General features: G+C 35.7%; 2 protein-coding genes, 4 long non-coding RNA genes and 1 other non-coding gene across 10 annotated transcripts; 1 reads left to right on the top strand and 6 right to left on the bottom strand.

Annotated features, from left to right (window-relative positions):
* Positions 1-13,900: 13,900 nt before the first annotated feature.
* Positions 13,901-31,122, bottom strand: LOC126053846 (uncharacterized). Its single transcript, XR_010277114.1, has 4 exons — positions 30,987-31,122; positions 29,401-29,573; positions 15,429-15,586; positions 13,901-13,947 (listed from the first exon to the last, which is right to left on the bottom strand). It is a non-coding gene; the product is annotated as an uncharacterized LOC126053846 (long non-coding RNA).
* Positions 31,123-37,148: 6,026 nt separating this feature from the next.
* LOC110380081 (homeobox protein abdominal-B) lies at positions 37,149-129,852 on the top strand. Of its 3 annotated transcripts, XM_021339959.3 has the most exons (7): positions 37,149-37,286; positions 73,016-73,061; positions 94,791-94,855; positions 113,228-113,319; positions 117,984-118,030; positions 122,907-123,515; positions 127,572-129,852. In XM_021339959.3, the coding sequence occupies exons 4-7, from the start codon at positions 113,309-113,311 to the stop codon at positions 127,964-127,966; spliced, it is 1,062 nt and encodes a 353-aa protein (XP_021195634.1). In that variant the 5' UTR covers positions 37,149-37,286; positions 73,016-73,061; positions 94,791-94,855; positions 113,228-113,308; the 3' UTR covers positions 127,967-129,852. The 3 variants fall into 3 exon arrangements, with proteins under 3 accessions (XP_021195634.1, XP_021195626.1, XP_049692898.1); XM_021339951.3 differs by lacking the exons at positions 37,149-37,286; positions 73,016-73,061 and adding an exon at positions 81,619-81,943; XM_049836941.2 differs by lacking the exons at positions 37,149-37,286; positions 73,016-73,061; positions 94,791-94,855 and adding an exon at positions 97,035-97,196.
* On the bottom strand, positions 54,696-56,622 carry LOC110380407 (uncharacterized). The gene is made up of 4 exons (XR_010277150.1): positions 56,453-56,622; positions 55,891-56,040; positions 55,335-55,485; positions 54,696-55,078 (listed from the first exon to the last, which is right to left on the bottom strand). It is a non-coding gene; the product is annotated as an uncharacterized LOC110380407 (transcript).
* On the bottom strand, positions 57,245-58,946 carry LOC110380118 (uncharacterized). Its single transcript, XR_010277112.1, has 4 exons — positions 58,798-58,946; positions 58,161-58,310; positions 57,682-57,844; positions 57,245-57,368 (listed from the first exon to the last, which is right to left on the bottom strand). It is a non-coding gene; the product is annotated as an uncharacterized LOC110380118 (long non-coding RNA).
* On the bottom strand, positions 59,415-60,758 carry LOC110380126 (uncharacterized). The gene is made up of 4 exons (XR_007510492.2): positions 60,575-60,758; positions 59,997-60,149; positions 59,601-59,760; positions 59,415-59,518 (listed from the first exon to the last, which is right to left on the bottom strand). It is a non-coding gene; the product is annotated as an uncharacterized LOC110380126 (long non-coding RNA).
* On the bottom strand, positions 61,242-63,264 carry LOC110380134 (uncharacterized). Its single transcript, XR_010277113.1, has 4 exons — positions 63,083-63,264; positions 62,046-62,222; positions 61,626-61,779; positions 61,242-61,334 (listed from the first exon to the last, which is right to left on the bottom strand). It is a non-coding gene; the product is annotated as an uncharacterized LOC110380134 (long non-coding RNA).
* Positions 64,234-66,992, bottom strand: LOC110380099 (uncharacterized). 2 transcript variants are annotated; one of them, XM_021339980.3, is made up of 5 exons: positions 66,767-66,992; positions 66,298-66,417; positions 65,867-66,073; positions 65,412-65,568; positions 64,234-64,682 (listed from the first exon to the last, which is right to left on the bottom strand). In XM_021339980.3, exons 1-5 carry the CDS (start codon positions 66,896-66,898, stop codon positions 64,504-64,506), a joined length of 795 nt encoding a protein of 264 aa, XP_021195655.3. In that variant the 5' UTR covers positions 66,899-66,992; the 3' UTR covers positions 64,234-64,503. The 2 variants fall into 2 exon arrangements, with proteins under 2 accessions (XP_021195655.3, XP_021195672.1); XM_021339997.3 differs by having other exon boundaries at positions 64,234-64,475.
* Positions 129,853-246,918: the final 117,066 nt, after the last annotated feature.

Genomic DNA, 246,918 nt, shown 5'->3' with positions numbered 1-246,918 from the left:
TACCCACCTATTTAGGGACAGACAGGGAAGTAATTTATATTTATTTATTTTTATAACTATGTAGTGATATTATTGCTTAGTTTGACCAAAATCCGTCCAGTCGTTTTTGCGGGAAAGAGGAACGTTTGTGCGTCCATACCTACCTACCTGATTACTTATATAGACGATTATACTATTCACTAAGTAGGTACTTCAAGATTAAATAGGTAACATTAATATAGGATTACTTATAAACCAAACTTTACCATACGGTACAAAGAGTATTCCATCTACTTAGCAATAGGTAGGAACATATATTTATTTGAACGCGTAAACTTGGGTTGCCATCTTTTAGCGGGGCTCATGAAATTGGCAGGGTTGTAAAAATAGCGCTACGCCATTCGTCGGGCCATAATAAAACTGGAAGGTCCCAACGACCCTCGCTTTATCCCCACACGACCACTTTAATAGTTTTTCATTACTCAAGTAGACGCCTATAAAAAAGAGAATAAAGTTTGGAAAGAAAATTGCATGACTTGCATAATGCTCCGTGCCTATGGTGCGTCTTGTGGTCATAAATTTTATACCAAACAAAATTGGATTTGGAGATTGTTTGTCCGGAATTATTTATGGCTGTAACAATGGGCTCCGTAGGTACTGCTATAAAATATCTGCAGTAAATATAGAATTGGTAGGGAAGTATGGGAATAACATAAGCAACTAAGATTGTATAAGGTAAGCAGTATCTACTTTTAAGAGTAGGTCGCTACCTAGGCCTTATAAATAAAATAAATAAGATATGAGTTATTTTCATACGATGACGCGATAGCATTCAGTAAAGATTTGCAGGAGAATTATGTACTTATTATACACATACTTACTTATTACCTAAATGTTAGCAATTATAAACTTTCATTTATATTATTTTGTTTTGTATAACTTCACCAACAAGAAGGCAGCATGAATCAATTTAGATATAAGAATACTCTGTATCTCATTTTAAGTGAACCTTTGTATTGTTCTTATGAGAATAAAATTCTTTAAACCGAAACCGAATCAAACGCCACGAAAATCTCTCTTACTCGTTAATGCGCTTCCAATGCTTTTATTAAGTATGCACCATTGCACCTCCATATTTTGATCAATATTCCCAACAAATGTTTAAGTATATACCTATATGGAAGAAAAAAGTTTTCTAGAAGCTGAAACTAACAGCAATTACGTAAGAAAGTGGTATCTTATTTACCATACTTACCTACTAATGGTTGTTCATCACGGTCCTGCCCGCGTACCGACGGAACAATCCTCAGCAGCCGGATATCGTGTAGGTAAATACGCCTATTTTTCTCTGGCTCTGAACTATCCTATCTGTGACTTAAACATTTAGGTAAATCAGTTCAGTGGTTTTGGCGTGAAAGCGCAATTTGCAAAGTGAACTAAATTGGACTCTGACAACCAAACACACCCATGATTGGTGATATACCTACTCAGAATGTAAGCTAAACAAATGGCTTACTATAGAACTGCGTTATTTGGCGTACATTGTAGAACTACATGAAAACCTCGAAAGTATGATAAACAGCTTGAACGAAGAAAGCATTAAAGTGGGGCTTAAAATGAACACCAGTAAGACCAAAGTAATGACAAACACTGCAAATGTCACCATAACAGTTAATAACAGTGCCCTGGAATATGTTGAAGACTACCTACCTGGGTCAAGTCATTTCGACTAAAGACCAAATGACAAAAGAAATCATCCTCCGAATAGCCAGTGGATGGAAGAAATACTGGGCGCTGAAAGAAATAATGAAATCTAAAGAATTGATAATTTCAAAGAAGAGAAAGACATTCAGCTCCTGTATACTTCCCTGCTTAACCTACGGATGCGAAACCTGGACCCTCACAAAAGCACTAAGAGATAAACTGGCAGTAGCACAGAGAGCAATGGAGAGGAGCCTGACCGGTTATAAACGACAGGATAAGATAAGAAATAACGACCTAAGGTCAATTACAAAACTCACGGATGTACTAATACGAGTCGACCAACAGAAGTGGAGGTGGACAGGGCATATGATGCGTGATAAACTAGGAAAATGGAGCAGGAAGGTAACGGAGTGGTATCCGAGAGATGGCAAGAGAAACCGAGGAAGACAGATCTCTAGATGGGAAGATGAGCTTAAGAGGACCGCAGGTCCTTACTGGAGAAGGGTTACTCAGGACAGGCAACAGTGGAAATTGTTGGAGGAGGCCTTTGCACGCCGAAGTCAGGGATATATTATAAGAAAAACTAAATGTATATTAGTATTATTATTTTCGGAATGAAGGGCTTTGTTGTTGTAGAACTACACGTAAATACCTACTCATAATACATAACAACTTTGTAAGTAATAAAAATCGACCCGTAGAGCCACATCATAAGTAGTTACTTAGGTTACCTATTTTTTGTACCCAGTGCTTTACACCAACATGGATTAAGGCTGCATAAGTCATGTTGGTCAGTTGGTGTAGTGATCTCATCTATATGAATGAAATACTTGGTGTTAGTCTTAATAAGAGGAAGCTGATATCAATCGTTGAAGATTCCAAAAGGCAAAACCTTACTTCACCCACCTTCATCATTGAGCTTGCAGTGGCAGTTGTATTGTAATCTATTTTAATGTAAAAAACTGGTAAATTTAAATAAAATAACGTCAAACACGAGGTACTACGATATATCGTTGAGGAGCTGCCTTGATTCTCTGTTATGTTTATAATCGGACCTATACATATATGTACTTAGTATCAAGTGTAATTTGTAATATCGTCAAACATAAAACATATTGTCAAGTTTTACCAGATGCATGGCTATAATCGACATTATCCGCATTTCATATTTTTTTTTGTCCAAAATCAATAGTTCTAATGGAATACAGCACTTTTTTTGAAATACCAATTTTTTGACCTCTAAGTATTGCATCACAAGCGTGTTATACAAACTGTAGCATATCGTAGTATCGTATCGCATATAGACATATCTAAAGACTAGAGAACCACGATTTACTATCTGCAATATAAAATTATTTGTATCACAATGTACCATTGTCACAACAGCACCAAACAAACATGATTTACGGGATCGTAAATCTTAAATTAGCGGTTTACGTGCCTTTTACGACATCAGACGTAAACCAGAACTAATCAGTTCACTAGATCGATGGGTTCCCATCAAATGTCCCTCTTGCAACTTTTATATAGGTTCTAAGTATGTAAGTAGAAATTTATATAATTCCATGGTTAAGGGAGGGTGCTTGGAAGGGCGTCATAAACTTGAAGCACCTAAATGCATTATCTGACAAAGCAAATTGGCCTCGGCATAAAACCAGATGTGGCCAAAAATAATGGCATCGTGGGTAGGTGTTTTGTTATTTTGAAAAGATATTAGACTTTTATATAACTTCGTAGTCTTATAAACATAAAAGCTCAGTTTATGTCAACAAACGCTTTTAAAATTGCATGTCAGTTGTTTCCTGGAAATTACTTCCCCCAAAGTTCCGCTCGTACTCAGATTAAATATATAGTAACTTTGTCACACTGGGATAGTGTAGTTTTCCAATAATGAAATAAATTTTCAAATAAGTCCAGACGTTACAGCCTCTAAGGAGCAGACAAACAAACAAATGATATGAACCGTTATGCTGTAGGTACAGCTATCATATTGTACCCTAAAAACACAATTTAGAGGAGTACCGGTAAGTTAGTGGTGTGAATCACAAAAGTTCATGTATCAGGCTTTCACATAAAAAAAAATACCGAACGCGAAATTCCATTGTATTCTAAAGAAATAGACAAAATAGCGTAAGGATCGAAACCTAGGTCTTTTAATCATACATTTTTATTTAACTTAGGGTCTTAGGAAACCCTGTACCTACACTTTTGAAGATTCAAGAGTCAGAAATATTTTAAAAACCTGTCTGCACCTAGATTTTCTGGTATCTTAGCATAAAGATCGAGAGCCAGCGACCACCAGACCTACGTTATTTTATAAAGGCTGAAACTTTGTGTCTGTATCTACCTTACAGTGCGTATGAACGAATGACTACGAAGTTTGTCTGACGACGGGTGGCTTTGGAAAATATAAAAAAATATATACTTACTTTACCTAACTCAATCACTTCTAATTACATTCTGTGACATATAAAAAGTGGTAGATACGTATTGATATAATCTTTAATATAAGTAAAGGAGGATACAACTGGAATAAAAATATTGAGTTCTTTGGTATTGTTTTTAAGTGGATGATGATGCATCCTCCGAGGGAGGATGGTATAATAGCATAACAGTATAAAATGATTCCTAGAGTTTTCTGAAAATAACATTTAAAACTTATCAAAACGCCTACGAACTCTTACTTAATCAGATCAGGAACTAAACAAGCATACGTTTTACCAGTTAAATTTTAGAAGATTAGGTAAAATACACTCTATTCCTTCCTGGCAGCCGCTCCAGATTTTAGCAAATGTGACATTCACTAAAAACTAGAAAAAACCCTTAGAAACAGAGCTTAAAACCAAGATTTTTGACCGTTTTTTTTGCAAAATGTCCTTGTCTAAAATTTAGGTAGGTATGTACCCTGCTATTAGATGCGCATTTTATGGCGCGTATAAATAATTAAAGTAGACGGTAGCGGACGGGACACGTTTGCCATAAAAATAAAAAGGCAGTACCTATAAACGACCACGATAAAAAGCGAGCTCAAATAAAACTGTATGTGGGGAGGTTTCTTATTTACTAGAACTTGTGTAGAAAATTGCATATCTACCTTATTCACGTAGGTGTATCATACATAGAACAAGGCACGGGGTACTTTTATCACACAAATGCAAAAATACTTAGAGGTATCTTCTACAAAGTCACGTTTCCAAGAAATTGCTGTTGTCATAACTACTTACAGATCATTGTCATTGCTCCCGAAGCTTGAGGTGCTTCAGATGGTGCATTTATTTTGGAAAAGACAAGTTAAATAAGAAATCCGACTGCATAAAAGAACACCTTTGATAAAAGCTGAAAAATAGTCGCCGTTCAGGCCTGAAGCCTGGTTGCTACGTAGGTGAAGTGGCAAACATACATAATTAGGTATACCGGGAAAGATGCGTACTTTTTATCGAAATAACTTGAACTCAAATAGCAGATTACTACTTATATATTTATTTAATCAGGCTACTTGCGGCTCGGCGTACCTACTTAGCGAAAATCCATGACATAAAATGTTAGGTAAAATATATTTAGCGTTAATTCCGCGAGACAATAAATGTACCTTCCACTTTCATGCATATGCACATGCAGCAAATCGGTATATCGGTAATCATGCAAATGCATATAGGTAATCAAGCTACATAGGTACCTATTATTCGCTTGAAGGTACATATTTTTCCTAAAACACGATATTTTTAACTACTTATATTTTGATACAATTGATGAAGTAATAAGTTTGCCATTACATTTGGGGCGGAAGATATTATCTAAGACATTTGTGTTATTTTTACTGTTATTTTATTTAGCCATAGGTACAACGAAAACCTCTAAGTAAGGGTTTAACTGTATGATGACGGTAGAAACAAATTGAACTTGAACCACATAATTAGATAGGTAGGTACTTAAGTACTTATTTCAGATGGTTTAGTTTGCAAAAAATATCGACAGTAGGTAAGTAGCCCATTATTCCATCCATGTCCATCCTTTAGGTATATTGTATTGTTCCAGAATATAGGATAAGTACTTAGATATATTGATGAGCCTAAAACCTTACATATTTAGGACTTATGTTGCTTTTTACCTATAATATCCAACTTTATTTATTTCACTAAATACGTTGAGCATTCCCGGCATTTCGTAGCGGTTCGTAGCGGCTCGTAGCACTGACTACTACCACAATCTATATGCTACAGTTATATTCATAGAAATCTGTAAAGTAACATCTTTCTTATTCTAATAATGTTTCTACTAGAATAAGCCGCCTTGTTTGACGAATATTCCGATTACAACGTAGGTATTTACTATTACTAACTGTAATAAATGGGTGTTTGTTGCAGTGAGTAGGCACAGAAGGTAGGTACCTAAGTACGTCATTATCATCCTCCGAGCCTTTTCCCAACTTCCAGTTAACTTCCACTCTAATCGGATTCAGCTGAGTACCAGTGCTTCACAAGAAGCGACTACCCTTTCTGACCTCCTCAACCCAGTTGCCCGGGCAACCCGATACCCCTTGGTTAGACTGGTGTCAGACTTACTGGCTTCTGACTACCCGTAACGACTGCCAAGGATGTTCAATGACAGCCGGGACCTACAGTTTAACGTGCCATCCGAAACACAGTCATTGGTGTCTAAGATATACATAGAAAGTACATATAAACTTAGAAAAGTTGCATTGGTTAACTTGCCTGACCTTTTTTTTTTTCCCGACGTTAAAAATCATCAAATGACCCCTCCCGCTGTGGGTTAGCAGCGGTGATTGAGTGTCAGACTCTTACTGACTAAAAACCGTCGTGTTCCGTCATAGGCCTTTTATGTACTAGGGCCGCGGTATCTCTTTCGAACAACCCGCAGCCCCGGCAGGCCTTAGCCCTGCTGGGCCCCGCTGGGGTTGCTGACATCTCTTTGAGGAGCGCGTGGAACAACGCGCGCCATCGACACGGGTCTGTCGTCTAAGTAGACAGAGGGACGATGAGCCACCCGAACTCACCGCCCACAGACCCACGCCTACGGTGGCCGGGAGTCATCTCGCGACACCCGGCGCCCATGGTGTCTACCTGGTCCAGCGCGGCGGCCGGGATGAGAGGTGCGAACTCTCTGGCGTTCCGCCTCCTCCCTCTCGAGCATGACCGCTTCGCAGAAGGAGGCGACGGCATCCCATTCCCTCTCGCCCCGGACCATGGCCTGAACCAGGGCCGGACGCGAGAGGTCGCCGCCGCCCAAAGCCTCGACGAGGACCCGGCGGTGCCCTTCCCATGCGGGGCACACCTGGACTGTGTGGTCCACCGTGTCCTCGGGGCTGTCCGCACAATGGTGACACCTGGGCGCCTCCTCACGACCGATGCGGTGCAGGTACCTCCCGAAACAACCGTGTCCGGTAAGGACCTGCGTCATGCGGTAAGTACGTGAGGGCGCCGTGACTCCTCCCGAGCCACTCCTCAAAGAGGGGACTTACCGCCACGATGGTGGCGTGCCCTCCACGATGGTGGCGTGCCCTCCACGATGGTGGCGTGCCCTGTACTTGCCTGACCTGGAATCGAACCCGCGCCCTCATACTCGAGAGGTTGGTTCTTTGCCCACTAGGCTACCACGACTTTTTTTAAGGTACCTTAGTACGTACACAAACCAAATGATGCATTAGAATTCATGACCAAGTTATCTTGGTAAAAACTGATATGAACCTTCCTCTTCAATCACTCTAACCATTAAAAACGCATCTATATCCGTTGCGTACCTAGTTTTAAAGATTTAAGCATACATAGGGATATACTTACCTAGTAGCAGGTAAAGCGACTTTGTTTTATGCTATGTAGTGATACGGTCGGTCGTCCCACTGCTGGGCAGGGGCCTCCTCTCAGACGGAGAAGGATTGAGCATTAATCACCACGCTTGCTCAATGCGGGTTGGTGATTTCAGACTTTATAGTAGTTTCCTCAAGATGTTTTCCTTCACCTTTTTATCAGCCATTGGCGTCTAAGATATACCTACCTACTTAGAAAGTACATACAAACTTAGAAAAGTTGCATTGGTACTTGCCTGACCTGGAATCGAACCCACATCCTCATACTCGAGAGGATTTTTCTTTACTCACTAGGCCACCACGACCAGCTGACTAAAGTGAGAGAATGTTTAATGTGTTGATTAGCGTAATCACCAGTTAGTAGCTAACTTCGAAGTCACAATTTTTGTCACGTGCACTGTAATCCTAACTGAAAGAAAGACTTAAGTATCTATATTAGTTAGCTGATTCATGCAATACCGGTTCCAATTCATTCAACGCATCGCAGCCATATTCGTGCATCGGAGATTGGAGAGAACCCTCGCACGTTCCGATCATTAATTTCTCTCGTAATGCGCGTCGTGACGTGTGTTCCCGCCTTTACAACAATGGCCGCTGCTATACGCGCATCTGATTCGTCGTTCACCCCGCGCTTTCTACGCACATGCGCTTTAGAAAGCTGAATTCAACATGGCCGACGTATTTTCTTGTCAGAAATGTCAGGACGCCATCGATAATGTTGGTAAATTATTAGCTTGCAGCCAGTGTGATTGGTTGGAGTATTGTAGTAAGAAGATAGTTTGATAAGAGTGTATAAGTAAAGTAGTACCTACCTACTACAGTATTTACAGTTTTAAATAAATATATTTATCTACCTAAGTAGGTCCTACTACGTTCAGGTAAGTACCTAAGCTTTGATTAAGGTATCTACTAACTTGTTTGTTACATAAAGAAAACAACTTACCCAAGAAAAGAAAACGCAATGATGCAGACTGGTTTGCTTAGGAAACTGGTACCATCCTTTTCTAAGTGGGTAGGTAGGCATGCTTTCACTTAGTTTCACCACAGATTTATTTATCAGTTAGCTTCACTAACAGCACTATTCAGTTCATGTCACAAAATCACACTATCACACCATAGAATCTCTTTCTACTTTTGATTCACTATGAGGTCAGTCGAGGAACGAAAAGAAAGAAACTAAGTACAAGATCTAGAGAAGCCTTCTCTTTGAACTGTGTCTACGAAACAACTGGGTGCATGAATGACTTCAAAAATAACGTTGCTAAATAAAATTGCTAACTTTGCCGCAATAAAGCTATAAAATGGTTGGGTTTTTATTTCAAATCTCGCAAAACGTGTTGTTGGTAACTTTTTACAGGGCCGTATTTGGTACCATCAGGATATCCTACTACAAGCTATCGTAAGAGCTACTGTGGCATAATAGTGGTATCTACAATTTTTGTTGTAATATTTCGGTGACCAAAAAAGTACCATAGGTAAATAAAAATCAGTAAGTAAGTAAGTACTTAATATACATAAAAATATTAATAAGAACTGCTCATAGGATGGTAACTAAGTATGTCTTGGGATAGAAATACCCAATCTCCTACTTGATCCGTTTAGCTCGTACCGTACCTGTAGGTAACTTGTTAACTTGTAGGCGATTTGGGGACCGAATGTCTGTATTTTGTTTTAGGTAATATAATAGCTTTCTCGTGCTTTCAGGTAACCAAAATAGTATGCACAAATAGTGACCTACTTATTCGTGCTGAAGTGCGTCCCTGCCTTATTTTTTTGTTTAACCCTTTAGCAGCTTGCCATTGACCATTTTACAACTGCGTTTAGTGTCAACAAAGAGCACGATAATCACCCGCATTGTCACTGAAATATATAACCCAAATAAACTTTACAACTCGTCCTTTGAGGGAGTTGTATGCCCTGTGTCATATCATAATGCCTGCTTTTTGTATAAGGCAATATAACTTTACGGTGGGCAAGGATTTTCTATGAAATCATGCTTAAGTCATGTCGTTCTGTTGTTAAAACCGTCCTTATTGTCAATTAGGTAGAGTTCAAAATACTATGTTACATTGATTCATCTGAATTTTATTGTTGAGACGAAGTTTAAGTTTTTAATACTGATATATTTCAGCTGACTGAAAATAATCACACTAGTGCTGAAGAGTTATTAGTTCAATTTTTACCAACAATCATTCAAAAGCCAAAAGCTTTCGAGCTCAGTGACGGCGAAAGCTTTCGTACTCAGCTTACGTAGTAAGATGGTGTTGAAATACGTTCAGAAGTATCTCACTAGATGTCGCTGCAACTGAGCTTTCCGTAGGAACTTTCGAAGCTCATGGTTCTTTCAATGTGTTCAACGAACTTAAAAGTTCGGCCTTATAATTATAGATGGCGTTGCTCGAAGTTTGCAGTTTTGTTGTTTGGATAATAGATGTCGCTTATTAGCATTGTCGTTCAATTAGTTTTTGCTACCGCTGTTTTTTTTCTAGTGCCAAGTTATATGCTGCTTCAACCTCTTTCATGGCTGTTCCAACATAATAAGCAACAAACTTTTCTCCTACATAGAATGAGAAGACTGAAGAAGCATGACCGAAGATGACCTTCGCAGCGTCAGCTCATTGTGTACAGGTGATTAAAAAAATAAACTATTATGGTGCTATAAGTAAATTTTTTATGAAAAATTATTGTTCTAATTGGAAGGGACTGACCCTTTTCGTTCTGCATTTGCTAATGGCGTGAATTTCGGAGAGCGTTCTATACAAATACGAGGGTCTCTCGACGCGTGATTTTGGTTCCATTGCCAGCATTAGACAAGTAAGTATTTGACCTCCCCTAATTTAATGACTTCGGAGGGACGAGAGGTCACAGTTGAATGGACATTACAGATGAGGGTATTGGCTATGGGATTTGTGAACCCCATTATAGAGGTCCATTTGATTTAAATAAGAAATTGGGGGCATTAATTTATCATGCCAATGCAGCGTTACCTAATTTCACTAGCCGTTGGCGCGTGTTTATACAGAGAAGACTAACAAATATTGTTAGGTACTTTCTGAGATAAATACTAAGATACACTATTAGGTAAGTGTATTATCTGTAGATTTTTTTATTTCATTTTTTCTCTTCCAGATGCTGTTGTCCAGAACGTGAGACAGCTTTTTATCGGTCAGGCAAATACTTACCTAGGTCTGCCCGTAACCAACTATTCGAACTGCAACGTATTTGGTCAGGCATTCATCTCTAACCTTCATCAGTCTTTTATCCTAAGTTAAGTAAGTACTTGGTCAGCAAACATTCATTATGCATTATTATTTAATACGGTATTTTGGTAAAGCAGTGGCACTGCCTTTTATTTTCCATTTGCCATATTTTCAGTGCCCTTTTCTCTTTTATTTTCAAAAACTCTCAGGTTACCCACAATTTTTATGAAATAAGCAGTTACATCCAAATTCGTCATGCTCCTTGTATTGGCACCAATGTTATTACCACAAAACTCATCACAGACAGAAATACGGTCATGGCAAAAAAAGGTTGATACCAAGTTCCATTTCCATTACCGGCTAACTACTAGGAGGCCATAACTCGGCGGTAGCTTGGAGAGGTATAATTACATAGCTGAAAGCTATCGTTAAATCCCCTCTAGTGCACGCTAATCAAGGAATTAATGGCGAGGAAATGCGGGCCGCGCCGGTCCTCCGAAGACGAGATGCGGAGCTGAAGAAATATATCAGTAGGTATGTAGGTATGTTTTATATTGTCTTGTGCGAAGGTAGTTCTGTTTTATTGAGGAATATAAATTAAAACAACACCGTTTAATTTGTTTGTTTATTTTAAGTTGATTACTTAATGATTAAGATAGACACACATCACACATTAAGGACCAAATAATTGTAGATATGGGCTGTTTTCTTTATTTTTGCAACATATTTCTTATAAGAAAATTATTCAGGGTGTCTTAGGTATGGTAGGTTGAATTGTGGAATACTTAGATAGGCATATACCTATAGCATATAGGAAGGCAGATATCGACATTAAACATTTAAGTATTTACTTTAATATTGATTGCTTTCCTCCTGCCCTAAAATCCGATTCATTTCACAGGAACTTTGCAACCCCTACTCACCCTACGGAAACAATGCCCCCCTTGCGTCCCCGCATCGCAGCATCCGCCATTTTTACGACCAGAGAGAGACGCAGCTACCTGCACCTGTAAGAGAGAAGAGGACAAAACATTTGGGGTGCAAAAGGAATTAGACATGAGTTGGGTTGAATGTATAACAAGGACAAAAGCGAAGGGCGATTTATCTCCGCAGTGAAATCTTAAAAACACTCGTTCCTTTGTTTGGTTGAATTTGAATAAAGTAAGAACGGGAATGCAAAATGAGGTGTTGCATTGTATTTTTTTAACCTATTTATAGGTGTCCCTATAGTAGAAATAGCTTAGTAAAAAACTAGATCAATAAGTGTTTGTGAAGTTATCAAAGATCGAGAACGGCCAGCATAAAAAAAAAATCAATTTTTTCAAGACCCAACTAAGGGCCCCAGAATCTTTCAGCTAGTTATTAGAAACACATTTTTTGTTGAAAAAATACAAACATTCGAATCGAGAACCCCCTCAATCTTAGGAAGAAGAAATACATATTTACCATCTCAGGAAGGTTCCGCTCAATAAACTTCTCAAAATAATAAATCCACGATATCATAATGACATTAGATTTGAGTCCGCCCGAATCCCCAGAAAGCACTCGAGTGAAAACAGCCAAGTCGAGTTGACACAAAAGTTTATTGCCCTCGTTATCGAGGCCGTTACTTTTAGTTATTTGATCGCATTAGGGGGTGCATGCACCCTCGTGCTAAGGAAAGTGAGGTATGTACCTACATACATTAGAGGTATTAGTTTACGTTCGTAGCACACTATTTACTTAAGTAGACGGTATATATTGAACTGAAGACTAATTTTGTAAGGATAGATAGGTTTATAGACTTGAAAAGTGAAGATTGAAAAAATACTTGAGAGTGCTACTCATATAGGTACAGATACTAACATTATTGACGTAGCACCGTAAATTGATCATAAGAATAAAGCTTTTACACTAGTTCTGTTTTGAAGACTTAAGTAAATATTTCAATGGATTATTAGCTTTGGTTTGAATCTACATAACTAGTTACGAATTTGAACATTGGATAATGACCTCATCAAAAGCGAGTTCAGACACTGAATTATGTATAAGATAAATAAATAAATATATAATTTACAGCATCTATTTCTTTTGACTAGAAATTCGTCATTCCTAATATTTTTGAGAGCTCTATAAAACTGATTTCATTAACTTGTGTAGTTAGATACCTGTTTCAAATAGTAAACAAAATTGCAATAAAACAGAACTTTAAGTAGAACTTTAAGTATGCTTGACAATTTAAGTTGAAAATAAACAGATATTTTACTACCCTATCTAAATTGTCGAAGTAACTACACAGTAGAAGGTCCTAAGTATCTCGAACCAATGAAACTCAATATCTAGCGATTGTCATTTATTAACGAAATAAGGTTCTAAGTCAAGGGGGCCGTCCCCAACGCATTTGTCTTTATTAAAATGCTTAGGCACGTTTTTAATCAATTTTCTTAGATGCAGCGAGTCGTACTTGACATGCATTGCGAACGTAACATTCTTTTCCACTCATAAATATTTAGTAGGGGGTGCCCTCTAACTTAGCATATCTAAAAACATCGAAGTTACCCTAACAGAATGTATAAGTAAGTATTGTAGAATGTATACAGTATGTAGACTATGTAGGTACAAATAAATTACAATAATAATTATTCAATTATGGAGGTAATTAATTCTAATTATAATGCAATAATGCATACAAGGAATAATGAATATAATTCCAGTAATAATGCATACAAGAACGTTAATTTAATTTATTATGGATATTTAAATACTTAAGTATATAGATACAACTCAATCGATTGAGAATCAGTGGAGGTGTTTTTTCGAGGAAATAATAAATCAATCTTGAAGTTTGATGTCCATAATGTTATTTACATCATGCGATATCATCTTAAATAAACAAAAAACACTATTCAATGTACGTAAAATTAGCAGAAAAACGATAACTTGGCCAAATGTGTCAGGCAGGAGCAATATTTATCTACTTTTTATTGAGTTAAAAGCAAAATAAAAACAGTTGGTTTCGGTCTGATGACATCACGAAGTAACCATTTCTAGGCTTAGACCTTATATTCCATATTGCAGTGTCGAACTTTTAGGCTTGTTTGCGCTCCTGAAAAGGGAGACGCTTATGTTAGATTTAGGAAGGTGTACATACAGGTAATAATTAACAATTATACTTACTAAAATCTACATATCCAGCAGTATCCAGCTCTTATCCTATAACCAAGACAAAACTTGTATTTCAATGAAGATTGCCAACAGCATCTGCAAACAACCAGGATGAGTCACAAATTATTCGACGTCTTAGCCACTCGGATTCCCGTGAGGGCATTAACTTGGGCACATGGTCCCCATTATTATGCATGCAAGGGGAAACTGCCCCCCACGACGTCTTAACGAAAAGGCACCACCAGTTTCATTAATTAATGTTAATATTAATTAATCATTAATACAGTGACACGTGCGTTTAACTACGGGAGATTGAGCGTGGGGAAACTAGGTGACTATTATCTTAACTATGAGCTTTGGCCATAAAACTTATGCGGGTTTGTTTACTTGGGCTGTTTGCTTATGTGAGATTTACTTATGTATTGAACGAGGAGGGTCATAGTAATTAATTATTTCGTGTTATCATGGACACTGCAGCCCACAGCGAATGGTTTCACAATACTAATTTGTGTTTCAGTTCATCTATTGATCTATGTATCACTCATCATATAATTTATAATTCTAATAAAGGATAAAAATATTTTGACCAGTAAAACTGAATTAAGTATGTTCAAGATAATTAACAAAAGATAGAGCGAAATACACGCATTAGGTACAATGCAAATTTTTACACATTTATTATAAGCTTATCTTGAATCAATTATATGTTTAATTGTAGAGAAGCTAACTAAAGCATATTACCGAGCTTTAGCTCTGATCTATGATATCTCTAGACACAATTATTAAACATGACATCATAAACATAATTGCTATGCCTGTAAACTAAGTACCTACATTTCAATTGAAAGCTTCACAATCTAAACTGATGATTAGTTTATAATTTAAATCGTAATTAACAATCCTAAAACATTAAACACTTGTAACAAGAAAACAACCGCAGATCTAATTTTCCAAGTAAAAGTATTTCCAGCAAAGAATTACTTGGTCTCGGCGTACACTGAAATGAATAGCCGCTTTAGCTTTACACGCCGCAAGGAAAACGTTTTATTTTTTCACTTTTGCGCTTGTAAATGCGCCTATTCTTTATTTTTACGAGCCCGTCGGCTTCTAAGTGTAGAATGTATAGGCTAGTTAGTATGTGAGTATGGTAAGTGTGGAGGTAATGTAATGGCTCTGTCGGGCCACAGGCAGCCGCCCTTTCTTTAACGGCGTCGTAATTGCGAGCTGAAATTAAGTGTTATTTTTATGGTGATTTCTCTACTACTACTAAGTTGCTTTAAGTAGGCGTAAAGCGTTTTATTAATTGAAATAATCGTTTCATAATATATTTTTGATGTTTGTGAATGGACAGTGTTGTTTATGTCTTGTTATTGATTATGACTGGATGGAAAGAAAAATTGTGTGAAAAACATTAAGTGAAGCTACTTTGAAACATTGACTTTATTCTCTCAACTGTTCATATTGTATTCAGGAACCACCCGACACGAATTGTTTTATTTATAAAGGTAAGAACACAAGGTGTTAACAATTCAAGACTAGTCGGCAAAAGCTCGTATTTTACGCATGTAGATACGTACCTGACCTCATGGAAGGGGTTAGCGGATATTTATGACTTCTATACAAGTTGCGTCGGTGCATGTGCGAACTTAGCTCAGGGCCCATAAACCGGCCCGCCATAAATTACTCGCAACTTTGTACGGTGTGCGCCGACCCTTACCGCCCATGCATAAGTGTACTGAAAAATAAATTTTATTGGCTCAGATACACGAGACTTGTAAGAGGAGAATATTAATTTGGTCTCGTTGCGAACACGGAAACCCTTTTAAATCTACAAGAGTAGGAGACTGGAATTTTCTTAGCTTTTTATTTATTGTACTTTGTTTCTGATCCGAAGCCAATTAGACTGCGAACAAAGATGACTGGTGCACATGAGAATTTTCAGTTTTTATAAAAAAGAAATGTTTTATTACATTAATTAAACAGCGACGATGTACGAAAAGGAATTCAAATTCCTTACAGATTAAACAAATAACGAATTTTGATGATTTATTGTTCCAGGCATTTTGTTGTGGTGATTCGGGGACGGATTTGTATCTAGAGGTAGAAGTATCGATGAGAAGATGGGAAAACTAAAATTAATAAAAAAATACAGTGCGATTACAAAAATTTTAAAACAATTTTAAAACCTATCAGCTTAGACTTAAGGCCTTACACTACACAGTGGTGTGGAAAATTATTGGGCCATTCAAAAAATCCAAAAATATTATTTCGTTCAGTTTGAAACCTACAGACAAATACTTAATTAAAACTACAAAACAGTATTATAAATCTGTATATTCTATCAATAGGACACCTCTTAGATTTATGATTAATTTGTACGTGATATATAACGGGCCGTCGATCAATTAAACCTTGGCCGCTAATCGGTCGCACTGTTACGTTAATTCTACTAATTTTACAACTTTATATCGTAGCTTTGTCACATGCGCGTGGGCACGTGGATAATTACGTCAGGTTCCATAATTCACAGGTTTTTTTTTGTATCTAAGGCTTGTGTTGTTATTTTTCAATGTTTTAAAATTAAATTGATATAAAAATACTGCAAACTGAGTTCTATCGTTGAGTAGGTGAACGAGTTTTAAGGTTTGCTGTTTTGAATTAGTATTGGGCTAGCTGAGTTGGTTCTTCACTTGTTTTTTTTTTGTCAAACATGATGTTTTAGTTGGCAAGTACATATGAATTTGTTTCCATATGTCTACGACAAATATATAATGTATGTCTTAATGCAAAATTAACTATTACTTACTCCCGAATTCGAACCACTTTTACGTACGTATTCGAACAAAGGAAATAACAAAACGCAAACGTCTACGAGAAATAAAACTGAAACTTTATCTATCTTTACAGCGGTACCGGAACGCGGCCTACAATTCCATTCCACATCAAAGAAGAACATTATCCTTTCTTCCAGGCGTCCATAAAATCTTATCTTGGAGAAAGCAAGGCGGGCAAGCGACGCGCAATCTACATAGAGCTGATAATGGCAAGACCATTCAACCAAGACCCCTCAGCTTTTCACATTCACCAACATTATTTTGGACGATAATGAAAACGGGAGGTCTAATTTCTCTGGACGCGATATAAGTAATCTTGGAGGAGCGCAGTGGGCGGTTTACGATCGCGGGCGGAGAAGGCTTTTATATTTATTAAGTAAGTTGGGCTTTCGGCTGTATTAATCCACCTTTATGGAGGGGCGTCTAGGCGCCTGCTGACGATGGAAAGCAGGACCGCTACCTATATCAAGATTTATACATAAGAGAATCTTATATAGATATCTTCTTAGAAGAGTATCTTATATACTTCTCGTATTTATTCCCGGAGTTTTGTTTGATGGACAATAATTTTCAGTTAAGAATAAGTAGCTAAAGATTAAAAAAAGCACACGCTTAAATGCTCCCAAGTCGTCGCAAGAAAAATAACAAATCAACAATCTCAAAAAAATAATACAAAAGTCTGAAGTCATTGACATTCGTTACCTTCACGAATTATTAAAATTATACTTTTTTAATATTAGCCAAAATAAAGGCGAGTAATAACTAGATATATCTAATCTGGTCTGTAGACTTGCTAATTGTTTTTGGTTCAGGTGCATTCCGCTTGAAACAGCTCGGAACTAACGACGCAGTAAAAATGGTGTTTTGATGGTGTCAAGGTGTCCCATGTCGGTCATATTCTAAGTCTAATCGTAAGCATGGTTGCGGTAATATAATCCGCAATTCCATTAGTTACCCGGAGTGGCGAACTTGTGTTTACTACTTGCCCTAAGCCACACGCAGTCTGACTCCTGGGTGCAAACTTCGTAGGCAGGGTCCAAACTACAGGTAGTAAATTCTCTGGAACTTCACGGCTTTTAAGAAAATATTTTTAGGATGTTTATAAACCGTCAGTGTCTATATAATTTATTGAGATTATATTCCTCGTATGAATTTTGATGAATTTTAATGCTAGTGAATTTTGATGGGGTCTTCGAACTGTATCATGGTAATTTACTAATTATTTAAAATTTTAGGAACAAAAAACGTACTACGCACGCACTCATAGGCCGTGCTCCAATACAAACCGCTAACTAAACATTGCCACCAAGTAAGTAGGTATTTCGTAGGTACGGTGGTAAATTCATAAAAAAAAAGAAATTTTACTAACTCACACATCAAAATTCTTTGTTCGAAACTGCCTAATTAGTGCAAACGAAAACGTTATTCTAAAATCGGAATGTGTGAACGAAGTTTTATTAAAAATCGCAGCTTTATGTACGAGAAGGTGTAGGTAGGTGGGTAGGTGCTCGTACGTGAATGTTATCATATTTTTACGGGGTACGTGAAAACGCGCGCTTATATTACGGGGAGTTTTATTACGTTTTCTAGATTAGGAGCGAGCCGGGCTCGGCTCGGGGTCACTCGGGTGGAAATAGGAAATTCCTGAGATCGGGCAACGCGTGCGGGTATTGTCGCTGCGGGAATAATGCGGACGCGGTCCTATTTCGTCACGAATGCTACAAAGCGTGTAGCAGTGCTACCTTTGGAAGATTTATTGAGAACTTAAATTTTGAACTTACAGAAAAAAGTTTCTTTATAAAATAATGCAGATTCTGTACCTATATAGGTAGGTAAATTTTCATTTTCAATTACAATAAGTAAGAAATTCGGCGGCCCAAAGAAAAACAATCTGCGCTATGACGCGTGAAGGAATCGGCTCGTATTTATGGGGGGAAGTTATTGTTTGAAACGTCTAAGTCGTAATTCCGGGACATAAAGCCAGGCTTCACTTTGGACCCTCCCCTTCTCCCCCCATTTTGTGCCACCCCCACCGAGCGGGATGCTGTTTTTCCCGGACGAAATGGCCCGTTTGAAATTGTTGTTTTATGGAAGTTTTTAGTAGTTGACTTTGCCCGGGAGAAGAGAAAATATAGAACGGCAATCTTTATGTCTAGCTGTGCATATCTACTTGTAGATTTATGAATGTTATGGTTATATAAGTATAAGTAGTTATGGCAAAATAAATAAGGCTGTATAAAAATCTATTACTCACTAACCAACAAATATATTAAATCTGATCAAATAAAAAAATTATAATCAACTGCGGTTCTGTGGAATATTTGAGTACTATGTATAAGATGATAGGTATAGGTACTAAGGTATTTATTAGGTAACAAATAAGCTGAGGCGTATGTGAGAACATAACTTAGTATAAGCTGTGTAACGTAGGTAGAAGAAAAACACAAAAAAATGAACCAAATGTCCCACGAACCGATAAAAACTCAAAATAACGACCTGTCACAAATAATATACAATGAAATTATCTCCACCATTTTTAAAGTTGGAACGCGCGTCCGATCCTCGCTCGCGATTGGTCGGCTCATGACAGCTGGGTGAAATACGCCGCCGTGCTTGCCCCGGCGCAGCGGGTGACAACATGGTGCCACTAAAGTCCCCTAATGAAATTAAATTCCGTACGTTTTAGATTTGCTCGTAAATAATGCGAGTATCTAATCCACTGATTAATGAACACCGAGGAATTTTCTTGGAGTTTTTAATCTTGTGGAGTAGTCTTTTAAATCGATTACTCGTAGCTCGGCATCACATTACTTGGTATAATTATATTATACTTAAGCTGAAGACTTATCCGTATTTATTTCATATATAATTTTTTTGTAGGTGTACCTAAGTACAGATTTGTTGATAATTTATGTAACTTTACGTAAGTCTATTATTTAAGAACAACATCAATATCACATACAACGCTATATGAATCTACATACTTACGTGTTACATTCCTAAACAAACAACATCGGTAGACATTCTCGGAGCATAACACCAATAAATCGGGCAGACGATTACTAGACACATTTATGACAGCCTATACAGCGTACAAATCACGACAATATATTTATTTAGACAACCCTATCACTGGCACTCACGCGACGTGCCCTAATGTCACAGATAGTAGACATCTTAGCACTTTAAAAGCATTTTAGATAAAACGGCGTGTTGGATAGGCATGTGGATTTAGTTACAACAAAATTACAAGTTTACGACTTACAATATCGCCGTATACAGCACCTCTTATGTCGCTTTAGGGTTGCTGGATTTTGAGAGATGTTCCTGATATATTTTTAAAGAAGCAGTCTGAAAATATATATTTTTATTTTTGGAATTACCTACACATCTTTGCTTTAAAAAAATACACGGCTGTGTAATTGCTTCAGTAAAAACTGAAAAGATTCATAAGCATAATTAAAGGTTTTTGATGGCACTTAGAAATTACACAGTGTAGAAAAAATACGCACCTATGCATATATTTTTACAATAACTCAGGTTAATTTAAGTCTAGATTGATTTTAATGGATTTTCTTCAATTTTTAATGATAATTATCCTCTTCCGTCATCCAAATTTCCTATTAAAATGACTACCAGACAATTTCCTTAAAAAAAAATAGGTAGCAAAATGGAACTCGCCAGCCCTAACCTCACGGGACACTAAAGAACTGGTTTAGTGCTCTCCTGATGATTTAGTGGATGCATTCCTGGAGTGCCATCGTCGGGGCTCGCGGTATATTGCCGGTGTAAATGAACCAGATTAGCGCGAGCCCAAGTATTGCTACTTAGTCGCATTGACTCAGGTAGGTATGCGGTACCTTTTCTTGCAAGTTTACAGAGAAGCAAGCTCATTAGACGTTTCAGTATTTAAATTTGTTTATTTTCAAAAGACTAAGTAAATGACACAATTAGTAATTTAATAAAAATGCAATAACTTATTTATGAACAAAAAATGTAAAACAACCTTCCCTGGTTGTTGTGTATAAATTCTCATGTTTAAGTGTTTCTTAATTGTTGTACTCCTATAGGTAAATAAATAACTCCAACCGCATTTAAATCGCAATGTATAAAGCAAATATTAATAAACCTAACGTTCTGCAAACTTTTGGCCCACCCATGTTCCAAAATAATAAAAAACGTACCATATCACGTGGAGTGTAAAGCATAAATTAGTGATGAAAACGATACGTTCCCCAGGCTATCATAAAATACGAGTAATTTTAATAACAAAGACTAAAACAAAATACATTAACGACTGCCTACAGTTGGTCTCATGATGCGATGCTACAGATTAAGGCGCTGATCTTAATGTGAGTGGGTAATTTATGAAGCAGCCGCATTAATTTACGCAGGGGCTTACGATAGTACGTGAGCAACCTGCCTCGGGTGCCTCCACGGGTATTCCATTTCCTTCAAACCAGTTTGCGTCGAATCAACTCGCAGCTAATACATACAAAGAACTAATTTGCATAAGTAGGCAACGTTTGCCTATTTCATACACAGAATATCGTAAAATTTTGTAGGTTGCCTGTAGTATTTTCACATTTTCATCGTAATCTTATATGGCAGGTGCACAAATCGTATTATTATTAATAGCGAATACCTTTCCATAAAGCATTCATATCTCAATCTTCGCGTCGTATCTGTCTTCATAAAACCTTATTTCAGCATGATTTCAATATTTTTCTTGCGACACATGCGTCCCGATTCCGTGGAACGGCATAGAGTTTACGATCCAATATTTTTATGCAAAGTGCGTCGCCAAATGTGCTACGTCGGTGCCGAAAAAATACACAGCCACGTCCTTTCGCACGTAAAAAAGGATGCGACAAAATAAATATACACGGAGCCACCCTTTTTGTCCATTAAACGAGCGAAGGTTTTTTCTGCTGCGTCCATAAAATGTGCCCCAATAAATATGTAAATCTACCGAGAAAAAACGCTGCCGAGTGCCGATGCCGCCCGGTTTTGTGAGTTTCACTTTCGTCCGTTCAAGTTAATTGGTACAATTGCATTGAAAATGTTCCAACGTCTCGGATGCCAACGACCTTTGTCACGACCGATCGTCTTTTATTTGTTCCACGATCTGATATCTGAAATGCAAATGAAGCAGTTTTTGTGCAAGTCGTTCGTTGTCTGTAGGTATAGTTACTGCACGTAGCTGCGATGGTGGCCCTAGTCGGTATCTAATGTCTTAGCTATAAAATCCCCGTTTATCTACCCCAGCCATTTCTCTAACACCCCTTTCGAAAGTAAGCCGTGAGCTAATACTTGGGTGACAAAAGACGACATTAACATCAACATAAAATTTTGTTTATCACAGGTTTACATACTACATTTTCAAATTGGTCCTTAACTATGTAGTGCACAAACGTACCTTTTTAGTAAATAAAGTACCTACGTGTAATTTTTATCACTATGTTTGGTATTTCAAGATAGGTAGGTATCTCTTGGATTATGACTAACAGACATGGCACACTTTTGCTATACCTATCTATAGTATTATGTTTATGTACGAACATACATAAGGTAACTACACTGGCAAAACCGTGATTTATTGTCACATCCACTGAAGGAAGTAAACGTCTACATAACCAACTTGATGTTTCTTATGAAATGCCCCCGTTCAAGTTGGATCGAAATGCTCTCGGTATTATACTTTCGTAGATAAATAAACAATTTGCTTTGCGGTGCCGAGAACACTAGGCTAGCTAGCTGTATCGATCCGCCCGGGCCACCCTAGAGAGTGCAGCTTGAGCTAGGTAAGTAAATAGTACAATAAGATAGATCTTGTTTTGTTTCACAGGTTATTTAGAAACAATTCTATGTATCTACTACGCTTCTAAAATAATCTGGATTTCACTGTTAGGTAATCTAGAGTCATGAAGCTCACAGACGTGCAACGAATTGACGTTTGTGTAAATCTTTTGGTAGATATTAAAATGCAAGTCTGTTATTTACTGAAGCACCATGTTTTAGGAAAACAATTTAGCCACGGTTCACGAAAGAGACTAAAGCAAGAGCGTCGTAAAGATAATATCTGCTTAGTCATTATTTACGACTCCATATTCTTACATTACGCCAAAAAGCATTTTGAAAACCGCAAACGAGCGATACGAGAAACATCGGAACGATACATTTTTCGTTAATGAATGGTATTGATCGGGCTTGGGGCTATAAGCGTATAATTTACGACAACATTCTCGGGTTCGCTTCGCGTGCTGCTCCGAAGGTGTGTTATTTATACCCCCCTTTTTTATTTATGCCCCCTTTTTTCGCAGCTCGTAACGGCTGGTAATAAAGGGGACGTAATTTTAATTTCATGATTGGAAAGCTCGATTGGGCGGTTATGTGGCTTAATGAGTTTATGGCGGCAATGAGTGGACTATAACGGTCGACGGATTGAACGATTTGGGGTTTAAGGTCATCGGTGATGGCGATTGTGGGCTAAGTTTAGGGTTGAATGTTACGTCATGCGTTTTGCGAGCCTGTTGTTTATTTGACTTTCAGGTCTGGTTTACATTTCTTAAGTCATGAGATTCAGGTCCTAATACAGTTGTCGAATTTCCATTGCAATGTCTTGTGAATCTCTTAGAATTAAGTGCTTGCAAAAATATAAGCAGCACAATCTATGTAGTTACTTAGGTATTTTCTCTAACATTTTCACCGCCGGTCAATCCTTCTCCGTGTGAGAGGAGGCCTGTGCCCAGCAGTGGGACGATAAAAAAAAAAAGGCTGTAACTGTAACTATTTCACCGCCGGTGGGGCGGTATATCCAAAGCACACGAAAATCCCACGGTAAACCATAGAATCCAAAAAAACTCTACATAGGTATTTATATTTATTTAAAAGAACGCCAACCAAACACATGTCGACTATAGAGTTTTGAGTTCATTAATTTTTTCACCGGAGTACTTCACTAGATTAAGCGTGTCTTCATAAATAAAAGCCACTTGAAGTGTCTCAGTAAATGAGGTTGGAACCTCGCGTCGGACCCTTGCGTTCCCACAGAGTATTGAAAAAGATAAATCTTAGTCTCACCCCGCCTCCTGCTTCGATCCATTAAGAACGCCTTTGTATCTTACGAAGTTACGAAGTACGTTGTCTGACGAAGTTAGGTTAAAATTATGTATTTCCGAAAGAATAAACAATCAATTCTGGTGTTTCTTTCGTAAGATGTATTTTGCACTAAAAAAATATTTAAATATGTATTTAGTTAATTTTTGTATAGTTATGAGGAAGGGCGTCAAGTAAGTGACTGCAAACCAAAGGTGCAAATTCAGAAATATACTCTTATGCACTGATGTAACTATATTTCAGTACTAAGTTCTTAGTAAAGCAAATTATATCTCACACCCAATTTATATTATGTACGGGCCGCTACTCGCACATAATTACGACTACAAAGTAAACTTTGTATTCACACAACATGCCCTTAAACTCACACGTTTATTAATAAAATGTGATAGTAAAATATGAACAGAAAAACCATTTAGAAGCCAAGTAAAACGTCAAAAACTCGCTTGATTTATATTGAGCGCCCTTTCAGACGGAATTATGTGCGCACTTACATTTTTTATTCCCGTATTATTCGCAACTTTGTAACATACCCACGGAGTCACTTAACAAAATATGGCGTATTAAATCGCATAAAGAAAACAGTGTTTTCAGAAAATAGTTGAGGATAAAAGGAAAGTTGTAAGGACGTCGTAACTTGGGACATAAAGCTTTTGAATGGAAATAATCTATTGCGAGAGAATTGTTAATAAAGATATAGAGCAAGCGACGTATTAAGGGACATTAGTGAAGTTTACGAGCCGAATGATAGCCGATGTGATGAATGCACCCGGAGTTTCTAGCGACGAGTTATTTTGTGGCAATTTATCAACATCAATTATTACATGACATACCAGCGAAATTCTTAACACACAGACCTTTAATACAGGTTACAAATACCTATAAAAGTTGCATAATGTGAAGATATTTTTGATGTATTATCACAATTTTAACATCACTTGTCTATTATTATAAAATCAAGTGACTAGAGATAGCCTATTAGGTCATAATCATAAACTGAAACTTCCAATAAATGACAAAATAGCGGAAATTCCAATGAAATTATCTTTGTCTTAAACCTTACAACGCTGATGATTGCAATCGAGAACTTAGGTAATACGGTTAGATACCTACAATCTTGGATTGATACAAACTATTAGGTATTCTAGAAAACCTATTAACCTGATGCTAGTCACACATAAGCTATCTATATGTATATTGCAAGCTATAAACAGATTAATGATTACTAATTCTCAATACGGTAATCAACATCATCATAAAATTACCACGGGCGTTTGTACTAATCAACCTTAATTAATTTTAATAGCTGCAACATAACGTTCACACCTTATACTAGATACCTTCAAGTATCTTCTTCATTATGGGATCTATTAAGTTATGTAATTCCTGCATATTTAAAGTCGCAGTTTCTTTAGTAGGTATCCAATAACGATATAGATAGTCTACATAATATACGTACATTTAAAAATGATTCCACGGTACCTATCTCAAGCTGGGCCATAAATGTCTCGGTCAGGATAATATTTTACGATGGCTTATGCATCGGAGCGAGAGGCGGGCTGAGTCTTATCTCACACCGAACCTCCACATGTGGAATGACAGGCCAAATTTATCGACTTAAAAATACCCACCCAGATTAAAATGAGATACGTCGACGAAAATCCGACCCTACCATGCCACTTGATAAAATATTATTTTTAGTATTCAGTGTGGTATAAAAACTACCATTTATGGAGTTTAGTAAATTATGTGAGTTCGATTTTCATCAGTTGTAGAGCGACATTTGGTTTCCTTTAAAAGTTTTTATGGGGAATATTAATAGCTATCGAAATACTCGAGCTTGGTTGGAAAAAGGTCAGCAAAAAAGTAAGGGAACGGAACTATAATTTTTAAATGAAATAGTTGAATTTTCTCAAATAACTTTCAACCAACATTACTTAACTGAAAATGGTGTCATAATTGACTTGCCCACTGTTTTCCACTAAAAGCGGGTGTTGACGGCGTTAGCGCCTCGAGCGTTAGTATTAAGAAAGTCAGACAAATGAGGAGAAAATTCTTCGTGTTTTTCAACGAAAGAGTAGTTGTTCAACTGGTCTTAAAACAAACCTGATGGAAAGTGTAAGTGGTAGTCGAATGTAGATATGTACCTATGTATCTATAGAATAAGTAACGTATTGAGTCTTGAATTTATGTGTTTGTTAAGACGCCGGTTAATGTCTTAAATACTAAATTGAATTTCTAATATTGGTTTTTCATGATTGATGTTTTATATTTCTGCAAATTGAGGAAATGCTTGGTTAATATTGTATGGCATACAAGAAGAATGTATTGGAGAGTGTGGGAAAAATTTTGATTGGAAAAACTTCATTACTAATGTAATTAAAAATAATAGGTACTGGCCCTTGCGGGCCCACTACAGACCATCGCCATTGTATCCAAGGGTATTTAGGTATATATGATGGCGGACAATTCTCAATCGTGGCGTTTATATGTATTTTTGTATATCGATTTACGACGATGTACCAGTGACGTATTTACCTACAACTTTGCCTTCCGTACAAACTTTGCGTCTATAGATAACAAGACACTAAGACCAACACGGAGGTATGTTTCTCTTCAATTTGTGTTAAAACTGACACTGGACGCGGAACACGAATTCACGGGTAAACGGAAAACACAAAGTAAATAACATATTTTACTTATAATATTGTACTTGAGCAGTAGATATATTACACAGTTAGGTAAACGCTTCAAGCTTTAGTTGATTAAACGTATTCTGTTTCACTTGTTTTGGCTAGAAATTAATTAATTTATTTATTTAATATTACGTAGGCGGACTTAATGCCTTAGGCATTCTTTTCAGTCAACCTTAAGGTGATGCAGAGAAATCATAGTAGGTGCATTAGCCAATATGGTAAAAACAAATTAAGTTTTACCTAACAAATTATACCTTTATTACGTTAAATGATAGGTATACAATTAATCTACTTGAATTAAACCTTAGATTACGAGACGCCAGAATAAATTCAAAAAGTATATTTCATTAAAGTATTGATTATAATTTATAACGTAAATACTGGTTACCGTTTGTAGCACTAGAATGTAATTAACTATAATCTACTAAACGCGTAAATAAATGTTGATTGTTTGAAAACCTTTCATTAATCAACTGACGGTCGCTTAATTATTAGACAGACTGGTCTAAGAGGATATCTTTGTCATTATGATCAAATTAAAATCATTCAATTTTATTGCTACAATCAATAATAAGTACTTGAAGAGACTCCTTGATTACTTATTGTGAGCATTTTGTTTTATACAACCTTCATGGTTTTATGGATATTTATTAATAACCCATCGATTAGCGGATTTTCTTAACTAAGGATAGGATTGAGATTAAGTTTCCTCCTACTCTTATGAAGGACCGTTCTTAGTAAGCAAATCTATAAAGTATTAATTGCAATGTAAATAACATGAATTAAAACTTATCCAAGATTAGGTGCAACAGCTAATTAATGTTACTCTTAATTTTTTTCGTAATTTAAACCACTTTCAAAATCAACGCTCTTACCTCTTCTTACATTACACCTATTTTGGACTTCTATTTAAAAAAACATACTCAGTTCCAGCTAAGTACTTTTCAAAACATGGAAATAAATGTTACATTGTAACTTGCGTAGTGGGTGCAGTTGGAAAGTAACTCGGAACCTGAGAAGTAGATTAGCCCGGATTGTGACTGGTGACAATGTAATGAAACATGATTTGACAATCAACCATTCTCTTTCTTAGTCTGAAGGAAAAGTATGGTTAAAAGCGCCGTAAGGGCTTATTAATCTGTACACAAAATCTGTATACACAGACAAATCTAAATATATAAAACTCAAAGGTGACTGACTGACTGACATAGTGATCTATCAACGCACAGCTGAAACCACTGGACGGATCGGGCTGAAATTTGGCATGCAGGTAGATGTTATGACGTAGGCATCCGCTAAGAAAGGATTTTGATCAATTCTACCCCCAAGGGGATAAAATAGGGGATGAAAGTTTGTATGAAACTTTGTCAATTTTAAACCGATCGGATTGAGACTTTGCATGCATAAAGCTACTATGGCGTGCGCAACCCTTAAGAAAGGATTTTGATAAATTCCATCCCTAAGGGGATAAAATAGGGGATGAAAGTTTGTATACATCTTCTTAGATTTTATGAAGAAGTCCTGATGACGAATCAGAATTTTATGATGACGTTCGCTTAAATACGATTTTGATTAATTCAACCCCCATTCAACCCTCACGGGTGATAAAATAAGGGATGATGAAGGATGTAAAATGTATTAGTTTGAACCTATCAATACGTAATGGAACGAACAAAATAATGTTTAGTTCTAAATATTGAGAAGTTCTTAAATGCAACAGGGGAAACTGTATTTATACCACGAATCCCATTAATACCTAACGATATCCCGTTCGAATTTAAACGATTACAGTTTCCCCTAAAAGTCTGCTTTGCCATGACAATAAATAAGTCTCAGGGGCAAACTCTCAAATTTGCGGGTATTGACTTGAGAGAACATTGCTTCTCTCATGGACAGTTTTATGTTGCTTGCTCACGAGTAAGTTCACCCAATAACTTAATAGTTTTAGCGCCTAATGACAGATTAGTAAAGAATATTGTGTACAAAGAAGTTTTGTAGGCCCTAATTTTTTACACACGCTAAACAAAAGTAAAGCCGCAAAAACCATACCTAATTAATAATAATACTTCTTAACGCGAGCGAAGCCGCGGGCAAAAGCTAGTCACTAATAAGTAGGTAGCAAACCACTATGTATGTCTAGCTGAATAAATAGATATTAATTAAATTAAAGGTATTTAAGCAAAAATATAAACTCACAACTCAAAAATACCTATAAAATATGTATAGGCACCTACCTACCTAATTTAGACTTACTTTCTTAGTTACGTCACTGCTATGTATCGGTATAATGAAAATAGCAAAGTAAAAACAAATTCAATCATTGGAAAATGTATAATATGTATTATTATTATGTACTTGTATACAACGTATTTGGAACCTGGTTTTACATTGCATGGAGTCGTGGGAGTGTGCGAAGGTTCACTAATTATGTCTGAGATACGATACATGACAATTCACTTAAGTACATATTCGCCAACTGTGTTGCCATTGGACACAGATTAATGTATATAAGCGGTCACCTATTCAGAGAACTTGAAGAAAAATACCTACATATGGTTTTCAGGAGCCATTTTGCCTCAAGTTCAGGAGTCTTAAATTAACTATAATTTATGTACACAATTTTCAAGGGACTCAAAAGTTAATTGATTAGTTCAAGTGGCAAGTATTTATGTCTAACTCTCTAAATTACATGTACTTAATTATTTGCGCCTGAACAATAATGATTTGCGCGATTGCTTTCATTTAGCAAAAGTGTAGGTCCAATGTAGTAAATTAACATGCCTATGTACCTATAACATCATAATATTTGTCTTCAAAAAGAAATTAAAATTAATGAAAGTATTATTTTAACCGTAAGCTTTAACATAACTTTAAACTTTAATAAAACATTAACATCTTACCTTACAAGTTCATGTTTTAATGCAATCAAATGTTTTGCAACGTCCAGTATTCCCAGCCACTGTTGCAAAATATACATTTTCCATTTTGTTCGGAATTGTCGAAGCCAAATACAGGTTTTAAGTATTTCTCTGAATAGAGTTTCTTGTTTGAGGTTATGTCTGTTCACAGTAATCTGAAACAAGTAGTTAAAGATTAGTTTCAGTTGAAATATAAGTAAATAGTAGACGGGGTAATGCGGTAAATGTACACAAAACAATTGAAGTGCCCGTTCTAGACGACCCTTTTTGGTTAACTTTAACGCTTCTGTAGAAATACTTGAACACTGTTATATACCGATTGCTGCTTTGGGAAATAACGATCATGACGCAAGATTTATAGAAAAGCGACCAACTGCTTATTCTTTCGAACATGACTCAAATTTAGATTGATCGAAAGCAGAGATCATGAGGAAATAACTGCAAAAATCTGATCTACTTACAATATAACAGGATCCAGACTCACTCACAACTTGAAATATACTGTTAATTTGAACGTATAACAGTGTCTAGCCTCGGTTGTGTTTCAAATTAGACTAACAGACGGCTTGGAACTGGCCGGCCGGGTTATATGAGCCTCAATAAACCAAACCGCATCTATTATCCGTATCGCCGACAGCTGAAACAAACTTCAAACAAGCTTTATTGCCCAAATGCCCAACTTGAGCCTATCCCTTGACCTAATTCCTCACAACATTTGTAAACGGCATTTTTTAATTAGCCTCAATTATCTAACGTTTTTGCTTTACCAACATCGCTAAACTTGTAATTAATTAGAAGGCGTCTGAGACCCCTGACATCTTGAGTAGGAGGTTTTTATTGAAAGATACCCATTTAGACGCATAGTGCAAACAATTACCGTCAATTTAAGTTTCACACTTTGTCATCGTAAGCTTCACAACGTTGCCGGCGCACAAAAATGTGAACAATCAACTAATATTTAATATCAAATATCGACCCTAAAGTCTCATATACACTAAACATTAGGACGTGGTGCGTTAAGCCGGCTCAAAGTGATGTAACAGAACGTGCAAACATACGGTGTGTATCCGACTTATTAACAGATCTTCACTGCAAACCACCACAATTTCAAAACAGCCTAACTCTCCCACGTATGTGAGTTTTAAAATCAACCTTATGAGTATTCCAATAAAGCAATTTTTTATTTTTCAAAGTTTTTTAAATTGCATTCAGATCATCCGGCCAGCGTTTATTGCACCCAAAGGCAATTCATCCCGAGTTAACGTTAGACTAATTTGTGAAGTTATAGAGGCATCATAAAACGAGAGTGACAGGAATAACGGACTATCAGCTGATTGGTGTTAATACGTGTTACTGATAGATTCGTTGTAAGAGAATTAAGAATGTTTGATCCGGAGCTTCCGAACGGATTTAAAATAATTTACTTTGGTACATTTTGATGAAGCAGTGAAATCGCTTTTAATTTTTCGTGGAATTGCGGGGCACAGGGTTAGTTGCGTTATACATAAAACAAGATTTTGTAGATTTCATAAGTATAAAAACATGAAGTATCAAATAAGACTGCCTACCTTAGCGTCATCGGCCTGCAAGTTCTCAGGCCAACATTTGTTTTTCATAACACTTTTTCACTCGCTGTTGTTTTCAACAGACAACATTTTAAAATAGACACGGCCATATATCGACATGTGACGTGCAATACACGAGAAACCAAAACATCAACTGGCTACAACCCGACGCATTCACCTTGAACCTTGTTTTCACTTTTCGCGTTCAAATAAACGCTTGTTTTATTGTTAGGTGCAGTGTTATGCAAATCACATCGGCAGTAGCCAACGGATAAAAGGGTTTCCTAAAAAATTGAAAGTGAAAGCCAACTGGGGGCATATTGTCGACCTAGACACGCTTCCTTCACGCTATTGTTCATATAAATATTTACGTTACGGCATGCAAAAGAAGTTTTTACTGACGCGGCTACCGAATTGTCTTTGTTATTTAAAATAACAACCCTTTTGGCAGCTTTCGGCGAGCTTTGTTTAAAGAGCGCTATTGACAAGGATGTTGTGTTTGTTGCCTTTGCCGTATCGGGTACTAAACACAAAATAATAAGCTGTGTTTGAGTTTGAATTTGGAACCGAAAGTGTTTGCTGTTCAAATGGAAATGCAATTTTACTTTCTTTAGAATGTGAAGAGAAGATTCTATTTATAATTGCCGTGCTGCAGATTATTACGGTTGTAAATAATAAATAAATTGGAATTATAAGTTATAAACCACCAGCTCTACGTATGATTTATGAGGCTAACTAGGTTCTACTGCCTATTAGGTATTACATGCACTTAAAATACCGTCTAGCTTATAATTAATTAAGATATTGCTAATAGCTTGCATTTTACTATCGTACAAGATTATAAAATGATTACTTAAGTGCACTTGCATACGTAGCAGGAACAACTAGAATATTATTAAGATGTTAGAATAATATAGTTGCATGTTTGTGATAGCTTCTAATAACTCGTTGTGCTAGAGACATTTGATAGCAGATTTTACGTCTGTATGACGAAAATATGTGAAGCTAAAGATTATCATAAGCTATATATATACAGTATTGTTGTAGAGTGCGGTAGCCAACCGGTATTAAAGTTTACGACGGGGATGCGAGACGTCATAAAACTCGAGATAAATCCAATCGGGGACCCAAGAAAAACAATCCACTTCGTTCCGAAATTACTTGAGATAGGGACCGTCTTGCGATTCTGCATTACGGTTAATATTAAAAGGTTTTCCTGAATCCGTTTTATTTTATTTATTGCCTTGCGGAATCAGTAAATTCTTCATCAACTAATTCGTTTTTTTATCTGGTCAAGTTTAAAGTAACCTATTTACTCTTGGCTTTCTTAAATACTCACTGAAATCATAGGGATCATCTGGGAACAAAGTCTAGAACTAAGAAAGCTCTAAAACCTTTTGCTATTTTCACCTTTAAGAACCTTACCACAGAAAAATCGGAAGAAATTCTTCTTCAATTTATATGTGAAATTTTGCATAATACTGTATGTTTATAATATTCAATTGATGTTGTTGTTCAGTTTATACTGTAATTTCTGCTACCAGTGGCATGTGACATTTTGTGACCGCATTTACTAATGAAGATTGAAATATACATATAATATACAGGTTCCAAACAGTACACAGGTTCCTCACAGCATACGGGTTCTCATATCATCGTATATTTATAATGTAGGTGCGTACGTACAATATAAAATCAGCTGTGAGGTGCGACGCTGACCGGCAATTAGCGGTGCACTTTGCAAACAGTCCCGTGGTCCTTACTTACATCCTAACATATGGACAGCAGAAAAAATATAATTAAGCACCTGAAATTAAAGTATGGAAACGTAAATTCAAATGGAGAAAATAATTAGTTAACTCAGTAACTTTATTAGTCTCTCTCACTCAGTACTTTTATTTTTGTCACAGGTATTGCTAAGAAGTGTTATTTGGTTTGATATTTCCTTTTCTGATTTTATAATCTCTAACAGGTTTGTCTTCATTCAAATTATACTAAATCGCGCAATTAGCCCTTTTGTGTATATTTTAAGATTCTTATTCTTGATTGATCGCTTTAATTTTTTTGTTTATTTAGTCCAATTAAACGTACCTAACATGAAAAATAAATATTTTGGGAGAGTTAATGTGAGTGATGTGTCATTGACCCCTTACTGCACAATAAGATACCTAAGTATTGTTATTTTCAAAGATTTTTATCTCTTTCTTCCTAGACAATTTTTCCTGTCTTTTCCTACCAACACTTTTATTCCCCACACAATGTTAACAGCAAAACAAATTTTGTATGTCTATCCATATGGCCGCTAAGTTACTTTGTGTCGGTCCGAGTCAATACGACGAGGAATGTGGCACGCGCTCCACCGAGGCACGCATGCCTTCAAATACATTCTGTTTAAATATTGCAAGGCTGCCTTGCAGGATTCTTTACAATGCAGCAGCGATAAAACCATTTTATAATCGTGCTGAGGAAAAATTGGAAACCAGTATATTTAGAGCAATTTGTTTTGGCTCGAAAAGCAACTTAGGCATAGCCCATAGCGCAATCTGTAGTGTAATAGATTTAAAACATCTTGCAGTTCCAAATTGACATTAAATAATATATTATTTTATATTGCTTCTGATATTTTAAATTGAGACGTTTTCACCCAAAGATTTAGAAATAAAATATGGAATCTATATTTTATTTATTTTTGTTTATTTCATTTCGTTTGGCATTCAGTAAAAAAAAAAGAAATATCTACGTATTTATTTGTCAGTTTCATGTGAAATACTGTAGACTGTAGTATATAGACATAAATGAAGCGTATCTCTACATTGTTGTTGTTACATCTGGTTTTATCTACACTTGCAGATTATATTACCTGCTTGCAATAATTACTATTATTGGTCTAAGAAAAGTCGGAACATTAAAGGTATTCCAAGCGTTTCCTTTACTGAAAGGCAAAGTTCCCATAGCACTTCAAGTGTAGCGACTTAAATATTCATATAATTTAAATCGTAAAACCCACAAAAGCTAGTTTTATTAAAGGTTAAAAATGTGGGTTCGTGTGGTCGCGGGTTTATTAGCGGCACTTTATAAAACAAACAGTATTGCCCGCTTACTACGAAGCCTGTAGTGGCAACGTATTATAGACCACTAAAGCAATTTTGTTACCTTGCAACACTACTATAAAATAATTAACCGAACGGTGGCTTCATCATTAAGGCATTAAAACAAAAGTTCACAATTAAAAGTGTATAAACACCATCTAAGAAGCCTCGCCGCCTACGATAACAATCTCATTTTAATTTGAACCTCAATTACACATCATAAAATTGCGCTTAATGTGCTGAAAACAAAAAAGAGTCTCAGTTTTTGGTTCCGTTTTCGCTGATCGTGGAAACAATTGTACTTATTCACAAAGTCATGTAGTTTGACATTAATTTGCTCAAGCGTACTTCGTTATAATGTAGTGAATGACATTTACAAGCCGCTCTGGTGATTTCACTACAAATTACACAAAGTTCGCTTTAGGAAAATCTCATGGTTTCGTCGTGCGTGTTCATAATGCCGCCGCTTGCTGTCGGTTCGATTCTAACTTTGTCGGTAATTCTTTGGCGAAGCTAGGACGCAATCAGGGCCGTGAGGAAGGAGCATGCCAGGGCATAATTTAACATTATTACCTGTTTCTATTCTAAAATGTATACGTAAAGCCAACTGTTGTAATTAAACTGCAAAAAATGAATTCTCAACTAGTCGAGGATTGAATAGATTGCGTGTTTTGCCTGTCTTAATAAACGATACTCAGTTATGAATCTTGATTGTAATTTGACAGGTTTATTACAAATTACGAGTATAATCTAGATTTAATCGATATCATGACTGTTAATTGGTTTAACACGGAAAAATGTTATTACCTACGCCAATAACGTATGAAAGAAAAATTAAGTATCTTCATAAATAAACCGACGTAGTTGAAGAAAATGGATTGTCAGGCTTGAATTAAGTTATAAAGACAATATTAATGGTCAGTTTCACCAGTTCCAGATAAAATCTGTGATAGTTCATCAGTGACTTATCTTACAGATAAACTAGAACGTTTAGTTTCGCAGATAAGTATCGGATGGAAATATCTGGCAGGAATTATGAGCAGTATTAACTGTCAAATAACTAACTGACACTTTATTGTTGAAACCGGGCTTGAAACTATTATTTCTAGTAATTACCTAAGCATATCTAGACCTCGAATTTCCATCGGAATGATGAACCAATAAAGAACAATTGATATTCTGAATATTCAATGGTAGGTACGTACCCTTTCAGTCATCAATAAAATTACTTAATCAGTAGGTAGCACATATCGGGATAGGATAAAAGCATTTTTACGTTTTTACCAACATACTTTTTCCAGCTATTAACTACTCAATAAAAAATAAAACAGAGATATAATATTTCAGTTTGATTGAGTGCAGTGTAAAGTCCCAGTAACCCATATCCATTAGGTTTTGTAGCCGCGGCTGTTCTGAATGGCGCTGACTCGCAATGTTATGCATTAGTAATGTCTAGGGCTGCCATTGGTTTGGCTTTCCCCGGATTTGTCCTAGCTTGGAGCCCGTCCGGGGGCCGTCCGGGCGGGGTTTCAAGAAGAGTCCGTGGAAAACTCGGACACTTTTCACATGAGGAAGCACCTCATTGAATTTCAGTATTTTTCGGCATTATTGTGTAGAAGTAAATAAATGAATTGAAATTGGGTCCTGTTTTTACAAACTTACCTACTCGTAAAGGGGAAAAATGCGATTTGAGCCAAATGGTTTTTAAGAATCTTTGTCCAAGTTTGGCTAAATTTGAGATGGCAGCCCTAGTTATACCTATCATAAAGTTTGATGGTTCATATTCAAGCGCATGATACTCGTACCTAGGTATGTAAATGGGTACCTGCGTTGGATGGTATTTGTAGTGGAGCTTAGTATAAATGTGGGGGTTTATGTAGACTTAGGCGCTTAGGGGTTGGGGTTTTGATAAGTTATATTATTGACATGGAGGTAGAAATGAAAACTAAAGTGAAAGAAAAGGTCAAAAAAATGACCGGGAATATATGCTAAAACATATTTATATTAAAAATATTCTGTTGGAATTTCCTATCTTGCTAATTTTCATCTTTACATGTGTCTGTGTAAAATATGAATATGAATATTGTTCTAGTTCCAGTACCAATTACATTTTGGTCAACTGTTCTTCCGTAAATGCCGAGACCAAGTCCATACAAATCTTAAGTAAATACCTACTTATTATAAAAATAAAACTATGAAACCTTCACAAACCCAACACCATTTGATTAACACACTCAAATATTTACTATTAAAATAAAAACCAAGATAAAAATCGCGTAGCTATTACGGCGCGCTAAAAGTAAACTATAGCTCCCTTAAATTTTATTACATATAAAGTTAATTTGAATAATTACGAGAGCGCTAAGTGTATGGCGTAGCACTTATTTGTATAACGGTGCTTAATGTTCGTAAGAGAAGCAGAACTGATTTTATTGCTTTCATTTGACTAAATTATATTTATGTATCTACCTTCCTTTCACTGTATATTTTTTCCACTCACTTTTTTTTCTCAAAGTCTAGATACCCGATTCTTCATTTTATGTCTCTGAAAGGATTTCAAAAAATCCCACCTTAATGGTCGCTGTGTCATAAAAGGAATGAGCTCCTTCAAAGTTCGTAGATGTGCCTAGGATAAATGCTGGCTCTGTGTTGATATGTCAATCACGTTAAAGTTTTATCGCTTCTCACTGAACTTTATTGAACCAATTTTGGAGAAAAATTAAAGTACCCATCAAAATGTAGTAATAATTGTTTCATAAAGCATTATTTCTTTCTTAAAAAATAAATAAAGCTGTCCCCAGTTATTCTACAAACTCCAGATAATAACATACCTACTTTATCTTTCAACACATAAACCAACAGAGCTCTTCTAAAAACCATTTGTCAGCGAGACCAAAAATCGTGGAGACCGAAAGAAAGGGGACTGAAGGGTCGATAATTTTCCCGGGTTCCGATTACCTAATGTATTAGAGGATAAGGCAAGGGATGTATCGGCGCGCGCTTCGAACAGCGGAGCGAGCGACCGGAGCGAGCAAGCCCCGCCCGCCCAGCGCGCAGCCACTACGTCGCACGCCGCGGACGCGATCGGCCGCACCAACGGCCCCACGCGCAACCTCACATACCTAGTGCACATAATTAATTTACAACACAGTAAAAGTGATGATACAAGTTTATCGACTATAAATCTGTGCAGTGCTGTGATCGCGTGTCACAGGTAAGTGATAATTGCTCAGTCGTTGCCGCACTGTTTGTGATGCAAACACGCGCCCGTGTGAATCGCGTTCGGACAACAAACCGTCGGGAACCCTTTGGGTGTCGGGTTGTTGTTGGTCTGTGACAATTCGACACTTTTCGTTGAATGCTGAGGACCGTTAAGAATTTCTTGTTATGAGTAAACGTCTGTTGTTTTTGTTGTATGTTTTATCTTCTAGTTTGAAGACGTGACGTAGTGCAGTCGGTCACGCTAAATTGGCCATGGATTTGCTACTGACTCTTAGTGGAATTAAGACAAGTTTCACGCAGCAATTTGTTTAATAACTCTGTATATTATCTCTTAATTTGAACGCTTATATACCTTGTTTATCTAAGATAACTTTATTTACGATTGAATTAATTTACCCAACAGATATAAACTTGATGATTATAATAAGTGCTTGTGATTTACTTTATTAAAGTTAAAACAAGCTTTGCACAATGAAGGTAAATAACACTTCAAGCATTTTAACAAACAATAGATTTAATGTATCTATACCAGGTATTCAAGATATCCTGTGAGACTAAGAAAATAAAAATCTTCCTAAAGTTAAAGAAAATTGTATTTCTAGCCATCGCAACCAACAAATTCAAATTACCTACCATTTTACATAGTTGAAAGTTGTTACAGATTTTCTTACCTACCAAATGATAGTTCTGCTTAGTTACTTAAATTCTAGACTGAATTGAATGCCGTCGCTAGCTGTTGCCTACAAATAAATCATAGGTGCTTACCTGTTTATCTGACACAAGTTAAAGTATTGTTACTAATATCACGATAGGTACCTACTTATATTCATATTAACAGTATTTTCAATTTATTAATTGAAATATTTACATTAATTTAAAAAGTAGTAAAGTTATAGGTATAGGTACACTTATTATCTAACATATTTGTATTTTAAATGTTATTTTATATAAGATACTATCATAACTCATTTACTGAGAATTTTTATACGGTAACAAAATATTTTAAAATGGCATCTAAGTCCTTAATAGGTTCATAAAACCTTGAGATAATAAATTCATTGCCATGAAGATAATTAATTTGTATAGATAAGTAATAAAATAAATCCATACAAATCTGATGCAGTTGATTTATTGTCTAATTAGAAACCGAAGAAGGAAAATAGAAGTCTGAAAGGTATTTCTTATTCAAAGTCCTAGCCCCGTTCAATGTCAGTGGGCTATTAATCGAATATTTATAATGTATATTTAAACAATAATTCTTATTGTCTTTTGTTTCTTTTGCTTTATATTAAAACAGATTTATTCTACAAAGCACTTCATTACCTACTGTCGTCGAAACCTAGTCTTCCATATTCAACTGCTCATTTCTGTGTTAGCAGTTTTCACGCGATTTCATACGCATCCCGTAGAAACTTATGCCCGTACCGGGATAGAATATACCCTATATTACTGAAAAAACAGCGTAGGTTTTCAACAGTGAAAGAAATTTTTGAAATCGGTTTAGTAGTTTTGTTTATCAAACTAAAAATGTATCTATTAATGGTTGGATACTTATGATCAACACTTGAATCCGTCGCTCTTTTGTATGTAAAACTGACTGGCGTATATCAAGCTAAGTAATATTTTCCATGATAAGCTATCTAGCTCGTTGTATAAACATTATTGACATACTGTCCTTTAGGTCACCTAAACGTAGGTAATACTTACTAAATGAATAATCGACAAGGAATAATCGGCAAGAAAGTACCTTAACTTTGTGGTCATGTAGAATGCCGATACGGCTATTATCAAGCCAATTGTACGTAGTTACGGCCAATGTTCTTAGGGCTAAAGAGCCTCGATCAACATCTTACGAGGCTCTCGTTAGGCGGCTGGATCAAGGGACTGATTCAAAAGGCGGCACTCCTTGATACGGCGCGTATTGTGAGGAGGTTTCTGTCTGTAAAGCCTTATCCACCCGATAGCTTTGACCCTGTTTACGATAGGTACTGGTGGTGTACCTATTTTTATATCATGAAATTATTTTTTATCATCATACTTTAAAATGTACCTATCTCATAAATATGTTAGTAAATCATAACAATGGCAAAGTAATGTATAGGAAATTATTATCGCAATAATATAAAAGTAAACACACTTCCCTAAGTACTTAAATACCTACTTATTTTTCAAGGAGACTATTGCTAATTAGGTAAATACCTAAACTACATAGATAACCTTTTAAGAAGTAGGCATCCATACTGCAAAGATGGCTTTCTAGCAGAATCCGAATGATTCAAATGCTACCAAACCAACCTTTTCGTAGACATTCAAGAGCAAACGTACAGAAGACATCAACGACCCATTAGAAGCATTAAATTGGCAGTAATTTTATGTGAATTTTACTTTATTTTATTTCGCTAAATAATATAATAATTAAGGTAAACGTACCAATAGTCGTCGGATTTCGGAAATCACTGACTTTGAAGCGCTACTGTGTGTTAAATATTCAATAGAAAATGAAAATTTTTGCATGACGTGATAGAGTATTTATTCATTATTCTAATTAACTAATGGTTTTTTAATCATTTTGATGGGTTTATATACTTATTAAGGCAAAAGTAAAAAAAGGGCGATTTGTACCAATAGTCGTCTAATTTGTACCGATACTCGTCAAATTATCCCAGTACTCGTCAACTTTTAATGCTAATGTAAACTCTCTGCTCTTGAACATAAGGTTCAAGTTATGTACATTTTTTTTGTGCTTGAATTTGTTAAGCATACTTGTGCTTTTGAAACATCAGGTAGGTAGATAGATAAAAAACCAAATTCCTATTTAGAATAGCAGGTCATAATCTGTTAGAAGAGCAGGTATTCAATAAAACAGATACATAGTTGCATTTTAATTTATATTCCTATCTATCAAACACTTGGAATCACAAAACCAGTGTATGTATAAAATATCTATATAGTTATCGGCACGAATTTTGAGCTCTGACCTACATCTGCGCAGAAGTGATTTATTAGCAAAGAACCAATCCCGAGTGACCGCTATGACGCGATGCACTGCGGGCCAATCACCGCTTTAGCCCGTCCCCGCTCGTCACTTCATACCACAAAAGGGACCCAATAAATACTTCTGCGCAGGAGTAGGTCAGAGCTCAAGATTCGTGCCGATAACTATACTAATAATATAAAGCTGAAGAGTTTGTTTGTTTGAACGCGCTAATCTCAGGAACTACTGGTCTGATTTGAATATTTCTTTCAGTGTTAGATAGCCCATGTATCGAGGAAGGCTATAGGCTACTTTTTATCCCGGTACGGGAAGTAGTTCCTACGGGATGCGGGTGAAACCGCTGGCAGAAGCTAGTATGTTATATTTTTTAATCATAATAACGATGCAGTCATGTGCATATGTAGCACGAGTAAAATAATTACTTTTAAAATATTTAAATTGTAAAATAAAATAATTAGTATTCACAAAAAATAAAAGCCACATTCATTTATATAGCTTATCGCGAAATAATTACTAACATTCATAGATATGTAGGTAAGGTTGTCATTCATCAAAACTTCTGAACTGCTTAGCGCATGCTAAGTACCATTTGCAAAAATCTCAATAGGCGTTTTAAACTGTCTACTGTCTTAAAGGTATCAATCAAAAAATAAAATATGATTAGGTACAACTAACCGTTCAAACTCAATAATAATAATATCTAATAAGCCCCACAGGGCATCTGAGGTGGATGACGGGGAGTAGCGACCCCGCGGGGCTATATTTCCGAGTGCTCCGGGGAGAGTATACTGTCCCCCATCTCCGGCCTGCTGGAGTGAAGGTCTCCCGCCTCTTGGCTTGCCTTCATTGGCCGACCAGAGTGGAGTCGCTAGAGCAGGGTTAGCAGCCCTGCTCGGAGGGTAGGTGCCTCGTGGTAAGTGGCGAGTGGGCCGGTGATGCTGGACCCACAGGGAGCGCGTGATCTGCGTTTAAAGTCCGCCGAGGTATCTTCACCCTTCAGCCGCTCATGTACCTGTTGCCCTCTTGTTGCGATTTAGCAACTGATTCCCGGGGGCCCAGTAAGTGAGGTGGCGAGTCTCCACCTGCCATTTTAACATGTATTTTATACATTGTCATCGGCAGGTGCCATAGTTCCTCATCATCATCATCCTCCCAGCCTTTTTTCCCAACTATGTTGGGGTCGGCTTCCAGTCTAACCGGATTCAGCCGAGTACCAGTACTTTACAAGAAGCGACTGCCTATCTGACCTCCTCAACCCAGTTACCCAGGCAGCCCAATACCCCTTGGTTAGACTGGTGTGAGACTTACTGACTTTTGACTACCCGTAACGACTGCCAAGGATGTTCAAGGATAGCCGGGACCTACAGTTTAACGTGCCATCCGAAACACAGTCATTGGTGTCATTGCAGGATATACTTAGAAAGTACATACAAACTTAGAAAAGTTGCGTTGGTACTTGCCTGACCTGGAATCGAACCCGCGCCCTCATACTTGAGAGGTTGATTCTTAGCCCACCCACCAGGCCACCACGACTTTTTTCCAGGTGCCATAGTTCCTATAGTTTCCTATATCCAATCAACATCCCTCGCAACGCAATAGCCAAAGCAGTTTTCCTCCATAGTTAGCAATACTTTAGCACAGAACCGGAGATTGTCCTTGGGTTCATTTCTATAGTATATACAGGGATAATCGTCGGTTTTTCATTAAAGTTGTCTTAAAAGGGCGTTTTAAATTTTTTTGCTGCATCTGATGTTGTGTGTGGGCCCTTGATTTACAGCTTTTATGACTTTTAAAAGGCCCTCTTGCTTGTAGTTTCTTTCAGTCATGATCTGCTATTAAAATTACGATCATGCAATCACTAAATACAGACAATTTTAAATAAAAAATCTTACTAAAGATTACTCTTTACCCATCAATATCGAATACGACAAGCAAAGAAGTGACAGCGATGGAAGCTATGTCATCTTAGTTTTAAAACTGATTTTAATATTTTTGCGTCAAAACTAGTTGAATGACATAATTTTTATACAGGCGCTATTAAGGCACGTTAGGAAGACGCGGTACAATACGCATAACGAAATGCAGTTATTTCTAACAAAAAGCATAGTGTAAGAACAGTCAATTTTTGTTTGCCACAAATTGTAATCCAAGGGTAGTAGAAACAAAGGCTAGTGCTAGACCTACTTGTACCCAAAGCGGTAGATCTTAATCAAATGGCGGAGGCCTACAGCGGTCAATATATACCTGAAAAAACACTCGTAGAAAGTGCATACTTATAGAAAACAGGGGATTTAACCATTAAGAAACATATTAATTGAATCGAATAACATGACTGTGTACGTGCATCTAGAACCAGCAGAGTAAAATTTACTCCTAAGAAAAAGCTTAAAAGAAACGCAGTTTTATGAACAAATGTAATCTTAACCTTAAATATGTTTGTTCTAGACAGTTATCAATTTTGTAAAAGTCCCGATATTAGCTATTTATTCGCATTTTGTACTGTAAAACACAAAATATCCTCATTATGACGAGTTTAGGTGCAACTTTTGAGCATGTCCCAGTAGTCGTCATAATAATTGTAAAATTGACGGTTTTTGGGTCAAATGGGAGTTTTGAAGTACCAATAGATGTCACATTAAAAAAATATATCTTCTATGTTAAAAGTATTCCAAATTGCATAATACATCGCTAGCAAATAAACTTAACTATCTAATCGAACAAAGAAACATACCACAGACCCCACTGGATTTATGTAAATCAAAACACAAAACCACGTGCTGAGTTTCACTTTTGACAGCTGAACTTCACGAAAAAACGATTTTGTTAGGGCACACACGTTTGAAATAACATATCTTAGAAGCCGTGACTGTTAAAACCCCGTATTGTTATTTCAATTGTGCAATATATTATCAAGAATATGTTGATATATAAACCGGCCCATTTTAAGTTCAGTAGAAAATAATAATAAAAGTTTTAAGATTAATTGACGACTATTGGGGCATGACGAGTTCACCCGCGTTTACCTTACGTGGGTATTTTAGATACAGTTAAAGGATACCCACATAAGAAGTTCTTTGTTTTCTTATTGCACAACATACAGAACTAAATCCATGAAACAATACGAAATGAACCTAATCGTAGTTAATGGTTAAAGTTACATTGCATAAAAATACGTTCAATATATCAATCAATAAAACTCTTTTACTTTCATTTAACAGTTCAAGTTTCACATGCACAATGCTCCTTAATTTTTACAAGTAAGTAAATCCTTAGTAAGTAGATAGGTATTTAATACTCGCACTTTTCCTACATATTTGCTCATACCTACACAAATGTATTGTTAGATATATTACCGTACACAGCGTAAGTTTATTTATCCGTCGCACAATGTTTACGTAGGCTTCTCTGTAAAAGAGAAAGTTTCGTGTGTACCTGCCAATTACAATCTACTCAAGATATACTATCGATGAACAGTATTTTCTCTAAGATTAGGTACATATTTCCTTATAAAGCGCGTCTTTTCCTAGTTTGTAAACAACGTTCACTGATTTCTTGTTAGATTTCATATTTTTCTTCACAATTCTTGTACATACTTAGCGGTTTGCGTAACTTCGGTTATTAATTTACAATTGTTCAAGATTTTTACAGTCTTTACCTGTAATTTACAGAGAACTGAATGTTTGGTACCTACTCAGTGATTTAAAAGATGCAATGTTTACAAGATGTGAAAAAAACTTGTGGGAAGCTCGTAAGGATCTTTTGTATCTTGCAAAGTTACTCCTTCCTTTTAAATTATAAATTAGGTACATGTAGTTTCTAGTTCTAGACGGGATGATCGGTAGATCTATTTCATTTAAGTATTGACAGAAGGTACACGCCTCTGCAGCTATCCAATCAGTAGGTACTTGCCAGTAGCTATAGAATAGTTCAGAATAATACAGAATATTTCACAGTAACCTTGATTCCTCTTACTTCGTCGAACTCAGCACGAGACACGTAGTGGTATAAATTATTTCTATCCGTCCATCACGAGAGATTTGCTAAATGAATGACACCAGCCGTAAACTCATAATAGTTCATATAAAGTCGATTCACCCACGTGCATACGGTACCCATACGTAACTTTTTACTGAACCTTAGCGTGTAAAGAATAAGGTTTAAAATTGCTTGAAAAAAGTAGGTTGAAGAGAAAAAAATGTTGGTATAGTGAGAGAGACATGTAGTTTATTACACTTTATGCCGTTCGACATAAAACTAGACACCCAAGTAGTGGATTAGAGAACAAGAAATCCCTGCCATTGCGCAACTTTGACGTTGTAAAGCCGTTTAGAAGGCGGAGGTCAATATTTAAGCGTCCACTTGAGTAGCTTTTACGATTTGTTGTTATTGTTACAGTTTTACATTTCAATGGAGATTTAAGGGGTTATCATTTTAATTCATAGACGTAGCGTTTGTTCGATTGAGTAGGAAATATATGGCGTCTCATGCTTTAGTATTGTGTCTATCTTCCTACGTAAGTAGGTAGGCATATTGGTTATTATGCTCACTATATTCAGATATTAGATATGGATTACTTTACGCCCTGTTTATAATTTACAAATTTTATACATACTAAGCTTATTTTTAAGTTGTGAGATTTACCAACGTTTAAATCCGAGAAAGTATATTATACCGTTTATTTTTTTATATAATGTTAATATTGCCTTCTAAATCTATATGTGCCTATCGACAGGTTCATTTACCTATATAAGGGTACAGATACATATCAGACCAAACAACAACAAATATCACAAAACATCGATCCATTGCGATACCGTTCGATTTAAAACGATTTTATGGTATGTTTTATTTAATCAAGAGAAGTAATAAACTTCACTCAGGTAATTACAATCGAGTAGTGAGTGTAAATTTGTGGTGGCACGATGTTATTTGAAGAAAAGAATCGCCATTTAAACTAGTGAAACGGTGGGCTCTAATCAATATCCAATCAGTGTTGGGTAGTAAAGTTAACTAAGCGGGAAATTAAGTGCGTCCGCGCGGGAATTGTCTAACTATAGGTACCGTGCTGCCTACTTATGTAGCTCAGTCTACGTCATCATTGTGTTATGTAATGTTATTTGTTCCTTGCAAAAGATATAAGTAGGTAAGTATGAAGAGGTCCTTTAATATAGTAGTGATAGTAGTAGGTATATACCTGATCAAAACCTACTCAATACTTTATTGCACTCCATAAGTTTCATAAAGGTGTTAGGTACATAGGTTATAGAAGGCGACATAGGCAAGAGAAGAGGAATCCTGTTTATACCTATAACATAAGATATAGGTATGTATAGATGTAGGTATGTATAGATACTTCACTTATAAACTGATGGTTTATTTTTAATCCGTTGTATGTCGGAGCGCAGATAAACGAGAGACGCAATTGATTGTCTATTGTTTTATAATAACCGACATACAAAAGGTTAAAATGATAGGTCTACATATTCTATATTATAATTATAGGTATAATTGTTTTGAATTTACTAAGATTGAGATTGTGAAACTTTTCTGCGAGAAAGATGCTTCACAGAATGCGCCCTTTTGGAACGAAAATATGGAAATCGTAAATTGTGTAAATACGAATCGTGAGTAGAAACTGTACATTTATACTGATTATCGTGAATTTGTCTCATCTTTAATGTCTATGTAGGAATGGCGATCAGTTTATGTGGGCAGTAAAATCATTGTGAAAATGTAAATGTCACCTTAGAGATTGGTGCCGATATGGATATTAGTTAGACAGTTCTACCTAACAATCTAAGCAGGCTAAATTTGCAAAAGATTTTTTGATAGATACCTATAGTTTCTACTAGACAGTAGGTAGGTACCTATTAGCCTATTATCCAATTACCCAATGATGGTTTTAGACAACACTTAATACTTTCTGAAAAAAATAAAAAACAAATTAAAATATTAAAAAGCGTCGTAGCCGCGTAGCATCGTAGCCCAGTTCGTAGCCCTTACAAAAGACCCTAATATTATTTCTATTACTTTTCTATTTTTTCTCTGCATTAGGTATTTATCTGGTAATACCAAATCGCAATGAAGGTACGTAAGTACCTAAGTACTTACCTATCGTAGGTACCCTTGTATCGAAGCACCGAAGCAAAGCATGGGACCAAAGCTATAATTCTCAACATTATGAACTTTTGAGTCAATAAATCGAGCGAACGACTCTAAAGGTTTGTTGTTCCTCATAAACGGTTACAAATGGATAATAAAATTGTAGTTGACGGTAACTGGAGTCGTGACGTCACTGCACACAAATTATAGGCTGGATAGGTTAATGGTCTGTTTATCATTAATGTTAGGTTGTTACGGGGCGTTGAGTGCTAGCCTTCTATTGTTTTCTTGTGAAGTTTGGCCATATTTATTTTTGGATGGTTTTTCTACCTTGAAAATTTATTTGGACTAGAAAATACCTACTAAAGTTTTGTACGTAGGTAGGTCTGCCAATAGGTACCTAGTTAATTATAACTAAGAAATGGTACCTACCTACCTACCAACATAGTTTTTGTGATAGGGAATATACTAAAGCCAAGAAAATGTTCCTAGTTTTTTTTCTAGTTTGTTTAAAACAGGTTATTAGCAAGCCGGGATAGGCACTTATCTATCAAGAAATACTTATACCTAAGTAGTATTTTTCCTAGGTATTAAGTTAGTCAAATGGGTGTTTACCTCATACATTCCACACATCTTTACAAAATAAATAGTAAGTAGGTATAAAGTTTCCATACCTATGCTGTTCCAATTACGCCACAACAACTTAGGCACTCCACCCCTTACCTATTCGGTAATCATTTGACCAATATTCACAAACTCACTCTACAAGATGGCAATCGCCAGAAATGGCGGGATCCTCAAAGTTACCCGACTAACTTAAATTGTCATTATTCTTATACAAATCTTCTCCATATTGAGGCATACCTGATTTGGCAGCGTTATCTTTTAAGCTCCACCCCGTATGGAAATGTGACAGTAGCAAAGATGGCAGATACTTACAAAGGCGGGAGCGTTTCGGTTTCGTCCGATCCTCGTGGGCGGGGCTTACAATAGCCCAGCCCTTTGCAAATGGCGCCGAATTCAACCAATGCCGTTTGGTAGTGGCTCTTCCATTTTAATTTTTTTGTCAGTTGCGCGGCATCTGGTAGGGAGCCAAACCTGTTGGTGACCTTTTAGCTGGCTAAAATATTTTCAACTTGAATAATGTAACATGGTTACTTTTGATTTGAGAATGCAGCATACATCTACGGTACCTATACCTACTTACCAAATTATTTACAAATGAATGAATATAAACCCCCTCTTTCCTCTCACGTACCCATTAAAATATAATTAAAAAGTTGGGTTTACCTACAACAAAAAAAAAAACAAGATTTTTTTTCCTTGAAGATTTTAATTTTCTTTAATTTCTATTTGCATTTATTTTAAAGCTAAAATAATACACTTAACAATATTTTAACCAGCTCATTATGAAGAGGCAATTTGCTTCTGCAGTGGGGCCGTAGAAAAGATTGATATTCTTGAAAGTGACATCTGTATCTTACACGTTTGACATAATTACTCTGGGAGCTTCCAAAGTCCGCAAAAGCTCTTGACAAACTTGCTACCAGTAGGTACTTAACCGGTTACGTAATACAATAGGGCACAGACAGATGTCGCTAGTAGCATCGCTCAAACTAAGTAACCTCTTAATTCTTACCGCGTCCAATAGATGGCGCTTTTATACTTTCACTTGAAAATGATGTGGGAAAGATTTTACTGGATTAAGTTTTAAATAAAACTACTTTTACGGATTTTATCGCGGTTATATTATATTATTTATGGATTTCAGATTGACTTGTCGTCTTGATATATGTTAATTACATTTTGATTTATTATTGACAATTTAGCCAACTTATTATTGAAATTTGGATGCCTTTGATTTCATAGCTTGAATAATCGGTGGGACAAACTTTGTAAAATATGTAGGTTCGATAGGGAACGGCTTTTGTGCTTGTCACTTAAATTCTGGTCATATTGTGGTAGGATTGTGGTTTGACAGCCGATGAAGTCTCTAGCCTGTGACTCCAGCTTAATGGTTTAGGCGGTGTGGCAGTTCTGCTTGCTGAGCTTCAACATGTTGGCAAGTACTGCACGACAACAAGCTCCGAGTACCGCGCCCTCGTCGCAGAACCCGCGTGAAACCAGCCACAGTTGAGCGTCTACCTGCTGTTCTTCAATACATAAGAGGAGTCACAGACAAGATTGGCTACATCTTGAAGCGAGCTTCAATCAAAACCTACTTCAAGCCGCTGAAGAAGATTAGTCAATTCTACCACCTGTCAAGTGTCACATACCTCTACAAGATGCGGGTGTATACAAGCTTGAATGTGATTGTGGTCTCTTACATAGGCCAAACTAAAGAAGCATAGGGACCCGCGTAAAGAACACATCGCCGATGTCAAACACCGCCGTTCCAGACAGTCAGCAGTTTGTGAACACACACTAGACAAGGCCCAGCATTACATCAGATTTGATAAACCACAAGTCCTTGCAAAAGAAAACCGATTCCTACCTAGGATGATTCGCGAGGCTATTGAAATTAAAAAACATCCAAATTTCAATAGAGAAGATGGCTGGGTCATACCACCTGCTTGGAATCCCATCATAGAAACTATTAAATCAAAATCCAAGCCTACAACTGCTCGACCTAAGGATACAGTTAGCTCGTTTTGCGTGAATCGGATTGTCAATAATAATTAACAAAATGTAGGGTAGCTGTTTGTAACTAATATATCAAGACGACCAACACCTTAGTCTGCCCGTGACCATGGATGCTGTAAAGGATCCGAAACGTCGGGATTAAATAATATAATATAACCGCGATAAAATCCGTAAAAGTAGTTTTATTTAAATGTCTAATATTCGCGTAAGTGTCAGAAATCAATATGGATTAAGTTTTAATTTAGTTTTATTTGATAACTAATTTTTTTGAGATTATTACTTGCTGAATTAATTACATAAAAGTTAAAATGGACCAGACATAATTTTTTATTCTTTAGGTAATTGAAATTAATTGAAAAGTTGTGCCGAAGTGTCCCCAGTGCCGTCTAAAGAAACCCCTTTTGATGACGCATTTATACTAATATTATAAAGAGGAAAACTTTGTTTGTTTGTTTGGTTGTAATGAATAGGCTCAAAAACTACTAGACAGTTTTTAAAAATTCTTTCGCCATTCGAAAGCTACATACATTATCCACGAGTAACATAGGCTATATTTTATCCCGGTACGGGCAATAGTTACCGCGGGACGCGGGTGAAACCGCGGGAAAACGGCTAGTCTACCCATAAAAGCACAGCGCTGTCTTTAGTATGAACATAATGTTTTTGTTTATTTTTTTGAATCCTTAAAGATCCGAAACTACTAAACCGATTTGAATGATTCTTTCACCTCTTTGAGAAGCTAAAGTTACACTGTCCTGGCGTAGCAATTCATGAAATGGAATATTATATAAGTTTGAGAAGTAGGTAAGTAAAAAGTTTGAGGTGTGAGTGTAGCTTTGGTGAAGTTAAGAAGGCTATATTTTACCAAAGATTCATAGATAGACTATTAGGTACTACTAGTGAAAATTGAAAAACTCGTAGCCATAGGCTGCTTATTATAGGTTCTTCAGGAAATCAATAGGAGGACTATTTTCAGCAAGGTCAATTTGCGGCTGAGAATTTAATTTTGATGTAGGTACCTAGGTAGGCGTATGCTGCATGTACCTAGGTAAATATCTGAATAAAATATGAGAGTAATATCTATCTATTAATAAGATTCGACTAGGCATGCCTAGCTTGGAGAGTAAATACCTACCTAGGTAATTATGACTGTCATAAAAGGATTCTGTAAGCATTTTGTTTTCAATTTTACTTTGGATCTTGGACTAGCTATAGGTACCTACCTACCTACCATTTCAATACCTAATTATGTTCAACCTGTTATAGGACTAGGTATTATGTAAGAATCCCATTAATATGTAAATCCTATGCAATTAACTAGCCTCTGTGTTTCTATTTCTAATTGCTTCTAGGCGACCTTTCCTAATTACCTCAATCTAGTATAGGTATGTATCTGGCCTTTATGTAGGTACCTATATCATATAATTTATAGGTAATTTTATTCAGAAAGGAACTCCAACAAAGGATACACATTACATGCATATTTATACAAAGTTCTTTGCAGATTTGTGCTCCTTCAGTTATAGGAGAACACATCATGCCTACATCATCATTTTAAATATAAGTTGTTTAGAATTATATGTATAAGTTATATAATAATTTCATAGGTTTTATAATAGGTGCAAATTAGCATTCTGTATGTTACCTACCTACCTACTTATTGGTGAAGTACTTACCTAAGTGTAGACAAAACGCTATAAACCGCCGTTTGAAATAAGGGCTGATTTAGGCAAACTGAGTAGGTACGTGAGTAAGTAAATTATCAAGTAGGTACCTACTTACCTATTGTGATAGTATCAAGGTATCTGGAAATAACTACTTTAATAAATACTGGTGAAGGTGACACTTCACCTCATCTTCCTACTGTTCCTATCGCAATTTTAGCTGGGGTATGCACAACATTGCTTTACAACCATACCGACTCTTATACGTATCTACCGTTAGGTAGCTCACTTTAAATATTATTTTTAACCATACCTACCTATTGAATCCAAGTTAAAGTCCAAGTTAAAGTCCTATGTTCAAGATAAAATATTTACTTCATAGAATTACTAAAATGGTAACTTTTGAAATGATACATATTTCAGATGAGGTAGATAGGTACGGACAAAGCAAATAGACATAGATCTACTTATTTGGATTCCCACCTACCTACCTACTAAAACAAACAAAAGATACTGACATCTAAAATTCGACTTTATTATACGAGCACCTTATTACCATGCAATAAGGAATATTTTTGTCTGCAGATGGTTTTGCAGAGTGTTATGATGGGGTGAGTTGGGGAGGCATCCCCCATATTGATCGGCAGCCATTTTTGTTCGCGCATGCGCTTTGCAAGCTTTGCTTTTATCGTGATTGGAACACAGATGGCGTTGAGAAAATGCATACCTACCTGATTATACCTACACCTACTTGAGTATCTTAGGTATACGTGAAGACATTTCAGAAGAGTACCTATACTATCTGAAACCGGTATTCTTCGGGTTTAAATGATTTTAAATGCCATGTAGTCGTTCGTAAGATATTTGTCTAAGTATGTTTAAACTTTAATTGGATAGTGTCGGTCAATACAAGAATATCAAGATACTTCCAATTATATTTATTTAACATGCTGAATCACTTGTGATAGCTACAATCTCCCAAACACAAGTAACCTAGATTGAAAATCTGCTGAAAAAGTAGACCAATATATTTTTAGAATGCCTAAATGAAAATAAACTAGGTGTCTATATAAAATTATAATCTCAATGTTTGTTTTTTTGAGAAATTCCTGTGGTAGCCACGTGGAATTAATGAATATGCGTAGTCATGCGCCGGCCGTCGGTAAAATGCCGTCGGCAAAATTACAGCCACACCTACTTATCTATGATTTTCCAAGCATTAAATATACTTACCTAAGTAAAAAAAAACTGTGGGCCAATTTAGTTTTAAGTATGTAGTAGGTGTAGTACTACAATGTTTTCATATAGGTACTTAAAACGTTTTAATTAATGTCCTGAAAATGACTTAGCACATAGAATAATTTTGTCTTGTTTCAGTATTCGATTTGATTCGATTTCGATTTCGATATTTCGATCTTAATTTGTTACTATATTTTTTTATATTAACTAAAACCTGTAGGAAGGGATGGAGCAAAGGATGCCCATTTTTAATTAGAGTGCTTCAAACACAAATAATTACAGTAGTAGTATAATTACAGCATTCTTAAAAGTAATGAAAATTAAAAAAAATACTAATTTCTTCAACAGTGTAACTTCAAGTATCGAACCGATATTCACGAAGGATCCTACGCAATGCCGGTCACAGTCCTCTAAAACGTATCCTTATATCACGAGGGTCGGTTTTATGTGCGTTATGAATAACGCGGGACCCTCCAGGCTGTCCTCTGGCTTTGTTATGTTACGCATACCATTATCTTGTATGAATATAGGCTTGGAAGTCACACAATGTCACGGCATGAATTTTGACTTCATTCGTGTGCTTGAACGAGACTGATTCGAACAGTTTGTTTAAAAAAGCAACGACTGTATAAAAGATTAAGTACCTACCCTTGAATATGTGCATTGGAAAACACTACCTAATTTTATTTCAGACGAACCAATCATGACAATAATTAAACGCTAGAATAATGAACTGTTACAGCCTTTTTTTATCGTCCCACTGCTGGGCACAGGCCTCCTCTCACATGGAGAAGGTTTGAGCATTAATCACCACGCTTTCTCAATGCGGGTTGGTGATTTCAAACTATATAGTCCAATAATGAAAACAATATATAATGAAAACGTATTAATTCATATCTTAACGCAAATATTTTGCGCTGCAGATAGCCTCCCCAAAAAAGACAATCAAGCCGTCCAAATCCTTGATTCAGCCAAAGTTGTTATTCTTAAACATGAATACCAGGCTTGTTAGACAGGGGTCGTAACGTCTGTCTGCGCCATCAACAAACAAAATGGAAATAAGATGATCTGTAGGAGTTCGTCGCCCCTGCTGTAAAAATATCCGTCGGTCAGAGCAGACGCCCGCCTCAGATACCGTGGACGAAACCAACAATATCTATTTTAGTTACAAAAACTCTGCAGTGTTGTTGTAGCTTAAATGTTAGACATTTTTCATGACAAGATTGTGTAGTTTTTTTGTGTTAGTCACATTCCGTTGGATATTGCTTGTTGGTACTAGTTGTTTTAAAGAATTTTTAGGATGCCATTTGCTGTTTCATTAAACAGATTATAGTATTTTAGTATCTAGTTTTCTGTAAACCTTTTAGGGTTTTTGAGTGGTGAAACTCGAATACTTTTGGGTTGGTAGATAGGCTACGGTATTTTCTTACCATAGATTTGATGATTTTATAACGATTTATACAATAAAAAAAAAACAAGTTAGGTATGAAAATTTTATCTCTTATGGAATATGTAATACATGTTGCTAAAACCTCACTCCGCAAAATTCTATACATAACCAGCTTAATACCTAAGAGAATTCAAAAGGCAAGATCCCAGCCCGCGTCACGTGCTTCTCGTAATAAAAGCCAGTCGAGCCACCGAGAAACGCTATCTCAGGGAAGTGACTTTCTTTTATACTTTCTTTTTACATTTATATACTTTTCTTTTACGCCTCCGTCGGGGACGCGACGTGAGGGAGATCTTTTCAAAGAAAATACAAATGTTTTACGTGGAATACCGAGCAGAATTTTTGTCAGGAATTTCAGGACGTAAAATGTAATTTATTGTGAACCAAGTTATTTTTTGTCTGTGAAAATGCTTTCGTTGTTGTTATATTTCATTTTGTTTGATATACCTACCTACAATCTACATTAGATATTGTCATCTATGTAGATATAAGAGATTGTAAGTATTAACACTGTTTGCAAAAGTAATTTGTTTTGGACTAGGAGCAAATAGCAGTCCTATAACTTTTCTTTTTGAATTTCGTAGATCAATTCAGTTTTATATATTCACGAAATATCACTGAATTAATTACTCATTCAGGCTTTACCATTAAGAATTCTGTTGTTTATAATGCTTAATTTGAGTAGCACCAGATTTATTACATCACTGGCTAGTTATATAACGCTTAATTATTGGGTATATACAGGGATTGCAATACATATTGGATGGTTATGTAACCCTAACGTATCACGGCGGTAGGTCTGTCGGTAGGCGATAATTAAATCTTCCGTCACGTGACATTTATGCTGATGCCAGGTACCCTCCTTAATGAGCAAGGCGGGCGCTTTGACCGATCCACAGACCCCTTTAATTAACATTTCCAAGATACCGTCCAATAATAACGGACTGAAATATGGGAGGCTGTATTTATGTAGTTTGGCTCATGTCAGCTATCTTAATTTACTCAAGCCGCTTATTCAAAGTAGGTGGTAACGTAAGATGTGTTTTAGGGTTTCGTATCCAACTTCCAAATGGTAAAACAGGACCCTATTACTCAGACTTTGCTGTCTTTCTGTAACCAGAATGTGTCTTATGAACTGTGATAGTTAAACAGAGATAATATATTTCTGTTGCCCCTATAATAAGTACTTATAACAAAGAATACTGAAAATACTAAAAAGTGTATTGGTTACATATCATAGCTGTCTTTCTAAGTTAAATTATGTAAGTAGTATGATTCAAATGAAAAAGAAATGATGTTCTAGATTTTATAAAACGCGTGTATAAAAAAACCTAGTAAATTGTACAATTGCAGAGTGATGAAACCACTGATGTTATCCAAGCATCTCATACTTTAGATATATTTGTCATTAACAATGTCGGTTTTGTCGGTTTTTTGGTCGCTGGGTTTGTTTCTGTCGCTGTCGTCGTTGTTGTTGTCGGTTCTGTTGACATTGTGGCTGATGTTCGAGATGTTGGGTGTGTTATAGTGTTTTTTACTGTCGCTGTCGTTTTTACTGTCGTTGTCACTGTCGTTTTTGTTGTTTTTGCTGCTGTTAGCGTTGTTGTTGTTGCTACTACCGGTGTTGTTGGTATTAGCGGTCATTTCATCCCGATAGAAACTGTTGACTACCACCAGGAAATAAACAAGAACTGAAATAGAAAAAACATGTAAAGTTAAACTTTTAAAATATTAACAACAGATTTTAAAATTAAACTTAAATAAACTTTTTTTAAAGCAATTGTTCAGCATCTGCCCAAGGAACTGCGAGAACCCAATTAACTATGTAATGAAACGAAAAATATGTAATTTCTTCTTTTAAAATATTAAATGAATGAATGAACTGTAGTAGGTAGGTACCTACTTTTGAAAAGTTGACGAAAGCAACAATATTCCTAATCTACTTACATAGGGCTCCAGCAAAATTTGCTCCCCCGAAAAGGTATGGCCTTGTGCATTCCTTTGTGACTACAAATAACATTAAGCAGCTTGTGACCATATTAAATAGGATCAACATTACTGTAGTATACATGAAAATTAAATATGTGGTAGGTTTTGTCTGAAAGTACATAAGAATCGAATTACAAAGGGTTAGAAATGTTATTGAAGTTTCTGTTGCTAACGTTTCAGTAGAGTGACTGTTCAAATTGATTCGGTCGTCTCTTTTGTAAAAACTTACAAACAAACATTTTTGTCTGTTGATAATACTACTAGGTACCTATAGATTTAAAACAGTACTTACTGAGTACATACAAATATTTTTAAAGATCAAGAAACATAACTTCTTCTTCGTCCTTCTGCTCTTTTCCCAATTTTATTTGGGGTCGGCGCAATATGTCATCCTCTTCTATTTTTCCCTATCACTCGTCATACTGACACTCACTCTCTTCCTATTCATGTCATCTTTCAAGCTTCTCAGTCATCAAGAAACATAACTGTGATTAGGTATTTAGTTTTTACAAACCTGAGCAATTCCGTATAGAAAAAGGAGCGTTGATATTAACGTTATCAAACACATTGCGCCTGCAGTCCAGCCTAAAATTTCTAGTACGGGGCCTATGAAGAAACATTTCGTAAATTCCCTATTTGCTGCACCGCCTGTGAATGTCTCAACCTGTAAGAAAGTATTTTTCTTTATACATTCTAACTTGATTTACAATAATTAGAAAGATAAAGTCTCCTCGTTCCTGAGCCTGATCTCTCCGGTCATGTCGAATTGCTGTCCCATCGGGCTACACTGGTGACTAAACGGGAAATAGAGGATAAACCTGTGTCTACATATGTAGGTATGGTTGCAAAGAGACTTTCTATGTATAAAGTGTGTGATTTTCTATGCAAAATCAGGGATCGCTTTGTCCTTGATTTTACATAGAAAATCCGATTTTTTTGAATATGAGACAAGAACCTATTGGAAAGCTATAGGTAAATAACACATACCTACCCAAGGTTACCAGATTTCAAAATAACTTTTTGAAGATTAGAGCGTAATACGTATTCAAGCACAGTGGACAAAAAATTGTACTTACGATGAAAAGTAAATAAATTACTCCTATAGCAACACAACCAATTTTTAAATTAACACAAAAACAACACGTTTTCACTTGAGGTAGGGGACCAAAGATATATAATTTCTTTACGTCTGCGAGATTAGTAAACGACATTTATGTAACGCTTATTATTTATTATGGATGACGGATAAAATTATGATGGGAGAATAGAGAATATAGAAATGTGTATCATAGACAAACTGATACTTACAAATAAGTAATTTTATATATAAACCTTTTTTGTTAGAAGAGAAAGCCTTGTGACTGAGGAGAGTTGTGATGTAACATATTTGTGAACGTTAAGGACCTGGCAATATACAAAACTGTAGTTTTAGTGACCCAAACAACCGAAGAATTTCGGAAAACTAAACTAACTCATTATTTTAATAAACTGCTATGTCCTCAATTTTATGCATAGGTATTTTCTCATTACTAATACATAATTGACTACCTATTTGCTGAAAGCTTTATCCTGAAAAAAAAAGCTAAGCAAGTGCCAATGTACCAGCGCTTATCAGATAGCACTCACAGCGTGTGTTCAGGTATTAACGAATAAAGTTTTTCAAGTACCTACCTACTTTGAAACATGTTGGTCACACTACTTGGTTACTTTTTTGTACATTAAAGAACTTATGAGGTATCTACGGTTAAAATGAAACAAACATAAATAGCGATTTTAAATTTTATTATTAAATAAAGTAGCTTAAATGATTCATACTATTGTAGACTGATGAAAACACTGATTTTGTGCAAGCATCTCACACTAAAAGTACATAAAGACGTTATCTATCTTCTATGACTTCGTTATCAGTGCTAGCAGGTGGTGTAACGGTTATTCGATGCATTATTTCACTTCTATACTGACTGTTGATCACTACCAGGAAAAAGAAAAGCACTGAAAACAAAACAAAAAAAAATGAATAAATTACAATAGATAAACAATAGATAAGATAATAGAAAATAAAATAACAGTAGATAAAAAAATCTGCATTGATTCAGAATCTTCCTGCAGGACTGTTAAACCAACTATCTGTCAACCTATTAATCAAGGTAGGTACTGGTGGTATCGTGAATCAGCGATTTTGTAGACTATTTAACTGCAGCTAAACCCTATTAAACCTATTTAGGTATAGGTACATTTAATTTCGTGAAATAATAAATAAACCTTTGCATAATGAAGAAGGCAATAATGCGCGTAGTCTACTCACATGCGGTCCAAAAAAAACATAGTGCCGCGAAATAGTAGCGCATCGGACAGTTTTTGTTACAATTATTATCTTTTGTAAAAACCAAAAGGAAAAATCCACACAAATTCAGTAAAACCACCACCATTGTGAGATGCATGATAGCTAAATAGACGTCACGGTTTTTCTGAAAACAAGCAAAGAGTGAATAAAGTTATACTTATTTTTCAATAAAATCTGTTCATTATATTTTAAAATAAACTAAATCTATATTTAAATAAGAAAAGAAAACTTAAAACTAATAAAGCGCGTCGAAAAATTGATCCTCATCGCCAGTGCTGGTTGCATTGCCACGTTGAATGGCAATGCTTAGGTACAAAGAATTACAAAAGCTTCGAAACTGCAGGGAAATGAAAATAACCTAATCATTTTTCATTTTCAAATTTAGCACTAATTAAAACATATTATTCGGTATCTTAGATATTCGAAATGTTTCAACAAACCTTAATAATCCCGAATAGGAAAACGAAAGCGGCTATACACATTACCGTACAGACGATCCTTGCTAAACAGATCATCATATCCAATAATATGCCTGTGAAGATGCATTTTCCATATACCACATTAAGTTCATTGCTAAGTATTGCTTCAAGCTGTAAAAGAGATTTTGATCGGATTCTTACTTCCTTCATAAAAATATCTTAACACCATTTCATTAAAATTGTCTCAGAAGGGCTTCGGCCCCACGTTCGCCTCCCAAAAATCCGGTACTCTATAGTTCCGACGTCTGGTAGTGACATACAAATAATATGAATAATGTCTCCAAACCTATCAGATTGCCTTCCCATCGGACTTCAAAAGTGAGATAATAGAGAGACTTGTGGACTATAATCAGATGGCAGATTTTTTTCGAAAACAGCTGCCACGCCGTAGCCTCTTTTCGGTCTAAAGTATATTGAGCTCAAAATTATAGTTGTGTTGAGTCTTCAAGTGAGACTTTTGTAATCAGTACATCCTGGATTTATAAAGGATATAAATATAAAGCAAATAAACCATAACTTCCTTGGTTTCATGATTTTATAGAACTACTTCTAAGATTTACAAATACCTGTGTACATTTCACAAAAAAATGTTACTTACACCGTAAAAAAAATACACTATGGCTATAAGAATGCAGCATTGTTTTAAACTGATACAGTAAAATTCCACTCGAGGCAGGAGGCCGAAAATATACCAATTCATTTTGTCTTGCTATTATATTATTAGGTTATCCATGGGTTATCACAGCTACTTTGACAGATGAAAGTATGCAGAGTATACAGAAATGTATATCAGATACAAATAGAACAGATAAAATAGGGTGGTAAGTTTTACAGAGTATTTATAAGGAGGAAATAGACTGGCAGTAGTGGAATAGAATTTTTGAAAATGTCGTGTAAGAGAAAGCTTTTCTCTTTCAAATACGAAAAATATGAAAGTTCCTTGAAATTCTTCATGTTTCAACTGAATGTTGGTACCTACCTGCTCATTATCAAAGCACCATTATGAACATGACATTGCTATTTACAAAAAATATATAAATAACATCGCTCGCTTCAGTCCACTGTTGCACTTATTAGCCATCATCTTATTAAAAAAAAAACAATGACCGAACTGAATAAAAATTTAATGCTTAGACAATCATGACCTTATGATTGTCCCTCATGATTTGTAGATCATTCGCTTTAGGTAATTTCAGTAATAAAACACACAATTAAATGATAACTGTATAATATTAAAATAACTTATTTTTTGACTTGGGTCTTCGTCATAGTTAGAATTTTATGGTAGCTTTTCAGGATTACTAAGAAATAGAAAAGCACTGAAAATAAATAAGACAGTAAACGAGTAGATATTTCATAACAAAAATATATAAATTATTTTTTAAGAAGAGAATGACTTACGTAATGTACTTATAATAGTTGAAGTTCCAAATATATACGGCGGTTGGCAATTTTTTGATTTCGTTTTTGATTGTGTCATCAAAAGTACGCTGACGACAATATTATACACCATCACGACAAATGTGGTATACATGAACCATAATACAGCAGTTGGACTTTTCTGCAAACATATAATAATATATAATTACTTAGATAATATATAAGTTTGTATCGATAAACATGCAAAATTTGGGAATACCTATTTCAAATACATTATTGTATAGTATAAAAAAACTTTAGAAAAACACGCTTTTATGAATGCACGTAAAAATAATTTCAATTTTTTTTCTAAGAAGCAAGCTTTATTCTTTAATAAGGGAGTGACAATTCAAAATTAAAGAATACGTGGTAACTTACCCTTATAATGACCCCATACAAGAAATAGAGTATCGATAAAAATAGATATATGGCGATAAAAATTGCTATGTAACCTATGATCTTCGTCACAACTCCTGTATTGTAGCATTCCCTGTAATTTTTATTAGCTTCACTACTTAAAACGGCCGTCAGCTGTAACGATAAAAGGAGACTATTTTAACTGCATTATCACCTAAATACTTAAGCCTGTCACGCTTTATTTGCTGAATGTAGGCATGATGCCTCCTCACCTCCATGGAATACTATTCTCAAATAAAATTATTAAATGCTCCGGTTGTACATTAAAATCTACCTAAGTATCATCAAATTATGTAGGAAGATTTCAGTTCGTCCACACCTTGCATTTGACGCAGGCTTAACGGTACCTACTGCGTGGGTAAAACCATACTAAATCGGTAATATTAAATGGATTTGCGAAGCCATTGTTCAGATGTAATTGTTTAAAGAGTCGCTGCAAAACATACAAATCGATCTATGAAGGATAAATTAAACAATTTGGGGAAAATATAATATTTTCCTGGGACAGCAAGTTCTTGTTAAACTAAGAGTGAACTTACCACAAATAATAAATTGATTATGCCTATAATAATACAGCCAAATCTTAGACCGAAACAACAACAACATTTTTTCGCTTGAGGTAAACAAACAAAAATGTTTACCATAATGATAACTTTATTGTATTACTATGTTGCTTATAAACGATGCTTACAAATATTATTTTGATTGGCTTGAGTTTCTATCTGTCACTGTCAAGTAGACTAAAGGAGAATAAGGATGTAAGACAATGGTCAGGTCATTCTTAGATCAACGAGTACGTAGTCTGTTCAGAGAGGTTCAGATCGGCATTCGATGTTGCCATTTTATGTTAAAAATCTAAGGATTTCAATAGTAGCCTCACTCAATAACTATTTGAATATGAAGTGAATTACAATATATAGGTACTGGTGCATTAACAGATCTGTAACTTTCCATGCATCAGTAACATTCGGTGTTGTAGCAACAGTATTCAATTTGAGTATGATATTATTTTGTACGTATAAAAAAACCTTTTCTTCAATTGTGGGTGATCGAATTTCCCACATTTGGTAATTTGATGGTAGTGACTCAATGGCTATGCATTCAGTAATATTCTGTTTGTATCAAGTAAGCTCCTCAATAATATGCGTCAGGTATTCATATGTGTGCAGGTGTCGAAAAGCTTATAGGATTCATTAAAATAAAGTTTCAAATATCATTTTAATTTATTTATAATTAACACTACAAAAGTTTACATATTATCCATAAGCGAGTTCACGATGAGTATGAAGTACATCCACACTGAAAATAAATAAAAAAGTTTTATTGATTCATATAAACGTCTCTTTTTTTAACATAGACGAATATTGACCATTTTTATATTCCAATTTACACTCTTAAAACCTAGACAAAAAAATGTTTTATAATAACCTGTATAAATTTTATAAATTTTGCTTAAAAATACCTACTCTTGTCGACAGTCAACATTATCCTCCTATCCTTATCAAAACTTTTAGGGGTCATCGAAGCACGTGTTTCTCTTCCATACTTTCCAAAACATTAATCAATAGTAATAAAGAAAAATGTACTAACATATAAAATATATGAAATGAGCAATACTGTCGCTTCCGTTAAAACAGTTTACTTCGATCATTTGAAGAGCATTATATACTCCATGAACACACATTGTAAGGGCTGTTGCAAAACCGAAGCCCATGAAAAGATCTGCTGTGAATCGATATTTGCCCTGAAAAGTTATTTTGATAAATGTATTAAATATACAGAGGTAATAAGACATTTTTTATTGAGCTTAGAGAAGGCTTAGGCACAGATTAGTAACGTATTCGTATTTTAACTTAAAACTAGATAGCCAGATTGCTAATTACAAGTCTTCACGGATAAAAATTAACTTCACAGATGTGAAGTCTTGTTAATTATTGGAATAATTGGAAATCCGAAACCAGCGAGCGGTTCCAAAGATTTATAATATTAGTTTAGATGTAGATGTCTTACCAAAAACAGTCCCAATAGGTAGAGAAAACTGCTGAGCAACATGAACAAGTCGAGTACAAAAAGTACCCACATTACTATGATTATTTCTAGGATAAAATCTCCCCTTCCTTCTCCCTGAAAATAAATTTTACTGCATGCTGGACAGAATAAGATGCGAATACTGTGCGACGTAGATAGCTGAAAAGGAAGAAATACATCTTTAAATTTAAATGAACAGATTAATCCACATATACATCAGCATGCAGGGCATCTGAGGTGGATGACGGGGAGTAGCGACCCCGCGGGGTTATATATACCGAGTGCTCCAGTAAGAGTACATTGTCCCCCATCTCCGGCTGGCCGGAGTGAAGCATACCGGGGGATAGGTCTCCCGCCTCTTGGCTTGCCTTCATTGGCCGAACAGAGTGGAGTCGCTAGAGCAGGGTTAGCAGCTATGCTCGGAGGGTAGGTGCCTCGTGGTAAGTGGCGAGTGGGCTGGTGATGCTGGACCTACAGGGAGCGCGTGATTTGCATTAAAAGTCCGCCGAGGTATCCTTACCCTTCAGCCGCTCATGTACCTGTTGCCCTCTTGTTGCGATTTAGCAACTGATTCTCGGGGGCCCAGTAAGTGAAGTGGCGAGTCTCCATCTGCCATTTTTACATGTATTTAATACATTGTCATCGGCAGGTGCCATAGTTCCCGTAGTTTCCCCATTCCTAGTCCATTAGCATCCCATTACAATAGCCCAAGTAGTTTTCACCCATAGTTAGCAATGGTTTAGCACAGAACTGGGGATTGTCCTTGGGTACATTTCTATAGTGTATATAGGGATAATCGTCGGATTTGTGTCACCATTTCATTAAAGTTGTCTCAGAAGGGCTTCAGCATGTTGGCTTCGGCCCCACGTTCGCTACCCATATAAATATATATAAATATATAAATCCGGGACTCTATAGTGCTACTGTGAAGCCCAATCTTAATTTGTAAACTGTGAAAACGTTTACAATTTGGTAACAAAATAATTGTTACATCATTATGTAACTCTGCTTTTACTTACCATACTCCAAAAAGCTATTAATATGCACGCTATTTTTAGTTTTCTAGTGCATCCACAGCATCTTTGCAATTTTGGTAAAGGCAAGCCCCCCATTGTAGGTATATATTCAGATAGATTTGTCTTTATAACTAAATATAAACATAATTGTGTTTGCTTAAAAAATAACCTCGATAAACTCTTAACTGACGTTCAAAGAGCATTCATGGAGAAAGGATTGAATTTTATTAACTTTTTGCGTTACATGAAGTATTGATATATATGTACATAGAACTTTTCGATATCTAAGACCTGAGTGCTTAGTGCGAGTTTTCGTGAATTTTTTTACGGACTCACATGAGAGCGCGTATACTAAGATTTGTATGGAACAAAAACAGCTCCACCTAGTGTCAAAAATTGGAACCTGTTTTTGTTCCATACAAACAGTGTTGCCAACAGTTGTAGAAGCTTACCACCAGAGTCAACTTTTAAAACCACCAGAAAACCACTAACAAAAATTTATCCCACACTTAAAATCACTAAATTCAGCACTAAAAAAATATTGTTTATATTTTATTGTAACCTAAAACAATTTAATCATCCAAAGATGTAACTTGGCAACGATAGAAAATTAAAACAGACAAAGCATTACATCTGTTTAGCAATTCATCCGACCCGATCCGAATCCTTCACAAATTATAATCGGCGTAGTAGTTTCACAAATTGTTTAGTTACGCATTTGACCAATGAATGAGTACTTAATATAATTATATAGTAGTCGTTCACCTTTTTGTTTTGTAGATGCTTTTTTGACATTCCGTGAGACTTCAAATCTCCATAGTAACTCCTTAAAGTTGTACCACAAAACTTACATTTCGTTACTTGACCCGCAGTACTTTCAACATTTCGCCACTAAATAGGGGACTTAAACCACCAGTATTAGTGGAAAATCCACTAAGTTGGCAACACTGCATACAAATCTTAGTATACGCGCTCTCATGTGAGTCCGTAAAAAAATTCACGAAAACTCGCACTAAGCACTCTGCTAGCTGTATTCCCGCATACCTCCTTACTTGGGCGTGGAGCTGATAAGTCGTTTAAGTGGGTTGAAACCTAATTCTGAAGGTACTGAAACAGAAAAAAGGAAAAAGCCAAATAAAAGGAAACATTATAATAAAACATTGCTTTATTTAAATAATAATATAAATTACAGAAACATTGACACAGTTATTTTGGGCTTGGAAAAACTTCTGTTTTACGCTTCGCTCTTATAGCTTCACTTTATAGTACTTCATAGTAGCTCACGGGCCATAGATAGCTTATCCAATATTTTCATATATTAGGTATCATGTCAGACTTTGAAATCACGTAGCTGTTATTTTGTAGGAATGAACTACTAATAAAAAGTAGGCCCACGCTGAAATGCAAGAGAAAAGACCAATTACTTAAATTGTACCCAACGGCAGTTTATCTTTCTCTCTTTTGGATTCCTCCCATAAATGAGTTCGTGAATATAATTCTAGAGTTTCTTGCAACTCTTGGATTCTGGTCAGTGGAGGAGGTACTTTCTCGCTTTGCAGGTGATACCAAACAAACTGCAATAAGTAGATCCAAGTTGCATACGCTGAAAAGTAAAGGGTTTGAGGACTTGTAAAAAATAGCCAAAAGCTCAAGTGAGTGAGTTGAAGAAAATGCCAGAGAGGCTAGTAAAAAATCTTATCAATTTAGGCTGGTATGAGCATTTTAAATATATACTAATAAATATTATACAATAATTTTCAAGGTAGCCTATTAAACGTATGCATAGGTATTATCCAAAGAAAATTCTACGCGCGTGACGAACTATCCAAGTTGTAGATCGTAGCTTCTACACTAAAGGTTGCATCGCATGTAAGATGCAGTTTACACGTGGTATGCCAGCAGTTTCAACTTTATGACCTGTTTTACTACACATGGCTTTTAGGTCCCGAAGGAATATAGTAGGTACCTACATTCTCTACGTTACAATACATGCTCTACTTCGAATATATGCATAGATTGTGGAGCGATTAGGTCCTTGAGATTTTGATGGTGAAAACCTCTTTGATATGATAGATAAGATACTTTTTGGAAGCCAGCTGGCAACTGCAACTGCCGACCTCACGAGCCGCAGCTGCACTAGGTTTGTATGTATTTACAAGAAGTCGTTTTGGATCTAAGCGGCTGCAGACGCTCTTAAGCATTGACCAATTTCATGCAGTTGCTGCAAGTGCGGTTGGCAGTTGCCTTTACAATAAATGGTACAATATTTGTCTAGTAAGAAGAAAACTTTGAAAATCAAGTAAAAATAAAGAGCATATGAAAATAAACTCACTGATAATGTCGATTAAACAGAATAAGAACTCGAAGACCGGGAAGGATCCCCCTACAGACATGCATGCGCCCACATACAGCATGCCGTAGATAAAAGACAATAATAATGCGACTACACAGGATATCATGAATCGTACTGCCGCTGGGTTAGATGGTGGCTGAAAATAACAAAATATTATTCCTATTATGAACATGGAAAAATCCTACATCTCTACTGTTAAAAAAGTAGTGATACTTAAAATTATTTAGGGATATAGAAACTATAACACATAATACGTGAACTTTCATAATCATAAAGGAATGTTTGGCTATAGACAAAAATAAGTGGCCACAAAAACCAGCAATCACAATATCATCGTTGTCATCTTCTCATGACCTGTTGAACAAGCATCCAACGACATGCATCTTTTGTCAGAACATTCTTAAAAAAAAAACAAGTAAAAATATTTGACTTACCCTAAAAAGTCTATAAAGATAATGTAAACTAAAGACAATAAAGACGATATCTGCAAGTAGGACAGCCCACCCCAACCATCGAACGAGGTTCACATAGGTAGAAGAAGTATTTGAGCCCTTCATCACATTTTTTTGAACCGCAGTGTAGTTTTTGGGACCCAAACATGATGGGCCGAGTCCTGCGTTTGCGCCGAAACCGAAGCTTAACTGTGGAAGAAGAATAAATATGTATGACAATGGTCTCATGACGGATAGATTTTTGCACCATGTAAGGTAACGTTATATACCTCCCAATGCAAATACGAGGAAACACTCCTCCTGTTACGTCGAACTAAGTATAATGTTTCAAGAAGTAGGTAACTGAAATACATTAACTTCGTGGTAAATAGGAACTTAGAAGCTGCAATTTTTTTTGTAGGTACTTTACTCACCATATTATTCAGGTTGATGTCCACAACATCTGGTCGAACCGCACTGGTAGTTACATAGCAGGAGACTCGTATCACAAACGAGTGACGTACCACCGCCCAGGAGACCGCTGGGCTTGTCACCTGTCAACCAATTAATCTATAAATTTCACCAAAAATAATATTAATTTCATGTCCTGAAAAAGCCTGTTAGTATACCAACAATGTTTGCAATTGTATGTACTTTGTACCTTGGCAAAATTTTTAGGTACAATGTAATGAGATCCACTGAATTATCGTAAAGGATTTCACTACGGATATTTCAAGAACCAGTCTACAGTTTGAATGGATTTCACGGTACTTCTTCGGCCAAATATAGGTACTGATGACGTTGCTACTCAGACATAACATGAAAGCGATTCTAAATATCTCGAGTATGTAGACGATAAAAACATGCATTAAGGACTTTTGACTTTTAAAACCAGACACTTACTACACCAAGAACGGCTATGATCGCCGTTGCAGTTTTTAAATCACTGACGCACCCACAACATCTGTCTACAGTGGGTATGTAGCTTCTTCGACCAATAGATTGACCTATATTACCTCGATTATTTCGATTCATAAGGAATACATAAATTAATAAACCTATCACAAATATTTAAAAAACTATCACTTTTTATAAAACTTATAAAGAAAACGCCGAGAACTGACACATAAATGACATGCACAGATGTTCTTTTGCACAGCTAATATTCTGTATTAATATCACGTATTTCGAGAGTAAACCAAGAAGTTTTGTTGCCACTTTTTCTTATTGGTACTCTTCGCTTATTTCATGTAGGTACATATATCTAAAATAGATAGGTAGTAAACAAATACTAATTTTGCTAAGGATTCCACCGTAATGCTTGGCTTAGTTTAAGCGCCGAAAACCGGGGGATTTCAGCATTATTGCTTCCCTTGGAAGTGCGGGCTGAGGGGGGAGGGGACTCTTAACAAGATTACATTGAAGATAAAATGGCTCAGATAATAGCGCCCCCGTAAGCTGGCTCCGAAGCTGGGCTCTAAACCAAAATTAAAATTGGACGAAAAGTTCAAATTTCTTTAATTTTGGCCTTACTCAGCTGAATGCCTTTGTATATACTTTATTTTTTTCGGCAAAAATAAGGGTCGGTTCATATCTGACGGAAAATGCGTCGAGCGTATCGTAAATGTATGATCGACGCACTAACGCATCATCGGTTAGGTGTGCATGATTGAATATTTTACCGTATATTTGTCAGTTCTGGCGTTACGCGACCGATAATACGCGACGTATATTCCGTTAGATATGAACCGACCCTAAATGTCTTCAGGCTTTTGAATTCATCTAATATTGTGTATTATTACGAAATAATTTCATACTTTAACCTTAGTTATCAAGATTTAAGATAGCTGAATTCATGGGATAAACTGAAATAATTACTGTGTAATTGATTACAAATGAACTTTAATTTTCAATTCAATTTAATGGAATTTATCTTGCGCGATGAAATACGGAATTTAATTACACTTAACACTTGAAATAATAAAATAAATTCCCACAGTAAGCCTTTAGTTTATTATCAGGTAGCTAACAAAATTAATTGGTGAAGAAATAATTAATTGTAAGAATGTAACATTTTTGATTCAGCTTGTGCTCACTGCTCATGTTATTTCATACATGGACATTCATACTTCCAGACATTACAAATCCGATGTTAAATTACTTTTCTGTGTTATTAAAACCATTTAGAAAATTATACCTAATTATCAGTTTATATCAACCCATGTCATGCCATTCTTCCACAGTTTCAGTGTTCTTCAAAACCGCTAGGTATCAAAACCAAAGATTAAATTACACCTTTCTACATGCCATGAAAGCTCTACCCCAGTAAAATAGGTACCTAAATGGCGAGCATTCTACGGCAGTGTCTAGTATTGATCGTCGCTTGTTTCAAATTCAATTCGCAGAGTGGGAATAACAATAAAACTTGGTCCGTGTATCTCCCAGTATCACCTGCGTTCCAATACGTGGCTCGAATATACAACGCTTTGTGATCGAATTTTAAAGTCGATGTACTATGTAAGCCTGCTCGAATATTTACTTGGAGAGTGCTGGAAAGATTTGAAAATGTATTTCGTCTATGAAGTACCTACATAGTTCGTTTGAAATGTTAGTGTGTAGTTGCTTACGCGATGCGTGTCTCCACAATGCGTTTTCTATTCTTGCATATTTTACTATTTTTTGCTTCCATAGTTACTTAGTTTTTTTTAACGTGTTATCTTTAAGTTGCTTAACTAGGTATAGGTAGTTTTCATGTCAACATACTATAAAGAGCTTTCGTTATTTCAACGTAAAGTTTAACGTAAACCTAATACCATTTATTCTACTCCAAGCATCGCGTTATTTAGGTCAATTTATCAAGGTAATCCAGCAGGAAATACGTATTTACTTCATGAGAACTCCCCATAAAAATCATTCCTTCAGTAACGATATTCGAAATACTTTTGAGACTACGTTGTGCGTGCTCGTAACTATAATCCCAAAAATATGGTTCTTATGGGCGTCGCATCGTGTATACATGTCTACATAGCATGTGTAGATCACATGCGATAAATAACAAGATTGTTTCCTCGAAGGAACACCCGCGTGCCACGCTCGTTCCCGCGCGCTATACCGAGAAACGTCAAAATATTTCATACAAAGACTTTTGTAAATATGAGAGGCGGACCGCGCTATGACATATATCTCTATTTTTTACAGCCGAAGGTCTTATCCTCTTAGATACGCAGCAAAAACACGCCTCGGGCTCGAGTCACGAATCGCAATATGGGCCTCGTGATAAATCTTCACGAATTCCAGTTTTATTTATTAAGTTGTATGGTGTTTTTACGATGTAACGCCGCGGGGGCGCTCATTACAACACTGCCTCCGCTGAACGTGATGAAAAAACTTTTCCCGACGATATCTTCTTGCAACATTAATTACGAAACTCGGAAAGTTCCTTGCCTTCGAATGGCGACGCTCATTTATATTTCTTTTTCCACTTTCTGCCGGAGTAGGCAACAATATATTTTTACGATTTTCTTTTTCTAGAATGAAAAGGGTCGGGCGTAGTTCCTTCGTAGAGCTGATAAGAATATATCGAGCAATACAAGCAGTAAAAATACTGAAGACATCACGTAGCAGAACAGGTCTGGGAGTTTTATGTGAGCAATTTGGAGCGTTCACAAAAGAAATGCTAACGTTGACGCGAACGTGACGCAGCCGGGCGACCCCGGAGCCAAATGTGTCCTCTGGACCGTACGCTATACGTATTGTAGTTTTACTATCGTGACTTATTTACATTTGACGGCTTTTATTTCTTATACGCCATGTTTGGACCAAAACTTTTCTTTAAATGCCGTAGATGTACATAAATATAATACTGAAGCCAGCATTTTTCTAAAACTGTTCTTAATAACATTCCTACCTACATAAAATATATTTAATAATATTCAATAAAATGTACTCAATATAGCACGTAAACTTGAAACTCGGCAGTGCTTCAATAAAAAGTACGTCTGAATGACCTGCCACGGAGCGCAATCACCGCCCAAACCGGTAATGAATCGACCCGAGAGATACCATAATCGAATATTTTCGAGGGTAATGGCTTTTATAAGAGTTAATTGAAGTTCTGAAAGAGGCAAGGGTTCCGCAGACTAATAACTGCGTAGGGCGTATCTGTGACTTAATTTATGTTACTATAACTCAGTTGGACAGGTTGTGTTCAATAGGTAATTTAGATGTTGGCAACATTGTCGTAATGAGAACGGAATGGGGGAGTTTATTAAGCGCTTAGTGATGTACCGCATCTGTATGGTAACTTAATATTTGGGTGTGTAAAATACCCTTTTTCAAGATAATTTTAATACCAATTTTAGTAAGTTATCATCACGTTATACCATAGCCAGTACAATTAATAAAATATGATGAGCAACATTGCCATCGTTTTTGTTAGGTAATTGTAATATTGTTCTGCTTACAAAATTCATTTAACCCAAGACAATTATAAAACTTTTATACGTTATCTTGAACTGTTCGATAAAATACTCTTAAAGGCAGAGAAATGATGTCACATGAAGTCATATAATTCCAAAAACGGTGTTCAATATATACCTACTTAGGTACCTTATATATTTATACCCATATATAGATAGAGGGACATCGAGATATAAAAAATACATAAAAATCTGGATTTCTTAAAATAATACATTTAAAGTCAAGTAAGTCCACATTTTATATCTACACCTTCGTGTTATTAACAGTTAAGTAAAACATCTAAAGGGCGTTCCTCCTCCTTAATTGTGATAACGAACATACAACTCTGAAATATTGCGTAATCAACTTTATTCCTCGAGTGCGAAGGTGTTGAATTAATTGCCATAATGTGTTTCATACGACCTTTTAGAAGTAAAGCAGTGGAGCTTTGACTTAAACGAAAAAGCTCATAATGTACACGAGATATGGCCTCGTGTGGCAGTTTGTTATGAAGTTTATAGTGGAGCCAACACGGTTCTAGTTACATGCTTATTGGGAGACGAAAAAAAGGCGGCGATTTCGAATATTATCCGTAATAATTTAGGAGATTGAATCGCTTTGGTAGAGAAAAAAAATGGAAATTATTAAAACTGTTTGCCGAGTAATTGGATAGTTACATATTTTAAGTTTTACGATTCGTTGGTGGAGGTAATGTTATGATAAACGCCACGTATAATGTGGGACATGACGTCGGAATGTTATTAGAGATTTTTATTAAAACTACAGTCGTAAAGTAGATCATACGGGAACCGCTTTGGCGTTTAACGTTCTATGTGACATTACATTAATTTGTGATGTGGTGAAAGAGTTAATGTCCGTTTAACGGAGCATGTTTATCTGTGGCACTCATTGAAGGATATCGATTTTGTGATGATGGGTGAAATATCTCTTTCACTGTACTTTTATTTTTTCATTTGGTCTATAAAGTTTCACTTCAAACGCAGACAAAGGAAAGCTTGAGATTATTGCGTTACAATCAATAAATATCAGATCTCAGTCTTGCTACAAAATGCAGAAAAAACTAATATGATTTATGTAATACTCATAAAATATAAATATTTTACGAGTGTTAAATCTATATTAAATTTGTACGTGCTAAATGTAGCGAGAGAAAATATCATTTAACGGTTTTTACGATGCGATTTTACCGTAAACACATCCCTATTATACACTTAAACTATTGCTTTAATACGTATAAAATGACGCGGACAGCAAAACAGGGAAACCAATAAATATCGGGGTTTTGTACAAGGAAACAAATCTGAAATGGCAATAAACTCAAAATCTTTGTTCGATTTTACAAAGGAATCAAAGTCTGAAAACACTGACGTTGTCTCTCAATACCTGGACAGTTTGTTTCTGTTTAGATTTGTTACAAAACTATAGACATGTCTTAAATACTATTGCGTGTAGTATATTGCATGAAATATATTCGCTTTTATTTTAGCACAAAACTAGGCATGTCTGTTTTTACCTAGTGAAGCTTTTTCATCCACTTAAAATTCAACCACCAGCGACTTTAAATATTTTAGTGAAACTTAAAATTTTGGTCATTGTAGGCGGCGCGGGGAGACGCGGGGGTGTAGTAGGTGCTCGTAAACCGTACGTTTTATGGAAATATAAGATCCTTGTCGGCGACGGTACATGTCGATGTCGCCCTCCTCGCTCACCTCAGAATGTAATCTCTTGTACCTGACTACGTATCTCACATGCTATGGATTTTATCTCACGGTGGAGTTGTGTAGGCAGAGGTTAGGAAACTTTGATGTTTATAGCCACATAATGTATTATGAAGTATGAGTCAGCTAAGATACCAACTGATATCTATGAAATTCTCATCAATATATAGGTATAGATTTACCAAATGGTGTATATTTCCTATTGAAAGGTTATTTTTGTGATGTTCCGTGTACCAAATGGGTTTGAAAGCGTTTACGCTGTCATGACAAAATACCGTTACGTATCATGTTGATGTTTACGTGTGTAAATCCCATGAAGTCTTTGAAATATGGATGGTCCCAAATAATTTATGGTATATTTACCTACTTGGCTTTACTCGCTTTGTGACGATTTGAATAAATTTTAGCAACAACAACTGCATATAAATGGAACCTTTATCCGAGGCAATCAAAATTTGATAGCGATCCGATAGGCACGACTAGCAGTCGAAATACTCGAAATAGCGGGCATTACTTCCGAATTCTCAAATGCGGACAAGTCGAATCGATAGTCGATACCAATAAAACAGCGTCGATTCGCGAATACATAAAACGTCGGATTCGAGTCTTGCGCTCTTTATATAAAGCTAGAGAGAAGGGTTCCTCTTTTATTGCAAGGAATTTGCATATAAAGTAACCATTGAAGAAAGCGATCTCCGTTTGGCTCCGTGTATTTTTTCGTATTCATTGTTGCGAAGGCCGCGGCTCACATTTTGTTTTATGGATCGTGATGCTTTCTTAGCGTTTAAATAAATAATGGTATCAACAGTTTTTTGCTTTTGATTTATTTGAGAAAGCCTTTTATGTTTGGATGAGATGGTGAATTATGTTTGTTTAGATCGTAAACTTACAGAATTCATATTTGTATCTAAACTGCCTCTATACAATTAATCAAATGTATTTTTTTCTTTTTCAGATATTAATGGATTGCCAGTCAATCAGATTGTGGATTAATAAAATCGGTAAGTATGCATATGGTATCGATTCATTTGAATTTTACGGTAACATAACATTGTTGGGGTCACATAAAACCGAAGGCGGCATGTAAAGTTATGATAAAAAACAAAATAAAGTGTTTAGTGACTGCGGGGCGTTACCAAGGTTTTCTAATAAAAATGATATTTAATTGAAGTCGATAACGTGTCGTGGCGAGAGGCCTAATAAACTGTCTTTATTATTATTGTGTTGGGCCGGCTCTCGATAAACATTACGTATCTATACGACTCACGTTCTGTTCGAATGCTTGTTGGGATTTGGCTGTCTTCACATAAGTATCCCTCTATCTTATCGCGTAGACTTTACGAAGGAAAATCTTTTACTATTTTACCGACGGCGATAACTTTCTAGTGGTATTAGCGTCTGGTTTTCAAATGGTATTGGATGCTGTGAGACTGCAGCTATTTCAATATTTATATTGACGCAAAATATATACCCATTACTAGGTATTAGAATTTAATTTGCAAATACTCTTAACGTAATTCTAAAACAATTTGAAGGCAATGGCAGATTTATTTAATTAATAATTCATTAAAATTTATACCACGTCTTCTCTAGTCTAAGTTCGCGCCTGTCCAGTGTCAACCGGTTAATAAATTTCATTTAACGGCTTTGATATCTCGAAGGAACACGTTCTTACTTGGAATAATTTTTGCGTCACAAAGTAAAGGTACACTCACATTGTTGCATTTCGTCAGCATTGAGATAAAAGGACCAACACAATGGTCTTAAGTGATAGTTATGGCACATTTTATAGGCAGTTAGATTTATTTTTACTGCACTGTTTGTTTTAATACGCATTTCGCCAGTCGAGAGGTCGTGACTACTGCTTTTTCATTCATTTATGGCAGACTATTCAAATCCGGAGCTATATCATTTACATTAATGATCTGAATGATCGATCTAGTGAATTAACTAGCTGTCTGGATGGCTTCATTGAAGTCTGCAATTGAACTGAACTGCGTGTATGATTGTGCCAAGTAACATAGCGATCGTCTAATTGATTGTGTGTTCTTAGAATGTAAATAAAATATTTCCAGCTAGACAATTTATCAATTAGGTCCTGACCTTTTAATTGATGAACATTGTAATAAACAATTCAAATAGATAAACTAAGTTTAACGACCTAGTCGAAGAATTAATATTGAACCGATAGGTACTGTCTTCAATTAGAACATTGGAAATTATGTTTGCTCAACGATTTTCTTCTAAAACACTGGCAGAAACTAAAAAGCCGTCACATAAAGTGTCCTAACCGAAAAACACATGTGACTTTGTTAACAAAATAAGGGTCCAACATACCTATGATTATTTTTATCTATCCTACATCAAGAAAGTATCTCATTAGTAGACCACGCGGGCCTCAGGTCGCCCCAACGGTCCTAATAAGGAAATATAGGGCAATAAAACCGACCAGCGAGCCTTCTTAATCAAATTGTCCAAATGGCCTATGGTAGCCTAGTTGCCGCTATCAACATCATCATAATTATCTTTGCAGTATTTATTTGGGTAAATCTGTTGTAATTTAGAGTATTAAGGATTGCAGATTTAAGTATTTATGTTGTTAAATTGGATTATAATCGTTAGGAATGTTGTTTGCCTTTCGGTCTGCAATTATTAATATTTACTTCATAACTTGACTTAGGAGTGGCAAAATCTGTTTAGTTGCTTAATATGTTTATGAAGCTTATTCTGAATTATGAGTATTGTCATTTGTCATTGTGAAACCCTATTGTCATTTTTTTTATATACAATCTTGAACCGTTATCTTAAAACAAAGATCTCATCAAAAATTCAGCATGTGACTCTCGGGATGTATCCAATAAATCAGTTTTACAGCATTCCCGTGTCATTTCAGTCGTCGAACGGCATAAAATGATAATTTTACTGCGCTCCCCTTCCGTCTCGAGGAGTTTACGACAATTGTGAAATGTATCGACAGTTCGGGTGTCACCTAGATGGTGGACCAACCTGAGAGGCGAACACCTAAACTTTAAAACACCTCTTTCTCTTAGCAATAAGGGCGAGTTTCGCTTGACTTTCAGCAATCCCTCCGTAGATACCCAGTTAATCCATCAGCAACATATGGTACCTGTTTCCCCGCTCTCCTCTCTCCCAGTTTTCCTCTTGAACTGTTATTTTAAGGCGCGGGCCATCAATCTTTCAGGTGGCTTTACTGCTTAAATATAATGGTGAATCATGGTCAATATTTATAGAATTACAAACTACTCTCGTCGAGTTCTATTTTGATTATTTAGCTGGCTTGAACTACTTATCAGAGATACTAAGCGACTTACATTTTTTTATAACTCCAAAGGCTTTTTACAATAAAAATTTAGAGCTAAGTTGCCCCAACATATACGTTAAGTATATAAATCCGTAGATTAGGTATTGTGAATCATGATGAAAACTTCATAAATAAACCTTTCTGAACCTTACCTAGCTTATATTGAGGGTAAGGCCCATATTCATGTCATAGCAACATATTTCGTAGCGACGACGGTCGACCCGAATTTAATTTATGCGCTCTAAACTTTTTCTAGCAACATAACCAAACAAAAACGTATATAATTTACAACTATTGATATTCTCAGACGTGAACCCTTTTCGGCATAAACATTCATTATAAGCAACATGCAATAAAACGCGAACAATGCTTAATTACCATTTATTTATTGCCCCAAATTAACAAAGCCGTAATGATTGAGAACCATAGAGTTTTGTCAACAGAACCAATTATTTTGTTTGTATAAATTATGCAAATACTTTTTGTTGTTTATTGAAATTTTGTTCGGTTGGTAATTGATTTCGTTGCTTTTGTGGAATGTTTAAGAACAGTTTGTTTCCACGACAATGGTTAACAGAAATTAGTCGTTTGTCTAAAAACTATGGAGGTAAACTTTTGATCTTAGCGACTTTCCCAAAGAGCAACTCAGACACAAGGCAACATATTCAGTATTCATAATAATTTTAGCTGGTCTTTTGAGTTTCAGACTATTTAAGTTTGTGATTTGAATAACCAAGTCCTTAGAAGTCCCTATATTATGACCTCAGTAAACCCAGACTACCACAACACTTGAGTTCTGTTATCTAAGCAAAACTCCATGTTTTATAGCTTAGTCACCTCGCTATTGACCCAAGCAATGTCCTACGTAAAGAACGTAAGTTGTGCGACAATCGTTGGCTTTACTACATCGTTTCACTTTTAACGCTATTAAATGGACACTATAAAATGTTGAGCGCACCACCATGCATCATCGAATGTTTATGCACTTGCTGATGGTAAACTTAGGTTTTTATGTTCCAGATTTTTCGCGCTTTCGATTTTATTTTTCTAGAGTTGTTACGGTAAAAAAAAAAGAAATACTGTAGCCGAGTCTCTATAAGTTTAAATAACACCATTCTAGGCAGATGGCATGTTGCATCTCAAATATTATTTGATTTACAAAGAAGTTAATGATTCATTGATAAATAAACTAATTTGATAGGCAACGATGTAACTAAGTACTCATAAAAAATCTTATATCTTATTTACTTAGGCATCTGTACATACCTTAACTATATAGATACCTACGTACATATTACCCTCTTACATAACCAAGATCCCTCTCAACAATAAATAACCTACACCACTCATCCCCAAAACGACAAAGGGATTTCGGGTCCATTTCCATTCAGGCCCATTCTACCCAAACTTCCCAAGTACAATTAAACCTCCGACAAAGATAGTTAACAAGAGCAGAGAGGCCCTAATGACAGGGATTAAGACGTAAAGATAGGGCGCGATACGTCATTACGGGGCCCCAGACTCATGCATCTATGGATGTCGGGCCTGTCGGCTCTCATTAGGGAGATACGCCCCGTGAGTGAGTTAATGATGTTCCCCTAATGGATCGCAGATACCTACGTGTACCTACATCTGCATATGAGATTAGTTAAGCGGTTTTTTTGGTGGAAGGTAATATTCAAGCATAGGTGGGTAGTAGGTACCAATGCCTAGGTACCTATGTATATGTATGGTTATAAGTACATAAGTATATGCAATGAAAACTTTTTTACATTCTCCGTTGACTTAATCAGCGTGAGAATTAATCTGCACCAGCAGTGGGAGATAAAAAGGAGTTTTTATTGCAATGGTAAATACTTATTTGAAATCATTATTTTAATTAGGCAGGTCTACATATTGACACTGGATCGGGACCACCTAGTTGTGAAACGTCAGAACCTAATACAATAGTGAGAAATAATGATCTAGCTCAGCATTATGCAGTACCAACATTACGCTACTATACCCCTACTACCAACCGCACGGGTCACGCACACAGACGTAGCGTGGCCGGTCTGTAGCGAGTATGGATTAGCGCGGGCTGCCGCGCCAGCGAACGTCACAAAATGGCGGCCGTAAAAACAAGTGAAGAGTGAGTTACGGTCGGACGCGGGTGGAGGGGGGCGCGGCTCGGGGGGAAACACCCGACCAATGGCGGTTCGCTGAGCGAGCAACGCAATTCGCCCGCCAACTCCGCTCTTTCTTTTACGGTCGACGTTGTTTTTCTCTAGCGCGCTTTTTCCTGATTTTTTTTTTGCGGGAAATTGTTTTGTTTGCTTTGTATGGACAGCTACAATGTGTACTAAAGTATTTTCCCTTATTTCGTTTATCTGCTTTAGTGTTGATAGTTACTGGGTGTACTTTCGCTTTAAAGATTGTATGTCTTTACCAAAGAAAATAATGATTATCTTTACGTTACCTATACCTACAAAAAAAAACATAATTGACTGGACACTGTATCATAAGATATTTAAAAAACCGTAATAATATTCCAGTTTTGAAATATTTATTCTGTAATATTATTTAAATATGCTGATGAATTACAAAAGCCAATTTATTAAACAGACTTGCTAGGTTAACATCTTTATTATGTAAAATTCTGAATTAATTTAAATAGGTATGTAGTTACTTTAAATCAGTGTATTTAGTTTGTATTTATTAAGCGACGGGCAGATGGACAAGATAATAGTTTAAGATTTTTTTCTTTTTACATATCTGGTACACTTTGATAATATTGAAATAAAATTAAACGAATAAGGAGTAGCATGAACAAGTATCTAACTTGTTTGAGATGAAAGGTCTTTAAAATTAAAATATTCAACACCAAATTCTCAGCGTCCCAAACACAACAAATTATAATCTACGTCCCAAAAATAAAATGAGACGTCTTCGCTTTATCCTCGGGGCAATAAAAAGTAAAAAGTTATTAGTTGGAGCGGAGAACTCATCGGGAAAAGTTGCAGCGTAATAATTTAGTTAAGACAGGCCGTCTTAGCGTCGTCTAATATCCTACACTGACATATTTATTGTTTTCGAAGGGCGGGGGCTTCTTCGAAGGGGAACATTCTACCTCGTCTACGTTGCACGGGGGAAGGAACAAAACATCGCGTTTAGATTAAATATTTTGATACTCGCAACAAGATAAATGTTCAACAAAAAATGAACAAGCCAAGAAATTAAAAACGTTTGTTAAATAAATAAAAAAAAAAACTAACAAGGCTGACGTTTTCAATATATTATTTTTGTAATTGGTTTCCTTACCTGCTAGTAGATTGAGATGTTTGATTTTTGAGAATTTTACAATTAATTATTTCATAGAATTTTATGGCTTTAGATACTAATCTCGATTCGCAAGATATATTTTTTTTTATTTCTTTTGACAGTTCATATTTATGTCTAGTTCCAGTTACTTGGTACATGTTTTCTTGTTAGTGGGAAAAAACATATTTTTTAAAGCGTTATTATATGCTTGAGCATTGATATTTATGGTGATTATAACGAAGTAGGTGTACCATACATTGAATACTAATATGACTTACGTACCTACCTAACTAGCAATTATACTATTAGAATAGGAAGTTCAGTATTTAATATTTATGAGCCTTTTTTGATGCACAGTTAACGGCAACAAAAAATGGCCTGTCTTCCTTTAGCAGTTGGGTTTATAAACATAAATTAAACAAACAAAAAATATGAAAAAACCACAAATGAGGTATGTACCTACCTATTTGATGGTCTTGCAAGTATCAAGATAAGTCAATTACACGTAAATCTTCAACTTATCTTATTTTAATCAGAGCGTAATTACACGAGTAAATATATTCACATTTATCGAAATTACCTGATTCCTACCGAAGATATGACTTCACCTGCTTTTGATATTCTGTTAATTAGTATAACGGCACTTTAAAAAACGTACACACACACACACACAAATATATCTGTGTTATATTAAAAGGTGTTAGTGAACATACATACATATACTGTATATTTAAGGGTGTGTTTATACAGGCGTGTGTCAGCTGCGAAGTAAAATTAAAAAGCGAACGAAGGAGTTGCATTAGGGCCGCCAGCATCCAGTTTTATTGGTCGTTTCTACATTCATACTACAAATACTTTAATTTTAATGTTTCAACAGTTGTAATTTCAATGTTTTATGCGTGAATTATTACGTTTAACATGGCTACGAAGGTGCTACGAATTTCGTAGCAAACGTTTTTTGTTTATTTACGTTTACTTAGTTGTGTAATTGATGTTTATGTTGAAATGTGTGCCGTAATAATAGTAACTACATATTCACTTCATAAATAGGTCCTTTCCTATAAACTTCTTGATTCGAAATTAGTGCCCTTGTACCTACGGTTCCTTGTGTCAAAGCTGGTTCGTTGATGTTTTCGATTGCGTCGGATGGCTTTTTCAAATACCTATGCTTTGACTTTAAAAAGTCTTTAAATGTGACACTTAAACTTGTAGGTACTTCTTACTCTAGAGGAAGTACATACAATTGTTTTGATTAATTAAATGCCTTCCTATATATTTTTATAGCCACATATTTATCCTATATATTTATATAATTTTCTGAATTCGAAAACTGCAATTTTATTTTCTTGTAAGTACTTATATCTTTTTATTTCAATAGTTATTCTATTCGGTTATAATATTGATACCTCTAAAGCTAAGTATCTGACAGCCCTGTACGTTGAAGCAGTGGCGTGGGGAGCAGGGTTCATCGACCGGCCGCCCGCGCCGCGCTGAAATATTTCCTTGCAATATCTCGCTCGGCTTAATCCGACCGCGCCGCAACTCTGACCTAACCTTTATAAACGTTTATAATAAGCTAGAGAATAAATGTTAATATTAAAGTTATGGCATAATGAAAGCGAATAGACAACGTTTGTTTGTGTAATTAAACTGCAGCGGAGTCTGCTGAAATGTAGTTTTTTTCTGTTGATAAATATTTGAGTAATGATGTTTTAGTCTTTTGAACGTAGTATGGCTGTTGTGTCACTGCCGATTTTTTTAATACTACTACGTTTAATATTATGCGTAATCTAAAAGTACATATATTGAGTCATCTATGATTCATACCTACCTACACGTGATATACCTATGCTTACCTTTACCCGTAAGTGCTATCGATAAGTTTTTAGTTTTATTCAGAAGGCCTTTATCCAACATACATATTTTAAAAGATCTCCTGCTTAATAATATGTCTGTATTGTTTGGTAATTTTCCGAGTTGCCATAACATACATACTTGGAAAACCAGATAATAGGAAAATTTATTCAATATTTAAATTATTCAAATGGAAAAATTTACCTACAAATGGGGAAAAACGAACCACATGGCAATGAAGACCACTCCTAAATCCTCGTTATTTGTAATTAACATAAATATTCACGCAATACACGACTGATTTATTTCAAGAACGTATCTTTTTAGTAATTAATGCTATGGAACTTGCGTGGGTAGAACTATGAGGCCAAATATTTCCACAATTTGATAGCCAGTTATTTACTTCAGGAATGTTTTATCATGTTCAAAGCTTGTTTATGCTTGGTATAATAATTATTATGAAAATTAAAGTAACAACATGCCAACGAATGGAATACAGAACACCCGAATACCTGACTATGTTTTACTACATATATACAAGAGTCTCAAACCTGATTCTAACATTGAACAGTCCTTAGATTTGAAAAACACCCTGTGAAATGGTACTCTCTCGTGAGCCCACTTTCAATTTAGTTTTCAATCTAGCTGTTGATGATCGCAAGATTCAAAGGCTCCAAAGATTGCAATTATTGCCGTTGTTATCTTTTTGCTTTTCATGTTCGAACAACTTCGTTGATTAACATTCTGACCGAGTCTGTAATCCAACAATATCTACTGGCCACTCATTGGAATTTAGTGAAGGTTACCGAGTCATATGTATGTACCTATATCTTTACGAGTAGGTTGTAAGAATAATAAAGTAGTCACGTCATCTGGTTCAGGCACAAAGTAGGTTGCGGGAATTGCTACGAGCACGTTCGAATTAAGACGTTTTGCAAACCACAAGAAATGCTGGACCGGACTCAGTCGTTCGTTATTTACATAGCTACTAGCCTATAAATAAATACCGGCCCTCTCACACACACGTGCACAAAATGACGTTGTTTTAACTTTATTTTATTTTTAAACGCGCGAGCGGTGGAGCGCGCGCCGGCTGTAATTTCGCGGTGGTCGCGGCGCGCAGGCGTTTACGCACGCCGGACCAAGATGGCGGCGGACTCGTTCTAAAGTTTAATTTTTAAATTTCGAATACGGTGTTACAATAATCGATAAGCGTACATACATTTTCCATGGGAAATCGTCGTCGTTTCGAATCGTGCGCCGTCTGCCGTCTTATCGCGAGTCTTGCTCGGACATTGATTTTCACAGAGTGCTACATGAGTATAGTTGCATGTTTATAACTTCATTACACAGTTATGACTCAGAGTCATTATGTGCCAGAAGAATTAGGAGATTTATGGATTACTAGTGAGTAATTTTTATGATTATGTTGTTACATTTTTTTGAAATCAGTGCGCTGTGTTTCAGATTAATTGCTTTGATGTTTTAATTTTTAAATATTTTCTTTGTAGTAGTAGGTATCTATAAATTATGAATTGATATATTTTTTAAATATAATGGACTAGTTCATACGCTGACATAGGTGCCCAGCTTTTAACAAGAACTCTAAAAGAATATTTGTTACATGCAATGCTGAAAAAACTTTTTCCCTTTACTCAAAACCGTCGGATATTTTCAAAAAAGATATCCATTTTCTTCAAATGTTTCACTTTATTTAATTTAATTTAAAAGATTAGTGCATTGTATAAGTGAGCAGCAGTCATATCTTTAGCTTGGTCAATAGTTATGCTAATATATTCTTTTCATGAACTTTTTAATAAACCATCCTTGGATTTAAGCAGATAATGTAAGATTTGTAAAACAGATTTATGAAAGATTTTTCAGATACCTACATCTGTGAAATAAAGCATGGTTCTTTTACTGTCATGTGTACTAATTTCCCTCAATGGATTAACAAAAAGACTGCACTTACCTGTTCTTGTTTGGTTTTACAAAGTCTGTATTTGAAGAAATGAATTAATATAGTCTTGAACTCCATCAACTTTATACCATCATTCATAGCTTTAAAAAGATTGAGCTACCATTTTACAATTCTTGATCCTTCACTTAACCTTGTCGGTCCCTACGACGGGTTACACGGAAAAACTACCTTCATTACACCCATGTAGGTGTCTTCTAATGGCCTGTAATATAAAAGGCTCTACGCAAGATTTGAACGGAATTTTTAGAACCGTATTAGATATGTAACAAAATATTTCTCAGAAAGAAAAGATATAACCCGTTTCTCCACAATCCTTTAGGCGACCGCTCATCCATTTTGTAGAATTACAATAGAAGTCAAGCTGTCCGTTTCAACGCTACGAGGACAATACGCAATCAAACATGAATCCTCCTGAAATGCACGAAAACAAAAGCCGTCTCGTATAGCATTGAGCCTATCCGAGCCGCATATATACGTCTTTGTTCGATGTATGCGCCTACTTAACATACGTACGCCTATACTCACGCGCAGTCGTTGTGACTAAGCTCAAAACAATATTGCTTTATCCCGCGCATGCGACCTCGTGTGTTCGCGGCGGCCTTTCATCTCGTATTTATAGTTTCCAGTCGGGTTTTCTGGTGTTGTGATCGTCTTCCTAGTTATCGCCTATATCCTGAGAGTGGGTGTTGGCAATTTTGTATAGCGGTGTAACAATGATTTATGTGTCACCTCTGCGTTCCTCGGGGTCGTTTGTACACCTTAGAACATTATTTTAGTACATACTTGGATAAAAATACCATATTGGTACTATCTATAAAGTCGAAGAATGGCAACTATACCGTTGTCTTAGCTTACCTACACATGTTGAAAGTTGTGGAATTGCTGATTTTCTTACCTACTAATATGGTTCTTGCTATTTTCAACAATTGGTTCCATCTAAATCGACGCTTCGATATAAGGAAAAGATCTAATTAAATAAAGTGTAAATCGATTTTCGATTTCTCTCCATCTTCATTTTTGATTGAAGTTGCAAGGGTGTTCTATAAACACAATAATATTGGAGACATAGAATATTCAATTTGGTTTTGTGAAAAACCTTTTCAGTAATGTCATATAGTAATAATAAAAAATAAAGTATCGTGACCGTTGCTATCATGTAACATGAAGGTAGTGACTTGTTTTAATTGCCACGATCACTGTTCGTGGTTCAGGAACATCAGTGTCGTGTCACACGTTTTTTTAGACAAGGAAGGTATTCGAACTTCTACCTACTTACACACTTTCCAACTTTGGTAAAAAAACTCAATTGAAAACATAGTCATTCTTTTAGACATTCAAATAAAAATATTAACTTCATCAACGATCATGACAAAATTCTGAACCACAAAATACTGCCTATGTAGTTGACTTATTTAGTCCTCTAAAACCACCTGAATGGTTTTATTTTAAGTCTTATATTTCAAACAAAATTGGTTTTCAAGTGTTTGAGTCACTGTAGCTACCCACCCCAAATTGTTCATCCTACGTGCTTTTAACTTCGGTCTAAATCTGTCGTGTGTAGTGGAACTTACGTGCTCCTTGGTATGGTAAAATTTTTATCGCAAGCCCGTTATCGTGCCGATCATAAATCTGTTTTCGAATCGTGAGTCGCCATTGCTGGCGTAGCGTTGCAAGCCCGTATTGAAAGCTGACACAGAAAATTGGACCGTTTCATGCGAGCCATAAAGCACAATTTAGTAGTTCAGGCAACCTTTATTTAGCGCATTTGGGATTCCATAAGGTTTATTGTCGCATTGTACGTAAGTATTTGCCAATGCACGTAAAATGCTAGGCGAGGCTCTCAAAACGCCAGACTTATTTACGGTCTAAGAGCGTTGTCGTTCAGTGCGCCCGTATCCGTAACTTGGAAAGATAATGACCACCCCTGAATTATGTCTCTGAATCTTTTAGAGGTACCAAGGAAAATATATCTTGGTGTCTAGAGGAAAAACGTTGCCTTTTATACGGGAAAACTCAGTGGAGCTGAAAGTAATTTTTATCTATAGATTTCTTGTGCAGAATATCAAGGCAAAATTGGTAGACAAGTTTTAGAATGTAACTGGTTTGACCTATTATTCAGGTATAAATTGAAGTCAATAATCATCAACGAGTTAAGTTGGACATAAGCCCGCATATCACAATCAGGTCATCATAATCATCCTCCTGCTCTTATCATATAAATCATTACGAATTATATTTTGGTGCTTAGGTACATTTTTGTTTCTACTTACTCTCAAATAAGTTTTGTTGAAGTATCTATATAAACGAAGAGGAAAAAGAAAATATCAATTTACACCGTAAAGTTATTTCGTGAGAAAATCGATATCACGAAAGCCTACAATAGCCGACGAAGTAACTCTACTTTACGGAAACGGTGTCCATTACAGCAGAGGTGGATTTTTACTATACATAGAGATTTATATGAGTGCCCGCAGTCGTATTAATTGTGAGGGGTTTATTGGCACAGTCAATATCCATTTATAGCTTTCTCAGCGAGAGTCAATTACGTTGGATTAACTCCGTGATGAGTTTGTAGGTGTGAAATGGCCACGTTGCCAGGTTGGTACAAAGCCACGTCGGTAGGTATAACCCAACCTTACCCCGACTGTACAAGTGTTTGTTCTGTAGAATGGTTACAGTAATTAAACAACGAAATTGGATTGATAGCGAGCGTGCCTACGTGTTATAACACAATGTGTCCCGTAATGAAATGTAATCAAGCGTTAAATTAAAATCTTTTGGTTTATCAAACTTTTGTTGGGAGGTTCAGTTTTAGGTATTGTTTTTGCGTTTATTATGTGTTTTGTTATTTCAAAACGTGTGAAAGGCTTTTTTCTTGTAGTTTAATTCCTGTTGACGAGATATAGGTAGTGAATTCATTTTCTTTGGCAAAGCCATGACAAATGAAAGCCGAATACATCTTAATTTTTGCAGTAGGTTGTTCTTTGTTACTTACTTCTGTGGAAAAAACGCAAAAACATCTACCTACGGCTTATTTGCTTTGCCTTTTTGCTCTGCCAAAATCATAACCACGACCCAAAAACCAAATAACTGACTTATTATTTCGGTATCCACAAAAATAGCTGAATATCACATTACAGAACGGCACCGAATTCCTTTAAAGCCGCGTCGTTAATCCGTCAGAAACTTTCAGCCATGGTTTACGACACCAAAAACCGACAACCTATAAAAAAATTGTGCCCGCACACCGAAAACTCGAACTCCCGAAGTCCCGAAAAGTTTGATTTATTACGAGATCTAGCAATTAGATGGTGCGGGCAAGAGGGATTGATTTATGATGATTCATAGTAATCATGAGCCTGTGATCCGTCCACTTCTATTTTATGACAATTCCCCTGATGAATGGTGTGCGGTTTGTGACGCCATCTTGGATTGAGTCGCTCGCGTTGCGGTTATGACAATTTCTAGGCTTGGAATTGAGTTGTAAGAAAGGGTAATTTTACTTAGATAGAAACTGTATTTTTTTAAAATTGCGTTTTAAAATCCACTATGAATATTTACGCGTACCGGCCTACAAATGCTTAAGCCGTGAAAGTAACAAAGACAGAAAAAGTAAACTTAGTTTAAGTGATAAGGACACTGCATATTAACTGTGAAACTAAATATGTAGTCGGTGGTTATGCACGAATAAGTTATTATATTACACAGTTCAAAACACAAGAATTTAGAGAGTTTAAACATACGTAAGTACATATTAATATTAAATATTTTTTGCTATTGGAAACTAATTGCGTGTCCACACTTTGTAATGACATCATGTAACAGACATGCTTACTCATATTTTTCATTAGATATTCTGTTCATTAACTAAATGGAATACCGTCTAGTCTAGAATTGTTCATAAATATGTCATTTTGCGAGAAACCTATGACGTGTTCGTTTTGTAAATCACTTTTCATACTTACTTAGGTATTGTTTACAGTTTGAAAATACAGTTGGACAAAGTGTTTTAATTGAAATTTTGCTCTAGCTCTGACTTGTTCCTCAAAGCTGTCATACTTTTAAGATAATTATAATAATACCTACCTATTGTTTCAGCTAAGTATTCAGCGTACCAACGCTAAACTAAACGCTAAACAGTTACCTACCTATCCATCTTACAATGACATACTTAATTAAATACTGGTTTAAATGTTTGTAAGGTTTAATAAAGGCAGATTACTTATATAGCATTCTTTTTTAGTTTACGACTGAAGAAATATCTACGCATGACGCTAGTTTATCATGAAACAGCACAAAAAGCATGCGTGGGGAGAGAATTATTTACTTTCATTTCGTTTTTTCCTAGAAACGAATATAACCATATATAGCAATAAATTGAAAACGAGAATCATGGATTACTATTATTTTACTTGTGGATTGCTGTTCGTTTATTTCATAGACTCTCGAACTAGCTTTCCCCTCACAGTTCTTTCTAATAAACGTAAATACAAAAATTCTCACGGCTGGCTTACGAGTTTCTAAACACACCTAGCCACTTTGATACCACTAACTTGATACAACCAAAAAACTATAAATAGGGTACTAAACTTAACACTTACACATAAAGAGATCGGTACATACAGGTTTGATACCGCGTCCCTGCCTGTCGTCGCTTCGCTGTTACCGATAAACAAATCGTCGAGTTCACTCAACGGGCCCTCTATCGTGACAGTAAAAACTTAACTATCCGGTAACACGAACACACCTGAATATAAATCATGAGCACCGGTAACGGACTTATCGAAATATGTACGACACGATCGCTCTTCATGAAAACTTTTAACGAACACAACATCCTACCAACTCAAGCGCTATCTAAATTATTTAAAATCACGCACAAAACCGTTTGCGCCGAACGCCAAGCACTAACTATAGGTTATTAAATACGTTTCCAAGCCAAAAACGAAAGTAAAGTTTACCACAAAAGCCAAAATATTTCACCAGAAAGAGTTATTTGAATATTATGCAAATTTCACCCTTTCGAGTCGTAACGACTTGGAAGAAAGATAATACAGTCGATAATTTGTTTTTTTTTGTTGATTTCGGACTCGTTTTGTCTGGTTTTTCAAGACCTCATATAGAGGCGAAGGAAATTTGCCTAATGCGTATCGATAATTTATGTAAGGGTTACGCAAGTCGGGACTCTTTGTTAGGCTATAGTTACACTTTCGGTTTCAGCGTACTGATTTGCATAACAGGGTGCGCGCACAATGCTCGGACACCCTTTCTTGTACAATACTTTTGGTTTCACTTTTAACGTTGTATTGTTGACATTTTGTGCGAGTAATAAATAAATCAAGCGCAAATTTATAAGGTCCGGTGCATGTGTAAGAGACAACAATGTTGCCTTATGTCGGCTGGTGCCTTGTGAACCCGGCTCGTTTATGTAACTACCTATGTATATACGGCGGTAAGTCACTGTTAAGTGACAAGGCTCGCTTTACTCGTGAGAAAATATTCGGTAAAATTAACCATATATATTTCAGCAAGTTGAGTAACGTTTTACGCGATGAACAAACGCTAGAATCCCAACTCGAGTTTTCAACGTTTGTTTATGTGTAACTAATTTGTTTTTAATTAAACAATAAACATAAACTTTGAATAAGTGGTCATTGATGGTAAAATGGTTGAAATAAATGCCAATAACACACGTCATTATGGCGTGTAATATCGTTTTACAACTTTAAGGCAATAAATAAATTGACTGCCGTTTGTACATTTTATTACGATTTAAAAGTCGATGACTGTTTGAGACGAATAATTGATTTATGTCGGTTATTAATGTTAATTTGATATTATCGTGTTAAGTAACGCCTGTAAATGTTTAGTTGCTAGTTCTTTTTACAACATAATGAAATTATGAGGTTTTATTGGCATATTATGGTCCTAGTTTGAGAGGAAGTTGATGTTACGGTTAATGCGATTCTAATGAACTTATTTATTAACGTTTCAATACATAATTTTAGGAATGAGTATTCTTTTAATTTTCCGTAGCTTTCATACTAAAATTCTATTTAATAAGATTCATGTCTTAGCTCTGGTAAATATTTGTTTTAAGCCGTTTCACATATCTTTTGCTTTCATCCCATATTTTCTAAATTCTTGTCTCGAAAACTGGCCATGAAATACCATGGAATTATTATGTAACACCTGTAATTAACGTCACATAAAAACACGAATAAGAATTAAGAAGGAAAAATAACTCAATGCGGTAATTTACTGCCTCTATTTCGGTATTAGCCACAAGTTGACTACATACTTATATGAAGGTGCATCCTCATTTTAAGCCCAATATTTATTACTAGAGATTATTTTTACCGCCATCATACAATCGTAATTAGTGAGCAACTGAAAACGGTAGGCGCCCAACTATATCATACCTACATATGTTAATGACCGGACTTTTCTACAAATGTTTTAGTCTTTTAACCGTTTAACACGTGTTAATAACTAATAAAAGCTTTAATGGTACATAAAAAGTTGAGATTTATAACGTATAGCTAGCCTTATGATTTGTTAGAAGCGTGCCTCGTTTACAACGTTATTTAATTCGAAGCTAGTTTCATTGGCTTTCACTGGTAGTTACGATTGCAACAGCACTGAAATCTAATCATCTGTTATGATTGCGATAAATATTACTGGTATGGCAATTATGTAGGTATCTGCAGTCGTTTGTTTTTGTTGGATAGTGTTTAAGTTTTTTTGAAATTTTATGGATTTTTTTATTATACAACTAGGTATGCTTACCTAATTCGTTTTATGTTATTGCTGTAATCTCTTTAAAGTTATTAAATAAATTCTCTAAAGGCATGTAGATAAAACCTACTTGGATATTTATTTAAATAGGCAAGAAAGAAAAACTTTATCACTTGCGATAGCTACTTAAGCAGATTTAAATTGGTAATCTACTTTAAAAAAGAAATAATTTACTTATTACTGACCAGGCTAAAACCACAATCATGTTCAAATATTTAGAAGAAACTTTAAAACAAAAAAGAAATCAACGCTTCTATAAAATATAACCGTGGACACAAACAGTTTAAAAATCCCATCTACATAAGAAAACATGTATAACCACTTAAAGAGTTTTGGAGCCAAGAAGGCTGTATTTTGAAACCCAATCAGAATGTCCCCAAACATTTTGGATTGTGGGCAGAGTAATGTCGATAAATTGTTCGGCTGGATATTATTATACCAGGGCTCACAAGGTGTAGGACGAAGCGATAGGGTAAAGACCTTTCACATGAATTAATTTGGCAGCGTATTTTTCTTCATGTGAATACTAACTTTCATTTTCATTCTTTTAATTTTTGCAGTGATGTAAAAAAATTGGCTTTAGCTATTATTAGGCTCTAATAATTTCAGATTCATTGTGTAAGTACACTAGGAATATTGTCATTTTGACATTAGATTACATGAAGACTTTCTATGTATCTACGTATTTGTACAAATTATATTCGACTTTAAGAACTCAGACGAAGTAAAACTCAAACTTTTTCTAAATACAAAATACTTACATCACAAAAACCTACGCAAGCCTTGTAATAACTGCAGCCGCAACAGTTCGTCGCACCGCCATCCCACGTCCGTCTGAAGGGACATTAGCGGCGTGGGAGCCGCATCTGGCCCGGGTGATCTGGCGATGCTCGTAAACGAGCCGAATTAGTACCCAAAGGCCCGACGCCTAGCCGGGGAAACAAAAACCAGATTTAAATATAGAACCCGGGTTATATCCGCATCCTCTCTTGTTTCATACCTATCTACAATGGCTTGTGCATTTTATGATGAAAACGTGTTGGTATTCGTTATTTTGTTTTGGTGTAAAAAAGCGCCTAATTCTAGAGATGAAACATGCTGCGCCGACCCCAAATAAAATTGGCGTTGATATAGCATTGATTAACAGATTTTCTAAGAAAAACTTTATTTATTTTTGAGCTTTCAAAGCAATGAAATCATCATTGTTAATTCATTTGTCAACGTACCAAGTTATTTTGGACTGAAAGAGTAATCATTGAACAACACTGACTATAAAACTTTTTATTAGTTTACTTGCTCAAAAAAACTGTAGTAAGCTCACACACATAACAATCAACTCTTGATTGAAGAACCAAGTCAAGAAAAAAAAACAACAGTATTTCGAACTACGCTCACCATTACGATTTTATGGCTAAGATATACACTGATTGCAGTCACAAGAAAATAATATCTTACACCAATACTCGAGAGACCAATCAAATTGACGATTATTATATCCCCACGCATTAACAATTTCAACTTTTCCCATCAAATAAAATATTAAATTAAAACATAGAACACCCCTATAGTCCGTCACAGTTTGATTTTTTAATGGCGATGGGCACCATTTTAGGGTTAACTTCAAATTGTATGGGAAAGGGTGGCGGTGTGATCTAGTGCGGGTTATTAATGTAATTGTGGAGGGAAAATGTTTGGGGTGGGTGGTGTCAAAGAAAATTAATTTAGTTGGTACATAACAAACTCTGTTCTCGTGCCCTTATCCCGATCTAGGGAAGTTTAGCTTGCTAATTAATTCTCAGTTCCATTTCGGTGTGAAAAAGTTTTCATCATCATTTTCTTTATTATTCTACTGTGGAATTTGTTCTAGATCATATTGTATATAACCTTATTTACATGTAGTTTTGAAGCGCGCTCCCCGATGTCTTCAGAGACTCTTGCAATGAATAATGCATGAAACAAATTTAAATCTCAAAAGAAGCATCACGGACCATTTCCCCGGAACTATGAGTTAGCCAAAATTATATCTATCTCACAGATAGCGGGGACATCATGGGGGAATGCCGGTCTTTTTTATTATTTATGTAATATTTTGCAATTTTTTTAAATATGAAGGGTGGGTCCCCTCGCTAAAGGGTGGGCTCGCCCTGAATGAATTTATAGTCCTTTGTAGATAAACATATCAATTTGTTAGTGTTTTGTTAGTGGCATAAATATGTGATACAATTGTTAGCCCGTACATAGAGTCAGTCGACTTGATGACTCCGATGGACGCACTCGGAATTAAGAGTGACTTTATATCGGCTGGTGCTCCACTTTAAATGAACTTTGATTAGTGAAAAGCGTGGTTGAAACGGAGGTTATTGTGAAATCACTGCTGGAAATAGTTCTGTTCGTGCTGGTACCCGTTAAGGTTGAAGAATGTTGAAGTTATGTAGGTGAGTGATTGCATGTAAGTTCCTATTTTTTGATGAAACGCTTTCCCCAATCCAATTACGTCTCCAGATTGATGTATAGTACAGCACTAACTAAATAAACGTTGGTTTACAACAGCGTTGTTTACCTCGCGTGCATCTCTTCCGTGTTGAACAGTATCCGCCAACCACTTCCTAGCTTCGGTAAAAAAATCGAAAGCCAAACACCAAGTTGGTAATCTCCGAGCAACTTTACCCGTGAATCGATTGAAAATCAGGCGAATAAAATCGATTTTCCCCCAAATTGAATAGTCGTAAAACGTAGGTAGCAGCAGTTTTAATGTCCAGATTGTTTACACGGCGGCGTCACGAGTGTAAACGCTTGTCGATAATTGATGATTTGATTTACAACATCACCAAACAACCGGTGTTTGGGCGATCGCGATACGTTCGCTGCGCCTTTGAATGGAACGATATTACGTATCTAATAGCCGCAATATACGTATCTGTACGTAGATATGGGAGTTGGGAGAAAGATAAAACCTATCTTTTGTCAATTCCTTCTCTGAATTAGAAAGGCAATAACTTGGGCTAATCCTGAAATAAGTACCTAAGTAGCTAGTCATTTAATGTTATTTAATTAATTCGCGCCCCTCCTAAAATACGAAATTTTTTACAATGTACCAAAATATGCTTTGCTACGCCTCGTAGCCACGTAGCGATTAAATAATATTTTCTGCTTTTATCTACTTTATGCTTAATACATGACACGAGTCTTATTTTCCTTGCTGCGTACTAAAAACCTTTGAAGCCGTTTTGCTGACTTCACTGAATATACCTACGTACATCGCTCCGTTGCGTTATTCCACCCATTAGTTTTATAGCTTCGAGCGGCTACGGGAAAATAAATTCGGTCACGTAAGAATATTGACATTTTACTATAGAATTTTCATCATAGGTACATAGGCACCTACCTACAATTGTGTTGGACCTGTCATATCCGTACGCTTTTTTATCACAACTTTTGTCTAGAGAATTCTGTCAATAGGACCTAGCACTGAACTTGGGTAACACATAAAGTATTTAGCTATATGAGTTAATTCGATAGCCTGCAGTCATTAGTAACTTGTTAGCCAAGAAGGTGCTTTCCCAAAGCCAGTATTCGAAAGCTTTCATATTTTTCTTTTAAAGTCCATTAGCGAAGGCAATTCACATTCATTTCTTGAGAGGCCGAGGAATGAGCAACCAGCAGTCGTGCTTCGAGGTCGTATGACTCGCAAGGGTGTAGATTACATTAGGCAGGCAAGCACGCCCGAGCCTCGCGAATACAATGCGTCAGCTAACAATGAAATATTAACGAATATTCGCACTCAACCATTAAAAAACCGTAATCAAGCGATTCAAAGTTCAACGGCCATAGCCGTGCTCTCGTAAACGGTAAGCGGCACCTATAAATTTTATACGATAAACAAAGAAACAATCGCGCTGTTGTAATGTCAAACTTTTGCGGTAGGTTATGGAGCATTGTGAGTCCTTCCGTGTGGTTTTATGCATTTTTTATAGTGTCGCCTTACACGGCCGCGATTGGAGCAAATTAAGGCGGCGCCTATTCGTCGCTAGCGCGCACACCCGCCGCCCGCCGCCGGCGCCGTGCGCGAGCGATACCATAGTGCACAGCGTTTCGTCACGAGTGCGCAATAAACTTTTATCGCTTGTTCTTTCAAGTATTATTTGACAGTGTTGATGCGTTAAATTGCGATTAATAGATGATTAGCCATTCGGGCGTGCGTTTATAGCGGTCTCGTAATAAATTCACTTTATTGCGTATCAATCACGCGATAGTCGTCGCGGTGGACGCGACTCCGCTGAGTTTCGCCTCCGGCCTTTGCAGTCGCCCGTAGTAAATATTTTTTTTATTGGTGGCTATAATTCTTACTTGAACTGGTAGCTTTTCCTTGCAAAAGCTCTATGCTAAATAGCTTTCCGATAGATGGTAAAACCTTTAAGAAGCGGAAATAAGTACCTATAGGTAAGTAGGTGGGTAGGGACACGTAGGTAAGTAAATACTTTCCACTTCTTGAAGTATCGAAAAATGCATAAGAGGAAGAAGCGTTTATAAGACTACTTACTTAGCTACGGAAGATACCTAGACCTCTTAGGTAAAACCTAGCTCAAAAATATTACAGATAAATGACAGCAAACTTAGGAGCCCCTCACAGCCTATAGATACTTAATAAGGCTATGTACCGATCTATCTACTTACTCATTACACCTAACCTTCACAGAAACTAAAAGCCTAGAAAACCTTTAATCATAACCGCGCCATAAAAGCAGTAACCATACACGCGAAACACCTAACAAAGTACAGTCACCGGCAAAAGACAGTGAGATCACAGCACCTTTAGTTTAGAGTGTCATAAATTCACCGCCATTAATATTTGCTTAACTTACCATAAAGTGAAGTGGCAAACCGCTTCGGGCCGGCCACTAAAACGTGCACTTAGTAAAGATTATCTCAGAGGTATGTGGCTGTAAATAATCGATGTTACTGCACTATATGTACGTACTGAGTTAATTTATGAGAAGTCGTTGTGTAGGTACTTACCGCTTAACGTACCCTGCTGCAACTAAGCAATGTTTTGTGTTCCGCCACTGTTTACTATAAATAAGACTGATTGGGTATATAAATTAGACGTAAAAGAATTATGTACCGGAAGGTGATGGTAATTTATTGTCTAGGTTTTAGTTTTTGCTCGCAGATGCAATTGCTAACTGGGAGTTAAATTTCTTGTGTGATAAGAATTTCCTATTCTCAATTCTTCAATAAAAATAGTTCTAGGTAAAGGTCTTTTTCAGGCAGTTGCTATTTAATAATGACGTGTCGGATAAGACTAAAAATTAGTATCTAGCTACCTACGCGACTAATAGGTACCAGGGTAGGTTCTACTAACATGGTAGATAAATTCTTTAAAATTAAAACGTTATTTTCCCTTCGTGTTTTCAGTGCTAATTCACACGGTAACTTATCGCAGCATTTTCTCAAAAAGTTTTTGTTTATTTTCAGATCTCATCAAAATGGTATGAAGCAAGAAAAGTCCGCTTAATTATCTGCAAGACGTTGCCTAAAAGGTAAGACTATGAACTTCTTATTTAACTAATTTACATACCATAATAATTTTGTGGATAAATAGCTAGATAGATTTCATAAAAGTTCAACGTTATCAAATATTAGAATCAGAAATGAGAAACCCAATCATCTTCAAGAAAATAAATAACAACAACAAAACTGGTTCGTAACCCCAGGCGACAAAATATCCAATCTCGTAAAATGACATTTTTTGTTTCCGCCATCTTCCAAGTACCTAAGTATCTCAAAAATGTCCGCCGGTTACGGACCGTCCTACCGAAGCTTCGAACGGTATCGCCATACTTTTTTTCTTTTTAATTTTTCATTCCCCTTCTCGAATCGAAAGAACTCACGCTGCGATCACCCGGCTCTCCCGTCGCTGTGTGAAAGAGATAGCATAACAAGTTTTTTTCTCATTACGCTTCGGTCGTATCTCGGGTGGGGAAAAGAGACAACAAATAAAGTAAAATGGCGTCGATAGCTCGGCATGGCAATGGCCCTGCAGCTGAAATTCTTACGCACACATACAAAGATTGTTGGTGTGTGAGTTTGATTGTATCATTGCCGATTGGGAGGGCCCACGATCAGATGTTACCAACCTTTGTTAAATAAAATTCTTGTAAAATATGTATCTGCCTACCACTTTGCAAAAGATTTCTGTGACACATTTGTTTTTATATTTGTTTTAATAAGTAACAGGTATTTACAGTTAATATTAATTCATAATCTATTGAGCGATATGAAAAAAAAAAATTATACCTTGCCCGTCAATATAAAAAAATATCCATATACAAAATTAAATAAAAAGAAATATTGTACGAAATAAAGATAAGAAACCACAGAATAACCTACTTAAATAAAAATATATTTTTATTTATAAATTGAGATTTTTGTATGAAAATGTTTGTGACCCCTGCTCCAGGTAGAAGTCGATTCTTTCGATTTGGTCAAGATGGCGCTGTTTTCAATTTGGATAATAAATGCAGAGTCCTATCAACGTAGCCCACAATCTTTTGTATTTCATCTAAGAATAACAATTTTCATGAAAATAAAAGTAGAATTCAATAGATCAATATTAAATCCATCTACTTTTATGTAGAATTCATTTTTTTTCAAGCAGAATAGGTACCTATTCAACATACTTAGAAGAAAATACTGTGATTTTGTGGAAAACCTAAACAATACATGAAAAAAATGTAATAGGTATACAAAATATTTAATTTCAGTTCTTCTGAAGCTGCTTTAATGCCTTTCAGACCTAAATGTTTAACAGAGTATACTTATTATGATATACCTATTTTGCAGAAGTAAACTGTTTAGATAATATAGGTACACTGCCAAGGTGACCTGCAATACTAAAGAGATTGTTAACAAACTTTAATTTAATGCCACTAGGTAATGTTACTCTAATAAAGTGTACAGGTTTATTACCTAAGTGCCATATATCTCATTTTATTGTTATTTAAACTATTAATTTACACTAAGATTCACATTTGCCAATGTATGATAAAATTGTTGCTCTATTCCGTCTCTTGAGTGAGGAGCTTTTAAGCGTCTAAAAGTTTGGCACTTTTCCGTAAGAGGGCGCTATTTTTAATCAGTTTTGTAGAGCTTCCCAATGTTGAATGTTTATTGGGAAATGCTAGTTTATGTAATTTAACCTTTTTTAAAAAATAATTATGTATTAAAAATATATATACCTACTTACAATAAAATTTATTTCAAAGTATTCCAAGAACTTAGGACACTGCAGGGCACTCCTGAAATTTCCTATAGGTTTTTAGTTTAGTTTTGAAAAATTATGCTTTTGTAATCATGTAGGTAAGTAAATGTTTTCAATACTTACACAGGTATTGTGCATTTTGTACAAGATTGAGACACAGTCAAAATGCTCCTTTATATTTTTCAATTCCATCCCAACCAAAGTCAGTAGAGAAATCGAAAAAGGGCACAATTGCATAGGTAATATTTCTGTCAAGACCTTATTAATATTCCGATGAAAAAATGTTTATGTTTGAACACACTTGCATCTACATAAAGACAATGCAAGCAAACGCACAAACTCTTCCTAGAAAGGCATGTTGACCCAATTTTCTATTAAAATTCAAATTAGTTTTTTTTGCAAGCAAAGAGAAAGCTGACTTACACCAGTCAGTATAGTTTCAGATTTTAAACGATATAGTGGTGTTGTGTACGAAACATGTGGATATTATGTTTTGTTTTAGTTCAGAAGAATAATTTTGATGTAAACATAGGGTGTAAACGAATGCGCGGCGTTTGGAGTCGCGCCAAACATATCTCATTGAACGTCAAACACAGATGGCGACGGAGAACAGTCTCTAGGTACGTTGTTTGTAAGATTTTTTCTAGAAACTAATTAAAAACTGTCTCTGGCTTAGATTACATCACGGAAATTTAATCAGAAACTCATTAATACAGCCAATCTATCTTTGAAGTCCACTTTGAATCAATAAGCGGTTTGATCAAAAACTTTGCCTAACATTTCTTGGAGCAAGTTTCTAACCTCATTTTTATTATTTTTCCTTTCAATAAATAAGTTACCTACTTACTTATATACCTACGGCTGTTAGTCAGCATGGCTACAGAAATGCTACTTGGAAACTTGTCAGGCAGGTATGTTTAAATAAATTGAATTATAAATCTGAGGGTCCGATACTGAATTCCACGTGGTGTGTGGTCGCTGTATGTTAAATTTTGTCTCGATAGCCTCCGACTGGTTAACATTTTAATGATCTTAGGATGCAACTTAATTTACTGCAGATAATTATCTCCAAACGTTATGCGCGGATTATTTTAATTTTAAATGCTTACATATTTTCTTATTTTGTTAAGTTTTCTATTACCCGTTTATGGTTGAAACATAATAAAGACTTCATTGGATATAATATTAGATAGGCATAAAATTATATAAGTAGAAATTAATTCAATTTAAACCTTCGCAGAGGCCAACCTTGTTTTAAGTGCTGTGCAATTCAATAGCAGTGTGGTTCATTCCTTGGTATTTTTATAAATATTATTCAGGTTTAAAATTGTTCTACTACTTACTTACTTACTTGATTAATAATATCTTTATTTAGCAAGATACTTACCTATTATGATCCCAACTTTTATTTTAATTGTACAATTTGAATAAGCGTCAAGCCTTAGGTACATACAGTTGTACAGAATATTTTTATTTATTAAAAACTTAAGGTGTTCTTATTTTTAGGCTTCTTATACTTAAATCTGTGCTACCTATGTAAAGGTACTTGTGGGTACATCTTTTAATTAATTAAACTTAGTAATTACTAACGTATCTATAGCTACTGAAATAGAATTAATGAAAGACCAAACCCCAATTTACTCAAATTATAGCTCCGTATTGCCCTTGATTCTTGATCCAACGTTCTTATCTACCTGGAACTCCCTAGTCTAGGAGCGGCAAACCCCTTATTTTATCAATAACGATAAGGCTATTTTGACTTCAATCTTGGACTGCTATTTTCTGATAATAGAATTGATATTATATCTTTACACATCAACGATTTTGGTATGCCACCATCAGTATTTTCTATTGTGTCCAAATAACCATGGCAATAGGTCCGCTACATTTTATATTAACTGCAATCTGAAACTTATTTTATTTCTTGTTTCTTTCTTCTTATATTTTTGTTACTAGGTATGACATCCTACGCAGTTATAATAGTGGTCTCAGGGCGACAAGTCTCCCCGAAATATTATAGACAATTTATTTGTATTATCATTGATATCTTATTGGCCTCATCAGTGCTGGCTACATTTGCAAACTTTTGAATATATTTTGAAAGTGTTGTCCTTAATTAAAGGAACAAGTTACATACGGTAGTCCTCAACGCGGGTGTTCCTGTACGGCGGGTAAGTTATGTGTCCGTTTGGCCGCGAGTTAACGAACGCTCACTTTATGGCCTCGTTGCGCTAATAAGTCTCGGCTATCGCTCAGCTGTGCGTCTTGTGTGTAGTTCGCCTTTTTTGTACGCTAATTAGTATTGGGATGTACCTCTTGAAGTAACTTAGTAAATAATACAATAATAGAGAAAATAATACTAAATTTACTTCAAAAGATTTGTTTCATCTAGGCCTTAAGAAACGTACTTATGTAAGAGGCAGTTAAACAAAAAATAAATGTAAGTAGTTTCTAAAAGTAACTTTCCATGAGTAAAACTCCGTGGTAACTTTTTAAAAAGATTAAGTTCCTATATTGGAGTTAAATTATTGTTTTGTAGTTAGCGAATATCTCAAAGTTATTTAAGTAACAACGTCAGCGGTGTGTGTTGAATCCAAGAATATTTTGCGGTGGACATGTTTTGAAAACACAATCAATTTAATAAAATATTTCGGGCAGATTTTTACGACTCCTACAAGAGGGGTGTAAGTGAAAACATGTTCGGAAGCGGGGATATCCATGCAATAACAATAACTCATACAGTTCGCGCGCCCCCCGCTAGATGGCGCGCCGCGGACACAAGTAATCCATTTATTCTCGGGGCGAGCTTTATGTAGCGAACTCTTAAGAGCCACTGCTATATTGTTTTATGTTATTATTTATAAATATCGGCGGTGCGTGTGCCGACTCGCTCACAGGGAATTACAAGAAAAAGTTCCCTCGTTCTCCCACTAATGCACCTCTACTTATCTTAATTATCCATAATCGGACAATTTACTTTCGGAGAATTTTTGGTAAAGACTCAGGAGATAAGTTACTTTGTAACCTTTGGCTGTGGTCATATAAAATAACGAGATACCGAGTACAAGTCACGGATGTGATAACATTGCACTTGCCGTAAAGAAATTAGCATAACATTAGGTACATATACTGCATGGAGGCGTTAATCTTATGTTAGTACTTAATAGTAATAGTTTATCATGTAATTATCGGTTTAATAAATAAATATTATGGCTATAAAAAATTGAATTGCTCGTGTACCTATAATTAGGCCTACAACCCACTGTATCGTTTCGTTTTATCGTCAACTTCCTTCACAGAAAATCCGTCACCAATCTATCGGTCTCAGTCACCTTAAAATATTTATACCTGAAGGAAAGGGTCAAGTACCTACCTAAATATCAGTTCACACGTTACGCTTTAGTGGACGGGTGCCTTGAATAATAATAATTGTGTGCTCGGCGTCATACTACTGACATTCCGTCCGAAGTGGGAACAAGAACCCGCCTGTAAGACATCCGGGGAATGCGAGGAGCAATTACCCTCCCGTGCAGGGAGGAGGGAGGAATCTTAGAAGTTTCCGACCTTGTGGAATTTTGCGGATGAAACGTTTTAATTGGAATCTCTCGGGAATATTTTGTAATTGCAGCCAGCTTAGAGCCAAGGAATTTGCTTAATATTCCACGTTTGAATTTCAAATTAAGATCTCGGTTATGTTTGTCTTTTGTTTTGATTGAAAGCCGTAAGATATTACAACCTAGTAGTTGTCAGGAATAAGTCAAGTATTGCATCTGTGTAAGAATACCTAAGTACAACGCGCAAGTGTGCAATTGTCAATTTTATCTCCTGAAATATTCTATCGTAGCAAACACCAAAAAATACACAAAAAAACTCATCCAAACTTGTAAAACAGCAAATTAGGTACACTTACAGCCTTATCAGTTTGATAGCTCCTTTATTCTTTAAACATAAAAAGCTTTCTTATCTCGAAGATTTCAAAAGTTTTTAATAACTGAGTCCCCTACAGTCCCTTTACCCGTGAGAGAGGTAACGTTACCCGAAAGTCATTTAAAGCGATGTGTACACTGAATAGAAGAGATCGAATGAAAGAGTTTAGTCGATACTATCTCGGTAACAAAGAAAGTTTTTATTGTCAAAGTTGCCGTTTCGACAGGATTTGATCCGTCTCAGCTTTTCCAATTTAAGAAAAGTAGCAGTAAAACCTAGCACAAAGGTATTTCGATAGATTAGTTTTGTTCAAGTGAAACTTAGTAGTATTTGATAGTGAATTTATTGGGCTTTGACTCTGTTTTGGATTCGAGTTATAGCCTAACGCTTCTTTAGAAAATCTTTAGAAATTATTGTCAACTATTGGATAAGAAATGTTTATATCTGTACCTGTTTTTTGTCTGTTTCCTTACCTATGTGTTGTTTGTTCCTTACCTATGTATTTATTTTCGAGTAACATGTACAACATGTTACTCGAAAATAAATGTATTTTCCTTCTCTCATTCTATCATATCCATTCTGTTAAAGAAAATGAAATTACAACTCTATACTTTTAGACATACCCCTGTCCCATCTGTATAGTAAATCTACTCTCAATAGAGCATCAACAGACCGCTTTTATGTTTGAATTTAAATTGGTACATTTTTATAATAATGTCTTTCAAGCGACGCCGCCGCGAGACCCTCCGGTCCTCTTTCTGTTCTTTTTATAATGTAATTTTCTTAAATCACCTTCCCTGCCCTCCCCATATCTACTGCTACGTATCTATTATCGCAACGAAATTATATTTAGAAGAGAAAAATGATGCTCCATTTTTTGTTTGCTAAATAAATGCTCCAGTTAATTACTGGGGGCTTTTTAATAAGGTTCTTAACAACTTGCCTTGTTCGTGTATTTTTTAAGCTTGTTTCGTAATACCTTATATCAAAACATGAAGAAGTAATCGCTTTTATAAAGTTTACACGGATTTATCTGCTTCTAAACATGCACGAGAAGTGTTTTATCAGATGAGTCGACAATTCAATATTAAATGATAGCAATTACTAAACCACATGTTCACAATTAAATGCTAAACACTACACACTTTTAGTGATAATAAAGATTATTATCATGTTGTAACTCTGAAGTGCAATTTATATGTTTTATGGCGTCAGAGATAGGGATTGCATCGTTAATTCATTGTCAAATTGTGTCATAAAGTAATTAAGACTATTTAGGTATAAATTGCCAGGTTAATGTAGACAGAGAATTTAATAAATAAATCGTCGGCGCTGGTCGTGCGACGCAAGCGCATCGTTTCTCGTTCGTTCACCCCGAACATCTGTTCTCATATTTCAGTCAGTCTTTATCAACATACGTACTTGACCGTAAATATCTAGGGGTGTTATCGCCTCGAATTATATAATATTTTGTTAATAAATTATAGTTCAGTGTGTTTATTTCAAAATACCTACATAAAATTTTATTGTGTGCCTGTACCTAGGTCAGTTACAAAAGCTATCTCACTCACTTTACGTCGTAAAACCATCTAATACTGGTGTAAAATGTTAACTAGTTATTTATTGTCTATTTGCATTGTTTTATTATAAATTAAGCAAAGTCATTTGAAGCAATTAGCTAAGGTTACATTTCTCACATAGCATTAAATAAAGTAAGTACCCACTCCAAGACCAGTTCAAAAATGTTAAAGCATTTAGCCAACTTTTAGTTGAATGATCATTCCAATTATTTTTCTTTCAAATCTTTTTTTGTCAACTAATAATAAGATTTAACTGAGACTCACACAACTGTTCAATGTATCACGGCATTACGAAATGGCCTCACGCAATAGGCAGGTACCTGTCCGCCATATTGAATTTAGTTGAAGAGCGCGCTGTGATTGGTCCGCGCGCCAAGATGGCGTCCTTGTACTTAAAAGAGATAGACATTTCGTGTGAACCCGTTCTAAGATTTTGATATTACATTTCTAAAGAGTCTAGTTGATAACCTTTTATAAAATCACTGATTAAAGTAATTTAAAAAATGGTAAGGTACCAGATTTGCCAATAATAGTTAGTTAGGGTATTTACATAAAGTATAGGAAAATAGATTTTATAACGCATTTTGGCAGGTGCTACAATCAATAATATTTTGGCCTTTGGCAAAATTTACGTAGATAAATAACCAACCAAAACATCGTCTGTCAAAGTAAATAACGAAAATTCGAGGGGAAAATTGTAGTCGAAATGAGAATTCTGTTTTTTGGCGCAAGTTGGTCTGTGGCACGACTCTGTCGCTTATTTTCATCCAGAGAGAATTCAAGAGATTTACGACCGGCTTCGACGCTCGTCGATTCAGCACATTCGGTCTCAGAGACCATAACTGACAATCTTCTGTCTCGTAATTTTAATGAATTAAGTTGATTTTTTTCAGTTTTAAATTGTGAGGAGATTTCGGCTTACATTAACCTCGATTTTTCTTGTTTTAGCTCTCAAATGAGTCTGTATTGTTGACAGCCATTTGGAGATTTTACTGCGGGATTGTCATGTCCCGGCTGAGTAAATAATGTTGATTGTTGCTATGTGTTGAAACAAAACATTAAGCCTCTATCTCCACGTACATTTACAGACCTATATCATGTAACTATAGGCATGTATCCTACCTAGAAGTTATTTGAATAGTTCCAGCTCTGCGGTAACTGGTTAACTCGTCTGAGAGAAGTTTACTGAGCCAGCATTGCTTTTGTCTCATGTTCTGTAATATCTTTGAAACTTGACTACCGTATTCAATTTACAACCTTTTGTTGTGGGGGATAAAATTCAAATTACAATAGAAAATGAGTTCATTTAGGACGTTTGAGGTTGGAAGGGGTATCGTTCGTTTGGAGTGAGTTGTTTAGTTGAACCGAGATAACGTTTCCGGACCGTAGTCAGCGGCGGCGGTGTTCTCTCGACACTCGCTATATACTATGAACGTTGAACGTAAATCCAGCAATTTAAATTAAACTTGTAGTAAAGATTCTCAGAGATCTCCCTAATCTAATTTAAACGTCTGTCATCTGGTTTCTCTACCTATATTAAACTTAAGCATAGCTACTATACTAAAGAAGCAACTGAAAACAAAGCATTGATAATATTCATTTAATTATTCCGTCAACATCAACCCCTAATTGTTATCTTAATTAAGAGAATGAGGTAGAAGTAATACGAAAAAAAAGAAAAGAAAAAGAAAATGCCAGTATCATTAAAAGATAATAAAATGCGAGGCGGGTCTATTTGGAGTTCTGTACGAACAAAAACAAAACAGACTCGCGACTGTTGTATTTCACATACAATATTAAGCTAGGGCTTTATTAAGAGCACGACCGGGCTTAGCCCGCCGGCCGTCGTACGCCCTTCCCGGGTTATTTAATAAATACCGACCGAAACAATTGAGGAAACTTGCCGGGAAAACTGAGGATGCTGACCGCTTAATAGCTGTGTATGTGGGAGAAACTTTTATATGGACCATCTGCTGTATTTGCATTTGTAGACAAATTGTACTGGCTAGCTCAGTAAGATGTTGTACAAAATAGTAGATAGTGTAGAGTAGAGAATTTTATATTATCTGCAAGCAATACAGAACTGGCTTTCAATAAGAAAGGTTCAATCTTGAATAACATTCAGAATATCAATCACAAAACAACGGATACAGAGAACGTTACTCAGAAAATCTGAATATAAAGTACTCACACTTCCGCTCTGATAAAACGTTCACCGTGCTAAAACAAAATAATATTATTTTGCGTAAAAACAGAATTTTACCATCGACGGCTGTTTCGCAGCGAATCGTCGGCAGTCACGAGAAAAAAAAATAGACAAAAGATATTGTGCTCGGTCGTTGTTTTCGGCCCAATTTTACCAAACAAGTCATTCATATTCATACCGGGTACCCTTTGTGCCGCGTTACGCAACTCAGCTTTGTTACCCCGTCTTCTTTTGTTAATTTATCTTCCTCAAACTTTATTGAAAGGAGCTTTTGTCAGCAACAATAACATTATCTGAACATCTACATGATAATGAGACTCTTTCTGAAATGCAAATTAAAGAAATTAGAAAGTTCTTTAACACTGTGTAGCCTTTTCTTATATCATGAGTTCTATCTATGTGTTTACTTCACATTCGTATTTAGTCTGACGTCATGCCGGTCGTGCGTGAGCAATGAGGTTATTATATCAAAGATTTATATGGCAATGAACCTGTATGTAACTGCTTAAACAAACCCGTTTAATAATGTAGTCACGAGTTGCAAACTTAGGTACTGTCACAGCAAAAACTCGAGCGACTTAATTTAATTTGCATACTTAATTGTGGGACGTTCTTTAAATATTTTATGAAAAATATTAAGTTGAGGGCTTTTTTAAGTAAAAAAAGAGATCCACTTAACTTATCATACTTAACGAGATGATAAAGGCTTCGCTGAGTCGAGGCAGAGCTGATTTACATACGAATGATTATAACTTGGTCGCGTAGGCTCTGGCCCTTAAACCGGTCCCACAGACGTACTATGTTGTACATAATAGCTATGTAGATATACCTTTACTTTGTAATAGAGCAGATGGCAGCCAGGCATTACATCTTTTGTTTTATTTGCGTAAATTGTAAAGCACATTTTCTGTAAAATCATTTTATAGATCAGCAATAACATTGAACTTACATTACGTTCTTATTGACCTTACTAGGTATAAATTAACATTCCATGGTTATTTATGGAAAATATTGGAATTAATTTACTTAGCTTGTTTTAACAAAATAACATAATTTATCTTATTAAATATATTATCTATTCTTAAAAAATATTGAAGCAAGCATTCGTAAAGACGTCCGCGGTACGCCAATGGGAGTTTACTGCAGTAATTTTATTCAGAACCATTATTTGAGAATATACAACATTACACAGCATGTTTTGCATTTCTTTGCATTACAATAAAGTAGTCACAAAGAGAGGAGGATGAACTCGAAAATGGCCTTAAAACGCCCCCGCGCTAGGGGAAGACGTCCAGATGCATAATTATGAGAATCTATTTGAATTTTATGTGAAAATTTCTGCAAAAACAAACTTGGAGAGGCTTCTAATGCAAATCAATTTAGGGATAAAATATTATTTTATGCTTTGTTAAGTACCTATTTCTTTAGACTTGGTAAAACTTTTTTCTTCTTACAAAAGGCACCTATTAAAAAGAGTTACTATAAAGTGCATGCAGTGACTCTCAATCCTTTAAATTAGTTTTCAGCAACATACTCTCGAAGATACAGTTTGTAATACAAAATACTACCAATAGTAGATAAGAAAAACGCTTGGCATCCACAATCAGTTCGGTCACACGTTTCGTCCACGTGCTAAGGTTACTAATCATATGGCATTTGTAATCCATATGTACTGTGCCGTGGCGAGATCAAGATAACTCACGGGTTATATTCGTCACCAAAAATAGATGGGAGAGGGATCGTTACCTGAGTTGAGATTTGACAGTGGAAATACGAAGATTTTCTTTATTAAAAAATAATACTTACAAAATATTTAAACGACAATCTGTCTGACTTTAATAATCGAAAACATACATAGCTATAAAAGTAAACACATGTGTTAGAATTTGAATTTTCTTTCACGAAATCTTACAATATTTCGGTACGCAGCTACAAACGTATTGTCTTCATTTTGTCCCCAGAATAAAGTTCCTATTTCTGAAGACTCATATCGTCAGGGCCCACAAACTTCATGAATCCCAATGTCCCGGAAAATATAACAAGGCGATTTATATTCGAAGGCGGTTCGGGCCCGTTTTCTATCACAAAAATCTGGGCCTATATGTGTTCCGTATAATACGGAGGTAACCCTCCCTTTCAAGTTATTTGTACCATCTGGAAAGGAATTTATTGGACCGAAACGTTGCCGTAATAAGTGTAGTTCCATTATTTTCTTCACCCCTACTAATGAGAAAACTTACTTTCATCTCCAATTCCAGAAATACCCTGAATTATTTTGCTTTTGGTGTACCTAATTATAGTCAATGTGTGTTAGACGTTAATTTAAAATAGAAATGAGGATGCTTTCATTGGTAGGTACCCGACCAAAAATATTTTTTAAGTACGCCGCCAGTATTAATTTCTTAGCTAAATTGATAATTCAATCACGCGTTACGGTTGCATCCTGCCAACTGCAAGCCACGAATGTCAACGAAGAGAGGGGTGGCGACGAAATAATATCTATTATGGCTGCGGGTGCCGCCCCGAAACAAAAGGTTCGAGCTAAGGGACGCGTTATTTTTATACGAAACGAGTGTAGAATAACAAAACGACGGCTTTTCTTCGTAAAAATATCTTAATAAAAGCCGGAATTAGGCGATTACATTCTGATCATGTGCCATCTCGCTTCCTCCGTTTGCCTCCAAACTATTGTTTTTGTTGAATTTGATTTATGTTTACTTTAAGGAAGATTTATTGTTATTTAAAAGGATACATTTAAGTTTTATGACTTGTATAATATCCTTTACAGTAGTTTGATTAATTGTGCCTAAGGTCAACATTGTCGGCGTTTAGATACTATGCGCTCGTCATTCAAAGTACTCACGATGAAAGTCAGCGATAACAACGAACAAGACTAAATGAAAAAGAAAGGAATAACTTAATAAAATTTATACAGACCGCCGCCAAAATAAATTTTCTTTCTTACGGACATTTTTATATTTCCTTACATTTGTGCATTCACTTCAAACTTAATTAGACTTTATAGAGCGTTCCTTCCCAATTTCGTTTTACTCTCGTCTGACGCACGCTGAGACTTATTCATTGGAGTGAGGGCGTGGGAGGGGAGTGCGGAGGGCACTGGGAGGGGGGAGGGTTGCCCGAAATAGCAAATAAATGAGACGAAAATGTAAATGTTGCGCTTCAAAGATGAAAAGCGCGCCGCTGGCTCGTTCTTGTTAAGCTCATCGCAAATGTACCAAAATTAGGAGCTCGTCTGAAATAATTTCAGGCCAGATGTAAACGAACACCGACATTTTGAAACAGGGTGTAGGTAAATGAGAGTACCAAATACTTTACGTCTACTAATTAAACGGAATAATAAAGTTATTCAATTTATTTTGTTGATGTGAATTTTCTCGACACACGTGTTTGTAATGATCAATGTTTTAAGTATATGATTCCGTTTGATATTGTAAGCATAAATTGTGTCACATAAAATCAATTTCCTAAAAGCAGCTCGAATCGAAAATAAAATCAGTAAGTATGGTGTTTGGGAAATAAAATCTAAAATTATAAGTACGAACCTAACTGTTTATAAAAGTAATTCAACGTTACCTTAACGAAGCTAAATAAAGCTGATTATACACAATGTCTCAATCGAGCACAATGGACCGTGGTCCACCATATTGTCTTACCAAATAAGTTGGTTTAATAAAAGTCCGCATAAGGTGATCTTCACACTGCCCCGCATCACGCTGCATCTTGCGTGTCGACGCACCTACGCGCGTTCTTGCGGGATTGCAGATCTGCATCATCGTGCGGGTTTTTCACGCACTCACGCGCGTAGGTGCGTTTTGTAAATTCACGCACAGCGGCTCTCATCGAGTTCCATTTTCAAATATACACGTCACGCCCATTCAAAATCACGCGCGTCACTGCGGGATTCAGTGTGCCATACCATGCGTCTCGCCCCGCACCTACGCGCGGGGGTGCGTGTTTCTCCGCATGTATGTGCGTGATCCGCATGAACGCGCGTGGATGCATTTTCAGTGTGTTGGACTATGCGTGTTTTCCATACAAACGGAGATATTTCCATACAACGGAAAAAAACGCATCCACGCACTACGCTGCATCATGCGGGGCAGTGTGATAATCGCCTAAGTCTCCGACATATGTCCGGGTAGGATTATATTGAATCATTGCAGTGCCACCCTCGTGTGTTCCTTGCTTTATCTCCGTTATTGCTATAAGTAATTGAATCCATACATTTTTATGTACAGTATCATATTTTCTTTATGTTATTTCTTAAGAACTTGTTATGTGGTTAGATAAAAGACGTGTGCCCTTGGTTGCCGCTAAAAATTACTCGCACGTAGTTTTCAGACTATATGATCTTGAAGTATCTTTTGTGTCTAGCTTTATTCGGTAAACCTGTAAATAAAGGTTGTGTTTTTTTATCAAGAAGTGATGTATTTATTCAACACAAATATTTTTATGACCGAATAAAGTATGTTACATTCCGATACAAAATTATGCTCAATCTAGAAGTAGGTAAAAATAAGCTTACTTTACTTTGTAGGTATAGTGTGATAACTATTAAGATAGTTCGCCTAGTGTCTATTAACAATAAAACTTAACTACGAAGCAGTTATTAAGCCAAATATAATTTATGTATCACTAAATTATGCTAATACACCTACTGAAAGAGAATTGTTACGACTGGGTAACATATAATGGCATAAAAACTTATTAGTTACCGTACTAGTATGATGAATTACCATCACAATTTATGGCTGCATAAAACACAATTCAACTCTTACTCACAAACCGCAAAGTGCATTTCATCCAAAATATTTTAAAAAAAACGTGACCAAAATTACTTATGTATATAATCATCTTTCTTATGTAAATAGGTATATTTTCTTAACTGTTATAACATTACTAATGACCCTTTGACCATAGCTCATACTAAGCTCGAGCCCACATAAGTACAAAGGTACCAAGTCACATTGCGTGGTGACCTTACTGTAAAGAGGAACATAAAACTGCTGAGACAAAGCCTCGCATTCATCAACCGCCCCTCTAAATTATGATAAGACTATAAACGATGCACTCTCATGCACAACTTGGGCGACAACGCATATATTTACTTATGTTAATACCAATAATTTTATTCTTATTCACGACTAATTACCTAAGTATTCATAGAACAATTGCCTCTTAATTGTTTTAACGATCAAAATAAATAACAATTGTAATTTATCGCCCAGTTTATTTAACCACACTTTCGACATTGAAATAAATTAATTAGTGCACTTTTATTCAGAGCTTAGAAATAATAATGGCGTTTATAGCGTGACAAAGTCTGGCGTGACAAAAGTCATTCCATCTTAAATAACTTTTTTTCCTTTTTTACATAATTACGCTTCGACATGATATTGAGGTGACTTAAAGAAATAAGTTTAAGTTACTTGATTTACTTACTTATAGTTCTAGCTAAGCTTAATGCGTAGGCACATAAATTGGTTGAAAGCAATAATTTAGATAAACCACTCTAAAGTAGCCATGTGCGATATATAATTTAACCTAAATCTGTCACAGATTTATAAGTAGGATCAAACGATTACATCACTTATAAATTCTATGGAAATGAGCCAGTACATTCAATGTCATAATTAATCTAGGATTATAAGTGTGGGTAGCTACTCAGGATACAGACGATAGACACTTATCACATATTGGGGAAAAGTAATGTCTTATTGTATATTGATTTGGGTACAAAGCTGTTTAGGTACTACAGGAAAGGATTTAAACGACCAGCCTAAGTACTTAACAATAAAAGTTTGTCTCATTATTTATGTGTGTTATGTACTACAACATTGTGCAGAACACAAGCCCTTATGTACTTATGTGTGCTATCTGTAAGTGCATCGTTGCATCCTCGACGCGACGTAACGACTGCTTGCCGACAGAAAGATCCCTGATACTGCACTTCTTAGAAAACGGTGCAATGCACTCCAGTTTTTTGCATGGCATATGTTTAAGTATGTTGCGAGTTGAAATTGCGGGTATGACGAATGTGTGACAGATTTTCGTTTACAGATAATGTACAAGTTAAGAGAAAAACCCCATGTTTACGTAAAGTACCCAAAAACTCCGCAGTGTTAAAAAATAACGTGTAAGTTCTAAAATCTGTTACTCATTTTATTTAGTTTAGCATAAAGTGACTAAACACAAAGGTACACAAAACAAAAGTTTGACCTAATTTCCTATATATCCTCCCTTATTTCAAGCATCCCCGAAAAAATATCTCCGCGATGAATAACGTTGAATATTAATAATGTTTGTTCATGAAAATGAATTAATTTGTCCAAGTGGAGGAACGGAGCCGGGATCCACTCATGAATTCATCCGGACCCCGTAAATATTTTATTGCCAGCGTAGAAAAAAATCTACCAAATTATACCTATTACGGGGAAATATCGCGAGCTGTTTTCAATCTTATACCTTAAGTGGTACAAACGATAAAAATAAATTCAGCGCTTGTGGGCATTTATTGCTGAGATTTCTAGAGCTTTGAAGGGTAGACGCACTTCCATTTTCTTTGCGGCTAATGGAACCTCCTTGGGGAGCGTTAGCAGCGCAATGAATTAGAAAAACAACTTTTCTTTCTTGGAAACTGGTCTGTGCTAAGTGCTGTGTATTTTTTATGCGCTTGCAAAAAGTAGGGAGTGGCTTTATTCATTTAAAAATTCAGAATAAAAGATTAGCTTTTTATTCAATAAATTAAGAAAATGAGTAGGTGTCCAATAAATCTCTTCAAATACATTTATATTTCCATTCAGTAATAAATTAGAGTTCTAAACCTACATATTTATTTTTGAACTACGCCAAGAAATAAAATACCCTTTTAGTATTTAACGTTAATGAGAAAATTCAAACTCGTGAGGCTAAATTCTTAGCATTCGCTGGTGAGAAGTAATTTTCGTTGGTAATTAGTCACGTACAAATTCTAGACCATAACAGAACAGACTCATAAACCGGAATTTCTAATAGAGCTGTAACATGTCCAGATTTTATAATGTAACCAAATATTACCATACAAATAGCTCGCATAATTTAAATGGCCTTCAGGAATCCGAAATTTTGTTAATATATGACTGAGTTTTTAAATAATCGTATATTATCTAAAATTATATGCATATCAAATGTCTTCATAATTAAAACCTGTTTATTCATTAACTTATTTCTTTATTTTTAATCATAAATTATTTGTCAGTTTCTTGTAGATACTCGTGCTCATTATTGTATATTTAAAATCCTAGTACAGGTTTTTTAAATTCAATCTTATATTTTAAAATAAACATTTTTAGTTAAAGTTTTTAAATTACATAATTATTTTGAATTTAGAAGCAAGCTTTTAAGTTGTTCGATAAATATTATTCGAAATTCAAAACCCTTTTAAAAACATTTTCAAATAGAAAAAAATAAAAGCGTGATGATAACTTTCCAGCCAGTGTCCAAACCATGTTGTCAACACTATTAAACAAGACTGTCGTCGGCTGGCCATTCATTCTAATTTATAGCATTAATTTATCTAAACAGTGTCTGGGCATGCCATGATATTTGCATTAAAAACGTTTCAGTATTCAACCGACTATTTTATTGTAACTGTAGTGTCCATTTCAGTGCTTTTCGTTCCTAGATTTTACTAAGAACTCTATGAAGGTTCTTTGTACTATCGTCAATATTTTATAAATCTGCATCATTGCTCATTATTATCTCAAAAACTTGTCCTTGATTTGAAAGTCTCATAGAGTAAAGGGAAAGGTAGGATAATTGGGTTGTTCCATACCAATAAATGGAATAGGGCGCGCCCCTTATCACACTACGGTCAAATACCGTCGTTTAACCGTGGATGTACGAAAACAAATGAATTCGCTATTAGGTATATTAATATTCAACCTTTTATGCCAGTGCTATTCAATGACCATTTACATACTAAAATCACACCTAATAAAACATACCTACCTTCCAAATTATGTTCTCTGAAATATATTATAATTTATAAACCAGATTTAAAGTGTCTCTATGACTATAGGTACCATTATCTTAAGTATCTAAAAGCTTGCACATGTCAACGTCCTCTAGTAAAATTATTACCAACATCATTTGGCTATTTTATTTTGTAAATAAATGACAGATGACCTAAGTTTCTAATCTATTTTAAAATTACTTCCACAGACACAATTTTGACTTAAGAATTACATAGTAGAGCAGACATATCATTTTGAGCCTTGCGTCGCTATAAATCATTTCAATTTTTCACTCTTACACATTGAAAAAAAACGATTATATACTTACCCTTTTCCCGAATACAATGTAAGGAAACAAAGAAACTGTTTGTCACGATGGTATCAGCATTATGAATTTCGTTCCACTAAATAAAACTACTTAACGAGTTACAAACACTATGCGACTGGTTAAGGGCAGAATGCGACTTTTTAAGGTTTTACTGCGTAGTAAAAATTCTATAAATGTTTTTGAGTAAATTATTGTGGTAATATTATGTGCAAGATTGTTGCAGTTAAAGAGTGGGTGTGAATGGCTCTGTATTGTTTTTGTTCCTACGTTTTTATTGCATATTATTTGATATGGAACCTACGTAAGGCTGTATTTCGTTTTAATGTGGAGATGTCTTGTTGATATGGTATGGAGAAAAGAAAGTGTTATGTTTAGAAAGGTTTTTGTTAAGGTAACATTAATGTTCTAATTGCTGTTTGACCTTTAGATTGAAATTAAAGAAATCGTCAACATTGTTGAACAATAGACAGTATGCAGTAGTGTGTAACTTTAAATTACGATTATTTTCATAGCAGTTACTCTTCTAAGACTATTTTCTACATTTCTACGATAATCTCAATATTCTTATTTTAATATATTTGTTCGTTTGTTGCAGGCGTGTTGCGGGTAAGGTTCGGGCGCGGCTATCCACGCGGTCGACCTTACTAACAGGTGAGGCGGCGACGCCACACAGAACATGATACTAAGGTTTGAATTTCAACTTTATTTTATACACCATAAGACTCACTTTCATTCAATCACCCCACCGGCTTACCTTCTGCAATTAACGCTGAGCTTTCATTAAGTACCGACTGCTAGGCTGTTTTATGAAAATAGGGCTTCATTTTCGGTGTGTGGCCGCATTAACTTTTTAAATTATGTTCTAGGAATTGTTTTAATGTAGCGTTTTTATTAAAATGCTTTAATTTTGTTTCTGTTAAAGGCCGTTTACGCCGTTAATAGCCTTGAATTAAAATTTTGCAATATATTTTAGAGATACATTTTGTAAAAACTAATTAGTGAAGTCATTGCAAATATTAATAATTAAAATAAGAACCTACCTACAGCTGATACTACTTAAATATATATTTTTTAAGTATAATGAGATTATTATTTAATAATTCTTCCTGAACCACATAAAATTAATCGTAGGTACTTCCATATATATTAAAAAAAAACAATCAACATTTTCATCAACCTCACATACCATCAAGGCATCATTACACATAAAAAATAATCTCTTTACATTTTAAACGACTCCAAAAATACCTTATACAGTCAAGTTAGTAAAAACAGTTCTCACGACAAAAATTGCATATAATAAGCATGCAGGTAGCTTTCGGCTGCAACTGCATTATATGCAACGTGCCTTCCTTGTAATGCCCCACCTCGCCGGCTCATTAGCATTTTTATTGCAAGCTCTTATATACTCGTACCTATGTAAATGTACTTACGGTATGTTGGTATATGAGATGCCATCTTTACAAGAAAATATTAACTTGGGCTTGTTGCCATTTCTGTACTTAATATTTTCATTTTAATGAATACCTAGTTAAAAACTTCTACAAAGACTTTTCAAGTTGGTACCGGGATTGTTAAATGTAATTAGATAGATACCTATGTGAAAAATCAATTTTTATATTTATGATTATCAAAGCAATGTCACGGTTTGCTAATTTATTAAACAGACAATTTCCGTGAAATAACAAAAATTACTAAAAAGCTATTTAAATCCCTGATGTTTAAATTCATGAGAAATGTTAATTACATAGGAGTGGTACTCATAACCTATATCATCATCTCTCAGTTTAGTTAATCACGAAATCGATATCCAATATCGATCCATACAAGATCGATAGAATTTAACGACTGATGCCGCTACAAGATTGTGGATACCTAAATACAAGAACATGTCTAATTACATGATATCCTTTCGTTCGTAAAAAGCCGAATACAGCTGCCTTCTTGTCATATTAATTTTGCGACTTAATTTATAGTCGTGCAAATATTAAATGCCGACGAAAAGTTGCAACAATGTTGCGACTTGCGATTGTGATATTCATGGCGACGTTTTAATCTGATCGTTTGAAGTCCGCCTAAGTGGAAACGTATGTTTCAGTTTATTATTAATATGGAAGTCTTTTAATTAAGTTGTTGTTCGATGTTGCGAGTACCTTATTAAATGTTTGAAAGGGCTGGCTATGTAGAATTTATAACAAGGTTGAGACAAAAATAATATAGGTACCTACCTACCAAAAAAACCAAAAGACTTTACAAAAAAAAAATGCTTACAATATAATTTTGCAAACTATATTTAAATAACTTTATCTAAGCGTATCTATCCCTAATAAACAAACATGCGGTAACGACCTCAAAAGTTCCACAGATGATGTCATATTAAGGAATGTAGCGGAACCTATAGTGTTCCCTTTGGAATATCCAATCACAGCTAAGTAACCATGTCTGTGTCCAATAAAGGCCCGCATATACCTCCCACGCACAATCAACGTTTCGTTCGGCAGTCTAATCATGCGCCATCGTTTATTTTTGTTCACGAACCCGGGGTATACTCAAATAATCATTTATCAGGGGGCCAAGTACACCAGTCGATAAATTAACATAGGTATTGCAAACAGTAAACTGAACAGAATTTGTTCGACGCATGAAAAGCGTTCCACGCGAAGGAAACATAGAGAGCCAAGCTCATGAAGCTCATAGACATTTTAATCCATCGATCGGACGGTATCGTTCGGGCGATCTATTCCGGGCCGGGTTACGATTACGAATCACAATATATGTCCTTGACGATAACATCGGTCTGTGATCGTGTTGGGAATACTAAGTGAGATGGACCACCGGCTTTTCGACAAGTGCACGACTAACTATGTGTATGGATGCCCTAATGTTTGGGGATCCGGTGTGGAAAATTGTATTGTTCCACGAAGAATGACGTGACGTGATCGAAAAATAAATAGTTGCTTTACTATTATAAAAGGCTACTCAGTAGCTTGGGCTGTAATCTTAGCTCAAAGCAGCGTCTAATAATATTTACTAACCTTTAAGTCTCAAAGAGAAAACCCGTACTAATTCAGTATTCTATTAAGGGGTTTATCTAGAAAACCCGTTATTCTAATGTTTAATAACATTCATAATACCAAATCAGAGACCGGACAGGCGTGTTTTGATGTCGGCGAGGCATCGCAGGCGACTAGTATCTGAGTCGCAGTTAGAATTGCAAATGAATCGGCCGTTTACTCTCGAGTCGTAAACTCAGGGATATGATCCAGTCAGTTTTCGCACCATTAACTGCTCGGACCTCCACCTACTCCCTCGCGATTCTGTTATTGTAAATACCATGACATAGATACATATTAAATTCATTTCTATATAGTATATCTAAGATGGCTACTATAAATGTTGCTACGTTATCATAAATTAATAGCTACAGGTCGACAATTCCGCATTCAAATTCCAAACAGTTTTTCTACCTATTATAAAGACATAAATTAATGTCCTAAATATCTGTCATCAGAACTATTTTGTCGGTCTTATTGATATCAGAATTGACGACAGTTTTATGATAAAGCCGCAGCATAAACAGTCCTGTGCCGTCGTCCGTCTGACCAGCCAACCGTGGGAGACATTTCGATAACATATACTTGTGGTGCAGATAACGCGAACTGACAGCTTGTAATACGCGCCCAAACTAGTCCTGACACTCCGGCCATTGAAATCCTCTACTCACCAGTGTAAAAAGAGCTTTAAACTCACATCCGGGAAGCATTCGACCTGCTTCATTACTGAGGCGCGCGGAGGGTGAGGGAGCGCTAACTAAATTGGGAAAATTACACCCCGTTTGGCCAGCCGGCGGCCTATGTTTTGGGATTGAGTCGTAAATGTCAAGTCGAGTGCCCTCCGCCATAGTTCTGCTGCTCTATTTACTCGTACTTGACGAAAAAAGTAAAAAACTCTCGGTTAACTAAACCCTCGGTCGGATTACGCGCACCAAAGTTTAGTCGGGGACGGAATGAGTATAAACTTAGATGAACATCGACCAAGTTTAGCCGTAGATGGTCTCAAGTTTTCCAATTAGTATTGGATTTACCGGCTAATCTCTCGTAGTAATTTTATGTGTGTAATTCTAGCGAATTACAAATCGCTGTTGGAATTAATAACTGCAGCAAAATTATATTTTCATTCATGACGATTACGTTACTCTAATGAATGTTATTTTGCCTCTTCATAATAAAAATTACACGGGACAATTACTCGTGCAATAAGAACAGACGATTTGAAAGTAAAACTGCCTAACAGCAATCATCACCGCGTCTTCCTAATTGTTAGGTAACACAAAACATTTTACGACTCCCACACGTATACGTCGCAAACGTTACCTAAAAAAGGCTTGTAAACATGATTTTTTTCGCTCATAAATATAGGGTAGCACCCCCAACGAAAATCAGAAAAAATAACCGTGGCATTCGGCGCAAATCACCTATTTTATGCAAACTTCGTGACTTACCGCCGTATCGAATGACTTAGAAAGGATTTATTTATATTCCTACTGGCTTCGAATGGAGCTAGGAAATAAAATTGTAACCGTAGAACTTGTCAATGGGATGTTTGTGGGTGGAGGAACATGCCTTAAAAATAAACTGAGTAATGTCGGCAGCAGGCGAGCAGTGCGCGACGATGATTTAATGTGCAGTTCCACGCGCGCTCATTAGACACGTCGTAATGTTACCTCCCGATACAAACTTTCTACGTAATTGGCCCTTACGTCGCATATAAATTTTCTTGGCCATCAGTGTGTAGCGACCATGAAAAATTACTGCATCCTCCTCGTTTTATCCTCCTTTGCAAACCTTCCCTTGAACGCGTAATTAATGCTACTATTTTTACAAATTAACGTCAGTTTTCCTTCAAAATTCGATAATATATGACACCTTAATTTATATAATCCCTGCACCTGGCTAAATATCGTCAATTCCCGCAGTTATAAAGTGGTAACAATTTTTTTTTATTGGAAACAAAAAACTTTTTCTAATGGCTTGCTCATTCAGTTTTGTAACAAGCCGCCTCCACTCACGATATAGAACTGTTACGCTTAATAACTTCGATAAAAATGTACAATCACATAAATGTCTACATATGTCATTAATAATAGATTTGGTTGTAGGTCTGGTAGTAATTAACGAATTAATTAGATACGCGGCAGTGTTATCCAATAAACGTCTTACCATTTACTGATTGGATACAGTTGAGGGCCACTTAATTATGAAGCTATATATAATGAATACAAAGAATATGTATTGTATAATTTATATTACTCTTGTGTATATAACTTTATCTTTTATATACTTTGTTCGCAGGTTACCCTGTCCTTTTACGCAAACGTCGCTAGCGAGTTTACGACAAGGTGAATATTATATTTTAAATTTTGTTTATGTAAATTAGAGTGTATATTTGCGGATTATCTCTGTGCAACGTTGTTATTGCTTGGACTAAGCTTGGCATTAGTTTTAAGTCTCATTTGACCTGTACCTTCGTCTGAGGACTTTAGTGCAATACAAGCTATGGAATAAGTTTAATTCAGTTTAACAGAAGCTACTATATTTCGTCACAGTAAATACAAATATGTAAATAATTGTTTTTATTACGCGAATATCGACATGCATAACATCGATACTAAAAATAATTGAGAAATATGAATCGATATTTTCCACATAATTTTAATACATATTTTGGTTCTAGCAATTTTTATAGCTGTTGTAAAGTGATTGATTTACATCCTATGCTATTTTCTTTATTTCATTTTATGATACTTATGTTGAGGAAAACAAAGCAGGTCTTTCCCAACAGTGAGATTTGCCTTCAGAGTAAATTTCAATTCAGATAGCATGATAACAAGTTTCTAGGAAATAATAAAATGAGAAGGCTCAATATGCGAGTACTAAGTAGGTACACAGGTTTGAGGAAATCGAGATAAATAGGTGTTTTACTTGCTTTAACTATCCATGTTCTCAGTAAATTGTAGGTATTGGCAGTATTATTTGCAGTTAATTAGGTACTAGTTTAAATCTTCATAAATATTTAGTTGATAAGGACGTCCATTGAATAAATTGTTCATCGAACAGTCACTGTCGTTAACTTAAATACTAAGTAAGCCTTTGAGATTTAAATACAAGACTTTTGCAAAAGTTTAATGAGTTAATTTCGTTTTGTAATTAAACGCTGACGATCTTCACAATTATACGACTTTCTACTGTCTCTGAGTTATTTATGCGTGTAGGAAAAATCTCGAAAAATTAACGTTCAATTTTAAATGCCTGAAAGTTAACAAGGGGAATTTTAATCGGTTTAATTTGCTGAACGGTAACACACTGGTCGGACTTGTCGGCCAATTTACGGCCTGTGTTCAGAGAAAGTTGAGTGCAGACGAGTTTTTCAATTGGGACGCGTATTAAAGCCTTCTTACAATCTATTTTATGCCTCTGAGACGAGGACGCGAAGTCTCTGGTCCGTTATTCGCGATAATGGTTCACATACTATACCTTTTTATTATAATAAATATGGTCTACTCACTTGCGCAGAAAAATATCATGAAAACAATTAAAACCTATTTAATTAGGTACTTTTATCATTATCTTTTCATCTGACATAAACACTAGAACTTTAGTAATGGTTTTTCCAATAAACATTTACTTTATATTGATGAAACTTGATACGAAATATGATTAAGTATAATTTCTTTCATAATTTAATAAAAACAGCTCATTAATTCCTAAGCTGTCGATTACGTATCCACGTAGTTACCGTCAATGTCATGTCTTGTGTACGCAAACAATATTGTTATAAAATATTCAAGACCGAGTTCAAGTTAAGAATTATAAAGATTTATTGTAATTACACGATTATAGTCTCGCTTAAGCAATAAATTATATTCGTAATGAATAAAGACGTTGCATTAATGAAACTGGTTAGGCATTCGTTTTCGATAACCATTGTATCTACGTTCTCAGCTAAGAAGAAAAACCTTTGCGTGAGATTAACCTACGAAAGTACGAACATTATTTATACATAGCCCCAATTCAGCGTTTGCGCAACTCTGGCACACATGTGCCGAGATAAGAAAGCGTACTTTTATTTACGTACTCGATGTATGGCCGACCATTGGCCTGAAGAGTTTCCTAACGTAAATATTTATAGACGGGCTCGGCGCAAGCGCACACTTGTTCCTATGTTTGTTTCTGTCATTCAACGCTAGCTCGGCTTGTTTGTGCCTCGCTACTGCTCCGAGATAATGTTACTTTCGTTTTGTTACTACATAAAGCTCCTCTATGTTGTAAACCATATCTTTGTTTGTCTACGTTACGCTAGTTTTACTTTTATTTGCGTAAATATGACGGTCTCTGGTGTGCTGCATAGTTACCTACCTACATAGTCTAGTTAATATCTACGCAGTTAGACGTGTAAGACGTCATGTCACAGAGATATGTGGGTATGAATAACTTGGATGTATATATTTGTGCTAATATCTACCTGCGAAGTTTTAAGTTTATCGTATCAGGTATTTTTCTAATAAATCATCACCTTTAATAGAGATTTATAAAACCATTTTTTCTACACCAACTATTGTGGCTCATGTCATACTTACCTATGTGTACTTACACAATGTAAATACACCAAACAGGAACCAATGATAGAGGTGTACTTATAAATCTCTTTGTGTTGAAAAATTTAACATTTGAAAAGCACACTGTAATCCATGTTATTAGTTTTGTTGACACGTCCACAAAGTGTCGCGAATTTATCGTTTTGGCTTTCTTTGTACGTCACCTATTGTAATTACTCGTACGCTAAGTGTGGGAAATTAAAGTTCGGGGGTACAATATGATTAGGCGTCACGGAAAGCGAATAGCGACAAGCGATAAACGCACTCCTTGTATCTCAACGGAAAGGGTAATTACGAAATGGTTCTCTCAAAGGTTCTTTATTAAATCTTTAATATTGGTGAATTAGTTATATTTCATATATAAATGTAGATTTAACTGCAGATAAGTACCTAATTGGAGACCTTAAAAGCTGGTTACAATACGCAGCTAACTTACCTACCTTCCTAAATAATTTATTAAATACTAGCTCGTTGAAAAATATAGAACATGTTTTTCCTATCATAAAAAGTTCCACCTGTATTTGTCACACGAGGTTAAATTATTTAGCATAAATGTCCTAGTTTAAACCAATTACGAAAATAAATAAAGCTGGTTATAGATATGACATTTTATAAGGTTAGATTCTACCTTTTAAAGAAATACCCAGTTTCATATTTTATAATGAGTCTAACGGTCTGGAGCAATATTAAATAAATAATATACCTATTGATCTATTTTTCCAAGAAAGTTATTTTCTAAAAACTGATATTTTTCATTTATCTATTCAATAAAATAATATCGGTTAACAAAGTAAATGTTCGTGTCAGCACCCAACTAAATGAAAACGCTCCCAAAATCGCTAATCGCTCTCAGAAGGAGCATTTCTCACGTCTTATTATTTTGACAATTCGGTTATATTAGCAAGACGTGTTGTTCGGCAAGTTAACAACGACAAACATAACTTCAATGTATGTTTTAGCTTTGTTCGGCTGATATATTTTATTGCCGTGTCTTGTGTAAACATTATACATGTGTAAAATATTGCTTGAATTTATTGGTTGTTACGGCTTTGTACGAGGGGTGGCTCGGGGGGTGTGGCGAATTAGAACATCTACATGATTCTTACATGTTTCACGATAATTAATTGCTTTTGTATTTTTTTCTGGAAGCTTCTCACTTTTCTGACGAATTATTTGACGAATTAAGAGTAACTAAAGCAAAAATGATTCAAAATTGTTAGTTCTTTTGATTCATTGCTGTCAAAAGCATAATTCAATCTGGACAGTCATTAAACTAGTACTCATAAAATTACTTAGTTTCACAGTCACTGAACTGTCTGAATATAAGGCATTAGTCCACGACCTTGCCATTGACAATGGCAATAAAATAAAATTATATAATTTAATCTAGTAGGTGCCTAACATTATTTGTGGTGAAATTAACAGACGATAAAATTAAGTTTATACTCACAATAAAATGTGAGTGAGTTGCCGTCATAAAGTCTCGCGTTTTTTATTGGTGGCAAGTCGACGATGGTCGAGTGATGCTTGCAGTTTGGTTAAACGGCAGTTTATGGCTATTTTGCCTCCATTAATCGCTTTACTACGCACCCGCGCCTCGTTCTCGACAACCCTTTGAGATACAACGATACAAACGGGCCTCACGCGACCGTGGTTACAGTTGTCGTTGTAGTATTTTGAAAATGAAATTAGTTGTGATCCCTTTTTAATTAAAAAAAAAACGTGTTAATATAAAAACACGGGTCCACATTTTATGCAACTCTACTTACTCGTTCAAACTAAAAGGCTTAAAAAGTCCAGACTTTAAAATGATTAATCGTAACTGCGAAAAAAAATATTCCCTAAACTGAAACTCAGAAAATAACGCGGGCAAAAAAAACTGGGCGCCTCGCCAGGCCGCCCGCCTACGGGCGCGTAGCTACAGCGCTACACAGAGCGGCGAGGTTTGGTTCCGCCGCCCGACGCTAGATGGCGACCGCGGTGTGCGCGCGTGTGTGCGCCGCCTCACAGGCACACGCCGCCACTCCGCGCTCGACCGCGCCGCTGAACGCGCGCCTCGCGTATACCCCGCCGCTCCGATCGCACAAACACGATACGCTCGCGACAACAACCTACCGATACGTCCACTCAAATAAATAAGAAAACTGTTGCGTCACCTACAAACTTTGTCCAGCGAATACAAAAACTTTATTTGACAGAAGAAAATTCACAAGTGAATTGTTTACAATAAACTATCGCAAAAATAATAGAGACAGTTTCATATTTCTAAATGGACTTATAAATTGTAAAGGTTACGAGAGCTTATTTATCAGTGACTGTTCGATGCACTCTCGAAACTGTATCATACTCCACTATCGAAGCCAAGAGTTATAGTTTTTTGGACAGTTAAAGTTGCGGTGTATCCCGTCCGGCCGGCTAGCTAAATCGGGATCGCGTTTTAATTTTCATGTGCTGCTCCTGTGTGTGGGACGCGTGTGTGCGCGGTGCGATGTGCCCGCGACGCGCGTGAACTGCCGGTGACCTTCCCGATCCCCCGTGGCTTGCCCGGCCGCCACCCTGTACCCTGACAACCATGTCGGGGGCCTCGGCGCGCCCTGCGATGCGGCTGCCGCGTCGCCAGCGCCCCCATCCGGCCACTCCGCCGGGCCGGCCTGGTGGACCATGATGAACGGGGTCGGCGGCGCGCTCTACGAGGAGCCGCACGCGTCGCCACCCGGCGGCAGCCCACCGGCCGCCCCCGCTGCAGCGCCGCCGTCCGCCTCCAGCGCCTCGCCAGCCTCCGTGGGCTCCAACCCACCGCAGCCCCCGCTGCACATCCCGGCCAAGCGCTACGAGCCGGAGCCCGGCGTCATCCGCCACGCGCAGCAGCCCTGGGGCTACCCGCCTGATGGGCCTGGCTCCTTCGAGCACCAGTACCCAGCCGGACCCACCTACTACAACCTGCCCGTCGAGAGGGAGCGTAAATCCACGCTCCCATTCTGGCCAGCAAGCAGCGGCGAGTACAAGCCGTATGCTGATGGTGGCTGTCATCAAGGCTTCTCACAGCCCTGCTGGAACTACCCGTATGGAGCCCCGCGCGGTGACCAGCCCCTGCCCTACGTGGGCGGCGAGGAGCGCAGGACGGCGGTCTCCGAAGCGTCCAGCTTCTCCCACGACGCGTATGGTCTCCGGAACTACGCTCCCGAGTCGGTGTCCAGCGCGCCCTACCCGCCTCCAGGTTCTCTGCCCGGTCAGTAACATCTCATTATTCCTACATTGTGTGTTTATGATTGCTACCAACCCAGAGCTCACGTTTTTTGACGTCCGGTCGCTGCATCGCTGTTTGTAATCTTTGAAACTTATCGGTGCCTCGAGACTAGAACCAAACATAGTTCAGCAAAACATTTATCGGAATTTATAAACAAATACTAATATAACTTCAATATACTAAAACGTGAGTTTTTGAGTTTGTGGCTGTCTTTTAAAATAGTAAAAAGTTTCAAATTTATAATAATTTACGAGGAGCTGAAGCTGATAAGTTGATTTGTAAATAATTTATTATGAGTTTGTCAACCTTGACCCACGGTTTCGGTCCACTAGGCGCCAGAGGGCGCTGCTAGAGGTGCACACAGCGAGCGAGTTTCTTGCTTGTGTGCGGCCGGGCACGCACACAAGCGCAGCGCGCTTCGCTGTGGGGGTGTCTCATATGAAGCGAGCACACTCGAAGCGTCTGATACCGCATTCTTTCCTCTAATCGAAGACAGCTGATTGGCACGACTATACGATACATTACACTCATGGACTTTATATGTATGTAATAATGAATGTGAGACGTATGTTCTGGCGATTTGCTACTGAAAAATGTTTAGATAAAGAATGCTCTGAAAACTAGTAAAATGTAGTCTAATATAATTTTAATGGGTATTGGATTGGTAAGTGTAGGATATATTTTTTTGGAGATCTGCAGAGCAGAAGTAGAATCAAGATTTTCCAGCGTTAAGCATTTTCAGTGTAATAGAGTAATCTTTAAATCAACAGGTAAGTTATGTTTCAAATAAAGTATGCTAAATATTACAGCAGTTAACAGGTCGATAGCATCCGCTGTAAACTAAACAAACTTAGAGTAAACATTCGTATCGGAATCCCTTAGAGCTCCCTCAGAAAGCCACTGAATGCCCAAACCCAAACATTTTCCCACAGACCACCATAAATTTGATGAATGAACAAAACACGTGCTACAAATGTTTAAAAATGAACCGTAAGCACCTTTTTATAGGCAATGTAAAACGGCGCTATACAACCGACAATAAATTAAAGTTTACGTAAAATAAAGCGCCAATAAAAATGTATAACTAATAAATAAACACGATACCTGAGCGTTAAGACAATAAACTGATCTTTGAGTAGTGGCAATAAACCAAATATTGCTACAATAAACACATTACAGGTTGATGAGACGATAAAAAACTAGGAGGCTACCGCGACGGGCCGGCCGGTGCATACTCGCGAGCTCTTGTAGATACATATCACTTTTATGAATCATAAAACCACGGCCACGTCACATACATGCAATAATACTGGTTCCTTCCCCAAATCGCGCTAGTAAGTAGTAATTACTAAACTACAAGCGCCATGTAAATATGAGAGCAATAAAAAGGCTCCATTCATAAACGCTCGCCGCTAGTTCGCTTTCGATCGCCGCCTAACCATAAAGATGGGTTTATCGCGCCTCTGTTACGGCAGAGGTGTAACTTGACATAATTTTGCGTAAAACGCGCATATAATGGGCCATTAAAAGGAAACAATTGTTGAAAAAGTTATACGAGTGTTCACGTCACTTTATGATTGTGTGTTTACGGCCCACCTGAGGTTGACATTGACTTTGATTTGTGCATTTACGGCTTAGTAAACGGTTTGTGGAATGGCTCCGTTAGCGAGACTCTCTCGGCGTTCCGCTTTCTCGCGTTCACCAGACGCATTCATCAATCCTCAACTATTGCTCCACGCGGTTCCTACTTGTTATCGACAACAACTTTACTTTTTATAAATGAAAACAGAAAACAAATCGGTGGAATTCATTTGCGGTCCCACGGTATATCGTCAAAAGAAACATCTTAACTCAGAAATTCCTTTCAATCATACGTCTGCTCGGCCGCCTTGCAACGAAACCGAATATTTGTTGCAGTGCCATTTTGAACCCTATGCCGTTGGAATAACGGAGAGTCTCCGTAGCGAATTGGCAAAGTAACGCTGGTACACGAAATAGACAAAGCCCGCGGTCGGGTAGGTAAACTTTTATGGTCGAAGAGAACCCGCACTTTTATAGCTCCTGATCGCTACCTATTCCCTCATAATTGACAACTCCACTTGTCATTATGTTCTCTTTAAACAATTGCCGTTTGTTCCACAGAATAAGGAACCCGACTAGAAGGTTTTACGCCCACTTGCTTATTATTTTGCCTTGGACTGCATTGCATGCGGTCTATTCATTTATTTTATGGATTGTCTTGCTTCTTTTAAAGAGTCATTTGTATCTGGAAACCGCACTTGTGCTTAGTCTTTTATTTTTCATACCACTCATTAACTTCTGTTAGGTAATCAAGTTTTTAATTTCGACATTTAAATATTTTTCTTTTCAAATTTTTTCAAATCAAATAAAATTAAATGATTTTATGTAATAAATAGAGATCGGAAGCATTTCCACTGCTCCTATATAATTTTATATCAGAGTCCCAAGCCTTAACTTAATAAAAGTTATTCATGTAAATTAATTTAAATTGTCACCTAAGATAATACAATCGGTACCATTGTATTTCATGACACATGTGATTTAATTTTCTTTAATTGACAGTATTATTGTCATAGTAGGTACCAATTAAAATAACCCATTCTTGGTCTATGGTCAATTTTCATGAACACATTTGCTTCAGGTTTAAGTAACCAAATATATTTACTACGGACCTTATCTTACTACGTCAGTACAATACCTATATATTGACACATTAGTGGCATTTAATCAATATTCAAAGAGCTCTTCGAAAGATATAAATCACGGCGGTTAACGGGTCACTGTTGCGGTAGGTTATGAATATTATTTGATTGTTTCTCGTAGAAATAAATGTGCTCGTTCGTTGTGTAAGCCCCTTAAAGTAATAACTTCAATAAAGATGGATGACGCTACTCGAGTGGGCAGAAAGGATTGGTAAACATCCAGTAAAAAGGAACGTACGAGTACGTACATTTCAAAAGATGATTTGAATTCAAATTCAGCCTCTGACCGCAATAAATCATAAAACATATCAACTTCACAATTTCAAAATACAAAAGTAAAATATTGCAAAAACATATTTTCAATTTAAAAAGAGTAAAATATTTTGCAATACAAGTGTCAATAGCCATGTTTATAAATCTCATTCGAATTCGATAACACGGAATGGTTCCAACTATATCAGAGATTATTTCAACACGAACAATTTCTATTACATACACATGTTGCCAGCATAGTACACAAGTGGTAATTTCCTCCGATTACATCTTTCGAAACTTTCGAAACCAACGTTTTCATGGCGGAGTTAATTTGTCATTCTTTCGAAAGCAAACTGTCTTAAAGCTTGAGCATGATTGAGGAAAGCGCTCATTTCTGTTTGACACAATGCGAGGCTTGAGATGCAAGCTCGTCTTACGACACCCGGTCATATCCATCCGCTAGACAATGAGGCATCTATTTCGCAATGTTCATACGTGTACCATTTTGAATAATAGGAAATGGTGCAGTGTGTTGCACGCATCGAATATCGAGAAGGTCGCGGATCGCATACAAAGTTTATTGCGGGTGATCTCATCAAAAGGACCGGTCGCATAAATCGCGCTGTGTGTTAACTTCTAACGCGCCGTACCGGCCCACAATTGTTTCTATGAACACGGCATGGAAATAGCTAGTTAAAAGCGAAACGTGCAGCCGGTGCAGTTTGTAATGCATTCTGCCCGAGACAATTAACGAATAGCGGAGCGAATAAGAATGACTAAGGTCCTAGAAAGCAATTCAAATGGGTTTGTGGTGCTAATTAAATGTATTCAGCGAAGAAAACCATTTGAAAATAATGAGAAAATATTAGTTGAGAAGTACTTATGCATCTTATTAATTGTAATTACAGAATATAGTCGTGCCAACGGATATTTACGTGTTTGACACTATTTGATGAGGTTATAAGAACTGTTTGTTCGAACTAGAGCATGTGTCTGACCGATGTCTAATTTTGTTCAAGCTTCACCCGTTCCAAGTAAAACACGTGGTTTGTTTGTGCAGGTTCCCTGTCGATGTCGGTGGGCGTGGGCGTCGGCTGCGGGTCCTCGAACCCGCTGGACTGGACCGGCCAAGTGACTGTCCGCAAAAAACGCAAACCCTACTCTAAGTTCCAAACCCTCGAACTAGAGAAAGAGTTCCTCTTCAACGCTTACGTGTCGAAGCAGAAGAGGTGGGAGTTGGCGCGAAATCTGAACCTGACAGAGCGGCAGGTGAAGATATGGTTCCAGAACAGACGAATGAAGAACAAGAAGAACTCGCAGCGGCAGGCGGCGCAGGCGGCGCAGAACAACAACAACAACTCGAACGCGAACAACCACAACCACCACGGCGGGCACCACCACGCGCCGCACCACGTGGCGCTGCACCACGCGCCGCCGCCCAAGCACCATCAGTGACCCGCGCCCTTCTCTGGGACTTACCCCCTTCACCACGGTATAGCCAGCTAAGCAGCCGGGAAGGAAGAGTTCCATAGGACATTAGTGTGGAATGTGCTCGTACTTAAGGTTCCAGGAAGACTATGCTCAGGTTCGTTACCGATGGACTAGACGGTTGTTCGCTATGCCGTGACGTACGTAATGTGGACGCTCCGGTGCCGGCCGCGCCTCAGTCCCAGAGAATCTCGCACTAAGATAATATTGTGTTGTCGATTTGTGTATAGTATTAATTACGAAATTATGTTCTGTAATTTTAACGAGACTAAGTATATACATGAGTAGATAACGATTCCTGATATTAATAATGTCTAGTAATAGCGCTGATTATGTATTTGAAATTTATTTAAGTACGAATTACGAAATATTAAAGACGTCACCGATGATTTATAGTTTCTAGATAGTTTATTGAAAAGAAATTTTGTAAAATATTTTGTGAGACTGCTTATTGTTGTATTCGTATCGCTGTTCGGAAGGTGGATTAGTCTTTAATCAGTTAACTTTTATTTTCGTTACCAAATTGTTGAACGACTCGGGTTGCTTTGGTGGCAGTTATAGATATATTAAGTTCGCGACCTGTTCACTCCGACAGACTAAGAGACAGATGCAGCCCGCTTGCTACGTACTAGTACCTGTCACTACCATCGACGCATCGCATATGTATACATAATATAGAAATCGCATTATGATCAAATATTTATTACTGTTTAATTTCTTATCTCATAATTCGTAAATTTTGTTATTTAAATTATGGATTTCTGACAAAGCTTTAACTCGGTTCCAGTAGAATTATACATTAAGTTACTGTTATGACTTTTTTAAATATTGAAGTTGATGTTATAATCAATTAATTAGGTAATATGGGCAAGTGCATTAATATTGTCCTCTATTGATCATTGTACTATTCGCTTTAGCCTGTCTATTACTATTTTTATTTTTGTTTTAGTTAAATATTTTATTATTTATTTATACACGAGTATAACTACAATCTATTATAAACGTATCTTGCTCTACATCGAACGAATTGAGTACTCTAGGTACTTTTGATTTGAAATTATTTGAATTTTCATCTAGTGGTCAAGTGAAATCACTCAGTCTTAAGATATCTTGTACTATTTAGCTACCTATTTTATATCTATGTACCTAATAAATGTTTTATTGTAAACTTAGTAGTTTACTCCTCGGATCTAATTCATTAAATCTGTATTGTCCCGTAATGATATAGTGAATTAAAATTAGGTGTTTTTGTACAAAAGGGCGACCTCGTCTAGGTAACCGAATTTCTTAATAAATGAGGAGCGAGGCATCTAATGAACCTTTGCTGATACTTAGACGAACGGAAGACTAATGTTAGCGAATATGACATTTTGAAGCATCATCTATTGTATTGTACTATCAGAATACGGATCCTCTTTGTTTCATCATGTTTATCTGAAAAGCATTACATGAACGTATCAATCTATTCAGGTATTCAATACGCTCTCTCGATGATCCATTCGGCAGAGTTATAGTACTAACGGTTTAATCAAAAATTGCTTCCTCGATCCACAATAGTGATTTGCTTTTCAGATAAAAGCCACAGAACAGCTTGACTGTGTATTATTCAACGATTTCAGTAGATACTACGATTAGAACCATACTTACCTAAACTATATAATTGTAATAATTAAAGGTCTCGTAATTATTATTGTACAGTTAAATTAATGTAGTTAATCACGCCAGAAAATGTGAGGTTTTGTTAAGTATAATGTATAATTAAACATGAATGTGCTCTCCACAGTTTTATGACGAATTTAGAAAGAGAATGTATGAAAGGGGAAAAAATTAAATATTTCGTCGTGTCTCGGTCATTTTTTCTTTTGTAACCCTATTGAGTTTTCCTTTTTGAAAATGAAATTATCTGTATTGTTGGTTGAAACAGCATTTCCCATACACTCGTGATTCATTCAGCATATCCATTTTCAATATCATTCACCAAACTTCAAATAAAAATGTACTTACTTTCCATTAAAATTAGGTCTAAATCAGATTGGCACATAAGTGTCCTAGTTCAAAAACCTTCATATGTAGAACTTGGTCATAATAGCAGTTTTAATGACAATTTCGAAATCAATTAGCATGATATCTGACTCGCATATTAATTAGTTCACATTAGCTGTTTCACTCAATAACAGAGTTACAAATCTAAAGAATAGACAGATTCAAGGATTTTATCTAGAGGGAGATAGAAAGATCTTCTGTCTCCTACACTGGTTATCGTTTCTTTGCAAAGAGACATTGTTAGATACCCTCGTTATATGCTTGAAAACTTTTTGAATAAATTAATGATCTGATATATTACCAGATTTCAGTATTTATCTAAGCTTTTTATTTTGAAATATTTGTATGCCTACTCAAAGCCCTTAGAATTTATCACACTTCTTATAATGTTCTTCAAAAATACCAAGAAGATATGAACAAAATACCCAAGATGACAGAAATTGATTGCAATTAACTTAAAGATGTAGCAAATTAAAGATATCGTAGAAAAGTCAAACCTTGTCGTCAGGATGATTTCAATACGACTAACTGGGGAAATCATCACATTTATGGTATTTTTTTGAAAGCGAAGTATTTTTAAACACTTAAAATAGCAAAAAAAACAAGCTTCGTAAAAAGTTCCACTTCAAAAGCCCAACGTTAAGATATCGTAATGTGACACATCCACTGCTGTTTTTTCATACTAGACGCTCTTAAAAGGGCGTACAAAAACAGCAATGAACTCAAGCATCATAATTTGTAACAGTTATACTATACGAACGTAGGGGTTCTTAGTTTCGATGAAGCTCAAGCTTGTATAGAAGTATCAAATTGTTACTTCATAGTAGGTAGTAGCGTAGTCCAGTTTTCTTGACATTTGTAAGTATGTAGGTATAGGTAGATAGATAAGCATAGATAGGTACGTACCTGTCTTAAACCGGGTAATTTAAATTTGTCTAGGTGTCTAATTAGATAGCCATACTTCCTGAAATAAAAGCTTAGCAATACTGAAATTAATTCTGAAAAAAATCTCCAGGCTCACTTTGCAAGGAAGAAAGATAAAAAATAACACGAAAATGAAAAACAGGTAGGTATCTACCTACTGTCGTGTTAATATGGATTCTAATTAGAAATTTAGGTACTATCAGCACAGGTTACCTGCAATTGTTATTTTTTAATTACCATTTTCAAATTAACTGATATCAGCTGGTTTTAACGGTTTTACGGATTGGTGTAAACGAACGTACCTATATGCCATTTATGTACTAATATGTAGATACCTACCTACCTAGTTAATTTGCGTGTTCAGTACCACTTAATTAAAACTGATAAAATTCCGTATCCTGTGTGTTCAAACTAGAAAGTCGCAAGCGTTTAATTTGATCTATTTTACATTCAAATTCTATCGAAAATCGTAAAATAATACGGATCCCTTTGTTTTTCGACGTAGCAGTGTAAATAGAAAATTTTGTATCAAGGGAAATTATGCTTTATGTAAGTTGATACAAGAATGATATTAGTTTGACAGACTAAAAACATTAAGCGCCCTCTCAGAACCAGTCAACTGAACAGTTTCCTTTTGCTGAATACATCAATATTTTATATTATAGAAGGTATTATTATTTTGTCCCTTATTTTGAAATAGTATACGGGGCACAGCCGTTTTGAAAACAGAAAATATTTGATACAAACTTACCTTGGTAGAAAAAAATAATGGCGCCATCTAGCGGCGTAAAGGTGTCTGTGTTTAGTTTTCTTAGAACTCGGTTTGTCTCTACATTCTTAAGACTTGCGAGTTGTTTCCTTTCCTTGAATCTGTTGTAGCCACTTTTAAGGATTACAAATTAAAGATATTTGAAAGGAAGTAAGTATTTCAGTTCAGAATAGTTTAATTTATTTTCATAATGAAAAAAAGAGTTTGTAAATGTATACAGATCAGAAGTGGACCATATCGACAACTTAAATTCGAATTGAGAACCTCCTGTTTTTTGTAGTCGGTAAGTATGGATAGATTTTCTTAAAATACGAGAGCCCAAACAGCACCTCACATTAGGTACACTTCACGTTAAAGTTAAAGTAATAGGTAAAGCCTTAATGAAAATACTATTGGACTTTTTTTAAGTTTTGTATATTTTACTTATTGGAGCTAATAATTCAATACATACAGTAAAAACAGTTGATATAATATTTAATACAACATAAAGAAAAACAAAGGAACTTATCTAAATACGATCAATATACATAAGGTAGGTATCAGTTATATTTTATAGGTTCACTAAGCATTGATCTAAGTGGAATATTCTTTAATACAATGCCAACAGGACTGTTTGTTCGCTAATAGACAATTATTAGCCGTAAATAATGTTCTAGTGTTCGACTTACAATGTAAAATTCTAATAAAATCAACTGTCTATTATGTGGTAGGCAGAACGTTAATTAAAGTTAATAGCTCTTAGTTTACAAAGTTGATAATTGGTCACAGGAACTGTAATGATAATAAACTGGGTACTCACTTAGCAGTGTAGCACGTAACGTATCAGATACGTATCAAGTGAGTACGTAGGCACGAGCCCGAGCACGACCCGCCGAGTGGTGGTTTCACTGCGAACACAAAGGCGGCTCGCAGTGTGCTCGTGAGGACCGTGAACGAGCCGTACCCACTTGCAGGTTGATACCGTATCTGATACGTTACGTGCTACACTTCTAAGTGAGTACCCAGCTTTAGAATACCTAGGTACTCGTAAACACTTACTTATTCTATAGGACATATCTTATCTGAGACAGCATTAAGCAATCTATAATGTAAGTACGTTTAACAATGTTAAGACACCAGTGAAGTTAGAACTATTTTATTCTTAGATTGTTCTTGCAGTCCTAAAATTATTCTACAGAAAAGTTGAACGCTTGAAAGAAATAAAGTTATTATAATAAAGGTGTGGATGTTTTTTTCTTCAAATATTTTTTTTCAGGGCACACACAGTATTGAAACAATCAACTTCAAGAAAGTTACCAATGTGTGTAAGTAAGTATAAGTATAGTAAGTTCAACTCAGTCGTGCGCGCGGCCTTATGTGTGGGTAACCCTTGTACATATACAGTGACTTTGTGTTCGTGACAAGAGGTACAGTCGGGTACAAATACAGTTATCTAGGGGTTGCATACGGGTGTTTAAAGAAAAACAGTTATTACGTAATTTAATGTTTATTTATTTATAATGATTCTAAATCGCTACTTAAAAAATCAAATGATGAATTTTCGGATTCGCTACTCTCCAAGGTGAATTATAAATTCTGACTCCATGTCAAAATGTCTATAGCATTCTTCTTTTTTCTTACATGTCGACAAGTATTACCCAACATCCCTTCATCAGTTTGATCAGTTTCATCAGTTTGTCATTTATGAGTTTCATTATTTCCGTCTTATTTTGGTCGACATTATGCGAAGCAATATAATTTTTTTTAATTCCCCACACATTTTGTTTACATTATTATATTTATTGTCTGCGTACCCCGAGCTAGAAAATATGTAAGGAGTATTTAAATCATCTTAGATATTTCACCTCATTTATTTCTTAGAGTTCAATGTAAATTTGAAAAGACGAAAATAATGAAAAACTATATTTAATAATAAAAAGCTTTGAATGTTGTTTCTCCTTCATAATTTCTCCGTGAATAACTAGTATTTTCGTAAGCGACTGTACCCATAACAAAAAGCGATAAGAACACGTCATCCTCGGACGACGTCACTGTCACACGAATGAAAGTTGTATATTTACAAGCCGACGCACACATAGGGCCGCGCGCAAATCTGAGTTGAACTATCTATAAGTACCTATACGCTACGTCACACACAAGAATATAAAAATAAAATCTAGCTTAGTAATTATTTAATAGACTCAGTGATTGTAGTAGGTATATTATTTTCTCCCATGATTGTTAATTGTAGGTTGGTATCTCAGATTGCAATACAGTTCAAGTATAGTAGGTAAACAATAAGTATGAAATCCAAGTATCTCAGATTGCAATACAGTTCAAGTATAGTATACAATAAGTATTAAATATAGGAAAAATAAAGATGTTGAAGAAGTGTTCATATACTAGATACTCTGTGTTTGTTCATATACTAGACTATCTGGACTTATTTGTAGGAATGGTAAAATAATACAAATTGTGAGGGTAGTTTAGAAATCCTGAAAACGTTTGAAAGTGAAAAAAGTCTGAGTCAGTTAGTGGTCGGAGAGTGCTCAGGACATGAGTAATACATAAACTGAAATAAGTGATTAAGGTTTTGGGAAAACCCCAAAGGTGCTGGTGAAATTGCAGGAAAACAGTTAGTTGGTAAGTTTTTCACATTATCTATTTAATTATTATGTTTTGATATGTTCCAGTGAGAATATTGATTGTTTGCGAAAGATATTCTACATAGTGAAGCTGTTATGTCTACGCAATATGCAATCTACTGAAGTTCTATAGGTATTACTAGTTTATCGCTATCTACACTTTGTTATCCCTTTGTAGTCATTTTTTTATTTCTTGATTCAATTCGTTGACTAACCGATACGGTCACTTCCCAAATAACAAATTCAAGAGAAGATTCCAAAAAAGGACATTCTCAACGGAGATTTGAATCGATACCCTTAAATCTGTATCCTCGAGATAATCGACAAAGTAACCTGAGTGGTATGCACCTACACTGCGCCTGCCCTACCGGTTATTGTAGAACACGCCGCCTCCTCGCCGATTAGCATATAAATGAACCGAACCGAGACAACTTCATATTACACCACCAGTATAACAAGACCTTCCCTTCGTCCCGCTCAACACTACAAAAACACTAACCAACGAAAATATCACGTCTCATACAAACTGGACGCATTACAGTTTAAATGTAGAACTCGCTTCCATTGGCCGACGTCAACCCTGCGTCCTCTCGGAGCCCTGTAAATCGGCGCGCACGCACCTCTTCGATAATATTATGAATAAAATATCGACAGTATTTTACAGTTTCCATTGCATTTTTATTCCGTTCTGATATCTTAAGCAGTGGTATTATGGCAACAATGTACTTTGTGTACAAAGTAAATATGTGGTTGTAATGAAATCAGTGGTTTAGTGTTATGGAAGGTCCCTGTTATGGGTATGTTAGCCTCAGAAATGTGCATCGAGTTGTTAATATTCAATAGTCATCGTATGCATATCGTATGATATTGCGTATACATTTAGGTAGAGTAGTTGATATCCTGAGTTATTCTGGTGTGATTTTCTCATTTTATTAGTGTTAAAGCGGATAACATTTTGATAGCCGTTGCAGGATTATACTTATTTATACTTTACATTAATATTTTGTGTGCCTTTTACGTAGGTTCCTTGCTAAGCAGGTAGTTATGGTTGAAAAAGTAATTTTGGGTTATTCTTAAAAATACATACGTAAGTATATAATATATTTTAGGTAAAGTCTCATGTTAGTGTATAGTATTGTTTTCATAAATAGTTAAAGGCTATTTGTGTTCAAAATTCAATTTTAAAATGCTGGAACCTCTTGGAGGCACCTGCATGCAAAGTACTTCGCAATCTCACATCGAATGTAGGATTGGAGCACATTTATGGAATTACATTTAGATCTGGGCACTGGAAATGTTGTGCATAAGTACCTTTTATTCAAACGTTACTAGAATATACCTACTAATATTTATTTTAAGAAATTCCTATACCGATTGCATTTCTATCTTTGGCGCACGTAAGGGGAGGCTTATGTCTTATAGTGAACAATAATTTAACTGTCTAACTTCGATGATAAATAGATATCAAGCTAATCATTAAATATAGTATGTGAAAACATCTTGGAAACCATTCAGTAAAAATATAAAAGAATTAATACCTACCTATATACTTACAATAATAATAGGTTTAGAAGAAAATTGTATACTCACAAATTGCGTTTGACAAACGCAATTGTTTTTTTTATCTACTCGGCACTGGAAATAATATGTGCAGTCTTTAGCAATTACAGTATTTTCTGAGTAATTATAGGCTGTCTATAAATAAATAAATAGTAAGTTTTTATGAATGTTGTAACCCTCGTTTAGCGGCTGATTACAACATAGAAAGTTAATAAGGTTAGTTGAATGTTACTCTCACTTGTAATTACTGTATAAGGTGAACGTTGTAGTATGTTTATAAATGCCAGTCAGTTGTAAGGTCTAGGTAAAAGGTTGTTTGTGTAAATGAGTTCAGAAGTCGAAACTTAAATAAACATTCTATTTTAGGGTAATTATTTTCAGCTTCTCAGCAGCTAGATTTTCTATTTGTACCAACTTAGCTCTTAGTTGAAAATAACCACCTTACCATCCATTGCATAATACATCTTGCAAGCTACGAGTTTATTTTCCAAAAACAGAGTAAAATGAATACCTAAGTGATGTCAGAATGGCTGTCAAGTTTCACAGTTGGTCTTTGACATTGAATGCCAAAACCGGCTCATTATTACCTCTTATTGCGAAACGTTAACACTTTAGCGACACGTGAAGGCTTCCATTTCAGACATTTATGGTACAAACATACTTATTTATAAACTCTAAACCAGATGTGAACAACCTTTAATCACCAAAAACCGTGCGACAAAGGTTTGTGTGGAAGTACCTAACATTACGCGTTTTTACTGAAATTGTTACCAAGAAAGAATTCAGTACGTATCGAGATTTTTATTAAAGCTTGGTTTATATAAAAATGCGTGCGAATTACGGAGAAATGAGACAAGATACTGTTACTGGGTGTAAAGTATAGTGTTGATCGCTGCAGGCTCCGACGGGAACAGGTTGGAGTACTTAGCAGTTCCAGCTTACTGTGGTAACTGTACTTCGTTATATTGTTGATTAAACTTGGAACAGTAAAGGATTTACATAAAATTATCAGCTTGAAAGAAATAGGTAAATAGAAAATAAATAGTTAAAAAGTAGGCTGCGAAAACCACTTAGATTTACCAAATCAGTGCGTGTTACCATATAAAATAAATTCCCTTTTATTAGAGCGCTAAAAAAGAAAATTTACACATGTGGGAAATTGGGGCTCTAACCGTTTATCAGATAATGTAATTATGTTCGGGGCGCTTCGGGACACCTCCACTCTGAGTAATTGAGTGTGCCCTCCGTACCTCGCGCCTGCTATTAGGCAAATCGAATCTCGTCCCTCCATCCCCTCCCCTCCCACCCCTCCGCTTGGATGAATATGTGAACGAGCTTCCTCTTGGCGTCGAACCAAGGATTCAATTTGCGCGAATGTAAATAAAACGCTTGGCTTGCGTTTGGCGCGTAGCTCTACTATATACTCGCCTATTTATGTGGTTCACTTCTTATCATAATATAAATTGTGCTGTCAACTTCAGCCACTTTAAATTAAGAACCATTTGCAAGTATTTTCATTGCAGTATAATTTGAATTTTACTGACATTCTGTGGCCTAGTGAATTTTACTAGGAGTTTAGCTAAGTAAAACGATGAATTAAGTAGTTTACATGCAGTAACTGCCTCTTTGTAAACAATAAAAATTATAGCGGAATAACTTCTAAAGTACATTAAAGTGAAGTTTTTGTAAATCAGAGTACCTATTAATCCAAATACCGTAAGTTGCGTAAATAAATTTTACTCAACACAATCTTACTAAAACTACTTGCTTAAAATAACTTAGTCTGAGTCATTCAATCAGTTCTCGAATGCAATCTCCACCGATATAAAAGACATGTAAATAAAAATAGCGATATACATTGAGATAAAATCGAATATTTGTGAGCTGTAACTTTATTAAGCAAACACCGACGCTAAGTGAGAGACGTCGTCGCGCCGCCCACATCGGCCATCATCTGAATTCCTTCAGCTTAAAAAAGTTGCGATCAAACTTTGATCTCGACAAAACTTGATTTCATTCGCGGCGTTATATTCGATCCGAATGTTTGTTTGTGTTGCGAATAATAAAAGTATTGAAAGTGCAAAAATATGTGCTATCTCGTTCTGTTGGGTGAGTTCGTCCTTGTCTGGCAGGCAGCGCGGCCGGCACGTCCGGGGGCCATAACGTCGTTTGATGTTCTGCTCTCCAATGCTGGCTGAGGCGATATAAGCAAGATGTACGGCTGCGCTCTCGGTGACGCCTATATTTCCTAAACATCTTTCGGCGTTATAATTCCGTACGACGTAACCTTGTGAGGGCGATATAACCGTTTCTTCTTCGATTTGAATTTTTTTTCGTAGTCGTTTTTTGTTTCTCGTAGCAAGTGCCTACGATGTAGTGTAGATGGTGTAGTCAGCTTGTGGAGACGTTTAAGTGCAGTTAAGTAGGTGAGTTTACTTTATTGCCTACGTAGTTATTATTGTAATACCTATCTTAAGTCTGGATCATTATGGGACATAATTCGTGTTTGCCTACGGAATGCCTACGCGCTTGTCGTGTAGTCTACGCTGAAACGTGACGTGGGTTGGATATGTCTGTATATTCATGTAGTTTACTGCTTTGTTTGTTGTTACTTTGGTCTAGCTCTATGTATATGTATAATATGAATCCGGACTGTAATGCAATGTATATGTAAATGTCTATTACGTATAATAATATTTTGTGGGGTCTATGTAGGTAAATAATTGCATTGTTGTATAATTTCATAATCAGTTGTGGGTTGCGTAACTGAATTCACTAGACAAATAGGACACGTGTGACACATGCGCTCTTATGATGCATTAATCTCCTAAATTTTCATCAATATCGACAGCAGATAGATAGATAAAATATAAATAAAGTTTCTATATCGGTAACATGAACAAAATGTTTGCTTAAAAATCTGTGATTCCAAAAAAAATGGCAGTTCAATCCGCACAGCATTACAAGGTTACATCTTATAAAAATATGCAACACGGCGGCGGCACGTTACCGAGCGGATACCAATTCTATCAACAACCCATAAACCGCAACCTTTCTTTGTCTCGCCTCTTAATGCTATCGTGTTCTCGAGTGAGATAGAAATCTACAAGTTTAATGGGCCGTTACGCGAGAAAAAATCAGTCTGCATTCGCGAGCGTAGATACGCGAGTGATAGTGGCAAGACGGAAGGCCACTGGTGGACTGGTGCAGTAGTGCAGTGCTTCCGATGTGCTCGCGGCGACTGCGACGTCCACGCGACTTGTTGCTAAGCGACGGCAATCAACACGCCACGTGAGTCTCTCATACACCTATAGAATATTAGATATACCAACCTACCATAGCCTCCACACCGCTTTGACGCGTCATCGCTCCAAGCTTATCATTCTGAAACTGAGCTTCCAGTGACCGGTTCCCGTTTATCATTTGTTTCAATTGTTTTTTAACGTTTCCAGTACGTCATTGCGAGGCATTATGTCAAGTGCTGTCAATAAATGTAGATAACGTTCGGCGAATAGCGTTCAGTCACCTTGCCATTGTGCAGATAGCTGTGTTTTATGACCGTGAGTCAAGTTTGATATCTGAATTGACACATCCATACCTAAGAACGAAATGCACGATAGCTGACTTTATATACTCTATGTATTATGTATGTACCAAGCGGTATTCAATTTAAATAACTGACAGTGACACTCGTGTGAGAAGTAATTTATGACTTGTTGTCAATAATTGTTACCAATGCAAGTGCAAGATCACGTATCTATATGAATAAAATATAATTGTTTGTTTATTCATTGCAAAATATTCTAAGTTATCGATTGTACTGTTATTAATTCATGTTTTTCATGACTTGAATATAAATTGACTTACATTGGCAATTATTTTGGTCTCCTATTTAGGTAGGTTCCGTAGGCACATAGGTACCTAAACTACCTGTTCAAAACAAATAAATTGTATACCAGGTATTTTTTCCCCGTGACTTCATACCATGAAATTCCTAAGGCAGCTAATTGATCATTCCCCTTGGTTACTTTCCACTAGCATTCTTGAAAGTTTTCACTAATTAGGGCAGTCAATTATTTCCTTTACCACTTAAATGGAATGATTCATTGAAAAAACGTAGTAGCAAGGCATGTGTTTCTATAACTTCTTCTACGCCTACGCACCATTTGACAATCTCTATTGTAATGCAAAACGAATTCAACAAAGGGTTTGTTTCAAAATCATCCTTTGATATTTTTTCACGAGTAAACTTTCACAAAATTAACATAACAACACAGGCTTGTGTTTGAAAACAATTTCTTTAAAACGATTCGAGAGGGCATTGTCGACCGTTCCATGTATTGATGCTTATTTGCATAAAAATGTCATCGAAACCCAGCTTTCCAGTTCGATAAAAATCTTAAAAGTTTCGATAAAGTTTTTGGAGTCTGATACATTTAATTCAAGGTTTTTCTCCGTACTGTATCTGGGTAATAAGGTTCTTTCTTTATTGATACAGGTGTTAAGAGGACCGAAGGACCAATTAAGGAACTGGTATAAATATATTGAGGCGTTGATTGGGAAATATTAAAGGTTTTGAGGCGAGGCTTTATGCGGGTTATGTCGTTGTTTATTCAAAACTCGATAAAGTATATAACATGTAGGTGTATTATATTGTATGTATTACCTATATAGAGGTAGGTAGGTGTGCAGACCCATACCTATGTCTAGGTATAAGAAAGCATTCAAACAAACACAAAATTGTGAATTTTGAAATTTTTAGCAAAAGGACCAACTAGCTTTCAACAATCAATTCCTTTATAATTTGAACACAACTTTCCATTCTGATTACCAAACATCTACAGAACCAAAAAAGCATTCACACGTGCATTATCTTAGAACGTCACATCACGGCCGCTGTCCAAGCCAGTAAGTAGTGTCACCACATTTGCATAACAAGAGCAGGCAGGTCCCAAGTGGCCTTGTCCCGGACATTTGCCTTGGAGATGTGGACACGAACATCTTGAGTGAACCAGTGGGAATGTGGATGATAGCTTTGGGGTTCTTGTTGACGTTGTTTCCTTAAGTTGTGTGGGATTTAGTTTGGGTATGTTGGTAATAGCCTCCTGGTTTTCGTAGCAAGGAGGTTTGATTTTAGAATCGCTTGGAATGTTTAGACTTTGAAATCTTGTTTTGGAAATTATGCATTAGCTAATTACATAGGAGATTTGCTTAAATACTGAAAACATAAAAAAAAATAATGTCGAAAAAAACAATGCCTACCTAACAGAGATAAGCAAACGCCTATTTTTGAGTCTTACTGGGTATACGATATTAGAATATTTTATTAAAACTAATCTTTACATCCCACTTATTTTATTGTCAGAACAATAAAATTCGCGCCATTTTCTCTGTGTTATGTAAATCAGAAATCCCAGTTGTCGTAAAAAATAACGCTAACAAGTTAGAAAGTGTCTCGGCTTCGCTTGGCACTCGGTAGGGACGGCTATTTACATGCAAATCATTTATAGATGGCCAAACTTCCATTGCCGTCCTTTGAGAATTTCAAAACAAAATGTTGTTGTCCTTCTTTGAAGATGGAAGTCTCTTGTGATATATCTACCTATAAGTATACCTATCTAGGTAAAAGAAATTCGTGTAATATGAGTAGGTACCTACAGGTGATCTAGTGTACCAGTGTGTTGTGTAAAGTCTGTTCATTTGTTCTGTTAGATAGGTATGTCTTCTTATTAAGTGTGTGATGTAACCTCTGTAAGTTTCATACTCTGTGATGATTTACTTGAAGTGATAGTAACCAAAACAAAAGATGGCGTTGAAGCGTGGGATCACACAAATTCAGGGAAGTAGTCTATCCTTCTATTCTCATAATGAAGAGGAAACATATTATATATTTTGGTTTCTTTGTGTCCTAAAGTCTCCGAAACTATTGAACCGATTTAAAAAATACCTTCACTGTCGAAAAGCTACGCTCTTCCCGATTAACTTAGGCTATATTTTATCCGCGTACGGGGGCAGTAGTTCCCACGGGACGTGGGTGATTCCGCGGGAAAATGTCTAGTGTCAAATACACTCCTTATTAATGTTGATTAGGTATTTACTTGAACATTTTATGTGCCTGAAATAGGGAGCGGTTATCTCAAAAGCAATTAATTGAATTTCAAATGGATTGATAAAAACTGGTTGTAATTATAAAACTTTAGTACTTAAATACCAATACCTGTTCAATAAAGGTGTGCAAGCTTACAAATCGATTGATTAGCTCAATTTTATCTGAAGTTGAACTAGCCTAGTTTACTTACTTAGGCATTTAAAGCTCGTAATATTATTGAAAGATATACTTACTTACTTAATGACATTTATATAAAGCGGCATCTTCTTAACTACTTAAGTGTACCAGTATAATTAGCAACATTGTTATTTATCTAAAGGTTAAATTAACAGCGTTAGTTTAATATCTTATATAGAGTTATAATAAATACAAGATTATTTAATAAATATTTTAATGGGTAATAGTTAGTTGATTTTATTTTCATTCATTTCGAGTAAGTGTGAGAAATACTTCGTTTTATAAATAAATTGAACTCGAATAATAGATAAACCTACCTATCACTCGGCATTTTAGCAACCCTGTAACAAAACACCTTTCAGTTTTCATGATATACTTAAGTCCCACGGAAATAAAAACTGATAGCAAAGATTACTACTCAACCATAGAAAATTAACCCAAACAAAGCAACAAAGTAAAACTCATTAAACGCAAGAATATGTGGGCAATTCATAATTACGTATCGTTTTCCATCGCATGAGGTGCTGAAATAAAAACAAAAACCACGCGATTCTCAATTAAACAAAAGAAGTAAGTAAAAATAAAGTTAGTAAGCTTAAAGGGCACCGTATCCAAATATAAAGTTGTATGTAAATTCTTTGATATCAGCTGAAACATAAAATGTACTTTTACATAAAGAAGTGGACAGTATGCAACGTTGTTGCTGGTCGCATATCGCCGACAATGTCATCCCTGTCTCTTAAATTGTCGGATAAAACCCGAGTCTGGTATCGTTGGATCGACTTTAGTTTCCTTTCTGAATACCAACCAACCTCTTCTGTATTTATTCAAAGAATATATTCTTGTTTATTCTCGGTCGGTTTTCAATGTTGTTTTGTACGTTTTAAGCTTATTTATATAGCGGCGATATAGATAGGCTTGTTTGTGTAAAACCTTTATGTGGCATCGTTTGTGTAGGCATTTGTACGCAGATGAGTTTGCTAAGGAATTTTATTTTAAATTACTCGGTTTATAACATTTAGTTAGAGACATGGATATTCTTTAGGTACCTACTAAAGTAATACAAATTATTATGTATACTTAGGTTGAGTAGATAACAAAGTACTTAGGTATTATATACCTACTCGGTCACCCCATACTCTCAGTGAATTATTATATCGACGTATGTACCACCTTAAGCTTTACTTATTCACACTTCTAAATTGTTTTGAAAACAATAATTAACTTTTACCCTTCTGAACCTTAAATGAAAATTGTCGCCTTCTTTAATAGAACAATTGAAACGGGACGCTCTCCTGTCCAATGGCAATTGAATAAATTGTAATATATAGACAGATGTAATCAAATAATAGTTATGGATGTATAGTTCGTTGACCCTTATCAATAGTTCAAGTTTGTTTATGTGTGAGTAGGTACAATCAATGCGCGCGTGTTAAAGTTTTCCGTTTAAATAATGTAAATATTTTTAATGTGAAGCCTGAATTTACAGCTAATAGTGATACAGTATGAAAAGAGGAGAAGTTAATTACCGTAAATAATGTCTGCCTCTTGAACTTAACTCTCAGGATATTATGAATAACACAATGTACAAATTAGTATGAATTTTAAAACGAAAATGCACAAAGAGAAGTCAAAAAACCTTTTTTTTTTACTTGTGTTTAATGATTAACAAGCTAAGAAAATAATAAATAGGTACCTACGTAGGTACGTAACTGAATGTTATTTACTGATCTATTTCAAGTCAGAATAACTGTATTGTTTTCAGTCTGTTTTATTTTACAGCCAGTTTATGGCAACTTGAAAATAATTAGCAAATAATAGTTAGGTACGCACTAGGCGTCATAAAATACGAACTGAATGTTTACACTTTAACTAAGTAAGTTATAGCTACTCTAAGTTTTTTTAAGAACAAGTAACTTAAGCAATTATTTTTGCTGAGGCTTACAACTTGTAGTATGAGAAAATGAATTGCCTAATTTCATAAAATATGAGAAACTAAATTGCTTTTTACTATATCGCATGTAAGAACTTACATAAATTGACTATAATGGCCTCCTTATTTAAATTTAATCAGGCAACAGATACTCTATCAAATCAAATTCAATTAAATCAATCAAACTTCAGCATTGAAATCAAATCTCAGTAGGTATAAAGATAGTAGGTATCACCATTACTCGTGGGTGCTCGTATCTATTACATTCGTTAGTTTACGTTGTATGTACAGTCGACGAGATTAGTTTGTTTACACAATTCACTTAAATAAATTGCTTTTATTTACTTCATCATCATCATTATCTGCAGTTTTATCGTCCCACTGCTGGGCACAGGCCTCCTCTCACACAGAAGGATTGAGAGTTAATCATTGTTTACTTACCATTTTTTAAAAGATATTTTTCAGCATTGTATGAGAACACAACATTTTTTGTTGCATGTTCAGAACTAATAATTTTTACTTTTGTTCTCGGAATTCAAGTTAATGTAATTGTATTTTTTCCAATTTACATATTACGTAGGTATTCATTACGTGTGTTCACTGCAATTTCTATTATGCATTTGTATGAAAATTTAAACATTTAATGCTTTAAACTTGTCTCAAACAAACAATAAATTAGTTAAAAAATGGCTTGCGAAAGCTATTACGACTCGCTACTGATCCTGTCTGCATACTGATATTTAAATTACTTTATATGCTGTATCAATCAAAGAACTGTATGTAGTCTAAGAGTTCTGCACTTTAATGTACCTTCCTATGCAATGTCAATGACCTTAGTTGCGTCGCGTATATTTTTTGTATAACGTCATTGATTTAATACGTTAGTGTCTACCTACTAAGCTAATTCGATTCTATACTAGGTATCTACTTATATCCTGATGTTTATCAACTAATACTTATAACATTGCTTATCAAAGTAGGTAAGTATTTATTAAAAAATTAGGACTTGCATCAGAATTCACAGGTTTTACATTCTCTGGTTATTTGTTTCCTACTAGGACAGTCTTCTCATTACAGAATACATTAATAATGCACTTAGTTACTTCACTTGGTACCTCCTTAATTATCCAGTTAATTATGTTGACACGGTCAATAAATTCCCATGGACTGGACATCCGTCGATAATCTGATGCAAATAGCAAAGCTGAGGCTGCACCGCGCATGAGCACTCGGCATATCCGATCGTAAAACTGTTACAGCCGCGGGGGCTACCCCCATCGCACCTACCCCAAGTCCCCTTTCCCCCGCGCGATGGGGTCCGCCTTCCCCCCGGCGCCCGTCTGCAAACCTCTTTGTTTTTGGCAATACCTCCGAGGGAACTAAACCCGGACTAGTCTTAAGACCCTTTAATGGCTCTCTCTGGCAGGAAATTTCCTCTGCTTTGTGTGTTTTGCCAAAGGGTTGAGCTCTGAGTTGGATAGATGAATTTTAATGAAATGCTAATGGTAGTGATGAGCATATTGTGTGCTGAGATATCAGAGGGAATATTGCGTTATGGTAATTATTTGAGGACTGAAAAGTGTGAAAATTATAAATGTAAGGAAAGTTTTCCAAATATATTCAATTTTTATTTATATTCTATTCCATTATTTAATTTTTATTCCAAGCATTTGACCCAAAGAATAATTACTTATAACGATACTTAGGTACCCAAAAATTCTTTATCATCCTAAATTTAATTAATCCTACTTGTTATTTATTTAAACTTCATGCTACTTAATTAGATATTACAAAGGCGGACTTAATGCCGTAGGCATCTCATACCTACATACCTCTATAAATGAATACGTACAGTACATACACGTACTTACAAACATCCGTCCTTCAAAACGTGCGAATACTCGTGTCCCTTTAAAATCGTTTGTTATTCAGGAGTCGTAGGCAGACGGACGCAGGTAGCACATAGCTATATACCGCATATAACTTATATGTAAGATGACGTACACTTTGCCGAATTTGCAGGATTCTACCGGCCGAGTGTACTGTGTAGTGGCGGACAGAATTTCGGGGCAGAGATTTAAAATTAAATGAGTTCCTGTCAAGTAGGTATTAGTACAAAATGAAGAAAATAATGCTGGTTGTAATAAAATGAGCTTTAATAAAGGTGCTAAATAAAGTCAACGATATTTCGGAACTTAAAGTTAAAGCCTGAATAATTTAATTTCAAGGGAATCAATGCTACAACTTGAAAACGACTGTCACAATTTCTACCATATTCGGAATTGCGTTTTGTAATTTTATTAATTCATACATTTTATTTAGGAAGTAGGATAATTATTTAACATGCCTTATGTCTATTTTTTAATTACAAGAATCCTTTCCCTACAATATCCACAATCCACACAACTTGCCGACTCAAAATAAATCTGGCACTCATTTTCCTGTCCGCCAGTGTACACGAGGCGTGGTGCGAATACAAATGGTGTCAGTTGATTGTGCCGACGTTGCCATCGATCTGATACTCGGAGACGTGCCGATGTGTTCCTACGTGCTTTGTTAGTGTTGCCAGACGATGGTGTTTTGTTTAATTGGTATTAATGTGTGTATATGTAGCCTTCTTAATTACAAGTAACACATTTCCCTAAAATTTTCCCAATGTACAACAACTAGCTTACTTAAATCTGGTTCTCATTTTCCTGTCCGCCAGTGTACACGAGGCGTGGTGCGAATACAAATGGTGTCAGTTGATTGTGCCGACGTTGCCATCGATCTGATACTCGGACGTGTCGGTGTGTTCCTACGTGCTTTGTTATAGACGATACTGTTGATAGACGATGGTGTTTTGTTTAATTGGTTTAATGTGTGTGTGTTGGCGGGAAATGGAAAGTTAGTGTATGTGGTAAGCAATACTTAAAGTTTTTTTGTTAGAAAAGGAAATACCTATTTTTCTCTAGAGTTATTGAACTCACTATAATAATGAGTGATAAACAAATTACAAAATTTTGATCTTAGTAAAGTTACTATCGAGCTTGGAATTTATTTGTGCACTACGCAATACTTAAACAAAATATGTAACCACAACCTGAAATACGCGGGTAACTTTGGCTTGTGATTCAAGACGTTTTTCAAGCAGATAACCCACCATATTTTCAATATAATTCCTGTCTATGTAATGCCGTTATATTCTCCATAAATGTTCTACCTACTTCATAAGTTACCCAATTCTCCAACACAACCACTCAAAACCTAAACATCTACAAAATCATATTTATTAACCGTCTCAAATGACAATACATTTAACAATAAAAAATAATACAAGACTTCCAAGGCTACGAATCACAAAGCATTATAAAGCCTAACACTGGCTTATAATATAACTATAACTAGTTATAATACTTATAACAGAGTTGAACAAGGCACGCCGTAACCACTATAAGCAAGTTCACGATATCCAAGCAGATAAATTCCAACTTGTCTCTACGAAATCTTAGGGTGACCATGTAGTTTGTGTAACTTGAGGAACTATCTTGAGGTCTGTCTATGTTGAGGTGTGTTTGTGGGATGTCTTGTGCTGGAAAACTTGCATTTGTTTTTATTGAAGTAACTTTTTGACAAAAATGTGGTAATATTTAAGATTTATAAGATCTACATGGCATTGAGTTTGTTAGTTTATATTTTTATCTGTAGGTTTAAATACTTAGAATTTTCTAGCCTAGGTTACTCTTAACGGTGTGAAAGACTATGTAGATCTTCATCGTTTCAAAAATACAATAGATATCTTAAAACGTTTTCAAAGACAGAAAATTCAGAACACAATACCTACAAAAACTTTAAAATAAATTCCCAATTCAATTCACAATTTATGGGCGCACTAGCCCCTCCTTCGTATCGTGAGTGGACTCTATCAAGAACATAGTCGGACATTGTCGCATTCCAAGAACGTCTCTACCTAGTAGGCGTATCTCTACATCTATTATACCTATTCGCGTAGAGATAACATCGCGACTTAACCTCTTGTGTCATATTTACTACACGTGCTTCAATTATGTACTCTACGTAGAGTCACTAAATAAATACATAGTAGAGTCTTAGCGTGTATGTTTATAACTTTTTACCTACTCTTGTTAGCATCTTGTGTTGTCATTATAAGAGAAAACAAATTTTGTTTTATTAAAGAATGACTGAAGAGTTTTAAGTTAGTGAAAGTTTCAATACCTATGAGTATTTTTCCTGAAGAAAATTTTTAATAGTAAAATGCTTTTGCGTCTATGTTTTTATCTGGGATAAGTCCCAGATTAACCAAATGGGTAGATAGGATCAACTTGACAGATAAATAGCGGTTAAACTACTCATTAAATTATGTCTTGTTTATCGCGACTAGACTACGTTTACAATAAAACAAAACTGAATCACAAATGCGCTTGAAAACCGCGTGGGTTTTATTGAAATGAAAAGTAGTGTCTACTCTCCATGTAGGTATTTAATTCATTCAAGCCATTCATTCTACTATTTTACGAGCTCGTAGCTAGATACCTACTGTTTACATAGGCATGCAACTATATGTACCGTATCGTAGGCCGGTTGTAGTGGATGACATAGTGCGGTATGTAGCCACCCCGTCCAAACACGAAGCCAATTAAGGCGCCCAACACCCAATTGTTGATCATTAGCCACTAATCCGTCTCATATTCAATCAATACCCAAAACTTTAGTCGCACACCTCCACCCGCCTCGCCCCTCGTCGCGCGACATTTAATGACACCCGTGCAACGGCCGACACACGCCATTATGGCCTCTCCTCTCACCACGTAAGGGCCACACTCCCCTGAACCCGCCCACCGCGTTATATAGCACCGAGGATCTATAAAAGTTACGTCTGTAATCTAACATAAAACTCGGGCCGTTTAGATGCGAACGCGGCCACGGACGACACATCTCGGCTCGCTCCGTACTTTTACCGAAATATGAAGGTGTTTTTTGTGTGAATACTCGGGTTTTTTCGTGTAAAAACAAGGTTATTTCGTTTGTCGTCGGTGTAGTGGCGCGGACGTGGTCTCGCGTCGCCGCGGCGCGCTCACGCGATGTGATATCAACCACTTTGACGTTTGTAAGCCGCACAAAAACAATTTGTGAGTACTGAATTTGAATATTTTACGCGGAATCACGCTCTACAACTGTAGAAAAAATATTTGTGATAGATGTCGCTTGGTAGCGCGAGCATGCTATGTTTTAAACGCTTTTCTTTAATGAAATTCGATGTTTTCTGTGGTTAATACGTGAAATTGTGACTGAAAATGCCTAATTCCTGACTCATTCTTTACTGAAATAACTGCATTTGTTGATTTGCCACTGATTTATCATGTTATAAAGCAGTTTTAATAAATAAACTCTGAAGAAATGTCCGCTTTTCTCATGAAGATATATTTTCCCGGAAGTAGATAACACTTTTTCTTGACTAAAGAAATAAACAATTTACAGTTCTTATTGGGAATATTTTTTGCTTTTCAAATTATTGTTCGTATCTCTAGAAAAGTGTCCAAGAAAATAAAATTTATAAAAATACTTTGAAACTGTAAGTAGTTCTAGGAAAAAAAAACAGCCTAAGATCATCGTTTCGGCCATGTGATTATTTAGTTGTATAAAGTAGCTTCTATTTAATGTTATGTAGATAAAAAGTATTGTTAGTTTCTACAAAAAAAGTGGAAAAAGTAGGTATGTATATTTTTATTTAATTCTTTAAAGTAGGCAAGCTTGAATGCGTGTTACTGATGAGAAACTGGTGTTAAAATAAAATATTCAAATGCTTACCAAAGAAAATGTGAAAAATTTAGATAATTTTCCCGTAAAATCAGTCAAAAAATCATCCGTAGCGCCATCTATTAAACGCACAAGAAACTACATAACTGAGAATTTGGATGAAACTTCACTGCAACATGGCCAGTGAATTCCATATATTCTCCGTCCTTGTCTGATTAATGCACCCAGACTATACCTCTACTCTTCACTTCGGCCTCCATTCGAATGATACAGTCCGTGCATACGCGCGATCTAAATACAACCCTCTCACTCAAGTGATAAGGTTGCAGTTGCAATGCAAATGGTTTTTATTTAGTTTCTATTAAAGATGTTACCTTACCGCTGCGGCGTGCACCTTGAAATATGGTTATCTCGCTCGCACGTTAGCGTTGGTCTCTGTTTGTTGCGCGTAGTGTTATATGTAGATATCTCGTTCGGTGGGAGATAAACAGATGTCTGTTAGTAGTGACAGTTTGTATGGGATGTTAAGGAGGTAGTAGTACCACCATGATGAAAAAGGCGGAGCGTGTGGTTGAGTTCCTCGTTTAGTTGGATCACAGTCTTAAAGTATGATTATGGCGGTATGGATGGAACAAACGGCCATACTCGATAGGTATTATTTAAATAAACTCTGGGCTTTAGTAGATGTTGCAGCCGAATTGTTGAATTATACCAACTGGTGTAAAATTTGTATGGTAATTCTTGTTGATATTCTGTTTCAGTGCTATGTTTTATAGCTGCGTTTTACTTGGTTATTATTTCCTATGTGGAAGGTTATGTAGAAGGATTTGTTCAGTAAGATGTTTATTAAACATAGCTATATTGGATAACATAGTATCTAAGTAAGTAGATAAGGCAGGAAATGAGGTTGTAAGTGTAGTTTTTAAATTATCTACCACTGTGTATATAGGTATTTTTTTTATTTCAAGTAGGTAGGTTACCCTGCTGGGAACTTCTGGCTTCTCCTCATACAGGGAAATAACATAGGTAGCCTTAGAATTCATGTTAGAGGAATACAATCAATTTAAATTACTGATTTTAAATGATTGACTGACCAAGTTTCACACTCATCTCTTGATACAGTTTGATTGACGGCTGATCCAATGAAATTTTCAGCCATGCAAATAATAACCATTTTAGCATTGTAGGTAAATAAATAGATAGGTGTGTGTCCCCAGATAAAAATACTTAAGTGGGTATACTTACCTTCTTGTAGGGTTTATTACTACCTTTAGTATTTATTAATAATAATTCAGACAGCTTAATTCTAATAAACTAAGTAAGTAATAGAAAATAAGTTTGCTTAAACCACCAATAAAATGACTTACCTATAAATGTTTACCTAATGCTAATTGACCAACTAGTAGATATGAAAATGTTACCTTCATTATTTTAACTCAGGTAGATCGAGTTGAATATAGATAACATTTTTGATACTTTACCAATTGCTTTATTTTAAGCAAACTCAGTTTATATACCTAGTCTAAATGCCTATATCCTATCATGCTCAAAACCAGGGATTCTAATTAAAAAATTAGGCTTTCGCCTTTAACGAATAATTGGCTACTTACCTAACATTGAAAAATACTTTCAAATCTGAACAGTGGTTTCTGACATAGGTATACCTACCTTAGATAGATAATAAAAAACTTTTCAGCTTTATAGATAATACTTACTTATTAAGCACTTGCCTATCTACATCAGTTTTATTAGGAATATTTTTTTAGATGTAGGTAAGTAAGTATAAGTTAAGTTATATTTTTCTGTCGCTAGCATTCAGTGGAAAATCAACTTGACGTAAAGATTAACTGAAAGACTATACCTTCTAGAACTTCCAATATTTTTCATTTTAGTTGCATAATATACATAGGTACCTGGTTCAATTACACAATAGTAATTACAGCTTTTAAAAATATTTTTCAAAATATTGTTACTAATTTAGGTCGGTAGGTACAATAGTATGTGCATACCTAAGTATAGGTCTAATCTAGATCTGAAACTTGATTCTTTTACAAAAAGAGGTTAGTCTGTCAAGTATGCAAGTTAACAGTGATGACTTTAAAGGCAGAATTCCGTGGGTCGCGGCTTACGCAGCCGCGCGCGGCTTACGACAGTCGTCGGCCGCGCGCGACAATAGTCAACCTATGAAAATGTATGGCGCCGCTGCCGAGGCTCGCGACAGTCGCGCGCGGCCGACGAATTTCGTAAGCCGCGCGCGGCATTGTGTTGAAATTAGTAGATTTTGTTCGTCCGTTCCCTCTAGTCGAAGTTCTAATTGATATCCTTGAAGAAGAAGAGGATGACGTATTGCTGTGGCTGTATTTTTAAAAAGTAGAAATGATGAAGGATACTACCCAATACTGATTCAAAAGCATTTGTATTGTAATGAAAACAAAAGGAAGTTTTGCCGACTAAATAAAAAACAATTCAATTCTGGTTTTACTAAAATTATATAGATGTTACTAAGCGCTAGACCATGTTGAGATGCATACGGCCGCGCGCGGCTTACGAAATTCGTCGGCCGCGCGCGACTGTCGCGGACCTCGGCAACGGTGCCATACATTTTCATATGTTGACTATTGTCGCGCGCGGCTGACGACTGTCGTAAGCCGCGCGCGGCTGTCGTAGCCGCTATCCACGGAATTCTACCTTTAACATGATAAGTAAGGGAATAAATATCTACTTACTAAGCTTTTTTTCATGAATCATGGCTTATTTTACATCTATACATATAATAAATCTGTAAAAAAACTGTGTCTGTACATTGAATATATTAAAAAAATAATAATTGGGTGGGGTTTAGAAACAGTAATGGAGCACAAATCCAAAAAAAAAATTCTGTCTGTATGTCTGTATGTCTGTTTGTTTGTACACGCTAATCTTCGGAACTACTGGACGGATTTCAATGATTTTTTCTTTGTTGTATCAGTATTAAGCCTGGTCAACATATAGGCTATAATTTATCTTCGAAACTTGAAGACCTGATGCAGAACACCAACAGACCAACAAAACTATAAGAGATACCAAAATGGTGCCATAGCAAAAATTGTTTCATGTGATGAGCATTTTCAGCTGACATAATAAATTTTAAGATCTGGAACACCTGATGTGGAACCCCAAGAGCCCAGCTTCTCTGTACCATATACAGGTATGATGTTTTAGCAAAAGTTGTTCAACTTGATAAGCACTTTCTATTGACTTATACAAATTGAAGATCTAAAACATCTGATGTGGAACTCCAGGGGCCCAGCTAGACTATAGCATATAGAGGTGTGACGTTTTAGCAAAAGTTGTTCAATCTGATAAGCACTGTCTGTTGACTTATAAAAATTGAAGATGTAAAACACCTGATGTGGAACCCCAGGAGCCCAGCTAGACTATAGCATATAAAGATATGACGTTTTTGCAAAAGTGGTTCAATCTAATAAGCACTCTCTATTGACGTATATACATCGAAGATCTGGAACACCTGATGTGGAACTTCAAGAGCAATACTACACTTGAAATGTATAGAAACGAATGTTATGAAATAGGTATGGTGACACAATACCGACGATTATCCCTTTATACACTATAGAAATATGAACTCAAGGACAATCCCCGGTGGACGTCGTTAAAAAAAAGACAATCCCCGGTTCTGTGCTATACCATTGCTAACTGTGGATGAAAACTACTTGGGCTATTGTGATGGGATGCTAATGGACTAGGAATGGGGAAACTACGGGAACTATGGCACCTGCCGATGACAATGTATTAGATACATGTAAAAATTGCAGGTGGAGACTTCGCCAGCTCACTTACTGGGCCCCCGGGAATCAGTCACTGAATAGCAACAAGAGGGCAACAGGGAAGTGTGAGAATACCTCGGCGGATTTTAAACGCAGATTACGCGCTCCCTGTGGGTCACTTACCACGAGGCATCCTCCGAGCAGGGCTACTAACCCTGCTCTAGCGACTCCACTCTGGACGGCCAAGCCAAGCCAGAGGCTTGAGTCCTACCCCCGTCATGGTTCACTCCGACCGGCCGGAGGTGGGGCCAGTATACTCTCCCTGGAGAACTCAGTATATATAGCCCCGCGGGGTAGCTACTCCCCGTCATCAGCCTCAGATGTCCTGCGGTGCTTATATCTAATTATTATTGTCGTTATTATCTCAAGAGCCTTTGACCCAATTATGTTAGAGTCGACTTCCAGTCACGATGCAACTGAGTACCAGTGTTTTACAAGGAGCGACTGCCTATCTGACCTCCACAACCCGGTTACCCGCTCAACCCAACACCCCTTGGTAAAACTGGTCAGACTTACTGGTCTGACTACCCATAACGACTGCCAAGAATGTTCAATGACAGCCGGAACCTACAGTTTAATATGCCTTCCAAATAACGGTCATTGGTATCCAAAATATACGTAGAAAGTACCTACATACGAACTTAGAAAAGTTGCATTGGCAGGTACTTGCCAGACCTGGAATCAAAGACGCACGCTCATACTTGAGAGATTGGTTCTCTACCCACTAAACCACCACGACTTCCACTAAGTCACCACGACTTTGTCATCTATTTAATGTTTTTTACGTAATAATACGTGTAATATTTTTGTCATAACAACTTAAATGCGGACTAATTAGAATCACTACTTTTATCCCTATGGTCGCGTCTATTGCGGTTCAGTTCTCAGCGTTTTGTTTAGTCTGCTGTGCTTTTGCCGTTGAAGTACAAAAAATAAATATATGGAACGTTTCTAATGCGTCTTCTGTTGTTTTCAAGTCAACGGGCTCTTAAAATTCAATATCAGACGATTAAGGTCTTTGATTTTGCTGACCCCGTAGTCGCTGGCATAAGGGACAGGATCCGCGTACGAAGTCGCGGGCAGAAGCTAGTTTTTAATATAATTCAGATATAATGGATGCACGAGTCATTGGACTCGATATGTTGACCTAATACGTTGGAGGATTTATTAAAATGTCTAATCTTAGTGTTCAAAAAACTTCATAGTAATCGAAAAAAAGCATATAAAAAGCTTTCAGTTCTATCAATTTGCCTAATGTAACTTTTAGTACCTATTTGGCAATCTTATTCACTTTCTAATTTGTTATAACGTACTTTTACAAACAAAAGTTTCAATCCTTACAATGAACAAAAAAGTAAATCAATGTTACAACTCATTCAAAAATTAAATAGAACAGTTATGTTCTTACAACATGCATACAACTGAATATCATGTCAAACTCATATCAGAGAGCTGTTTTCTTCAATTTTCCATTCACCATAATTTACCCTGAACACATTTACCCTTTCCCGTGGTATAAAAGTATTATATACTTAATGGTTAGCGTTCACGGAATGCTGTTTATACTCAGTACATACCTAACTTACATAATCGTAGATATATATTTCCACGTAACTATACACATATCGGGTGTGTCGTTCACAATCACATTAAATCCTATCTCATATACCTTCTTATATTCTATGGCGAATTGTAAAAAAATTAACCTAATCCATTCAGTGGTATAGCCACAGGAGTAATTTTTCGTTTTCATAATTTTCAACATCATGTGTAAAGCAGAGATAAAGTTAGGAGTATTGAATGTTTTCACCAGTTGAGAGTTTTCAAGGGAGAATTACATATAATTATTTTTATAGATAATTATTTTATGTACCTTCATTTTTATTTTAGAACATATGCAATAACATTTTCCTGTACTTAGATACTAGTCTATTAGACTTGGTATACTCACCTGTCTCCACTTATATTATACAGCTGGAGAATTATTTGCTCCAAAGTTCTAATCTCCGGAATCAATATGCCGAAACAATATTTTTACTGTTGTATAGCCAATTTATTGATTAAAATATAGCCTAACCTGGGAATAGTGTAGCTTCCCAAAAAAGAAAGATTTAAAAAAAAATTTAATTGTCCTTTTGTGCAAGCATCAAAATTTTTCAATCTTCATTAGTATGTACCTATGCTATGACTCAAATTAAAATTTCACGTTATTTTTCATTATTTAAATAACTATGTTATGACTCTGGTTATTTCTCCACTGAAAAAAAAAAACCTATATATATATCTATATATATCTAGATGTTTGCCCAGAATTAGCTTATAACAAGGTTTAACAAATTATTTATGAAATACCTGTAAAGTTTACAATTAACGCGTAGGTATTCTTTGGAATTAACATTTTAATACGAATCAGATAAAAACCAATAAAAACCATTGCCTTACCTGAACTCTGACTCAACTAAATTATTGGCCAAGTGTGAACTCGGGACACCTTTATAACACGTAACAAATAATAAAGTCATTCATAAACAATTCGGAAACTGATAACGATCTATTAGTTTGCTAAGATATTTCATTTTCTTCAGAAAATTCTTACTAAATCCTATCTACTTAATAGGTAAAATTGTGGTTGTCAAAATCACTGTGTTGGTAACAGAACTTCTTTATTAGTGACTTTCGTAAAGATATTTGATTGATTTTCCAATAAGATTTTCACTGACCTGGTACTTTCTTTTCGGAAGCAATGTGGTGCTTAGTATAACAGTACCTACTTGTACATATGTACATACATGGTCCAAATAAGCATCCATAATGGTGCGAATTCTCGTATCTAGACACACGGCAGTGTGTCCGCCAAGTTCGAGCAAAAAAGCGACACACCGGCCGTGGGTTATATTACACGAACCATTTCGGGCCAAATTCGACCCCCCTATAACTCAAAATCTATTTTATTTACGCATATCAAATTTCTAGTATCTGTTGAGACCCCCTCACTTATCTAAAATACAAAATTACATTAATATACCTATTGTAGGTCTTGAGATATTGACGTCAGAAAATCGCTATTTTTACTATACACTCACTGACTGACTCACTCATCAAAAACCTAGACCACTTCCAATGGTCGTATTGACTTGAAATTTGGCATGTAGGTAGGTCTTTATGTCAAAGTAAAGGGAAAAATCTGAAAATGGCCAAGTGTGAGTCGGTTTCAAAATAATGAAGGTGTTTTATACCCCTAAGGAACTAAAACGAACTAAATTCATCTATGTTTATATAATATATCTTCGAATGGTCGTACCGATCTGAAATTCGTTACAAAGGTTTGTATTTGGTCAAAGTAAAGTAAAAATCTGAAAACGGCCAAGTGTGAGTCACTTTCGAAAATAACGAATGTTGATCCACGAACATAATATATATGATAACATGTCATGTCAGTCAGTTGGAAAATCTAGTCCATTTACTTAATCTAGTTAATTTCTTTGTAAGAAGCATAGTGCATATTCAAAAATCTGAAAGATAGTATAAATGAGACATTTCCTTAAGTAACTTAATGATAAGAAAAAAATTAAATAAATAACCTTACAAAAATAAATGAAATCCCACCCAAAACAAAAATGTGAAAGGCTGCCAAGTTCGATAATATGGGAATGCTTCGCCTATAAAAGAAGTGAGATCTGAATAAGTACCAAGTTCCATACACATACCTCAGTTAAAAATAGTTACTTTTTAATGATGTTACTTGGCAAGTTTTAATAGAAAATTAAATACTTGATTCATTGCGTTTAGTATGTTTATAACAAGGTGTGTGAAAACTTGCCAAGAAACATCATCAAAAAGAAACTATTTTTAACTGAGGTATGTGTATGGAACTTGGTACTTATTCAGATCTCACTTCTTTTATAGGCGAAGCATTCCCATATTATCGAACTTGGCAGCCTTTCACATTTTTGTTTTGGGTGGGTACATGATTACAAATTAGGATAAATTACTGACAAATTAGGAGAGCCAATATACCAGCAAATATTTAATTATACCTATAAGCTTTTATTTAAAGCTCTAGGTACTTCCTTCAACAAGACTGAGTGAGTAAATAACTATGCAATGGTTCATATCTATGCTCACACCTGGCAGTCTTCTAGAAACCTAGAAAACGATCGGAATCGAATATAAATGCAAAATTTCAAGAACTTTATCTTGTGGCAGTTAGTTGTCCATATCTGGTGAAATTTCACAAGATTAAGTAAGAATACAAGTTAGAAAGAGCTTAAAGATTATATGCAGTCATGATCAATTTTTCCACAATTATTTATTTCTAATTTTCTCCACAAATAAAATAATTTCGTAGCACAGGCCTACGTCGTAGTCATTGCTACGCAAGTGCGAATCATCTGCATGTAATTACCATAACTAAACTCCTGTTTCCTGTTTATGCCAAATCCGTTGTTCTCGAATGTTCACGAGCACAGATGGAACTTTATTTTTGTCTGTTCATTTGCATGTTAGCATGTTAGACATAGATGTAAGGAAGTGGGTATTTTAAGCTCATGAATTTATGCTGTATTTGTTGTGTTTGCTATTTGTGGGTCTAAATCTGGATGTGTGTAAGTTTAATGGTGAGGCATTTTCAAAGTTGTAGGAACATACTTTTCTCTTCACGATGTGTTGCTCAGACTAGAACAAAAAAGGAAAATAGTATCGTAGGTATGCTTGAGTCATTTATACTCTTCTTCTTTAATAGAATTCCTTATTTCGAGAGGCACGCTTAAATAGCTGGGAGACCTGTCAGAGTATGTTACAATTACCTGCATTAAACAAAGTGGTCTCAAAGGGCTTTCCGTGTAAAGTGTTTCAGCCCCACGTATGCCTTCCAGAGGTCCGGGACTTTGTAATTTCATGAATGACAAAGGTGGCTTCTGATTTAGCGGAAAATATAATGATAGTTTTTCCTTTTCTGAACTCGCTGCTTAAGTAAAAAAAATATATCATGAGATGATCCCATGGAGATATTGTACCTACGTTTAAAATAATATGTGAAAAATACTAACACAGAAACACTACAGTTGACTTATTATAAATAATAATTCGTCAAATGCTTAATCCTGAACCTTGAAGGTTTAGGATTAAGCATTTGATTTTGGCATATCAATCTATATTAACTTATTATTTTAAAGAATAATTTCTATGCCCTTAACTTGTAAATGCACCAGCCACCTTTTCATTTTATTACCATCAAAATCTTTAAAACAACTCCAAAAGGTTAAAAAATCAAATCACAACATCCCATTATAAACTTTTCGCGCGAAACTGCCAAGGAGGCATGAATGCATTCTATTAAAGCGCTCGCTTATTGCCAAATTGCCGTAAGCGACAGTCGCTTGTTATCGCAAAAAGGTCTTTAAAGTTAATAGGTTACGTTTTATAGCTCCGTGAAAGGCGACGTCTTTTATGTGATGGCAATCGAAGGGGAACGGTCGTTAGTTCCGGCTTTTGCCGCGTTATCGGTGGCAGCACTGTATGCGATTTTCCTGAACAAAAGTTATTTTTGCGAAGTTCGTTTAGCCAAGTAATAAGGAAAACAATAAAAATATTGTGATTAATAAGAAAATAATTAGTAATGGTAATAAATCTTCAAAAACTTCGTTTACAATTACTTTTCTGTAAATAATTTGGAAAAATGATTTTTTTGTCAATTAATAGCGCCTAGATTATTTGTTTGAAGTTATCTGAATAGAAATATTTTTCTTCTTTGATAATCTATTTTTATTCAAAACTTGTAACCTTACATCCATCCGCTAACACGGTTGGGACTAACAGCGCCATCTCGTATCGAGTGGCAGAACTTCTTAGCCGGCTCACGCACACATAGACAAACGCTCCCTCCTGTATCTCCATTTGGAAACGCACACTAGCAAACATAAAAAACCGGAGGGCAGTGAGGTAAATCGGGATATCTTATGTATAAGATCACGATAGCGTTTCTATGTAAGCTGATCAACGTTTTATATTATTCTGAGCTATATGCTTCATTTAGGTATTTGAAAGGGCATATCGTTTCTTGCAGGTGATTAAGTACAAAAATATTTTTAAACCTACATTTTTTATCATGAGTGTAGGTAAAGTCTTGTGGAAAAAAATCCTTTTCATTTACTGATTATCATAGGAAATGGGTCTTCAGGAAAATTTTAATCAATAGATTATCATCTACATTACAGGCAATTGTAATTAATGAAGGTAACTACCACTGTTACAATGTAGCATTAATCGCAATATGAGGTACTTAAAATCAACGATAGGACGTATTTACTGGTTCATTAATTAAGGAAACAAAAAATAAAAATCGTTGACATGTCAGAGATGACAAAAGGCATAAATTTATACCTAACAATAGACTGTAGATAATAATAAAAAGGATTGAAGCTCTCATTAGTCATAATTGCTCATTGTATTTGAGATATATATAAGTTTATAGGTACATACTTAGCTATATGTATGTATTCATGACATAATTATTTCAGATAGGTATCTATTTAAAGGAAGGGGAAACTTAAGATTCAGTCAACTTTAAAATGATAATTGGTTATCAAATATTTATCTTGATTAAAACTTTATTATGTAAGCTTTTCGAGTGTTGAAATTATTTTAATTTTTTAAGTAGTCTTTAAATCATATTGATTGAAAGAAATAGTGAAAGATCTATTTAAGAAAAATATATTTTCTTTTGAATGGAAGTATGAAGTTTCATATAGGATTTATTTTTTCTATAAATGTTATAGGTGCTTTATATTGAAAAAATCATATCCCAAGTTGTAATTCATTGTAAGTAATCTTTTGGCCATGTAAAGGCCGATTAGAAAATGGTATATTAGCAGATAGTGTAAAAGGTAAAATGGTTTAAGAAGCCCACTTGGTGCTTATTGAAACACTCTTTATTTTCGTGAAAAAAAACTACATGTAGGTAATTTTCTATAACAAAGATAAGAATACCTTTTTTTGATAGTTTTTCAAATATTGATACCAAGTTTTTAAAAACCTTTAAAATTGAAGAGCAATCTTAGTAGGCCTATCTGATAAATATCACACATTTTCATACTTTAGAGCTCAATGAGCAGTTAAAAAAATATTTTTGTAACGTTGTCCAGGAACATTTTAGTACCAAATACCTCTTTTGAGTCATTGCGCAAACCAGATATATTCAAACATTTGGTTTTGGGCCAAAAATAACGAAAAGAGTTGCGAAGAAAAAAATCTGTACCTCCGTTTTTTGGCACTCCGGTAAAAAAGGAGGCCTGTTACAATTTTTTACTTATAACAGCTATGAATGCCGTTAATTTTTTTATAATCTCCATCCTAATAATGACCACCACTTTGTTTCGAAACTGCGGTAACCCGTAAAAAGTAGAGTAAAAACTCTTTGTAAAAACGTTACCTTTTTATGCGCAAAGGGTTATGACAATGCTTACTTGCTATTAAGGGACGATCCGTTTATAGGCCAGTATAAATACACAATTGTCGTGTCACATTGGTTTTTACTAATGCTCTTTATAAAAATAACCGAAACGACATTGCCTGGGTAAGCGACTCAGTACGATTATTTGTCTTGCACAGCGCGTGTGTTTGTTAAAATTAATCACTAATGCGACCAATCCGCGATAAAACTGTGCGTGTATCAATGATAGTATTATACATATATATATGTAAATGTGTGTGTCGTGTGTTGTCTTTTTTTACATGTGTGTGTGTGCAGTGAAGTGATAACGAAGTGTCAAGGAAAAAAAGTAGCTTTATCGGTGAGAATAGCATTTTATTAATTACACTGTAAAATTGTTATAAACCTATTAATTGACAAGTATATGAGCTTGATATTGAATTGTAAAAGTTAATTAATGCTACAGATTGTTTTCCTACACGTGCTTTGTAGATATAAAAAGTGTCTGACAATGGACTAAGCTTGTAAATATCGGAGCGTTTGATCTAAATAACGTAATATAATCACTGATCTGGGAATTTTTATTACAATGAGAGTAAAGAGTAAAAAATTATAATGTTACTCTTTTAAGTTTATCTACTTACATATTGCTGCATTCAAAGTAAATAGTTAGGGCTCCGGGATACTATGATCAGCTTCAGACTATAAAGGCTCCATTTCATACAAACAATATTAAGATCAATATCTTTATTAAAACAATAGCAACGATGAATGAAATATTCTAATAACTAAATATACACTTTTAAACCAAAAAAATAAAGTTTAATACAATGTTTATAAATTGAAATAAAATTATTCAGTAGCTACTTGATATATAACATGTTATTAACGAATTTGATATACAAACGTATACCTCTATAAATAAATACAAATCCATGAATTATAAATGAACACCTAATTGATATTTAATAACTTAAATGATTTATTATTATCCGTATCATGTAAGTATTTATAAACGAACGCAAACAAATGCATATTTTATTTTATCTTTGCATAATATCGTATGATGGTGGTAACTCTTAATTAAATACTATTTATGCAAATACCTATGTCCTTACTACCTATAATTGGTAACTATGGGTAGAATAATCAAGCAAGAATTATCAATAAAGGATTAGTACCATTATTGAGCTTGCATTTAATATCTATTAAACTTACTTTTTGATTAAAATGTAGATTAATAGGTACCTTTTTACGCAAACATAGGTAACAGAAGTTTGATATTTTCTTTGATATAGTAAAACAATTTGTGCAGTGAAGTTCTAGTTACTCATCCATTAATTAACTGTGTATGTATGTAGGTATGTAATAAACATTTATTGACCATCTTAGAATATACCTCTTGGGGATTAAATTGTTTAGATGGTTTCACATACTTCATACAAGTTACATCATTATCAGAATTATTTAAATAAACATATAATTATCTTTTAAGAGCCATATGTACTTAGCATAGATATGCCTACATAATATACCCACAAGTATATAACCGAGTACATTATCCTTCGATAAAATCGTGACAGGATACAAAGCAATTAATACAATTGTTTGTATTCACGCTGCAAGCCTGCAATCATCAAAAACAATTAAAATTCAAGTACATGCGGTGCGTCAGCCTATATATTTGGCAAACAATTTGATGACTACCTACTTGTACTTTATAATTACAATAGGAGGCGCCTGCATTCGTTCAAAGACTTGCTTAGAATACCAAAAGGCGTTGAAATGAGTTAGGTATTAGATATAATTGCATAGATAGCTTTTTTTTTAATTGTTTGTTCTCCGAATCTAGATGGAGTTCTGAATTGATGTTCTATTGTTTTGTGGAGCTGAAGTTTTTTTGTTGAGGGGGAAATCATAATTTAAAGATTGGCAGCTAAGTCCTGGGCTACAAATTGTTTTCCTCAAAACAAAATTGAGAACTTTTTCCTCCGTTCCTTACTTATATGAATTAAAGCTAATATAATTTTAAGTAGGTATGGAATAAGCCTACCTATTTACTGTCAGCCTGAGTTTTTTTAATTTAAAATGGCTGTCATAGGTGTATCTAATAGTTATCATCATTTATACCTAAATAAAATTAAAGAAAACATCCTAATTTAATGAAAAGCATAACAATTTTGAGCAATATTGAGCATTACACAACGCCTGCTCCCCTAACACACAAAGATAAGACTAACTACATGCAATTACACACACAACCTTACAAATTACCAACATTAAGTATTTAATTAAGCCTATTTACGTACAATGTAACAAACTATAAGGTTGTCAGGCTATAGAACAGAAACCACAGGTACAAACAGAAACAGAAGCAATTTGGGCGGGCTTTGGTGCACGCAATCTCGCGTGCCGTCGGACCGTCACTGCCGACGCAAAACTTGCCTACACAACGCAAGTATCCCATACCGAAAACAATAACCACGCCAAAAATACCCTTTATGACATCACAATAAAGGACAGAATCCCTTAACAATTTATTTTGTTAACTACATAAGCTATTTGGTTTTCGGCTAGGCTTTGTAAGGGAAACGTAGGAAAAGGGAATGGTCTTGGCAATTGGTCGATTCACTTGTTTATTGTATTTTGAATTATTTATTTTGTATATGCACGCATGAGTTTCTGCAATTTATTTTCGTCAACCTAGATTATGGTAAAACACTTTTTACAAGCGATTTTCCAAATCTACGTTTCTTTTCATAATCATGTAGATAACAAAACGGTTTAGGTTTGCAATGTTTAATACAAAGAAGCATAAGTAGGTAACCATTTATGTTTTTACTAGAAACTTTAATAATATGTAAGTTATTTTAATACTGGTGAACTGGTAACTGGTATAAATGCCAGAAAGAAATATTGAAGTCGTCATTATTGCGTGTCGAAACATTGTCAAAAGGTGATAGGAACGTGGAATGAAAATGACGGCAGTACAGGGAAACTTTGAAAACAAGTTTTATTAAAGAAACGTTGACCTTATCGTGTATAATACGCATGATGTAAAACCCCTTAAATGTACGTTCATTTTTGTGTATTTCAGGTTGTTCTTGTTTCGTAATTCTTACAAGTTTTTGTTGCACAAAGTTAAACTCGCAAATCCAAAGAAATACACACATAATGAATCTACATTAAACATGACTAGCTTTTATGATAGCATCGTTTATGTATCTATGATTTATTCACGCAAAAACTCTTTTATTTAAATTTAGAAAATAAAAGCTTCCATGAACACGAGAAAAACAAATACATAACAATTTTAATAACAGCTTTCCTATAGCCTTGCATTTCTTAAATAGGTCTATTATGCGGCATGGTACACTTCCATTACACCGAAGAATATAAACTGGAAATGCCACACCTGGTTCCCTGCACTTATACACGTTTTCATACATACCTGGGTAGTAATTATTAGCTACGCTACGAACGTGAGATCATATCTAGTTTTATAACTTCCTGGTCTTGGCTTAAGTTTAAGCTCGCCCTTTAGCAAACAACTCCCAACTTCAATGATGCGTAGATTATCTAGATGGGAATCTAGAATTGGTTTTTAAAAGGATTATTTTGTACTGTTTGCGCGACATATCATAAATTTACTGTAATGTGTTTGAAACAAGTTTAGCGAAAAATGTTTTGATGTTTTTAAGCTCCTGGCTTACTAAAGTTGTTTCTTTCTAATTTAATATTAATAATGAAATATGTCAGTATTATAACAAGCTCTAATAAGTGTCGTAGTAAATAAAAAAAATCTGTAGGCAGAAAAAGTTGTACGTAGTTAAATAAAAATATCTTCGATCATATGAGCCTATTTCCATATCTAATCAAGACATGGAACTCACGCTGCGATCAAACGAGACGTGTTAATTTTTATAAATTATTGCTTCTTCATTAGCATTTTGGTATACTTATAAAAAGTTTTTCTCAAAATAAGTACTAATTAAGCTGATTATTACTCCAATTAAGTTGAATATGTATGTCTAAACAAGCATTCAACATGTGTAAAAAAATACGTTGCCCTTCGAAGATATATAGCGATACGAAAAACACCTTGAAGTCAACATTTATAAAGAAAAAATACAGTTACGTATATGAGTATGTACTTACATACTATCAACACAACGTCAAATGAAGTGTTACTAATGACATAATTTCAACAGAAACCATTCCCAAACGAAGAATTTAAATCGTTCCAGCTTCGAGTGGTTTTAAAAGGCTAGCATTTAAGGTGACCTTTAAATATTTTATCTGGAGTTCGCTTGATTGTCGACCCACGGGTCCCTTTCTCTAGTACCTTTATATTCGCCCAATATATCTTGATATCCCCCGCCTCCGCCCGAGATAACAAAATAAAGCCGTAATGAGGAAATGCGGCCCCGTTTTATGGGTCTTTCAAAACTGGATGGTATGTAGGATTGGATAGGTAGTACTTATCTCGAGAAGAAACTTGACGTTACTCGAAAATAAGTCGGTAGGTACTTGAGCTCCAACGATTTATTGATGTTGGTAAAAAAATATATCTAATTCGGTTTAAGTGGGCCTAATATTTCTTTTTGTAATATCCCTGTCAGAGTAACAAAGAGATTTCGTGTTTAGATTACGTTAAGAGCTGCGCTTTTGATGGGTACATTTAAATAGCACTAACAAGCTACATGCAATTACAAGCTTTGGCGAGGTGTTAAAGTTGCAAATAGTATGTTTAAATTATAATACGTATCCGCATGCATGAAGATTTTATCTCACGGATATAATTACTAAATGGTACGGAAATTGAAATGTATTTAATTGAATATCGTTAAACGCACGAACGTAGCTATATTTATTATATAATCCTAAGTAAATGGTAAGAATACAAACAAAACAAATATTTTCAAAATGATGTCAGCTATACTTGTTTTGTTCCAGGTTTATTTCATATTTATTTATATTTCTACTCGTATTTACATGAGTTCCGCAAAATATACCAACATTGCTTGCCCCCCGCAGTTTTATGAAACAAAACCAACATCCAACCGGCACACTACTTCCCCCTCTACTAAAATACACCTCAATATCATCGTATCTTGCTCGATCAAGTAAACATCCCCATTTGCATTGACCCGGAAAGAATTTTCTCAGTTTATTTCTGCAAAAAAATCCACACTCGCGGGGAGTAGTGTTTGTAAATTTTCCCTCTGACCTACTTGTATATCTGCGAGGCCAGATTACATTGACCTACTGCACCCCCCTCTATTCTGGGCAAACCTTCAAAGAAGGGGATACGGAATATATTTGGAGAGGTCTAGTTCCTCTGGTGCAGCGGTGTGGTATGGATCGATAGAAGCCTGGCAGGTCGCCCAGCTTCGTTCCCGCATTATTGTTATTGCAAGCCGTCAGTATCTATCTGCTTCCGCTATTGGTTCCGAGCCTAGTACCTAATGTCTTGAGACAAAGATATGAGAACGAAGCATCGGAATACGGCAGTAATACTTGATACACGTACACGGGGAACAATTTCGCATTTTATGTTCGTATGATTGGAAAAACTACGGAGTAGGTATTCCAACCGTGCAGTTCTACCAATACATATAAAAGTATGTAGGATATGTATCAATTTTACAACTTCTGAAAAGTCTTTCGAACTGATTAGACAAATTCCAAACAAACTGATTTCAACATAAAAAAGTTTTTAGTGCGCGCGGAGTACCTGTTAGCCAAAATTTTGGAAATCCAATCACGATTTTTACTTTTATGCCGATCGTAGATAATATATTGGAACGGTTTTCATTGCGACTTCATATGGTTGAGTTTTTATAATTATCATTTGTTTCAGATAAATAGAGATTGGATTTATTTTTGGTTAATGACGCAAATACTTACCAAGGGCATTCTGATTTCGGGAATTAAAACATAAACACTGCAATTTATTTTTAACGTTATGTAATATATTTTGTGTGCTTCATGACACAAACTTATTTCGAGGTACAAATTCAGATTTTACAGAGTAGGTATTTATTGTGAATAATCCAAAGGTGTGCCCATTAATTGCTTAAGTTGTGAGTTTGTTTTGTAAATAGCTTGTTTAATCGGGAATATGTTTTAAAGAGCTTAAATCTTTAAATTTGTAAATGGTTTAAATTCGTAAAAGTCATAGGGTGAACTTTATTTTACGAAAAGGCACATAAAAATATTTTTATATTACAAATTTGCGTATATATCGGTAGTTTTCTGTGAAGAGATGTCAAATAATTTAGATTATTCTTTGCAGTTGGCGGGACACCCATCAAGAAATTTATTTCCATTAGGAATTTATTCAAATCAGAGTACGGACTCAATATATAAATCCACTTCGTACTTACTGTAATAAAGTAAAGAATAATATTGACATGACAATATTTATGTTACACAGGACAACCTAAAGATCTATCGATATTTATAACTTTGACTTTTACAAAACTAGTAAATCTTGTGTTGTAATTACGAAACGAATGGACAGAAAGAAACAGGTATATCAATGAGATCAGTATAAGAAATAATAAATTCATCCTTCTAATGTAAGCTACCCATATATCTATCACTTTTAAAATTACTTTAGACATACAAATTTACAATTTATGAACAACATTCAACACATAAAGTGTGTTAATTTGTGTAGCGCGAGGTCGTATCCACAACAACATTACAGGAGTTTGTGAAGGGAACATTCGGTAACAGTCATAACATACACGTAAATTAACCAAATAATTTATCGGCTCTGTATTAAGAACCTCATGTTCACACTGTTTGTTCTTAGTACAGCGACTTATAAAAACATTTACGTTACTTATCAATTTAACTCGTATAAAATATGTTTCCTAAACGGATCCACTCAATGTAATCAACAAAGTAGTCGTGATGCACGTACGACTCGACAAGACGAGTACATAACATTTTTTCAATTCGAGTTGGTATCTGAGACGTCTGTAAATCGCTTCATTATAGAGCGGCGTTTGTGAATATCGATGGCTAACTGGCTTTAATTGCTTATCGATATCGCGCACACTGCTTACGTGGGTCGTAACATTGGACAAAATATGACTGCCGACCGGTCTGATAATCGCGGATGATAATAATTTGTTCGGATCCAAAAGATCCGAGAATAGAACGGCGAGATGCGTCGGGCGGCTCAATTCCTCCCGCGCGCCAGTGGCTCGCCCAATCGATACATACTTTGTAGCTTGAGGCGGGCCCGAGTAGTACCTACGGATAAAAAAGAATTATTTATAAATACTTCGAAGCTTTCGTCGACGAATAAAAATGGAACATGCCCGATGAATTCCGTTACGCACGTTCGGGTGACAGAATTGATTCCATTGCTTGATTAAAATTCGAAAGTAAACTTACATTACGGATCGTCTCAAAACTAACAAATAATTGCTGAGAACATCCTGCGGCGCTGTGTTAGTGTTTATTATTTTTTTAAAACTTTTATTTAATAGGTTGTACTTAGTTATTAAGTTTACTTTCCAAGTGCTTGACCTACCGAGGCATATAACTGTTTGTAGGTTTTATCTAGATCAATAATCATGATAGTAGTTATAATATAAAGTTATAAAAACACTCCATATCATGTTGTTAGCATTTTTATAGGCGCTAAAACATATTCAGAGTTTGTATAAATATTATTAAGTCTATTTAATCCGAATAAAAAGTCTACCTACCTGTCTACCTCATTGAACAAAAAAAGTCTACCTGTAAGTTAATTGAACAAAAAAGGTTACATAATGAAATGAAAATGTAACATTTTCCCTGTTTGTAGCTGGGTCGGGTAAAGATATCACTTTTTATTATTCCACCACGGTACAGACAAACGTTCTCAGAAAGAATTCTGACGTAAATTCGTTATTCGCGACATGTTTTCATTACTTTCATCTTGGACGTATGAAACATTGTGCTGGTAAATATTAAATATTATATCCTTTATTTAGCGCAGAAAATCTGGGCTTTGATGTTTGCCAGTTGTAGGTAATATTGTTACATGATAAACGTATAAACTTGTCTGCGATATGATGAGGAACAATTTTGGGAACCGTTCAGTGATTATTATCTTTTCATGAATGTTATGTATTAGTAATAAATATAATTTACTTCTTGGCATTTCGATTGTATTTAAGTTATGTTATATGCACTCAATCTTGAGTTTAGATTGACTATGAAATCGTTCCCCGTGTATAATAAGTCTCTTATTTAGTTTTTGCACGATTAAAAAATATTAATCTAAAACCCGCGGTGACTATGCAGCACACCATAGTAACAGACTAGACAATTTTCCAGACGAATCAATTGCCAAATCAATGTGTTCAATTTATTTTTGGTTATGGGCTACAGGCCAAACTGTCTCTAAGCTAGTGCACGTGCATAGTGGGTATTAGGTATTTCAAGGTTTTAATTTATAATTTGCATCAACAATATGACGGTATAAAGCAAACAATGCGTCTCTTAGAACGACATCACTTTTGTCAAGTGAAAGGAATATTGAGTTCAATATTTCTACTGCTGTAAGTAAAATTTAATTTTGTTTTATTTTTCCACAGAACATAGGCAAGAGTCGGGGTACTGTCTTTGTTTACCCATCAATTTTCCCATCAATTTTTAATAGCTAAACAATAACTTGGAGGCAATTGTCCGTGGCCACCGTTTTCAATTTACGCTCAGACAATAAACTGGTGTGCCTACATCTGGCGCCTCCATGAATTGTAATTTTATCGTCCAATGACGTTCTTCTGCAGTTCAATGAGTTCTTACACTAAGTTCTATGCAGCCAATAATTTTCTTATGTCTAATGTTCGTCAATATTTAAGAAAAAAACCGATTGTTGCAACTTACATCTTAAAGATATATAGAGTCTTTGCTTGACTGCCAAAATTGTAGGTACTGTAATTTTTTTTGTTGAATAATTACCTACATATATTTATGTTTTTTTCATATTTAATACCTTCTTGCTTGTTGGTTCGTTATAAGTTAGAACTAGTTTGCGTCCTTTCGCTCCTGGATTACACAACAGAGTTGCATTGCGATTGCGTGTTTGTAAGCTTGCAACGTTGATAAAATATCCTTAATATTTTTTCAGTACTAAGGAATGTGGCATTTCTTCGTTTATGTAATGCAATAAACAAATAGAGGTTTGAAATTGTAAAGCTGCGAATACTAAGCAGGAATCTATTTTAAAAGTTTCAAGTCAGCATACAAATGCTAAGAATTAAGCTAAACAATTTTCTCCTCCTTAAGTGTTTCAACAATAGTTACTTCTCTGACTTAAAATATCATCACGTTTGGAATGCTATAATGACAAAGTTTTCAGTCTATTTCCCTCTCAAATTAGACATTCACGTATCTCCTGTCGTCAAATATACGTATTTCAGTGGCGTTGATTAGAAGACATGTAGAAAGGACGAAAGTTTAGAATAGCTTACTGAAGTGTGAAAATGCTCTCGAAAATCTTCTTAATTAAAACCAGCTCGGTAGTTTATGTTCTTTTGATTCACATGTATTTAATACACAGGTATACATAATTATTAAGTACCTAAATAGAACGGTGAATATACGCTACTAGTCCACAATTAAATAACGAGATCAAGCTAAAAAACCGCTCTATATTTTTTTTCTACACACAGATTTACATATTGATAGATTAATAATTTTTAATATAAGCACCTACCAGTTTCATATTGAATGGATACCAGAGTCAGGCGATTAGGTTTCCATTTATGCAAAACGTGTTCGCGCACATGCTCTACTTGCGTCGTATCTCTAAAGATAATGTTATCTGAATATCTATTAGGCTCAATTTCACCGAGATGGGCATAACTAGTTGGGCGTTAATGCCTCACGCAGCGTAAAGTAAAGTGACATTCACCATAAAGCCGTCCATGTTCGACATAACTGCAATGGCTCATGAATATTGATCGTAGGCAGGTACCAACATATGTTTCAGGGCGGGTCACTGACACACAATGCATCCACTTTGTCTTGATTGAATGAAACATGTCGCGTTATGCACTCGTCTTGTCTGCGCACTCGATCAGTGCCACTCGCATTCACCCACCCGCTTGTCTCACATTTTTCGTTTTGAAATCCAATTCAGAGTTCAATGACCACTCATCAGATAACGGCCCGTCGAAAATGTCACCCGATCAAAAATGGAACGTGTTTTCGGTGCGTGCGTTTTGTGCGTTCAGTTTAATTTACGTTGACATTGATTTTCATTAAAATAGACATCTGTATTCTATATAAAAGTGCTCGGTATGTTAATCGTTTACGTTTGTTACAGGTACTGTGCCGTGTGTCATGACGAAACTACGTCCCGTGCAGGTTGGTCGCTCGTTAGAAAGCTTTAAAACTACGCATATTAATGCCTGTCATTATAATAATAACTACGGGATAGTATGTCGACAAATCAGGTTTTAATCCCCAAAAAGGTCTTAATTAAGATGGGGAAAGAGGTCGAGAAGAAAAGTCCGAGACACCTCGCGTTTCATTACCGTGATCCCTCGGCCTCATTAAGCAGTCGGTGTTGTATAAAAAGCGACTTTATATAAGAAGTTAATTCGGCATCACACCTGTCGCGGTCGTAACTTCTCCCTTCAGATAGCTATACAATGAAGCTTTGGCCCCATCCAACGCCAGTACTATTATTTTACCTTTACTTCATTCGTCTTGGCGGCATCGTCAAAGAAAACATAAAAATATATAAAGTCTTCATTACATTGACGTTTGACAGTTCGATTTTCGAAATAGTCCGCAACGATTGGTTAGATTATTAACGGCTTGGGAGAATCATAAAAAATATATTCGATTTTTGTGCGCATAATTTTGACGAAATGGGTTCGATATAATTTGATTAGAACTTATCACCTGTTGTTAGAGGAGAACTAAATTACGATAGTTTTTGCCCTTATATAATATTCAAAGCTGACCGTTGAAAATAATAACCCAATAGATTGTAGTACAATAGACATAAAGTTTTAACGTTCTCCCTGAAACAACCATTTCGAGTGGATTACATCCAACTTGAATGTTGATAAAGGTTAGAACTTTAGGGAAAGCGTCAAATTTTAGCGCCAGTTAAGCCGTAAGGTTTTTAATAGATATTATAATAGTATTTTTACGTCTTCACTGAATTTTAGCTTAGTTCTATCACTAAGAAGTACCTAAATGTTATACTTAACATATATTTTTTAAAATATTTTTTGTTGTTTTTTAGAAACACAAGAAAGCTATTCTCCATTGAAGTTGAAACCACACGTAGTTCTACATCTGATTACTTTACACTGAGCAGACGAAAATAGATATGAAATAAAATGTACAGCGAAAATATATAACTTTTCCCGCAAGAAAATTCTATTAAATTGTGTAGGTAAAAGTAGCGAAAGTATGATGTCTGCCCTCAGCTAAGTAAAGCGAAGTGAATATTTTCTGGAACTTTCTACGAAATGTTCCAATTCCATTTCGGTAAGAGACTAATAATATACTTTTTTCCTCTTTTTACTTCTTACTTCCACCCTTTACTGTTATATACGAAAATGGAATGGCGTAGAGCCGACCGTTCGCCAACTTTTTCCAACAATCGTGAAAATGTAGATGGACTTTTACTTTATGAACAATGGCCTGGAGGTATAAAACGTAGGTAGGTACCGCCGTGATTCAATTTTGAGAAAAAAAAGGTGTTTCTCACGTCGAATGCAAAACCCACATAGTTGTTAAGCATTGATAAAGTGTCACGACAGTAAAAATATCAACATGAAACAAGTTTTTAGACGTCACAAATGTCTTGATTTTTTAAATCGCAAATGGTAGGCGTATGTTTATAGGAACAGTATCGATCGAAGGCCGTCTCCATTCATTCGTTAGTTGAAGTAAGGAGTTGCACAGTCGGACGGACAGCGGACGGGTCAATTATTTAGATTGGCGGCGGCGACGCTACACCCGGAGCGTTACGACTACGTGACGACTGCGTGGCGACCCGGCCCTGCAGTCTCGCCCTCTCCCATGCTACGTTGCTTTGTTTTTATGTTTAGAGCAAAAATACAAAAGAACGGGGTGGTATTTTCATTAGTAATCATAATAAAATTCGCTGTGATAAGCTTGTACAATTTTGCACTGCAATCTTTCTAGTCAGACGTTAGGGATAATTGCGTGCTATACTTCTATGGGTGGGTTTACGCAGCCGTTTCGACATTTTCATAAAATCCCAGACCATTTTATTAACTTTAGGTACACGCTTACTTAAATTAGAAGAGGCGCCAAGAATACTGATTGGGGTTGAATAAAGTAGCATTATTTTCTCTGCTACTGAACTGTAATTTATAAACTTAACGCCTACTCGTAGTTTATGTACTGCAGCTTACGTAGAAGTTACCGCATCATACCACTTCAATCTGCCTTCGAAATAAATTTCCTTCGACGGGAGTAGCATGGGTAGTAGCTTACGTAAAAATTCCACGTATGCGGAGGTTTCCAGGTGTGGTCCAAGTGATAAGAAAGTTAATACTTAAATAATCCATTTTACTAAGATAATGAAAAGTGCTATTGTTAGTCTAAATTCAAAACTTCGTTATTCAACAACCTGCAAACTCTAAAGGTTATGGCACATTATACCGGCACCGCAACAGCACCGCTCCACACCAGCATTTAACTTGTCATTCAATTTAGAGCATTAAATCGTGTATATTATAATATATTTCGTAATATCAATATGAAAAAGACAACGGCGGGCAGTCAGCGCGCTTGCCGACTCTCGCCTCGCGACTCGCAGCCCACGTGCCGCAAGCGAACGGACCTTATGCGTACAGCGCACCGACGCGACGGCATGCTCATTACGCGCCGACTCCAAGTCGGCACCGAAACAACGTCATTGCGTCGTGTTAAATCATAACTGTCTTAAAATAATATTGAGTTTGCGGTGCCAGCAAGCTTACAGGTCGCGGCCGACGCCCGGACTGCGAGCTTACACCTTGCGGACTACGCGTAGTTAGCGCGCTGGCAGCTAAAGCCGTAGTCTAAATTCGAGGCGACGCCGTGCTGCAACTGTGCTGTTGCGGTGCCGGTATAATGTGCCATGACCCTAAAAGATAAAAAAATATGAAACTTTGATCTCATTTGAAAGATTTTATTTATTCTTATTCGTGTACAACATAATGTATTTAATACGGTAGCTCTAGGTATGATTTTTCTCTTATTAACTTTGCTTGTGAAAATAAATTCAAACTTAATAATCTAATTCAACAGATATAACCCGTTTACGCACGTTTACTCATGTATAAATAACACATACATATTATTATTTGCATCCACTAAATCGCTCCCGCTACCTCTTATGTTCGTAAGCTTTTAACTTGTATCATCACCCAAGCGTACAAACCAATAGTTGTGAGTCAGCGCGCGTTTGCCCGCCGTATATCAATCGCTGTCGACGCTCGCTTTTCAACTATGCCTTATATGATGTAGTAGCCTTATAACGTAATACAGTTCCACATAAACTTATGTAGGACACGGTTATGAGGTTCCAGTAATTGATTGAAAGGCTGGAAGGAAATATTGAGAATGTTGCATAAATATTTATTTAAGTATTTAATGCTTTTCAAGCAATGTTTAATGGCTTACTTAACGCCTTAGGTATTCTCAACCAGTAGGTATATTATTATCTTTGGATGGTGCAAAATTATTTGAAATTAATTTAGTAAACATATCCCTAAATATATCTTACATAATACACATATAAATTAATGATATAAAACTAACAAATGTTATAGAGCATTGCTTTGGGTTTTTTGAACGTATTGTTAGCGATTGATATTACTGAAAAGAACATGGTGGAGAATAGTGTCTTTCGTGACTAATATGAACCTTATTAAATAAAATAGGTAGGTATATCTAAAAATCAATGAGTTATCTTATTATTTATCCATGTGTATCCCTACACCTAGGAGTAAAAGAGATATCGATATATGAATTCCCAAACGTTAGACAGAGATATCTATAGTCCGGCCCTTTACCTCGTCGATCCAGTTAACAGATTAGGGAGGAGGTACACCGTGCATTTATAGATTCAGATCAATTTAACTTTTTTTTAAATTTTTACATGATAATATATTATAGTTCGGCCGCTCAGAGAATGCGTTTCTGACACATCGCGATTGAACTGACGACGTAACTTTGTAATGGCGTTGCAGTACGATAAAAATATTTTTGCTGGTTGTTTATCGTTTTAACAATTGTTGAGCATTAAAACAACATTATTATATCAATAATAATCAATGAATGTTGTAATTTTGTGCCAAATTGAGTGTCAAATAACTTGGTAAACAATATTTTTCTAAATCTATACTGCGCTATTACAAGGTTATGTCAGCGCTTTATATTTGTAGTGCTGTGCTAAAAATAACAGGCAAGTATCGTAATCTGTTCTGGTTGATGGTTCTTATACAGTTATACTTATAATATAAAATAATCATCTGCCTAGCCTTTTCCCAACTATGTTGGGGTCGGCTTCCAGTCTAACCGGATGCAGCTGAGTACCAGGGTTTTACAAGGAGCGACTGCCTATCTGACCTCCTCAACCCAGTTACCTGGGCAACCCAATACCCCTTGGTAAGACTGGTTGTCAGACTTTCTGGCTTCTGACTACCCGTAACGACTACCAAAGATGTTTAAATGGCAGCCGGGACCTACAGTTTATCGTGCCATCCGAAACACGGAAGAACTCGTTATGACAAGATGGTCACCCATCCACGGACCGACCGCGCCAAGCGTTGCTTAACCTTATGATCGATCGATCCGCGCGGCTTTGACTTAGCCAATATAAAATAATACGTTTTGTTTTTCTTTTTAAGAATTTGAAAATAATGGACTATAGGATAACTTTTATGAAATATAAAAATAAAACTATGATCAAACTGAACGCGCGAAAGAAAGTAGCATTTTTATATTTAGGTTGAAAATGGTAACCCCAAATGGCATCATGGGCCGTCATTTTGTGACGCTAAATAGTCATTTGTTGTCCTTTCGTGCGCTAAGACTAAGTGCCCTGCCTCATTAGGACGCCAATGGCGACGTCGCCGGCTACATATCCAAGCAGTTAGTATTGAAAGGTATGGAACCTAACTCACTTGGCGACGGTTTGGTAACGTCGCCAAATTGGAGGCGTGGCCACGAGCTACAGTTCCCTATGTGGCTTCTGGCTACCGTGGCAACTTGGCGACGTGGCCACAGTAGCCACTATAATGTACACGGTAAAGCGCACCTCCCTCACACAGTCGCCAATGTGGTCGCCAGTCAGCTTGCAATTTCTTGAGCGACGACGTAAACAATTGACTGTCGAGACGCCATGGCCACTCGACTTGGCGACATTTGGATGCCAGGAGTAGCCAGACCTGTGCCGCTGGCGACGTCGCCATGGCGTCCCAGTGAGGTAGAGCTCTAATAACCTGATTTTGGAAGATTTTGACCGAGATATCAGGATTGATTCTGTTATTGATAATACCTAATATACACGTAATATACACGTAGGCGAAGATGATGATGAAGACACCACCTCCTCAAGCGAATCGGAGTCTGATTAACATTCTGTACGCACATTCAATTCAATGTACTTACTTTATTGCATAGAAATACAGATTGTAACTTTGTAACAAAGAATAAATAAAACGATTTTATTATATGAATATTACCTTTTTTTGGTTTCCACTTAAATAACTAAAATATAAATTTTAAATGATTCCGCCAATTTAAAACGAAAATAATCTTAAAATAATTCGGCGGTTCATTTTGGAGGAACGGTAACGAACTCAGTGTTATGTTGTGCCCATCACTAGTCCTGACTAACTGATAGGTGTCAGGAACGCATTCTCTGAACGGCCGAACTATAACTTACCTTATTCGCTACACAATTTGACTATATTGAGAAGCTGTTTTCAGCTGAATTAAGAATAATATCAATTATTACATATTTAGTTTTTTTCTGTTTTTCTTTTATCTCACACATATTTTGTTATTTATCCGACGTATTTACGTTGACATATAGATAGAGTAGGTACTGATCTATGTGAAAAAAACCAGAAGGTACCTAAATAAATCAAATAAAAGGCCTCGCACAGATCAATAGAGTTCGTGACCAGTTTAGCATTGAATCTTAGTACCTACTGTTTTCACGTGACCGCCCGATAGGTGCCTACTCATATTTGTATGACCACATACATACACCACCCACGTACCCAATCGCTAGCAGATAAAAATAACCAATGATTTGACTCTTTGTCATTCAAAGCAGGTTGACATGTCCTACAAGTACCTACCTATGACAGTTCAAGAATTTTAAAATTTCAATAGGCTCTTGAAATAGTTTAAAATTCAACTGTCATATATTGTGGTATAGTAGGTTAAGAAACTGTGTTATGTAAGAATCGATAGAAATAATTTAAAACTCAGATTTTATTTTGATTACAGAATGTAGTGCAAAACTAATTAACTGAGGAACTTAAAGAAAAACTTTGATTTTCCTCCTAAGTATCTAAGTAAAATACATAAATTAATGTACAAAACTTAATGATTTACTACTTTACAAATGTCTTTTTAAGTTTCATTTTTAAAAATACATGTATAGGTACATAAAACCTTCTTCGTGACTATTTCAAACTTTTTCTTGGAACCTATTTTCTAGACCGTATGAAGATGTGAAATACAAAATGTTGATGATAAAGTACAGAAAAATAGTTTTATAACAAAAGTTACGTTTACTGTTTTGTTACTTCGTTTTACAAGTCAGAGGTATAAAAAAATTTCCTACGTCCCGCGTATTTTTATCAATTTCATTTTCTGCTTTGTAAGGAAATTTTGCATGTGTAGGTATTTGAACGAAATTGAGAAACATACTTTGATAAAAGGTATAGTTTGTTTTATCGAATATTATTTTCATCAATATTTAATTGCTGTTTCTTCGCCAAAAAATTTCAAAACCAGCCTCACTTATATACCTATTAAAATAACCAAACTGATTTTATAAATAAGGGAATGCTTCTCTGAAACCACAAACGGATCCCAATTCCCCTTGTATAATCCGGGGCATTAATTTATGAACATTTTCGGCAAAATTTGCATCAAAACTGCGTTTGAATGGAGTCAATTTGATTATGCAAAATAACCAGTAACCACTGCTGTCAATTTGCAGTTAGTTTCATGTTATTACAACGTTATATGAAATGGAATGAGAAACATTGCTTTGAAAACCGGAGTAATGAACTGAAATTAGAAAAAAAACATGTTTTGTTAATTTAATAAGAAGTGATAGGTACTGTTTTATTAAATAAAAATACAAGAATATGTTCGTATCAGAAGAAGCTTACAATGTTAAGAAAATATACTTAGCACGAATTAACAAAGTCAAATGACGAGCCTTTAACACAAAACTTTCGTTAAAATCGGTCTACTATTTTTTGTCAACAGACAATTACAAGTTTATAATACCAATAGACAAGATTATTGTCTGTTTATTTAAAAGCGATTCCGTCTACAAAACTTGGGCGTTTAAATGTCAATAAAAAACAAATGACCGCGATAAATCAACCAGTAGAAGTTACGACTTTATTATTATGTTGTATTCGACTAATTAAATAATTATCTACTAAGTATCTTCAGGATTATCTGATACTATTAACTGGTTGCTACAAATAAGTTTTTTTTTTTACAAATTCGGTATATTTTTTATGTTAAGCTTTATGGTCTGATGAGTTTAATTTATGACTTACTAGCTTCCGCTCATGGCTCTGCCCGCGTGGTGTGTTGATAAAAAGTAGCCTATGTGTTAATCCTGTGTATCACCTATCTATATACCAAATTTCAACCAAATTGGTCTAGCCGTTTTTGCGTGAAAGAATGACAAACATACATACGTGCATTCTCACAAACTTTCACATTTATAATATTATATAGTAGGAAGTCATATTTTGACATTAAGTATTATACCAAACGCCTTGGGTATTAATAAGTGCATGTGATCATTGATAGTATTACGCCATAGTTTAATATAAAACTAAACGTAGGTACTATACGTAGGTAGCAGTTATATGGTCTACTGTAATAGCGTAATGATTAGAAAAGTAGCTTATCTAAATTTGATCTTTAAAAGTCTTTATTAAATAGATTGAAAGATAAAGGTACAGTTAGTAAAAAAGGCTTATAGTTACTCGCTACAAAATTATTTATTTTTATTTTTTAACTTTCTATTTTTATGTCTCTTTATCAGAACATAAAGTAATCCGGATACCGCATTTTCAGTTCAAATCAACGGCAAAATTATTCAAATAGGCCGTGGTTGGTACTAATCCTGTAGTAAAGTGGTATTAAATTCACGTTACGGTACATTGACGCTTTTCCGAACCCTCCTCGTTTCCTTTTAGCCGTAATAGAGCCACCTACCGGCTGCTAATTAGAATTAATTAGGAAGAGCCGCTCTATTTTCGTGATTGCTTTTTTGTGACATCCCGTTACGTTACGTGTTTTTATAGAAAAATCTTTTTTCTTAATTAAAAAGTTTGTTGATGCCAAGTTTTAGAAAATAAAGAGGTCAATTACCTACATTGAATCGTTAGGCTGATACAGTCAAGCAAACAAGTCTTACTCATGCTAGACGAACCTGCCTGTTTTATAAAACTTTTTTTGTTAACGGGCCTTCGCTATCAAAACGTTTCGACGAACTTTCGAAATGAAGCCGTTACAGATAACTTCAGCTTTAGTTTGAATATCAAATCTCAAAATTATTTGACATTCTTTCAGAATTATGTAATGAGTTCTATGCATATTAAGTAGATTACATTATAGTAGTTCTAATAAATAGTAGGCTCATTTAAAATAGCGATAGTCAAACCGCTGTCTGACTGCTAAACGTGTTTAGAAACAAATAGTAAAATTAAACATCGCTGCCAAAACATGCATCAATCCTGCCGAGACCAGTAAATCCTGATCTAAGTCATGTTCGAGCGCTGCAGATAATTCAGTTTAACTGTATCCACCGCTTTCTGCCGCGGTAACGCCGATGTGTTTATATCCAACTGGTGTATTTCAGGAACCACCTCCTTTACGAGACTGTTATCCTGGTCTTAAGAATTTCTGTCCGACCAACCTGCACGGCCGTAGTAAAACCCCGAGTGCAGTGCATTTTTAAAAGGGAACGCCCCGGTCCGTTGTCCGGGCTTTTCATTATTTTAAATATTCAGTGGAGTGCAGTGTGTCCGAGGTTCAAGTCCCATGTGACGCCAGCTCTTCCACGTCGGTGAGTACGCTTTTACCTTAAGTTTATCGCGAACCCTTCCACCGCTTTTAACATTTATCATTGAAAGCACTTTGTGCGCCTCGCTCTGGTCCAACACGAAACGCTCTTCATCGCTCCAGTTAAAATTAATCGTCCCCTTGCAAAATTAAAGTTATGCCCTATAAAAATATTCATATTACAAGTCGGGGGACCCAATAGTCTCATTAGTTCCCATCGCCGCTTTTACGAAACTCGTTACTGAGATAATTTTCGTCCTTGGTCCAGCATTAAGCATAACGCGCAGGCCCAGTAAAACACGGCCTCGCCATAGCCTGGCATTAAACACTCCCAGAGGCTCCGCTATATTTGTACAATTATTCCCTGAAGCGAACCCTTCGCTGCGTAGCCTACAATTACCTTCCATTCAGCTAGAGGCGTTCCGCTCTGCGAAAATAAAATAAAATTGAAGAGGAAAATAAAATGAAATATCGAGAGATCCGTTCAAATTACCGTGTGTATCTGCGCTGCGGAGGCTGCGTACCCATTACCCGTGTGCGCCTATGCTCTGCAGGTATAATTCGAAGCGCGCGTAAATTTTGCATAGCAATTAAACTGTTGGCACGATGCTCCGGCGAATAAATACAGCCGAATTTAAAGTTTAATATTGAGCTGAATGGTTGAATTCAGTAAATCCACAAAAATCCGTAAAGCATGTTGTACATGCGAAATAACTTGAACAACATTATTATATTCCTAAAGTACATGTGACGATCAAGATCAATATGTACTCAAAATGTTTTCTTATATACTTTGTTCAGTATAAGACCCCACATCAATATAACGTTATTTTAAACGAGAGAGCTTACCCGTCCGTATATCTCAAGTTTTTCTTCATAAGCTCCTTAAAACGTTAAATTTATTCCGGCCCGGGAGCGTTGAATTAAGAGCCGCCTTAATCCTTTCGGAGCGAACTTAACCTAATATCATAAAGATGGAACAAGGCAACTTGTACAGAGTAAAGTCAAATATTATCCTTCGAGAAGATTAAGGAGATATTAAATCCACGTAGGCGTGCGATAGGACGACACTGCAGCTATAGGATCCAAAGGCTCCGTTATATCTTGATAAAGTTGTATAAGATTTAAAGCCCCTACAAAGTTCCAGTAAAATATTAGAAATAGTAGGTGCAGAATAAATTAACCATGTTAAAGTTTACAGGTACACGAGAAGCTCTCTACAGACATAATTATTATCATTAATTAGATCATCACACACGTGTTTTATTGCAAGATCAGTAAAACGAGCTACTTTGTAGGTGTAATTTGGACTTCATCCAAGTCATACTTGGTACAAACATACATAACCCACATAATGTGGTAAACAAGGAAACAATTTCTTAGCTTGTCACGTAAACATCGATTCAAATTAGTTTGAGTAAATTTAAAAAGCAGAAATCCTAAATGGAATAAAAAAAAGACAAGAAGTGTGCGACAAAATGGTCGCAATGCTAAAAAAATGTGAGAGAACAGTCAGCTGTGAGCGGCGGCGGCCATTTTGGGTTTTGCTGAGAGGGGCGGCGCGATCGCTCGCCGCTTGATTTATTTAACTAACGCATGCTGCCAGAATATGGACTTCCTACATTTTTGTTATTGACTGTACTACAACTTTACTACTTATTCGTTACGAACTAAAGTAGTGTATTTGGCAATGCTCATAATAAAATGATATTAAAATTGAAACAGGTATATTAAATAGTTTGTGGTTTACTTAGAACTTTATTTTTTACCGAACACCACATTAAAATCGATCATTTGATTAACTATTTACCCATATAGATAGGAGAATACCTTGTAATTTAAAAGACATTACGAAGACATTAAAAAATACAAAATATGTATATAAGGACCCTTTATTTAATTAATCTAAATATGCATTTGAATTACGTTGGTATGCCGGTCGTTGATGCGCGACGCTCTGCGGTAGGTCAACGAAAGGGTCTTTTAATATGATGATCAAATTAAACTTATCATCACTTTAATTAGCCACATAATTGCGTGTAGGTACGTAGGTATAACTCTGATACGCGTAAACGCTCGCTCCCGGCATTTTGGACTCGTCTCCGATACTTACATTGTAAGGAGCAGCTTACACCGAATGAGATCTCCATATCCACGATGAAACATCTCACGCGACAATAAAACACGAGCAATATTAAACTTTGTCAAGCTGCGATAAAGTTTATATTTGCAAAATGGAGTCGTGACTTAATACGTTTAGCAGTAAATTGTTTTGGATTGAGACGCAACATTGTTCCTTCGAGATTAGTTGAGCTGGGTGCACCGTCCTTTTCCAACACAAAATAAAGATATTGAATTTTGATAAGGCCGTCTCTGTCTGCTAAAATGTCTTTGATATTCTCCGGTATAAAATAGCTTTCGTAAAATGTTAAAGATTATGTGAAATTGGATGAGAATATTACTCCGTAATCGGTAATTGGGTTTATTTTGCCTGCCTATCTAAGTATCTAACTTATATAATGAAATAAGTTCATTATATAAGTACTGTATTAAGGTAGTAGTACAGTCAAGTAGAAAACAAGAAGGTAGCTATACTTACCACATTTTTTGTTACTGTAGGCAAAGGAAATTAATTAATAGAAAAATGCTCATTTTTTATACAGCATAATATTTCTGAAGGACTGGCGTGTCTACTTGCTTATAAAGGAAATTATTCTGCTAATTTAGAAATAAATCATTTATAGAATCCACACATTTTATTTTTGAAAGAAATTTATACTTATGCATAATTATGATAGATGCGTATTTTAAAACTACATCCTTAATAGATCTTTGAATTCATACAGGACATACCTAATATTTCCTACGTAGTGTAGGTGTGAAATACAATAGGTAATTCCCTACCCTTCACTTAATTAAATTACGTAGAAAGCTCGAGGTAGCTAAGCGTTGTCTCTGACTTAATACTTCCATGAAATGGTGAGCTACGAATATATTTTAGTGGAATCCTTGTACAAGATTTAAATACTTACCTACTTATGTACTACGTTATAGGTAGTTTTGCAACATAAGCATCTCTACTGTGTAGGTTGCTGAAATCCACACCCAAATTACCTTTTACATACATACATTTCATATACCATGTATGTAAGACATAACACCTTCTCATCTTGCCGAGCTGAAGACATTTTCTTTTATCAGAGCACATTGGAGCACATTGGCGCAGGTCCCGGGCGTAGGCATTATCTCGCAGTTTCATAGGACTACGTTACGAAGGCGTAACTGCAAAATACGTGCCGAATATTTTCCTGGTATTAGGGCTGAAATGAGGTATAGTTTACTGTATGTCGTTGTACGTAAAAGTCGTAGTAGATGCTGTGGAGAAATATATTATACAACTTGGGTATATGACTACGGTAGACTTAAATAGGTATGCACAAAACTCTCCCTCAAAATCGTATTAAAATAAATATCGACATACTTACCGTACCGTACCTGAATTAAATCATCTTACATTTTCTTCAAATGACCTAATTAGTTGAAAGCATAGTTTGGCGTTGTGCGTCCCGGTAATTTCACAATTTCACGCTGAGGCGGAGATCTCGTTACCCGGCCGGGATTTGGTCCCGGCTCTCCGGCCATCGCTAATGTCCCGGAACGAATCGCTGGGCCACATGTGGAAAATAATTATAACGTCATCCGCCCAAATCGTACACCTTTTCGTGAGAAACTATATACCTCTAGTATTGTATGACGGATATTGCTTATTTATCGGACCAAAACAATTTGTTACCTGATAGGGATCGAATAACTTCCAGTTCATTACCACAAACGAAGAGTAGGTTTTTTTGTGGATGAAATGTTGATGATATTTTATTCAGCTCTTTACAATTTTTGAGGAACACGGCTGTCAATAGACGCCACGATCTGCATCAATATTAAAGCAAGCGTCCACCCAAACCAGCCCAGGAAACGGCTCATTGTCCCTGTTTAAAATTTCAGTCATGACCACGCTTGGCCGAGTAAACACAGCCAGAGTAAACAGCAAAAGGAGCGTGGTGATAATTGTTTTTCTTATCCGTATTTTCCCCAACATTTCCAGTAAGCGATAATAAAAAGCTTGTTCGTATAACTCGGCCACGAGTTCCACAAAACTCTTGTCAGCGAATGGACGATAATCCACCGCTTAGTCGTCCTTTTTACGCAAAAAAAAACTTTTTCCTTTTGAATAACCCCCTATTTTTCCGGCAGCCGACCCCTCTTTATTCATAAGCCGCTGACGTAACTTGGAGATCCCTAAATGAATGGTTGTTCGTTGTTTTACGGGTCTATTCACAATGCTTTAGGTTGGAAACTTTAGAGATTTGCCACAAGAAAAAGTAGACGAGATTTTGTCATGAAATTATATGACGCCTGCCAAATTATTATATTATCCCGGAATATACTGTGTTGACCAACGTTCTAAAAAGTGGCTCACGAACTATGTAAGTAAGTAGGTAAGTATATCTGTAAAAATATCTGGATAGTAAGTGTGACCAGCATGGGTATAGAGATTCAAATCATTTTGTAGTCCATTTATACTCAATGTCGCAAGCACCTAGTTAACGGGTCATGATTTTAAATTGAAAGATTAAATAACTGTAGCTTATCAATGTAGGGTTCATTTCTCGAGTAAATTGTACTATTTATGAGCGCACGCCAGAGGGTCGGGACAAAGAAAACAAATATCCATGTAGGTATTTTGAAGCGCAGCCATTGAGTCGAGTGCATGCCAGACACGAGTATTTCCAGCATTAATTAATACGTTAGCCTTCTGTATTAAAATACACAGTCGCATGGTTCAGACGCTTTAAATACAATGTAACATTTTAATTAGTCGGCAAGTTGAAAGTGGGTTGCATTTGTAGGCAACCACGACTGTTGTAGTCGATTGGACCGGTCTCGGCACAGCACATATTTGATAATAATTTAATACAAAAATGCCTACGTAAATAAGAGTTGATATGAAGCCTTACGATGGCTCTTAAGATATTTTTATGTGATATGAAAAGCAAAGGCTCAAGTTGGTAAATGGATAGTGTAGCTCATAGACGTAAGTAACGTGGAGTTATGTTGTGTTCGCTGCCAAACTAGTTACGATAATGGTTCCCTTCCAGCTCCCGGGTTGTGTAATACCGTATCTTATTTTATATCCGTAGGTGGATCGAATGGAAGAAATTCTTAAAGTAAATAATCAGCAAAGCACCTGGAAACGCCGTAAGAAAAATCGATTTAAACTCACTGGTATAAAAATAGTGTGAACGTAACGTTATAAAATGAAATTCATCTCGTTTTATGCAGATAGGGGGTCGTAAGGTTTTGCCTGAGTTGAGAAGAAAAATTTGAATTTAGATGTCGCAGGGAGTCGCGTGGTAACGGGTTTCGAGATCCTTCGCTTTACGACGCTCGGCTAAAATGCTGTTCTCGACTCTGGCTGAAAACTGTGCTCAGTTTATTCGAAACGGAGGCGGAGAAGTATCCGAGAGAGCGCGAGCCAAATGGCTACCTCTCGGGACGAATGCTACGGCCGGCCGTTTGTACCGGAATGGTGAAGGCTCGCATTCTGTATTCTGAAAGCAATTTGTTAGTATTTTTCTTTTAAAAATTACTGGGCCCATTATTTACGCACAAGTAATATTTTACTTCGGTACCTATATTATTCAATGTTTTTCTTGTTAGCATTTGCAGCTTTAGATTTTCAGTAAGTTTTTTTTTTATCCTTTGCCAGTACCTACTTACTTATCTAAAAATTAAAGTTTCATAATGCTATGACAAATGCTTCATGGAATTTCAGTTCCCAGAACATGTTTACTTGTCATAAATAAAAAGCATTTCCTCCACTGCTATCCGAATAGCGACTGCCAGAGAGAGTTCCTATAAAAACACGCAATGGGCACCATTATCGGGCCCCGGAGGAAGCTTGCTCAAGTCCGTTACATACAAATGCCTTTCATTAACTTGTCGATGTTCCGTCCGAAATGCTACGGGGCTATTGTGTTTTAAGCCATCTCCTCTCTTATTACGGCAAATGTATTCCTCGATTAACAGTAAATATATTTTACGATAGCAAATACATAATATACTTGTACGTTAGTACCGAAAGCTCTCTCAGTATATTTTAATCAGACTCTATTTTTACAAAACCTATCAAGTAAGAATGCTGGGATGGAATTGTAGCTGTAAAGAAAATGAGATCTTTCGGCCACAGATGCACGTTTCCTTCCCGCACGCGATCAAACTTATCCGCTTGGAAGACATTCTGATAAGGCATGATATGAATTCAGATTTGGGCCATCTCTCTTTTATGTTATTCGTGATTTTTTCTCAACGTTTACAGAATTTGTTCGCTTTATACTTTATTGATCCATAGAAAAATATGTATATTATGGAGATAAACAAAATGTTTGTACATAAATCCGACAATATTATGGCTTACACAATTTTCATCATGTTTACGTTGAAAGCGTCTCCCACGCGACGAAGTAAGCTATTACCAGCATCGAGTAAAAGTAATATTTTGTCATTTCCTATCGGCTAATAAAAAGCAGGAAAGCAATAGTCGCATCTCGTGAGCTGACAGAAAACGAAAACTCACGCTGTGAGAACTCAAAACGTTTATAAATATAAAATCAAGCGAGTAGAAATCCAATCTACGGATGAACCTCATCAATATTCCGCCGTCTTGTTATTCTCCTTGGGGCTTTAAAGCAAAACAAAAGAGGCCTGTTATTTAACTCGTTTCCGATACAGCCTATTCTTTAGTATCGGAGGAAATTCCCTCATCTATCTCTTGTATAGAAGGTGTAATAAAACTAACGGGATCGATTCTGCGCGTTCGTATTTAAACAAAACGAATAAAAAGAATGCGAATTTCTTGGTTTTATGAGTCTCTATGTATGAGATTCTCAAAGAAGGTAATATTGAGGAGAAAGTGGGAAGGTATATAAGTAATAAAAAGGAACTAGAGATGCTTTTCTCGCAAGATTACATTGAAGGTGTAGGGTTCATTTTGTTGAAATTATTAAATGTCGAATTTTCTGGTTGTGTGAACGCATACTATCACATGTTATTTTAGTTATGCGTACACAACGACGGTCAAAAATATTAAGAGTATTAAAATGGAAAGTTTACAACAATGGAATCTTAAAGTAGAAACAGTAAATTAATAAATATAAGACATTGCTGAGATCTCGTTTGTTGTGTAGAATGGCGTTGTCAAGAATAACAATAGATACATAATAATATGTAAATGAACAAACTTCTACGTAACAAAAAGGAAATGAGGCCAGTTTGGTACATTGAATTCATCTGTCGTACAATGGAAAGACATTTTGAAATATAGCTCACACGCAGACCGAGAGTTAATGAGTAAAAGTGGCTAAATACACCTCGAATAAAATAATTCTAGAGTACTACAGGTACAGATTAATCATTGAAAACAATCTACCGTTTATGCAAAACTTTTGATTTTTAAATTAAACACTGTAAGCATTTAGTTTTCTCTGCACGACATGGAAAAATATGCTGTGCAATTAGTCACAAATACGATACCTACTAGTAAATTCGTTTTTTAAGATTTTCTTGTATTTTGTGGTACTGATTAGAGAGGTTTTAGTATTACGCAACCCAATATCGACCTGTCTTCGTAATATGGGTAGCTAGAAGATGTATCGTCATTCTTTTATTTATACTCTTTCATCTCAGCAATATCTACAAACTCGGTAAGTTTCTTTATTATTATGCCAGGCTTTATTTCTTTATTGTTCGGAACAAAACGTGGAGCGCAAACTTGTTTGTTTGGCTTCTGTATAAAGATTGGGAAAAATAAAATTCGGATAGAAAATATTTGTGAAAAGTAGATGTGAAAATAAGTATTGTGTTTTTATGAATTTTCCTAGTAATTTGTCACTTGAATTTGAAACATATATAGACTATTTGTAAGGTAAGTGAAAAAATTTAATTCTTTACCTAAGTGTTTTTTTTAAACTAGAGAACTTTAACATAAAAGTGTATTACCCTCTTCCTTAACTTTTCCGTTTTATCCGATATCATTTTATCGATACTGTATGAAACTGATCCTTGGAGTTTGAGAATAGTTCACATTGTACGGTGGAACAAACACGACTATTATTCTTTTCGCTTTTCAAGGAAAACACACACATTGTCGCTGTTCTCATGTACATAAAATTATTTATACGCAGCGTGACGAAAACATAACATAACAAATTGTGGATAATTACTACATAACGGTTGTGTAAGAAAACGGTAATGAAACGGTGTTTTTCAAAGATTTCCACAGCTTAATAATAATGTCTACGTTTGTACTTATCTTCCAATTAAAAATATGCCCTAACTGTATCGACACTTAGGTACATTACCTGTAAATATACTGCTATAATACAACCTGAAGGAATTATATTTTTATACAGCGAAAATAAATAGCCAGCCATTTCACCAAAGTTCTGGACCACAAACTACTCCCTGCAACATTGATCAAAGTAGCGAAACCTTTTCCCGATATTATTTTGCCTTATTTATTTTGTTAGTTCTTTACTGCATACCGATATTTCGTGCGCAGAGAGCGAGCTCAGAAAACAGGCAATATATTTTCTACGGAGGATATAACGGAAGGGTTCTCATTCCTTACGTATGTATAAAGGGCACCTAAATACATTCCGCCTTCTTTTACTTTATTCTGCTCGTGTCGAAAGTGGAAAAACCTCGCAAAACTTTCATTGCTAGCCAAGCTTACCTACACGTGTGTGTCACATCACCGAAATATCTGCCAATTTCATTTCTCCGCTCACCTCCCTGGAGCGTAGTAAACACCACCCCTCCCCCACCACTTACAGAACTCTCCCCCCTCCCGTGTGTTTGTCCAACTGATATTCTTGAAGATACACAACCGGTATTTGCAGACCTCCCCCACCCCTCTGCATTCCTGTTGCTAAATACTGTAAGGAAGGAAATGTATTCAGATTGGCAGGTCTCGGATAAGTGGTGAGGTATTTAAACTTGAGCACTTTGTGCAGTCGCCTTTGAACAAACACGATGATGCGTCTAGAAACTTCTAAAGAATAGATGAATGTAAATAGGTATTAGTTACAAATGTTTTATTTATTTCACTATAAAACATGGGATGGCCCACAATAATAGAACAATGTTTGCGAATTTTCATAAAAATGTGAAAAGTGAAGTGGGTTTTATTTGCTTTGCTATGTTTGTATTTGAATAAATGTGTGGCTACAACGAAATCTAAACAGCACATTTGATTCTTTATAAGCTTATTGACAGCAATGTTCGACCACATAAATTGACCAGCAAGATTCAAACCAACGAATTCGAAATTCGAGCACTTTCCAATAAATAAGTTTCCAAAACCTTTATTCCCACAATCAACAAAATCGTAACAGAATACTAAATGTACATAGTGAAGTACAAAACAAATACTCGTGAGACACGTAATGCGTAACCAAACAATTGAGACACGGCTCCGATGGGTCCTTATTGGCTACAAGTACTCGACACTCGAAATGTTTGCCCGCACTCATTAACTGTGTTTGTGTGAACTAATTTACGACGTGTTTGCTGGTGAACCCCACTAATTGACCGATGACGGATCTAGGGACTGATGTAAGATTATCCGAGGGACTATTCTTATGTGACGAGATACATAAATAATAAAGAAAAATAAAACAATTATTTGGCGGTAACCCTATCCCCAAACTTGCGGAAATCCGTGATATAAGATGTGTGGAAAAATATTTACACGCGGAAATTAACTGTGCATATTTTTCCAAACATTATTTTAAAAAATCATTTATTTATTCTAAATTCTGCTAGGGATTTGGACACAGCAATATCTTTATTGTATTTCTTCTTTTTGACACCTTTAATCAAAATCAAGAAAAAAAGGGACCATAATCTTTTCTAGTAAAGAGAAAACGAACAAGATAAAATTTATGACTTACGCTCTAACTTGCTTCTATGCTACGCGGAGATCCAACGCCCATGACTTGATTCGTGGCTCCAATACTAAGTGAGTAACGTTAAAAACACCTTGCATAATATTATGGGTGGGCGGATAGGAGTATCCTTAGACATTGGAACTTGAACCTATTTGAACGAATTTTTAATTAACACACATTCAAAAAGAGTGAGTCGTTGAGTTAAACTTTTGATTAAGAAATATGTATAAAATTAAATAAAATTTACACATTCCACATCGGAACAAACCATAAGAATATATAAATCGTTGAAAAGAATAGGCGGAAGGTTTTATAAAACGGAACCTCTTGATTGCCTTAGGGGGCCACCCACATCGTCGACTCAAACTTCCGCAGCCATAATTATATTACTGAACTCCAAAGATATGACAATCTTAATATTTGTAACTTAATAAAACTACGATCGTTGGCCAGTTAACTGTAGTCATTATAGATGATTGGGAATTAAAAGCTTTATAATGGGCTTTACATAGTAATCTTGTAGGTACGGTCTGGGAAAAATGGTTCAAGAATAAATTGTATGCCAATACATTATATTTAATATGGAGCGTAAAGTAGATTAGTGTATGTCATGCATGATAAAACATTTGGTCTAAAATATTGTTTTTCAAATTCTCAAAAGCTTGTTTAATATCATGCGGATATATAAACCAGAAATAAGGTACGTATACTATAAAGTTTCTAGTATATTGTTTGGCACAAAACTCGAGTAGGAAACGCTCCCATTTTGGAGAATAGTGCCTGTTTATGCCCAAGTCTTCAAAACAGAAAATACTTGCTATCCACCCTCTTACGGAGCGGTTGTTAAAGGGGAAAAGGGGATAAAATGTTTATGGAAATATTTATTCAAAAACATGCATTAATATTTTAATAAAATATTCATGGAGTAAGGTAAACGTACCAATAGTCGTCGGATTTCGGAAATCACTGACTTTGAAGCGCTGCTGTGTGTTAAATATTCAATAGAAAATGAAAATTTTTGCATGACGTGATAGAGTATTTATTCATTATTCTAATTAACTAATGTTTTTTTAATCATTTTGATGGGTTTATATACTTATTAAGGCAAAAGTAAAAAAAGGGCGATTTGTACCAATAGTCGTCTGATTTGTACGGATACTCGTCAAATTATCCCAGTACTCGTCAACTTTTAATGCTAATGTAAACTCTCTGCTCTTGAACATAAGGTTCAAGTTATGTAAATTTTTTTTGTGCTTGAATTTGTTAAGCATACTTGTGCTTTTGAAACATCAGGTAGGTAGATAGATAAAAAAAAACAAATTCCTATTTAGAACAGCAGGTCATAATCTGTTAGAAGAGCAGGTATTCAATAAAACAGATACATGGTTGCATTTTAATTTATATTCCTATCTATCAAACGCTTGGAATCACAAAACCAGTCTATGTATAAAATATCTATATAGTTACCGGCACGAATTTTGAGCTCTGACCTACATCTGCGCAGCAGATTTATTAGCAAAGAACCAATCCCGAGTGACCGCTATGACGCGATGCACTGCGGGCCAATCACCGCTTTAGCCCATCCCCGCGCCTCATTTCATACCACAAAAGGGACCCAATAAATACTTCTGCGCAGGAGTAGGTCAGAGCTCAAGATTCGTGCCGATAACTATACTAATATTATAAAGCTGAAGAGTTTGTTTGTTTGAACGCGCTAATCTCAGGAACTACTGGTCCGATTTGAATATTTCTTTCAGTGTTAAATAGCCCATGTATCGAGGAAGGCTATAGGCTACTTTTATCCCGGTACGGGAAGTAGTTCCCACGGGAAACCGCTGGCAGAAGCTAGTATGTTATATTTTTTAATCATAATAACGATGCAGTCATGTGCATATGTAGCACGAGTAAAATAATTCCTTTTAAAATATTTAAATTGTAAAATAAAATAATTAGTATTCACAAAAAATAAAAGCCACATTCATTTATATAGCTTATCGCGAAATAATTACTAACATTCATAGATATGTAGGTAAGGTTGTCATTCATCAAAACTTCTGAACTGCTTAGCGCATGCTAAGTACCATTTGCAAAAATCTCTATAGACAGTTTAAACTGTCTACTGTCTTAAAGGTATCAATCAAAAAATAAAATATGATTAGGTACAACTAACCGTTCAAACTCAATAATAATAATATCTAATAAGCCCCACAGGGCATCTGAGGTGGATGACGGGGAGTAGCGACCCCGCGGGGCAATATATCCGAGTGCTCCGGGGAGAGTATACTGTCCCCCATCTCCGGCCTGCTGGAGTGAAGGTCTCCCGCCTCTTGGCTTGCCTTCATTGGCCGACCAGAGTGGAGTCGCTAGAGCAGGGTTAGCAGCCCTGCTCGGAGGGTAGGTGCCTCGTGGTAAGTGGCGAGTGGGCCGGTGATGCTGGACCCACAGGGAGCGCGTGATCTGCGTTTAAAGTCCGCCGAGGTATCCTCACCCTTCAGCTGCTCATGTACCTGTTGCCCTCTTGTTGCGATTTAGCAACTGATTCCCGGGGGCCCAGTAAGTGAGGTGGCGAGTCTCCACCTGCCATTTTAACATGTATTTTATACATTGTCATCGGCAGGTGCCATAGTTCCTCATCATCATCATCCTCCGAGCCTTTTTTCCCAACTATGTTGGGGTCGGCTTCCAGTCTAACCGGATTCAGCCGAGTACCAGTACTTTACAAGAAGCGACTGCCTATCTGACCTCCTCAACCCAGTTACCCAGGCAACCCAATACCCCTTGGTTAGACTGGTGTGAGACTCACTGGCTTTTGACTACCCGTAACGACTGCCAAGGATGTTCAAGGATAGCCGGGACCTACAGTTTAACGTGCCATCCGAAACACAGTCATTAGTGTCATTGCAGGATATACTTAGAAAGTACATACAAACTTAGAAAAGTTGCGTTGGTACTTGCCTGACCTGGAATCGAACCCGCGCCCTCATACTTGAGAGGTTGATTCTTGGCCCACCAGGCCACCACGACTATTTTCCAGGTGCCATAGTTCCTATAGTTTCCTATATCCAATCAACATCCCTCGCAACGCAATAGCCCAAGTAGTTTTCCTCCGTAGTTAGCAATACTTTAGCACAGAACCGGAGATTGTCCTTGGGTTCATTTCTATAGTATATACAGGGATAATCGTCGGTTTTGTGTCACCATTTCATTAAAGTTGTCTTAAAAGGGCGTTTTAAATTTTTTTGCTGCATCTGATGCTGTGTGTGGGCCCTTGATTTACAGCTTTTATGACTTTCAGTCATGATCTGCTATTAAAATTACGATCATGCAATCACTAAATACAGACAATTTTAAATAAAAATCTTACTTAAGATTACTCTTTACCCATCAATACGACACGCAAAGAAGTGACAGCGATGGAAGCTATGTCTCTCACACAATTAGTTTTAAAACTGATTTTAATATTTTTTGCGTCAAAACTAGTTGAATGACATAATTTTTATACAGGCGCTATTAAGGCACGTTAGGAAGACGCGGTACAACACGTGACGAAATGCAGTTATTTCGAACAAAAAGCATAGTGTAAGAACAGTAAATTTTTGTTTGCAACAAATTGTAATCCAAGCGTAGTAGAAACAAAGGCTAGTGCTAGACCTACTTGTACCCAAAGCGGTAGATCTTAATCGAATGGCGGAGGCCTGCAGCGGCCAATATATACCTGAAAAAACACTCGTAGAAAGTGCATTCTTATAGAAAACAGGGGATTTAACCATTAAAAAACATATGAATCGAATAACATGACTGTGTACGTGCAACTAGAAACAGCAGAGTAAAATTTACCCCTAAGCAAAAGCTTAAAAGAAACGCAGTTTTATGAACAAATGTAGTCTAATCCTTAAATATGTTTGTTCTAGACAGTTATCAATTTTGTAAAAAATCCCGATATGAGCTGTTTATTCGCATTTTGTACTGTAAAACACAAAATATCCTTATTATGACGAGTTTAGGTGCAACTTTTAAGCATGTCCCAGTAGTCGTCATAATAATTGTAAAATTGACGAGTTTTGGGTCAAATGGGAGTTTTGAAGTACCAATAGATGTCACATTAAAAAAATATATCTTCTATGTTAAAAGTATTCCAAATTGCATGTTACATGGCTAGCAAATAAACTTAACTATCTAATTTAACAAAGAAACATACCACAGACCCCACTGGAGTTATGTAAATCAAAACACAAAACCACGTGCTGAGTTTCACTTTTGACAGCTGAACTTCACGAAAAAACGATTTTGTTAGGGCACACACGTTTCAAATAACATATCTTAGAAGCCGTGACTGTTAAAACCCCGTATTGTTATTTCAATTGTGCAATATATTATCAAGAATATGTTGATATATAAACTGGCCCATTTTAAGTTCAGTAGAAAATAATAATAAAAGTTTTAAGATTAATTGACGACTATTGGGGCATGACGACTTCACCCGCGTTTACCTTACTTAGGGAATTATTTTCGTAAATTAATGCTTTAATAATTAGGTATATTGCTGATGAAATTAGATCATAGATCTTAATGAAGCCTTTTATTGTAAACAATAATATTTTCTTTTGAGTAAAAATTGCGTTTTATTTATTTTGAAGAAAATATGTGCTTTCAGGATGGTTTATGTTTTTAAAAATATATTTTGACCGAGTGCAATTAAGACAACGAGTATTTTCAGCAAGTTTGTCAGTAAGCACTTATCTAATCAATCTGTCTAGACATCTTGTGATCCTTCTCATTCACTACAGACATTGAGTTCTAGATAAATTATTTTGCATGACTAACGTTAGACATTTCATTTACTAAAACGTTAAGTAAATTGATAGTGAAGTCCCTATTCTGTATCAATTTTAATAAACCAAGCATCTACCGCATTCCTTAAATACATCTCTCAAAATAAATACTTATCTTTGACCAACCAACTGGATAGAGATATAAATAGATAAAAGTCTAACAGTTATGTTAATTCCGCTTACGTTACGTAATATTCATGTGGATGATGTGGGTAATGAGATGCGTCACAAAATTCTTAGGCTGTCATTAGACGATCGGGTCGGCCGGCCCATCCGGCTTACGGCCCGGGTAATGGCGCGGCTTCGTCTCGGATAGACCGATCCGGCTTAATGACGGACCGGCCAATATGGAAGAGAGGTGGGTAGCGCACACTGCCTCCTAGCTGTTACGTAAAGGCGTGGTTTTTTAAGAATATTTTGATTACGTAATTTTTTTGAAAGATTTGGAATATGAATTAATTGCGATGTGACGTGTTGACAAGAGAATACATAGGGAGTATAATGAAAAATAACATACATACCTAATAGTGTCTAATAGAAAAAAAAACGTTAACAACAATATTTTTTATTCACTTTAGTGCTCAATGGTATAATGTATAACTCAAAGATAATTTTAATGTCCCAACGTACCTACTATACTTAGGTACTTTGCAACAAAGTCTGTAATATAATCTGGGCCAAGATAAAGTCCTGCGGCAATTAGTAACAGTTTACAGTTAATTGAAGAAGATAAGATTACATGTCTAGCCTACATGATGTAAACCTACGCCTAGACGCTTTTAAGAGCGTGTACGCTCGGCGCGCGATGTCAACTTTAGGTAATTCAACGCAAAAAACCGCGCAGACTAGCGTCGCGGCTGTGTGCGTGCCTATCATACTTCACGTATAGTCACACAAACCATTTTGATCCTTTCGAGTGAAATTGGTAGAACAAAAAATATATTATTTAGTAAATAGTTAATAGCGGGAAAATAGTGTAAGTCTATGGATGTCTAAAATATAAAAGCATGAAAATAAGTCGTTAATACTTACACTCTTTTGCAAAAAAATCGGGCACCTATGAAAACCTGGGTTTTGAGGACTTTTTTGTATATTACATACAATTTTCAACAGTACTAAATAGTCGACTGATGATTAATGACAATGTTAAGAGTTTCTGTATTTTAACCGATTTCAAAAAAAGAAAGGAGGAGATTTCAATTAGATTGTTTTGTGATTGTTCTCAATTTGATTGTTCTCGATTTCTCAAAGACGCCTGGACCGATTTGAAAAATTGATTGTTTATATGAATGGTCCAGACCATCCAGACCGAAAAATTGTGGTCAAATAACAACAATTGCCGGAAAGCCAAATATTGGTGAAGAGCTTGGGTTTACCATTGCAAATAAAGTTTTAAGTTATCCTATATGCTTCAAAAGTTATTTGAGATCAAAAGTCAAAATTTGGGTACATCCAAAACGAAAAAAAAAAAAAAAAATACAGCTCGATTGGTAACAGACATCTGCAATAAGTGATTTCTAGCCTAAGGAGTCCGCTATATTGGATTTAGACTCGCGACACATTTTTTTTCGAGTTATTCATAGCAAGCCCTTTCATTTGATACCCATATCGTAGGAATGCATTAAAAACATTTTTTTCTCCATCTTGGGTATACCGCCATATTGGATATAGAATCATACATTGTCATTAAAACTGAACATTCAAACAAAATTTCAACTCAATCGATAAAAAAAATATGCTTCAAAATTGAGCTTCAAATAAAATAGTAATGTATCAAGATTTGTTGGTCGCGCTTGAAATGTACTCTATTCTCGGTATCCACGGCAGAGGTTATTCACCCTACGCGATGTGACGGAGCGACACGTCCTCTCTCTGTGAAGCCTTGCGGCGGTCTGGTTTGAGTTGACTCGCGTGCAGCGTTTTATAGTAGTTTTTAAATAATTTATAAAAAAATAAAAACGAGAGATTAAATTATAATATAAAGTTTATGTTTTAAAGAAAGAGTTATATTACTATAGTAAATAATTGTTGTATTAAATTAAGTAAGATAGATAGGTAAAAAAAGCATTTGAAATTCACAATTTTTCACATTGTTAAAATATTTTTTTCTGAAAGATAGAGACCTAAATCAAAAAATGTTTTCAACTAACTATAGGCATGGGGATTTCGTCTATGAGTAAAAAAATAAATATGATTAGATTTGCCACTGTTTTCACATGAATTTAAGCTTCGAAATAGACGCTGAACGGGAATTTTATAAAACATCTGTTACGTTATAGGGGTTTTAAGTATTTAAACTACACAAATTGAAATTTATGTTCAATTAACTATATAGACAGTGAAATTACCTTGCGTTATTAAAAAATAACATAGTTATAGGATAAGTAGTTACTGAGAAACAGTGGTTTGAAAAGTACCATTTTAGGCCAAATGGCGCGCGGTTGACGTACACGCTCTTAACCAGTTCCTAGAATATTTGTCACGGACTCTAGAGAGACACTTTATCTTTGATTAGGCAGGGCATACACTTTAAATGGTTTTATGTTTCTTACTAAGTATGTGATCTATTTTTAGCTAGTCAGGCAAAATATATAGGAATATTTGGTATCACAAATATTTCCAATTTTCGATGACAGCAGTGTACGTCCTCTTGACAAATACACGATGCCAATATTCTGACACTTCGGGTACACGCCTCTGCGTGTATGTGCGTATATCCAGCGTTACACCTCACTCCGTCATATGACCCCATTATCCCACCCTTATCAAACATACAACCACAAACGTCGACCTTAACATGTAAGGGCCAAAGTTTAAATTGGATTGTACCCTCCGAACTAATGTAACAACAAGCGACTTTACCCGAACACGAATCAGATAATAACTTACGTATTTTGTAAGTTGATTTCGGGCAAATTGTCGAGAGACATGGAGATTATCGGGTTTCAAAGCTGATCGGTGAATAAATTTCGTTTCGAATACTGATGAAGGTTTACCTTCCCACACTGCGTATGTATGAGAGAAAAATGTAAAGATTGTGACACAAACACCACCAAATACACCTACTGTAATAAAACGTTGAAGAATTATATGTACAGTCAGCACTTTTGGAGCTGGCAAAAGTTTTGTCGTAAAATATTTTAATCAATTTGAACCTTTGTTGCGGTACAGCGGGATAATATTATTTTGTTGAGGTTTTCCGCTGAGAAAATAGTTGTTTTTTTTTTTACAATAACAGTGCAAATTAGTTACGAAAAGTCTTGTCATGTCAACATAACAGGCTTAGTTTAGATGCATAATAAAGTAAAGCGTTAAGAGGTTACTGCTGCAAACTAGTTTAGTTTACAATTGTTGTTGTACATTTATAGCAGGGCTCAGTAAGTGGCAGCTCTTTACAGCATAATTCTAGAAGCCATTTATGTAATTGACCCTCTCGAAGTACGTATTAGACTCCATATTTTGTCTAAGTCGCCTCAAAAATGTGATTCTGTGAGATAAGAAGGTTTTATTTTTGCAATCTTCTTTGTGTTTGTTAATTATGCGGCGAGGGAAAATCTAGCTGACTTTCTTTTGTTATTTTATTCGCAAAAATAATCTTGAGAACACGGGATCTTTTTGAGCAGAATAAAAAGAAAGATTACGTTTTAAATTTTCACCCTCGCAGACATTTTTCAGCATGACTGATGCTAACCAAATTAAATGCTGACTCTACTCAATCTTAATATGAAGCACCCGTAGTAATATCCTATTTAGATACATCTTTCTATGTAAATGATTAGAGTAAGAACAACCTGTTCTTTGATAGGATCGTCCGCCACCTGCTAGGTCACGTCTTAATAAGTAAGTCTTGAACGTGCATTGACCCAAGAAATCTGTTCATTAGATTTAATGATAAGAAAGCTGAACAAACGGTTCTTATCCCTATACATATGGATTACTTATGCATCCAATAGCGACGACACACCGGACACACAATTAGCATACGCGACGTGATTTTTCATCACATGTCATTTAAATATCTAGGCATAAATTTAACCGTTGACATTTTGATAATATTTTAAACGTTCCAATGAATTTAAATTTGTTATGACGGGCCATTTGTCTATCTAAATTATAGTTAAGATGGTCTCTTTTGTCAATTCGATTTTATAACGGGTTCGCTTCATAAATTACTTAATATTAGCAGATTATTATTTATAGGCATTTTAAATAGATATTGTTTGATACTGGTCCAGATGCCTATATCATGCGTCAGCTATATGTTACATCAGTAGGTACCTATATACATAGGTATTTTAAAGAAACGTTTTTTGAAATTATTCTGCTCGTTTCGATGATATTTAGAAATCTGCGCACAAACAGTTTACTGAATATCAAGTACCATACATAAAGCTATTTATTTATTTACAATATGTGCCTATTTAAATTTATTTATTTTATTTATTTATTTATTTATTCCTTTATTTCAGGCAACTAGGGCCCATAACAATACAAATACACACATATTATTCATAACAATACTTATAAACTAATACATACAATTATCCATATTAATATATACAATACTATACATTTATAAAAACTTAAACATACTATAAATACATAACAAATATTCTTAAAACTAATGCACACGATGTGTCGGCGTCGTGTTTCGCTGACTGGTGTCACGTAGCCGGCCACGAAACCGGCGGTACACAACACCTTTCGGCCAGAAATCTTCCTTGAGGACCTTCTCGAGACCTTGTGTCGGCACACGCACCACGAACGAATTAAAATTCGTGTTGTGACGCGGTTCCAACCTCTCGACCCTCAAGGTCCAGTTGGTCTTAACGCGCAGATATTCCACGATCTCCTCTACCTTCGTGGAATGGTGCAGCCTGGACACGTACAGCAGCGTCGTTGGAATAGCTGGACGGAGCAGCATATTGGGCCCCGCCAGCCCTGTACCGCACTGGTTCCGACAAGGAGGTTTCTTCTTCTTCCTCCTCTCGACCTTGACAAAACCATCCTTGTCGTACGTGTCTTCCTTCGGACCTTGCCGTCTCAAAACCTGGTTTGGCTTCGATCGGCTCTTCTTACCCCCTTTTGTATTTCCCGCTATTTTAGCCTGCGAGTTATTTGGCTGAACAGGCTTATTAGCGGCTACAATTGCTGCGTAGGCTCGTTTGGGGGTCGTCGAACCTACGCTAGTCATCGTCTCTACCGGTGTCGAGGCAGGGACGGCGGCGGCACGTTGCAACGCATGCATTCTCGGCAGTAGGTGACGCAATCGAGCCCGCCGACTCGAAACTGCAGATGGAGGCATTTTGCGCCCCGCGACGCGTGTTCACGTTGTTGTTGTCGCTGGCGATAGGTGACCTACTTGCAGAAATTGCATTACGTAGTGATACTAATTCTGCCCGTAGATCACTGATGGTGTTGTTGGACACCTCCAGCTGATGCTGCATCTCGGCCTGGCTTTGCTTCAGGAGTGTGATGTCCTTCAGCAGCCTGGTGACGTCTACGTGGTCGAATGTGACGGGAGGAAGCTTGTGGAGATCCTTCGCCACGAATTCAGGCACGTCGTCCGGGTCGGTCTCCTTCAACAACGTGACGATGTCTTGGAGACTCTTCTCTGTGCCATCTCTACGACGAGACGGCATCTGGCTAACTTTGCCAAGCGTCGTAAATAGCAGCAACTTGGCACTGCTAATTTCATCTTCCTTGAACGAAGTCTTGCAGATCTGCAAGATGCTAACCTCGTCCATGTAGTCGATGGCATGCTTGATAAATGCCAACACTTCGTTGGCTATGAGCGTTTGTGCACTCATAGCGAAAACCGGGCAGCGGCTATAGCCGCGCAATTCGCGAATTTAAAATTCATACAGTGCAGCGCAAACACGTCCGTACTCGACCGTGTACCGCGAAAGACGTGAATTTAAATGTGGGCACTATATTAACCAATCAAGAGCCTATAAGTCTGACGAGGAGACACTAACGGCCACAACTCGAACCATATTGTTTACCGACAAGTAAAGCATAACGTACTCTAAGTATGTTAGCATTTATATCCTTCGCCGTCACTCAGCACGGGTCATGGCCGCTTAAAGCCCTTGAAAGCGATTAGGTTGGGGTTTTATTGCACAAGTAAAGCGGCGAAAGTTACTAACACATGCATTTAACGTAAACATCGGTCTTTCATTTAAATAAAGTCATGTATTTAAAACTTGAAGTTACATGTCAAATTATTATTGGATAAAGTTTGCTGTTTATTAAGATGAACTGTCGCGGGTGTGCTAGGCCCTATATTTATGACTGCAACGCATTAGGTTGGACTAGAATATATTTTACATAAGCGTCGTGTTTCCTACACTGTAAGTTTGCATAAATACTCACCTCCTTATTTAAATCGGTCATCCAAAAGAGTCGACGTTTAAAATGACCCACATTTTAAGGCGCAGCAAGTCATAATTTAGCAAACGTTGTGAATTATTTTTCTCATTTTTTTTTCTCGTGAGATGAAATGGAATTTTAATGCGTCTATTTCAGTCGCTTTTTAACAGGTTTTGTCTCATTTGAACGTCAACTCTGCAGTCCATTTGTGTCAATTTACACATGATTTTTATGTCGTGAAAACTACGTTTGGCTGTTTAAGAGGGCATACATTTTGAAAGTTTCTTGGCACCGTGATATATATCGGTAGGTATATAGGCATATCCGTGTAAAGTCATTGGTCCTAAAACAAACTTTTTGCTTGTGTCTGTAATAGATAAAGATCTACTCTGGCAAATTATCAAAAAACTTATAAATAACTATTGAATAATTGATTGGCTTTTCATAAAAATATTACTACATTATGTTTGTTCATATATATTGTCCTTATCAAATCCCCCAACATTTGTAATACATCCAATAGATCATAGCTAAATATAAAACCGTTTGAAGTCGAAGCGAGCTTTATTCTTCAGACAGGCGGTATCAGTCTAAATCCTCGCTAAAGCCTATCAGTGTGGTTAACCCTAAAATTAAATCTCCAATCGGTGCTATGCTCGAGTGGGATCGTAAATCGTAACGAGTTCATGATTTATGTGTTCAGACAACAACGCATACATAAGTATATTTAGAACGTTACAAAAAACATTGCGGGGACGGCGCCCCAGTGGATCAAGTTGCGACCAATCGGGTATTTGACTAGGTCCAAAATAAAAATGCTTTATTATATTCAGCATCTTAAAATAATGCCACTTTCATTTATCATTTTAATTAAAACAAAAAATCATTTTTTTAATCGTTGTTTTAAGGAAAATAAGTACACAGCTTGATGTGAAAAAAATTGACGTCGTATTTCACATTTTCATACAAATTGCATGGAAAGTAACCGTTTTTGACAGTTTATTAAAAGTATTGAATTTGACAAGTTGTCAAGTTCCAAATTGTGGAACATCCTGTAGCCTGTGTGTGTCCTGTGATCATTCTGTAGGTGTGATTACGTTATTGATTATTTCGTAGTAAGAAGTGGCGGTTATTCTTTACCGATCACTTGTTACTCAGTCGTTATAGTTGAGGCGACAATTCTGAGAAGCTGTTTGATATTTAATATTTTAAAGGCGTCAAAATAGTAAATTATATTGCTAGCTAATTTCAACTGTTTAGCGGAATAGAGTCGCCAACTTATGAATTTAATTGTAATGTACGGAGCATTATTATATCTGAAACAATTACTAACAAAAAAAATAAGTAGGTAGGTACTATTCAGGTGTATTTCAAACCTATTGATGTATAAAAAAGTACCTACAAGATATTTTTATTTTCCTTGTTTTCCGACGGCTGTTAGACAGGCTTTTATTGCCAATTACACCAGAAATATTGTCCCTCAATAGCCACTTCCACCCTATAAATAAATATGTTCAAACAATTGCATCTTTTATTATATATAGGTACAATTTGTTGTATACTGTCTTGTGAAAATTGGTCATAAAGGGACTACTTATATTGATTTTCATGAAAGTTTATTTCTATTTTCTGATGTCTTTATTTTATTTTCGATTCCGACAGTCCGATTTTTGCAGTCATCCTTATTTCCATAAAGTTATTGTGACAAGACGCAAGCTGCAATCCTTTCCAAAAACGATGCCTACGTGATGTAAGAAACTTTGTTTTGCATTTTACGGTTTCAGCCAAATGCACATTGCACATAGGTACCATTACCATACAATAGAACACAAAGAATATCTGTAACAAAACTTTGTCTCTTCTCAAAAAAATCATCATTGTCCATCGAAACAAAATCAATAACCCTTTTTTGCATATAATTGCGCAACTTAACGACTTCCTCGGCGCATTTCTGAATAACAATAAACCAAACTGGAGCAAAAAGTCTTTGAAAAACTGCTCTCAATAACGGTGTTAAACTTCTTACCTATAAAGGGTTTAAATATTGCGGTTAACTGTTAAACAATCGGTACAGTTATTGTGGAAGGTTTATGGGTTGTAAATCATTGGGAGAAAAAAATCCTGTGACGTCATGGCCGTAAAGATTTAACTGCCTCTTCGATCAGCTGAGTGTGAGGTCGTTCACAGCCGCTGTGACCATGCATGTGGTGCCAAATATTATACTTAGGTACTTTAAAGTACGTAATCAGTATTTGTGCAGTACCTTGGTATGTAGGTTGCATTATCGCGCGTAGGAGTCCGCATAGGCCATGAGGATTGCAGTTTAGGTTGGAGATTTTGTTTGAAAATTTCAGTAATCCTGTAGCTGATATACCACCACTACTCATAAACATACTACTTCATTGTGAACTTGATCAAACACTGAAAAAAAACCAGACGCATCCTTAAACGTTTCTCTGACGTAAACTTGTCTTACTATAACCTGCAAAGAGCAGGTAGAGGACTGAGAATTTCATACATGAAATATGCAAATAATTGCAGCGAATAAAAAGTGACCAATTTAATTTTCTTAGCTATATTTTAACAGCTTGGTAGGTATAGTACCTACCTACCATCGACCGTCCGCCCACCCTTCGCACAGTCCGGTCTTTCTACTCAGCCCAACCTTTGCAATTCAACGCCCTTCTTATTCAGGAATTTTGTACAAAAAATTTGTACCCAAGGGAGTGAATTCTAAGACACTTATATGCAGTTAACCGGCGTCAAGAGGGGTTGCATGTAAACGATATGCAAGTGTGAGTAAGAGATGTGTGTGTGTGTGAGTTACTTTGTAAGGAAATGGTTATCTCCCGTCTTATTTGGCCAAGGTCACAGAATATAGTTCATGGGTTGTAATTTGAGATGGTGATAGCGTCAGCACTTTTCCAATTTTTGTAGAAGATATCTTGAAGGTTGCGAAAATACTGGCTAGAAAGTATAAGAATAATATACTACTTATTCCTGTCGCCTATATATGAACGTATGTTACTTATTGTGACTTTAAATTGAAGGACATGATTGACTGTATTTCCATTATTATCAAAAGCAAATGTAGCTGATAAAGCTCGACCTCAGTCTAAAACAAGCAATTCTATTAAAACACAAAATACAGCAAAATGTGTTAGAACGCAAAAGTAAATTTCTGTGGTCCTAATCTCCACACGCCATATACGTAACACAATAACAATTTCAAAGCGCAAATCCGCGATAGCGAAATAGAGCAACCTCTATACCTGCTGATAACGAAACCGACTTTCTACGCATATTAAACATGATAAACAGTACCGATAAGAACCTCCTATTGTTGTCCAGAATAGCTAATCAAAAGATCTCGATTGAAAAATCATTCGAGAACACTATCAAGATTGGATCGATTGGCGGAAATTGAAAATTAAGACAGTTCGTAATAGAATTTTCTTGGACCTACTTAGGTAGACCCAGGTTTATTTTCCTAGTTTTGCTTCGGTTGTATCAGTTATATAAATGGTCTTTGGTAGATAGGTTTAGATACTAACTCTTTCTTATACTGAAAAGATGCGCTGTATTTTAAGATTAATGATAAAGGACAATGCCTAAAAACGTCCCCACCCACCAACAGACTTGAAAGTAGTGTCATTGGATGCGCCTCATTTAATAGATCATTTCTTATTATGGAGACATATTCCAAAAGTATGGGGTTTAGGAACTATAAGACAATTTAATTAACTTCAAGTTTGTTAACCAATTACTCGGAGTTGGATGGACCGATTTTGATGTTTTTATTTTTATTTTAAAGAATCTATCTCAAAGTTAGTCTAATTTAATTTTCATCAAGATCTTTTTTAGTTATCATCGGTTAAAATAATCGGTTTGAAGAGACAGTGTAGTTCTGCGTAAGGACACCTTAACCACCTCCTACAGAGTTCAACTAAGTGTCATTTGATGCGCCTCATCCGCCAAAAAGATCCCGATGAAAATTATATCGGACTAATTGAGACACGTTCTTTGCATTAAAACAAAAATAATCAAAATCGGTCCACGCAACTCCGAGTAATTGGTTAACAAACTTGAAGTTAATTGATTATTAAGGATACTAAAATGTCGTGTATTTCTAAAACCCCATACATTTGCAGTAAATCGTTTTGATAATCATGATCTATCGAAGGATGCGCTTCCGATGACACTAGTTTCAAGTCTGTTGGTGGGTGGGGACAGGGTCCATACAAAATCCGGCATTGTCCTTTAAGATTATCATTCTTCAGTTTGTTTCATAATGCCTCGGGATTTCAAGTTGAAAATTATATTATACGACAAATCGTAGTAGAGAGACTTAAGAAAATCTTTTCCAATGTTATGCATGTAGCTGTAGCTATCATTTCAGTTTTATAAATGGTATTATTTGCGTCATACTTAGATATCAATCTATCTTTTTGTTTTCAATGTATGGAAATAATTATTGTACAGCAGGTAGGTTTGGTTACTTAAAAAGTCATTAAAAAAATGATTTTGTCTCGACTTTTTGCCTGAGCGTTTCATTTTTTTTTCTTATTCATTAATGATAAGGCCAGCTCAGATAACACTGTGCAATTATGTATGTAATTGTTATACCAGCATGATGACATATTTTTGTGCCTTTTGAACGTTTATTAAATCATTGAGGTGTTTCAACCAACCGCTCTCGTAACCTAGTGAACGAAGTGCAAATCTGTTCAACACATCGCCATTAAAATCTGCCTATAAAACCTATTATGACTCCTTTTATCGGTAATGCTTCAATAAAAGTCGCAAGTGTAACCGACCCGTATAAATTGGCAAACTAAACAATGGCCAATGCAGTTTCGCTCCACATTTCTACGCGGTTGGTTTTTTTGCTTTGTGGAAAAAAATAGCCGTAATTTATCACAGTTATGAGAAAACCACGCGTTGGCCAGCACGTCTTTACGGTTTTAATTAAACACATACAGTGCCCCCGGTGCCTAAATTCGCTGCCACCTCCCACACGCATGCACGTGCCCCGGCCCGAATATTGTCCAGACGTGTTTACTAAAACGTGTGAAAAACACGCCAACACCGCCAGCAATATTTTTGGGTGAGTGTTCAAACGTATACCAGGTTCTGTACCACGCGTGTAGCCGCTTACGTTACACCCAATGCCATCTATCCGGCCAATAGATAACAACCATGGGACACGACCGACAATGGTACAACCTTTTGTACATGGGACGTAACACAAACACATAAAAACTCCACTACACGCACAAAAGTCAACTCGTTTTGTGCGTGAGTGTGCGTAGAAGCTTTCACGCACACTAACGGCCGTATAAGTCGTAAAAACAGCAATTGAAAAGCTTCAGCCGTTCGCCGCGCGGTGGCGCTGTTTCGATGGTTGGTTCCTCGACCGACTGGCGCCAAGTTTTCGCATTCGGCGCTGCTGTGCCACCAAAGTTTTAAATTAGTTTTCTTATTAGACGGGACTCCTTTTGTTGGCTTGCACTTATTAGACTTAGTCTCAAGGAAAATAGATGAGGACAGGCACTGATTACATAGAATATTCCTTTTGTATTTTGATAAAAGACAGAGCGACTCTACATAGCAGTCAGTTTACGATTATGATGCAACCTTGCGTTCTATTCAAGTTTAAGGTCACTTTGTATAAAATCTGTTAAGCACTTATAAGTCATCCCATTTACGGACACATTTAAATATTATCCAGTTAGAGTACCTACCTACATATAAGTATTTTAAAACAGACAGCATCTTTTGACTAATAAGATTTTTTTATTTGTTCTAGACATGAATAACTTCACTATTAGCAAAAAAACGAAAACCGGATTTATTTTTCATTACAAAACAATATCAATAAATCTAAATAAATTATTTCAACAACCTGCAATCGAAACTGGTTACATTCACAACCTCAGAGCTAAAAAACTAAATACACAAAAAACCTAATAATTTTGTGTAGAATTATGTTGCGAGGTAGTTTTTTTAAATATTCTGTTATTCAGGAACATAGAAAACGTGCGTTTCGTTCGGTTTATCAGCGAAACGTGAAGTAGACAATTGGCATAGCTAATCACTTAATGCGTAACGTAGATACGTTGAAGCAAAAACTAACTTGTGTGTAGTCGAACCTACCTATACTTTGTGCTACGTTGTGCTAAAAATATTGTTTTATTGGTTGAATATTTCAAAATTGGAAGTTCTGTTGCGAGTTCTATTTAAACATAGGTGAGTATTTTCACTGTAACTATTTCATTTACCTATTCAAAGAATATTAACTTCTTAACCCATTCAAGAATCTCAATCTAAAAAGTCATAAGCTATGTAGGACAAAGCTACGAAAATTGCTTTCATTTTAGCAACAACTTGAACCCTTATCTCTAAAATTTTTTGAGCCACTGCTCAAAGTATCAAAATCTAGACGAATTCAAAGTTTTACCGTCTTTACGTCAGCGTGGCTTGGAGTGTGACGATCGAGTGAGCGGCCCCCCCCCCTACCCTCTCTCATCTAACTTGTTCCATTACCGGGGCTGTTCCATTCCTTCGTTCCAATTTCAAATTTGAAGCTGATGGCACATCTATGGCACCGCAGCTTTGGCAAAGCTGGCTTCGCTGAGATTGGGCAAAGGGAACGTAAAATGGATCGTGCGAGAAATTTATTTATGTACCAACCTTATATGTATATTTTATACACATTTACATTTATACATACTTAGTTATGTATGTACTTACATGCTTTTAATTGAATGTCTGTACGAATAAAACACAGTTAAATAATATGTATGTATTTATTGATTAAGTTGTAAAACGCACTGCTATAATACCTATAGGTAATACTTAGTCAATTTGAATGGTATTTTCATGTCAAAAGGTAGCTGTTAGGTACCTCGAGTACTTACTTAGGTACTAAATTATGCACCTATGTAGATAGAAACATTTAATACTAAATGCAAAATCTAACAAGCAGGTGCCGACAGATGCACATCTTATCTAAACCTAGCAGTCTATAGTATTTGCATAATTACTCTGACATTTTCTTAATAAGGACAGGACAGTTTTTTTAGCTATGCAACTTTTTACCACATATGCAACCTCACATATCTTAATTAAAATATTCGAAGTGGTTATTATTTTCAATTTATCAATCATACAAAGCTAAATTAGCTGGTACATAAATGTAGGTACCTATAACTGATCTTGGTAACTGTTAAATATGACCTGTCTTACCTCTATGACTTTTTTAATATTAAGTACCTACTGGCTTTAAAATATACAACTTATTCTTAAAACCATATTTAGTTTAAAATCAAAAGGCCAAGTTGTTTTCTCAATCGCTTCCAAAGAAGGGAAATCACTTTACACAAAGACTTTTCAAAAAGCTATAAAGACTGAATTACCTACCAATACCTACTTTAGGTATTCATTAACCTTTTATCATAATTAAAACGTTACTACCTACGTAATAAAACATAATGTTCAGCTAATTGTAATTTATTATCATAATGACTTCATTAATTTTATTTGTATCAACAGCTTTTGATTTTATTCCTCTTTGAATTGGTAATTAATGGGTGTCACAGAATTATATTTTATGGCCGGCGTTTACAATTTGTTCGTTGGTTCATAATAAAATCGGGTTTTATTGAAAGGGACTTTAAGTTTTAATAGTCATGCTAATAAGGCATTAGCTATGTACATTCAAATTTTCAGAATATATGATAGAAGTTAGATTTAATTTTCACAATGTTTATATATAAAAAAATAAACATAGGTATATAGTTTAGTCCAAAAAAAACTTAAAAACTAGATTTTTTTTTAAGCTCCAACAAAAATAATTTCAAAAACAAAAACATTACCAAGTAGAAAATTCTCTGAAAACAAAGCTCCTAAACAACTGTACCCCGAACAATTACTGAAGCATTAGTTCACTCGCTACATTACCCACCATTCACAATATTCTACAGACAAACAGAATATATACTAGGTACGTTTAATTAAAAATCAATTTCATTTAGCGCGGCAACTATAGCTTTGGAATGGCTTGTATCTCCCTCTGATTACTTTAATCAACACCTACTGGATGCATTAATCAGCGGGGGTAGGCATCTATAGGAGTAGAGGCAGATGTATACCTAGGTGTACTTATGTACAGTGTGTTAGTAAGTACTTGGGTACCTAGACAGAAGAAAGGTTGCTTTTGAGGAAATAAGTTTAAGACGCTATAGGTATTTTATTGTTTATAAAAATACAGTATGGAGTCTAAAATGGGACATTTTTTGTGTTAAAATTTAGATAGACCTGAAACTGGAGGGTTGGGAGGATTTAGTAATAAAAATATCTAGCGATTGATTAGAAATAGGTTTTTTGTATTGTAAATATTTTAAAAGTGAAACTTATCTAGATTAGTGAATTTTCTTTAGAGTCTAGCTAGGTTAGCTAGTTTTAGGTCAAAATGAATGCTTTATGTGACTTCTTTTTTGGTATATCTATCTCACAGCCTGAGCCAAATTGATGATCTTTGCTAATGGTATAAGGTTAGAGTTAGGATTCAGTTCATAGGTGTGCGAATGCAGTATTTTATTTCTCTCACTTCCGACATCTTTGTTTGTGTATTCGCAACAGTGGGCGAACTTAAAAATAATTCCTTACAGTTTCAGAGCACGTTCGTTCGTTATTTTAGTCTGGCCAATTCCACAGTCCGCTCCGCACCACGGTGAAATCTGAAATCATTCGCTCACATACACAGGGAAAAATAAAACTCCATATTGCTTGAAGAAAGTTTTATTTTTGTTTCGAAAAAGTTTTCTTTTAGCTAAATGTTTGGTTGGATTTTCTGGATAATATGTTGGAACACCTAGCTAAGTGTAGAACTGTTGGTCCGTGAAATTCTTAGAAACCACTGTGAGTTTTTACATGCTCCATGAAGAAAATTAAGCTAAAGCTTTTTGCGCAGAGTGGGGAAAATAAACTAACCTAATATTATAACGACCCAAATGTTTACCGGTAAATCTTATAAAACTTACCGAAACCATACCAAACTAATACAGTAAATAAGAATTGTATATTTTTCTTACAAATGGAGGGGAAACTAGGGCAGAACTTTCCGATAACATGATCAACTTTCCCATATCAAGTGTAACACGTTTTTGTCGCAATACGTCACGGATAAAGTTTGCTGCGACGCAAATATCGACGCTGCCTTGTAAACACAACACGCTGTATACGTATACATACTCCAATATGTTGGTAAAGTATAGGCGCGCATCGAGAGCATAACATCGGCCAATATGCGAATGGGAGTCGGCGACAGGCGCCCAATTTGTAAGGGAACAACGACCAATTCACCGACATGTTTTTCGCTGTCTGTATTATTTTTGTATATTTTTTTCGCATACAACACCGGATGAAAAAAATATGTAATCTGGCCTGAGAATTTTGATTACGTATTGTCTGTCATACGTTTGTAATATTGTGTCGTCAGCCGAGCTTTGCGGAATTGGATTTGTTTGTTGATCTCACTCTGACTCTTTTGAATTTCAAATTTGGTTTGAGGGCGTTCACGTCTTGGTAATACGAGGCTTACTAGTAATAAATTCTTCTTTTCATTTAAAACGATACAGTCAAATTTAAGGACCATTCTGTGACAAAATATATATTTTTTATAACACCCTTATCAAAGAAAATGGTACATAAATGACCCAAACTCAGTTCACAGAGCGTAAACAAATGATCGTGTGTGGTCCTAACATCAGCAAGATGTGGCATGTAAGATATCGAGCTCCCAGTTGGCGCGCGAACAAGCGTCCCTCGATTACTCGGTACGAACCAAGGACCGTTGCCAAATGACCCCGCCGTCCCCAAATACCGACATCACTAAGCGACTGTATCAATAAATTTCTTAATTTAATTAAAGTTATTTCTCCTCGTCTCTGAAAGTCGTATCTATAAACAAGATTCCCGCTTTGTGCAACTTTGTCTTGTGTCTCGAATTATGTTCAAATATCATACTTCTAGCTGATTGTAGCACAAAATATATTGCTCACATTACTATCATTGCCCATATGTCTCTCTTTCAAAGATAAAGTAACATTTTTATACATTCATTCATTAACTGAGTACAAATTATTAAGATTAAAACACGAAAGTTGGATGTTTTATCTCGACTTGAAGTTCTAAGAGCGCGGGTTAATTAAAATTCATGAATTCATACATTTGTATCTAGATAGACGTTCTGAGCAATTAAGTAACTTAATAAACCTAAAAATGGTGCTTGAGTTGTAGAAAATTTTGATGTACGGTGAGAAACCAGGCTTGGTTATCTCTGTTTGCTATCACGTGATGAATACCAAAATAAAACAAAAAGAGTTCTTAATTATCAGGTAACATAGATCATCCAAGAGTCAGTTAACTAAAGCGTACGCTAGTAATCTCGTAAAATGCGTTGGTAGAAAACCAGATACAAAATCAATTCACGCCATCAAGCAATCTTCATACCCATAAAATACACGCAAACTTCTACAAAAGCTACTATTAAAACGATATTATCTAGCGTGTGTAAACAGCCTTCATATATTTCAAATTGTAGACTTATGTATTGTAATCTGTCTTCATATTCGACGGTAGGAACTTTGTTTTCTCGTACGGCAAACTCAGATTGCGAAAAATGCTATTGCAATATGCCATCTTGAATTCCCTCAAGAGAAGAGAAGGGTCGGTTGCAGGTAGGTATTGACGGTTATATTTCGCGTATATTGATATCAGTCCCAATGGGATGGATGCCTCCTCCCATTTGTTGGACACTGGCCTCTAATAGAAATATCCAATCACCATTGTACTTACGTCGTCATGTTTATAAGATCAGCTAACTAGGAATAACGTTATAAGTCTAGAATGTTTGAAGATTTGCTACGTCAGTTTTTTAGCTAAGAAATTGTACCGTTTAAGGAAACTCCGATTTTTCATCTTACAATTTTCTTCTAAGAATGGATTTGAAAACATGACAAGGAAAAACGGGTCATTTCACTTGAATCGTGCTCCTGATTAAACGGAACCCCATGCTTTGATTAAACCTTTATTGAATCGGGATCAAGTTTTCCTTATTATTCTATGACTTCCCATCGATTTTTGTTATCCCTTTTAGTCAACCATTTGCCATAATTGGAAATTAATTAATTCAGAAAAAACTAAAATGTTATGTTAAAACTGATCTGACCTCCTTCAATTAGGTAGATACAAGTTAGCACCATGTAACACCCTTCTTTATAAATTTTTATGGCATTTTTCAACTACATTTAATTCAAATGAGACTAACAGAAAAAGAAGCAAATAAATCAAGTCCATGACCTTTATAGTAACTTCATATTTATGCGCCGAACATAACATTAGTTGGACGCGGAAACATTTTTCACTTTGTACAAGTCATTAGGATTCCTTAGGATTCCCCAATGCCGTGGATGCCATTACCCACAAAAAAATAACGTTCAACATTCAAATTTGGAACTCATATTATAATTATCTGTATGCGTACTGGCGTCAGCGCCGTTTAAGTTGTCATACATTTCCGATTGCACTGTAATAAATTGAACTGCCATATAATTTCGCATATTTTATGTCTTTTATTATACTGAGTTAACTTTATTTTAGGCTGTGATTTTAACCTAATGGGTATTTCGTAATGTAGTTTAGGTTTTCAACAAATTCGATTTAAAATGAGTTTTGGCTGATTATTTACTTAGAAGATCTTCTTAATTTAAATATGAAACATACAACTTGTAACAGGCGGCCGGTCATAAAAATATAGCCAAATCTATTAGCAATATGTCCAGTGTAATAGATGTGAGTGATAGGGCTAGGGCGTACCCCCCAGGCGACGCGCAGGGGCAGCACCCGGCCCCTGTGGGAAGTGGACCGAGGAAAAGATGGATTGATTGCCTGAAAGAGGACATGAAGCAGAAGGGAGTGGATGTAAGTATGACGTCTGACAGAGAGGAATGGAAGAAAAAGACATGTTGCGCCGACCCCAAATGACTTGGGAACAGGGCAGGAAGATGATGATGACAACTTGTAACAGCTACAGCTGTATCCACTATGTAAATCATCATCATCATCCTCCAACTGTCCTTATCCCTTATCTTATTATGCAACTATGTAAATATGACTTAATATTTTCCAACAACGGATATATTGAATCTCGCTTCCCATCGAGCCCACTAATTCTCACATCCGATAGCACGTACAAGGCGCCACAGTACATCGTAATCAGTAATTCAAGTCAGCTAATGCGTCCATTTGCAGCTTTGAGTAGCCGCGTCAGTCGGCCCTGTGTTGCCGATGTTTTTATAAACTGGCTTCGTCTAGACCGGTGCGATCCGTTGGGAATTTCTATTAGTTTCGTAGTGACGCTACGGTATTAACTTACTGTTTAGTTTTCGACTCGCGATTGCCGAAGTAAGCCTAAATTATGGTATTTAGTGTATTTGCATTAGCACCACTCGCTGTGTTGTTAAATTGTCTTGCTAGATCCTGTTGCTATTCAAAAACAAATAGTTCTTGAACAGGTCTTACATTACTTGTGTTAACAGTACTTGTGTGTTGAAAAACAAAGAAAAAGTTTAAACACCTATGTGATAAAAAACCCGTTTTTAATTATAAATATTTTTGTCAAAGGACATAACTCTTCTATTTTATGTTGCACAATGTTTTGGTGATAATGAATTTGACCTTTGCATCGTTCTTTTGTTTTTTAGACCCGCCCTTTTAGAAGTTATTGTCAAACATCTGCCTACTAACACCTGTCAAATTATTACATAGGTATCTAGCATGTACAAACAAATAACATTGAAGTCTCGAAAACAAAATGCATACCTGTTTTATATAAAAATAGTTATAAACCCAACTTTGTTCAGAGAACGAATGCCAAGTTCTGTCATAGTGCTTCATGCAAAATGTATTGGAGCCGAGCGTTCGTGAAATTTGTATAAGAAGGGGAATAGTTTCTCTTTGCTCGTGCCCTCTTTCGCTACGAGTTTGATATTTTTCTTATATATGTATCTGTAGGTATATTTCGAAGTATGTTTGTTTTACCTAGATATTTGTGTGGAATTACCAACCAGAATCTATCGATGAATAATGGCACTCATAGTATATACATCCTTACATTACTTATGTAAGCATAAAGATTAGGAATTACTAGTTATCAGTATTTACTCATATACATACCTATAGGAGTGAAATCTTTACATTGTACTTGAAAGAAGCTATTTAAATGGTCATGACAATTATACAATTTGAATAGCCGCTGGTCTAGAAAAATCTAAATAAAACTTTTTTTCTCCATTACAACCAATTTTCCTGTATGAAAACTTAAGCTTTCCTTATTTCTTACATTTTGTCGGAGCTAAGCAATAAGGAAGTTGTATTTTAAAAATGTACACTACATTTGTCATTTAGGTGAGAATCGCGTGAGAATGAACTATAGTAAGAGAAATTGCTGAAAAAATGTTCTGTCGTGTTTTTTGGCTGGAACAATATTTCATCTCGACTTCATGGGGGTGAAACACGACATTGGACCGGGTTGTTTTTGACTTACCTACCCTTCAGATAGTCTGAATGCATAATTTACTTGTAACTTTCAATATTGTCTATCTCAATATTTCCAATAAATAGCCAAATACAAAAAAAAAAAACAAGAGACTTGATTGTTTTATTATTAAATTGCATCTGCTTATCGTGATGAGAAATTTACATATAGATTGATTATGAATAGGTAAAAAAAATATGTTATATCATATATTGTTATATAACCTATCAGGTGCCTACACCTCTTGGAGTTTGGCCGTGATATGCTCTTATCAAATTAATTAATATTAATTATTATCACCGGCATGAGCTTTTGTGTATTATAACAGTTGAATCAAAAATCTCTTGTGTCTGTCAAATCTTAAATAAAGCAAACTCTCTTTTTCTTGTCTTAAATCACAAAACTCATAACGGTCAATTTAAATACCCATATCAATCCATTACCTTGTCGTGTTTTATAGCTTTCAGAGAAAAATGTACTCGATACATTTGCCTAGTATTTCCTTAACATACTTTACCTTATCGGAGATCTATTACTGAGTAACGTGTAACCTAGAAACGGGTGTTATTCTACCTGCGTTTTGCCTAGGCTGAAATTGTATACGCCAGTTTTTTCTTAGAACGTTTTGAAAATTTTGATTTTCACGGTTTTGGTAAAGACTTTGGTAGAATATATTGGTGAGTTCAGATACAGCACACCTATGTTAAAGAAATAATCATCAAATGTACCCTTTGCCGTAACAGCACTTTCCTGTGATTTTTGACATTCACATTACCCATAATATAAACCTTCACGTTACACATAATTCTTACAATTAAAATACAAACATCTACTAACTAGCATGTACACAAACAAACATCCGTAAGCAGGGTCGCCTAATGACGTCATCTCGATCTACCTGCGCATTACCATACGTCTGGATAAAGGTCTGGGATCACTGGGACCCGAGGGCGAACTTAGTTTGAATGGGCGGTAACTAAAAACTCTTGCTTTATAGGCACACATCCCGGTACAAACGGCGTCGTGACGCTTGGTCACGGTGAACGAGATTCGCGGATCTGCAAAAAATTGAGATTTTCATTAATATTGTTTGAAAGCAGTATAGTTTTTTGTTCCTTGCTGATTTCAGTTGTTTTTAAAATAACTCCCACAGTCGCTTTGTTCATGACTTAATGAAAGTCAATGAAATCATTTGGCTGAATCAATTTATTTTCAGAAAACATGATGTAGGTACAGATTACATAAAATAGATAGACAGATAGATAAAGGCTTATAGGTAATTAAGAAATTACTTCATGAGCGTAGTTTACAATTACTTGATTGTGAAACAATGTTTTATTTTATAAACGTTTGCTTTCAAAATAGAGATTTTTTACGGCAATTCCTACCTGTCTTTCATGGTAATTCACGGACATTGGGTTTTGTTTACATCGGACGCTAAAAAACTCAGTCTTGTCCTTTGTAAAAAAGTAAATAAAACATTTGTATGAAAGAAAACGAAACGGTAGCAATTGTCGGCCGTAAAAAATTATAACAAAGTATTGTTTACCTGTATTATGAATTGGGACACCTTTTTATGAATACAGAAAGTGAAATCTAGTTGAATTCAATTTTGACTTTTTGTTAAAAGTGAAAGTGGAGGCGGCGAGTTTTACGGTCTTTTGTAAAAAAGCAGAAATTAGGTTTTTTATTTTATTTTATTGCTACTGTGTTTGAAGGGTTTTTTACCCTGAAGTGCTTTAAAGATATAAGTACGAAGAACAGGCTGAAATAAATAGTTTTCAAATTCTTTGCTATTAAAAAATCGTTGGATTAACCTTCAAGGATTCATCAAACTTGCATTATGCTGACTCAATTATTTTGTTTGCTAAAATCCTGGCACATATAACTAGTTTTCAATAAATATTTCTTTAGGATCAAACTTTTAGCATTTTATTATTTACAATTAAATCTTTCTCGCTACCGCTTATATTTAAACCACGTGGCAACCCACACTTCGCTCGAAGTAGTTAGTAGCCGAGCATGAAGGTACAGTACAGCCACAATTATTTCCACTACTATACATGCTAAAGCCTTCGCAGGATGTGCAGAATGCAAATACTGCCAACTTTTGTTTTTGTTCGGACCCCTTTGTTTTGTCTGAAACTGAGTGTTGGGAAACGTTGAAGTTTGGGATATTTGTTCCTTGCAGACATTCTGATTTCAAATGTTTTGATGTGTTTTTGTTTTTAGCGAAGCTTTGGTTTAACAGACTGAAAAGAAAGTGTCTTTGTAAATGATTGTTCTATTTTGCTTCTTGTATCATCAACTGTCTACTTACATTAATTAACTGATAAATAAATGTAGAAGTAAATCAAGAGAAAAGCAAGAATTATAAATATGACTATTACCTAAAGTCCTGTAGAAATCCTGGACATTTTACGAGTGTCTGGCTGTTGACCATCATATTAACACATAACTAACGGTTGTACCAAAGAAAACACATAGAATACAACGGACATACTCATCATAAACAATACGTGCTCTCGCAGATTATCTTCTCATAACACAAACTTATTCCGGGCGTCGTGTTGTCTGCCGCATTATGTAAATACATGTTTTAATCTTCTCGAAGACAATCCCATAGAGCATCGGGCTAATAATGCCCGCTCAATGCAAGTCACGGATGAAACCAATATCGGGAATAAGGACGTAGATTAGAAAAACATGTAAATAGGGACCTGATGTAGGGATAGCAGCCTTCGTATGTACGTCACATAGACGTTCTGAAAGAGATTGATTCTATTAACATGTTTATGTAAGGCTCCCCAACTTGTGAGTAACTTACCCAAAAATTTCATTACATTAAAGTGTAACGTGAGAAAGAAGCAGCAAAGGGTTTCCTAATTTTCATATTATAGAGATAAAGAGGTACTGATTCTAAATGCGACTGTAAATACTCCATGGCGTTTAACGGAAATAAATTTGAATAAACGTTATGTAAGAAGATATCTTTGTAATTATAGTAATGTATCTAACGGCTAACTTATCGAATATGATGATAGAATTGTGAGACTTATCAAGTGGGACTAGTAAATATAAAGATTAAGCGGGCTTGTCAAATATCCAACAATCGTTAATATAATAGGCCATAATATATCGATTACACAAGATATTTAATATACGAATCGAATAAAGTGTGAACTTGCCATAAAGAAGTTGTGAATTTCAATAAGACCTCTTTGACCTTACGTGTTCAATCGATACTCATGTTGCTAAAAATGAGCAGCAACTTTAGTAAACATTTCAGAATAAGACTGGGATCAATAAATAAATATGATGTGTACGAAAACAAGCTGAAAGCCCGTCGAATCACAAGCAAGTACATCTATCAGAATAAAACCAAAGCATAATTGGATGAGATTATGGGATCTCAACAACATGGGGTGTTTATCGCGAGCTTTCCTTAATAAAGTTCAATGATATCAACTTACGTAGATTTCTATGCTAATGTAACAACTCTTGCTCTTGTAAAATATTATAATATTTTCGTCGTTGGACTAAAAGAAATGAGGAGAATCGCAAGAATTTTCACCCCGTATTAGCATTAATATTATTTTCTTTGTTTGTGCTCGACGAATGTTTGCGTTACTCAATGTCTTTGAAAAAAGTAGTACGGCCTAGAATAAAGCCTATAATTTTTTTCAAGCAAAAGCACACGAAAACGTTATATTTTTTTGCAAACTTAGAACGTAAACATTAAATTGAAGAACAAACAAAATCGTTCAAAGTCACAATATAAATAAAAATCAATTCTATGTTTCTATTTACTTATCGGTAATGAGAAAGACGGCTAATTGCTAGCGAAAATAAATCTAGAATGCGTCAGTTTGTTATCACACTGAGTAATGACTAAGCGGGTGACGAAGTAGGTCACTTAATTAATTCAGAGGATAGTTATTTATCACTTAATAGCTGCACTTGACATTTTATTTTATGCCGCAAATAGTATAGCAAATAATAACTTCTTCCGCTTCTTTAATAAAATCTGAATTCATATTTTAAAAGCTATCTCGATAAATATTTGCTTTAAAAAGTTAGAATAGTCGTTTACTTCTTTCGAGTATGAAACTCAATGTCGAGAAAAAATTTTAGTTAGAAGATAAGTTTCTTTGAGCAAAAGAGAACTACATAAAAGCAATTTGGGTTGCTCTTGTTTGTATTTTTTTTATACGAGAATAAAAAGGAAAATCTGACATCTGTCCATGTTGGAATATAATTTTGGAAAACAGAAATGGTAGGTATTATGATCACAGTTTCAAAGTTCTCTACAATAATTTTCGTTCTAAAGTGTGACTTTTCAGCGCGCATCTACAGAATTCCTTCATACCTAACGTGAAATTAGAAGGGAAAATAGGACGAGATAATTGTACCCCTCTTACCCTCCCACCTTCGGCCCTCGTTACCAAGTTTAATCTGTTTAAACTTTTATTTACGTACGCTAAATTGAAGCGATTAGCAGACAGGCCTTTCCATGGAAATTCGTTTGTTTAACGTTGTACCAAATTAAAGTTTCTCAACTTATTAGAATCCGAACGAAATATCCAAGGAATTTCGGGATCTTAGGCAATCGCACCTTGTTTTTCGAAATTGAACACCTTTATTGAATTGTAGGAATTCAATCTATTCTGAGAGGTCGCTGGGCGGATATGTGGGTCGACGACATTGTGGATATTGCAAGGACAGGTAGGGAAGCCCGCTACAAATGGCACGATACGGTGAACATTTCCTATCTACGTATCTCGACGGAACATATTGTTAGAAATTATTTTGTGCGTCACGTAGGTACACAGCAGTGTTTTGTTTCTAATGCCTTCTATGTTTGTATTGTAAATATGTAAATAAATATCTAGGTGTAGATAATCATAATTCAACTATTCTTGAAATTGTATGATTTAATTCTACTTAAATCATATTTATTTAAATACAAATGCTACGTAAATACGATATCGATCGGTAAATGATCGTTTAGAGTTCAACGCCGTTTATTTTCTTTATACTTTCCATTGAATTTCAAACAACGAGCCCGAATTGTATTCGACATTGAATTCTCTTCAGATCGATATTATGTAAATGGCTCGTAGGATCATTTATATTCAAATATCTGCATAAATTTATATCAACACATGTTACATATTTTATCAGGCATCAGAATAAATGACTTCAATTAACGTTTTGTCATAATTATTCAAAAAAATATAAGTTATGATATAGACTGATATACAAAATGCGATATGATTGGGTAGGTAGTCAGCAATCATGCTATAATTTAAATTTTATTTGACTGCTGACAACCGGTGTATATAGGTAGGTATGTACATGATTAGGTATTTTTAAGAACATTTTCTGGTGACGCGAGAATCGGTGCGGGCACTCAGAGGTCATTGCACTCCAATTTTGTTCACACCTGCTTTAAAATATACCCTTGTAATGTTCTTACATATCGTGAAGGTGATGACAGAATTCACCTTAATGCTACGTTCACACGCGCGCCGCGCAGCCCGGCGGGCTGCCTGGCGGGCTGCGCGGCGTGCAGCTCGTCGCGGGCAGGCGGACCTTCCAGCTGTTCACACGCGCGCCGTCGTGTCAGTCAGTGCAAGAATGGCGAGCAGCGAGGATCTCGGTGTTGTTGCTGTCATAGCCTTTGGCTTAACTTATTTTTATTGGAAAAAGAATCAAAATGATGAACGACGTTAACCATTCCGCCATGTTGTAATCTCCGATCGTAGCGACTTTCTTAGTACGTTTAATCGTCACGAAAGCGCAGGAGAGACTGACTGCCCGCACGCGTGTAAACAGTCGCCGGGCGCCCGCACATTCATCCTTTGAACTTTGCCAAAAAACCGACACTCGACCGGTTCGCGGCATTCACGGGCACGGGCGCGTTCACGGGCTCGGGCGTACCGTTTACACGCTCGTGAACGTGACTGTGCCCGTTGAATGTCGATTTGAACGCGCGCGTGTGAACGTACCATAAGATGTAACTAAATTATTGGTCATAGCTTCTTCTTAAAATAAAGCTTCAAATTTTCTGATTAGCATTCATAGGATTTAGCATCCAATTTACTAAAGATGCATATTCAAGATTCAAAAAGAGAAAGTCAAAATGTTCCCACAGAGCCAAGCCTTCTGCACCGAACACCATTCTTTAAAATGCATGCAGATGCAATAGCCGACGGCCATGTTACCGACCCGTCTCCTTTAGCCGAACTGTGCGCCCTACACCTATCTCCCTCTTTTGCATGTAATTTCATATCTAGTCGTCTCACCCCTACGGGAAACTTATACGGAATTAGGGCAATACGCATGCGCGGCGTGTCAATGTCAAATCAATCCTCGTAGGCTGATGCAATCGGTTACACACAATTTACTAGGATAGTTACATCGAGTTGGGGCAATCAATTAATATAGTGATTCTTTTTTTGTTTCAGAACCGGATCGCGTTTGGATGCTAAAGAAAATGGATGAATTTGAAGTGTGGACGGTATGTTTGAACCATTCCTTTTACTGTTAATGTAAGTAGGTAAGGAAAAGGCCGCTGTTAATGGCGGTAAGTAATGCTCGCCCTCTTGCCCTATTTGCAAACAAAGGTAGAGCTCGCTCAAGAATGAAGGTTCTATTTTAGCTTAATCACATGTGGCGAAAAAAGCTCTTTCATTAGGGATGTATTTTAAGAAGAAACATTCTAGGGCCAATTTGGGTTTGTCACTTCAGTTATTTATAGTTATTTATTTGAAACATATTTCGTAGTCAAATAAATCACAATCACAGCGCAAAGAAAAATTGTACTAACTTATCGCAAAAAAGCGGTAGTAACCTATGTTAAAAATGCCTATTGTAATGCCTAAGTATGTATCGAATTTTAATTGATGAATGCCGTCACAATAGTATAGCTTTTGTTTCAAAACTCAAGGACAGCTATATCTCTGGATGAAAGCCGATTAACTTGCATTAACTTGAACAGTATTTAGATAAATCTATGCATGCCTTTTTTATGTTATTACTCGAACCTTCGAAATTCGAACAAAATAAAAAGTGCAATTCTTAAACAGCAAACATACAAGAGTCTATATTTAGATTTTGATACACCTTACAGGACACAGCGAGTTAGTTAAATATTTAGTCATAGACCGGGAGCCAACGACCATATTTTTACGAGTGGCAAGAACGTCTCATTACTATCTTATTACGTAGCGTGTCGGCCGGGCCACGAGCCGCAACACATCCAATTTCCCAGCTTCCCATTTATTGATATTGACTCTACGAGGACGCCTCGTGAATGCCTTGGCTCCAGATATTATAACAAATGGATGTGCCAGCTCTACGACTATGTGTACCTTATTATTTCCAGCCAGTAATGCATTGTAGTTGGTGTTGCAAACTTTTTGTGTTTGAAAATGGAATTTTTGTTTCTTTTATGCTAATTTTTGGTAGGTGGCTTTCAATGTATTAATTTGTATGAAAGATATATTTACTATTTTAGTGTTAAAGGCGAATTTAACGCAATAGACAATAAAAAACTCCAGTATTACTTATATTAGGTATGTTCTATGCTCAGGGTTTTTTTCAGAATTTTCGTATGTCCTTTTATAAAGTCATCAAGGTAAAATATATCTAGATATTATCAGTGAACTGACATACAAGACTACATGTAAACTGACCGCAGTCTTACGTGTACTGACGGTTGTAAACAACGACCCTGACCTATGTAAGAAGACATAAAATACATCACTAGTTACTCGGCATTGTAAGCCGACGGAAACACTGGCAGTTACCTCATTGTTAATTTATGTTTCAAGAGGAAATTAGTATTAGCTAAACTTTTGTGTGTAAACATACTTAGTAATTAAAAGGTATATTATTTGGTAGGTTCCAAGAACAGATCATAAGTGTATGTTACTAAAATAATTTCTACGGGAAACCTCTTAATAAAGTGACTCTACTTTGATCTATGTATCTTCATTTCCCCATAGAATCTATTTTAAATCGGCTTTCTGCTTAATTTTTCTAAATGCCTATATTTTCATAAATTAGGTACTTACCTACTCCTGCCAAATCTAGTCATCTCTACATCTATGTAAGCCATATTTGGTGGTATCACTTATTATCATCAAACCTAACGCCGGATAAGCTTGAACCGATACGTGACTTGCGAAAAATAGACATTTCACCCCCCTTTGCCCCTCCAAAAAGTTCTTATTCTTTCATCCCTAGTACACGCATGGAATTGATAGAAACATAGGTACATATCTTAGTATGCAATCGTCTAGATAGATTTCAATTCTGATTCCTAAATTGATTGAAACTTTGGGAGGAGTCTTTCTAGCAAACTGATTGGTTTTCGGTCTTATTCGCTATTTTGGTCTTCTATTTACTGATCAGTTTGATTAGTTCAATCATTTAAGAAAATTATTTTTCTCTTCGAAATATGTATTACATTGTGATTGGTATGTCCGTAGGAACAATTTGCCGAAAACTTTTGATAAATCACAGTTTTTCTTCTCTATAATCTTAATATATTTCTACCCCGAATCCCAAAGTAGTAAGTCGCCATCGATTTCAAGAATTAAACCACTTACAAGTCAGTTAACTGTGAAACTTGGGCTAACATTTCGTAATCCGGGTTAACAACCCCAACGATTCAGTGCCGAAACTTTCCGAGATAAAAGTAACCAACTAATATTATAAGTAAGATCCGGCTAATCTTACACTGAGTTCTTTATTTAAAATTGTTCTAATATAGAAAACGTATTTTTTTTATGTCAATGTTGTCATCATGCTTCCGTATTCAAAAAGTGTTCCGCGTTTTTACTTAATTAGCAAATCATTCGGCATACGGGCCTGTTACGGTGGCCAATTTATCTTGATTAAAACACACTCGCTGAAAACAAAAACAGACCTTATATACCTACCTTTACATAGCCTATCAAACTAGCTCAAAGTTGCCCTATGAGTTGACTTGTGCCATTTACTTTACCAGTTCTTTATTTCAATTTAAAGCCAATATTTTAACCGCTGATCATCTTAATCGTAGTTTAAAACTCACCTAGCTACTCTATTGACCACTTAAAGTACAAACGCTCACGCAAGTACAATCTACTTAATAAAAAATAATCTTGCTATAAATAAAACACGTGTACTGTGTCTGTAAGCGGATATTATGTAAGGCAGGCGCAATTGATGTCATAAATAACGAAATAATTGTTTCCATCGAGCAATCATGTTTATTGGACTACAAAGGGACCGAACGATCAAGACTCGGTTCACGCGACTAATGAGAATGCTGTACTTGTAATGCCGCGATGTTTATTGATACTTTCTCAAATATAAATGGAGATTGTACAGATTAAAGAAGTTTATTTGGGTATTTATAAATAAAAAAAAAAAATTGAAAAAGTAGCTTTCCAAAAAATTACCTAGGGCTGTACGAAAACTCGAAAATATGTACCACTAATTTCACAAAAGCAAGGCTTTTTAATTATAATTTTAACGAAGGGATCATCAACCCTTTCTGCCGTCCGGAAATCGAGTACCTAGATAACGAGAAAAAACACGGCAAAAAAATCGTGGGAAGGCAAGGCGCGTCCATTTGCCGATAAAGGTCTTCGATTAGAATAAAATAAAGGCGAATTATGCTTGTCAATCGCACCGCGGCTTTCAAAGGGTTATTTATCGCTTATTCGATTCGTAAAGATTGAAATTTACTTATACGGCTGATTGACACGAATGGTATTTCTGTGCAAGCTCTTATCTTCGTCTCCCATCGCTTGGGTTGAAGGTACTGAAAGCAAACCAAGTCTGTTTGTTTACATAATAATACAGTTAAGATTCATTTCGATTTGAGTTGCGATTTCGACGTGAATTTACTATTGATTTTGCTATTGTTGAAGAAAATAGACATACACTTTTTATTTTTGAGAGATATCTCGGGGTAAAAAATACAGCCCGATTAAAAAAAACCCCAAAAGTCCATTATTAGCAAAACAATAAGACAACGCAGCGTTCTAAATTCGAATTTCAAATATCGGCAGCCATGATCAGATACCGCCTTGCATATTCGTTTACATATCTAATTATGTAAACACCGGGTTCCGTTCGAAATTGGAACCTGTCTGTCAAAGCGGAATGAAGCGAGCCAATCAGAGATAAATAACCGTTGGGTCCGCGAGCGTGGCCCGTTTCATTTGCATGTCAATGATGCGCGGGGGCGGAGGGGAAAGGATCGAAGGGGCCTTGCAGGTACAATGCCTCACCTGACATGCCGTGATAGGACTGTTTTTGGTACATCGCGTTGGATATTCCTTTGTTTTGGAATTTAATTGATAAGGACGTAAAAGGTGCGGTTTAGATGATGACTAAGTTGAGCATTATTTGGCCTTGAAATTAATATTGAAAAATAACTCTGCATTGGAAATACTAAGCTCAGGTTTCAGAGCATACCCAAATGATTTTTACAAACTTTTTACTTAGCATTCTGGTATTTTGATGAGCCTTATTTTTGTAAGTTAAATAAAGCTGTTGAGTCCTAATACACGTTCGGGGAGAGGGTTCACGACCGCTTAGGTACACTTCAGTGTTGCTGAGTCGAGGCAAAATGTTCTGCACCGCTGCTGGCCGACGAGACGGGGTATCTGAAAGAGAATTTTAAATTAAAAAAAAGAATACGTAGATATTTCAAGCATGAGTTACTTATTGCACGGGCGGTGGAGAGTACAATAAAGCTTAGTGCTAGGTATATGTATGCGACCTTTTTTACAAATACCAAGAGAATAAGTTTTTTCCATTTTCAAATTTTAAAACAGGCCATTTCCGTGGCGGGTGGGTTAGTAGGAATTGGTGACGATTTTTTCCTACGAAATGATGGCGTTGGTGTTACAAAACACTCTTATTAGCTAGTATAGAGAGCTAACAAACAAGATTGCCTGAGTAACGGAGAACAGCTGAATACTGTGACGTCATTTTATGTCAGGCACGAGTGGCAATGAAAGAGGACTCTCTACTGACGTCATAGTATAGCCGTTAGTCTTATACTCATGGCACCCATAGAATGGGAACGCATGTCATTTATAGGTATTATGTATATCAATAGTTCAGTGGAGACCTCCGGATTTTGTATGGCGTTGAGATATATTAACATAGTTATTATAGCTGAATATTGACCATGGAATGAAAACATGTGACAAATAAGATGATCAAGCAATAATATTTTATAAATAAAAGAATAATAATTTGTAAAAAAAAGGTTGCAATAGGTGTTATATCGAAATTCATTTTCTGTAAGAAACCTTCAGTGAATAAAATATTTCAATGTTGATTTATTAATTCTTCTAGGGAGAGAAGACTTACATAATAGTTCAAAATGTGACGTGTCTATTTTTCCTATACAAAGAGAAATACATTCTCGCAATTCCTGAACAAACAAACGAAACTTTTCTCTATACAAGATTAGTATGAGAGTTACACATAAATGATATTCAGTAGAGGAAAATAGTAGACAAAACTCGGTTCCGCTGACTCGTCACAGACCGTCAGCTATCATTTTCATAAACATAAGAATATATTTATGGTAATTTTAGTATCTCCTAGCTTTTGTCGGCCTCTTCATCTACGAAGATATCTATATGCTTAATGTAAAGGAATATTCAATTAAAGATAACTTATTATAAAGTACATTGGAAATATTGAAATTGTAAGAATTAAAAATTACAAGCACAGAACAATTAGATATCTGGTCACTTAATTTTCATAGCAACATATGTATCTAATACAAAAACAGTCTCAAAAAGGTTCAAGGAGGTTGTAACATAACGAATTAAAAAAAATACCTTGTCTAATCGAACAACATACCAAGGAACCGAAAATCGAAGAACTGGCACCAAAGATATGAATGTATATCAACATTAGCATCAGATTGTGAACAATATTAACATACAAAGATAATAAAAACATGACAAGTGTTATATCAAGATAATCTGGTACCGCCACAGTGCGTTACTCGGGCTCTTGTATAATATTCCGATCATTGCCGACCAATGCCGAAGTTAGCCGAAGCACGTCAAAGAATATGGCGGTTGTTATACCTAGACAAGCTTGTTAGTTTTATGATAACAACCAATGTTTATATCGGGACGGTGATTGTACGAAAGTGGTGTGCGTTCGCGCAGCGGAATGTTGTTGAATTTAACGATTTTAATTATGCAGATAATTAGTGTAAGACGTCCTATAATTGTGTATGGTAAATAAAAATTTGTGTATGCAGCCATTGTGGAGAAATTCACCAAAAACAGATTCCGCTGGGCGAACGTTGGCGAACGTTGTCCTGGCGGAACTTTTTTTAATCCATAGACTTAAGAAGAAAAGAGATGTGTCCGAAAATTAGTGTGTATTTGTGTATAATTGATTATGTATGAATGAAATCAGTGCATGCATAAACTTCAGAGAAATTCAAGTTTCCGCTACGCGAACGTTTGGCCATTAGCTAGTTTTCATATAAAGCGCTTACATAGAGAGCTGTAGATTTTTACGTACGTTGTTTTGAATTTGTTTATATTTGTTTAAAAAACAGATTTAGAAAAAGTCGTAGGGTTTAAAATATAAAAATATAAACGTAAAATACACTTATTAGGTCTTAGTTCTTAAAGTATGCAGTTTGGGGTCTAGATTTTCACGTTTACACAAACCTTGTAAGTGTCTCCAACATGTTGCCAAGTATCAATGATATTCCGTTAGTAATTAAAAAGTTATAGGATATTTTACCATGAACAGATCACTGTTTACAAAGCAGTCGAATATCACGACGTTCTAAAGTAATTGCATGGTAAAATGTATGCCAATAATTAGTTTAATCATTCAACTATTCACTTGCGAAATTTCATGTTATTAAATTCAGTAATTAAAGAAAGACAATTATAATACTGACGGAGCATCGAAACCCTACATAATCCGACCAAGTTCGGATAGGTACAAAAAAGCGGCCGTGCCATATGTCTAAGCAACGTTCTTAACTTGGAAGGTTAGTATTTATTAATATGGAACAGTTGCGTACACAAGCGTTAGGAAAAAATAAAACAATTGTATGTCTTGATTGATAAATATTTTTTTAATAATAATGCCACTATCTACGATGAAAATAAATCTTCAATTAACAAGTACTTCTCTATTTAAATATAAGTGTACAAAAATATTTTTATTATTATTACTTACATAAATTACTTAACTACGTGATTAAAAATAACGTTAATAAACGTTACGTATTTTAACTAAAATGTCGTAGATAGTGGCGTTATTATTAAAAAATATTTTTCATTCAAGAAATGCAATTGTTTTATTTTTTCCTAACGCTTGTGTACGCAAATGTACCATATTAATAAATATACTAACCTTCCAAGTTAAGAACGTTGCTTAGACATATGGCACGGCTGCCTATCCGAACTTGGTCGGATTATGTAGGGTTTCGATGCTCCGTCAGTATTATAATTGTCTTTCTTTAATTACTGAATTTAATTGAAATTTCGCAAGTGAATAGTTGAATGATTAAACTAATTATTGGCATACATTTTACCATGCAATTACTTTAGAACGTCGTGATATTCGACTGCTTTGTAAACAGTGATCTGTTCATGGTAAAATATCCTATAACTTTTTAATTACTAACGGAATATCATTGATACTTAGCAACATGTTGGAGACACTTACAAGGTTTGTGTAAACGTGAAAATCTAGACCCCTGCATACTTTAAGAACTAAGACCTAATAAGCGTATTTTACGTTTATATTTTTATCTTTTAAACCCTACGACTTTTCTAAATCTGTTTTTAAACAAATATAAACAAATTCAAAACAACGTACGTAAAAATCTACAGCTCTCTATGTAAGCGCTTTATATGAAAACTAGCTAATGGCCAAACGTTCGCGTAGCGGAAACTTGAATTTCTCCGAAGTTTATGCATGCACTGATTTCATTCATACATAATCAATTATACACAAATACACAATTTTCGGACACATCTCTTTCTTCTAAAGTCTATGGATTAAAAAAAGTTCCGCCAGGACAACGTTCGCCAACGTTCGCCCAGCGGAATCTGTTTTTGGTGAATTTCTCCACAATGGCTGCATACACAAATTTTTATTTACCATACACAATTATAGGACGTCTTACACTAATTATCTGCATAATTAAAATCGTTAAATTCAACAACATTCCGCTGCGCGAACGCACACACGAAAGTGTGTATTTTATAAGATCTCTTTTCATATAATATGAACGACAATTTCTGGGCACTACTGTGTAATTTTGTTCAGTAAGATTGCTAGTTACTTGACGTACAGCGTAAGTCTCTCTACTATGAAAGATATTATTAAAATATAGAATTTTATGCCAACCATCCATCAACTACTGATAGTTATTACAAAAAAACTCAACTGTTCTATGTATCTTAAAAGCTTCACGGTATTAAATTAAAAAATGTGATTTCTAGTAACATGTTTTTGTAGGCCTACGCTAAAAAATATGATTTAGGTGCCCAATCGAGCGCTCATTCGACTGAGCAAAAAGTTAAGAGGATTAAAGCTTTAATATCTACTCCTACTGTAGCGAAAAAATGTGACTAGCTTATAGTAAGAAGAACCTACAAACATACACCTACTAAGACTTTAGGTATACATAATTCTTAGGTACTTTATTGAACAGATATATTACAGTCTTCCTGTAAGTAGGTATATACATGTGTACTATCTGCCCCTTTCATTATTTAATCTTTGTCGGGGTCCGTTATTCCAAGTTAACTGGGAGCGTCATTTCGTCCATGGAGTCCATCGGTCGGATACGTGACCTTGTCCTAAATTGCTTTCTGTCCACAGACAATGATTTTTTCATTGATCCTCTTCTTTCTTGAACTTTTTCAGGAGTAAAACCAAATGAGTGAATAAGATGAGGTTTTTAAAATTGAATAAAATATTGAGAGAATTTGATACTTAACCACATTTTTGGATCTTTATTTTAAATATTCTGGTTCAAAATGAAAATGCAAGAATACTCCAGAGTTATGAAGTATGCTCAATGTGCCGAGAACGTCAATAGGTAGCGTTGGCTGTAACGTCTCATTTCAAGGCTCTCTTGAGACAAACGGGTTGAATATTATGAAGTTTTAGAACTTTTTCATCATTTTTAGATAAGCGGGGGTAGAATTGGCGGACAAAACTTTATCCAAATAATGCTTAAATATGAATTAATTTGAAAGCTAAGTTTTATTGATGAGTCTTCCTTACTTAATGAGTCTCTTTTTCTATTTGACTGTCGTGCAGAGATCATGCAGTTTACTTAGTAAAGCGTCAACATAAAATATTCCACCCAATGTTTTGAATGTTGCCTTCCCAGCAACATTTTACTGCATCGAATTTCAAAACAGTATTTCAATATTCTTACGTCACCTGTTCTGCACTATTTTATTTTGAATATTTCAGCAAAAGTTTTATTCGAAGCCATATTGCTTGAACAAGTTCGTTCCCTACACGAGGTAGGTGGTGTAGGGTGAATGCTACAAATATAGAAGGGACGGGTATGGACGGGTATGGTGCTTCGTTTATATTATTGAGGCTCCAACGGCCGACGACAGGACGGTTTACCTTGCTTACATACAGATCAAGGGATATGTTTAGGTACCTACTATAGGGGTACGTGGGTTACCTGTGTTATTGAGGAGTTTTGTCAACCTATTTCGAAATTGCATCAATTTAGACTTGTAGTAGTGTAGGGAACAACTTGTTTAGTTATCATTTTAACCAATTTTAACAAACCGCGAATAATTCTAAATTAAAATTTCGTATTAAGTAAAAAGGTTTAAAAGTCCACCCATTTACTTATGTTCTTCTAGCAAAATTCACTCTACAATTTTTAAAGAAAGAAAACTTTCAAATACATTGTTCCAAGTTTTTACACGGCTATAAAATCTATCCTAAACATATACTTAAGCTATGTGTAAAGTATGATATGCGAAACCCTCAATATCATCACACATACACTTACACAAATGACAACCCACCCGATCCAATATGAAGTTAAACATTTGCATTTGTGAGCGACGGTCGTGCCCGAATATCCTTTCATATAACATAGAATAAAAACAAAAACATTGTTTGGACAGAGACCAGCATCCCTTGATTATATTTGAACAAAATATTCTCCTTGTACCGTGTACACAGTATAATAAGTCTCTTGGGCGAACAAATGGAGCCGAAAGGAAAACCATCGCGTCTTAGGGTATACTTACGCTTTACGTGATCCGAGTAGATATGTATGGAATGGAATGGACAAAGGGAAAATCTCTTGAGCTGTATTAAGGTGTAAAGGTACCGATTCCCAAATGGTTCAGTTATTTTCGTCATATTGCGCGACAGGGACTCGACTGCATACAGAAATTGAATGTCGATGGCCAAATGGAAGCATAAAATGCGAATGTTGGCGGAATGTAACGTAGCGTGTGAGGGGAGATACCTCTGATGTGGCTTTTAACACTAATCAAATTCTTGCAAACATATACAGTAGTTTTTCCTGGCTCAAATCCCTCTTTTTGGGCAGCGGATAGTGATGAGACGCTTTTGTATACCTATTTACGCACGGCAAATCCGGTTTGTAGGTAAAAAAAGGAAAAGAAGCGGTATTGGAATTGTTAAAAAAAAATTAACAGTATTTTTCGGTACCTAAGTGTATTAAATCCATTTTCAAATTAACCGACTTACCGTCGGCAACCCAAAATCCTTTAATTGAAGTGAATGCAAATTCATTGTACCAGTACGGTGAAACAAAAATGAAATTTACATACACATGGAGCCGGCAACACCCACAAAAGTTCGTCTTAAGAAATTTCCTTGTTACCCAACGACCTTAATGTTAACTTATTGGGAAACAAAACCACTATGGACGCAAATTTGATTCGTAATTTCCAACAAATGACACTGGAAAGAATTTATTTAATCCATGTTGTTCCAAAAACTGATGCTGCGAGTGTACAGTTTCGCGAAGAAATTCCGCTTCAAGTGTCTCCGTCGATCGCGGGGTGTTTAGCGAAAATAGTCCCTGTCTGCGAATACAGAAAGTTGATTATCTTTTATTGTTATTTAAAGATGTATTCGGTAAGCGACTGATGGAGTTTCAGCCTTATTGTATTTGTGTTAAATTCTAAAATTGTTTGATGGCGTTTGTTTTGTAAAATTGAGAGTAGCGCACCGCCCGTCGTGATGGGACCGCCGAATATTGCGACCCTTATTTATGTCCACTTGAAGTTTGCCGTAACTACAGCCACATCGAGGCACAGCGTTTTTTTGCAAAACACGCATCACTAGGACGCAGGCAATCCGGGTAAATTGGATTGCGTGATCTCCCTGTGCATAATTAAACTCGTATGAATAATTAATCCGGCATTTGAGGATTTGTTAATTTTGCGACATGCTTCTGCATACATTTTGCTGCGCTGTCTGCGACATTTTTTGGTTAAGGAAATGGTGTGGTATTTAGATAACCTACATAGATAACTGTAGGTAGTATTATTATAACACGATGTGAATGTTTGAAACGGAGCTGCCACTTGATGATATAGCAGTGCGTGTGCCGAACAAGATACATACCTAAATAAATATTGCATACCTCGAAAAGGAATACCTACAACAAAACAAAATATTTTCCACAAGCTAAGCCCCTTATTCTCTCGCAGGCATCGGGTGGAAATCCAGCAAAACAATAGGGAACGAAAATTATCCCGGCAAAGCCCAAAGCGATAGAGCCCCACACTCATACATTTCACATGGATTTCTGAATAACATTACAGTATATATTTTCCCCTTCCTCTATATCTTGAGTTCTGTTCTTTCGCCGTTGAAGCTTCTTCAGAATTTACTAGACTGTGGTAAATAACAATAATAGGACGCCAAATACATTCACCCAGCTTGGAAAATAAAGATAGTATTTGGTTTTTCTCTAGGAGATGTTTGCATAAAAATCATACGTATTGGGTATACGTTTGTATACGTATAATCATACCTATACTTATATTTTGATTTTGTTTTTGTTCACATTGACACAAAAATGTACTGTCTATTTTGATATTGTATGTACATATTTCGTTACGAAAGGCTCTGTAGGGTAGGTACAGCAATCTTAAAGGGTTTTTAGGTAAGACGGGCCCGGGATTGCGGTAAACTCCGACTTCCTTCTCGGTTTGATTACCATTCGTCCCTCGAGATGCTTGCCAACCACAGATGTAAGAAGCTTAAGTCATCTTAAGAGATTTGAGACTCAAATAATTTTGAATTTGGGTTCATGTTGAAGGTTTAATTGCTCTTCTGTTTTGTTTCGTTCGAGCAGAAATTCTTAGTCTAGGAAGTTGGTTAAAATAAAACGGTAGAACAAAAAATATTCACGCCATTTATTTTTGAAGGCTTTATGATTCAGCATAAAATTGATTGGTTTCCTATTGTACCTGTGTAATCTACACTATGTCGATTTCGAAACCACACATTTTTACCGAAACTAACATCTTTATTATTTGAAAATAGGTGGTCTCTTTCGTAATTGTTTTTTTTTTTAATTTAAAACTTCATGTTTCCTTGCTTATACATACAGCCCTATGTCTAGATTCAGAGATAGCACCAACACCCGTAACCTTGGCATAGTATTCTAGTTTGAGAAAATTAATTTTCTCTGCTTGCGGGAAATTGTTCCCCTCCACTTAATTGTCAGCTTCCATCCTTCGCACATCCTCACAATGAAAGTAGGTATTATCTAAAGCGTGAAGGATTAAAACGCCTGATATTTGACTTCGCGTGTCATAGGGGGGGACGGTACGCTCTGTTTTATTTCTACATTCATAAACTTCAACAACATTCATATAAATTGTAAGAAAATCTTGTTGAGTATAATTTGTTTTCCAAAAGTTCCATTGCAAATACACATTGCTAATTGATGAAGCTACTTTGTTCAGTATTATTGTTTTAACTACATGCATCTGTTTTTTACCTATTTACATCTGTATCAGTTTGTTTTGACTCACCAACAAACTGTCATAAATCATCAAGTACACAGTATTAAATAACTTGAAAAAAAAATATGCTAAAATGGCGCACCTTTAGTTTCTTGACACATTTTCCTGGTATAGACAACAGAATATAATTTATTGTTTGTAAGATACATAAACGTAGACTTGACTGCGAATTGATTACAAAACAATTTATCACAATTATTTACGAGACAAGTGATAGATTTTGCGCCCACGCATGTAGCTAAGAATGTATTTCCCGGAGTGATTCATGCAAACTCGTAGGACCTGCCTACACAAAATAATGTCATTGCTGGCAATCATTTAATTTTAGTACCTACCTAGGTTATATCAGTCCTTAAGAGCAGTTCTAATTAATCATAACGGCCACTTTGGCTTCTATTATAATAAATCAAATCCATTGGGGAAAAAACACATGAAAATCCATTCACTAGGCACTGAGTTTATTGCGGATAAAATATTTTTCCAAGCGTGCAAATTAGTAACCAAAAATAAGTTTGATTATTTTTAAAGATTTTTAAATAACTTAATACAATGTCCAGTCTACTAATTTTGATACTAAATCATACTGACAAGCCGTCATAAAACAGGAGACAATATAAACGTCTAAAACACAAGCCACCTAGTAGCACCAAGCATATCATAAACATGTCGAATGCACCAAATAAATAATGCCAGGTCTACATTGTTTGGTAAGTGCAGTCGGCCGTATTTAGATAAATAAAGGTAATGCATACCGCAGTAAACCTGTTACTGGATATCGGTAGGGTGGTGAGGTGTGTGCTGCGCTTAATGTTAAGATTGGGTTTCACTATGCGAGCGGGGAAATCGAAGAGCTGTTGGGATGTTTGAAAGAAGTGTGACTGTAGACTGTGTGACTATTTATTCAACTGTTTTATCACATTATTATGCCTATCATTCATTTACCTTCTGCTAAAAAATATAATCTAGGTACATTTTTTAAAATAACTAATGTCCCAATATAATACTAAAATGATCTTGTTTACCTATATTTTAAACGCTTACAACTACATAGAATTATAAGTCTAGTTTAGTTAGTGAAAACACACCTTTGAGTAAGATCATATGATAAGTGCTGGGCTTTTAGCAGGTAGCCCACAATCATAGGTATAGTGGACTGTCTTTTAGGTTCTATTTACTTAATTTCTCCTTTTAACCTAATTATTACTAGAAACTGAGTACCTATAATTAAATTGATTGTAATTGGGATTTCTACTAAAATTTCAAATGTTAATCTCGAAAGTTATCTATATTAGCAATATAAATTCTTCTATTTCTAACACTGAAATGAGTAAATATGTAAATGATAAAATGTTCTGTAAGCATACAAATAATTTGTTCAGTTTATACAATGACTTACATAAACATAGGTAATAGGTAGATGGAGCCAAAATGCAGCTTAATTCCAGTAGAAATAATAAACAATTAAAACTAATATCTGTTTACATGCATATGCTTATTAATTTAAAAAGTGTACTGTTGGGAACAATATCCTTTACTAGAATTTAAGTACCTAGGTATCATTGAAGTCCATACTACTTACTGTCACATAAAGGCTGCAGCATACCAAATAATATAGCTAACTGAAAGCTAACAATAAATGTTGATAGCTGCTTGTAGCGAATATGTCTCGTCTCTAGCAAGTTGGTGCGCTTCAACTAATAGATGGCTAGTGTGTTGTGTGCCACAGTCTTTAATTATTTCATTTGTCAGAGACAATTATGACTGGCTAGTTTTGTTGTCTTATTTTAACTTTTTGCTTTATTTTAAGTTTAAATAATTTAGGTAATGGGTAAAATAATTTTCTTTATTTTAATTATTATTGCCTTATTTGTAATCTTGCAACCTATGTAGACCAAAATATCAGATAAATACATAGGTTACCTAATTTAAGTACCTAGAGCATCCAAAAATATGAGTATAGGTGCCTAGATACGTTATAACTTGAAAAATTGCACTACAGTACCTACCTAATAGCAGTACATAGCACATAGGTGTTTTCGGACCAAATTCTAGTTTCCATTAATAATGCTACAAGTAAGTAAATACCAAGTGCCCACTATTTAGAGCGAGTGACAAACAATATGTCTGGTGCAAGTAATTAACAAGACTAGCACAGGGCGTATTAAGTGTTAAGACAAAAGGGGTAGGTATGTCCTATCGTATATGCAGTATATAAGTGACCGGATGATGGTAGACCGATTAAGATAGACGATGATGTATCACATTAGCAATTCTTGACCTGTTAATGAGTAATATGGAGTTATAAGGGAATGTTGAACCTAACTTATACCTGAAAAATAGGGCTTTTTGCCTGGGTTACAATGGTTTGAAAATGTTTTAGTTTTATCTATAGTATTTTTGGTACCTATCAATATTGTTTCAGCTAGGCACATTGGAGTTCTTATTATAATTTTTACACAGCAATAAAACGTCACATAAATTTTAATTTGGATGGAATTTAGTACTTAATTATTGTGTTATATTGATAATAAAAATGAAATAAAACTTAAGATCATTATTACACAAGTTTCAGATTAAATTACTGGATGATAATCAAATGTTTTCTTTAAAAAGATCAGTAGGTCAGATAATTACATATTTGCCATGTTTTTAGACAATAATAACGTTGATAACTGTGCGGACATTATAGTAATTTTTTCCTACAAATAATTGAGATAAAACCATGTTTATCAACATCAAACGCGTTAGGCGTTAAATAAGAAATTCAAAGTCATTATTTTAATTCTTTGATCTCGCCGCTTATTGTATTTGATATACCCAATTATGTAACATCTCTGTTAACTTAACAAACATTGAGTTAATTATAAATATTATCAGACAAGGTCATCCCGTTTCAGAAGTAGTTGATAAATATACCTACATGGCAACTATTTGGACAGTAAGTGTTTCAAGACAATTCAATAGCTGTCACATCGAAAATGCATTCAAAGTTAACTTCAAGGCAAGTTAATATTAAAGAAAAACAGAAACAGAGATAAACAAAGCGTTAATCTTACCTCATCGCGTGATATCGGCACGAAGTTCAGACGACTGTTAATTACACGCTCAAATTAATTACATAACGAACTCTCAACAAAACCAAATACTACAAACGAACCAACACACCAGAACATTTTATAAAAGATTCATATTTTAAAAAAGGGACACGGGCAAAAAATATGGGGAAAGTTAACCCTATTGTAACACCCTCATCTAAAAACTGGGCCAATAGGGGACGGTTATGGGCCGACAATGGATTTTTTCCTACCAATCGATATGATTTCACAAAATGGCCGCTTTTGGCCGGTCTTTTTTTGTGTTCGGTTCAACAGCTTCCTATGGTCTGACGTCACAGACTATTAATAACAATGGGACACGATTCGTTCTTTTTTTTGCTCAGACGAGTTTGGGTTCCGTAGAGAATTCGGCTTGAAAAAGATTTTGGCCGGCGACTTTTGATTTCCAGTTTTATCTTCAATTAATATTTTGAATACTGTAGCATTTTATGAATTTCAATGAGATTAAGATAAACCTGAAACATTTTGATTTTCTTTTTATATCTACTTATAAAAAAAAATAAGAATCAATTTTCTTTACTAAATTAAATACGTCTTTCTGTTTTTTTTTAGGTTATTAGGTATATATAATCTAGTAATGCAATGCAAGTAGTGGTATAATAGTAATGTAAGCAGGTATTACCTATATCTATGTACCTATAGGTAGGTAAGTAAGTAGTTGTGAGTCCTCTTTGGCCGCAATGGGGTAAACATCTACCCTTGTGTATTTCGTCCTCTCTTCTTGTTATAATTCAGTTTGGGTTACCCAAAGGTGCACATTTCACCCTTCTAAGACAAAACTTATGGATGTTTTTGTCTGTTTAGCATTTTTTGGGTTGACATCCAAATAGAGATTAGCTGAAGAAAAATAGTAAATTCTTGTTCTCAGTCATGTGGTACCTACTACGCTAGTTATTAATTTATTGAATTTTCCTCATAAAAGTATAAACCTACTATCTTACCTAACCTTATAATATAAGTGTATGTAGTAAATTATAGTTAACTTACCTAAGTATTTCTTATTAATTTAATATGTTACAGCCTTTTTATCGTCCCACTGCTGGGCACAGGCCTCCTCTCGCATGGAGAGGGATTGAGCATTAATCACCATGCTTGCTCAATGCGGGTTGGTTTATTATATTATATATTAATTTAATACCTGAGTATATTTATAATTGACATAAGTAATCGTCGGATATACTTACTTAGACATTAGATTAGTAGATAAGTAAACTACATAAATATTCTATAACTATGACCATTATCTACTTACTAAACGAGGTAAGTACCTTTGCTAATTGGTGTATAATATGAGTCTTGAATGATACACGTGGAAAATAATTGCGAACGTTAGAAGGATTAGACTTAAGTAACTACATACATATTTACATTAGGTAGGACTACTACCTACTAGGTATAGGTACCTACTAATATTATTTAAGTAGCATAGTAACTTACATATGAACCAAAATAATAAGACTAACAAACACTTTTTCATATAGGTAAGACATATACTAACCACATACTTACTTGAGTTACAAAAGCAGAAAACAAAATTAAATTGCGCAAAAAAATCAATAAATTGATAAACGCCGTAAAATGCACGAATGGGATCCATTCAAAAATGGATCTGATATTTATCGGGTGAATGTAAATTGTAATTGAAAAGGCAAAGAACCCACTAGCCGCCGAGCAATCTAATATGTGCTCAGTAACCGAACAACAATCGATTTCACAATATTTCAAGCTTTATCTATCTATACTACGGCAAAAATACCTACGCAATTCTGATAGGTAGATATCCCAAAACGAAAAGCATCATTGTACAAAAAAAATTAAATAGAATCTCTGACGATGACATTGTAATTACTTAAGCCCAATTGACCATTTCAATGTCAATAGCAACAACAAGAAAATAAATAAGATAACATCTGTCTCTTATTGTATTCGAAAGACTCCGAACAATAGCAACTCACGCCATCTATCTGTTCATAAGAAATTCTGCAAAGCTTACTGTACATACAGTTGTGCCTGTGTGAGTACTCGTATTTTGTTACGTAAACACGCTTTTACGCACACTACATGAATATAAAGCCGTGTATTTACTCACAACACGGTTGTCTGTGTGCGTCGGCAAAGTAAACGCTGCGCATGTGTGCCTCGTCCGTACGCAAGTTTACAGTCGCCATTTGAGTAGTGTGCGTGGCGTGTAGCGACAAGGAAACAATCGCACACTAGCAAAAAACTTTTTCCCAACGTTACTCGCAGCGACATCTGGTCGTCGACGCTGGAACTAACACGTAACAGAGCTTTTGCAAAAAGCTGATAGTGAAATTTCTAACTGGATATTTTAAATAATATATTTAATTAGAATTTTCATATTGGAACAATTTGCAGTTGCTAATGATTCTTATATAAACTAGCTACTTTATAAGAAGGAGCTAGCTAGCTGTCTCATTGATATGCAAACTTGTTTCATTTCAATCTATTCGATTATGAAGATTGCATGATTGATGAATAATAAAGAGCTTAATAAGCAGAAGCAATATAATATTGATGGCAGTTATCGATCAATAATTATATCTTATGTGTGAGCTAATACGGACTACATAGGTTTCTTATTTCATTCAACTTCGCAGAAACCGCAGACCCATTAATACTAATAGGCCAGTACATTTCATTATTTACTGCTGTATTTGCATAAATATGTGAGCATGATCTTGTGTTCTCAAATGATAATGAATATTGTGAGCATATTTTTAGTCAAAACTTAATTTAAATAAACTTGTTTGATTTCTTGATTACCTTGGCAGTTGCTGATTGCTCAATTTGGTCATGACCGGTTAATTGTTTATCTAACATGTTCATACTTTGGTCTTCCGTGTGCCATAGTTCGAATAGTTTTGTCTTAAAAATTGCTTGCGAATATTTGATCCAAATTTTTCAGTTGCTCCCATATTCACCTGCAGCGTCCATGAGCTTAAAATAGACATCTTTATCAAAGACTTCCTTTACGTACGGCCGGATTGAATTCGATTTGGATAATTATTACAAAAGCGTGTACTAATTTATAATTCAAGGATGACGGTGGATACGTAATCAATTACAATAAAAATGCACCAACGTAATAACAGCTAATAGGAAGACCCCGAAATTAATTAAAACAAAAGATAAATTACTCTCGCGGTATTTCCATTTGTAATTACGTAACTAATTAAAAGTTTTTATATCGTTCAAGATAACCGTATACATTTTGAACAAGTGCGGGAGGTGCGGGTTACATAGTTTATTTACAGAAAATCGCCAAGTTTTATTCACATACGGTAACGATTGGCATCGCGTGTCGGACGAACACCACGTCACATCGGTGTCGCGTCATATGGCCATTATGTCATTGCATATTATTATACGCCACGAACTCGGTCAATGGCCTATGAAACATTTGATTGCATCACGAAATTTTCGTAGCAAAATTCCTTGTAAAACATCTCAAAATTACGTTCCATTGTTAATGAAGTTTAGCTAAGTTCAATCTTAGTTATTTCTAGTGGCGTGCCAAGGATACTGCGTGGAATGAATCCAGAATTAACATTTTTGCTGTGCAAGGACGGGCCGGGACGCCTGTGATTTGTATCGTGCGGAGATTAGTAAAGTTCATTGACGTTTCGCGTAGACGATACGAGGGGATTAGGGGCCCGCGCGTTGGGCTCGCGTGAACCGCCACGTTAGAGTGAGACCGCCTAGCAAATTGTCGCGCGCGTCTCGTGGTACCAGGTGCCCATAATTGGCATTTAGTCAGCCGCCTGTTTGAACTTTTGAAGGTCGAAAAATAAACATTCGGCGAGACTGACTTTTCTGTGCTCTTTTTAACACAGATATCAAAAATTCAGACTTCGATTTGCTGAACGAGTTGCGCTGTAAATAAATAAGACTGAAAATTGGAATTTTATGAAAATGATGATTGATTAAAAAATAAACATTCATGCTAACCCTAAAAATTATAGTTGGTAATGTAATACTTTACTCAAGATTTTTTAACATTGCTCTTTGGTAGCACTCTCCCTTATGCACGTTCGCCGGTATGAAAATAGTTCTCAACGGGATTTAAAGTTTCATAAACTACACTTTAGCATTCATGTATTTTTACACAGAAGTGGTGAGTTCCAGAATGGCATTTTAAATTGAAACCTTTTAAAATTTTTCGTTCAATATTGGCCCATTAGGTAGGTAGTATTTTTGTTTGGAAATATTTTATCCAAATGTTTGGTTTCACTTCGAGTTGATACTGTAACTGAACCATCTACCAGACCGTCAGACAACCAATCTCAAACACTTGAGAGCCTAAAAAAGTTTCGTGTATTTTTGTTAAAGAACTGGTTAGTTTTAAAGCTTCCAAGGACTGAGTTGGAAGGCAAAAAAGTTGTCCAATTAAGTGGAACAGGCTGACTAACGAGACTTGCGTAATCCGTCCTTGAAAGAACTAGGAGGAATTGTTCGGCAACGTCTGGAAACTAGGACGTATTCGTAGTAATATGGGAGGTTCGCTCTACATTCCTCAACGTTTGGGAAGTTTAATCAAAACAAATTTACAAAAACAGATACCGTCCGTCAGTTCGCTCGATGATAATGAGTTGTTCGCGACACGCTTAGTTTGCCCTCATCTTATTAAAACAATGCCAATTTGTATTCTAGTGGGTAAAAATAAGCGACGTCGACGCTCTGAAAACATATTTTTTTGTCCAAGATTTTTTTTGCGGCTGGCAATATCAATTTCTGTTGGCAAATTATACGAAGCCGTTTTATAAAATAGTTAGCTAGAGCAAAATATTGTGCAATTTCTGATTACCTTATTAAAATGTAAATTATAATTGATTTATTATTCGAGTTGGACACTATTTTATAAATCTTAAATAACAGCTCAGTCCTCATTATTAAGTCTGATATATATTTTAGTGCACATTGCAAATTCAACCTTAGATCTGTGTAATAAGGTCAAAAATGGAATAACGGACAAATCAAGATTTTCTTCTTATGATGTAACCGAAGCTCCAGGAAGACATTAGTCAAGATTCGAACCCAGTATGTGGACCAGGCTCACCTCCCACATCGTACAAAGCGGTTTTATAATAATAATAAAAGCCATTGATTACGCCTCACCGCAGGCGGAAATTAAGCACCGTTTCGAATCGACATCCATCCCTATCATTTCTTATGATGATAGACAGAGACATACAATCCAAAATCGAACCGGTCCCGTATACGTTTTGTAATGAAAATAAGGAATCGATCGCTTCGCGGTCCTTTTTGAGGTCGGTCTAAATTTCTCGTGGGAATTTTTGAATTTTCCGATAAATACTTTCGTTCAGGTGGAAAAAGGTTAAAAGTTACACCTGAAATCCTGAGGTCACCTTCATAAATTGGCATTCAAGTTACGGTTGGCAAAAAAAACTAACACTTTATTCCATTCTGCAGACGGTATGAATCACCTACTTGTACCGATGCATCATCACTTTAAACATAAGCTTACCTACCTAAAACTGTAGACAAAACAAAAAAATATCAACCCATTCCTTCATACATTGCTCAATATGTCCACCTCCTTCAAAAATTGCGCTACAATGTTCCCTTGGGAGATTCGTGCCCATACTCCTGATAACCCGTCATTCTCTCCGATCACTCATGGGAAATGACAGAGTGGTACCAACAATTTGTACCCAGGACCAAAAGCCCGGATAAATAACCCAGGGCTCCTAAACAAAATATTCCTAATATTTTATAAGCAACTTTGAAGCTCCCATTTTTCGAATTTCGTTCTTGTACTCAGACATAATTAAAACAGCAATAAACGACACATAAATATAATTTGTTGAAGCTACAGTTTCATACAAATTAACGAACTTTCACAATGTTACCTAATTATCATATTACGTTCGTTACATCGTTTTTGTTCTTATAGTTATATAGAGCCAACTCCGTAGATTATTTATAGTTTGCTTGATAACATCAAAGTGTGTCATAATTTTGGGTAACACAAGACTAATGGTACCACGGAACTGAACACCAATTTAATATAGCGCCAGTGTAGCGATAAACAGTAATAAAACCAATAAATTTCCCATGTGTCAGGCTATTTCTCATGCATACTACGTATTATATAATGATACATATGACAGATAGGGCAGCCCGCTATCAAAGAGTTAATTACCTAATTAAGAACCTCTGTCTACTCTTATACATATTCAGTAGGTATATAATAATATAAAAACTCATTAATCTGTACGAACTCAAAGGCCACACAGACGGTTTACGTAACAACTGCTATCTCGCTCCTGTGTCATGTGATCGAGTATTGGGAAAAAGAGATAGACATAATGTAGGCTTGCACGTCCTTCGAAAGGCTTTGCCGGGGAAACTGGTTTCGATTGAATGGTTCGGGACGTTGCAGTTTCGGAAATTTTTACCTATATTTTTTTGACAGATTTTTGTTAAGTAAATAAAATTAAGAAGGACCTCCTCATTTTTACAAAATAGTATGCATGTTCCTTAAGTTCACACGATTTTAAATTAATCATTTAATAATTGGCTTATTAAATTTATGTGTCACCGCATAAACTTCTTCTCGTTAGATAGTTAATTAGTCTAAGCTTTAATCTAATTTTAAACAGTATCATTATACTGAAAATATTATATTTATTCAATAAATTTATACATTATTATGAATTATTTACACACAAAAAAATCTATTTGAGTTGGGACTCTCAAAAAGACTATTGTTCTCCTCGTAATGAAGATATTGTTATATAAAATCTACAATATGATAAAAGTGAATTTTCAGAATAGCTCTCTTTCATCGGTATCTTACGAACAAAAAACATAAGATAACATTAAGGAACGATAAATTTAATATTTTAGCGAAACATTTACAAGAATAACAAACTTTACATTGTAAATTATTATAATCCAACGCCTACAGAACAAAATAATGCACAAAGAAAAACAGCGCTACGAAAATATTGTGCTACGTCCCGCACCATTCGGTGTAGTTAGGAAAAGCCTCCGAGGATTTCGGATAGATGGCGTTGAGCTCCTTGTAATGGCTTCCTTCCTTGCTTTCCCGCCAACAGTACACGCCCTTACATATCCTTATTATTTTAATTTTCCCCAACAAAAACTACTATAGTTACCGCAACTGTGGTCAAAAAAATGCAAATTTCCAGTATCGAATGAACACTCCAACAAGAATTCGGTTTGAATAAATTTGAATACTTATTTTCATACATGGTATTGGGACGCTGCTTATCTCGGCGCACATGTTATTTATTAGTGTAGCTAATTTAAAATAAATGCTGGACACACGAAAATGTAAAGTAAATTTTGTGTACGTAAAAGATAAGGATATGTAACGTCAAGATTGTTGGTTGGTTTGCACGATTTCAGTCCTTATTTTTTCCAGTTTTTATTTCTTTAGCAAACCGCGTTTAAAAAATCCTAATTAGAATTGTAAATAGAGTCTTATAATGTTTCCTGAAAGTTTATTGGTTTACGACATAATCCCTAGAAAAAGAAGACATCGTTCCAGTAAGCTTAGGTAGGCAAGTACATAACAAGCCGAATCTATTTCAAAATGGCCGCTACAGCGTGGGCTCTATAAATTTTATTAATCGCATGTTATTTTTATTAAAAAGTTTTCCTAATGATCAGAAAGATTTATTGGGATGTTTCTAGATCAAACAGTGTTGCATAACGGAGGAAGGGCGGGCGTCCCGACGCCATATTTATAGACGCACACCGCCGCCGTCGGCTCGCGCATGCGCAAGATCTAACCCTCTTATTTGTTGGTAAACATGGCCCCTTGTGTGGTCGATAATGTTTTGTGCACCTCGTGGAAAATAATTTAAAGCTTGATAAAGGAAATGCGCAGAGGGCGTTGATTTCGCCGCGCACAGCTTCCTTATAAAATCATTCCGGACCATTAGGCTTGAATTATCGCACCAAAGGCATTTAGGTGTAATGAGAAATAGGGGAGGAGCGTAATTAGTAAGGATCTCTGTCTAAGCCACCATTTAAAATTAAAATTATTCATAGAATTTTGCGAATATGATAACAGTAGCATTTTTGTGGTACATGACGTTATTCCTACGTAAATGCGGGTGCCAGCTGTTACTATTATATAACAGGTCACGAAACAACGTAGAAACTCATAAAAATCATAGCCATTAACATACACGCATTATGAACGACCATTCATGTGGAAAAAGCCACTTTGCCTACACCCTAAAGTGGCGTTGATTGAAGGTGTCAATACTCTACATAGTTTAACTACAAACACAGTTTTGCCGCTCCGAAAATATAGAAACACTTTTAACTACGAGGAAAAACGACTGAAAATATTTTCGTGTAAGTGCAAATGTAAGTTTGTTGCTAACCACTGGTTATCTACAATCAGTAGTTGGTTGATGGCTCTTAGGGGCACGTGCACGCACTAAATAGGTCTTAAACATGAGTATTTTGTGTATTTGACATAACAAATTATTTATGAATGCAATTGAGATTAGGAACCTATTGAACTGGTTTTATTCGGATGTAACTAAGATCAAATTATTTTGATAAGATACCAATTTTATTCATTATGAAAATATGTTTCTATCTAGCCTAACGGCTAGATAGAAACATATTTTCCTAGTTTTAACATATTCTCCTAGTTTTATATAGCAGTTATGTATATAAATATAGGTATTAAGTAAGTTTATTGCTCTCGGTATAATCCCTTTATCTGTGAATGAAAATATTATAAATATTAATGAGGTAACTTTATGTCAATTAAGAAATGCTTATCAGAAGCCATTTACACATAAAGAAGTGTAATAACTTAGGTAAGCTTAGTGGTTATTAAAATATGAGTACCTACGAGCCTTAAAAATAATTAAATGTTTGTATAACTCAGACTAAGAAATACCTGTAGGTTCATATTATTTTTTAAATCTATACTCTCATCTATCTTTTATTTCTATATTTTTAGTACCTACCTGGGCTATGTATTTTGTTTATTTATTCTTTATGTACAAAAATGGTACATTGGCGGACTTAATGCTACAAACCTTTCTCTTCAAGTCAACCATTGGGTTAAACGGAGATAGCAATATTTGGTTTATCGATGGAAATAAGTACAATAAATATTATAATACCTCAGAATTTGATTCGGATTAAAATAAAAAATTGGTGACCCACTCATTCGGTACAAAACAACTTCAATTCAATGTTCAATACCGTTCTACATTCGTTCTATATATAAAACTTTATACGCTCTATATAGCACTCGGTAAGCCTTACCTACGCAAATTCTATTTACGTTTTACTAAATAAACTTAACACTCAACGGTAGGCGATAACACTTATATATTTACATGATATTTCTGCTGAAATGTAACAAGGAATTTAACGTATTCTACATTTATTTAA

This window comes from Helicoverpa armigera, chromosome 14, assembly GCF_030705265.1.
Source record: "Helicoverpa armigera isolate CAAS_96S chromosome 14, ASM3070526v1, whole genome shotgun sequence".
Lineage (NCBI taxonomy): Eukaryota > Metazoa > Arthropoda > Insecta > Lepidoptera > Noctuidae > Helicoverpa > Helicoverpa armigera.
This window is presented reverse-complemented; position numbering and strand designations above follow the sequence as displayed.

Excerpts from the sequence above, each read along its gene's own strand:
- LOC110380099 (XM_021339980.3), bottom strand. The coding sequence starts at position 66,898 with ATGAATCGAAATAATCGAGGTAATATAGGTCAATCTATTGGTCGAAGA. Across the intron at positions 66,418-66,766 it reads TCATAGCCGTTCTTGGTGTA|GTGACAAGCCCAGCGGTCTC; the intron begins GTAAGTGTCTGG and ends ATTGGTTGACAG. Across the intron at positions 65,569-65,866 it reads ATCTTTATAGACTTTTTAGG|CCACCATCTAACCCAGCGGC; the intron begins GTAAGTCAAATA and ends TGTTATTTTCAG.
- LOC110380081 (XM_021339959.3), top strand. Across the intron at positions 118,031-122,906 it reads GCTAGCGAGTTTACGACAAG|CGCCCCCATCCGGCCACTCC; the intron begins GTGAATATTATA and ends CCGCGTCGCCAG. Across the intron at positions 123,516-127,571 it reads GCCTCCAGGTTCTCTGCCCG|GTTCCCTGTCGATGTCGGTG; the intron begins GTCAGTAACATC and ends TTGTTTGTGCAG.